This window comes from Lagopus muta, chromosome 6 (genome assembly GCF_023343835.1).
Source record: "Lagopus muta isolate bLagMut1 chromosome 6, bLagMut1 primary, whole genome shotgun sequence".
NCBI classification, from domain to species: Eukaryota; Metazoa; Chordata; class Aves; order Galliformes; family Phasianidae; genus Lagopus; species Lagopus muta.
In genome coordinates this window covers 15,629,177-15,857,571 of record NC_064438.1, presented here as the reverse complement: position 1 = coordinate 15,857,571, position 228,395 = coordinate 15,629,177, and the positions used below count along the sequence as shown (strand labels likewise).

Below are 228,395 nucleotides of genomic sequence, written 5' to 3'. Positions count from 1 at the left end.
GAAGGGACCTTACAGCCCATCCAGTTCCAACCCCTGCCACGGGTAGGGATGTTTCCACCGGCTGCTAGGCTGCCACACTGCTGTCTGTCACTGCTTCCAGGGATGTCACAGGGATGTCAGTCTGTCCAGTGTCCTCACCACAACTTTATACGTAGCACAGCTCTTACGCGTTGCTCGTAGCTGCTGTGCTTACTTGTATTTGAAGGCTTTGTAGAAATGTGCTGCTTTGCGCTTGGAACGTGTTCATCTCCATTGCCAGATGAAGAGGAGATGCTGTCTTTGGCTGCCAAGGAGGAAGAAGCCCAGGAGACATTTAGGGAAGAAAGTCTTACATATACATTTCATTTAAACACAGACTACAGGTCAGCCCTGGATAATTTCTAGGGTAGTTTCTTGGACAGGCACTGTGTTCAGAGCCCGAGTGTCTGGTCTCGGTGCTGTGCACAGTGCACCCATGGTAAGGCATGGATGCTTCTGGGGTGATGGCTTGAGTGCCTCATGCTTGGGTAGTGCCAGTATCTCTGCTGTGTAATGGGATTTCAGGTGGCTCACAGTGCAGCCTGGTCTGTTCCCTGGCAGTGACTGATGTTTGGTTAATGCAGGGAATAATCGTTCTTTTTCTGAGTTGTAAGTGGTACCCAGGCTGGGGACTTTGAGAGGATGATGCTGCCATGCACAAGTTGTCATATATGATTAATTGGAGACAAGATAAGAAGAGGCTGCTCAGCTGCTGTACAAGGCTGCAGAGGCTGTTGTCTGTAATTACTGAGCTGTCTGATGGCAAACGAGCTTGGCAGATGGAGGAAGCCATCAAGACAGCTCCACAGTGTCCTGGTGCCCCTCGGTGCCACGCACACTGCAGGTGCTCCTGGGAAGCTGAGCAATTTTTCCCCATCAGGGGGTTGGAACAGGTGATCTCCAGCCTCGTGTCATTTCCATATCTGTGCCATGATTCCAAGATTAGCCCACATGGCATGGAGACAGGAGCAGGGAATATGCCATCTTGTACATCTCCTTGCCAGCCTGGAAGAGAGTCTCCTTTTAGTGCTTGCTATTCCCAGCAGTATTTGGAGCACTGGGCATCCCTGGAGGGATGGCTGCTGCAATAGGAGGGCATTTTGGAAGGCTGGTGGCCTTCTGTGCCACCAGAGGCTTTGCACTCAGCTTTCCTCAGCAGGGCTGGAGGCCAGAAGAACTTCCTGGAGCTTAGGGTGTGGATATGGCACTTCTCTGTCCCAGAAGAGGGAGTTGCCAGTGGGACTGGCAACTAGTTGGGAAGTGACATCGTGGTGCCACCAAAAGGAAGATAACCTCGTGGTGACAGCCTCAGTCACACCCTAGAGGCAATAGGAACAGTTTTCTGCTCCACAGTGGTTTTCAATGGGGCCCTTGAACAAACTGTTTGGTCTGTCTGAGAAGTGGTATAGTTTGGTCTTCAGTTTCTGATGTTCATCTGTTTTCAATCTGTAAGGAAAAAAGTGGAGTGTCAGTTCTCCTGTCTGAGGAAAACTGTGGGTGCCCCTGTGCTGAGGCAACCCACAGCTTTTGCTGAATTTGGTGAGCAGGAGGAATGAATATCTCGAAATGGACACTAGAGGGAAGAAGAGAGTCTCACAAGTTAAGTTTTAAAAGTGAAATGACTGGGAAACCAAATGCAAGCAGGTTTGGATCACTTGGGAGGCATTCAGCAGACAGTGGGCTCAACCTGTCCTTCGCCACATCCTTTTGTGTCCCATGTGCTGGCTCATGCAGTGCCCCATCGTCTGTGCCTTCATGCACCACCTACCTTGATTTCTTTGGGGCTATTTTCATAGGAAACTTGTGCTGCACAAGACCCCATGGAGAACACCCCAAGCCTACCTCAGTGCTCGTGCTGTATGGCATCCAGCAGTGCTATGCACAACCCCAGCACATCCTGAAGAGATTGTTTTTGCTGTAGGTCACAGATGCAAGCTCTGCCAGATCTGCCATGGGCTCAGCACCAGGATGGTGAAGCCCTGGCACAGGTTGCCCAGAGACCGCCCTATCTCTTTCCTTGTATCTAGTGACAGCTTTGTGGTTTTGAAGAAAAAAAGAGAGCTGTTATTTTCCCCATTCGACTGCTGTTGCACAATACTGATTTTTTTGGATTATGCACGGTTCAGGGGGAGCTGGAATCCAAACACAGATCTTTGGATTAGATTAGTGGAATGGAAAAACAAAGGAGAGGCCATTGTTGCTATGGAAAAAGTGACAACTTTACCTTAAGATCAAGCAGACTTTGCAAAGAGTGGTTAGCTTGTCTTTTTTTTAGTTTGCAGTTTGAACAGAATAAACACACGGGTGGCGATAAGGGCTTTCCAGTGTGTCAGACCTGAGGGGAGAGGAGGTGAGCAGGGCAGATAGCTCTCGGACAAGGAGCTGCTGGCAGCCAAGACAACTGGTGTGATTTGCAGAGGAAGATAAGGAAACGAGGGAACATTCTGGGAGGTCTCAGCTATTTACATTTGGACAATACGTGTGCTGGACTATGGAAACCACCTCCGTTTGTGCTGATGGTGTTCAAAGGTCTCGCAACTCTTGGCTTCTTTTGCAACTTCAATGAGGTGGAATTAGAGCGAGTGGGGAAGTCAGGAACTGTGACAAAAGGCCTTATAGAATTAAGATTGGAAAGATAGCTAGTCCAGCCATCAACCTGTGGCTGTGACCACTCTAGACCGTGTCACCCACTGTCACATCTGTGCTGTTCTTGAACACCCCCAGGACGGTGACTTCCCCACCTCCCTGGGCAGCCTGTGCCAGTGCATCACCTTATAGTACCTCTTAAGAAAACACCATCCCATCAGTTAATACATTCTGTCACTTGCAATTATTACATTTTTGCAATGAGATAATTACAGGAGAATAGAACACTGTGAAGGCACCTGTCCTTTGGGATCAGCTACAGCTAATTCACACTGAATGCTACAACCACCTTTCCCAAAGGCACTGCAGTTCTCTCTTACACAGCTGGCTCTGCAGCCAGCCTGCCTCTCTCTTCTCTCACGTGTCAGTGGTTGATGCCCTGTTGAGGCAGCATTTGGCCAGCACTCTCAGAAACCTGGTTTGAATTTTGGGCGGTCCTATGTGGAGCCAGAAGTCGAACTCAGTGATCCTTGTGGAGTCCCTTCCTACTTGGGGATATTCTGCAATTCTGCAGAGCTGCTCCTTTGCTCTCTGAGCCCTGCGCATGTCTCGGCAGAGATCCCAGGATGCCGGTGGGATTTGCTTGGTTGCTTTTAATGGGCACTGGGGCTGTTCCCTGTCATATAGAATTTATTCATGTTCTGGTTCACAGAGCTTGAATGGTCTTTCGGATTTCCAGTGCCTCATTTGCAGGGTGATTCACAGGGTGAGGATCAGGTTGATTTGGAGTAAGAGACCCAGAATGTCCTGATCTAACTAGCATTAAAAGAAATCACAGGGCTGCCACTGTCATGATGGGCACAAGCAGCATTGGGTCCCGCTCCCATCACCCCGCATCCTGCTGCAAGCAGTACCTTGCTGCTGGCTGGGGCAGACTTCATGCTGCCTGCACTGCTGCTCTTAAGGACAGAAGCTGGGAAGGGAAACAGTCACTGGATGAGCAATTAGCACACTCAGATGGCTGAAGAAGGCTTACAGGAGCCTCGTGTTGACTGCCTGCTTTGAGCAGATTCTGCTTTGGGCAGGGAGAGCAGGAGCTGGCTCTGTGCTCGCTATGTTGGCTCCCTGCAGAGCAGACCCTAACAACAACCCTGTCACCCTAACCCTGCCATCGTAACCCCAACCCCTAGGCCTGTGTCATGTCCAGTTACAGCCATCAGCAGGTGCTCAGGAAACAGTGAGCCAGGATGAATAACGTCTCCTTATCTCGCTATCTCTGCTGATACGTACCTGTTGCGCAGGATAAGCAACCATCAAAACTTGCCCTAAATGTTCACCCAGCCTCCAGCAACTGGTACTTCATAGGCTTTAAATTTAACTTCTGAATTAAATATTTGAAATGAACACGATGTTCACCTGCACTGTGCCACCCCTCCCATCCCGGTTCCCGTTGGATCTGATGGAGGAAAGAGCCCCGTGACCCCAGCTCAGCCCTGCAGCATCCCGCCTTTTCCTTGTTTGTTTTTCTCCCCTTTGGAGCTATTCTTTACCTCCCATATGCCGTAATAATTACAAGCGATAACTCAACAGCTGCTCTGCTATTCCAGGCTCGGCAGAGCCACGCGCCTCCGCCTTCCCTCCCTCCCACGGAGCCAGGTCAGCATCTTGGCTCCGGCAATCAGGGATTCCTGCGATTTCTTTGACTCCAGAGAATCTGGGCCTGATTCCTCTCCATTGCCATCTGTCTCCCGCCCGCCCTGCCAGCGCCGAGGGGGCTGGGACTGCAGCATCCATCTGTTACCATGGAGAGGGACGGAGCAGGCAGGATGCGGCCCTGCAGTGCCTCTGGACGGGCATCTCGGAGTTAGAGCCCTGTGAGCTGCCCAGGGGACAAGGAGGTGTCCGGTGGTGGCACGACTCCTGAGCTGTCCAAACCTGAAGCAGCAGATGGGTGCCATGCATGGTACCCTCCAGCCCTTTTGCTGCCTCAGGCATGTGTGGCATATGTCACCGTCACAGCTGGGCTTTCCCCATCCCTCAGAGCTGACACTGAGGGTGAATCCATGCAGCAGCACCAGTGCTAAAGGGGTTGCACTGGAAAAGCTCCCTGGGTTCAGCTATTTTATAGCTGAGAAAAGCAGGGCTGGGAAGCTTGTGTGCTGCTACTTGGTGGTGAGCAACACAGCTGCAAACTGGGCTAGTGGTTGTGTCTTGTGCTAACCTGGGCTGAACCTGGGAGGCTTTGCAGTAGCAAGGTCAGGATCCAGAGGGCACCAGCCCCTCCCTGAAGCATCATAAAAGGCATAGTGGGGTTGGGAGTCCATTGCTGGTGCTTGGAGGGGAAGAAGGTGCAAGGTCTTATATTAGGCCATCTGTGGCACGTGAGGGTAGCCTGCACCTTCTGCATCCAAGTGCTCAGCCACAACCCTTCACCATACGGTGTGCTTCCTCACAGCTCTGCTCAGCTTCACAGGTCTCACACTTTGCTTTGACTCTCCATGAAGCTCTCCCAGCAGAGGTGTCACTGAGGCAGGGCAGCCAGAGCACTTGCTGCATTGCAAGCACATGGGTTGGCTCCTGGTCCCTTGCCGAGCTGAGCCCTGGGTAATGTGCAGCAAAATTGCAGTGCTTATCTGCAGCTGAGCTTTGCAGCAGGCTGACTGCAGTGAGCTGCTTATTGGTTTCCTAGTTTCAGTCTTTTTGATCGTGTGCCACAATTAATCTGATTCCCTCAGAGGCGGGATAAGTAGGAGTCAGAAATGAAATTGTAATCATCTACGCCTTTGGCGTGAAGGGAAGGAAGAATTTTGCAGTCTCATATCCAGTCTGGGAGCTCCAGGAAAAGCCTAATGCAGCCAACGACAGAAACAAGGCTAAGGGACGAAAGGAAGCAGTGGGACCGGGGCCACATCACGGTACCAGCAGCCAGCTCAGCTGCTTCCTCGCCCTGGTCAAGGAGGTGAAGTTTTATGGGTCAGTGGGAGGAGGTGAGCAAAGGGGATATGGAGAGGGGTCACCTCAGGGGTCACATCTGCAAGTAACTCTTTTGACTTGGTCCAATGTGATATGATTGACTCATATCACACACTGATCAAAAGCACCTTTTCTATAGGACTTCTTTGCTCAACAGCTGCTCATCATCCTCTATGCATTCAACCGGCTCTTCCAGCAAGAGCGTCACGCCTCACCTTCAGTTCTGCTCCATTCTGTTCTGGGTGGTTTGGCAAATTATTTCTCCGCTTTCTCGAGGCTGTTTTGAATGGTAGCTCTTTTTCAGGTTGGATATTATGAACATTTTTTTCTCCTCAAGAGTGGTGATGCACTGGCACAGGCTGCCCAGAGAGGTGATGGTGTCACTGCCTGGAGGTGTTCGAGAGCAGTGGAGATGTGTCACCAAGGGACGTGGGCAGTGCAGCTGTCAGATGTCTCTGCTCTGCTGCCATCACATCAAGTGCAATAAAAGCAGCCACGAGCTGCACTGATGTTCTCATTTGGAATACAATGCTCCCTTCCATTTAATTAAGGATTATTCTTTTTTATGAATTATGAATTAACTTGAATTAAAGGAGCATTTATTCCAAATGAGAGTATGTACAAGAAGATTTCATGTGGTTCCACTAATCTAATCTAAATTTTTCCTCTTAATTATTTTGGATTAATTTTTCAAGAGCGCACACAGCGCTTTCATTAGTGCAAACATCAGCCAGGCGTGTGACAGGTGCTTTGAAAGGGAAATACTTCTATTCTGCAGGCTGCGCTCTTGATACAAACACATCCTTTAGGCTCCCCATATGCATTATTCTCTTCCTCATGGAAGAATAAGCTATGCCAATGCAAAGGGCACTGCTTTCATTTTCCAGGGGTGTTTTTCCGTTTTAATTACTCTGACAGATTTAAATCAGTGCAATGCTGAGTGCTAACAAGGCTCGAGCTGAGGTGATGACCTTTCCTTTGCTGGAAGAGCCTGGATCTCAGCTGTGACATAGGGTGCATCTCAGCGAGGCTCCCAGAGCATCATGGCTGTGGGATGTCATGGCACCATCCAAGCTGGCTGTTAAACCACAGGCAGTTCCTGGGGAGAGGCTGTCCCAGCAGTGATGTCATGGGTTTATCCCACCTTCTGTGTGGGTTTGTGTGCTGAGGCTGTGCTCTCTAAAGTGATCGTCAGCTAGCCAGATGCAAGCCAGGGGTATTGGTGGTTTTTGGTTTTGAGAGCCTGAAAAGATCTCTCCATTAGGCTTGCTCTTGGCCAAGAGTACATGGTTCCCAACAGGCACAAAATGCAGACTACACATGGGTTTAACTGCTCTGTGGCTCTAAGCAGGTACCTGTACCTCTTGTTGGAGTCTGAGGTCCCAAAAGGCCTGAAAAGCCCACACCTGGCTTGCTATCCCTCCATTGAAATCACAGCATGATTTCTTTGATGTAGATGAGTGGTTGAGGATGCGTATTGCAGGGAGAAATCACTTGGTGTCAGGACAGATCCTGAGCGACCTAATGGGAATAGACTGGGATCTACATGGAGACCTAGCTGCGTACAGAGAAACTCCAGTACTGGGTTAGAGCATAGAATCAAAGAATTGCTCAGGTTGGAAAAGACCTTGAAGATCATCAAGTCCAACCCACAACCTAATCAAACTACCCTAACTAACAACCCTCTGCTAAATCATGTCCCTGAGCACCACATCCAAACGGTTTTTAAACACATCCAGGGATGGTGACTCAACCACCTCCCTGGGGAGCCTATTCCAGTGCTTCACAACCCTTTCTGTAAAGAAGTGTTTCCTGATATCCAACCTAAACTTACCCTGGGGCAACTTGAGGTCCTTTCATCCTGTCACCTGTCACCAGTGAGAAGAGACCGATCCTACTCTTGCTGTAAGAACCTTTCAGATATCAGAGGAGAACAATAAGGTCTCCCCTCAGCTTCCTTTTCCCCAGACTAAACAGCCCCAGTTCCTTCAGTTGCAGTTCCTGAAATCTCATAGGGCTGGCCAGCCAGTGTCCTGGAGAGCATTCAGAGAACAGCAGGTGCTTCCAAGGGCACGTTGCTTGGCAGCCATAATTTCCCACACATTTCTCATCCATGGACCTTGCCTCCTCCATACTTCTCATTTCTCATCTCTTCCAGGTTGAAGGTCCACCTGGGCAGAGTGTGCCCCAAGTGCTCCCCACCACTCCTCACTCATACAAGCCAAGAACACAGCCCCAAATTCTTCCTAAACCCAACGTGTCTCTATTAACTCTGATGACTATTGCCCCATGAGCTTTCCTCGAACCTCTCTAAATGTCTGCAAATAGCAGCATCCTTCAGCAAAGAGCAACCCAGGTCTGCTCTCTGTCCTCTTGAAGCTGACCTCACTTCTTGCACTGGAAAGAGAATCATAGAAGCAGGCCAATCCCCACCAGCCTTCTCTAGGCCATGCGTGACTTCACAGTCATAAGTCATGTCTTTTCCATACTGACATGCACAACCCACACTTGCAGGGAATCTGTTCCAGACCTTTGACAGCTCCTCGCTCCTTCTCTGTGTTGTTCTGTTACATTTGGCTTTGAGGCTGCAGAGAGGGGCCTTTAGGGTCATGGGATGCCTCAGAGCACATCTACACCACAACTCCTTTCCTTTGCTTTGGTCCTGGGCAAAATGCATTGGCAAGATAACACTTGCCAAAGTGCTCAAACTTCTTTGAGGACATTCAGCCTGCCATAATAGCAAGGATTGATGGCACAGTTTGAGTCCTTAGATGAACTTTGCTGCAGGTGAGGCTGTAATGTGACTCTGCTTTGACAAATAATTCTTAATTCAAAAACCAATCATTTTGCAACAACTTTCCCTTCCTCTTGGCCCTGCCACAAATCTGCTCTCCCCAGTCCATTCTCATCTTTCCTTTGGCAGCTAAACCCATTATCTTTATTGTTTCAGGGCTGGGCTTCTTCCTGTTAGATCTCCTAATTGGATTTTTGTCTTCCAATCCCTTTAGTCTCCTCTGTGCTTCTATAAAACCCTTTAACCCTTCAGCATCCCTCTGCCTTGCTAATCCATTGCACCCAAATGCTTCCGTTTCACTCCCTCTAGGCAGCATCTCGCATTCCCCACTGTAAATAACTGCGCTGGCATCTGGCAACCCTTCAGCAAGCCTAAAGCCAATTCTACTCCCCTCCAGGAGATGTAGGGCCACCTGATTTCCCTCTTCTTTCCTCCTTTAAACCTGACTAGATCTGGACCAACATTTCCAGCAGAATGTACTGACTTGAGGTGTCACAGCTGAAGGCATCCTAAAGCTGGAGGTTTTCTACCCAAATTCAAGCCTGGCGGTGGCATAGGCGGTGGAACATGATCTCTTCTCAGCAGGATGCTGAGGTGTGAGCACAAGAGGAGATCTGGTATCAAGGTCCTCACCACATGGCCTTTCAACCTAGGCCTGGGTGTCTGAGGAAGAAATATTATGGAAAAGAAAAGTATGTGGAAAAAGGGCAGAGACCTAGGGTGAGAGGTAATGGCCTTAAGTTGCACAAGGGGAGGTTCAGGTTGGATATTAGGAAAAATTTATTCTCTGAAGGAGTGGTGATGCATTGAAACAAACTGCTTGGGAAGGTGGTGGAGTCACCTCCCCTGGAGGTGTCCAAGAATAGGGTAGATGTGGCACTGAGGGATGTGATGGGTTGAGGAGTAGGCTTGCTGATCTTAGTGGTATTTTCCAACCTTAATGATTCTGTGATTCTGTTGGCCAGGAGTGGGTAATGTGGGGACAGGGATGGGCATGAGTTTGTTGGAGGCATTAAACACGATGCCAACAGTTTCTGCTCTCAGACTCATGGCACATCAGGCCAAGGTGATTTTATTGCTGTTCCTTAGAAGCTGACTCAGAATAATGGATCTTCTAAGAAGGATTGAACGAGTTCCTGCATTTTGTGGCTCATGTTACTACGTAAGTTTGAATGGATAAAGCAGCTCTGAATTGCTCCACATAAACATGCATTAAATGAGGAATTGAATCAATACGTGCTGGGCCTTTTTCCAGACCTAGAGGGAGACCAGGCCCTCTTGGAATGGCTATTTCTGACTCCCACCTCTGGTAATGGCTGGCTGGGGATTTGGGGCTGCTCCCAAAGAAGAAACCAAGAGAAATCAATCATCCAGACACAGCCTTATCAATGTGTGGGGTGTTGCATGGCTGAGGATGAGACATCAGCACTGACAAAAACTGGCAGAGTAGACCTGAAAAAGCAAGAAGGGATCAATGCTGGCTGCAAAGCTGCTTCCCCCCATGCTCCTGTGGGGCTGTGGCTCTGCCTCGTAACTGCCCCCAGCCCTGTAATTGGGATGATGCACCTTATGGAGGCCTGGATGTTTTCTTTCTGGAGACAGAAAACACCCCACAGCTTTCCATGAATATCATGTCCCTTCTTTCCCTCCATTCACTCAATGGAGAAATCTGTGTCCAAGATCACAGTCATGGTCCTACCAGCAGCATTGGGGCTCTTGTAAAAGCTGATGCCAACGGAGAGCAGAGGAGCATTGGAACATCTGAGCAACATCTCATTAATAGCTATGCTGGCACAGCTAATTAATGGAGTGAAATGAGTGCTTGGAGATGGTATAATGGAGGGGTGAGTCAGGCACTGCCCTACACATCGCTGATCCCATGGTTCCTCCCTCCACTGCACTCAGCCTATGCTTCAGCTCTTCTCCTGGGAGCTGGAAAACCTCCCCTGGCTTCTGCGGGGGAGGACACACGAGCAGCACCAAAGCTTGCAGCCATCGGACTGATGGCAAGAGCTCAGGGCAACTGCTCCATCTGAGGTCCATGCCTTGATCACAGTCTCATTTGAGTCAGAAGGGACGACTTAGACTTTAGAATCATCTAGTCCACATCCCCTGGAATGAGCAGGGACAACTACACTAGATCAGGTGCTCAGAGCCCCATCCAGCCTGACCTTGGGTGTCTCCAGGAACAGGACACCCACTGATTATTGTCACACCCTTGTGACAAGGATTTCTCATGCAGGGACCCCAAATCAATGTCACAAACATCAAGCAGCCTCATGATGGGAAACAAAGCCCTGGTTAGTACTGACCTGGGGCTGAAAAGGTGACCTGGAGGTGTAGGATTATCACAGCAGCCCTCTGACCTGGTGATCCTTCCATGGGCTGGAGGTTAGAGTGAGGGAAGGGTCATTCCTGTTACACTGATCGTTTTTCACTCTTTAAATGGGAATGTCTAGCACAGGTTGTCAGTTAAAAAAAAGAAACAAACACCAAAGTCGTGCATCGCGCAGTGTTGCTGAAGTTTACAATTCCATAGAGCACTCACAGCTTTTCAGGCTTTGCCTGCAAGACTCTGCTATAAGCAGGAATAAATGCAGCTCTCCACATCTCCCAGCAGTGCTAGTGAACCAGCAGATGGACTAAAAGTCTGCCCCAGCAAGACTTCACCTTTAAACAACTTGGCCTTCCTGGTGTCACATGGAATAAGCACTGCCTGCTGCTCACTAACAGCGTGAGATTTTATTTGACTGGGATCATGTTTTATAACAGCCCGGCTCAGTTTGCATGTTTGCAGCAAGTAATCACTCCAGGGCTAATAGCAAATTCACTCCCAGGTGCTTAATGATGGTATTCACTGGTGACTGCAGAAAGTAGCTGTTTTAGGTCTGTGGTGATGATGTGGTGATTAGGGTGAGTTAATTGGACACAGGACAACTGGGTAATTGCTAGCGATGAGGCAGTGAACTCCCAGGTAATTGCACCTTCCCCAGAGGTGTGCTGCCATTAGCAGCATTACAAAGGCAAGGCTGGGAGGTGATGACGGGGGAGTCATTGTCTCTACCTGGCGGTGCTGAATCAGGGCCAGGAAATTACCCCTTCTCCTTCCTAAGAAAAATAACACTTGATCTGTTTGTTTCCCTCTTGCTTTCTTAGAGGAGAGATGCACTTGTGGTAAGAGCTGTGCGTCTGTCAGCCTGTGCCTTCTCCTCATAGTCTTCTTTTCCTTCTTTTCAAACTCTTACAAAATGAAGAAGATATACTCAGCTCCAAGGCACCTACACGTGTACTGAGAAGAGTTCCTGAGGGGAGGAAGGGGAAGCAGAGGCTGACATTGTGCCCTCCAGACAGCACGACCCAAGCTCTGCTGGACACTAGTGGGGCCCAGGGGAGGTGTTCTGACAGAGCTCACCCACAGAAACACTCAGTAGAAGCTTCAACTTTCTTCATGGGCACCAGCAGCACCAGTCCTGCTTCCTACAAGAGCAGTCATCATTAACGAGATAATTAAAAGCAGGCATTCATTTTCTTTTAAATGAATGTGGGATCTGAGGGAGTTTGCGTGGTCACTTATTGGAGCCCTGGTGGCCCTTCAGGAAGATTTCCCAGGTGCCAGCCATCCCTACACGTGTTTGGGCTCTGCGGGACATTGCTCATTGAATGGACGTGGACTTGGGAGGCCTCACCCAGCCCTGGTCCTCCTTGCCGGGGCTGGGAATGCCTTGCTTAAGTGGCTCATTATCCATCTGCTAGGGCCTTTTCATTTGGTTTCATTATTAAGAGACAAAGACGTGCAGTGTGTCCTTCTCTCCTTTTTAATGAGCTCTCCTCTCCCTGTTTCATGAGAGGGAAAAACTGCAGCAAAAAATAGCACAGCAATCTTTAGTACGAGGTTGTCCTGGCAATGGGGAGAACTTGCGGCCCAGAAGCTGGGAGCGCCAACCAGAAAGTTATACGGATTTCATGCAACAGATGCTCCTGAGTTTAAATCAATACAAACAGAAGTGCTGGCACAGGTTCATGTGGCTCCATTGACACGTCCAGAGCTGCTCCACCACAATGGTTATAGATGGGATGAGCAGTTTAAGCTGTTCTCACCTATGCTGGCACAAGATGGCTCCCAGGTCATGGATGGACCCCTTCCTCTCTTCTATATGATGCTGTTAAGGTGAATGTGTGCTACTTTCTACATTAATGAAAAATAAAATGGTGTACGTATTTGCACACCAAATTTTTGGGCTGGTTAACTAGTGCCAAGCTGCAGCAAGGTCCTCGAAATGACAGGACAAAGCTCCTCAATGCTGTTTTCAAGACTTGGAAGCAGCAAGGTGCAGGTGAAGGCCTGAACATAGGACTGAAAGGCTGAGTGTCCAAAACTATTTAGCTTCTCTTCACCCTTTTTCCATTCTCTTTACAGTACAGGGATACGATACCTTTGTCACGTGAGGGCATGGGAGAAGCTTGCAAAACACCTGCTGAAGTGCTTTGAAGATGAAAAGCTGTACGTGCAAATGATAAGTTGTATGGGCAATCTAAACAGACTTGGCTATAAATCTTGTGTGCTAAATGGGGGACGAGGTGGTGGGTGGTACCCACCCCTAATTACAAGGCTCATCACCTGCTCCTGTCCCAGCATAGCATCCTCTTGGCTGGAGAATGGCTGACACCAACACCTGGGCAGAGGAAAAACCTGTTGTGCAAGTCAGCTGGAGAGTCAGGAAATATCCCTTGGGTGGAAGTGGGTGCCCACAGTGGGTCAGAGGTGCCACATGCTTTGTCCTCAGGCCTCGGTGATGCAGCACAAGGCTCAGGACATGGAAGAGATTTGCAAAGGGAGCCAGTAGGTAGCTCCTCTTTAGATGCACCTCCATTTTGACCCAGTTGTTCTTGACAATCACTGGCAGAGCTTTCTGTGCCTCCTATCCGCAAGCTCCCACTCCAGCTCTGAACCTGCCACATCTCCTCCTGATTCTTGTGCGGTGAGTTTCTCCAAGAGATATCTCCATGAGCTTGGGGGTCCTGTGCAACAGAATCATAGAATGCTTTAGGTTGGAAGGAACCTTACAGCCCACCCAGTTCCATGGGCAGAGCTCAGGCTGCCCAGGGCCCCATCCAGCCTGGCCTTGAGCACCTCCAGGAATGGGGCACCCACGGCTCTCTGGGCAGCTGTACCAGTGCCTCACCAATCTCTGAGCAAAGGATTTTCTCCTAACATCCAACCAAGTTGGGAGGAACTATTGATCAGCCTGAGGGTAGAAAGGCTCTACAGAGGGCAGGCTGCACTGATGCTCTCTGATACCTGATTCTGGGGGTAGAAGCTCTGGCATGTGCTGACCTGGTGGTCTCACACCCACCTGTCAGCCAGAATGGACCTCTAAAAGCCTTAACTGGAAGGAGAGAACCAACCATACCCTTCAAAAGAAGCACAGCCCCAAAGCGTAGTGCGAGATTTAAGAAGTAAATAGCAGGTGCTCTGCTTTTGCAGTGTTTCTGGGTCACACTTCTGATGCGCCTTCACAGCAGTGGGAGGTAAAACCTGGCGGTGCGCATACGTGCCAGGAGAAGCAAGATGCCCACAAAGCTGTGCCTGTGGGGCGATGGGGCTCTCCTGGGAGCAGCTCTGTCAGGTGCCTTCAGCCTTTTGCTCAGTCTCTGTGTTGCCTGCTGCTCCCTGTGTTTTGCATGCACTTGTGACCTTGTCCTAAAATAAGTTCTTGCATGCACAGCACACTCTGAAGAGCACCTGGAGTAGGTTTGCTTGGCCAGGCACCTGTTTTGGCACAGGCAAGATGGAAAATTTTATTTTTCCAACCAAGACTTGAAATACATTTCCAAGCACCCAATACTTTTTTTTTTCCCCCCCAAAAAAATCTTCATTTTCCTTTGCAGCCAGGACACAGCATCAGCCTCTTGAAAACCAGGCCTCTTCAAGTTGTCTGGGGCCGCTTTGAATCACTAATTGCTTCTGAATACATAGGCCAAGCATTTTATCACTTAAAACTCCTGTAGCAATTCAAATGTATACAACTGAGAAGCCTCTTTCCATGCATGGTGGGGATTGGTATAGATAAGGATTAAAATGGAAACAAATTCAGCCCTGGGGGTCCTCTTTGTTCCTCCCTGCTCTTGGTGGGGTTGCCAGGGCTACATTTGTTCCCTCATCTTTTTGGAGAGGCTCCAGAGCCCCTTGAATGCAAGGGAAAGACCCGGAATGGCTGCAGAGGGCTGGATTAGCCCTAGGTACAGGCATATTTCATCACCCGTGGAGCTGGCTGAGAGTCCCTCATTGAGGGCAGCACACTCCCAGCTTCATCCTGGCTGAAGTTTGGGTTATTTTCAGCTTTCTCTGAATGCCAGCCATATTTCCCAGGCGTCTGCCTGCCTGTGGGCTAAGGGGAGGTGAGCAGGAGCCATCAGGGAGCTGTTTGGAGGTGCCAATGTCAAGGGGAGATGCTGTCACAGCATGTCCTGTTCACATCCCTGAATGTGTTTTGGGGCTCGTGAGATTATGGACTCCTTGCAAAGCCCCGTCTGCACTTGCCACTTCTTTAGATAACCCTCATCCTAAAGGTGAATCAGGGTAGAAAACTGAGGTGAGCACGGGCAGCCGAAAGCCTCCTTTTCACTTAGGCTGCCTGTTGTTAGGTCTGCCTGCCTTACAGCCGTGTGCCGGGGGTGGCTGTGCTCAAACACTGCCAAGAGCTCGGTATTAGAGAAGTGAAAGCCAATTTATTCACTTTCCAATAGAGAGGAAGATACATGCTGAATGTGCATCTGTTGGATGGTATTTCTATTTCAGGAACGCTGGTAACATACAAAATGGAAAAGTGACTTTGTTTGCTTGATTTATGCAGTTCCTAGAAAACCTTGGGTTAAGGAGACAGGGATGCTCTGTAGGCATCAGGTACCATTTATTCTCAGCATTGTAGGTGATAAAATCTATTATATCCCTGGCTTTCCACGTGAATTCCTGTTGACTGAGACACATTACCTGACCTACTCGAGTACTGTGGACGTGGAGAGCCAATAAAGTATCCTGACAAGTATCTTCATGTAAAATCAATAGCAAATATGAAATCAGTCCTGTGAGGGTGATAGCCATTTATCTTTAAAATTAAAAGAAAAACCACAAATCTTTGTCAGTGAATGGGGAAAAAAATATCTCTGCTCCTTTCTAACTACTTATGTATTAGGATTTCCGTATTTTATTCCGCAATTGCACTGAGGCTCTTATAGGACTTAAAGTAGCTAAAGGTAGTTATTATCTTCATTGTACTTATACAAGAGACAGCCCTTCCAGTATAAACAAGCCACTGGCCAAAGGAGGTGAATGGAAACACTCTCCTTCTCACGTCACAGATGGGAGAGTTAAAAACTCACTGCCCAGGACTAAATTAGAAGATGGGTCCAAGCTCACCCGTGATTGTCCTGTTGAACTGAAGTCTGCATGCATGCTCCGGTTGCTTGCACCAGCACACCGTGGTGGTGATGGGTCAATGACTGGACTTGATGATCTTAGAGGTTTTTTCTAACCTTAATGATTCTGTGCTTCTACTTCCAGCATTGCAAGGATACGGGGGGCCCATAGATGTGGCTCTGGCTGTGGCTATTTACAGGGATTTATGTCAATGCACACTGACAGGTGGCCACCGAGGTGCAGCAAATGGGCTGGGAAAAAGCAGGAAAAGGTGGCCCAAAGGGTGGAAGTCGTGCTCCTCCCCAGCTGCTCCTGCAGGCTTGGGTGCCCTCTCTGCGCAAACAGAGGCAGGGAAGCCAGAACAGGAAAAACCTGCCGGTGCAAGGCCGGGTTCACATTACCCAAGCTGATCTAAATCAGGTCACATTTGCTTTGGTTTCAAAGCAGCTGGGCTGGGGAAGGCAGAGATGGCTAAACAACCTAAAGACTGCTTTCAGGCCAAGTCTGACCTGGGCAGAAAGCATGGGAAAGCAGGCATAGGTTCGAGTTCCTGCATGCCTCTAGCTGCCTCCCTGCACCTTAACCTATTTCCAGTGCAAGGTCTGGCCAGTGATTTCAGCCTTTCTGAGCAAACACTTTTTGTTTCATGTTTGCTAGGGGCGCAAACACAAGTATTTATCCCAGTGCAGTTGTGAGGTGAGACTCACAAAGGTCAGGATCACCTCTGTGCACTCACGCTTCTTTACCTGAAACAGGCATTCAAGCAGCTGGCTGAGCCAGTTTGCAGTGTGTTTGCTCTGGACAGGGGTCTGCTCCTGGAAATAGTTCAGTGCAAAGGAATGGCCTCTTGCCTGCCCTAGCTGCTGCAGAGGAAAGCTCTGGGCAGCCATGCAGGTTGGAGCTGCCCCTCTGCAGCAGCTGATGGCCGGTTGCAGCACGCTTCTCTTCCTCACCAGAAGCTGGGCCAGATGGCTCATCCTCATCTGATTTATTTATGGGGTTATTATAGCCCTTCTGAAGGCAGTGCTCAGCCTTCTGCTGATTGAGGTCCTGCATCACAGAGAGGCTGTGTGGTTGCTGCAGCAATGCTGTGCAGGCACTGCTCTTGGGAAGAAGGAGGAAAAAGAAGTTAACAGAGCTGGAGATCAGGTTGTCCAGGACTGATGGCTCTATCTGCTTATGATGCAGTAATAATAATAATTTACCTTTTAATCACAATAATTCATCACAGCTCCTTGCAGCTGCCTCATGATTCCTTGCTGCCTATCTCACCCTTCTCATTCAGAGATCTGAAAGCACTTCATAAACATTAATTAATAATTCCTCCACACCCCTGCAAGCAAAGTAAACATTACCCCCATTTTGCAGCTCGGGAAGCTGAGTTCACATAAGGAGATAATGACCGAGCAGGGGCACGGAGCACAGTGGGCCAGGCTCTCATCCTTGAACACGTTCAAACTGTGAGTGGTTTTCCAGCAGCAGGAAAGGAGCAGGGAGGGGGATGGCTCACCCTGTGCTGGAGCTGTCTGCACCACGGTGACCATAGTTATCTCTCAGCATCCATCACTGGGCAAGCACCTGCCTGTGTGAAGCACCTGTCACTGTTCATAGTGGGACTCTCCCTTTTTTAATGGCTAAATTAATGACCCTAATCTGCTAGTGTGGATGTGGTTAATCCCACAAACAGAAGAAGTTCACAGACTGTTCCTGTTCTGCCTCCTCATGTATCACTTTGCATCCTATCCTAACTTAACTGTCCCCTGCCCAGCACTGTGACCATCTGGCAGCAGGCTCCAGCCCTTTTGGCACAGCAATACCCAAGATAGGGCAGTAACAAGCCAGGCCAGAGCCCACCAGCCCTTGGGGACGTGACACAGGAGCTGCCATCCTGAAACAAGACACAATTGGGGTGAAACCTCTGCTGTGTGTGGGGGGCCCCACAGCAGCCTAGCGGGAGTTTTTTTCCAGGAGCAGACTGTTGACTTTTGGAAGCCAAAGGGATCCCAGCATCAGAGCAGGAGGAGGGTTGCGTTTCATAGACAAGTCACGGTGTATTAAATGTAAATGAATCTGCAGCTTGATGGACAAATCAGATCAGCGCTGGGAAACCCAGCTCACGGCAGGGGATGGATTTGTAATGGGTAATAGAGCACCGGTGCACCAATGAGAATGAATGGCCAGAGAGGGAAGCAGCCAGGGCTGTGCTGCCTGCAGCACTGCAAGAAAGAGACATCGCGGGCGCTGAGAAGGGAGGTCAGGCTGGATAAACAGTGGCCCTGTCCCCAGCAGAGAATCACTGAGGCATGAAGAAAAACTTTAACAGCTGCACTGCTGCTTTTGAACCTCCTAGTAAAAAGGGGGTCAGAAGGTCAAAACTTTCAATGCCTCTGGGAAGGAGGGAAGGTTTCCCGGCAAGGCTTTGAAAGCCCCTCACTAAATTAGCATGACCACACTGCTAAATGCTTGGGAAACCCGAACTGCTCGGGTCGCAGGCTCCCCTAGAAGCGGGGAGGCAAGGAGCTGCTGCATTCCCATGCTCAACGACATAATTAATGGGGCTATTTCCTACACGAAGGCAGATATTGAGAATCCTATCCAGCACCTGGACGGGAAATAGAAGCCCATTGGATGTGCTGTGTGCATCCTTTCTCCCCCAGCTTACCTCCTGACACCACTGCCCTTTCTCCTTTCTGTTTCTCCCTCTTGTTTTCTGTCTCTTCCTTTCTACTCACCGTTTTCTTGGCCTTCTCTTCTGCTGTTCCCAGTGTCATGCGGCTCAGCTCACTCATGCAGTGATACATGGGGACAGGGGTAAGAGATGCTGGCACTGCTCGCCCTCAGCTGTACACAGGGACCGTACCCCTCAGCTGGATGGGAAATCAGGAGCTGCAGCCTACCAGCCTCACTTCTTTCTACATTTACTGCTTCTTTTGTGAGAGCACCGATCCACATTCTGAGCTATTTGCCTCCACTTTGAATGCAAATTTTACTAGTAGATTTTCTAAGAGCTAGACAGCAGACAAAGCATGTTTCTACTGGATGGTGCTAGGAGGGACCCTGACATCTCTGGCTGTTATCCCACCGCCTGCTTTTTCCCAGCACTGCCTCTGCACTCAGCTCCCATTCACCTGTGCTGTGGGTTTCCTGGGCACTGCTTTTTGTGAGATCCTTTGCACATCATCCCCTTCACTGCCCCCACTGCTGTCGGTGTGGAAAGCAGATAGGCACACACAGACACAGCAGCTGCTGTTATTGCTTTTGGAAAAGTGCTGTATGTCTACAAGGTACAATCCAAATACGTCAGAAAACCAGTATAGCCCCACAGCCATAAGTGCTGCTGTCTGGAGTGCTGCAATCCTGCAGGCTGCTGTTGAGCATCTCCATCCCTATTACAGTTGCAGAAGACAAGAGCTCAGCAGATTTCCAGGATGGCTGCAAAAGCAGAATGAGTACTTCATGGAATGAAGCAGGCTGGGAGACGTATCACGTTGCAGGAGGCTTGTTCTTAAGGGAGAAAGGCCAGCCTTCTGGAGGGAGGCAGGTGCTGCCCTGGCAGTCCTGAGCCAAGCAAGCAGGGCTGAGGTGGGAAGAGTGGGATATGGTTCGTGGTGCACTGCAAAGCTCTGCAGCTCCAAACCCCATTTCAGCTCCACTGTGATGCTGTGGTATCTTTACTTTTCATTCCTCTTGTTGTCCTAGAAACAGAGCAAAAAAATTCTTCCAGGCAGGCCCTTTTGTTACACTCAAGGCAGCATCTTGTCTCTCAGCAAAAAAAAAAAAAAAGCACCATTACATAATAAAATCCTTGGGAGAAAAATAACAGCAGTTTCAAAGCCTTCTAAAGAAACCTGAAGAAACTTCACACACTCCAAACTTTCCTGAAGTCCATCCTATGAGTACTCTGTGTCTGAAAGGGCCAATGGGCAATTCACAGGGTGAGCAACATGAGGGAAAACGGGAAGTGGTTGAGGGGGGTTGTGTTCAGTCCCAGCCTTGTAAATCCTGCTATTCATTCACCCTTTACTCCCTAAAGCAGGAAGCAGAAAATGAATTGTCTTTCTTTTGCACTGAGACATCGCTGGGTTTTCAGACAGGTCTCGTGAGCTCAGAGCCTTCCAGGCTGGTAAGAATGCCACAGATATCTGCAAAGGTTTCCGTAGGAGGGCACAGCCTGGCCCAAAACACGAGCGACCCCAAAGCACAAAGTACCCAAGCTGTATTTCCCAGGCATGCCCTGCCTGCCTTTAGGATAGCCTGTCACACAATTATAGGCCATGGTTTATTTATGACCACATCCACGGTCACTGTCCTCCCTTCGGCTTTAAGTTACAGCTTTCAAGCTAAGGGGGCTCTGCTGAAAGAGCAAGTCAGTGTGCCATGTGGCACTGACACTCTGCAGGGAAAGCTGTTCCCTTGTAGGGCTCCCCTGGAACTGCTGGGATTTCAGGGGAGGTGTATTTACCTGAGAAGGAAGGCCTTTTGCTGGGGAAACGTGCCCTTCTGCAGGCTGGGCCAGATCCATTTGTATTTATGGGTTTGGTTTTGTGCAAACATATTCTGTTCTTTAGCAAGCCTTCGTACAAGGACACTTGTGGCTGCACTACTGAGCGTATCAGCCCAACAGCATCATTTTCTTTGGGGAAACTTGGGTAAAGTTACCACCTCTTCCACAACAGGAAAGCCGTCAGAGAAACCAAAGGACTGCTTGATTACAATTCAGCTGCTCAGGATGCTGAGATAGCTCTGCACTTCTGAAGGCAGCGTGGCTGTTCAGTGTACAATGAGTATGTAACTTTCCAAAACCCTAAGGTGCATTTTTTCTACATAACCTGCTGCGTGTCTCAGCAGCATTTTGCAAAGCAATAGCTTCTGGTTCCATAAAGACCCATGAGATTTTGGCTTCCAATGGGGCTAAGTAGCTCAGAGAAGCCATTTTCTCAGGTTTACAATGAAATCTCATTGCTGGTCTCTAATCATGTCTGCTCAGAAAGATTCCTCTCTTTTTTTTTTTTGTGAGGTTCCTACCTGAGAAGAAAACCCAGAGAAGAAGAGACGAGCATGAACCCAATATTGTTATTTCAGGGTCCATCTCTGCCTATGGCCCCGGCGCCACCAGCGTCTCAGCTTTAAGAATAGATCAGCATGGGGTTAATGTCAGGGGTTCCAGGGTTTCTCTGGTCCACAAGGAGCTGGAAGATCTGAGCACCTTTATCTGTGGCGGATTGCAGTGTCACTTCAACTTGGAAGTGCAGTATGAGATGTCTGTTTGTTTTTTCCAGCCATAGCTTTACCTTTCCAGAGATTTTCAATCTCTTTACAAGGTGGTGAAGGTAAAAAGATTTCAAACTGTGAATCTTTTTATTACAAGGCAGGGAAAGGCAACAGTCCTAACTCATGGCAAGGGAACCTTGTGTCTGATAAGGATCTGGGAAGAGTATCCAAGCTAATAAATAAGATATGTATCTCCCAAGAACAGCTTTTGCTGTTTTCCTATATGAATCCTTGTTCCTTCTGCACCATGAGCTCTCCAGGGCATGGCCCGTGTTACAAAGTGCCAGCTGCATTATCTGATTGTAGGAGATAATAATTATGAGGAATATGTCAGAACAACAGAAAACTCCATTTAAAAAAAAAAAAAAAGGAAAACAATTAAAGCTGCCGAGTGACAACCACATACTTATGTATTGCATCACATACCAGTCCCAGCAGCTTCAGTGCAGAGAGCTGAGCAGTTAAGGATGTCCTAAGCCTGGTGAGTCCCACACGAGGTGGGGATTATTCCAGCAAGTGTAGGGTAGCACTCATTGCATTACAGCAGCAGGATGGGAGGTAATGGCCTTAAGTTGCACCAGGGGAGGTTTGGGTTGGATATCTGGAAAAATTTCTTCTCTGAAATAGGGGGTGAGGAACTGGCACAGGCTGCTTGAGGAGGTGGTGGAGCCACCGTCCCTGGAGGTGTTGATAAGGCACTGAGGGACACAGCTCAATGGGCATGGTGTGGGTGGGCCAGCAGTCGGACTAGATGACCTTAGCGGTCTTTTCCAACCTTAACAGTCCTGTGATGCTACAAAGCAAATGCTTGCATGGCCCTGCAGGCCCTGTGAGGAGTGGGGGGCCACCCGAAGGTGTCCATCAGCATGCTGCAGGAGGCCATCTCCCCCTCTTCTCCCCCAGCCGCTCGCTGCTTTTGGTGAGGCGAGGAGCACGCAGGTGAGTGGCTGAGCGGGGCCCTGTGCTCTTCCAAAGCCTCCAGGGTGTCAGCAGGCACCTTTCTTTCTCCAAACCCGTCCAACCCGTCTCTCACCCGGCATGCTTCCTCCTTAGCGTGTGCTTAAAGCTCCCGAGCAGCCAAAACAGCGTCCTGCAGTGCTCTCACCCCAGCTGTTGCAGGCTCCCTCTTCAGGTCCCAGCAGCCGGTGGCAGCCCCGTGGCAGATCCCGATCCTCACAAGAGGGTTTCATTGCTTTGACGAAGCTTTCCATTTGGACATGAGGAATAGCTTCTTCGCTGTGAGGGTGGCTGTGAGAGCACTGGAACGGGCTGCCCTCAGAGGTTGTGGGGTGTCCTACTCTGGACATATTCAAGACCCGCTTGGATGCTTTCCTTTGCAGCTTGCTGTAGGGAAGCTGCTTTAGCAGGGCGCTGGACTGGGGATGCACAGGGGTCCCTTCCAGCCAGGAGCCTGACGCGATGTTATTGCGATTCAAAACACATAAACAAATAGATGGATGGACAGGGCCACAATCGGAGACCCGGAGGCAGAGGGTGCGCGGGGGGAGGGGCGGGGCTCACCTGGGCGAGGGGCGGGGCGGGGCCTCCCGAGAGGCGGGGCCGGGGCGCGGCGGGGCTGCGGGGCTGCGGCGGCTCTGCGCTGCGGAGCGGGGCCGCGGGAGGAGCAGCGGCGGCAGGTGAGTGCGCGTTGGGGTCGCTCCGTTCCGCTGCGGCCGGGGAGCTCACGGGGAGCCGCTGGCTGCCCCGCGGCACGGCCGGCGGCGCGGCCCGCGTCCGCAGCCGGCCGAGCCCAGGGAAGGGCGGCGGAGCCCTTCTGCTGCAGTTACAGCTACAGCTGCGCCGGGGCCGCCGGCAGCCCCGTGGGGTCTCCGATACTGGGGGGGTAGAGTGGGGAGCGGGGCCCTCCTGCCTCACCTCTTTTTCCACGTTGCCTCCCCGGCCCGCCGGTGCAGGTGGTGCTGGCCGCGGTCTGCCCCGAAATAAGTTGGGAGCAGTTTCCAGAGCAACTGCAGCTATTTTGGTTGATTTTTCAGCTTGAAGGGGCTGGCTCGGGAAGGCTCTAATCCCATTATTTTGGGGCTGTGGAGTGAAATAAGCGCTCGGCGAGGTCAGCCTCGCAGCTCAGAGAGGCGGGGAGGCCGCGATCTGCTGTTGGGGCCGTGGAAACCGGCATCTGGAAAGGAGCCGAGGACCTGTGCTCGTTGTGGCAGAGTGTGCTGAGCAGCTGGAGCTGGGGGACGGGAGCGTCGGGGTGTTTCTGCTGTCCCCAGCCCCTGTGCCACCAGCACAGCACGCTGAAAACCCGCTCCGAGGAGCGGCACTGCAGAGGAACAGCGTCGGGTAAAGCAGCTGCTGTGGCTTCGAGCTCTCAGCTGTGCACGTTTGGGGTGTCAGTGCGTGCACCAAGTGTGCAAGTCTCCACTCTCCTCTAAGGGAAAGAAAGGCAGAGATGGCTCCAGGTCCCCCAGGGCGTGGAGAGGGGTTGCATTCCTCAGGCGCAGGGCTAGATAAGCGCTGGGCTCCTTGCTGCATACTTCTGATGCCTTCTGTGAACTCCAGTGGCACTCAGCAGGTTGTTTTGTAACTTCACTTGAAGCACGCTGTGGGCAGGCAAACCAACTCTGCCCTGTCACCATGCTTTGCATTGAATGCTAAAAGCCCCAAAGGGAGCCTGGGGATGGCACTGCTGGAGCAGAACAGGTGCATCACAATGGCATCGTCTGTTGGGATTTCTCATGGATGGGACTTAGAAGGGGTGCAAAGAGGAGGGAGGGAGCTTTGGCTGCTGCTCGCTCTGAGCCAAGTCAGGCTCCAGGGGATGCTCTGAGAAGGCAGCTGGCCTGCAAATGCAGAGCAGTGGTGTTAAAGGTACCTTCCAGCTTTCCCTCTTTAAGTGTAGCCCTGCATGGTCATGCTCCTCGTGTGACAAAAAATGCAGCTTTCTCTTTTTTTTTTTTTTTAGCATGGGGAGAGGTTGTGTGCCTTTTATCAGGAGTTGCTGAGTGCAAAGCATCCCCAAGCATTCTCGCCCTGCTTATCTGGTGGTGCTGAGGAGAGGGCTGCCAGCTCCTTGCAGTGCAGGGAAGCTCATCCCACTGGTGCTGACTGGAATGCCAGGAATCCCCCCCACCTCCCTGGCACCGTTATCTTCTGGGAGAGCCCCAGCATCGTGCCTGACCCCTTTTGCTTTATCTCCCTGCTGCTACCCTGTGCCTCTGAAATAGGTAAAATGGTGAGAAGCTCCCACTAGCATAAATCTGCTTAAAGCCTTTTTGTAACTTTCTGATAAAAGCATCCTGGGGGATGCTCAGGGGTGAGTCAGAGGAGCACCTTCCCCACAAAGTGAGGATGAAGGGCTGGGGCGGAGCAGGCTGTGCTCTGAAACTCATGTCTCCTTGTCAGGGGGTTCAAATCCCATTTTCATTATTATTTCTTCTCTTTGAGAAGAGAAGCGAGTTACAGCTATGCTTTGGTTGCTTTGGATACCTGCAGGCCCAAGTGAACGTGCTGGGGAACTTGCCAGCCTTGCCCAAGCCTTTTGGCAGCAGGCTGGGGCTAGTGAAAGCGGCTGGAGTGAATCATCTGAGGGTGCTTCGTTTGCTGCTCTTTGAGAGGTAGCTTGACCAAAAGAAGTAGTGGTGTAATTACAGAAGATACCAGGGTTACTGCTTGCAGGAGCTTCTGTGCCAAAGTGTAGAACATCCAGGTAGAATGTGCCTTCTACCCATAAAGTGGGGATTAGTGTTGTGGTTGCCTTCACCCTTGTACTATGCGGCAGGGAAGTGCTGCCAGAACATCTGCCAGAGACCCCACTAGCTCACCTCTAGGTTTTAATACTGTCATCCTGTCCTTTTCCTCCTCTCTGATGTGGGAGGTGACCCAAGTATCCCGCTGTCCCTCTGCACGTAGGGGTAATGATGCTTTGGGATTGCATCCAGGTTTAGGTTGTATGCTTGGCACCACTCATCAGAGAGTCATAGAATCATGAAGGTTGGAAAAGACCTTCAAGATCACTGAGTCCAACCACTAGTCCATCCCCACCAACCATGTCCATCAGTGCCACGTCTGCATGCAAGGTAAGCTAGAAGGAATCCCTCCTGAGGATGGGTTGTTCTGCACCTAGGTTTAAAGGTGTTAGGGATGCCTTCAGTATTAGCTCTTTGCGTGTGTGGTTTTTTTTTAAGAGCATCTTTTTAAGGGATGTTCCTCTATCTGTTCTGACTTGTTTATGCCCTTGTAAACCTGTGCAGTCAAATTAAGTCATAAGTGTGTCTACATGCAAGGTTTTAAAGAAAACCCTATTATTGTAGATGACTGCTAACAATTTCATGTCCTTCCATTTTTCGGCTGCCAAGCTCATGAGCTTCTAAAAGCAGCTGATTATCTTGCTTGTTGTTGGTTGGAGTCAGCACTTTCTTGAGGGCTGGGGTGCTTCCAGCTGCCCCAGGCTAGTCATCTAGAATAACTTGTTGCTTCAAAAAAAAAAAAACCTCTTACCTGAAGACATGGGTGGGTCGGCCCTGAGCTGGAAATGCTGGAGCAGGCAAACGCTGTCTGAATTTGAGATGGTTTCCTCTGCTGCTTCTTAACCTGCACTGGAGCATAGAACCTGCCATTGCTCTTGATGTTAAGGGCCTCCTTTCCAAACCTCCCCGTGGCCCTAAGGTACCTTCTGTGCTTGAGAGGACTGAGGACAGGAAGGGCTCTGGAAACGGTTTGCAAGTTGGAGCAGGTCAGGTGTCTTTGGTGCCTTGGCACTCGTAACAGCACTTCAGGATCAGATTCCCCTATTGTGTAGCTACCTGGATGATAGGTGGAGGAAGGCCCTGGAAGAGCATTTATAGGGTTGTTGGTGGTTTAAAAGGTTCCTGCCAGGATTTGCTTCTTCAGCAGGTGAGAGCATGTGTTGGGGAGCTCATTGCTGCCTCTGGATGCTTGCCCAAGGCTTCTGGTGATGTGCAGGAGTTGGATGAACACCAGAGGTATTTCTAAATAGGAATAAAGACAAGGTGGTTTTGGAGGATTTGTGGTTGCTGTTTTCACTTGTTGATGTTTTTTTCCAGGTTCTGCCAATGTTTGGAGGTGGCAGCACTCTTTTCTGTGAAGAGCCCAATGTGTCTGTGGGGAGAAGGCTGGGGTGCACAAGGAGGTGACCTCGTAACTCTTGGTGCATTTCCCCACTAGGGAATGGCACGGAGCTGCATTGAGGGGGGTCAGGTCGAGTGTTAGGAAAAGGTTCTTCCCCAGAGGGTGGCAGGCATGGATCCAAGCTGACAGAATTCAGGGAGTGTTTGGACATGGCTCTCAGACATGGGATTGGGATTTTGAGTGGCCCTGTCTGGGGGTTGGACTCGATGATTCTTGTGGGTCCCTTCCAACTTAGGCTGTTCTGTGATTCTGAGACTGGGTTTAGTTAATTCCACCCAGCAGCAAAGTTTTCTCCTGGAACATGCAGTTCAGTCCTCGGTGTTTAGGTTTTGAATGAGCATACAGAAGTTAGGGTAAAATGTTCAAAAGGCTCAGCTTCCAGCAGCAACCTGAGTAGAGCCTGAACTGCGTGCAGCTTGAACATCCAAACGCTTCTGAAAACCCAAGATTTTGTTGCAGCTCGCTGTTCAGGACGTTAAAATAGGCCCGGCAAGCTTAATCCTCACTACTTCCATTTGACTTTACAGTGCTGTCTTGTTGAAAGAGACTGATTTGTACATCCTGATGGATGGCTCCCTGCTCCGTGCCCAGGCCCTTGCCAACATTTATTTTTGCAGAGGTGTTAACCAAAATGCAAATATAGTTTTGTGGATAGCCCTGTGTTTTTGTGCCAGATAAGGGATGGAGTTGCCTGTGAAGATGCACCTTTACTGTAGTGCTCTGAAGAGCTTGTTATCTCCAGGTGGGTCAGGTTGGGACTGATGGCACCTTTGTCTAATTAATCACATGTTGAGGTGATTAATCTGCTGTGAAAGCAGTCCTCTAAAATACACAAGTGTCTTATCAAAGGTTTCAACCTGGATTAATTCTGGGCCTTTTGTTTGTTTGACTCAGTGTCTGTGACGGAGAGAGAAAGAAAGGAGTAATTTCAGCTCTCTACAAATGGTCATTAAAGGCCTTTTTAATCCTACAAAGTTATAAATAAACATCCATGGCAGCGTGCACCTGCATATTCATTAGAGCATCCTCAGTGCTGCCTCCTGGGGCCCTGCAGTGCGTCCTTGGCGTGTGGCTGTGCTCCAAAGAGGGCAGGAAACTGTGAGTTACTCTGGAAATGGAAAATAATCTGGAAGGTTATCTATGGCTTTTCATTTGTTAGTTTAATTGCCTTTTCCCCTGTAAAGGGAGTTGGAGTGATGAAAGGATCACTGCTGGCAACTCTCCTTTTGGAGCCTGGAAAGCAGGCTGGGGAGGGAGAAGAGAAGAGAGCAATATTTCGGGGTCATCTGGCTGCTTTGTGTGCCTGTTGGGCTATGTGACCAGCCTGAACTTTCCTATAACTCCATGGAAATGAAATTCTCCATTTCTTTGAGGTGACACGCAGAGAGCCGCAGGGCAGTCTGTGAGTGCTGTCCTTGCAGCTGGTCGAGCTGCATCTCCTCCTCATCTCTGCGCAGGACCACAGCCACATTTTTAGAGAAAAAACAAAGCTGTAAATCCAGGAGTTTGGTGGATTTACACCAAAATCTCAGGTTTCTCTGACAAAACAGCGAGTGCTCTTGATGGATGTCTCTGCCATGGCTGCCTCTCCCTAATGCTGTCCAGACATGCTGTCAGTGTGCTCACTCAGTTATCTCCTTCCTCTCTTCACTTTGCACACACGGTCACTTCAAACAACATAGGACACCAGGTCACAGGATGGATGCACCACCCACACAGAGAAGTAATCCATTTTAGTGGAGTTATTAAGGCAAAATGTTTGGAGTAGACAGTAGAAGAAGTGGTCTATCACCCATCAGAGCTCTGCTGCCTAATAAGGCCTTTTAAATCATACAGCTATTTCCAGAAAGCAGCAGAAGTAATCTAAGGAGGAGCAGAAATAACATCCCCTTAAAAGTTTTTATAGGGACTGATTCCCACATTCCCCATGTCAGCCCATGGCAAGCAGATAGTTGAAGTATTTCTGAGTATTTCCAAGGCTGAAGCAGGTACCTGCATCTCCAGATTCGCAGCATTCCTCCTGCATCCCATGTCATGATAAACAGAAACTCTTTTCTATCTTGAAGAATGGTCTGCATGTAATAACAGGGCAATATTCATGAGTTACATCGTGCTCATCATCTCACCTGCTGTGGGAGATGGAGGTGCTGAAGTTCCTGGCAGGTGCATGCTGCAGTTGTGTTGTCTGATAGCCCTCAGGGCTGGCATGTACCAGCTGTGCTGAGTGCTCCCCAGAGTCCTGCTCCTAAGGAAGAAGGGAGGTTCAGGTTGGATATTAGAAAGAATTTCTTCTCAAAGTGGTGGGCACTGGGACAGGCTGCCCAGGAGTTGTGGAAACACCATCCCTGGAGGTATTTAAGAAAAGGTGATGCTTAGGGACATGGTTTAGTGGGCAGTATTGGTGGGAGGTGGACAGTTGGATGGGCAGCATCTGCAGCATGAGCTTTGCTCGTCACAGCTGGAAAGCAAGCACCAGATTTTTATGTTAAAAGTCAAAGCTTTGGGGGGAGTTCAGCCCGGAAAGGTGTTAAAGTCCAGTCATCCAGGCTGATCTGGGCCAGCCTGGATCCAAAAGTTGCCAGACCCATCCTGCACTGGGAGGTGGACATCTGAGTGCTTTCTCAGCCTCTCCTCTGAAGGGCTGAACATTTTGGCAGGCTCATCGCACAACTAAAGATGAGTGTGGAAGTACAAGATCTGACTTATGTGTAAGAGCCTTTCCTCTCTCCTCTAATCTAGATGCTGCTGCTAATTTTTCTTCACTCCCTTGGGAAAAACTGCCACGGATTCACTCTTGTCTGCTTTCATGTAGTTACTCTTCACTTGTGTGTCTGAGGTTGATCATAATGATTACAGCAATAGCAGGTGCTGCACGTGTTTCCCTCAGAAACCTTAATCTTTATGGCTGACTTTAATAGCTAGCCTTGTTCTCCTCCCCCCTGAATAGCTACCATTAGTGCTGCTTGGGAGAAATACGGTGCATTAAGGACAGTCCTTCTTCTAGGCTGTGTGCGTGCACACAGTCATCCATTGCACATCCATCTGGCCAGCTTTCATGGTTTGCAGCAATTGTGTTGTGTTTGTTTGTTTGTTTGTCTTTTTAGGTTTTAATTTATGACTTTTCAGTTGGTGCCCTGTGGTCTGTGCTTTGCTCATCAGTGGGGCTCTGGGGAGGTACGTGACATGCCTGCAGTCTTATCATTGCCCATGATTATTGACATTGCAACACTGCTCTGCTGGCATCAGGGCAGGATGTGGTTAGCCATTAATTCCTCTGCAGCTCTAGAATGGGACACTGGGGACCCAGCCCAGGTGCCCCTGTCACTTCCTGCCTTGGTCAACTCCATAAGAGGTGGCTGCTCGGATTCTGGTCTTGCTCTTAGATGCAGTTTGCAAAGCATTTGAGTGTGTTTCAAAGCTTGAAGGCCACAAAGGTGGAGCTGGGATGGAGTGAGGCTCCTACTGCAGTTTTGGGCACATCACCAGCCCGCCAGGGCTTGAGCCTCCCTCACTCGAATCACTACCCAAGTACGTGACCTTGAGAACATTTCCCCATCATGAGCAGCCCCTGGTATGCTGGTATGCCCCAGGTTTGCTGGCGTGGTCTTGCAGCTTCCTGTAATTTGCAGGGGGAAAGTGGAGCAGAGCATCCCAGAGCCTCTGTTTTGTTCCTAATGGAAGGTTGCTTGCATGGGGCAGGCAGGATGTTGCTTGTGGCTTTCCATAAGTGTGCCTTCTTTAAGAGCCTAGTGCTGGCACAGAACTGGTTTGGGGTTCCAGGGTACTTGTGAGGTGCTGAGTCGTGGCTTTGGTCTCAAGTGATGTTTTGCTTCTTGAATTCCAGAAGTGCCAAATGATTGAGTCTTCCTAGTTATGGCTTTTCAAGCTCCTTTGCATGCAAAAAGTTCTGGCAACGTGACTGTAACTTGTACAGAAGCTGAGTGCTGGTTCTGTTTTTCACACAGCAAAAGCTACCTGCTATGGGAGCATGACAGAGCTGGGCTGTGTCTGGGGTTTTTCCTGGAGCAGTGTGGGTCCTTTGTGTAATGCACTGCTTGCAGCTTTGGTACCCAGGGGACACTGCGGCTGCAGAATGACGAAGGAAGGACAGGATGGAAGCTGCCTTTGGGCTGCCATCGGCAGTGACACAGCCAATGCTCTGGTAGGACCTGTTTGTCCCTCCTTGAGCTCCTGTGACCTCTGCCAGCAGCTCATGGAGTCACAGAGCTAGGGCAGGGCTTTGCTTCATGCTCTGTGGCAGTGGGAGTGTTACCACAGTCTGTTGCAGTGCCTTTTCCTTCTATTTGTCCTTCTCCAGTGCTGCTCACTTCTATCTTTGTGCAGGTTGCCTTTGCTCAAAGAGCTGCCCTATTCCTCTGGTTGGCCCAGGCCAGACATCTTGTTCAGGGCCCTGGCTGATGTTGTCCCGCCTACATGGGACCTGCTGACTAGACAACTGCAGTTAGCACTGAACCGTGTCCACCACCGTGACTCTATCACCTGGCCTGTGATAGACGTGGCAAGGAAGGCCCAGAAAAGCTGCGCCATTCCTGCAACACTGTATGAAGAGTTGATGATGCTCCTCAAAAAGAAGGACCCAAAGCAGGAGAAAGCTGTCAGTGGCCTGAAGGGGAGCCCAGACCAAATCCTTCCCTGCCCTTTGGGGTTGGTCTGCAGGATGGACACCATCACAAGGCTTTGGTCCTCTGTAGACCTTCTCCTGCCACTGTGCTTTCCCTGGTGCTGGTCCTTTCTGCACCTTTGTAACAGGAGGCTTCAGTTCTTCAGGAGGTTTTAGCAAGTGGTGGCAGTGCTCAAGCAGGCATTTCTGTCCCAGCAGCTTGCAGCTGATTTGTACATGGGCAAGGACAATCTCCTCCCTTCAGTGTTCAGGAGCTGGGCTGGTACCTCTGGCAGGGAGGGACCTGGGAAGTGTTACATAGCTCCTGGATGTGTCACCGCAGCAGCTGATCACGGTTGGTGAGTCACTGCCAGCACTCAGACATGCAGGATGGCAGCACGTGGCTGCTCCTGTCGCCACTTGCTGTTTACTTGTGTGGTTGTTTTTTTTTCCTTCTTCTTCTCCTGCTGCTTGAATAGTTTCCCGTGGTGTGGGATCACACGTGTGGGTTGCTTCCTACGTGCCTGCCTTTCTCAGCACCGCACGTTTCCTTCCATCTCAGTCTCCTGGGGCTGGGCTTTGCCTCCAGCCATGGTCACCCCAGAACCACCTGATCCCAGCAGGGTGTACTGCCCCTGCACAGCACCTGGGTCTCTGAAACATCCTCGCTGAGCTTCCAGTCCCCTGGAATCTCCCAGCAGTGTTGCAGGATGGCAGCATTTCTGGCATTTCCTTGTTTTCTCCCTTTCTCCTGGCCAGTCCCAGTTCCCTGTTCACCCCAGGGTGCTGAGGATATCCCTGCCTGTCTGCAGACCCTTTCTGGGGGGTTGCTTTGAGGCACAGCCTCTCACCAGGATCATCGCACCATCCATGTATCCTGTGATGCTCAGCAGGTAAAACTACCAACCAGGCGAAACCCTGTCAGTCTTGTGGCAGGAGCTGGGCACGGGGCCGCTGTTGGGGTTAACAAGGAAAGAGAAGCCCAGGAGGATTTCATCTATGTTTATCAAGCACAGCAGCCCTAATTACAGGTTGAAAACTACTTGTGCATGTTTGAATTTGGATCCAGAGGCACTCCTGTGGTGCAAACACAGATTTCAAAGCCTGGCTGCACACTTGCCCTGGCACAACTTGCTAGCAGGGCTTCTCCTTACTGCTGGTGTTTCAGCTCTCCAGTCAGTAAAGCAAATAGAAAACCTGACCCCCAAACAGAAGTTCTGCTAGTAAACACACTTGCTGCTGCGTTTGAAGGTGATGTTTTCTGTGCTCTGTTTAGCACTGCCTATATGGGGTCCAGATCTTGATGGCACAAGATAGCGTGCCCTCAGATGCTCTGTGCTGGATCCTCTCCTGGCCCTTCCCTTCTCACCACTGTGAGGAGCTATGGCTGTCCCCAAGAACCTGGTAGAACAGGGGCAGTGCTTGTGAAATCTGCCCATTCCATCTGCTGCTTAGATGTGTTCAGCTCACATCACAAAATACCTTGATTAGCAGGAGGACCAATTGCTTTCTCTTTTAATTAAGGTAATCCAATTGGACAAGAGGGAATGGCCTTTAGTTGTGCCAGGGGAGGTTCAGCTTGGATATTAGAAAAAATATCCGAAAGAGAGATGGTGCAGTGGCACAGGCTGCCCAGGGAGGTAGCTGAGTCACCATCCCTGGAGGTGTTTGGGAGCTGTGGAGATGTGGCACTGAGGGATGTGGTCAGTGGTCATGGTGGGGGTGGGCTGGGTGTTGGACTTGGTGATCTTGGAGGTCTTTTCCAACCTTAATGATTCTCTGATAATCTGAAGTTGGCTTCAGTGCCCAAGCTTTAAAAGCACCTTCAATCCATGTGAGGGTGAAGCTTTGTTCAAATCTAGACTGAACATTTTCTGGGCTTGGTTTTTTCCAACTTAGACTGAGATGCAGCAAAAAATAAAGCTGTAAGATCTGGGAGTGTTAATTTTTTTTTTTTTTTTTTTTTTCATGTCAGCATTTGAAATTCCAACTCCCAGTTAGGAAATTTGTTGAAGAAATTGTATGAATCATCCATACCATCAATTTAGGACCAAGCACATGGGAAGGGAGCAGAAAATTAGTCACTTTGTTAATCTGCTTCCAATAAAAGTTATTTAGAAATCCATAGAGGGGGTGGGGGTAGAGATAAATAAAAATGAGAGCAGCTTTTGGGAGCGCTGTAATGCATCCCTGTGCTGGCACCACAGCCGCCCGCTCTCTTCTCCGCACTGTTTTGGGGCACTTCCCCACTCTTTGGTTTGTGGTCAAAGGGACTATCAGAAAAGCTGTTGCTAACCTTCAAATTTAGAGGGTGGGAAGCTGCTGGGCCGTGGTAGCTTTTATAGCAGCCAGAATAATGCTGCCATGGAAGAGCGGATAATGTCGGGTGAGTCCTACCTCTATGAAAACAAACCCTTCTGCCTCTGGGTTCTTTCCAAGTCTGGAGACAGCATTCAGGAGGGGCAGAGGTCGAGGGGCTGGTCCAGGCTGCAGGACGTTGGGAAGCTCATTAACAGGGCTTGGAGAAGCAGGGAAGGATGCAGAGCTAACAAAGGGTGAGTGTGGTCAAGGGAGAGCTGAGGAATTGCTGTCCTGGATCCAAGGACGAGCTTTGCATTCTTCCTAGCTATAACCTGCTCTCTGAATTATCACTGTGGGAAATCCAAAGGGTCGCTTTCCCACCACCTCGGTCAGGTTGAAGCCGAAACTCCTCCACAAGAGTCAGAAGGCCGCGTCACGCCGCTCCCTGCTTTTCGGTGCTGTGGGCCAAATGCTGGTAAATGATTGCTGGAGGCACTCGGCCGAGGCGGGGCCAGAGCTCGGTTTACACCCAAACAGGTGCCTCTACCCTCACAGCACCCCTGGGTGTCCCGCAACTGGACCCAGCACCGTTCATCACCCCTCGCCTCACCAACTGCTGGTATTTTGGGTGAGGAAAGGTGAGTCCGCTTCCTTTCACATGATACAATCCTCAGCTGGCTGGTTTCGCTTATTTATTTTCAAACTAGCCAGTCCTGGCCTGTGCTGGGGCTCTGCCGTGGGATGAACCTTGCTAGGGAATTTCCTGGCTCCATGAGCAGTTCAGCTCTTGTGGTTAGCACTTGGCTTTCCAGGACGTACCACCACCCCACACTGGTGTTGGTGTGCTGTTCCTCAGCACAGTGGTGACCTTGCGGTGGGTTTTAGGGTGGTGCCCAAGCTCAGCAGCGTGGCCGAACTTTGTTCCGTGGCGGGGGTGGGTGCTGGATTAGCTGGCTGCTCGCAGCCAGCCCGGAGCACACAGCAGGACAAAACCCTGCCTGAAACCAGGCTGGGCTCCACCTGGCAAACACGGTGCTCTGTAGATCCACTGTGTGCGGGACCCAAGGTCCTTTGTCACTGCCGGTTTCACCGTTGGCGCCGCCAAGTCAAACATAGGTGAGCTCAGCAGGGAGGTGTCCATGCCCAGGCGACTGCTCTGCTCCCATGGCCATTCTGTGGCTACTGGCAATGCAAACGGGGCCAGCTTGTTTTGCAGCAAGTCCCAGTACACCGTGAGTAAAATCTGAAAATTAGGGATTGATTACTCTGCCGTGGTTGGTGGAGAGGTTTGTGTTGGATCAGCTAAGTGCTCCCTGGGGCACGGATTTGGCTTTTGGGCTTGTTCTTCGATAAGTTGTTCTGTTCTGGCACCTTCAGATCCGTCATTGAGAACAGCATTGTGAAACCATCTTTCTCCAGGCTTCTCCTGGACTTGTTGTGTTACATCTACAATTTCTTGTTGCTGAAGGTGGGAGCCTTTCAGCTCTTGCTTAGATTTCTCCAGTATCCAAAACAAAAAAAACAAACCCCAAACCTGTTTTAACCCTGGGGATGGAAGGAGAGGGACTGATGAGCTGGGTTAGGTTTGGAAAGCAGCTTGGGACCTTTTGGACAGAGCACATGGAAATTACACGTACACCTTCCTCTGCCTGATGTCCTCAGGCTTGGTGCTTCAAGGATTTACAAAAAACACCATAGGGGGAAAAAGGTCATTTCAAGAGTGTTTAAAACGAGGGTAAACTTTGAGTTCTTTGAGTTTCTTTGTGTGGATTCTATTTAGTCATAGAATTGTTGAAGTTGGCAAAGACCTCTAAGGTCGTCTAGGCCACCCAGTAATCCATAACTACCACGTCCGACAAGTCATCCCTTAGGAGCTGCAGTTCTTCAGCTGCTGGAAAATGCAGGAGCTGCCTGTGCCCGTGATAACAGGTGTCAGCACCAGGTGGGTTCTGTGTCAAAAGAGGTGGCCAAGCTACCTCCCCATTTAGCAATGCTAAACGCAGTCTAGCTGCTCTTAGTTTGTGATCGTCAGTGTAATGACATCCTAATGGCATTACTGAAGGCTCATTTTCAGTAAAATAGCATTTCTCATGTGCTTCCTCATCCCAACCTGGCTCTGCAAAGAGTTTTGCATACCAGGAGGCATTTTTTTTCTCATTTCTTAATCCCCCTCAGATAACTGGAGATGGAGTTAGATAGATTACAATGCACTCTGTCTGCACCTTCTCTCAACTTCCCTTTGCGCCGCTGGAGAGCGTGGGTGGGAGGGCGGTGGGAGGTTGATCTGTCTTTTAGATATTGTTTGGAAACTCCCAAGTGCCACATTGCCAGATTGTTGGAGAAATGGCAGTGGGAGTCCAACAAACTCATTAGAAGGCTGTGCTAGGCACAGGGGCAAACCCCACTGTTTTTCACCCAGGGAAGACTCAATCCTACGGCCCAGACCTAAGCTGTGTGTGGGGATTTGGGTAAGGTAGGTTGGTGGGTTGTTTTGCTTTTGGCAGGTGAACATCGGTATTGTTAACAATAACAAAATCCCACGTGTACAGGAGCCTGAGCCCTTGTATCTTCTCTCCTGCAGGGACCCTGTCCTGCGATGCCCCAGGGTGCCTGAAGCCCGGCAGCCTTGGGGATGGAGCTGAAGGTCTGGGTAGATGGGATCCAGAGGGTCGTCTGCGGCGTCTCGGAGCAAACCACCTGCCAGGAGGTGGTCATCGCCCTGGCGCGGGCCATAGGTGAGCAGCAGGCTAATCCAGAGCCAGCTCAGCTTCCAGGATCACGTTAGACTCCTTGAGCTCTGTTTGTCACTGCCATGGATTTATGTCTCCCTCGGCCGCATCAGAGGCTTGCCAGGGAGATAGCCAAAATTAAATAGCTTTACTTTGGATAGATGCAGGCGGTGTGGCCAGGGTGTCTGGATGCTGGTGCTTGCCGCACTCTCACTGTGGTCAATCCTGCCTTCTAGTGGCTCAATTTCAAAGTGCTCCGATACTGTTAGCTTGCAGGCTTTGAGTGGAGATGCTCTCCTTCTGATTTAACCCTACAAATCAAAGCCCTTCCTCTTGGCCACCTTCATAAAAAAAAAAAAAAAACAGCATAGTGCTTTTTCTTCCACCTCCATTCTTGAGGGCATGTTTTCTTCCAGCAGCAACAAAGCAAGACTGGTTGATATCCTCAGCTGTTTCCTGTGCAGAAGTGCCACTGTGGAGGCTGAGCTTTGCAAACAGATGCGCATCCTCTGGAGGGGGGCAGTGCAGGGCTCCGCGTTACTGGAGGGATGTTGTGCTGTCCCCTCTGCCAAGAGCTGCTCTTGCTTTTGGATGTCACTGGGGGCATACGGTCCTCATCGTTCCATGTGGAAATACATTGAGATTGCAGGCAAGGTTTCTACCGACTTCCACCTCGTGCAGGATGCTCTCCTACCTGCAACTAGGAGGGCAGATGATCCTTGATGGGTAGACCAAACCTTTCAGTAAGGAACACTGACCCTTTTCAAGGTTTGGAAGGGGAAAGGGAGGAAAGTGAGAGTGTTTCAGGGTGCGCCTCACTTCCCTGACCCTGTAGAATCATAGAATAGCTTGGGTTGGAAGGGACCTCAAGGGTCATCAAGTTCCAAATCCCTCTGTAACAGGCAGGGCTGCCATTCATTAAAATTGGAATTATTAAGATTGGAAAAGACCATTAAGGTCTTCATGTAGTCCCTCTGCCCCCCAGTATTTTTCCTCAGTTTGGTGTCCAGCCTTTGCAAGTGGAGACATTTCTGTGTGCTTCCTGGGAAAAGAGGTTCCTGTTGACAGGGCCCAGCCCTGGGGCAATGGGGATGTCTCCCTGGGCTGTGGCTTTCCCCGAATGATGTGCTTGTGTTCCACCTGCAGGTCAGACAGGCCGCTATGTCTTGGTGCAGAAGCTCCGGGAAAAGGAGAGGCAGCTCCTCCCGCTCGAGTGCCCTTTGGAGTCTCTGGCCAAGTGTGGGCAGTATGCCAATGATGTGCAGTTCATCCTGAGGCGGACGGGCCCCAGCGTGGCCGAGAGGCCATCCTCAGAGGGTGCTCCCCAGGCTCCTGAGAGGACGTTCATCCGGGCCAGTCTGCCCATCAAACCCCGGGCCCTGAGCACGGATGTACCTCGGCCCCGGGAGCCGAGGAAATCAATGACCTTCAGCTTGGGCCCCATGGGCTCTGTTGACCCGTATGCAAAGAGCCGCTGGAGGCAGCATGCCTGGGAGGGGATGGACTTGAAGGACGGTGGGGCCAGCCAGCCCTCCAAGGAGGAGCTGTTTAAGACAGTGCTGCGTCAACAGGAGCAACTGCACTCCTTGGAGGCCCATGGGGATACACTGGAGACAGATCTGCGGCTCTGGGAGCATGGCCGGGCCTCCAGCCAGGAGGATGAGATCCTCTACTTAGAGCACCTGGTGCGGAGGAATGATACGGAGCTGGGCGAGGAGGAGTTTTGGCAGAGCGAGCTGCGGCTGGAGAAGGAGTGTGAGCGGGAGAGGCAGGAGCGGGTGAGGAGCCTGCGGGCCAGCCTGGAGGAGTACACGCAGAGGATCTACGAGCTGAGCGCCCGCACTGAGGCCTTGCAGAAAGAGATCCAGTGGGAGATGGCCGAGAGGGCCAAGAGGGGCAAGGACATCCCTGTGCCGAGCCCCACGGACTTGGAAGACATGGCTGCCAAAATGAAAAGGGATCTGGAGGCCAAGGTCAAGCAGGGCACACAGCTGGAGAGCAACCTGGCCAGCGTAGAGAAGGCCCTGGAAGAAGCTGAAAGGAGCCTGCAGGTAGGTACATTTGGAATATCCTGCTCTATGGGATGACGCACCTCCAGAGGGAGGTGGAGGGGGTGTATACCTAGGAGAAAACAGGCATGAGTCCGTCATCCAGCTCTGCATCCATCTTGGTACTTGCTTAATGGCATCAAGACTCAAAAGGGAACTGGCAGGAGAGCTGCATCCTGCCTGACCAGCATGGGGTTAGCTCTGCAGCAGTGACCAGTGTACCCTAGACTGCTCCCAAGGTGCTTGTACCCATCCGCTTACTGTGCAAGCTTTGGGTTGCTCTGTGGCTCCTGTTGTCTTGCAATAAGGAGCACAGTGCTGTGTTTGAGATAGGGCTAAGAGGAAGCAGTCCTCGAGCAGTAGTATGAGATTGGTGTGGTCAGGCAAACGGCAGAGGTTGGTGGTTGGTCTCCTCACCAGTGGTGGTGTCTCTATGTCTGTGCCTGGAAAAAAGGAGCAGGATGTTGAGGCATGAGGGTTTTGGTGATGCTCTGGGCTGAGCCCCCAGATTGGAGTGGCAGTGGCAGCAGTGTTGGGCTGAGATCTGTGTCTCACCCATCTTCAGCCCCACTGGGGTTCAGGTGCTTTCTTCCCATCCCTTTCAGCAGAGCTGAAAAAAAAAAAAAAAAAGCTTCTCCTGCAGTGTTTCCTCAGTGCCACGATGTTTCACACGACTCATTTTGGGATGGCTGGTGCCTGCCATCTCCTGCCACCACTATGTCACTGCTCACACCCTCTTGCAGAGATGTGGGCCTGTCTTCAAAATGCTTACCTTGTCCTTGTTGCCCAAGCATCCCCATGGAGGGTGCAGCCGAGGGGTGCATCCTCAATATGTAGAATGATAGAATCACAGAATCATTTGAGCTGGAGGGGAGATCATCTAGTGCAACTTGCCTGCAGTGAACAGGGACACCTACACTTGGCACAGATCAGGTGCTCAGAGCCCCATCCGGCCTGAACTTGAATATCTCCAGGGATGGAGTATGCACCACCTACATCTCTGTGCAGTCTGTGCTAGTGCATTAATGTAAAGAAATATTTCCTTATATCCAACCTAAATGTTTGTTCTGTTGCAAGAGATCCTGCTAAAGAGTCTATCTCATGCCATGGCAGGCTACAGAGTTTTCTGGGGGGGGGCTGTTTGCAGCAGGTTGTTCAGCAGTGTGTGGCTGTTGCTGGCCTGGCTGGCTAAAGTCCCCGTGGGCAGTAGCGTGGCCCCTGATGGCCTTATCCATATGGGGTTCCCCATGTCATTCTCAGAACTGGGGAGTGAGACTGAGGCCTCAGGAAGAGGAGCAGAGCAGCATGGGGAGAGCGTGGCTTACCCTGTCCCTGCTGTGTTTTGCAGGCCCAGAACCAAGAACTGGAGGAGTTAAATAAGGAGCTGAGGCAGTGTAATTTGCAGCAGTTTATTCAGCAGACGGGAGCCACGGTGGCCGTCGGGCAGGCCAGGTCTGAGGAAGATGCCCAGCCGGAGCTGAGCCCACGCGAGCTGCCAGCCTGCCGGCGAAATGGAGGTCAGCACGCTGCCTCAGCCGCGGCCTGCCCTGTGCCCCCAAACCACTCCTTGTTGGCCTGGCTCCTTCCTCCTCCCTGTCGGGGCCGCTTGCAGTGGGATTTGTGGCTGTGTGTGGCATAGGCCTTGGGACTTGGTGGCCCTTCCTCTGTAGGCCGGAACAGGAATGAGTGTGTAGGGATGGGGAAGAGACCTCTGTGTGTGAGCAGGAGAAAGGGGGATCCAGTCTCTTCTCCCAGGGAGGGTCTGCACCCAGAGAGGATGCAGTCCTGGGCACTCTGGCACGGCATCCTGCCTGAGCCGGGTGTTTTTTTCCTGTCCCCATAGGGTTTCCTCCCACCGGTGCCGATTCGCCACCCTGTGCCAGCACCAAGCAGCTCCTCGGCCATCCCCGGACTCTGCCAGAGCCCCTGGTGCCCAGCTTGAACCCGGAGGGTGCGTATGTCCCAGCAGGCCCTCATGCACCAGGGAGGCCCGTGGGGAAGGGGAGACGGTTTTGCTGCGTGAAACAGGGCTGTGGAGAGTGAGTGAGCGAGTGTGTGCTGGAAGTGGGAGGCCAGAGCTATTTATAGATGCCATTAGGAGAGCAGTGCTCATACCCTGCCATCCCCCGTGGCCTCCACTCTGCTGTGAGGGAGCGCTGGAGGGAGTGAGGCCATTGGTGTGGCATCCAAAGCAGTCTCCAGTGTTGTTTGGGGCCATCTGCAGCCCTCCGGCCTGTTTTCCTTTCAGCTGCTTTTAAGGCCACTCGCTGCCTCTGTCCGTCCCCGTCTACCGGATCCTGTGACCGTGATGTGTGTGTGTCTGTCTGCACCACCCGAGTGCAGGGCTGGGTTTCGTGCTGCAGATGCATGGTGCTTGCCTACGTCACATCTTCTGTGCTGTTTTTCTCTGTGAATGCTCAGCCGCTGCGTTGGGGTCACTTAGTTTATTTTTGTCTGTCTTGCAGTCATATCAACCAGGCAGAGCATCTGGAGGTAGAAAGGCCCAGCCAGTGGACGATTGGTTGCCTTGCAAGTGTAGCTGTATAAATAAAACTATGTTCCCTATATATATTACGTTTTTTACTGCTTTATATCACGAATGGACGTGGATGGCCAGACAGAGTATTTTTACAGACTGTGAGATAAAACAACGGCCGACCAAACAAAACGACCCAACTACTCCTATGTGGATGAAATGAACTCTTTCTATTTTTTTAAAGTGCTTTCTATATTTAACACAAAATGGCAGCACCCATGTGCCATGTGGACTTCTGAGAAGACCTGCTATGTGTTCCGAGAGGTCCTTGCTCCTTTGGATAGCAGAACAAAGCTGTGTTGGGATGGCTGGTGACATCTCCTACTTTGAGCTGCTCACAAGGCTCACTCAGGTGAAGCAGGCTTCACAGGAAAACAGCAGGTTTTACAGCACCATGCTGTGAAGAGGAGCTTGCGCTGGCAAGTGGGATGTGATGTCCTGTGCTAGCAGTGTGGGGAAGACTCGCTCATCTTGCTCACCCACATCTGATGCTCTCAAGCCACGCTGGCAGCCAGCAAGTGCACCCCTGAATGACTGAGTGCCAGTGACCGCCAGCACCCTGCCATCCTCTTGCACAAGTGCAGTGTGGATCTTCCAGTCGGCAGTCCTGCCCTCCTTGGGTTTGGCCCCGGCCAGCTGCTCCTGATGGACTCTCCCAAAACCCCGCAGCCCTGTGTCAAGGCAGCACAGGGATGCCCCAGGTACAGCTGTCTTGCCCATGTGTTCATCCTTGCCATACCTACAAGGGCAGTGTGCCTGCTCTGGAGTGGCTGTCTCAGGAGCATAGAGATGCACCAGGACTTTCAGATGAGTTGGTGGGTTTTAAAAACAGCCGTGAGGCACACAGGCAGCTTTTTAATGCAACTTTCTGGCCCCCTTTTTTATTGTAAGACCTGCAGTAGAAACCCTGTTCCCATGGTGCTGAGAGGGAGTGAGAAACAAGCAGTTGTTCCCTAGGTACCAACCTGGAAGGGACAACCAGACTTTGAGGAAGCACAGCTGGAGACTGTTTTTTCTGAAGCCCACTTGGTTTTTTAACTTGTTTTTAAATCAGCAACGTGCCAGCAGGATGAGCCCTTCCCTGAGTGCCTGTGGCTGGAGCATGCAGGGCAGAAACACTTTTGGTGACATTTCACTGAATGTTCTGTTTTATTTGTCTGTTCTTTGGGTTTTGGTTGTGTGTTTGTTGGTTTTTGTTTTTTTTTTTTTACTTGATGGCCAGTAGTTCCTCTGTTTCTGTTCATCTGTCTCCACAGGTCATGTTGTATTTTAATTGTGGCTGGGGAGGGGACAGTTTGTCCAGGAGGTCCCAGAGCCCTGGCCTCTATGTTTTCTACGTCTGCTCTGCTGTATGCAAAAAATGTGACTTGGATGCTGTGTTCTCTGTAAAACACACTTTCCATGTATGAATGTATCCTGCATACTACGGCATTGTCTGGTTTCAATTTTAAATAAATCTTTTGGAAAGGATTTGTGTGAAGTGAGCGTGTGCATGCTGCTGTCTCGGGGCTGTCCCTGCTCCAGGTATGTGCTGAGCTCCCTGGGCACGGCAAGTGCTTCGTGTGTCCTGTGAAGGCCTCTTTGCTTTGTGCAATGTCTCACAGGGATTTAAAGCTGTGTTTCATAACCAAATGCTTCTTATGCACATACTGCTCTTCTTTTTTTCTTTTTTTTTTTTTTCCTTTTCTTTCTCCCCCTTCTATTGCAAAGTGCTATACAAACAGTGGATGAAGCTCATCTCCACTGAGAAGGCAGCCGTCTCTGGGATGAAACATGGCAGCTTTTTAATAATGCACAGCAGCAGCACAGAGCATTTTAGGACAGGAAGAGAAGGAGATGGCACTTGGCTGCAGATATGAGCAGGTAAGGGGGAAACCTCTGGTTCATTTCTCAGCCTCCCCATCCGTTTCAGCATCATACCTGGCAGGGAATAAGCAGTAATGTCGGCTCTCTCCCCACCAGCATCTCCCTGAGGAAAGCCAGGAGCTGAGCAAAGACTGCTGCTCTCTGACCCTTTGGATGTGCTCGCTCACAGGCCATTTTGGAGGTGCACTGCCTGTTTTGGAGGTGTCCAGTATGTCCGTGCCACCACATTGGGTGTGAGATGGCAGTCGCTGGTGTCCTATGGGATTTTCCCCTTCCCATGGCGAGGGGCAATTGTGGGCAAATGAAATATTAACGTTGGAGAGAAAGCTGTCAAGGGCAATGCAGCAAGTGCCAGCTGCTGTCCAGCAGTTTGGTTGAGTGATATTTAAGGATTAGAGTTTGCTTCATTCGGAGACCGCTAGGAGCCAAGTGAGTCTCTGGTTACTACCGAAGGACAGCAGGGAGATGTGATTTTAGACTTGTCACTTTGGAACCACGATTTTCTTCTCTCTCTCTCTCTCTCTCTCTTTTTTTTTTTACCCATGAATCACTGGAGTTGGAAATGTGTGTTGGGGAAAAAATGTATTTAACAATACGTTTGCTTCGTGCAACTGCATGAAGAAGTTTGTTCCCTGTGGTGTGAGCACTGATTGCTTGCTTCTTGAACTTTTTGCTCTCGTTTTCTGGACTCTTGCTTTTAAAATGAGACTCCAAGAAGAGAATCAGGGTGTGTTGGAGGTTGTAAAGAACACTGCAGTACCACCTGGGGTAAAACTTGAAACCTTCGGTTCAGGAAAACTGCTTGCCTTTGGCATAGCCAAGGGGGATTGTTCTCCCCACTGGGCAGCCAATGCTTGGGTAGTTGGCCTCAAGTTCTCCCTGAAATATCCCCGAGATTTTGAGATATGAGCTGAAGCCCTCAATGTACCCTGAAACACTGATATCTGTAACTTTAACAAGTGGTGTCTTTCATTTTTGGGCCCCGTTTGTGGTTTGGCTTTGTGCAAAATAAAGAGAAAAGGTTCAGCGCTGAGGGCACTTCCCACAGCAAAGCGGGGGAAGAAAAAAAAGCCACAGAACAATAATTCAATGGCAGTGGAATCTCATTTTCATCCTGCGCTACCACTTAGCTGTGTTCGGGTTGGTGGTCTGTTACATTTCTAGAGATGACTTTTTTGTGGTTTTGGGTATCCCTGGGGAGGGCGCTGTGCCTGTGTGCTACCACCTGCGTGCAAAAAACCCGTGTGCTAACCCCTGTGTTTCAGCCACCACTGCACACACGTTTCTGCAGCCCTCAGCAATGTGCCGTGTTGCAGATTTCTTCCTGTTTTTCCCACAACCCATCAGCCAGCAGCTGCGGGGCAGCGGGGTTTCTCAAGGTAACAAATGACTGATGGATGAGTTCCGCCCTGGACCCCCCACCTCCTGTCCCTGCTGTTTGGCTCAGCAGCGTGACCCAAATTCATCCTGGCACGAGGGGCCTCACGCGGCAGGGATGTGGTGATGTGCTGTGGCACCTTCTTGGTCTCTGGTCTGGCTGTGGCTTGTCCCACCCCAATGCTACTGGCCTCCACTTAAGGCCGCACATGTTATTTAACCGATGCCCGCTGCAGCGCTCTGCCTCTCCGCTTTTATCTGCTCTAAAGGCTGTGTCAATAATACATTTCTGCCATTGAATATTTTATTGATGATTTGACTTTTCGCTGCTTGCAATTCCCATTTCAAGGCTGCATGATTGTTCCTAATTAAAATTTTATGCCCTGGGAGAAGCCTTCTTGCTACAGTGGAGATGATGCTGTCCTTTTCTAGGCCACTACAGAGCGGTAGGAAGGAATTACTCATTGTCATGAGATTAAAACAAAGCAAATAAATTATTTTTCCTTAAAAAAACAATCTGAAAGCCCAGTGTACAGCGCCTACTGGAGAGGGAAGATGTGGCCAGTGGGCAAGGCAGCGCTCCAGCACACAGCAGGGCTGGAGGATGCTGTGCTGGGGCCAGCGGGGAGCCATGTCCCCACAGCCCTGGGGCAATGCTCATGGCAGGATGGTGGGAAGGGCTCCTTCCTTCCCCAGGTGGGATGATGCCAACTCCTTGGCACCCAAAAATTGTGAGGCAGAGAGCATTTGTGTAGTGCGCAGTGCCAGCATCCTCTCTGTTGTGTTTGCTGAGAGCTGTGAGGTACCTGCAGGCTCTGTCAGTACAAGGCGCTGCGCAGGAGAGGAATTCAGCCATGGGCTGAATGCCAGTTGTGTCCTTGTGCTCCCTGCCTCTGCTGAAGCTGCTCAGCTGGAGTGCTGGGCGCCGTGTGTCTGGCAAACCCTGATTATTTTTTCTATTGCATGATGAAAGTCACTCCCATCCACCTCACAGTGTCTGCTCGCAACACCAGCCATCCTCCTCCTGGGCAGGGTTTGGGGTAGTAATGCTGCACCACAATGGGATGGTTTCTCAGGTACAGGGTTTGAATTCAAGGTGCCCAGGGGCATCCTTGAGGGTCCTCTCTGACTCAGGACACCTTGTGATTCTCAAGGGAATTGAACCACCCCTACTAGCAATTGGGTGTCTGTATGTGTGCCCCAGGGTTTGTTTTGCAATTCATCTAGAATACTAGAAGCGTTTGTGTTTCCTCCCAGCCCCTGGATTTGACAGGCAGCTTTCAAACGCATGCTTCGGCACCAGTTACGTAGGGAAAGGTGTGAATGACTGGAGGAGAAAACACAGGTTAGTTTTGCTCTGAGTGATGTACAGATGCTCTGTTTACTGCACCTGGGTGCAGAGCTCCTACAACATCAGTCTCCAGGAGCCAGAGAAGAATGCTTAGAGCTGGCACATGTGCGTGTCCCTGTGTCTGTGTACTGGGTGGTGTCTGCTCTCACTATTACAGTTCTCCTTTTTATGTCTCAAAGTGAAGACAGAGGACATTCTACCTTGTGCTGAAAAAAATAAAAAGCACTAGAGGAGGTCGGGAGATATTCTTGTTTATGGATGAGCTACTTTCTCTCCCAATGGAACCTCCTGCCAGCAGAAATTTTTTTTTTAAGATGTATTATATAAGTCCCTGCTTACATTTAAGTGACTGACTTCCTCTTACTCTTAAACAATTTATGCACTCCTTCTATTCCTGACAGGCCCACTTGCTCCTTGGTGAGGCTTGCTCGCAGCTTTAGGATTTGCCACTGGCACATTACTGACAGAACATGATATGCTCTTCCCAGCATGGTGCACGACAGGTTCCACCTGCTCCCTCTGCAAAGCGTTAAAATAGAAGAATAATATCTCTGAGGTGCACAGAGTCAAAACAGAGGCCCAACTTTCAGCATCTCCCCCATGTAAGGCACGCCTCTGCCTTTCCCCAGAATCTTACAGCATCCATTCTCAGTGAGACCGTTAAAGCTTTGAGCTCCTGGATGCTCTGGTTACCAGGCTAAGTATCACCTTACAAATCTGGTTATCAGCTACTGAAGAAAAGTGAATGCTTAAATGAAGGGGCAGTCTTAGACCTACCCTATTTTCTCATTGCTCAGGAGCGCTCATTGGAGCAGCCCCAGCTGCACAGGTTTTGTCTTTAGAAAGGGCTCCTGGACTAAGGCAGGCAGTAAAGGCACTGCTATGGGAGTGGTGGGGAAGTTGGGCTCGAGGGACAGCCAGGTCCTAATGACACCTCCCAGTCTCCTTTTCAAGTCCACCTTCTCTTGCTCGAGTGGCAAACTAAGACATGGGAGGCACTCAGCATGCAGCACACATCAGCCACGCCTGAGCAGGCACAGCGTCCTCTTACCAAAGGCCACCTTAAGGACCTGCTCCATAATCTGCCAAGCCCTGAGTTAGAGTAATGAGCATCCAGACACTGGTTTAGCACCATTTATTGAAGACTTCAGGTGACAGCACAGTAGGTTAGTTTTGAATCGTGCCAAAAGAATGTTAAAAACAGGAATTCAGTGATACGTTTCCCCCACTTACTGGAGGGAAGCACTGAAAAAAAAAGAAAAAAAAAAAAAAGGAAACACAAACAAACTTCATTCAATCCCTTGCCTTTTCTTGCTGGAGCTGAACAGGATGGTCTTGGAGGTAGAGGGAAGTCACAAGTTTTCATACCAAGTGCTATGTGATGGGAAGCAGGACCAAACTTGTCAGAGTGACCTACAGAGCCATTTCTGCCAGTGGGATCCCAGCAGCGAGGCACCAAACTACAGAACAAGTGCAAAAGCAGCTCTGGTAAATTCAGGCAGCTTTCTGGTGTGCAGGAGCAATCCTGACTCACTTGCTCTGCACGAGGCATGCAAAGCACTGATTTTCCTTCCTGATGAGCAGATAGCTCCTCTGGGACCTGGCAAGAGAAACGTCAAAGGAGTACAGGCAAGAGAGATGGGGACAGGCAGCACTTCTGTGTGGGAGACTTGGTCTGCAAGAAGGATGTTGTGCTGCTTTTCTGTACTGTTAAGTGCTTACTGACAGCATTGCTGCAACAGCCCAGGGTTACATGCAAGCAACACAGACAACAGAGACTACTCAGGCCCTTCTGGAAACCTCAGAGGGCACTGTCTGCTTGCAATTAGTTTAAGTATGAGATGAAGCCATGCCATAACCTAACAAGACACTTTCGAACCACCTGGCTTCTTTATGGCTTCAGAATCGAAAGGGAGAACTTTGCTCGTGCAGCAATTTGCTTCGTCACTTCCTCCACTCCCACCAACAGCTGTGCTGCCCGGTGAGCAGCCCCTGTATGTGTTCCTCAGCTGTGTGACACCACGGTGACAGAGGGACAGGCAGCCCCGTGGGTGGGAGCAGGAAAGTGCGATCAAAGGTGCGGGATGGGATGGGAAGCAAATAGCAAAGAAAGAAAGCGAAGCTCGTTGCTGCTTCTCATTTAACAGATTACAGTCTCTCTTTAAAGGTGACTCATCCAGGGCAATACCAGGCATGGTTTCTTCTATTAACACACCCTTGGCAATAGCAGCTCAGTTAGTCACTGACTGGGTATCAAGACGTCACCAGCTGGGATAAAGCATCCCTTAAACTTGGTACGGTGTCCGTAAGCATTTACCAACTCCGGAGACGAACTGGGACAGAAAGAGGAGATCCATCCCTCCTCGGCCCGCTGCTGCCCGCGCCATGCAGATCGGCCCTACCGGCATCCCACCTCTCTCACGGGGCGACGGCAAGCCAGCAGACGGATGGATGGCCGGGCAGACGGACGGGGCTAGGGTTCCTCAGCGTGTCGCTGCACCTCGTGTCCCGCTCGCGGGAGAGGCGTCATGCGGGCGAAGCGACGTGATGCGGCCGCACAGCGATGTCCGAGGAGCAGGTTAGCCGCTGTCACACGCACAGTGGAGTCGCCGAGAGCACAATGTGCGTTAGTCAGTGGCTCACCTGCTCCTGGAGGGTGACGGGGCGGCGGGGCCCACCTGCGGCACGGAGACATCGCTCAGCGCGGAGCGAGGGGCGAGACGCGACGCCGCCCGGGCTCGGCGGCGGGTCACCCCCCGGGGTCGGCCCGCTCTCGCGGGGGGCGGCTCTCCGCGCGTCCTCCCCACCGGCCCGGCCTCGTCCCGTTCCGTCCCGTTCCGTCGCTCACCTGCGCTCCGCGGCCGCGCAGCTCCGCGCTCCCCACGGCCGCCGTCGCCGCCGCCAACTTCTCCTTCTGCCCCGGCCCGGCCCACGCCGCGCGCCGCGGCCCCTCGCCCCGCCCCTCTCGACGCCCGCCAATCGCCGCTCCGCCCGCCCGCCCGCCGGCCACGCCCCCGCGCCGCGCCGCCCAATGGCGAGCCAGGCCCCGCCTCCCAGAGCCGTCCCCCCCACCGCCCCCCTCTCGGCGGTGACAGCGGCGGGCGCGGCGCGTTCGCTTCTGCACGTCCGTGCTGCGGGGAGGAACCATTTGTACCTGTTGAACCGCCCGCCCCGCTCACCCCGCCCCGCCGGGCCCCCGCTTCCCCTTTCTCTCACCGCCTCGCCTCACGCCGGCCCCGCGAGCAGCCCCTCCTCACCTCGCGGGGAGCCCCCTTCCCCCTCTCCCCGGATGACCCCCCCCACTTCCCTACCCCTCCGGCCCCCGCCCGGCCCCCGCCCGGCCCATGGTACGCTCCGCGGGGCCGGGCCATCAGGGCAGTGTCGGGGCGCACGTAGGCGGTGCGTGGGGGGTGGGGGGGAACCGTTGGCCACACGCTCTGCCCGCCTCCCCCCCTCCCCAAGGAGGGGCAGGTAAGGGCTCTCTGTGCCATCCTCCACCCAAGAATGTTTGAACCTACTCTGCATCCATCGCCAGCCCAGCATACCGGGCATGTTTCCCCAAACGTGTCCAGTGGGTTTCCAAAGAAGACCTCACACACAAGGGTTCCACCGTGTTCCTCCATATAGTAGCCTTCATTCTGAGAACTGACACCTCGATGAATTTGCTGAGCAGGAGAAGGTGCTTTATGGATGGGCATGCTGCTGTCCTCTTAAAGATGGGCTGTGAGCCTTCATCTGCCACGGCCAAAACCTTCTTTCAACGGCAGGAACTGGGGGGACGTGGGCATGTGAGAGCTCAGGAGGCTGGAAAGCATGCAGCTAGGGAGGTAGGGCTGAGGCACTGTGCCATGCTGTTCCCTGCCCTTGCAGCATGCCAGCTGTGTTGGTAAGCTTGTGGTCTGCCCATACTGCTGAGGTTGACATCCAACAGCAGCAGGACCACGTTAAACACGTGCACATGCTATCCAGCAAAGGGCACCAGCTCTACATCCCTTTCAGAAACTTCTTTGACAGCAGCTTCTGCAGGCTTAGGGGTGTTCTATTTCCCCAGCACCTCCCCAGGTCCCAGTGCAGTGCTTTGCACAGCATCCTTCCCACTGCACATCCCCACTCGAGGGTTAATCAGTCACTCGTGAGATGTAAAAGCAAAGCCTCACTCTCCAGTAGCTGCTGACAGGATCGCTGGCTGCAGTCCTATACCCAGCTTCCCTACATTTTTGCTGGTGTACCACAAGTCGCTCTGCCCTTCAGTACATTGCTGGTGGGGGAGGACAGGGGGACAGCCCCTTTCCTGCGTGACAGCCTGCAGAATAACAGCCTCTGTTGTGTTGTGTGTGCGTTATGTGGGGGTTTTGTTTCCACCCAGCAGCTGGAGGGAATAAGTCACGTACTCGATGTCTCTCCGGAACAGGGCTTGCAGCCGGGCACAAGCAGTGCTCCCCAGGAGTGTTTGCAGTGATGCTCACATAGCTGTCTGCAGTCAAGCCTTGTGTGCTGCTCAGACCTCCCAGTGCTGTGTCAAATCACCCCGCGTGGAGCAAGGCCTGGAGCTGTGCCAGCAGCTGCAGCCGGCTTCAGCATAGTCCTGTAGAAAGCAGGATGGGCGCTGACTGGAGTGCTGCCATGCTTTGTGTGTGTGTGACCCATGAGGCAGCCTGGACTCAGAGCATAGACTGCTGCTGACATTGCCCCTGCAAGCCACTAGGCCCCGGGGCTCTCCAGAATTGGTGGCAGTGATGTTTGCCCTGAGCCCCACTCCCCCCTCCAGCTTCAAACAACACCATTCAGCTGGCGGCTCAGCTCTTAATCTCCGGGATGAAATTTCCTGCTGACATCAATGGTGCTGCTGGAAGAGCCCCTGCTTATCCTGTCTGGGAAGCTCTTCCCTTTGTTTCCAGTCAGCTTCTAGCTCCAGCTGATGCACAGCGTCACCAAAAAGAGGATGCCAGCTGCATTGGGTTCTATGCCCTCTTATAATGGGGTCAGGTGTCTGTTTCTCCACCACTGAGGGTGCTCATGGGGCAGTGGAGAAAGCAAGCCCTGAGTAGGCAGCATTGGCACAGGTTTTGCGCTGGAAAACAAGGGAAAGAATGAAAAGGCCCTCGTTTTTAGCCCCAACACCCTGTCTGCTCTCTGACAATGCCCCAAGTGTTCTTGAAGGAGCACACACTGCCTGCAGACAGCTGAGACTGGAGCAGAGCACGGTGCCTGGTGGAACAGCGCTGCACGAGGGGAAGGCTGGGGAAAGCCGTCCTGTACGTGCGTACAATCACCCGGAGGAATGGGAACATTTGGGCTGGGATCAGCCAGTTAGAAGAAGGAAAAAAAAAAAAGCAGTCTTAAAGAGGTATTTAACGTGCCGTGTCCTCGCATGCCACGCAGGGCACGTGCCTGCCTTTGGGCTCGGCTCTGCCTCCAGCCCTCCGAGGCAGACACACCCGTGTGTCTCCGGGCTCGGCCACATCCATGGTCCCAGCGCTTCGGGCAGAAGGGACGCGGGAATGGGGACAGCCACCAGCCTGGGGAGCAGCGGGAGCTGCACCAAGGCCCTGGGGCACAAAGAAAGCAGGGATGGATGCTGCGAGCACCTCACCCCTCATCTTTCTTAACGAGCGCGTTGCCCAGCTCCCCCCGCTGCCCGTGCAGTCGCAGATCCCCCTGAGGGCGCTCCGCACCGCCCCCCGCAGTTCCGCAGCGGCACAGCCGCCGCCCCGCTTCTCGTGACGGTTCGTTCTGCCCCCGCGCGGCGCGTGGTTCGCCCCGCCGCCTCCCTCCCCCCTCCCCCGGCGCCCCGCAGTGGTTAAGTCCCACGGCCGGCCCCGCTGCCGGTGTGACCCGGAAGTGTTCCCGCAGCACTTCCGGCGCGCCGTCCGCTGCGCGGCCCGGCCTGGTGATGTGAGCGCGGCTCGGCGCCGGAGACTTCTCCTTGCGTGAGTGCTGGGACTGGGGCCTGTAGACGGCAGGCGGGTCGGGGGAATCACCCGCGGATCCAGAGCCGGCTGTGGGACGGGGGGCGGCCGCCGCGTTCTCCGGACGCTCGGAATCGACCCGAGCAGCCGCGGCCCGGCCCGGCCCGGCCCTCCTGCCTCAGCGGGCGTCGGAAACTCGGCCTGCGGCGGGTTCTTCCGCGCTCAGAGCCGTGAGACCGTTGCCCTGCGGTGGCCGCCCGTGCAGCGGGAGCCGGGAGTTCTCGCTGTGACCGTCTGCGGGTGGGTGTCCTCCTTGGAGGCCGGCGGCTCTTTGTTAGGGCTGCACAAAAAGCTCGTTGGTATGCATTTCTTTTCTTTTCCGTGCTCACGGACAGCGGGGAAAGCTGTCGTTACGCTTCCTAGAAACGATGTGAAAAACATTCCGAGGGAGGGCTTTCGTTGTGGTGGATGCGCGGTACCGCGCGATGTGTCTGCAAACAAGCCGGTGGGCTCTCTGCTGGGACAGGAATGGCACTGAGCGTGCTGCTCCCACGCTGAGCTCCTGCATGCTCGATGCCAGAAGTGTGTCTGCAAAGACTGTGTGTTGCTCTGTTTGTGTTACAGAGAGCCTCAGCAGTGAGCTGCACGGCTTTGACGGACAGTACTGGTGTGGGATTTGGGGTTCATCAGTTTGGAACAAAGCCAAAGGAGAGCTCCTCATTCCCCCACCTGTCTCAGGGTGGATTTTTTTCTGTGCCTCATCTGTGGTGCTTTTAGGGGTTTAAATGCTTCAAATCATTGCATAGGTGGTTTTGATAACGGTATTTATGAGTTAATCTTTATGGAACTTAAATGGGGGAATGTCCAGTCTAAATTTAGATGTAGAGAGCTTTTCGAAGGCTCTATGTGCACATTACATTGGCACTGTGCAGGAGGAGTCTCTTAATCTGAATTATTCCCCACATAGTTCCTCTGACTTCTACATTTAGAGTACCAGGTGTACCACAGACAGATTCTTTCCAACTTTGTACAAGAGTGATTTTTGCAGCTCTGTTTTTGTACACTTAATGTAACGTCCGAAACGGAAAGCCCTTGGCTTTAATTCCAAATATGTGATGGTCAGTTTGAGGAAGAAAAGGATGATTGCCATAGTGAGGCTCCTAGTGGCTGGGAAACTGCACTTATCACCTGGTTGGGTTAAAATCCCAATTTGTAGCCATGTGTAAGGATCTCAGTTCAGTAAACGTTTTGAAGTGCTTGTTTGGTAAACCTGTATTCATATCGATGTTTTAATGTTTTGTTAATGTACTGTGAGGCTCTGTTAAATGGGAATTTAAGAACAGGGAGTGCTGGGAGGGTGCACAGCATCTGCCTTTAGCAGCATCTTTTCCTGGTGTGCAACCTGCAGTTTAAGGGCCCCGTTTGCTGTTGTGCAGCCTGCAGATGTGTGCATGGTGTCTGTGGGACTGCAGTAGGCTTTACTGGAAGCAGTGATGCTGGGCCTTTGAGGGACTGAATCCCAGACATCCTGCCTCGCTCCTGTTTGCAAGGAGCTTTCAGAAGGAGTCGCAGGAGAGAGGATCTGTGGATGTGAGAGGCTCAGCTACCTTGGGCCTTTGGACAGAGTAAAGCATGCTGAGTGCTTTGCCAGTGGGGTGTTGAGGGCATCCCGTACTCCAAAACTGAAGGCAGCTGTTGCTGCTTCAGTCAGATGGTTTCAGGGAGAGCTGCTCTATTTGCTCTGTCTGTGTTACCCACTAGCATGGCATTTGGGAGGTTTGTTACATAATCAACTTTCAATTTGAATAATTCATATGCACACGTTGCTGAAACGTAAAAATTCCTGGTGGAGACTGGTGTTCTGTTGTTTTTTTGTGTGTTACATCATGGAGGGACTGGGTTTTGATGAATCTGCATGTTTTCAGCCAGTATAAATCAATGCTCATGTTAACAGCCTCAAATTTAGCTAGAAGTTCAGTCGTCTCTTTAGGCAAGAATCTCACATCAAGTTAGGATATGTCCTGACCAAGAACCTGGTTGAATTGAAGCTTGATTTTTTATTTTTTATTTATTTTTAGCTCCCTGAGCATTAAAGACTCAATTATAACTCAGTCTGGTTCAGTGAAAGCTGCATTCTGAAGGCTCTGAAAAGCAGTTGTGCTACGTGGCTGAAAAAGGGAGTGGATGAGTGAAGATCTGCATCAAGAGCACTTTAATAAAACATACTGTTTTGTTCCAAAAAAAGATTTCAATATGCAAGCTGTGTAATGCAGAGCAGAGAGTGGGAGAAGAACACTTGTTTGGATTCTTGTGCAAACGTAGCAAAGAAGTTTCAGCATCTTTTTCTTAGTAAGATATGACAGCTAGCTTTGTAAATGCCACTTGATTGCATTAATCCATGATTTGTTTATAGAGCAAGCGGTCTTTACAGTGATCCTTCTTTCTTAATGCTTTGTAGCACTGTATATTAAAAGCTGTGCTTTGATCATCATTATGAATTTGGATCATGAGGCGTCTCTCAGTACCTGTCATCTTTTCTGCTGGTCTCTCCTAGCGCACAGCAACTGATTTGATTGCATTAATATGCACCCAGTGAAGTCTGCTCCTTTCTGTAGTTGCGTTCTCTGAGACTTTCTTATTCCTTGACAGAGCTGTGAAAAGGTCCCTTTAGAGGAAGACCTAAAGTGCATCATCTCTGTTCTTGTTCTGTTTGAATGGAGCATTTTGGTTGGGAACATGTACGTGTCGTTGTGTTAGGCTTCGTTCAGAGGGTGAGTTAACCTCTGGTGTCTTTCAGTACTGCTCTTTACAAGTAGTACACAGGATGGTTTCAGTGTTTGCAGGCTTTCTTTTCCTCCTTCCATTGGGTTACGCTATTTTGATTCTGGTTATGCAGTTTTCAGTCATTCAGGAGTCCAAGCTCTAATCTTTCATCTGAACTGAGTTGTACAGGGAGCGGGCTTCAGCTAGCACTAAAACATCACTCAGAGATGAATGCTTACTGTAGGCACCTCTGATTTGAAACTGGCAACACTAATCAGTGACTTTCTTCCTCCTACTCTGGCTAAGGACTGCTGCAAGCAGTCTTTGCTGTAGCACCGTGTCCTTTTTACTGTTCACAGTTCTGCAAGCACATTTGCTGGCTGCTCTTTGCTGCACTGTTGCTTGCTGTGCACGTTCAGTGGTCATGGCCTCACTGACGTCTGCTTTCTTACAGGGAGTGGATCTCCAATGTCCTGCCATGGATGATGATAGCCAGGATGAACTGATAAACAAGAATGCCGCACTAGGCAAGGGCAGAAGGCAAAGTCTAGCATTCCTCAGTGAAACAGGTAAATGCAGCCTCTCTATGCATGCACATTTCTAGTTCTAGGGCTGAGAACCCCCTTTCTTAACCTTCAAAAAGAAGTGAAGGTATATTTGTGACCATTTGTTTCTTTTTTTCCAAGGAAGTTTTGTTTTACTTTCGAAATGCCCGTGTCTCAGACTGCTGTCTTATTTCTGTTAAGTTCCTCAGATCTCCTTACTTTGACACTGCTGAGAAGGTCACTGAGGAAATCTGGGCTTTCACTTTTTTATATAACATCCCAAGCAGGGATTCTGGTGTGTCCTTCACTGTTCTGCCCATCCACATGTCAAATAGACACTTGCCCTTTTTTTCTCCTTAAGAAAGCAATGGTGGAAACAGTTGTGAGTCAGAAGGTGATACTGGAAGTGAGGAGGAAGAAGATGACACTGAGGAAGAGGGAGGTGAGGAGGACAAGGAAGAAAGTGAAGATGAAGAATTAGAAGGTATGTGCGTAACAAATACATTTTTTTCAATAATTGGAAGAAGAGTGGGATGAAAGATTTTCTTCCAGACAGTAACTGTGACATGTAAATCTGCAGGTGTTGCTGTGTTAGGGTATTGGCCAGTGCCTCCAGTAATAAATAAATAAGTGATATTCCCCTGTATCTAGGTTTGTGAAGTGTTTATATGTTTGAGAACAACCCACTGGCCAAAATGATGTAATTGCAATCAGTAGGAGTGACTAACAGTTGAGGGGTTCCCAGGGTGAGTCGAAAAAGATTGGAGTTACAGCAGTGGCTCTTGTTTTTTCCACTTACAAAAAGTATGCTTGGTTCAGTTTGCTTTGGAGCTTTAAAATGAATATTGTGATAGGGAATTTTGGGAATAAATTATGATTCCTCTTAAGGCTTGGCAGGAGGGAGGAAGGTGACTTAATTTTTCTTAAGTAACATCCCCATTCACTTATTAAGCTTATTAATTTGACTGAAAACCTGGAGTGTGGATGCATATGCTTCTGAATCTGCTTCACTCAAATTATCATTTGGATAGATAGAAACTGTTTTTCATTATGTCTTGAAGCTAACTTGGGTACAGTTTTCCAAGTTACTAATTGAACAGTCTGGTTCTGGAAAGTTGATGCTAGGTTCCAGGAAGCTTTATTAGTTCATCTTTTAGAATAATCATGTTTTCAATCAGGAAAAATTCATAGAAAACACAAGGGCTGTACTTTTTGTTGTTGGTGGGTTTTTTTTAAGCTTTTTACATAACTTCTCATTCTTGAAAATGGCTACTTCCTAGGTTTTAGGGAAAGACACGTCTGTATTTTGTACTAAACATGAAAACACCTCTGTGATGTCTGAGTGTCTAAAATGAGTTTCATTCAAACTCAAATTTATTTAGGCAGTCTCCAGCTAGATATCCTAATTTCTTTGATTGCTATTTATTTGTGAAATCTTTACCTGTTCCACAGGTAAGTATAAATTGCTGCTGCTTGTTCTCTGGAGTGTCTGTTAACCAGAGGAAATGTTGGATGTGTGATAATTGTGCTTTTAACTTCCATGGTATCCTGAAGCATCCTCCTCTCTCGGTATTGTGTTCATCTCTTGTTTTTCTGTTGCCTGTCCTTCTAACATCTTGCAAGACTAGTTATGTTTCAAGGCTTTTTTTTTTTTTTTTTTCCTTCTAGAGTAATATATTCCTTTTTAGTGGTGGGATTTAGGGAGGAAAAAAAGAATAGAAAGCAGCAGAAACCATTACCTTGAGCTGGAAGGGCTGTACTTTGTCCTTGACTTACTTGGAATTCTCTAGAGTAATATTCCCCACCCTGCCCTAGCTGAAGCCCCACAGCATGTGAAAGCTGTTTTTTGTCTCTCACTTTTTAAGACTGTGAAGATGATGATGAAGAGGAAGAAGAGGAAGAAGCTGAGGCTGCTGTGGAGGGAATGGCCAGTCCTCTCAAATTAAATGCACACATGAATGGAGTGAACATCTCCTCTGATGAGGATGGTGAAAACTGCCCTATTTGCCTCAACGCGTTTAGGGATCAGGCTGTAGGGACTCCTGAGAACTGTTCCCATTACTTCTGCTTGGACTGCATAGTGGAGTGGTCAAAGGTGAGCTGTTTTGTACTTCATTTCCTGCATCTTTCTGATGTGTTCTGATCTCTGATTATATTTTCTGCTTCAGTGAGAACAGATCATGTAATGTTTATATTTGCTTTCTTGAGATTTTTCCACATAGGTTACTGCTTTACTTGTTAGGATTCAGAGTTGTGAAGCATGGATCTGTTTCTTGCACCCATCCTGATATGTTCTGTTCTCTGAAAGCTGCCATGCCATGAGCAAGTGCATTTCTAGACATCTAAAAGTCTTGGTTTTAAATCAAGACATCAGTAATATTGGTTTTCTGTGTTTATAGCTGTATATAGCTCATTAAATTCTGAGCTGTGAGGATCAGAGTTTGTTGCAACAGTGAACACTTATACAAAGGATAGATATAGAGGATGACTAAATGAGCAGTTTGCTATGAATTCAGTCTTTTTCAGTCAAGGTTACATGCCACCTGTTGTAGATTCAGTAATCAAAGTCCAATAATTTTGATAATTCAGACTTATTTAAATGGGCTTGCAAGTAATTTTGAGTAATTGCTCATTCTTCTGGAAAAAATAGTGTCCTAAAATGTGAACTGTGTTTCAAGGCCATGTTTGGAAGAACTGTGATGTTCCTTTAGCAATTGAATGCTGATTAAATGACTTCAATTCTATTAATAAAAGCTTTGCTGAAAGTTCATATTTTCTCTGTTACAACAGTGTGTTTGTAAACCAGATAAGTTAAATTTAAGTGCTTAAAATGCTTACTACATTCATTTAATGCTTATTATATGAATAATTGAAAACTTGCTTTCTAGAAATTGATTCAAGACTTCTTTATTAATTGCGTGGTGAAAATGGTTGGTTTTTTGTTGTTTTTTTTTTTTAATTATGTCTAGAATGCAAACTCTTGTCCAGTGGATCGAATCCTCTTTAAGCACATCAGCATTCGGGCACATTTTGGTGGTAAAGTCTTAAAAAAGGTAAGCTTTCTATTCTGGTAAACCAAAAAAAGGGGTATATTGCCACTAAACAGCTGTTCAAAGTCTTACCTTTTCAGCATGTCTGATACTTGGCAGCTGGATGAATTCTTTCCTATTTTGAGATTGCCTTTTAAGGAGCTGTTATAGGTTTGGGTTTTTTTCCTGTTTAATCACACTTCCTGCATTGTTATGTGTGGAAGCTTGGTGTTGGCTTTGAAGGGAAAAAGGATTGTTTGCATAACTGCATTTTTTGTATGATGGATGTTTGACTCTAAGGTGCTCTGCATCCATAAACCACTTTGCATAGGGAAGGTGCCCAGCACAGTGCAAGTACTGCTGTAATACAGATAAGATCAATGTAGGTTAATCGTGATTGATCTGTTCTTTATGGCTTCCTACCAGCTCTGTTGTGTAGCAGTTGGCTTTGTAAGGGGAGAGAGAAGCCTGCAGTCAAACTCTTACAGGCACAGGTTGAGTCTGGTGATGGTTACTCACCATGAGGAATACTGAGGATCTGTCATTGCCTTATTATTAATCAATATCTGAAACATATTGGTATTTAGAGGACATCCTTGCTCTCATTTGTTTTCTCTTTGGATTCTTTTTTTCTTTGTTTGAGTACTTTTGATCTTATTCAGGAGTTTTGACTTCTTAAAATAGTTTTCTGTGATTGTCAGTGTCTGACAATAGACAGTTCAATAGATCTCTACTAGTGTTTGCTGTGTTCAATGATCTTAATTGAAGGTTCAAGTGTGCAGCAGCCATTTTGCTGAATTCATTTGTAGATTTTGCTGGTGTTACTGCTGGTGTGACAGCAGATATTAGAAGTGGCATGTTCTGCATTTCATATGAATTTCTCTTTTATTTAGATTCCTGTTGAGAACACAAAAACTCAGGATAGTGAAGGAGAGGATGATCCAACCTTTTGTGAAGTATGTGGCAGAAGTGACCGAGAGGATCGCCTGCTGCTGTGCGATGGCTGTGATGCAGGGTAAGATGCACTGAAATGAATACAGCACCTGTGTGGCTGCAGAAAGTACTGCAGGGCTAGCCAGTGTTGGGTCAGCAGGCACCATCTGCTCGTTGGATTGCCCCTTGCTGCTCTCCTCAGCCTTGTCCTGTGGCCAGGCTTACATCTGTATATTTAGCACAGACATCCCCATGATGTGATGCATCCTTCCCTGGCTGTGTAGTTGTAGAGGGAGCAGGTTTCCTGCATGGATGATGTAGGTGTGTTCTCCTGTTTTGATGTCTGCAGTCAACTGGTTGAAGATACTTGTGTTCACCCATGCAGTGCATGGGTTCATGAGGGAATGAACATCTACATCATTTATGCCTCCTTAAGGGAGGACCTGACTTGTTCCTGTTCACTAGGCTTTAATGCTATGTGTAAGAACTCAAGATAGACAGTTTGCATTACGTTTTGATGTCCTTTCTTTGTAGCCACAGCTATTAAATTATTATGTTCTTCTTGCTGTGTCTACCTGACAGAGGTTTGAGTGTGATTTTGAATCTATGATCTTCTGCTAGAGTTTAAACTTAAACACTGTTTGAATCAGTCTTGCAGCATTGTCAGTTTGATGTCAGAAGTCAGTGATGGAATAAAATGAGATACTTGTTTGAATGAATAGGTAAAATAAGCTCTTAAAAATCTTTTTTGATGAGCTTACTAGAGAGCCTGTGGGAGGTAAATGAGCAGCTGTATTCTCTCTGTGGGCTTCTTTGTGTTGCTACAGGATATGATTAGAGCATCAGGTGAATGCTCCTTCCCTTTTCTTTGTCCTGTGGCAATTGCAGTGTGAGCAAGTGAGTTTTGGCATGGGAGGTGAAGCAGAGAACTTCACTCTTTATACTTTGAGATTTGGCATCGTGCTAGATCAGAAGTAATATGATGTTTTCCTGTTCTAGAAAAAATGCTTAGAAATGCTGCTAATTGAAGCTGAAGCTCTTACTTGAAGCCTATGTCTCGCAGTGTTCCTTGGCTAAGGATCTTGGTCTCAGCGCTTAGTTTTCATGGGAGGCATTTCATTTATTGGGAAGTCTTTTCAGCAGCGTAATTTGAACACGAGTTGCTTCAGATCTTTTGTGCTATTGATGTGTGTTGCTTTGTGTGTTTTTTACTGCCTGAAAACAGAATTGAACAAATTAAGCAATCAAAGTTGGGTAATGTTAAGAGGCTTTCCTGGACACCTTCCCTTTAAGTGGTTGACAAGGCTAGTTACTCAGCATGTTGTGTAGAGAACAATTCAAAATGCTTGAGGGAGCATCCCACTCTCTTATTTCCCTTTTGAGATTTGTTGAGGATGAGCACAGTCCTCTGTAAGACAGCATTTCAGAGTCCAGTGGTTAGCCTCCATTCTGCAAGTGGCAGTGTGGAGCCATGCAACTGAGCAGCTATTTCACGTGGTTATAGAGGAATTCTTATCACTAGTTGTTTTCTTAATCAGCCGAGATGTATGTAGAATTGAATGCATTTATTCAACCTAAGGCATTGCAGATGACCTGTGGCTAGTTATGCAAAGTAAAATGTTCAAGAAAATATCAGTGATAATACCACACTGGTTCTCAGGAAATTGATGCTGTTTCCAGATTGTCTTGTCACTGATTCAATGACTTCTTTCCTTTCTCTTCACTTTGTCCAGTTTGGGCTTTGATTGCACATTTGTTGCAGTCTGTGTTCAAATGGCAAGTAATATTCTGCATGGTGAGGGAAAGACTCTTTTCTGAATGTTTTTGAGCCTTAAGTGCTCAGAACGCAGTCTGGAATTAAAGACCATCATGCAACTAGCAGTAATGTTGTTTCTCTGGAGATTGATAGGAGCAGATATGTGGACCACAGTATCAAGTTTGGGAAATAGTTTCTGCACTTAGGATTATTGCCTTATGTGGGATGTGGATAGACATTAAAAAGCTCTTGTCCTTTGGTAAGGAGCACATTGTTTGATTTGGTTATTCATTTATTTTCTTTTTCAAGGTATCATATGGAATGCCTTAATCCACCTCTGAGTGAAGTCCCTGTAGATGAATGGTTCTGTCCAGCCTGTGTTCCCATGGGTGTCGATGCTTCTGCAGGTAAGGATTTTGGCATTGTTCATTAAAAGTAAGTGTTTTCCTCCTGATTTAAATGCTGTGAGGCATGTGGCCTTTTGAAGTCATGTTTAACTCCTGGGTTGATGCATTTGAAAATAATTGTTAGGCATTCTGTCCTTGAAACTCTTGACTGAATCATAGAATGGCCTGGGTTGAAAAGGACCACAATGATCATCTAGTCTCAACCCCCTGCTCTGTGCAGGGTCACCACCTGCCAGACCAGGCTGCCCAGAGCCACATCCAGCCTGGCTTTGAATGCCTCCAGGGATTGAGAAAGAGTTCTGGTAATAACTGTAGATCAAAATCTTAAGAAACTCTACATACTGTATATTATAAGCAGTCTTCAACTTTCCTGAGGCTAGCCCTGGGCTTTGGTATGGTTGTGTTGTATTACACTGAAAGTAATTTATTAACACTCTGACCCAAGATTGCTAAAGTAACAGTGCTTTCTGACACTTAGAAATTCTTGTTTCTCTATAACAACCTGCAGCAGTGTTGGTGTTGTCTGTGTTCATTTCTCTTTGAGAAGATCACATCCACGTTTGAAGGCAATTGATTTAGGAAAGGGAACGCAAACATTTTTTTTTTTTGTCCAAAGTTCTGGAAATGCTTTCACCTGTAGGAAGAAAAGTGACCTGGACATCTTTTCTTTCAAGATGCAGATCATGTGAGTGAAGAAGAGGTTGCTGCACTCATGGCTGATGTTACTCCTACCACCAGTAGGCTACGTCCTCATGTCCGAACCCGAGCTATAGCCAGGACTCGGCAGAGTGAGCGAGTTAGGGCAACAGTGAATAGAAACCGAATCACAACTGCACAGCAAATTCAGGTACTTACAAATATTTGCTCCTGAGCTTCTGGAAGGATTTTGTACAAGAGCTGACATAAGTCCCCACGTTAAGTAGCTGATCTGTCTGAGCGTTGACTGCAAAATAGTCAGGAGCTGTGGAGTGTTGGGAGGGGGTGGTTTTTATGTTTGTTTCAGATTTGTCATCAAAATCACTATAATAGGAGGAGAGAACTTTGGTAGCAAAACCCAAATTATCTGAATTGGAGCTCTAAACACAGTCTGAAGTAGGTGCCTTTGGTTTTTATCATATCCATGAAAGGAGAGGAGGGTTAGGGACATTCTAGGGATATGATTGGCATGAGTATGGCCAATGTAATGCAGCTATCCAGAAAAACCTCTTTCCAACCGAAGAACTGATGCTTCAGAATGCATACACTTCAGATGCATTTGAGTGTGTGTAGAGAAGAAGAGGAATTTGAAACTTTGAAGGAACAGCCCTTGCTTATCACAAGGAAGTGAACTCACACCTACCATTTCAGTGAGTTTTCTGAAGAGGGAAATTGAAATGCTGCTGCTAGTGGTACTGCCTCTGCCTCTGGGTACATTTACCCGAGTATTAAAGAAGGAGGATTTTAAGATGGGGAACACATACTGCTTTGACTTTCAGTATTTGCTCATCATGCTTTGTTTGATGAACCAAAGGTCTGTTCAGTGGACTTGGAAGTTCTTCTGTGCAGCTGTACACTCTTTGCAGAGTCACTGTTAGGATAGAAAAGACCTGTAGTGATGAAGGAGTTGGAAGGGCAAGGTCAGGTTCTCCTTCATGTAGTAATCAGTAGGTGAGAAAAGTGACATAAGTGCTTTACTGGCGTTTTAGTTTTTCATGTTTCTCATTTGAATCTCAAATTGCATTTGTAACCAACTTGCTGCTGATCTTAAGCTGCCTGTATCATGTATCTTCTAATCTTGCACGCAGCACGTGCCAAGGTACCTCATGTCCTCTCTGCTGGATGAAACAATTGAGGCAGTTGTAGCAGGCTTAAACACAGCCATCTACCAACGTCCTCTTACCCTGCAAGCTCCTGCTAGACAGAAGAGAAAAACAGGTAAGAGCATCAGGAGGCTTCTATGGCTTCCATCTGCAAGAATAAAATTTGAGAGGAAAGGAGCTCGAATCATACAAAATACTTTAGAGCAGCTGTATGCTATCACACCTGTGCACGTAAATACATGACTTTTTATTCAAAAGCATCATTTAAAATCTAATGATTTCACTTCTTCTGTTTTATGCAGTGTAGATCACTTTGAGCTGCTTTGTATACTACGAGAATATGAGAAGGAGAGTATAGGGAACAATGCAGCACCAGCACTTAGCCAGATAATTGATTGTCTTGTGTCCCATCAGGTAGGAGGAGGAAAGCAGCAGGCAAGAAAAGAACTCAGACAAAATCTTCTGCTGGGAAGAAAACGTCGGGGACACAGGTGAAGAGACGCAAGCGTTTGATGAAGAAGAGAAGAGGAAAAAAGATAAGAGTAAGATCACGTGTGAGTTTCTGCCAGTATCAGGATCCACTGACTTTCTGCCACTTAATTTATAAAAGCATTATTAGATGGTATTAAATGTAAAAATACCATCTTGTAGCGGTAGTGGGTAGATTTTTCTTTTTTTCTGATGGAAATATCTGTAGAATGTATACTTTAGAAAAGTGGTTTGACCTAGAAATGAATTGCAACTTCTAAGCAGGCCTGCTGGATTAGCTGACAAATCCTGGTACCTGAACTGTAGGGATCGTGCTGAAGGATGTCCCACAGGCTTTGTGTTGTGCTCTTGCCATAAAGCTCTGGAGTTTCATCAGTATTCATGCAAGCTCAGTAAAATTTTCACCACCCGTCCTTTTTAACAAGCTATGGATACTTGTGTCTATGTTGCTGCAAATCCAATTAATCAGATATAAGGGCTCTCTAAATCCCTTTCAGTTGCGGTTGGTGTCCTGATAGGAACTACGTTGGGTACTCTGACAACTCGACTGTTGTCCTCAGCCATCTTAGTGGGAATTTACATCCTATGTACAGAGCTGATTTTCAGTGACAGTCTTGTAGAAATTTAACCTGTCTGGTCACTGAAGTTAATACGTGAAGTGAAATCTAGGCCACGGTTAGATGTTCCACAAAGTTTTTGGAAGCAAATGGATGGATGTCGTTTCTATTGATGGTGGTAACCTGGTCACTGTGCTTTGGCTAAGTGAAGAATTTGTACCTGCCTTGAACATACAAATAACCTGTCTTTGCATCTGTGCAGGTAAAAAACGAGGTTACTGCTCGCTCCCGCATTGCAAGAACACTTGGTCTTAGTAAACCTGTGCGTGGGGCCTCACTTCCTTCCATGCATAAACCAACGGAGCCCTCACTTGGTCTGATGAGAGCAGATATTGGTGCAGCTTCTCTGTCTGTGTTTGGAGACCCGTATGAATTGGATCCTTATGAAGGGTAAGACGTCCTGAGTGTACTAGACTGTAATCCAAAGATAATGTTACAAGTCTTGAGTTGTTTGTACATATGCAGGGATGTATTTGTATCTTCATGAATGTTTGAAACCTGGGATATTTTGAGACTTTTAACAGTTCGAGTACTGGGTTATATTTTGGAGAAGAGCTTGTGACTTTGTGCAAAGAGTGTAAATGTCACATCTGAAAATAGCTTTGGATACACAGTTTACAATAATGTAATGCTGTACTTGTTCTTTCTTCCCTCCTTGGCCAAGTTGCTGAGCTCTTAAAGAATCAGCCTTCTTAAAACAGGTTTACTGAAATGGTAAGCCTCGTGAAAATCTTTCCTAAGATCTTCAGATTCCAGCCTTTGAGTAATATCACAGGAGTCAGGTGCTAATAATTCTTAGGTTATTCAAATATAACAGCATTTTTGTTATTCAGAGAACAGTAAATTCATGTAGAATTAGGTGGAGCTGTGAAATTTTTGATGCTGCTTCTTTCCTATTCCTTTCTCCAGGTGCTTTAAATTCTGGAGAAATCTTAGTATACCATAATTTGTATCAGTCTTAAGCTCTGGATTTTGGAAGTTACCAAATTTCCTACTGAGCAAACCTTTTTGTCAGTCCTTTGGAAAGAAACTACGCATCTAATACTTTAATTTTAAACACCTACGTTTGAATCTTTCTTTTGTTAGGCAGTTCTGCTTAGCAACGGAAAAGAGATAGATGGCACAGGTCTTTATGCATCATAATAAAACAGCTAATACTCTCTTGGCACATGTGTTGTAATGGTGTTATCCAGTTCATCCATTTGGCAGTAATTTGGAGGTTTGTATATGTTCAATCTACCCACAGTAATGAAGAGGTTCCAGCAAATCCAGATTCACCACTGAGTGCCAAGAGGAGAGTTCTCTCCCAGTCAGCATTGAGGTCTCACCGTCCTGTAGCTAGACCTGTTTCCGTGGGACTTCCCAGGTAAAATTCCATCAAGTGTTTCTTCTGTTTTGTTCTTTTTAGTTGTGCCATAAATCAACAAGTGATGATTCTGATCTAACATTTTTCTTACCATGTGTATTTTGAAAAATGCATAGACAATGCACATGGGTAAATAAATAACCACAGCATTTTACACAAAAATTACTCTTTATGTATCGAAGGCCCCACATGTATTTTTGTGTAATAGCACTTGCAGCTCTTAACTTTCCCACTGAAATTTCAAATTGATATTTTCACCCTGGTCTCTCTCTTACTTTGAAGTTTAGGTGTAAAACAATTGCTCCCTTATTTAAGAGGGCAGAGGAAATGAGTTGCACATCCAAAGGAGAGAATAGGAGAGAATGAGGGATGTACTTGCATCACCCATTTCCTATGCTGTTTGTGGGAACTCAGAAAACTGGAAGAACCTGTTTGAACCTGCAATTCAACAGGTTCTATTAAGTTGTTCTGCTCTGCTTTGCTGTCTGACTGGTGTTTTATTTCCTCTATGTGTGTACGTGCGTGTACACATGTGCATGAGTCTCCCACTACTAGCCCCAATGGGGTTTCGAGACTGGGGCAAGGAATGCAGTGCAGAAAGATAGGGCAAAAGGAGCAGGAGCATGACAGGAAGAAAAGGGTTGAGGAAAAGGGCTGGAAACATATCAGCTGAGTCACAGAAAACTGCAAATCTGGGGCAGTTGGAGACTGGGAGAAAAGGAAGCTCATCCTAAATGGTTAAATGTTATAAGAGGTTTACATGGCTGTCTTCTAATCCATCTGACTTAAAGCAAAGATTTGTTCCTTGAGATTAAGATTGTATATTTCTATGATAGCTTGAAGTACTTCTCTTTCCCATCTCTGTCCTGCAGAAAGCCTTCCAGGTAGCTTTGCATGTCCTCTGGGGTAGTTTAAGTAGCACATTGCTTAGAAGGTAAAAATGTTTAGCTGAAATCCAATTTTTCCAAAGGTTTGATTTGCCTAAACTACAGTGAGTTTCTTTTTTGTCTTTTTTCTTTTTTTTTTTTTTTAATCTTAAATAATAAACAAACAGCAAACCAAACATACCAGCAAACCACTGTAAGCACTCAAACCTTTTAAGTCCTTGAAGACAGGCTTAAATAAAATGAATCCAATAAAAATAGTAAAATCATGTTTCAAATCCAGAGGAGTTACAGTTAAAACTATATTCTTAAGATGGTGTATGCACAAAGAGTGGTGTTATCCCATGTGTGAGAGCAGTGCTGGCTTTCAGTGCAATTCTTTGCTATGCTCCTAGCTACCCTACCAGTAGGCATCTGTGTGTATTTTCCTAACTGATGGCAGACACCGATACAAGCTGCATAAAGTTTGTGGGTTTTTTTTACACAGTAGTGTAGGTTTGAGGAGTATGCTTCTGATCCTGTTTTGGTGGGAAGAGACAGCTGGGATGGAAGTATCTCTGTGAAGTGCTGAACAGTGGCTTGTGCTTCACAAATACATCTTGAATGCTCTAGAAGTTAAATCATGATGCGTAACATGTAAAAACCATCATCCTTAAATAAGATTAGAAGTATTTGCTTAACAGAGGTCTATGTTAGATTACATGCTTCCTATCTGGTGGTATTCCTCTGGGGATACTCCTTTTTGTCATAGAGATGGGAGCTGAATTACTCTAGTGAAGCCAAAGCTATAAGTGAACTTCTCTGGCTGACCTCTGTTTATGCCCTTGATTTTGGTTTCTTTTTAATGTAATGTGTGTGTATAGAACAAGTGCTGTAAGAGTAAAGGAAATGTAACCCCTCTGAAACATGCAGAAGCAGTGTACCTGCCTTGAGTCCTGATCAAGAAGCAGAAGCTGCTCCTGTGCCTGATCTGTTGGGTAGTATCCTGTCTGGACAGAGCATCCTCATGATGAGTAGTTCTGATGTGGTTATCAACAGAGATGGTTCTCTGACAGCAAAGAAAGCAGGTAAGAGTTTGGCACTTGATATTATAATTAGCCTGTTTGTTTTATCCCTGTCTGCCCTGATCTTATGCTGTTCTTTAGAAATACTATGCAAATTGAATCTGAGAGCATTATTCTTTAAAATTACTACTGATAATGTCCTCTGCTACAGTCATTTTTATCAATCAGCAATTGCAGGATGATTAACACAGATGTAGTTCCATCTGCAGAGCAGAATAATTTGTTTCCTGAATATTAGCTGTTACCTCAAGGATGCCATTGTCTGACATGAAACCTTTGTCATCTGATCTAATCAGACTGCCTTTTTCCTATGTGATATGTCTACAAGCTAAAGTGGGACTTAGAATAATTAGTTCCGTATTTATTTTTATGTCAGGGAAAAATTGTGAAATGTGCCCTGGAAAACTTAATTGTTTGCTTGTATGCCATAGCTCCACTTCACAGAAAATCAGTAAAAGACTCACGAGTGGATGACGGTTCAGGACATAACCCCCAGCTGAGTACAGTGCACTCAGGGACCATGACAGGCAGCTCCATTTCTGGACCTTCTGTTTCTTCGGGGCTGAATACTCACTCTAGACCCACCTCATCAAGCTTATTTTCATCACCTTCACCGAACAGGACTGAGCCTGCAGCAAACCCAGCACAGACTACATCAGAAAAAGCAACTGTAAAATCAGAGTATTCAGTGACACCCAAGGTTGTTCAGACTACTCACAGCTTAGCTAGCCTGAACAGGCATGGCTCCAAGCCAGATGAAATGCCCAGATTTAATGGAAACTCTAAAGACTTTTCACGTACCCATTCATCTTCAAAGCCCCTGTGCTGTAACTTGAATTCTGGTTCAAAAGCTGTAACTGTGAGGCAACCATTGAAGCCACCTCCCAGAAGAATTGACATATTTGAGCTTCCCAGGATACCAAAGATTAAAAAGGAAACCAGCAGCAAGCAGGTGGATTCAGAACCCACAGGAAGCCAAAGCTGTGACATTCCCAGCTCCTGTATAACCCAGCTGACTGGCAAAGAGAGCACTAATCAGCTGGGAAAGGGTAGCAGGATGGAAAGTCAGAAGTCAAATGCTAGGGAAACTCAGCAACAAACACGTACAAGCGGGGTATCTTTTTCTACCAACGCAGGCATGTATAGCAGCTCTTCACTACTGGGCACTTCAAGAAGCAAAGGCTCAAGTTCTTTTGAGAGTTTTAAAATTAATATTCCTGGGAACACAGGACATTCCAGCAGACTGTCTAACCCAGGATTCTGTAACACCTTCCGCCCTGTGGATGAAAAGGTGCAGCAGAAAGAGAGTCCTTCAGCTCTTTTCTCAGTTAAGAAGAAGCAAGTCAAAAGTGAGATATATGATCCCTTTGAGCCGACTGGGTCAGACTCAAGTTCAGCAAGCAGCAGTCCAGAAAGGCTTGGCTCAGGGATCCCGTTAACGAATATTACCAGGACGATTTCCATTGAAAATCCAAAAGTTCAAACATTTCAAACTGTTCGTCGTTTTACCCCTTACACAGTAGAAAATATCTTTGGATCTGGGGCTGAATCTGATGTACCATCTAGTAATACAGAATCTCATGATGATGTGCCAGTAGAAAGTAGAATTGTAGAACAGATTTCTGATGCAGAGGAACGAGACAATATGGATGAGGAAGACTTTCTGAGCAGTCCTTGCACTTCATCTGTTGTTAAGCAAGTTTCAAATGCAGAGCACTTAAAGGAGGAAGGTAGGGAGGGTCCCGATGTGTTCTTCAATGCTGAAGAATTAATTAGATCTAATATTAATGTGAAACTAGAACCAGATAGTTCATCAAAGAGTGATGGGCAGCAGAAGGTCCAGAAGGCGGAGCAAACAGAGCGGCGATCACGTTCCAGATCCTGTTCAAACTCCAGTTCCCGAAGCAGGAAGAAGGCTAAAAGGAAAAAGGCACTCGTCAAAGAGCGGAAGAGATCCCGATCAGGGTCTAGGGGCAGAGCACATTCAAGGGACCGAAGCTCCAGATCTACCTCTTGGTCAGGTGGAGAAGAGAGCAGTAAAATACACACGTTGAAATCCAAGAGCAGGAGGTCTTCTACTGACCGTTCCAGCAGTCACGAACGATCTAAAAAAAAGAAAATGAAGGATAAAACTAAGGATAAAAAGGCAAAATCTTCTTGGTCTAGGGAGAGAAAGAAATCTAGGTCGCGTTCAGGTAGTCCTGGAAGTAATTCTGAGTTTTATGAAAATAGGAAGAAGAAAAGACGGTCTCGGTCAAGGTCGAGACGGAGGGGTCGTTCCCGATCAAATAGTATTGAGAGGACAAAGAGGCGGAAACACAGGAGAGACAAAAGCTACGAGAGGTATGATAAAGACAGTAGCTTGAGGTCAAGAGACAGAAAGAGATCAAGATCCAGGTCTCGGGAGAAGAGAAAGTGGAGGTCTCGGTCTCGGTCTGCATCTCGATCGCAAGAGCACAAAAGCAGCAAATCGAAAGAAAAAAGGCCACGATCGAGATCGCGTTCTAAGGAAAGAAAACGTAAATCAAAGGAAACCTCGCTTCCTCCTCCACCAGAAAAAGAGCAAAGGCCTCCAGCTGAAAACGTACCCAGCTGTCCAGAGCAATCCCATTCCTTCAAACAAGAGCCGAAGGATGAGCTGGTCCTAGAACAGCTTTCTGTAACCATCCAACCAGATGTCAAACTTGAAGAAATGCAGACTGAGACCCCAGTTCAGCAGAGCGAGGCCCAAGAAACTGCAAAGGCAGAGGCCACCTGTGAGGTGGTGACGAGTGAAATTGCGTTCCCTGTGCCAGAGATCACAGACGTTTGTGTTCCTATTGGTAATGTGGATTCTTTTGCTGAAACAGAATTAATGAATACGAGTGATCCAGGACTGCTCGGTAGCTGTAGTAATACAAACCTTGAGATTACTGTTAAAATAGAAAATACTGCGTTATGTCCACCTCTGATGGAACCATCTCCAAAGAAGGAGGTTACAATGCATGCTCAGACCGAGGCTGTGCCAGTTCAAAGCTCCTCTCAAACAGCAGATTGTGTGAGAGAAGTTAAAGATGAGTGCCTTGTGTCCAATGAGAAGACCAGTAATTTCAGTCAGCCTGAACTGGAGGTGGTATCTCAGGGTCCTGTGTTGAAATCTAAAGCACCTGTCAAGAGAGTTACTTGGAATCTTCAAGAAGAAGAAAGTGGTGTGATGTCTGCTGGAAGAGCTCCAAGTAAGTCTCTTGAGAAAGCAAACAGCAGTTGAAGCAGGTAGTGTAAGGCTTAGGGTGGGGGTGCCTGTTGTCTGAACTGGGATGATCCTGTGGTTCTCAGTCCTGGAAGCCTTGTATTTTATGCTTGTTCAATAACAAAGTGAGTCATGCTAATGAATTGGAGAGGACATGCTGTCACTTCCAGAGCTCATCTAGCCGGTGGCAGCTAGGTTGGCTTTGAACCATATACTGCAACCTGATCTCTGAACTGACAGTCTATGCTTTTTATAGTTAACTGGAATGATTTTCCCTCAGAATTTAAGACTTTTCAAAACAGAGTAGTATTGCACGTCTCTAGCTCGCTCCTGTGAGCTGCAATAAGCCAAAGCTGCTAAGAACAGTCTGACTTGGCTGCCTGTGCTGAGTGTATTGACAAAGCTGTGTGGTTCTCGTGGAAACCCACTAAAAAGCAATTGCACAAGTGGATGATAAGTCCTCTATTATCAGAAGCTTTAAAATGTTAATGATTGCTAAACAAAGTCCTTTATAGACAGCCTTGTTGTCAGATCCTTCATTGGTTTTGGTGGCGTTCTGGGGTGTTTATTGTTTAATGTACAATTGCTTTGAATCTTTGACCCATGAAGTTTATTTTGTTCTCTCTTTATTTTTTGTTTTTTATTTTTCCCTTCTCTTGGGAACCCAGGGATGCCGTTTTACAAACTTCAGCGAGCAAAAGAAGGGGTCTGGAAAGCAGAGGACTTGAACCAAACATTAAATCAGGTGCAGTTAAATGAGCCTCCTCCAACCAATTATATGATTCCTGAGCCTATGTTTCCTGATCTAGATTCCTCTCAGGTTGGTTCCTATTCTGACAGCCAAGTGTCATGGAAGGCATCCCACCTCATCTGTGCCCTCGTTGTGCAACACCCTCCACTCATGGCAGAGTTGGCCTTCCTCTGTGCATAGTGCATTTCATAAAGCCCATACTCCTCAGCAATCCTCTAATCACTTTATCTTTTAGGTGGCTCTTACAATTGAAGAAGCAAGTTTTCCTTTCATTCTGCACTGTATGTGCAACTTGTGTTTTCAGCACTTGCTTCATCAATGGTTATCTTGTTTGAGAAGCTGTCAGCATCTTGCTGATCGTAATCAGGCTGTAGAATTGGCCTGTTGGCATTAGTCTGTGCCATCAGTCTCTACGCTCTCCATCAGTGACACAGATTGGGGCTCTTGCTAGTTCCTGGTGCACAGAGGGGAGGACTGTAGCTTTCCTGATTTAAACTAATATTTTCCTGCCTATTTCAGTGGATAAAAGGTACTCTGACAATCCTCATCTGATGCTCCCTCTTATGAATACATGCATTAATGAAATTGTATCTGGTTCACAGGTGTACTGTCAAAATATACCTTTGACACCACCTCTGCCCTCAAGCCTCCCCCCCTACGCACCTGTCAGCCAGCCCACAGTTCAGTTCATCATGCAGGGCAGCCTCCCTGCACTGGGCTGTGTGGCAGGCCAGAGCCTGACTCCAGAGCCAGGCAGCCTGGCTACTGCATCTGAACCAGGAATTCAAGCTGCTTCTGTTGGAAATGAAGAAGAAAAAATCAAAGCACCAAAACCTGAAGTGGATAAAACGAAGAATGAGGAAGTGAGTGAATGCTACCAAGTTGCAAATGCACTAGAATTGCACGTGCAACCTGCAGTCCTGTTAGTTGAAGCATTAGCCACTATTTAGAAATTAGAAGCAGTACACAAATGAGCTGTTTATTTGAATTTAGTTCATAACTCTTAGAAAACCTTGACTTCAAAACATCTCATACATTCTCACGGTGCTTGAATGCATGAATGTTTGGAAGTCACTCTCAGAAAACCAGAATGTCCAGGCTTCTCCAAACACCTGTTTATTTGGGTTTTTTTTCCTTCTCTCCCTCAGTTTTGAAGTAAACATCAATATGGAGAGGTAGGACTGTATCCTGCTGCTAATCAGCACTAAAAATGTAGAGATAGTAAAATACTCTGGAGATTTTGCAAGTGCTACTCCTTTGCTGCCAGGTTTTGGATTTGCTGTACAGATGATCTGCTCTAAGCTCTCAGTAGATGTTAGCATAAAAACAGTTACTTTGCCAGGTGTTTTATTTTCTACTATAACGTTAAACTGGTGAAATGATGTCCCCCACTGAACCTTCATTTCTGAGCAGCAGTTTTTAGGAATTGGATCTTACAGGGTAAGTTTTGATGCCGTCTCTTCTCCTTAATTTGTAAGCAACTTTGTAATTTTTAGAGCACTTGCAGAGATACCTGAGGCTTTCTCTGTGTGGCTGTGGCTTGCTGCTTTTAGATTCTGTCCCTATTTTGATGGACAGATGCTTACTTCAGAGCTTCCAGAAGGGAAGAAGTAGATAGAGATTAGTAAGCAGATGTTATGTTCACTTGTTAAAAGCACATTTTCTGGGACAGAATAGTGTTACACAAAGCAAGAATTCCTCATAGCATGAAGTTGTTTCAAGATTTTTAAAGCAGATCGTTTCAAACTGGTTTTTACATGGTTTTTTGAAAGGTGAGATGAGTATTTTCATTTATGCACTTCTGCATAAGAAAGTAGAGAAAAGTAGATTCAGAAAGTGCTTGCATGCTAACACATGGTAACAAACTTTTCTTTGTTGTGCAGTACATGAAGAAGCTTCACATGCAGGAAAGGGCTGTAGAAGAAGTGAAACTTGCTATCAAACCCTTTTACCAGAAGAGGGAGATTACAAAGGAGGAGTACAAGAACATTCTTCGAAAAGCCGTGCAGAAGGTAAGGTGGCAGCAAAGGGGAGGAGCTGAGCAGTTAATGAAACAGGTGGTGGCCTATCAATTGCACCTGCAAGCTTCAGTCATTGTGCTTAATTAATGTGTGTGATTAAAATAGCAGATCTTTGGACTCTGACATGGTCTCCGTGGTCTCGTGAAACACATTAGTTGCTTTAAGCAAGGCTGAGCAGTGCCATTGAGAGTTATCAGACTGTTGCTTTTATAAGTTGTTTTCAGAGGCGTGGATCAGGTGCCTTCAGCTGCCTCGGCTGAAATGTTACACAGCCCGTATTTTGAGTGGAAAAGGTTAAACCTCCTTCATTAAAAACTTCCTCCACATTTGTCAAGCTGCTTCTCCTAGGGTTAAGAAATAGTTTGTTGATCCCTTGGGCACCTGTGATGTCCCTGAACTTTAGAAGAGGGCTTAGCTGTTTGGCTGACGTTGACTTTTGCCTCAAAACTTAGTGCTGACTGGATTGTGGTTTGGAAAAAAAGTACCTTATCACTAGAAAAATGCATGTTGTCTTGTGAAAGCAATTAATGTTGAGGTCGTTAAATGATACCCTGCAGAACTGTTTTCTCTCTGCCCTGCCTTCCTGATATCACTGGAAAATTGTCATAAATCAAAATTCCTGAGATAATGACTGCAGTTCTGCATCTTCTCCTCCATGGCGTGTATGAAACACAGATCCAGCTTGCAGAAAAACTGAGCAAAACCAGTTGCTGATGAAGTCACTGAATGCTTGTCTGAACAATGGTTAAGTTTTGAGTTCTCTAGAAGAAAGGGAGCAGATGCTACATGCCTTAGAATGGGTCCTCAAAATTGGCACGTTCTTTGTCTGAGCATTCCTCCCTCTAAATTATGACACCCCCCCAAAAAAAAGGGGGAAATTAACACTGTGTATTGTGTGGAATTTGCTGGACTATGGCAGTGCAGTTTGGTATGTTAAATAGAAACCACAGGAAGACCCTGCAATAGAAATGACTAATTCCGCCTGTGGAGACACTTCTGCACTCAGTTAGTGCTCAGTAGATAAGTGCTGGGGCAATTTCTGCAGTGCTTAAAGTAAAACATTACCAGTGAGCGCTGCTCCACCTATTGCAGTGGCAGAGGTGTGAAAGCACAGCAGCGTCCAGCTCTTGGGGCTGCATATTACTTGTGTAGTAGAGGCAAGCTAGGGTTACAGGGCAGCTCTGATTTTGAGAACTTCTTACCTAGTCTTTGGCCGAGCATAACGACTGTGCTGGTGTTCTAATACACTTGTGGGTGCAGTCATACATGTTTCTGTGGAAGTCATTAGCTTGGGCTGTTGTGCCAGGCTGTTCTGACACTTGGATAAATCTGCTCAGTACGTTTCATTGTAACGGAGCAGAGGCTGAACTCTTTAAGACAGACCATGAATTGCAGCAGTTATCATGGATAGGAGTTTGATATGACGTGCTCGAGTGCATTTAGACCAAGATATGTTGTACATCTTACAAATAACTACAGAGGATAGACCTACCCTGATGCTGGCTGAGAACTTAATTATCCTTGTTGAGTTGTCTGCTTTGCATGCCCTGGTATGAGGCTCTAGGGCCTTTGCAGGAGTTGGTTCTTCTGGGAAGCTTAGGGTTTCTGATCACTTGTTGTCTTCCTGAGCTGTCGTGATACCTTTCACTGACTGAATGCCTTGTCTAATCCCTCGTAGATCTGTCACAGCAAAAGTGGAGAGATCAACCCTGTGAAGGTAGCTAACCTGGTGAAGGCATATGTGGAAAAATACAAACATATGAGGAAGCATAAGAAGGCTGATGTTGAAGATACTCGTGAAGTGGAAAACTGAGAGCAAGCTTGCAGCTGATGTGACTTGATTTGAACTTGTTTTGGCTGAGAACGTTGTTCCAGAAGGAAAAACAGATCTGCAGTAACATCTCATCAAAAACCGATTGCAGAGAAGCAAGTTTATGATAGGATTTATCTGCTGAACCTGCTTTTGAATTGTTTCCATATGGGAATGAGCTTGGAGTTTTTGTTTTGTTTTGTTTTTTTTATTACCTATAGATGTAGAACTCAATAACAATCAAATGCCTCAGACCAGCAGAGTAATTCCAGGAGAAACAAAGAAGAGATTTGTGTTTAGGACTCCCGGATTGCTACAGTTTTCAGGGTTACTTTGATCACATTTTTGGGGCTGTGCACCTGTCTTGCTAAAAGTTTGAAACTGGACACCACTTTTCATATACAGTATATTGAGAGTTATATACTGTTTCCCTTGTGTTTATTTATCGAAATATGGATTGTCTTTAGGAATTTCTGATTTAATACTTGAAATGTGGTATTTTTAGCCTGCTCGATGGTGAGCGAAGCTTTACTCGCTCTGTCGTCTGGGGATTGCAGAAATGAGCTAACCTTTATAAATTGACTTCAGAAACACTGCTCGAGGCGTGGTGTTGATTTTCACTCTGTTGGAAGTATCTCGTTAGTGAAAAGTTTAATTTTGGGGAGGGACATTATGTTGCACTTCTGTAAATAATGCACTGATGGCTGGTTTTATGTCTGCCTTTCAGGAAAAAAATGAAACAAAAAGCAAACGTTGTGAATTTTCAGTAACAAGCTTGAGGAACAAGAGTGAACTGATGTACAAAGCAGAAATGTGACAGAATTTATAAAGTTATTTTGAATGGTTTTAGTCCTATAGCAGGTGTCATTTGTTTGCCTCTTTCTCTGGCCATTCTGTATAAACATGCACACATTAGGAGTACTCTGTTTCTTGAGGATTGGAGTTGGATAAGTGGTTGTTCCTCCTAGGAAGGAGGAGGAGGACTGCTTTTCTTCCCAAGAAGCAGGAGATCTTGCATGTGTAATAACTTCATCTGGCTTTCTTTAAAAGCACCCCTTGTTCACGTGTACTGCAGAGCAACCAGTGTTTAAGTGATCCTTTGAAATACTTAGAAATACATTCAACACCTTTCTGCTTTTGCCTGTGTTAGGAAGAGGGAAAGCATTAAACAAGGAAGCTGAAGAGAAGAATTGCCTGTTTCTTTCCAAGGGAACTACATATGAATATAGCTGGTCTGTTGGAACACTTAGCAGCAGTTCTGAGTGCACATGGAAACTACCTTCTTTGGTCCTGCTGCTCATCTTACAGAGAAAACAGGCTCTCTGGGATGATTGTTTTATCAAGCACTTTTTCAACCTGTATTTCTCCTGATGAGCATGGGATTAACTCACAAAAAAATAGCAAGGCCCCTCATCTGTTGCTGACATGCCTGACTTTTCAGTGAGCTCTGATCTTCTGACCTCTATTGTGAGGTTTCTGAGAGGTTTCTATCTGCATAGTATAATTTTGACTGTGCTGGGGTTTGGCCTTTTTGTTTTTATCCCCAATCTGGCCTAGCAAAACGCCTCACTGCCACATTTCAGCATCCTAAGATGTGCTGTTGACAAGCCCAGAGCATTTTGGGGTAGTTTTTCCTGCTCTGTTCTTCGGATGAAAGTATAAATGGAATATGAACAAAGAATTAGTAAGTTCTGGGTTCCTTTGAAAATTTTGGAATGAATCCTGTTTTTTGGCATACTATTCTCCTTAGTACCTCAAGAGAATTTATCTGGTAGAGAAGTCTTAGTTTTAAAGCTAAACTTTTTCTCCAATCTATATCTAATGGGTAGGTATGGGATTGTAAATAGAAATGCTGCTTATAGAATTCTTGACAAAATAAAGTTCAGAAACCTTTGTGGCATTGTTGATACAAGAGGAGAGCGTGATCTACATTGTGAATATACCTAAATTGAAAATGAAATGCTTTTGGGTTGTCGTAGGAATGACTCTGGAGTAACCCACATACACAGAGAAGGGCAGCTAGTGTGAAAAATAAGGTTTAATTAAATACTGGAAGCAACTATGCTCTTGGTGAGAGAGACCATAACAAACACTCTGGTTTCTCCTCAGTCTGATTTTCTGCATTAAATGTTTGGTGGGTCGTAGCCTTGAATTAGCAGTTAAGATTGCACCCTGGCACAAAGATGTATCAGCAGTGTATATATTGTTAGCGATGTTATGTTTTAATGACATCTGCACCTCCATTGCCTAGGAGAGCACTGAAAAACCCATACTGCAAGTGCTTACCCTTAAGTTATGTGAGGAAGAATACTGAGTCTTTCATTCTATCTACTGTTGAAAATAAACTCATGAAATTGCCCCACTCAGGGGCTGGCTTATGCTGAGAAACACACCTAAAAATGCCTTTTCCAACACGTTACACCAATTATTTTTCTCGTATTCTGTTGGCATTCTTTTTGTTTTCTGCCTTCCTTGGATTGGGTGCTTCCACCTACTTAGTGGAAGAAGTTCTGTCTATTGAATGCATGCCACAGTTGGGTAGTAATGTAACCTGTTGCTGTCCTTCCCCTGCTTGTCAACACCACCAATGGAGGTTGACTTGAGACCTGCTCCCACGTGATCTTCATCACGTAGATGACTTCTAGAGTGACTTTGGGAGAGGAGATCTTTGTAAGAATAAGCTCTCTGAGTTTTTGTGCAGTACTATTGAAACAATTAAGTTGCTGTGCAGTTTTGCTGTTTTTTCTGTCTGAAAAGAGAATGCAAATAGTGGAGGGCCTGAGAAGGGATCGGCTCCCAAGTCCTCGAAATTCCAGGCACTTAGAAATAGGAGACTGGGATCCCTTCCTCTTGCTACTTGAGCATGGTGAATGAGGGCTTGGTTTCTGCCCAGAGGTGCTTGCATTATTAGGAGCTGCCCTGGGGATGGATGGAGAAAGAGAGGTTGTGTTGCCAGGCAGAGCACAGGGAGGAGGGGAGCCAGGCAAGAGGAGGAAACGAAAGGGAAAGGCTGAGCAAAGGGAGGATCCAGCCTGAGCAAAGGGAGGATCCAGCGGGTGCCTCGCTACAGAGCCATGGCCCAGCCCAGAGCCTGTGAGTAGCTGCCCAGAGCTTTGTGCTGCCCACAGGGCCTGCGTCAGGTGGTGGTGGGGATTCTAGGGCTTATCTTTCTAGAGGAAATGGAGGAGAGGTACTTGGAAGAGGGTCAGAGCTTGCTTTCCAGTTGGGCTGGGTGTTCACTCTAGGTTTAGCTGGTAGTGATGAAAGCTGGCGAGTCACTCCTGTGCAGGGCATCTTGCACAAGGGAGTTCTGTGTCAGCATTGTCTAGCAAGGAAGTGAAACAAGGGAGAGGAGAGCGAGTTCAATTGTGTTTTGTTCTGGTGTTTTGACATCCTCATCCCCTAGCCCTAACTCTCTTCCCACGTGCAACATCTTTTACTCTGATTATCCCCTTCTGGGGCTGCCTGTAGCCCATGTGCAGCTCCCTTCGCCTGTTCTCTGGAAAACCCTCACCGTCCCTGCATTATTCCCCAGCGTCAGGCTGGGCAGCAGCAGCAATGAGAGGAATTGCAGCACCCATCTGGAGGGTAAGGATGTGAGAGAGGAAGTGTGTTCACTATCCCTGGCCTCAGCACATCACCCAGCTGCAGGCTGGATCTGGGGCTGAGTGGCAGTGAGAGGGTGAGTTATTTGGAAAGCAGCTCCATCCTGCTGGCCCACAGCTGAGATTAGGACAGATGAACGCTGCTGATGTTCTCGTAGTGAGAGCAAAACTGTTACTGTGGCTCTTGGGTTTCTGGTCAAAGTCTGGTGGGCACCATTTCTTCTACCACTGTGTGTGCTTTCAGGCCCAGACAACATCCTCCTGCTGCGGTCATGCTGTGCAGATGGCTCTTGTGTTTTACTTCTGCTTTTCTGTCTCAAAGTTTTGCCAAGCTCAAGGTCTCAAGGGACCGGATGACCTGCAGCCATAGGAGTGAAAGTCTCTCTTCCAACCGGTCCTTACCTACCCTTTCTGTCCCACATGCCAGTTCAGGAGCAGGACTGTTTGCGGGAGGTGACGCTCTCTACCCAAAGGCTGCGGGTGCTGCCTCCAGCAGTCCTCAGTAACCCTGCTCTGGAAAGCCTTGACCTCGACAGGAACAAACTCAGGAGCATCACCGGCATTTCCAAACTTGGCAACCTGAAGAAGCTCATCGTATCCAAGAACGAGATTGTGGACTTTCCCAATGAAATCCAGAGCCTGATCTATTTAGAGAAGCTTGAACTGAATCAGAACCAGATCCGAGTCATCCCAGAGGGCATCTTCTGCCATCTCCCCAGGCTTAAACACTTGCGGCTCAACAACAACCGCCTTGGTGCTCTTCCCAGGGACCTGGCAGCTTGTCGAAACAGCCTCCAGTACCTCAACATCTCCAACAACCTGTTCCGAACCTTCCCCCAGCCTGTCCTGCAGCTGGCGAACCTACAGGAGCTCCATGTGCAGAACAATGCCCTTCGCCAGCTCCCCAGGGAGCTCTTCCAGGGACAATCCCTGAAAATGTTCAAGGCCAACGGGAACCCGCTCAGGGAGCCCCCCAGTGAGGTCTGTGCTGGTGGCATCCAGCAGATCCTGAATTATTTCAGCCAGCTTCAACACGGTTCAGGGCAGGAGGACAAGAGGATCAAGACCATGTTCCTGGGTGCCTCGCTGGCTGGGAAATCTACCATCTGCAGAAGCCTGAAGCAGAGGCAAGCCAAACTGGTGCCCAAGGAAGAGCGAACAGTTGGCATAGAAATCAGTGAGTTCCGGATTGAAGACTTCACCTTTCTCTTCTGGGACTTTGCTGGCCAGCTGGAGTATTACATGACGCACCACGTGTTCATCACACCACAGGCACTCGTCATCCTTGTTGTCAACCTCCACATGTAAGACCTGAATTCAGGGGAGAATGGGAGAAGGAAAATGTATCTGAATTGGGTAACCTTTCCCCTTCATTTTCCACTGCTGATGCCATATCCATTGCACCTAGATAAGTGCTCTTCTCTCAAAAGCTTTAACTAGCTCTCTGTCTCCTTCTTTTGGTAGACCACACATTTTATTAAGCCACCTTACAAAATTCCTCCCTTTTGAGTCACTAGATGTATCTTAATTTGCAACAAGTTAATTTATGCGGTTGTCATCTTTGCTTTCTACATTCTCAATGCCTCTACATGGCTTCTGCTGCTCCCTGAAAATGGAAAGAGGATCAGAATTGGGCTTTTTGGTACGGAGAAATCCTGCTCCCATGCACAACATGGGAGGAATCTGCTACAGCCCCCAGTTTAAGTGGCTTAGACTAAGGATGGGCAACTTAAGGATGGCCTTGGGTATGGTCCATGACAACTTAGGATATGTGAGTGCTTTTTCAGCTAGTCTCTGGGACAGCACAGGGTGCATGGGTTAAGCCTACATTTCAGGAAAAGCATTAGATGTGAACCTGGAATTTTCTTTCTCTTCCTCTCCAGGTACCAGACTAATGATGATGCTTTCAAGGACCTTGTTGGCTTCTGGATCAACAACCTGTTCATGCGAGTCCCAAACTCTGTGGTGCTTCCTGTGGGAACCCATGTGGACTGCTGTCAGAAGCAAGAGGTGGAGGAGAAGAAGTCCAACATCATGGCCAAGATTGCGGCCATGCTGGCGGAGAGGAAGAGCAACCTCACTCACTTCATCAACAATCTGGAGGACAGTGAGGAACCTGAGGTTTATGTGGACCAGTGGGAGAGGCTGAAGGAGATGGAGAGTTGCACGTTAACTGTAGGGTTGAGATTATTGTGGATTTACTGCAGCTGAAAGGGGAACTAGGCAAGCTTGCAGGATTTGGGCTTGCTCACATGAGCAGGTTTAGCAGGGTAATTGATGAAGAGGTGGCACTTCATGGTCTGCCTTTAGCTCACACAGTGTACTAGTGGGGATGGTTACCCTTTGCTGACAAATCAGGCACCTAGTTACTGCAGCAGCTCCATGGGGTTGGGATGGAGGTGGCAACACTGCATACTGCTGTAACTGCTGGTTGTGACCTGCTGGTTCCTTTCCGCTGCTCTCTGATGGATATCTCTGCTCATGGCTTGTAGGAAGGGCCTGGGGAGAAGTGAGGCAACTACATGTTGCATGAAGACATATCCACCTGATTTTTATCAGCCTACTTCATTACTCCTTCAGTAGGGGAGAAACAGGAGAAAGAAATTTACTTTTCAAACACCGTGGTGCGGGTGGATGGTTTTCTGGGACCACTGCAATACAGAGACAGAGCTATAATCATAGGATTACAGAATGGACTGGGTAGTAGAAGACCTTAAAAGTCCATTCAGGTCCAACCCCCTCCCATGGGCTGGGCTGCCACTCACCAGCTCAGGCTGCCCATGGCCCCATCCATCCTGGCCTTGAGCAGCTCCAGGGATGGGGCATCCACAGCTGCTCTGGGCAGCCTGCGCCGTGGCCTCACTGCCCTCATGGTAAAGGTGATGGAGGTGCCCTTTACATGGAAGGGATGCTGTGCCTGGCTATACAGACTGTCCTGTCCTTGTAGACTGACAAGGGAGGCTAGGTTGGAAGGGAATCGGGATGTGTCTGAAGCCTACTCTTACTGAAGCTAAGCCAGGTGATTGCTCAGCATGCTGTCTATATACTGTGGCAACTGTCCAAAGATACCCAGCCTCACTGGGCAAACAGATAACTGCTTGGCTTTCCTCAGCTGGGTATCCAGCATTTTGCTGAATGCCTACTGGCAAGCACCTTGCTCCACCTCCTTGGTGGCCTCTGAAGCATGAAATCCGCCTGTCACCTCACTAGCTACTACCACAGTGGTAGCTGCTGGCTTTGCTTTTGGCAGACGTGCTTTCTCTCTTTCAGATCTTAGATCTGGTTGCCGTCAACTGCACAGATCACCATGACATCAAAAAGCTTGAAGCCACAATTCTGGCTCATGTGAAGAATGAGGAGCTATTCCCTGAGGTTGTTCGTGTGCTGCCGCCCGTCTACCGGGAGGTAGAAGCTGCCATTGTGGACATCACCCAGAATGAGGAGATGGCAGACCATGGTGAGTGCTTCCTCATCCCTCACCTTGCTGCTTTTCTGACAGGGACAGGCCCTCTGAAGTCCTTCTGTGTGCAATGGTGGCATTGCTGCTGGAGATCTTGCAGAAGCAATCATTGTCATTGCCTGGCTTTGTCTGATGCAGGTTTGGGTTGGAAGGGACCTCAAAGAGCACATAGTTCCAACCCCCTACGATAGACAAAGACACTTTCAACAGGCCCGATCAACCTGGCTGTGAACACTTCCAAGGGATGGGACATCTGCAGCTTCTATGGTTAGCCTGTTCCAGTGCCCTGAATCCTCAAACAAGGAAGGAATTCCTATTATCTAATGTATTGCAAGCATCTGACTCCAAGGCCTAGGGAAAAGCAAGGAAAAAGGGCAAGTTCTTCTTCACACAAAGGCTCTGCCAGCATCTGTCAACCTGTGGATGGAGGAGCTTTCAGCTGGCAGTATAGTCTGTAATGTTGTTCTTTCTCCCCTTTGCCCTGTATAAACACTTTAAATTCATGGTATCTTGCAGGAAGGAGACGGACAGCTTTAATGTTTCTATTTGGCTTCCAAACCTATGTCTTGCAAATTCTATTTAATGCATATCTCTGATCTCAACTGCTACCTAGGGACAGTGTGACATTGGGCCCTGCTGATGCTTGTTGGCCCTGTACAGCAGCCTTTGACTGCTGGCTTGGCTGCTGCACTCCACGATGGGCATGCTGAGCACCTACATCTCCTTCTAGGCATGATGGACCTCCAGTACCTGCTCAGCGAACTCTCCCAGCGAGAGCACCTGGCCAACCTGGACAGAGAGCTCCTTCAGGATATCCTGCGCTACCTCCACCGCATTGGCCTTCTCGTGTGGTACGAAGAAATCAAGCACCTGGAAAGCACTGTCTTTCTGCAGCCCACCTTCCTAATAACTACGTTCAAGGTGAGCATGGAGAACAAGACCCTGCAAGGCCCAAGCTTTGCCATGCTCCTCTCATCACGCCTCTCATTTCTCTCTCTTCCTGCCCAGCTCCTTGTGAGGGACTGCCTGGTCCAGCAGCTGGAGAGCATCTCTGTGGAGGCGCTGATTGCGGAACATGCCACCATCAGGGACAGGTCCAACTGGGTGTGGGCCTTCAAGTCAAAGGCAATGCTGTGCCACCAGGCAGTGCGTGCTTTGGTGAAGTACCAGCTCTTTTCGGAAGGGATGCAGGACATCTTTGAGGAGATCATGGGGGACAGGACCCGCAGGGGGAAAGGGAAGCTCTTCAGCCTCCTGGAGCACTTCGAGCTCTGCCTGGAGGTGAGACAAGCCAAAGCACTCAATCCTCAGGCCAGTGAGTTTGTGCCCGGGAAGACATGGGAGACAACACGGGACCAAAGTGAGTCCTGGTACTTGTTCCCAACCTACCTAAACCAGACTGAAGAGGTTGCTGAGGTGTGGGGAGGAGATCACCATGAGGACCTCCACATCCGTACCTACTTCTCACCTGAGATACCTGAGGGCTTCTTCCACAGGTGCGCAGTGTTGTCCAGCCCCCTCATGAAGCCGTTGGCAGGCCACTTACTGGGGTTGGTTGGGTGCAGAGCAGGTATGATCATCAGCAAGCCCTCAGCTGTTGAGAACGTAACAGCCACAATGTGAAGCTAGGACTCAGGAGATCAGGGTACAGTCTTAGCCCTGTCCTGGACTTGTGGAGCCCTGCATGAATCACTGTGATGTCCCTTATCCAGATGCAAGCAAGGATAATGATCCTTCTGTTTCACCTGCCATCCGGGGTGGGTTTTTGCAGGCCGTAGAGCTAGTCTGTGCCAATCCAAGCATTATAGAATCACGGAATGGATTGGATAGGAGGAGACCTTAAAGCCCACCCAGTTCCAACTTCTTATCATGGGCAGTATTGCCACCCACTAGATCAGGTTGCCCAGGGTGCCATCCAATCTGGCCTTGAATGCCTCCAGGTCTCACAGTCCCACTAGAACAGAGTGTGGAGAAAGGCCTGCTTTCCTCTCGGGCTGGGCCACTTACCGCTGGGACTCTTCCAGTTTCTGGAAGACCTCCTGTCATTGTAGGGTTCTTGACTTGTATTTGGGGCTTTTTCAAACAACCAAACCTGGAAGCAGCTCTTGCCTTAACAGGCTGCTCCTGCTGCTTGAGCCATGGTCCTCATTCAGCTTCTAGCTCTATTTTGACTGAAACTGGTTTCATATTTTTCAGGTCATCCCATTGCCACATTTTCTCCCACTGTGGGATATAAATGGGGAGGAGGGTGGTTAAAGCCACAGGCAATCTCTTTGCAGGTTCCTTGTGAAAGCTTGCTCCTTCTACTCCACACATTGGGTGGCCAAGGCAACCTGCCTGCTCATATGCAATGGCAAACCTCTGCTGATTAAACAGAACAACCAGCGGGCATACAGCTACCTGGAGCTGAGATGCAGGAAGCCAGCAGGAGCAACAGGTGGGGAGCACCAAGGAATAGGCAAAAGGCCGTCTGAGGGAAGTAATTTTCTTGATGCCTCTTTAAGTTGACCTTGAAGGCTGCCATGGTTTGGTTAAGATGACAAACTGTGGTGGTACACCTGATCTGGTGGTTGGCCACAATAAGGCTGGAAGCAAGTTGTGTGGCTCCCAGGCCCCAGTATTGCTGCTGTGGGTAACCATGCCTCTCTCCTTTTGACTGGAAGCATTCCAGCTTGCTTGGGACTTCCTCATGGCGGGTGTGTTTATCATCCAGAAGCTCTCTGAAGAGTGGCCAGGGCTGCACGTATGTGTGAAGACCCCTTGTCGCACGGCCGGCTGTCCCGCAGAGCTTATCTGGCCAGATATGGATGGCAAAACCCCCGTGTATGTATGTGCTTGCTCAGCACAGAGGGCTGGAACCTGATGGGTGCTGTTGCAATGTCAACTGGGGCTTTTTCCTTCACAGGACAAAGGAAGATGTTAAAACCTGTGGAACATGTGGGCATCGGTTTGGTGTAGAGCTGCTCTTACCCAAAGGTGAGGCTGGTGGTGGTGGAGCAGAGCTCTAGCTGGAAGGAGTTGGGTGATGGTGGTGTCCTGTCTTGGGCTACATGGGAAGGCAGAGCCCCAGAGCAATCTGACCACTAGTGGGGAATTAAATGGGCTGCACAGAGATGAAAGGGCATATCTAGTGTCTCTAAGTGGTGAGGAGTTTGTGTCCAGTGGAAAATGCTGGCTCCCCTTCTGGAAACAGGTATGGCAAGCAGTTCCTCTCCATGGGCCAATATGGTTAACATTGGCTGTCCTGGCAGCAGCAGGGCTTCCTGCTTATTCTTAGGGGAATAACAGCTCAACTGCTGGGTATACTGGAGCTGAGTTGCTTAAAAGCTGACGGTCCCTTTCTTTGTCCACACAGTGCCTGGGCAGCCAGAAGCACCCCCAGCACAGCCCCCTGTCCACTACTATGTGACCAGCTACGGCACCACTACCTTTGGGCCCAGCAGCATCCACGTCACCCGGCAGGTAGGCTGTCCCCTGCCCTTGCTTCTGCCCTTCTGCCACACTCTTATGCCATCCTCCTCAGGCAGCCCCACACTGTAGATCATCACCTGGATGGCCTCTGTCGTACAAGCACTTTGTCTCTTTCAGAACATCACCAGTGAGTGACTGCAGGCCAGGGGGGAGGAAAGCTCGAATGGAAGACAAAAGAACTGTTTTTAAGCTGAAGTCAAGCTCTCCTCAGCACACTGAGCTTACAAGTGCTACTTACATCCTTACTGCAGGGCAATAAATGCATAAATGAATGTGCTGACTTGCGATGCATAAAGGATACATTTAAGATGCTATGCAACACCAGTGAGTGGGAAGCACCTTTATATAGACATACATTTAAACTTACAAAACTTCAGAAAAGTAAATCTGTAAAGAACCACAATCCCCAAAAACTCCAGATAGTTGCTGGAAAAAGCCACATGCCAGCTCAAGGTCCACAGGAACTGTCCTGGGGGCAAAGGAGGAAGGAAGGACCCCCACTGTACACCATGCTGGTGCCAGGGGGTTGAAGTGCTGTGCAGTCAGAGAAAAGGCTTTCCCAACCACCAAGCTTTTTGCAGAGCTTTTGGAGGAGTGGAGAGGTGCTGGGCTGGCTCTACTGCGGGCTGCTCCCGTAGTGTGTTGACCCTCAGTCAGCACTCATAGCCAGAGCAGGGTAGCAAGATGTGCCCGGGAGTGGATGCAAATGCTGCTCTTTTCTCCTCTGTAACGGTGAAACCAGCCCAATGCTGACCTTTGCAAGACAGCAGAGGCTGGGGGAGGAACACACGAAGGGAGCGTCAATCTGTCTGCATGTGGTATTGCTCGATAAGCTCGAAGAGGTTGAAGGAGTCAGAGAGCTGCAGGCTGACATTGCCACTGTTGAGGGAGGAGGCTCCTTCCCGCTGCACCTGCTCATACCAGTACTCGCAGAACTTGGGCACCAGCTGCAACAACAGATGGGCACAGCTGTGGATGGGGCTCGGGGCTGTTGCTTCTCCATGCAGCCCCATCCCTCCATGAGAAAAAGAAGGGGGTGCACAGGACAATCCATCTGCCCCGGTCCTGAGAGTCCCAGTCCACAGTACCCATCTCCCTCTGCCTCTGAGGCCACCTCAGGGCCACTCACCTTCACCAGGATGAGCTTGGATTCCTTGGGCTTCGTGCTGGAGAAGCACTGCCCAAAGCAGAGGAAGATGGTGAAGTCGGGGGAGCGCTCCCTGCGGCTGTCACGGAAGTCCCGGAGCTCTGCAAGGAGAGGCAGGGCTTGGGCTTAGAGCAGGCCCCATCGAAGGCAGTGGATACTCTGGTTGGGTGCTCCCCACCACCTCAACCCCAAACCGGGATGGGAAGGGGCCCTACTTACCTGTGCAAAACACACTGAAATCAAAGATGGTCGTCTCCTGGTCCCGGTGGAGCAGGTTGAGAGGGGGTTCCCCGCCCTCAAGCTGCTGCGACAAGGCCCAGAAGACCTTGCACTTCTTCAGACGAGTGGCCAGGAGCTGGCCGGCACGCTGCTCCAGCCGCAGCCCCGCCACCCCCAGCAAGTCCTCAGTGTAGTGCCGCTGCCTGGGGTCGGCCAGGCTCTTGGGGCTGGGGAACAGCACCAGCCGCTGCTCAGCCACTGCGGGGTCCAGGGGCTGGTAGGCCAGCACCCACCGGCTGTCGACCACCTGCTCCTGGTAGACCACCCTTCCTCGGTAGTAGATAGTGATGTCCAGGATGGGGGGCAGCTCTCCTGCACGAAGCAGCTGTCAGTGGTGGCAGCCCCAAAAATCCCTCGTCCCCACAGACGGACCCTTAGCTATGTCTCCATAGAGGAACCCTCACCTGTGTCACCTGCCAGTGGTGGAGGCGCAGGGTTGGCAGGTTGGAAGAGTAGCTGCTCACCTGCGGATGGTGCAGGGATGGCACATTCCTCACTCACAGAGAGGCCCCCGGCCCCATCCTGCCCACAGCCCCCATCAGGGAGGGGCTGGTCCGCCAGCAGCAGGGACTCTGGGGGGCTGCAGGTGCCCTGCTCCTCCAGGTGCCTCCAATCTTGGAACAGTGGCACAGGGAGGCAGCCACCTGGGCCAGAAAGCAGCACAGCATCCTCTGGCAAGGCATCCCCTACAGAGGCATTGTAGGTGGGTGGGGGTTTACCTCACTCTGCGCCCCCCCCCCCCCAAAACAAGTGGGCCTGGTCTCACCTGCGTTTGCCCAGAGGGCTGTCTGGGAGCCAAGGGCAGAGATGTTGCAGTGCTGCAGTATGGACTGCAGCATGTCCAAATCCTCCTGCATCAGGGCTGGTGCAGCAGCACCTTCAGCACTGTCTGTGGGGCACAGCAGGGGGGTCAGCAGCCATCAGCAACCCCAAACCCAACCCCCTGAGTGGCTTGGTCCTGGGACAAATCCACCACGATCCCACCACCAGGCTGAGCCCGAGGTGCCCCCACACACAAACAGGGGACTGGGACCTACCTGTGGGAGTGTTTTCCGAGGCCAAATCATGGTGGTTGAGCAACTGCTGCAGAGGAAAGCAAGACAGGCCTGAAGCACTGGTGCTGTGGGCCCAGGCCAAGGATGAGGGCTGCAATGCTCCAGCAGCAGCACCAGGCCCCCTCCCCTTCTGCTGTGCCCATCCCATTACCTGCGGCTGGGGCTGCTGCAGAGGAGCATCTGACACAGGGCCCCCAGAACCTCTGTCATTGGGGATGGCTGGAAGGAGAGCAGGGTGAGCGGGGTGCCCCAAGCTCAGCCCCCATTTCGTTGCTTCCTCCAAGCCTGGGCTCACCTGAGGCAACTGCATAGACCTTGTGCGGGTCATTGTTGCACTTGGAGCGGTCTTCCAGCAGTGTGAACATGTGGGTGCTCCTCAGGGCGCAGCGGAAGTTGGTCTTCCATTTGGCTGGATCCTCAGCATTCCCCTCGTACCTTCCACTGGCCTTTGCCCAGGCCTGGTGGGCATGGTGGGTGAGCACAAAGACCCCCGAAATGCGGGCCCTGATTATCCCATTTCATCAACACTGAAGGCCTTAAGGTCATTGCTGGTCATCCCTGGTCCCACCCCCTTGGAGACCCTGGGGTCACTGCTAGTCATCCTCCAATGGAGTTGCAGAGTGGCAGGATGGTCGAGGTGACAGGGCCCTCTGCATCCATCTGGCCCAGCCCTTGTACAAGCAGGAACATCCAGCATTGGGCACTGCCATTCTCACCTGCCTTGAAGACTACAGTCCTCCAGTCACACCTATCCTACTTCAAAGACCTTGCCACCACCACTGGTGACCACCTCATTCCCATACACCTTGAAGACCACAGGATTAGAACCATTAAGGTCAGAAAGGCCCACTAAGATCACCACACCTGCCCACCAACCCATCCTCACCATGCACACTGACCACATCCCTCACTGCCACATCCACACAGCTCTTAGTCACAGGGACAGTGACCTCACCACCACCCCAGGCAGCCTGTGCCAGTGCCTCATCCACCCATCTTTGTGCCACTTCAAAGACCTCGGAATCACCGCTGTTGCTCATCCCATTACCAACCAGCTTGCAGACCTGGGGTTGCTGCCGTTGACCCCCCCTAATCTCACCCACCCTTGGGTCACCCCAGAGACAGACCGCTGGGCTGCTGGAGGTGCCGAACTCAACACCCCCCCGTTACTGCTGGCGATACCCCAAGCACCCTGAGGTCGGCCCATCGCTCAGTCCCCCACCTTGAAGATCTCCACGTCGCTGCTGGTGACATCCTTCCTGGCGTTGTGCTTCCAGGGGATGCGGAAGACTTGGCGGGCCGGGTCGATCCAGCAGAGGCCGTGGTACAGCCCGCTGCTGACGGCGTTCAGCAGCCAGGGCCCGAAGCGCAGCTTCTGGGCGTCCCTGCGGGGCGGCACGGTCAGCTCCGGGGCCGCGCGGCCGGCCGGCGGGCACATAGCCGCGCCGCTTACCCCTCGCTGTCCAACGCTGCCATGGCTCCGCGACGTCCGGACGGGGCCACCGCGGGACCGGGCTTTTATAGCGCGACGGAGGCTTTCCTGGAAATCACGTGGGGAAACGAAACTGAAACCGTCGCCGGTGAGAGGGAGCGGCAGGGAGGCTGCGGGTCCGCAGCTGCGTGGTGCGGGGATCCCGCTTCAGCGCCGCGCCTCCAGGTCCGCCGCGGCCCTTGGGAGGCGATGGGGATATCCGCACTGCGCAGCGCGGGTCGAAGGGCGGCCCGAAACGCTGCCAGCGGGGCTTTCCGGCCCCGGCCCCATCGTGCAGCGTTGGGGCTGGAAAGTCCAGCGGGCTTTGAAATTCTTTTTAACTCTTCCGGGCCTGGGCGCACGCTAAGGGCTGGGCGAAGAACCAGACCCAGGGGGCAGCGCTGTTCCTGGGTTTCATGCACGAAAAGAAATCAAGCCCGGGGACTGCTGCCAGCCCTAGGGGTGAGCCTCCCCTTCCCTCACTCCCCCCCCAAAAATACTCTCTCCTTGCTAAGAAATCCCCCTATTGCATCATAGGAAATCCACGGGCTACCACCCAGGGACTCTTCCATTCTTTCCCAGGAAATTTCCCCACTGCTTTGTAGGAAATCCCTCCCTTGCTTCCTGGGGCATTTCCTTGGTGGTGTTCAGCAGTTCTTCACCTTTTGAGGAAGTTCCTCCATTGCTCGCCTGCAAATCCACCTGTTGTGCTCTAGGAAGTTTCCCCTCCGCTGCCAAGGAAGCATCACTGTTCCTTTCATGGAGATTTCTGCCTGCCAGGCATCTCTCCAATTTGCACTCCAGCAATCCCCCCACTGGTTTCAAGGATGTTTCATGGTTAGATCCTCCATTATTTTCCATGAACATCAACCACTGCTATTCACAAAGTTCCCCCACAGATTCCCAGGATATTTCAGGATATTTGCTCCTCTACTTTTGAGGAATTCCCCTTACTGCTCTCCAGAAAATTCCCACATTGCCTCACAGGAAATTTCCCCATCACCCTCCAGGACATTTGACTGTACCTTGTCAGGATTTCCCTATCACTTTCATGGCTTTTTCCACTTTTCTTTGTAGGAATTTCCCCATGATGCTTTAGGACACTTCCTTACCACTTCCTGGTACGCTTTTCTCTTTTCCTCCAAGGACAAAGATGGAAAACCATGGTTATGGAGGGGCACTAAGCACCTGGAGCCACCAGAGCCAAGGCCTGGGCAGGGACAAAGTGACACCATGCAGGACATAAGGGAGAAGAGCCCAGCAGAGGACCTAATGCACAAGTCATGGGGTAAGATGCACCAAGTGCCAGCTTCACGCTCCAGTCATCATCCCCATCCTGGGGACACATGGGACCTGCAGCAGGGAAGCAGACAGCTGGCCAGGGTGAGCAGAGGTGTGTCTGTTTGCCACTACTTCATAATATTGGAATTCACACTTGGAGGTTTCTGCTCACTGCTGGAATTCCCCCTAGTTGAAATTCGTCTTTGTTTTGATGCCAGCCTGCAGGGCTAGGTCATAGCCACCTCCTGACACCCTCCAACCTCAGGTCTAAGCAGCTAAACCCAGCCCCAGTAAGGTCACAGTATCCAGAAGCACCTGGGGATAAGGAAAAGTGGCCCCCCAAAGCCGACCCCCACTCCCACAGCCCCATGGGTGCCCCCAACCCCACCTTCTCTAAGATGCTGGGATGAGGAAAGCAGGGAGGGAGGCTGCTCCAAACTCACACAAACTTGCACCTGCATTTAGAAAACCACACATATTAGAATCCTCCCTGCAATTAAGATTCGGAGTGTTTTGTTGAACAAGAGCAGCTGAAGGTTTCGGGAGGAAGAGGGAGCACCTTAGAAAAACCACAAATCTTTCTCTTTTAATCCACCCAAGAGAAATCCAGAGCAAGAGCAGCATCACAGCACTACACACATCACAGACATCTACCGGACTCAGAGACCATCTTTGCACAGATTCCTTCCCAGATACAAGGAAAAAATCATTAAAAAAAAGGAAAGTGATTCACATAAGCAAAGTGACAAGGAACATATCAGCTACAGAACGGCTTCTTCTAAGAGAAAAAGGACGCATCGAGGAAATAAGCACTCAACATTTGGGTTTTGAGAAATACCCTAACCCAAGAATGCTGAAACAGAGGTGGTTTTTTTTTCAAACATTAAAAACATGGATTATTATTTTTTTTTTAAATTAACTTAAATACACAACTGAAACACAAACACCAAGCAAGCGCCTGGAGAAACAAACGAAAAGAAGGAATGGAAGGTGAATTTGACTCGTTTAATTTAAACATTGAGGTTGGGTGGATTGCACCACATGGAATAAATAATGGAGAAGATCACGGTGAGGTTGTTGATCTTGTACTTAACATAATTTACCAAGGATTAACAGCACAGCCCAAGAGAGTACTTAATGAGAAGCCCTCTGACAAGTGATTGCAGTTGGGCAGAATCCCTTTGGCAGAGTGGGTTGTGGAGCAGGGAAATGCCCCCACCACCCAACAACGAACACTTCCCCAAGGGCGAGAGGGATGATGAGTTTCTGGGATTGCAGCCCTGCAGTCCCACCTGCACAACAGCTCCTTGCTCAGGGCATGGAACCTCCTTGACAGCAGCTGGCTGCAGGCACACCCAGTCAAACAACAACACAAAACCAGACCTTGTGCTTTCACCTTGCGAGGTAAGAGCAAACACACAGGCTTCATAGCACAGCTGCTGTACCTTGGACCCTATGGAAACAGACCAGGCTCCTCCTTTCATGTCCTGGGGCCAAGCCAGGAAACACAGAACCAACTGTGTACACAGCTAACCGTACACCTGCTACAGGCATCACCTCGGGGCGGGCAGGCTGAAGGAATGTAAGTGGTTTCTTTTTGTTTGGTTCTTTTCCCTCCCCACAATCCCTGCATTAAAAAATAAAATAAAATAAAGTTGATCCCAAGTTTCTCTCCTTCCCCTGCCTGCAGCCAAGCAGGGAAGGACCTCTGACATTCACATGATCCCACAGACATGTTCCCTACAGAGCAGCCACCTTGCCTCTGCACCTCACCAAGAGGGAAATCCCTTTGCTTTAAAACAAAAATTACAAAAAAAAAAAAAAAAAAAAAAAAGTAATGATCCCCTTTCCCTTCATTTGATCTCTAAGAAATTCATCCTAGTCCAACTCATTTTTGAGCAAGGGAAAGAGGCAAAGGTTTCCAAGCCAAGGAACTTGCCAGACCCAGCGTCCCCTTTGCATCCCTTTGCAGGACATCTGCTCTCCTCCTGGGACCCAGCACCCGGAGAGTTGGCTGAGGGACACAGCTGCCCCTGCAGCCCCTCTGCAGGCAGCCAGGAGCCCTGGGAAGGGCGGAGGTGAATGAGGGCTCAGGTTATCTTTTTCCCCTTCCCTCTTCCTTCTAAATGCTGGGAAGAGAATTCTGGGTGTGCAGGCCCAGTCTGTGCTTACCAGTGTCCTTAAGAATTACGATTTAAAAAAGAAGAAAAAAAAGGGGGAAAAAAAAAAAAAAAAAAGAGATATGCATAATTGGGTATTGTCCGTGGAAGGAGGGGGAGGGAACAGGCTGCAGATCAAGATAGAAAAGAGACTCTCCCTCCCTATGTTTGCTCATCTGGAGACCATGTCCCCCATGTTCCCAAGCGAACCCTCTGTGCTGTTGCTCTCACACCACTCGACATGGACGACGAACACAGGGATGAATCCGGCGTGGCAGAGGACGGGCGGGCACAGGCAGGCGTGCCAGGGCTAGGCCCGGTGCTTGGGGAGTATGTCCAGGAGGAACTCGGCAATGCCAATGAAGTAGACGACTTGTGCGATGCCGAAGAGAGGAGCGATGACCAGGGCTCGGCAGTACGCCCCTTTCAGGAAGGCCATGGGTCCTTCCTTCTGCCAGATCTTCCTGGGAAAAGACGGCGCAGGTTGGTCAGTGTGCATCCCTTCCCATCCCTCCACTGTGCCAGGAGAACCTCTGGCCATGCCCTGGCTTTCTGCCTTCCCCTAGGACTAAACCCAGCAGTCTTACTTGGTGCAGTCCAGGATTCCTGAGTATGTGTCTTCGTTGACTCCTCTCTGCAAGGACTGCAGCCGTGTTTTGATCACTGGGGAGAAAGAGAGGCAGTGGTGAGTGGAGGGCTGGCCTTCCCCCACAGCCCCTGGCTTGCAGCAGGCAAGAGCCAAACCTGAGAGCACTCTGCGACAGCCAGGAGGAGCATAGACCATTTGCATATATGTGCCATTAAAACAGGAGAAAGCAAGCCCACTCCTTTACAAATGGACAAAAGAAACACACAACCACCCAAAAATTAACCAGCTCCCTCCACCCAATGTGACCAAGGCTTCCAAGGCTGACCTAGGTTTAAATACTTCCAAACTCAGTATCTTTCTATAAAATGGGATCTGATTTCCAAATACTCTATCTCCAAATGCTCAACTCCTTCTGGAAAGGCAGGTCAAAATACCTAAAATACGCAGCATTGCTCTTACATTTCTTCCCCTCTTGAAGTGTGTGCAATGTTGACAAGAAAGGAGTTACTTTCAGGTGAGATTTTAAGGTATTTGAGGCAGCTGCTGTGGAGCAGAAGAAAAGGCACCCACTTGTCTCTGCCCTTTGGCACATGTGTCACTGGTTGGGGGACAATACTCCAGATGGAAATGTGCCTTTACAGGGGCAAGTTCTGTAAAGAATGGCTGACATGAATTATATCTTCCTGACTTATCTAGTGAGTACTGCAAAGTTCTGTGAAAAAAACAGCCAAGGTTCCAGCTCAGCTGAAGGAAACACCTCCAGCTCCTGGAGGCAGCTACAACAGCAGAGCTCGCTTCCCATACTGCCCTCAGTGCTCATGCAGTGAAGAGGCAAGCATGGCCATCCTGCCCCTCATCCAGCCCACCCGATGGCCTCTGAGTGCTGTCACACAGCACCAGGCTGCCAGAACAAGCTGCTGGGGACTCACCATCACAAGGATTGACAGCCACTGCAGCTGTACTACCGGCCACGCATCCAGAGAGAAAGGACACATAGAATGGGGCCTTGACATTGGGGTCTTTCTGGCCCAGCTTGTTCAGGTTTGCAAACAGCGGGAAGTAAACGATGGAGAATGGGACATCCCTGTGGAGGGAAGGGAGGAAGAGGAAGAAAGAAAGAGGACAAGGATGAGAAAAGTCAGGGTGGGACACCAACAAACCGAGCATCAAACGAAGGGCTGCATGCATGGTGTGCTGGCAGTGCAGCCACAAGTGTAGTGCAGACATGATCCCAGCTCTGCGACTGCACAGGGACAAGAGCTGAAACGCCTGTGTCACTCTCTGGAGGCTCAGGCTGACAGTTCTGCTCCATGTCCTACCTTAGCAGTGTGGCCCCCAGGCCCTTGTAGAGTCCTGCGATGCCTTTGCTGCGCAGCAGCTCCCTGGTTATCTGCGTCGCTGTGGTGCGTGCTTCCACCACAGGCTCTGCTGCCCCGGCCGCAGAGGAAGAGGAGAGCTGGGCCTGTGCTGCCATCAGCTTCTTCTGTGCCGCTGCGGAGAAGCAGAGTGTGAGACTGTGAGATGCTCAACAGCAGCCTCTTGAAGGCTCATCCTCAGAAGGATTTCTCAGTAGAACAAACTGGAGGTACAGCAATCATTAACTCTGAGCAGATAGACCATTTTTACACAGGCAACATGGTTCCTTTCCAGGAGCCTTTTCAAACTCTGATGCATTTCTGTTCCTTGGCCAGAAGATGGGGAGCACACCAACCCACAGGCAACGCTGTGGCTGCCACCGGCGCACCACAGGTCCATGCTGCACAGAGAACGAGCTGTTTGCAGCAGCATGGACCTCTTGTGAACACTTTCAACTATGCTTTAAATCCTTCAAACACTTTAAAATACTACACAAAGAAGATAAGGTCTGCATTAAAAGCAGCAAACAGGTGAAAGCAAAGTAAATCCATGATTATTCAGGAATGCCACATCAAAGGAGAGATTAGAGGACAAATTGGCCCATTTTCCAGGCAGTTTCAGAAGGTACCTAGTGGGCATCACCAGACATTCTCAAGAACAGGGCCATATGCTGGGCTGACTTCTGAAAGAGGTTAATAGTGACAGCTCTTTCTCCAGATTCTCCAAGCCACTTCTGGTCTCAGTTCTGACCAGGGAAGGATGCCTGGAAGCTGTTAGGATAGTATTATCATGAGGAGTGGGGAAGACAGAAAGGACACCAGGAAAAAAGGAGACAGAGGAAGTACCACAGCAAAAGCACTGCAGGATGCTAACCCCTTCTTGACTGTAGAGAACTGGCAAGTCGCTCACAAGGTGCTCAACCCAGCCATCTCTCCTATCTGTCTCCATCCACCACCAGCATTTGCTGTTTCACCCACCAAGCTCTGAGCAAAAACACCTTTTCTAACCAAAAGGGCCTTTGCAAGGCCAGGTGCGCAAAGGCTGGGAGGAAACAAGTTGGGAAGAGGATAAATTTCTGCTACAAACTGAGGTACCTCTGACTTAAAGTGGGAGGAAGGAAAAGTGCTTTTATGGCTCATTCCCTCTCCCTGCCTGGTGCACAGGGAGATGCAGACGTACCAATCCGCCCTGCATCCTGCAGTTGGATTTTGAGCATCTCCATGGGAGTGGTGACGATCACCTGGCAGGTACCCGCACCGCAGCCTGCCAGCATCTCCCTCAGCAGCGTCAGCTTCTTCCTGCCCAAAGCAAGAGAGAGATGGTCAGAGGAGGTGGCCAACATTCAGAAGAAGCCATAAGCCCGCCCAGCACAGTCCCAGACCACTACACTGGAAGGCTGGCTGTTTGCTGTCATACCACGTGGTCCCCAAGGGTGATCCATGACACACCACCAGGTGTCCCAACAGACATGCTAACCTGGCTCTGTTTCAGAGGTGCCACATGCCTCAATTTAGCAGTGGGAAAGAGGGGAACATACAGCCCTTTGCATCCCTGGACCAAGAGCTGCAGCAGTTTCCCTCCTGCCAGCCTAGTCCTTTAGACACTGACAACATCCCCAGCAGAGGCCACCAAGGAGCAAGAGGAAACAGTTCTAGCTGCTGCTTTCAACTTCTCTGACAAAAGCAACAATATGTAAAAGGTGAATGTGAGAGTCGAGAAGCAGCTCCCTTATGATTATCAACTTCTTCAACTCATCAGCCTTTTCAACCCTACTTCCTGAAGGCAAAAAAAGCAGCTTTTACACCCAACTGGTGCTGCTGAGAAACGAAGGGCACAACAGAACCCCAGTACTGCAGCTCTGTGCATTTTCTGTGCCAGAGGGCTGGAGTCACTGGGGGCATGCTCCTGTCTTACAAAACACAGCTTCCTCCCTCCCAAAGCCACAAAACCATGCAGTTAGGGATGAAAAGAGGAACTTAGGATGCAGAAAGGCTCAATTTTCAGAAACTGGTGAGTTCTCGCCCTGTAAAAATCTCACACCACAGCGGCACCAGAAATCATTGGGGAAAAAAAAAAAGTGCTTTTGATCTGTTCCTTTTTTAAAAGGGGAAAAAAAAAAGCAGTGAGAGATCATACAGCCAAGGGGAAACAGCCTCTTTTTTTGTTGTTTTAAACACAATGAGTACTTTCACCTTCCCACAGCCCAGCTGCTGCAGCAATAGGCAATTGCAGGTCTGAGTGCAATGAACGGAGCATTAATTGCTGCTGGGCGCCATCGCAGCACGTGCTGAGCAGCAGGCAGTGCTGGGGATTTGCTCAGCTTCCCCCAGCTGGGCATCTCCCATCAGGGCACGTCATTCTGCCCACTCCCCACCTGCCCACATGCCGCAGGGCACCCCGGGTCACAGTGGGACTGCCCTAATCCTGCTTGCCTGCCACGTCAGTGCACCCGTTTCTCCGCCTCTCATCTTCTCCAGGCTGGGTATCAGAGCAGGCAGGGATTATGACAAACAGAGATTATGATGGCTAAATATAAAGCTCTCCACTGGGACTGAAGGAAGAAACACCACATAGTATTACCTTTGCAAATTCCCCTGTGGATGAAACGCGGGCAGAAGCATTGCTGCACAGCCCTTAGGCCAGCAGTGGGAGGACTCAGACACGCACAGAAGCCAGCTACTAGTCCCTCCACAACCTGGCAGAGCATCTCCTGCCTCAGCAAGAGCCCTGCAGCAACCCTGAAGCACACACCTGGCTTTCGCCCAGCAAGATTGCTTTGATGCTCTGTTCAAAAGCTCAGGGAGATGCCCTGTGTGTTCATCTGTGGGCCATTACCCCAGCACATACAGATCAGCCCGCCTTGATTGAGCCCCATGGAGCCCCAGCAGTGAGACTCAGTGAAGGTTTCTGTGTGTGGGTGTATTTTAGAGAGATGTTAAACAGGTACATCAAAAGCATGTAGAATGAGGGCTTTCGGTTTGCATCTCTTGGGAACCTGAGGGGAGTCCAGGAAATAAAAGCACACCAAGACAAGCAAATCTTTTGTCAGGAAGCTTAAAATTTACCATCCAAAGGTCAAACTTCCATCACAAAACTTTGCTAGTCTGCACATAAAATGAGTTGGAAAATGGATCACCTCTAGATGACAACAGAGGTTTCAACTTCAAGGCACCACAGGCTTTATCCTCAATGGTCTGAACACTGCAACATCCCAACTAACTTCAAAAGCCACAGTCTCTACAAGGACTTGGTCCAACAAGTGTCAGAACAATCTTTCATCACAGCAAGAGTGTGTTAAATAGAACAAATATCCCAAATTCTGCACCGATGGAAATTGGCATACTGATGTCAAGTGGATCTTTTTCAAAAGTTCCTGAAAAATCTTGGCTGTGTAGGAGATGCCAGTGCTGGGGGAAGGACCCCAAACATTCCACAATAGGTGTGACAAGATTCCTAAAGGAAGGAAAAGTCTGACCTAAGGAAACATCCGTAACAAAGCCATATTATAGGAGCCAAGATGTTCTTCCCAGCTTGGACATCACCTTCCTCACTCATAAAATAACCTCTGCCTTTGGTCTGTCCAAACAGGTTGCACAAAGCTCCTGAAGAGTTCAAATCAAAGACAGTCAGTTGGTTTTCTAACAATGTAAATAGCAGGAAGGGAAACAACAAGGGCCATGTTCCTTCCAGAGGCTCCTGCTGTGATTAAACAATCCACCTCCAGCTCCCTCTGGATTAACAGCTGAAAGTGACCTTACCTTCTGGCTGACCTTTGGAGGCTATGACTTCAATCCATAACTCTCCATGCTGCTGTATGCTAAATAAAAGGACCTCAAAGACAGTTATTCCTGAAGGGACACAGTGAGATTATGAACTCTGAACTTGCTCTTTCTCCCACCCATAAGTCTCAGAGGGTTGGATGAAGGTTATCTGCATTAAGGAAGTATCTGGGCGTCCAGCAGATAACAACAGGAGAGAACTGGCCCATTAAATTTCTTGTCACAAAGTGGTGATGCAGTGGCACAGGCTGCCCAGGGGGTGGTGGAGTCACCACCTCTGCAGGTGTTCAAAAACAGTGAAGATGTGGCACTGAGGGACGTGGTCAGTAGGCATGGTGGGGGTGGGTTGTGGTTAGACATGGAGGTTGTTTCCAACCTTAATAATTCTGTGTTTGTATGAGTGTGTGCAAGGTGACACAGAAGCTCAGCAGCACAAGTAATGGCAGCACCCCTCCTTCCTAAACCAAAAGCCTCTCTCCACAGTCTATGTGCACCTTGCAGCTTAAGGATCACCCAGGCCATACAATTGCTACTTATCCAGGTGCCACAAAAGAGATAGTCTGAGTATTTTAGGACAGCCTGAAAGAGGAGAGGATGGAGGAAAGAGCCCATCCAGCAAGGCAATGGAGAACAAGCTCCAGTCTCCACATCTACATGGAAGAGCAGGAAAAGTGCTATGTTTGCCTCTGGGATTACAGTCAGCTATTTCTCTTCTTCAACCAAAGCTGGACAAGAAGCGGGGCAGAAAGGAAGAAAATTTGCTGGCATCAGCAAAGGAACAATTAGTGCAACCACAGTGGTTTAAGTAGGAACCCGAGCTGCTCAGTCAGCACATCTCCAGCCTTTACTCCAGAACAGCAAATAAAATGCAGGTAAAGATGATGGGAGTGGTAAGAGAGTAACATAATGACAGGCTTTGAGGAGGAAGATGAACAGCAGGAAACTCATCCAGGGACACTGCAGAGCTTTTAAGATTAAGAAATGTCTTTTATAAGAAGACATGAGACACTTTTTACTGGAGCCAAGGCAGAGCACATAGCCAAGAACCAAACCTGGCAAGCACGTGGCAAACAGCAGCTATCTGGCATTAAATGCTCTGGAGATAAACATGAAGACACTTTACAGGGACCAGCTTTTAGGAAGCACTTATCACCCAAATTCAAAGAGGACAAAAAGCACTATAGGCAACACTTGCACCTATGAAAGTGTCCATACACACTGAGTATCTAAAAATCACTGTACTTTAAATGCATGCAGGTGTACTACCAATTTACATTGCTTTCTTAGCTTCATGCCTGTGTGCTTCATATCCAAGTGCTTCACTTAGCTCCAGTGATTCTTGCTCTCACATTCTCTGCTCCGGATGATAAAGCTGCTGCTGTTTTAACAGCAGCTCTGAGTTTATGGATTTCTTAATCCATCCAGCTTCAGAAATTCAGAGAAAAATCTCATCAGTTCTCTGTAGCCTAAAGCGAAGAAGCTTCCCCTCTCAGATCCTGCTTTCCCAGAAGCACAGTGAAGAAGACCTGCAAGAAGATGCTTCTGCAGATCCCCACTTCGGCTTGTTGGCCTGGAAACTGCAGGGACTCTAAAGGCAAAATAATCACAGGACAATGCCACGTTTTCTAGGGGGTTTCCAGTACTCACAGGCCTCCTTGTTTCTAAATGAGGTGGCATGTGAAGACCAGCACAGTAAGTTTTGTTTCTTCTGGAAACAAGAAGTGTTATCAGCAGGCTGCCACTGGTGTCAATTTGAAAATAGAAACAGGAAAAGAAGCAGAAATTAAGCCTCCTGTGAGCACATTTCTCTTGTAACAAAAGGGAGTGGGAAAGCACTGCAGGAGAGAGAGTGCCCATCTGAGTTGGCCCCAGGGTGGAGAGACCTGCAGGAGCAGAATTCTCCAGGCTCAGGGGAACAAGAGCACCAGTAAGGACATAAAGCCCCAATGTCAACTCCTGAAGCATCCATGAGAGCAGCCAGGAAGGGGAAAAAAAAAAAAAACAACCAAAAAAAAAGAGTCTAGCACAAACCTGCAGTGATGCAGTGATACAGCCCCAAAATAGTCTTCCAGCAATCTGCAGCCAGGAACTTCCTACATCATTTGTGTTGTTTTCCATCTGGCCTTTTGGAAACAGGCCTTATGCCACATTCTTCTTCCAGCAGTTTAAAAGCAGGTTCATTTCAACATCAAGTTTTTTCAAAGCAGGGAAAAAAAAAAAAAAAGCAGCTCACTGGAAGTTGCTGAGTATCTTGAAGCTATTTTGGGCCATTTGCCACATGTCCACATTTTGTGGACATCTCCCTGTCCACAGAATGCTTCTTCGAAGCTCAAGTGGAAGCCAGACTCAGCAATTTTGGTCAACAAATACTGATCAAATATGCACGTTTTGTAAAACAAGGAACTGATAAAATACACATTTCAAGCAAGGTAAGTGCCAGCAGCTTAGCAATGAAGGCATTCAATGTTAAATAGAAGACAACAAGTCTAGAAGATTCCTGCCCTGTCTTCTAACAAAATTAGCCAGGGAGAAGAGGACAGAAGCATCTCAAGGGAGAAGCCTGCAAACAGCTTGGAAAATGGGACCAAGAGCAAGGCAACCCCCTGGCAGACAACCAGCTCCATCACCCAGTGAAATAATTTTGTCACGTGAGCTGCACATGGGAAGAGATCCTGGGAACTGCCAGCAGGAAGGTGGCACACAGCCACCAGAGCATGGCTGGGCACAACCTCTCCAACAGGTTACTTTCACCATCCCCATGCCTGCAACTTCCTTGCACGCAGAAGAAGGATCCCAAAATAAGCAACTGTCCCACAGTTTCTAAGAGTCCTCGTGCTTCCTGGTAATCTTTGGCCTTTCAGCAACTCCCTGCTCCCCATGCCCTAAGCAAGATCACAGCATGTACAATACCTTCCAGTTAGATCCTAGTTTCAGGGCCTATACCAACCACAGCCAACCTGCAAGACACCTTCTTTTCTACTGCATCTTGGAATGACACCTCTAGTTAGAAATATCTTAAATTGTCTATAACCACAGTATCAAGGTTCTGTCCAACTCATTCAAGCTATCTCTACAAGCAGAGCTGACCAGACTTTGTTCATTCAAGTCCCCCACAGTAGTTGACTTCAACACCATGTGTGATGTCTAGTTCACTTGCCACCTAACCAAGGCCCAACCTTTCTTTTCCTCTAAGGGAGAAAAAAATGCTTCATAGTGAGACTCAACATATTAAGTCTTTACTTCAAAGATGGTAGCAAAGAGCTAGGCTACAGCAGTACATCAGGGCTTGCTGTGCTGTATGCTGCAGGGATGAGACCCACCACTTGGAAGAAGCAATGAGGACATCATCACCTCCCACCTTCTGTGCAGAGTACAGAGAGACACTATTTGAAGAGACAGATGATCACAAACAGCTGCGAGCCGATGAGTCACACAGACGTACATTAAGTGCTGCTTAAAAAGACTCCAGAACAAAAAAATAGGTGTAGGAAAGGCTCAGATCCACAACCTGTGCAAATCTGCAGACTCCACTGACGTTGCTGAGCCACTGCGTTCTGGCATGGCATGTTACAGGAAGCTGTTAAACCAAGTAATTCTGGCAGAACTTTGTGTTTACAGCAAGGTGAACTGCTGGGTTAAGAGTTAAGAACTGGGATTTTATTGTAGGCAGGTTGCTTTCTAACTACTGAAAACACTGCCCTTGCTAGAACCTTCACTGTCCGTCTCTGGAGAGATGTCTTGATCTTGAAGGGAGACATGAGTGTCACCTGAATTATAAAGGAAATATTCTGGTGAAAACAGCATTAAATATCCAAGGTCTGGCTCCATACAACTGCCATACTGGTGCTTTTTACTGGCATTGAGTTCATTAACCCAACCTGTCAAACTAAACAGATAATCTTCATTTGGCATTTACATTGCCAGTGCCCTTTGCCAAACTGAAGTTCATTCATCACCTCTTCTCAGCTCTCTGGAATTATTTTCAAGCTATGAAAGGACAAGAGGGTGCTAAAGTTTAGGTTCTACACAACTTGAGTCACAATGTGTTCAAGCTACAGTCACTGAAAAGCCAGAAAGAAGACAGCAGCATCCAATGGGATGCTGTGGACAAGGCTCCTCCCAGCAGCTGTCTGAGCAGCCATGAGTGCTGTTGGGTTCCTCTCAAATACGCTGCTTACAAAGTCTGGATCTGTTAACCTTGTCCAAAAGCTAGGACTATTTTTAGAAGCTTGGATAAAAACCAGTCATCTAGTGAAGAGCTTTTCACTTCCAGTTTTAGACGTTACTTCTTTAGCTCAAATGTAATCACTGGCTGAGCTGTTCAAGGTCAACTAATGTTTCAGTTACCATATCACCACATTATACCTTTACTCAGACACCCCAGCAGCCTCATCCCAAGAGCTACTGTCTTTTAAGTTAAATGCTTAAGGTCTGCATCCTTTACTCACCCATCTTTGGAGAGGTGATGCCGGAAGAAGTCATTGGCTGCCAGTTTGATAGCCTTTTCTGGTGTCACTAGAGTCAGGTTCACTGCAGCACCTAGAAAGGAAGAGAGGAAAAACCCACTGGAGAATGAGAATGAAAGAAGGAGCAGTTAACTGAATTATTTAGAAACGCACTGCAGCTCAAAATCGAGGACAGAAGAGCTGGAGGTTGGCTGATAGCAGCTGGTACCTCTGCAGGGACTTCAGCCAGTGTTGCACAAACTCCTGGGGTCAGATGGTTGCTCTTATGTATCACCACTGGGTGTCACCCTCTGAGCAGCTGCTCAGTAGGACAGTTGAGCTGGGTTTCTGTCCATTGCATGCAAGCCATGGCTAGGCTGGCCTGCTTACCATGGACCAGGGCTGTAAACAACCCTCACTCCCATTACCCACTGAACTTTCTTTTGTCAGAAGCAAAAAGCAGCAAATCCCTGCATTGAGCCTGCCACAATGAGCAGCCTGCAGAGCCTGGAGGGCCTTGGGACAAGCATTAGCACAACACAACAGCTGGCAGGCAGCTTTCAAGCCACCCAGGAGATAACAAGCTGAAGGGATGGCTGGTCCCATCTGAACACTTTGGGTTGGGCACCATTAGATCAGTGCTCCAGAATATTCTCTTCCCTTTGAACGTTACAGCTCAGAAAGTCCTCCAGTAGATAGCCATAAGATTTCCCAGCCTCTACATTGAGCTCCACACCTTTCAGGGGAGCTTGGTACTTGCAAACCATCAAAACATCTTTGCAAGACTAAATACAAACTTGCCTTTGCCAGGGTACACTTTTGCATTTAGGCCTGCTGTGGAGATCAAAACAACTAGTCCCAAAACTCAGGTTTCCAAAGACAAGCCCGCACTCACACTAACCTTTGAAGATCTGGGGGCCATGTTTTCAGGAGGGATGAGCTCAAATTAACAGGAAGTGTAAGGGCTCAACAGACCTACGGAAAGTCAACTCAACTCTATTCCTGAGGATGAGCTTCTGCCTCCCTCCTTCCAAACATGGTTACAGAACCCATAAATAAGACGTGGAAAAACACAGGGTTGGGGGACATTCTTCAGATAAGGAAGTGGAGTGGCATCACAGCTGGGACTGGGACACGGGAATCCTTGAATCTGCTTCCCCTGCTCAAGGACGCATCTCCATCATATGGGAAGTCCCCATCAGAAATAGCACTGACAGGACAGCCTGACACATTTTTCTCTCTCTGACAGCAACATTCAAGTTTTGTGAATCCACACAGCCTGATTTTCAAGTGAAGTGGCTACTTGCAGAACATTTCATCAAGTGCCAAGTGGAAGACAACCTCAGCATTGCTCCTAACAGTAAGGAAGTAATTGCCTGTAGAGTACTGAGACAGCATAAATCACCTTTTCCTTAGGGAAAAAAAAAAAAAAAAGAAGAATGTATTTGCTATTCTAACAGATGCACAAAGGGTTTCTCAAAAGAAAGAAATATAAACCCAAAACATCAAGGAAAAAATCTAAGTGTTGACATGTCCTGACATCCTCCAGGAACCATGGAGGCTTTCACATCAATTTCTCCCCCAACTGCAAATAAAATGGAGGGAAATAAAACATGTGAAAGATAGGGGAAAGTTAACCAGTCTGTTTTTTCCTACATCTTTGATATTTTCAGCAAAGCTGCTTACCAGAGAATGGATAATCCCTGTCCTCAATAATCCATAACAGCTTCAAATCACTGGAGGAGGAGAAATGAGATATTTCAGCTGCTGGCTGGATGCTTTCCATGGTGTTTTCTACCTGGTTACAAAAACCTTGCAGCTCTTCAATTCTAGCTATGCCAACGACTGTATTTCCCTAATTAAAGCTAATTGTGGCCTATAGGCAATGCTGCGTGTCTCTGAAGCAATGGCAGGCGACTAGAATGCAAAATAAATTGTAATCATTAAATTAAAAAAAATGTTTGGAAAGGTAGGAAAGAACCACAAAGATTGAAATCAAGTTGTTAGAGGCAGAAACAGTTGTTTGCCTGCTAAATTGTTAAGTGCCTTTTCTCACTGAGCCCTAGGTTTTGTTATTAAACACATTTTTCATAGAAGCTCTTATATACCAACAACAGGCTACATAACAGAGAACTGAATCACTCTACTTCTGACCCCAGTGCAGCATTAGCACTCTTGCTAATAAACCCTAAGCAACCAAGCTGACTTACAAAAAGGGAAGGAGGGCATATCCCACTTTGTTGGGTCATCTCACGGAAAAATAAGCCGGTGTTTTCTCATGCCAGAAAACAGAGGCAGCTCCTCACCAAAGACATCAGAAACAAACCAAAGTTGAGGAAGCTGGGCAGTGAATAGGTAGAACCAGGGCAAAATAAACCTAACTATCCCAAACATTAATAGGGTACACTGAAGTCCGGAAAACTTGGCATGGCCCCAGCAGTCTGGGGTAATTTTGGCAGGCAGTGTGTGAATGGGGGTGACGTGGGAGATATTATTAACAGAGGCAAGGGAAGGCTGACACACTACTGTAACACTGTGCTAAGAATATACATCAAACAAGGTGCAGCTAAACTCCAAACATCATCAACAGCAAAGGACATTTCTCCAGCCTCATCCAGGCCTGTGGCTGCTGCCAGCTAGGTTAAAAGTCCGCTCTACAAATAGCAGCGGGACTTTCCAGGACACGTGCTGGGATCTGTAGGTGACTTCTGGATGGTTTGTACCGGGGATTGGAAAGGGCTTCTGCCAGACTCTCCTTCCATTGGTGTCCAGAAAGTCCAGAAGCCCAGGGCACTATGAATTACGAATTCATTTGCTTGACATCACATCTGAAGGCAGCCCGCAGACATCCCTTAGCGCAGGCAGGGAGATACAACACCACCCAGCTTTGAGGCACTGCTGCTACCTAGATATGGAGAAAGAACTTGAGAAAATCCTCTTATTTCTCAGCCAAACAAGGCCAAGAACACCTGTAGTTTCAGAGAAGAATTTGAAAGAAACATTGAGATTGTCACATGCACCAGAATTTTCACTATGGGCTACCCATACGGAGCTGGGAGCGTGTCACGTGCTGCCCATAAGATCTAACAGGATGACTTGCAGAAAAGTAGCCTGCAGGCTCAAGCCTCTCTTCTGTCTGCACCAGCGAGCTTTGGTTCACACATGAAAAAGGCCTGAAGTCACAGAGTGGGGAAGGCTGGGCCCAAGCAGACCCTTTCCTGTCCTCTGACAGAGGACAAGTGTCCTGCAGGGATGATCAATGTGCTTGTGACCACCATGGGACACAGCAGCTGCCGCTCTAGCCTCTTAACAAACAATCCTCCTAATTTCAGCTTAACATCTGAAAATAAGCGCTTGTGAGTCATAGCACAACCTCTGCTGTGGAGCTGGGACAGCCAGAAGGGGCAAGAATCCACCCTACCGTCTGATATCCATCTCCCACCAGCTGCAACTCTGAGCCGTATTTTTATCTTCTTCCCAGAAAATATGCTTTCTACAAGTCTTGGATGTATTTTACTGTCTCATCTCTCACTGAGAAGGAGGAAAGGGCTTCTAATATCAGCTCCCACAACTGAGGTACAGAGAAAAGGACCGCTGTACTTGGAAGACTCATTTTAGCATCCTGGCCATACTGACACATCTGTGAGTTTCAGGCTGCAGCTGTTCACACAACCTTTATCCAAACCCAGCTCCTCGTTCAGTAATTGGAGGGGACAAGTTCAAGCCATTATCAGCTCTCAAATGGAGGAAATGAGGTTAGTGGGAAACAGACCAAGTCATCTGGACTCATCACTGCTCCTACACAACAGGTGGGAAAAGAAAGAACTATCTAAAACCCTCTGTCTTCTTCGAGATTTCTGCTTGGAAATGAAATGTGGCCTGGAGGTGCATATCCTTGTCCTTTCCAGGATTGCAGAGTCTCTCTCAAGGGCCCTGACAGCCCTACAATCTCCTGTGTGAGTTCCCAGGAACAACTTCTTCCCTCTGCTCCCCAGGAAGCTGTCTGCCAATGGGTATTTATGGCCAAAGTTAAGGCATGCATCATTCCTGGCTAGGAATACAGGAGCATCTTGTGGAAAAAGGCAAGGGCAACACATTGCTGCTAGCACTGAGCATGGAGCTTGCCAGGATTCCTCAGGGTTATTTGCCCTGTTGCCTGCTCCCAGAAGAGCTGAAATAAAGCAGCCAATCCATCCCCAGCATCCACCTCACTCCCCCAAAACGCCCACCAGCAAGTTTGGCAAGAGACACCGCCTTGGCAGCCAGCTGTTGTTCCAACAATGGATGGCCACAGAGACTGTGCTTCCTTAGGAACTATGGAGGGATTGGCAGGAGCTGCTGCCTCTGCCAACAGCAAGGAGCCAGCATCTCCAGACTCTTGCTTGAGAAAGAAGCAAGGACTCATTTAAACAATGCTGTCCTTTAATGAGGCTTTATCAATGAATGAGCGTCACAAAGAACGCTATCTGAACACACTATTTATCTCAGAGATAAAAACTGCACATTCAGGCAATTGATTACCAGTATGTAACGTGAACTAGAGTTCAGCATCAACTATGCCAGCTGGACTGTGTTGACAGCCAAGGCTATAATTCCATGTTTTCCTTTACTATGATTGAAATCAGAATTCGGCCTGCAATTCTCTCCAAAATATTTAAAAACTTTCAAGAATTCTGCATTAAAACTAGAAAAAATATCAACAGAAGAACTCACTGCTACAATGGACAGCCTAAACCACAGAGCCAGGAGATTTCTAGCAGGCCAGCACATAGTGTCAGAACAGCTGGAGTTCCGTCATGAACCATCCTTTTTTTTTTTTACAGCTCCAAACAGGCCTGAACCCATTGGCACAGGCTCTGACATAAATTCAATTAGCAACAACAAAGTAAGACACTTTGAGACCTTTGCAACTACCGCTCTGATGAAAGCTATGGTGCCCAAGGTTGGGAAGTGCACACCTGCAGTCCTGGGACAGTGGCTCCATGTAAACTGCAAGTAAAGATGACCTTTGGTGAATGATTTAACACCAGAATAGGCGTGGGAGGACTCCAGTCCCAGATGGTGGATTGCTGAGCAGACATCTGGCATGGAGCAGTCTACTTTCACACACAGCTGCAGGTGTCAACATCTGTGGGTATTGCTAAGGTATTGCACTACAAGCCAGAGAATACAGGCTTCTCCTCCCACACATACACACCAGTGCTTGCAGAGCAAAACCATACAGAGCTAGAGGAGCCTGCCTCAGCCCTTCTTACCTCTGTACATGCCAAAGTAGCCTTCCGAACGAATAGTTTTAATGAGGCAGTCAGACCTGCGAACAAAACAGAGAGAGATAAACCACAGCAGCTCAAAGGTGGGTGGGAGCAGAGCAAACAAAACTAATCTCCTGGAGTGGTTTTCATTTACAATGTCAGCAAAACCCCGAGCCAGGAGGGGAACAACGTCAGCCGCTAAATGCGCCATTGTTCCGGCTGAGTCCAACTTCAGCCCCTAATTCACAGGGGCTTTGAAACCCCCAGCTTGCCCCACGCATGCTGTCTGCTTTCTAGAAACACAAAAGGCAAAAATGTCACTGCGAGGGCTGTTTATCCAGGGTCCCCAGTGGAGAATGCGCGTGCGATGCTCCAACAATCAGCTCCTCGTGCACATACTTTTAAATCCAGCTCTGGAAAGGGAGCAAGGAGGGGGGTCTAACCCGCCCAACGCTCAACTTACTCCATGAAATTTGACACAAGGCACACAAACACGAGGTGACCTGAGCGCTCAGTCATCTGTGGCCTCCCACTCGGCTCCCAGCGCTGACTTTTAACACACTGCCTCCCCCAGCAGCAGCAGCAGCAGCAGCGCTAGAGCTCAAGCCTGAGGAGGCAGCATCGAGTGCCACTGAGGTCAGCTCCTGACAGAAAGCTGTCACTTCCTTTGTTTTCGCTGCATTTCCTTCAGATCTAAAAGCTTTGTACACACACGCACAGTCCAGGAAACACAAACTCAGCTGCTGGCTGAAGGTTGCTCTGAAGTCTCTAGGAAGGGGCAGGTGCTCGCTGTGGCTGTGCTGGAAGGGAGAAGTGTGCATGCAAGGAGGAAAAGGCTCTTTAAAGCAGTGATAAGGGAAATGAAGTTGAAAACCGGAATATGTTTCTGAGAGACTGGGCAACATAAAGAAGAAGCTTCACATCTGCTCTGCAGTAGTGCTGAGATGGGAGAGAAGGAAATGCAGGCTTCTCTTGAGGTCTTTTTGCCTTCTGTGGTCAAGATGGTTTTTAGGGTAATACATTTGCAAACAGCCCACCTGCAGCGCAGCCAAGCCAAGGCAGTGAGCCTCTCTGCTTTACTATGCCCCTGTGTCATGACTCCTCCACCCCTTTGGACACTGTTCTTCCATATCCTCATCAAGCTCTTCCAGTGTGATGCTGGAGACAAGGCATCTTCCCCAAGTCATCAGCGCTGCTTTGAACAAGCCAGAGCAGAGGGGAGTGGGAAGAGCTGCCTCCACACCAAGCTCATACAGCCCTGCTGCATCACTGTGAGCCCTGCACCTCGCTCCTCACCCCTCGTGCTGCTGCAAAAGGCAGTGAAGCCAAGGCCATGCCTGCCTTACTTCCTCTGCTCTGAAGAAGGGTGCCAGGAGCCACAGCTAAAATTATGCAGAACAGTGCATGGGGCACACAGTCAAAATCTCAGTTCTTTCCATACTCCAGGCCTGCTCCAAAGCATCTTTGGCTCTCTCCAGGCAAGATTTATATAATTTTTCCAATCAAACCATCCTACACTCCCCTGATGCTAAAGGTTTCTTGAGCAGAGCAGAAGCAACACACGCTATCTTAAAATAAAAAAGCTGAAGTTTTAAATGAATTCTTTGGCTTCCTGGGGGCTCAGCAGACACCTCTGAGATCTGGTATCAAAGGGCATGCAGTATTTCCTGAAAAACAAGCCCCTACAGCTGGGGAGCATAGATAAGCCCTCCCAGTATGCACCTATCTTAAGGGTATTGCTGAGGACACATTACACGCTTGGAACAGCATCCTCTCAGTTCCATTCCCTTGCTTGTCAAGGCAGTACACTGGACAGCCTGATGTTATCTGGATGCGTTATCCCTGTTAGTTCCTTGTTCTTGCTGGCCTCTGGGCCCCCAAAAGACTCTTATTCCCACTGGTTCAAGCTCACTTTTCACATGTCAGAGCAATGTCTTCCACGTTACTCATTCACATTCAGGCTTTGTCTTGAAAGGAGTCAGCTCAGATACACGAGGTAAATCCATTGATTCCTTAACAGTGTTTCATCTCCCAGTCGACCATGGTTACAGAGCAGATCTGCATTTGGCTGCTGGGGATTAAAAGTTTCTCTCCTCCTGAGCCCCTCCAGAGCTATGGCATGCTGCCATTTGCTCCCAGGTTGGTGCCTACAAATCCTCCATCCTGCTCTCCCTCTCCCTTGCCGTGGTCAAACCAAGAGAGCCAACTTGAAAAGAGAGGAGGAATGGCAGCAGGTCCCACCTCAGCAACGCAGGCAGCACACATCCCTACCTACCTCGGTTCCTCAGGTGCCTCTATGTAATAGGTTTGAAGCCCTGAAACTGGACGGTAAGGTGGCTGAGAATGAGGTGGAGGGACAACCTCCAAGCTTTTCTAAGGGAGGCGGTCGCTCCATGCTTGAAGACTGCCTTACCCGATGGGATGCTGAGGGAGCTGGCAGAGGTGATTGCTGAACCACTCTCTGCCATCTTTGAGAAGTCTTGGAGAATGGGGGAGGTGCCTGAAGATTGGAGGATAGCCAGTGTCACTCCGGTCTTCAAAAAGGACAGGAAGGAAGATCCAGGTAATTACAGGCTAGTCAGCCTCACCTCTGTCCCTGGAAAGGTGATGGAACAGCTTGTACTGGATGTCATCTCCAGACAACTGGAAGAAAAGGAGGTTATCAGGAGTAGTCAGCACGGGTTCACCATGGGGAGTTTGTGCTCGACCAACCTGATAGCCTTCTACGATGTTGTCACTGGCTGGGTGGATGGGGGGAGAGCAGTGGATGTAGTCTACCTTGATTTCAGCAAGGCATTTGATACTGTCCCCCACGACATCCTTATAACAAAGCTGAGGAAGTGTGGGATAGATGAGTGGACAGTGAGGTGGGTTGAAAACTGGCTGACTGGCAGAGCACAGAGGGTCGTCGTTGGTGGTGCAGAGTCCAGATGGAGACCTTAACTGGCGGTGTTCCTCAGGGGTCTGTGCTGGGTCCGGTCTTGTTCAACATCTTCATCAATGACTTTGATGAGGGGATAGTGGCCACCCTCAGCAAGTTTGCTGATGGTATGAAGTTGGAAGGATTGGCTGACACGCCTGAAGGCTGTGTTGCCGTTCAGCAAGACCTGGACAGGCTGGAGAGCTGGGCAGTAAGAAAGCAGATGAGGTTTAACAAAAGCAAGTGTAGAGTCTTGCATCTAGGGAGGAATAATTGCAGGCTTTGGTACAGGTTGGGTGAGCTCTGTGGAGAGGGACCTGGGTGTCCTGGTGGACAACAGGTTGGCCATGAGCCAGCAGTGTGCCCTTGTGGCCAAAAAAAGGCCAATGGCATTCTGGGGTGCATTAAAAAGAGCGTGGCCAACAGGTCGAGGGAGGTGATCCTCCCCCTCTACTCTGCCCTGGTAAGACCTCATCTGGAGTACTGCGTCCAGTTCTGGGCTCCCCAGTACAAAAAAGACAGGGATCTCTTGGAAAGTGTCCAGTGGAGGACCACAAAGATGGTGAAGGGCCTGGAGCATCTCTCTTATGAAGAAAGGCTGAGTGAACTGGGTCTGTTCAGCCTTGAGAAAAGAAGACAGAAGGAGCCTGATCCAGGTCTATAAATATCTAAGGTGTGGGGGCAGAGTGGCGAGGCCAGACTCTTTTCTGCAGTGTGTGGAGACAGGACAAGGGGAAACAGACAGAAACTGCAGCATAGGAAGTTCCACACAAATGTGTGCAAGAACTTCTTTACGGTGAGGGTGACGGAGCACTGGAACAGGCTGCCCAGGGAGGTGGTGGAGTCTCCTTCTCTGGAGATGTTCAAGACCCACCTGGACACCTACTTGTGCGACCTGGTGTAGGGAACCTGCTTTGGCAGGGGGGTTGGACTCAATGACCTCTGGAAGTCTCTTCCAACCCCTATGATTCTGCAATTCTGTGATTCTGATTCTGCTCAATGCCGTGGGCTTGAGGCTCTTCAGTTGCTGCTGCCTGCCACCAGCCAGCAACTCAGGGTGCCGGACACAGAAGGAACGAGAGGCAAGGCGAGACATGAGGCTGCATCCTGACAGCACAGGGAGCAGAGAGCGCTGTAACTGTCAAGGGGAGCACCAGTCTGGTGCTTGTTGCCTACAACCAAGTTCACACATAATTACACATCAGCAGCTAGAGCAAGGAGGGCCAGAGACTGAAACACTCAACACAGCGCTTCCTTCCTATTCCCCCTGTGCTCCAAATTCACCTGGGCAGGGATGTGGAGTATAACCAGTGTGGAAGAGCAGGAAGCAGGCAGCACAGCTTCTGAACAAAGAAGCAGGAGGACAGGACACACACACTGCCTTCAGTCCCAGCCCTCTTTTGCCCCTCAACAATACAGAATTTTTTTAAAAAACTAAGGCTGTACTGTAAGAGAAAGCATCGCATGCTAAGTACAGCTCATGTTCCCACAGCAGACACGCAAAGCACAGGTGGGCTGGATACACTTGTGCCTTCCTTTCCTAATGCTCACAGCACAATTTCTTGGACAAAGGACTGATGGGAAACTACAGTGTGTGTCAACCTGTGATGTTTCAGGACTGCACTGCAGTGCTCAAGAGCAGGAATAGGTGATTTTAAAGCACGCAGCAAAGGAAGAGGTTGTTACCTCCAGTATGACAGTGAGGGAAATGAAAGAGCCAGAGATTTTCTCAAGCGCTTGGTTGTGGCTTAGAAGAGAAACAAACCAGGCTTTCTCTGCTGAGCCCTCCCTGCCCTTTTGACCGGTGCTGATGAGCAGAGAACACACTGCTCCCAAGAAAGGGACACAAACAGATGCACCCTCAGCAGATCTCACCTGCTGGGCTCAACAGCCAGAACAGACACTCTGCTTGTTTTAGCACAGCATGCTTTGAGATTGTCCCCTGGCTTTCTTGGGGACAATCAGTTCCTGGAAATGCTGAGCTCACCTGAAAGAAGTAACAACGTAGAAGGATGCCCTGCTGAAAGCCCAGTGGCAAGCTGCCCGTGCACAGTGTACTCACATGCTGGTGTACATCCGCTGGCCATTCTGCTGGTTCTGCAGGCGAGTTTTTGCCAAGTCAATGGGAAATACACAGGTGACCCCAATCAGCCCAGCTATCCCTCCATTGATCAGCTTGGCAGGTAAACTGTAAGGAGACAAGAAGCAGATGTCTTAGTCCTGGGATAACTCCAGGGGAGGGAAAGAAGAACGAATGTGCATCAGTGCAACCAGGCAATTAGCATGTCACTGTGTGATAAGGCTGTCCACCCCAAGCATGCAGAGAGCTCTGCCGCAAGGCAAAGCTCAGCCCTTGTTGTACATATGGGGTAGGAGGGAAAGGCAGCACACAGCACCAGGACAAACCACTGCTGACAAGGACCTGCTTTGCATCGAGTGCTCTGTGCAGACAGACTATGGTCAGGGCCGGCTGGCATTCAAGGCAGCAGGTTTGCTGGCAAGTGGTTCCCAGTGCTGTAATCAGATACACACCTAATGAGAGGTTCGTGGCATGTCACCTGCTCCTGTTACGTGGGACAGAGCATGGCAGAAGCGCAGCCAGCTACAGATCCACAAAGCCATTTCCGGACCCACTGCTGGGGGAAAAGACACGTGAGCCCAGCAGAACACTGGCAGCCACGTGGCTCAGTGGGCTGGCAGAGCAACACGTGGCACAGAGACATGAGCTCGTACTTCTCAGTGACACCAAAACCTGTTGGCTGAGCGTGCTTCAAAACTGTGGGGCTTTTTCCACTCATCCTTCTGTTCCCAGAGGGAATTCCTGGAATCTAGAAGCAGCACTGATTGAACACCAGAGCAGCTAAACACGAGTTCCCAGCAAATTCAATTACTCAAAATGCCCAGTACTTACATGCTCAATAAACCACTACACACTGAGACAAAGGAAGCCTGTTGGAGTCAGCTCTCTCCAATAAAGCAGGGGACATGGTTCCCTGAACACAGGATGTGTTAGATATTAAAGTGATGGCAGACAGCAGCCAAGCATGAGCATACAGCTGGGCCAGACTGCAAGACCTCGAGACTCTGCTGCCTCAGGGATCCTAGCATCACAGTCAGAGAGGGAATAGCAGTGCCTGCAAACTCATGCCTCAGGACACAGGGAAATTTCAGACAGTAAATACGCCTCATGGTGTACTCCTCACCTAACCCACTGTTACACTGAATGCTGAGGGTAGAGCAATTCATGTGTGTCAAGATGGAGGTTCCACTGTATTATAAGACTGGACCACATCAGCCTCCCCACGTTCAGCTCTGAAGTCACTGCTGGCAGGCTGCAAATGCCAGCCATGCGTTGTGCAGCTTCAGCTCTGTCACCACTTCTTTAAGTGTCTCTGAGACACCCAGGGCAGGCAGACACTTGCCTCTCACAAGCTGTTCCAACCGTGAAATCACCTCAGGGTTTACATCAGGTGGGAGTGAGGCACAGGCACGTGGCAAGCATCTTGCCCATGAATCACTGATTTCAGCATAGACCCCAGGGAACAGCCTGATGAGTCCAGGCAAGCCAAAAACTTGGAGCAGTGTGGGCTGCAGAAGACGTCTTGCCTTATTTGCAGGTGGGAAATCCTTGCTGAACACTCCCACTGCATCTGAACCCAGGTATTCAGGGACCCCTGAGCACTGCAGAAGGAAACTAGTACAGACAGTGCAATGGTATCTGGTGAAACATTTAGATAAAGTTACACGTGTACAATTTCAGAAATGCAATGCCCTTGATCTCACCTTGCAGCAGACTGCTGCTGTGGATTTTAGCTATCAGTCTCATTTTGCTAAGGGTTGACAGACCTGTGTCGCAAGGGAAGAAGTGTACAGTGTATCCTTCAAGCTTCAACAGATCTCCTTGCTTGGCTAGTGACCACTGCATTGTCATGGTTCCAGAGATGGGAAGAATGACCTAAGTGGGATATGGTGAATGAATCGGGGCACAGGGAGGAACCTGAAACCAAGGAACAGATGGAACTGGGCACTGCACCTGAAACAAAAACTTTTCCTTCATGACTAAGCCACCCCATGTCTTAGCTTGGTACTTTCTGTTCTCACAGGATGAGAACACACAGTGCTTTCTCCCCTGTTCTGCACAGCACCTGCCTCTCACAGCCCACAGTACAGTGCTTAGTGAAATGGGGCCAATACAGGCTAGCATACAAATAAAGCCACTTGCTAGGTTTTACACTAAAATGGGTAGAAAGACATTCCAGTTTTACTAATGCTCTTCCCCAGTCCTTCTAGCAGCTCCTGTTCACACTGCCAAGAGGGCTTAGAAAGGGCTGGAGGAGGTCTCTAGGAGACATCTTCCCTTCCTTGAATGCCAGGTTTCAAGGGGCCACAGACATCTGTTCCCTAAGCTCTGCTAAGGCTATCAGGGACACGCACCCGCCAGGCTTCACAAAGGTGAATCTCAGCATGCCTTTCATTAATGTGAGAGAAGAATGCCAAGTGCTTTCCAAATTGGATAACTGATGACAGGCCAATCTGGGCATATAGACACTCTGCAATGCTGTCTTGTTATCAGTGCAGCTCAGAACTCTCTCACTTGCAGAAGGAAGGAGGGCAGGAAGATATTGTGATCATGGCAAACACTAAGAAGAGGAAGCATTCAGACATTGCCAAATTCTGGTCCATGTTTCATTCACCCAGTGATCCAGGCTAATTGCTTACCTCCTGTCTTGAGCTGGCAATCTGGAAAGGCAGGTGTCAGAGAAGGGCCACACAAATAAATGGCACATAGGAGTCATTCATCTCAAGCAACATTACAAACAGCAAAAAGTTAAATGTAAATGTAGTACTGGACAGATCCATTTGGCATAGATCTTAGGAAGCTAAGAGGACAGTGGTGCCTTCTGAGAAAACACATCCCAAGTCATTTCCAGAGAGGACTCGAATTAGCCTCTGCATATGCCAGGGCCAATGCTCTTCAGCTCCCACTGTGCACTTAAGAGTTACCAATTATTGTTGGCACTCCGTGTTCCTGAAATCACTCAAGCATTCAAGAGCTAAAGAAGAAGTGCATAAGTCTGCATCTACATGGACTTTGTAATTACAAGCAATAGACTCCTGGTTGGCCAAGGAGCCAGCTTTGTTCCCTTGAAGCTATCAAACAGCAGGTCAAGGTGACCTTTAAAAGAGGAAGCAAAAAGCAATGGACTCATGTAGGGTCAAAAGCAGAGGGCAGATAGAAGTGAGAAAAAAGAACAAAGCAGAGACTGCAACAACATGACAAAGACACAAAATAAGAAAAGACCATATAAAATAGGTAAGAAAGGAGCAGCAAAAGAATCAAAGCTCTTTATGGCCAGAAGAGAAGCTCAGGTGATTGTCTCCAACCTGCCGTATCACAGAAGGGATTGAGTTGGAAAGACTTACAGAGAAAAATTTAAAGCACAACTAATTTTTTTTTTTTAAAGTTACCTGATCTGTTTATCAGCCATTTAATTCCAACTTGATCTTGTTAAGAAATGGATTTGTTCCTTCAGACAGTTCCTCAACTACTTCTTCAGTCACTCCTTTTCCAGTTTAGCTTCTTCCTGAGAAAGGAGAGAGACACCAAGGAGATAAAGTTGATAACTGGGCACTTACACTCTTGCTGGGTAGGCTGCAGGGTGAGACAGGCAGAGGAAGAAATGACTTAAGAGAGCACCCGGTCTCCTCTGATAGAGGAGTCTGAGCTGCTGACTGAGCTCCCGAGGGAGCCTTATAAATATGTGTCTGTGTATATACAAATATAGATGCACAAATGGAAGGAAGAGCTGCCAGAGCTGTCATGCTCCAGGAGCACGTGAGCAACCTTGGGTACCGCTGTTCTGGATGCCAATGCACAAGCTCTGCCAGGCACCCAGGACAGCGGTACCCAACACTGCCCTTCCAAACCATCAGCATCTCCAGACCCAGCCCCCTGCAGGTCTGCACTCCAAGACAAACGTCACTGCAAGATGCCATGCTTGTCGTGAGGCATCTCAGCATCACTCAGCCACTCTTCTCCCTCTCCCCTTCTAGTTGCTGCCTGGGTGGTGAGACCAAAGCAGAGGAAATTTCCTTTTCCTTTCCATCAGGAATGGAAATTTGCCCCTTGATTGCAAATATGATCTCTAAGCTTCATAGAATTTCAACACAGCTCACATCCAAAAGAGTAGTTTGTCTTGGCTTAGTTTAATCTATTTCCCTATCAATTTATCCAGAACAAGACCAAAATACAAAAACAAAGCAGAGAGGCCAGCTACTGCTGACAGCCTGTTATCCCAGCATGGACAAGCCCTGTACCAGGAAAGCTCTCATGATAACATCTACAGCCTCAACAGGATGTTTGTGTTCCTTGAAGCAGCAGCTCTGACAAAACACACACACTGCATGCTCCTGACACCTTATTTCAAGCTCAGGCACACTTCCTGTGTGCTGCCCTGCTCCCCAGGAGTCCGTGTTGTAAAGGGCACCCCAAGAGCAGACAGCAAGGCTGATAATGAGCTTCTTACTTGCTGTCTAATCCCTTCCTTCTGTGCAACCTCTTGGTGTCAGCCCCCTGTCTGCACAGAGACTGCAAAGCCTTCACTGTCCATCCATCCCACCAGCAGTGTTCCTGCTGGGTTAAAAGCAACTCTCCTGGTTTCAGAACAGGGCAGAGGTACCACAATCCCTGGTGAACCGAGACCCACACAGGCTGTATAGCCACAAGCCTCTACTGCATCCTCTGCCCTAACAAAAGCTACTCAACCAGCAGATGTGATCATTTAGCATTTGATAACTGTTTGTACAGCACCTGGCACAGCAGAGGCCCCAGTGCTCACAGCCAGGGGATTTTAATGCATTACGGGATTTTAATGCACTGAGGTGGAAAGCTTGTTTGAGCTCTGTTTGCTTAAACAGAGCTCCAGCAAATGACCATTTGCAAAACAAACTCAACTGCAAAATCTACCTGAGCACTCCAGAATTCCATGAGGCTTTTAAAAGGGGGTATGGGATGAAGCCCACGGTGCCCCATTGAAGACTGCAGGGAGAAGCAGAGTCCAGTTCCTCCCACAGCAGAAAAACAACTGCTGCAGTTAGAAACTGGAAAGAGAATGCTCAAAATCTTCTATTTTTAAAAGAAATCCAAAACAACATTATACTTGTATACATTAGTAGTGGAGGTCTAAGCTTTATCACTTCAGGAGCACAATGTTCTTTGGAGCCAAATAACACAAACCATAGCAGTTTTGCTATGTTTTGTGTACTTGCGTACAAGCAAGTGCATGGCTCCAAGGTCAGAGAAAAAGGGCTTGTACCCACCACTGCCCTTACAGCATAGCAGGGGAAGCCAGCAGTACCCCAGGCTTGCTCTCATCCTGGAAGATCTCAGCTGAGCTCAATGGCTGTGAGGACAATAGCACCTCCAGGACTGGGAACCCCCAAAGCACAAGTTAACAGGGGAAACTGGTGGCAGCAGGGACAGAGCCATGAGAGAGAGCCTTCAAGTGGAAGGGGGTTCCTAAATTGCACATGCCATAATTAAGAGAGTGAGAGCTGCACAGGCGATGAATTATGTGGCGTTAATTTCTTCCTAGAATGCTGTTAACGCAGCTAGGCATGGATTAATGCCCCATTACTCGCACACCAGGACATCCCTTCTGCATTTATTAAAATGATCGAGCAAATTAGTTTTAGAGTGACATGCACACTGCAGCACAAGGAAGCACCTCTGTGCTCGGCAGAGAAGCACCACAGCCCACACTGCCTCATGTAGGCAGCCCAGGAACCTCCCTCCATTCAGCTCCTCTCCTCACCCAGCTTCCAAAAACCAGCTCCAGAGAGTGATGGAGCAGCCAAGTTAGGGGTAGTTCTCCACAAACCTAGCTTGGGATACATCTGATCCTCACAGCTTCTGGCCCTGGAAAAATGATATCATTCTCCTCTCTTTCCTTGCTACGTACCCCACACTCACCTGTGAGCTTTCCTATAAGGTTTCCTCCAGGCTGGCCAACTCTGAACGCCTCAGACCTGCTGCACAGGGCTGGACTTCAAACCTTCGCTTCTCCTCACCTTATCGCCCAAGGGAAAAGTGCTTACTCTGGAGAACACCACATAATTATATAGTAATTATAGGAATCCCAGGGCAACCTCAGGCAAGGAGGGATGCCTGCAGCCTCACAGTGTGTGCTATGTGCTACAGCAAAGTGAGGAAGTGGGGCAGCGTGTTAGGCTCTCTGTTTTATCCCAAACCTGTGATGTGTGACCCAAGGGATCCTACCACTCTACACTCTGTCCTGTCCTGCTCTCCCTCTGCCAGACTGAAAAGTGCTGATTTATGTGAGTACATACAGCCGCTGCCTTGACAGAAGACCTTTAGCCAACGTTGCTGGCACTGTTGCCATAGGAAGAAACCCTGTCCTCTCCCCATGACACACGTGTTCCCATCCCCACTTTCGTGCCAGCACTAACATTTGTGCAGGATGGTCAGGCAGCGATGACAGAACTCAAGGCCAGCACATGCTGAAGCTGTCACTGAAAGCAAACATTCAAACTGCAACCTTGACTTGAAAACAAACAGCAGAAGGGGAAAACAGGACTCCCTTCCACATATTTCCATTTGTCTTGAGAGCAGACAAACTCAGTGCTCCAGCCAGAAACCAAGGAACAGGCTCAGAGGGTAAGAGAAAGGAGCAAAGTCGTGCCAGCACCCACTTTGTAGAGGAGACAGCAATGCTACTGATCACCATCAAGGATCAGGAAGTATCCCCACTGTGAGGCATCCACACTCCTCTGGCAGCACAGAGGAGCAGAGCATCCCCTTAGTCTCACAGTGCCCACAGGCAAGCAGAAGCCCCAGCACTGCAGCTGCACACTGAAACACCCACCTCGCAGCCAGGAGGGAGCCCACAACCAGCCTTGTGCACCCACGCTGAGCCTTGGAAGCAGCCTGGAGCAGGACCCTGCAGCTCAGGTGAAATCAGGCCAAAGTCCCTGTGGGGAGGTGCCAGGCTGCCTGCCCGCCTCATTGGCCCCAGCACTCCACTGAGGACAGGCCTGGTGGCATGGTGCCTGATGCATTGCAAGGTGGTAGGGAGAATCACTCCTCTACCATGGCACAAAGCTCCACCACCCATCAGAGCACACCCTACCAGGCAGAAGGAACTGAAGAGAGCAGCCAGGCAATCACACAGTGCCAGGACATCTGCATTCAAGTCAGACAAACCTGAGGAGCAGGCCTGAGCCAACCTGGAACAAAAGCTAGATACACCCTTCAAGCTTTGCATGTCTTGGGAAACCACCCCAGATCCAGAGACTGAAAGCTGACACTCAGCTTAGAGCAGGGCTTACTGCGACGCAGTGCTGAGCTGCAGTACTGCAGCACACCAAGAGGTCCTAGCACTGAGCTGGGACTCAGTATTGTAGAAGCTGTGCAAACCTTTAGTCAAGGACAATCCCTGTCCTGGAGGCTTTGCAGCTGAACTGTATGATGGGATGAACAAGGACAGCATGACCAGCAGTGACTCAGACAGTGCTCACACAGCAAGTCCTGCTGTCCAAGGGATTGGGGCTGCCACGCTGATGGAATGGCAGGGCAGGCTTCAGCAGGGCAAATGAGCTGGCAGCCATCTCTCTGAGAGCAGCAGAAGGCAAGACATTAAAACGTGCTTATAAGGAAGTAACTAAGTCAAACTTGGTGCTACCTCTCCATGTCTTCTATAGAAACATGGACAAAGCAGTACAGGAACCAGAGGGCCAAAACTCCTTTCCATGCATCTCTTACTGTAACATCTTCAGTGCCGTGGTGATACAAGGCCATAGCACTGCAGCAGCAATCCAGGCTTGAGATATTGCTCTAAAGCAGTGGTAGGCTCCAGGGTGTGCTCTGCATAGACCTGCATATCCATGCACAGATTCACAGGGATCTGTAAGAAATAGCTAGAGAACAACTGACTCATATGCAAACACAATGAACAATCTGTGTGCAAGCTTCTAGAGAGAATGATTGTTGAAATGAAGTTTACAGTGGCCTACGTTACTTTGCAGCTGGAAGCATAAGGTAACTGACAGACACGAAGGCAGTCCAGACATGACCGTGCTGGTATTCAAGTAAGTTCACAGCTTGGACATTGTGGATGACACAAGTGTCTGCTTATTGCCAGCAATCCTCCTTCCAAACGCTGCTGAGAAATCATGTAGTCACACACTGAAATGGTGTGACTCAAAATGATTTTAAACCCATCCTTACTCTGGATCGGCTCTCCAGGCTCACTTTTATGGAATTGCAGCTTCAGAGAGATGAAGCATTAGCTGGAGAAAGAGGACAAATTAACTGAAAAACTGGAGTGTGGAAGACCGGAGACACAGATGGGAAAACAAGCAAGAATTTGTATAAAATGTGTCCTTTTCTCTACTCTGTGGTGGCCTTGTCCTAAAAAAAAAGGCAGAACAAAAGTGTGATGGTGACAGACAGACCAACCCTTTGATCTGGAAGGACTCATTGCTAGCTGGGAAATGAAATGTCGTGAAGCCCTCACTCGGGTGCTCTGCCAAAGGATTGAAAAAGTAGAAAAAAAGGCTCACCCCACCTAAATTTAAAATAATCACCATGTGCAAAGCAGTAGCTAAAAGCTACCAAGGAGCCCTGGGGAAAATGAGGATTGGATCCAAGCTTGTTCGATAGGAACAAGGCACACAGGGCTGAACTGAGGTCCTTGAGTGTGAAAGAGCTCATTCATTCTCCATCAGCAACAAAACCAGGATCTTGGCTCGCAGCATATTGCTCTCCACTGAAGAAACAGGGCTTCAGCAGCCCTGCTGGGAAGAACAAGCATCATTTCCAGCCAAATCATGGCACCTAAACACCCACAGAGCTGTTCCTGTCTGATGCCTTGAAGTAAGTTCTCTTGGGATGGCGCCAGCTCACCCACGCTGGCAGACCTGGCCATGGTGGCCAGACCCAAGGTTTTTCCTTTACACGGGAGAAAACAGACGAATTCTTTTTCTTTTGACAAAGAAAAAGAAAACCAAAACACAAATCCAAGTTTAAGTTTCCCCTACGCCACGTAGGTGTTGAACAGAGTGTGTGCTGGAAGCAGAGAGCATTACTGCAAGCACACACTCACACCTCTGCTCATTTTCATGGGGTCTCCTTACCCATCTTGCTGTAACAGCCTGATTACCTCAGTGATGCTCCTGCACAAGCCCATGGTGACAGTGAACAGTTCAGGCCTTGATAGCCCAAGGTTACTGACCCGTGGCAAGGTGGAGAAGCTCCAAATGAGCTAAATAACAAGGGGGAGAGAGAGTAGGCAGGATACCCACACTTCTGCTCTGAGTGCTGTTGTCACATCATGCTGATTCATTCTATTGGTGCTTCCTGACACACAGCACAGGAAACAGCGCTGGCTGTTTAGCAAACCTGCACCAAAAGCTTCCCTCCAACTACCGCGCCTGCTGTTAATTCCCTTCACAGCTCTGCTCATTAATAAAAATACAATTCAATAAAAGAGAACCGCACGTACCAACACCTTGCCCAGATTCCCTCAATGCTGCCTGATCCTGAGTCACCGCCAACGATTAACTGTTGCCATTCAGTGAGGAGGACACGGTTATTAAATTAATAGGGGGTGCTTAACCTGGCTACAAATATACATGAGTTCTTTGTGCCTTAGTGAGCTAATAAGGCATGTGCTAATTACATTAATTCAAACAAGCCCAGTGTGCCCTGAGGGCAAAGGGAGAGAAGGGCGCAGCAAACGGAGGCTCTTTCATAATAGCTGCACAAGAGGGGAAGGTACTTGCCTTGACAAGGCTTTGGGAGGAGCAGCATCCAAGCACTGCAGCTCGTACCCTACGTGGCTAACATGCAAAAAGCCCTGGCTGCAAAGACAGAAACAGGATCCTCTCTCAAAAGGGCCACCTGGCTTGGCCTTCTCTGCCTCCCTCATTGCAGTGCTGGGCACACCGTGAGCTGCAGGCTGACACTCACTGCTCTGGGGCAGCCAGCTGTGGCAGGAAGGCCATAATCCCAGAGAAGTTGGGTTAGCCTCAGAAAGGCTCCTGCCCCCCAGTCCAGAGGAACCAGACCCTCACCTCTGCCATCACCAGAGAGGAGCCTTCCTCGGAGCTCAGTGTTTGCTTGCCGGCATGCCAAGCTGGGAGAGGAAGAGGAAGGGCAGAGGAAGTAGGTTGCATTTCTTTGCATCTCTAAGGACACGTGCTCATAGAGTCCTTTGCAACGTGTGCGTGTGCTCCTGCGGACACTAGGAGACTCTCATAGTGCAAAGCAAGAGGTTTTCCCCTCTGTTCTCACTTCCCCCCATACCACGTGCACCAGGCAGCACAAAGCACTGGCCCAGGAGGGCATGTGAAACCCAGTGTTTTACAGACATGATGCTTGCTGCTCGCCCCAAAACCAACATCCCCCAGAAGGCACGAGGAGAGATGTGGGGCTACAGAAGTACAGCATGGTGCGGTTCATTCTGTAGAAAGAGGCACTAGTTCAGGCTCTATGCAGCCCTGACTCTGGGCTGGCAGAGAAGACACAAATATTTCCACAAAGGAAACCATAATGAGGATTTTTATCCCATGGAAAGTGCATCACTCTTAAGCCACGTCATTCCCAGCAGAGGCTGTGGTTACTCAGTGACTAGCTCTGCATAAACGCAGGCCACTGCCAACAAGGCAGCTCCTCCTTCCCCAGCAGAGATTGGCATACAGGCTTCAAGCTGAGCCAAGCCTATTCAAGGTGCCTTTTGTACAAAAGATCAGGTATGGAGAGTAAACAGAATATCCTTCCAGCATCCCAAATGGTTTGCTACAGCAGGGAGAGACTTTTCTGAGGAAGGTAACTTTTATCATCACCTCCCACTGCTGAAGCCAGAATGTGACTAATACTCCCAGTGCACTAGAAGTGCCAGCTAAATGTCACACTAAGCAACACTCCTTGCCTCCCAGCCACAGGAACGGCACTACAGGATAGCTCTCAGCAGACACTGCCGCTGCCATCCCTTTGCTGTACCGGTCATGAACATACCTGCTTTGCTCCTGCATCACAAAGCTCATTTTTCTCCTCCCATCTCATCTGCTTGCTTACGCCAAAGCTCCTCAGAACGTGGCAAAATGGTTCCTTACTAACCACACGTCTTCAGCCCCACATGGGTCACGTTGCTCCTTAAAGAGGTTAGCAGCTCTACAGGGGAAACTGAGACGTGCTCTGTGACAAGAAGGGAATTGCCAAGGGGACTGCGACTGCTGCCTGGCAGCTCTGGAGGCTGCAGCGTGATCCATCCGTCAGCTCCCTCCTCACCCGGAGAGCTGTGAATCAGCAGAGCCTTCAGCAGGCTGCACGCAGGCAGGAGCTCCCAGCAGGAGGAGAATACATTTAGGAGGCTACAGGCAAAGAAGAACACACGCAGTCCTGCTCATCAGTATGGAACAGAAGGAGATGGGTAACACGAGAAAGGAAAACAAGGGAGAGGAAGAAAAAGAGAAATGAGATTAAACTTGGGAAGTCATTCTCTAGATACGAAACTCCTTACCTGGATGCTCCATGTGCACAGTGCAGTGCTGCCCGATGTATACTCACATATAACAGGCACACCCGGCATCCTCAGTGAAAGGATTCGTCTTGCATTGTTTAGGAATAAGACCTGTTTTCAGAAAGTGTCCAAAAAACCCACCCCAAGGTGCCTGACACACACGGCACTGCCCTGCTCCAACCACCATCCAACACTACTTCACTGAAGAGCACATGGCAGGAGCTGGCAATAATGTCAGACATTCCAAACTGCTCTGCCAAAGAGCTGAGCAATGGGCATGCTTCTCTGGAAGACTACTGGTGGTTTTGCAATGCATGAAGCAGATACAATGCTCCATTCCAGTCCTAGGACAGGGGCTTCTTGACTGGGCTTCAATTCACAACCCCGAGTGGAGCCAGCTGGGGCTGCCACCATGGGAAACTGCCCATCTCCTGCATCCCACACTCACCAGGCACGCAGCACACACCACCAGCACTGAGCCTACCCCAGCAGCACACAGGTGCCCTCCCCAGCACGGAGGGGCTGCAGATGGGGCTGGCATGCAGCATGACACCCAGCACACTTGGGCACGTGCCCACACAACGCTCAGCAGCGGCCTGGCATCTCTTCCCACCCCTTCCTAAGCCAAACCCAGACCATCTGTTAAAGTATTTCTGCAGATCGTTCCTCTCTTGGGAAGGGCCGGGGGCCGACTTTAGTTATTTATATAGCGTCTGGCATTTCTGCAGCACTCCTCACTTCTGTGTCCAAGCAATCTCCTCTGGCAGTTTTGGAGAATCAGAGCGGGGTACCACTGAATCTTCATTTTAAGATTTCTGAAAAAAAACTGTTATCAAAACGACAACAGCTGCCCACGCCGTGCACACATTTAGCTGCTAAGAAAGCAAGTGGGACATAGGTCAGGGAAAGAGGGTCAGGCCAACACAGTGTGTTTTACGTCCTTTAGAAAAATTACCACCCTTGCAAGATAGCCTTCATAAACAACAGCTGTTCCCCAGGGATGAGATGAACCAACAAGTGTTCCTGTTGCCTCACAGCAGAGAAGAGCTTACCCAGAATGTGGACAAGGAAGCTGTCCCTGTTCTTAGGAAGAATGGCAACAAACACAACAGGAAAACAAAGCACCCAGAAGGGACCATTTATTATGTCACACTGTACCTTCTGCAACAGCTACTACTGCAAAAGTACATGAATGGCAGGATTGTGGAAGTGCTGCTTCCTGGTAGATTGCAGGGTACAGGGTCAGAGATTAACATTGTTCTACTTATCCATGGTCATGCTCTACGCCTGAATCCGTGGCAAAGGAGAAAACAGAACCCAAATTCACAGTTAGCGCTGAAATATCTCAAAACACACTTCCCTCTTTTTTCTGCATAAATCCCTAGCTGCCATAATTCAAAGAGATCACTGAACGTGGCACCAAACCAATTCCCAGTTTTCACATGGCCTAGGACAAGTTGTTTCCACTCCATCGTACCTGCCATACAGCAGGGAGCTGCCCCATCTCCTCTGCCACAGTGTGCAAGCAGCACATCCACTGGTATGAGAAAGGAGCCAGGCAACGCAGCGACAAGGATCTATATTCTTCTCCTCCTGTCCCTTCTTACATGATTCCTCCAAGACAGAGCAGGAAACAAGGCAAAGCTATGCATTCACCCTACCTTGGGTGCTACAAATAAGCCTACCTGGCAAAAGAAGGAAAACAAAGACAGCAGCGCAATGGCTTCACAAAACGGCCTTGCCAAGGGGGCCATGGCCAAGAGCATGGGCTGCAGACTGCTCTCATGTGTGGAATAAGAGCAGGAGGGCTATGCAACCCAGTGATGAAATAAAGAGCACCCAGAAATTGTAGCCCTGTGTAAACGATATGCATGTGGGAGATCTGCCCGTACTACCTGCAGCACTCAGAACCCAGCCCTGAAGAAGCTGAGCACTTAATTTGAAGATGGCCATCAATCATACGCCTGCTTCCAGGGCTGAGCAGCTGCAGCACAGCCAAGAGATGGGCTGCTGGTGACCTGGGCGTGCTGCCTCACTTCAGCACAGGCTTCTCAGAGCCCTCTGTGTCAGGATGGCTCTCCCAACACACCATGCACAGCATCAGCGAAAGGAGGGAGCACAGCGCAGGGAAGCTGACAAGGCACAGCCACCCACCTACAATAGCACTACTGAAATGAGAACAGGAACTGATTGTGAAAGGTTTAACAAAATAAACATAAAATTGCATGCCTGCGAGTGGCTCACCACGGGCTGCATTAAATCAAGGTCAACAAAGAGCTCACAAATTAAATAAACAGCATCCCATCACATTTCCTCTGACACCAAGAACAAGCATTCCTGCCCGGGTACCTTTCCCTTTTCCAAGCAAATAATCTCTGTGTGGGCAACAAATACGCCAAGCTTTTCTATTTGCAGATGTGTAAGAGGAAACTGCTAGACAGAAATCCAAACCACACAGAGCGGCAGGGTTTTTTCAGGGGGCTTATTTGGGTGTTTGCACCCCATCATTTTACATTAACAACCACAGGAATCACCCTGCGATCAGTGCCTGCAGAGCAAGGGACAGAAGGAAGGGCTGTGCTGGAGGCACACACACAGGCACCTCTGCAGCAACATTCAATGCTGCTGCACCCCTCACTGCACAACCAGCCCTCCTTTGCCCCTCAGTCCAAATATTTCCCAAGGACACCCCACCTTTCAGCAATTACAGCGTATTCAGCAACTGCCCTCCAAGAGCATTACATTTCCAAGAGACATACAGTGGGGTGAAGGACTTTAAGATTTGCCAAACCAGCATCCCCCAGCCCTGGCCCAGCAGCAAAGTCACCTCCTGCCAGGGAAGACCCAGAGAGAAAGCTGCACTCCACCATCCCTTGACACTTCTTACTGAGATGCAGGAGCAGATAATCAGTCACTCCAGTGCATCAAGGGATAACAATCTGTTTTCCCAGCACTACGCAGTCATTGTGCAGCCTGATCAGACTTTATCCCTCATGGAAAAGCTTTTCTTAAGGGATCTGTAAAATTAGTCCTCTAACCAATGATGCCAGGTCAGGTAGGTAGTTCCCCCATCTCATCTACTAACCTAAGCGTGGCTGGAAAAGGACAGCAAATGACCCTAGCAAGCTCCTGTGACTCCTATCTCCATGTACTCCATGTAACTCAATACTGCACACTATCCCTTCTTAAAATGGCAGTGGGACAATCTTCTAGGGCCCTGGCATCTTACTAAGACACTAACAAGATTGCCAAGTGCCAAACGAGGCCGTGAACGTTCCCTCACAGCAGGGCCGTGCTCCAAGTTATGATCCAGGCATGCTCAGTGTCCCAGCACAGCCATCCACCCCTACCCTGAGCGCTGACCTCAGAACACAGCATGACTACCTGTGACCAACGTGCTGTAAACAAACAAGCCCAGGGGCTCAGCACCAAAGAATCACAGAGTCATTAAGGTTGGAAAAGACTGCTAAGATCATCTAGTCCAACAACCAGACCATCATTACCATGTCCACTGAGCTATGTCCCAACAGTCTCCACGTTTTCTGAACACCTCCAGGGACTTCACCACCTCCTTGGGCAGCCTGTGCCAGTGCATCACTGCTCTTTCAGAGATGTTTCCTAATAGCCAATCTGAACCTCACCTGGTGCAACTTGGGGCCATTCCCTCTCATCCCATCGCTGTTACCTGAGAGAACAGGCTGACCCCCACCTCACTACAACCTCCTTTCAGGTCACAGTAGAGATGGAATGCTGCACCTGCATGAATGACGAGATGCAGTACTGCACAATTCAAAATCCTGCAAGGAAGAAATTCAAAAGGGGCAAGCATCCTTAAATTATGTCATTTGTTTTCTGGTGAAGGGCTAAGAATAACTCTCTTTGGGCCTCCTCTGTACTTTTGCTGACAGCAGCCTGGAAAGCAAAACACAGCCTGCAACTGAGAGCACAACCGCCAGCCAACCCCACACGATGCGCTGCTATCAGCCCAGCGCCACTCTGGTTTGATTGCCTTTTGCTTCCCACTGCCAAGAAGCACGTTTAGGAGCGAGCCTCAACAGCATGCAGCGGATCAGAATCACTGCAGCTTCCAACCCAGCAGCCAGTGTGACAGGTCGAGTCTTCACGGCAGAGCCCGCCTAGAGGTGTCGGCAAGCAGCTCAGCCTGTGCCAGAGTGCCGAGATTTTTGAGGAGTTCAAAGAGACGGAGGTGTCCTGCTCTGATGTCTCTGGACTGACAGCGTGGCAGGGCGCAGGAACTGCACACCGAGCTCCCTGCAGCACAGAGGCCTGGGGCACTGGAAAATCCAATTCCCACGAGCCCAGCATCCCTGCAGCGCGCAGAGGATGGGAGGATGCTCGGGGTCTTCCCTTCCCGGGGTGACCTTGAGGAAACCCCTGAAGCTACCCACATTTCCACGCTCCCATCCGCGATAATAACCTTGACCTACCTCCGAGAGCCGGCTTAGGAAAGAGCCCAGCGCTGCGCGGAGGCCGACCCGCCCGTCCCAGCCCGGCGACGGGACGCTACGGCGCAGCGAAGGGCAGGGAGCAGCCCGGGAACAGCTCCTACGGCACAGCGGCCGCCCCGCCGCGCTCCGGGCGCCGCACACGTGTCCCCGCGATGGGGAGGCGCGGGCGGGAAGAGCGCGGGGCGGATCGCCGCCGCCCCCGGCGCCGCGGGGAGGCCGAGGCGGCCGGGGGGACCCGAGGCGATGCCTGCAGAGTCGGGTCTCGCCCCACACGCGCTTCCGGCCCACCTCCGGGCAGGGGTAGCGGGCTGGGGCAGCGCGGGAGGCGAGCCGCGGCCCCGGGGCCGCCGTAGGAGAGCGGCGGGCGCCGTGCGGAGAGAGCGGCGGCGGGGCTCGTCGGAGGAGGGCTCGCACTTACCGGGCTGGCAGCGGCGGGCTCCCCCCGGGCCCGAAGCCGGTGCGGAGCGGGGTGCGGAGCTCCTCTCCCGGCGGCGCGGCTCGGAGCGGCTCAGCTCTGCCCTCTGTGGCCGCGCTCAGCGCAGGAAGAGCGGCTCTGCCTCCCCGCCCGCCGCCGCTGGGCTCTCCCCGCCCGCCGCCGCCGCGTCGCCATGACAACGTGGAGCGGGGCCTGCGCTGCGCTGCGCTGCACGGCTCTGGACACGGCAGTGCCCATAGGCTGAACCCACGCTCTGCAATACGAGCGGGATGTGCAAAGCCTCCTGCCGCGCCTTCCCCTGATAAGGGGCAGCGGCGCCTCCACCGACCCAACCCTCCCATCAGGCAGCTCCCTGCTGAGCTCCCTTACGGCAGGGGTAAAATTACAGAACAAACAAAGGTGGTCAACAAAACTGCTGTTACCCTCAAAATAAAGACGAAGCTGGTTGTTGTGAGGTGAGCCCTGACCGCAGCTGCCCGGCTTTACCACCTCCAGGCCACAGCAGCAGCTCCCCAAGCGCCAGCTCTGACAGAACGACACCACTTTCTGTTGTTTTTGCCCAATTTTGTACTGGAACAGATGGATTCTGTTTTTCTCACGTCTGCTGCAGATTGAGAACAACACCTCTGATGAGTACGGAGGAGGCGGAAAGGGCTGCAGCACCAACACACAGGCACACACATGCAATGGGGTGGGGAGCCCATACCTTGATCAGACCTCCTGGTGTGGGTCTGCAGCTGGCCAGCTGAAAACGGAGTCTGAGAAGGACAGGCAAAGGGAACTGCTTTTTAAAACACTTTAAAGGGTAGCAAAACGGAGGAAGGACACAGTGGGCTTTTAGTGTGGTGTCTGATAGCAGTATCTCTGTGCTAGACTGTTCTGTGCTATTCCAAGGATTTCAGATTTATATCAAGGACTCAGAAGCGAGAATCAGGCTCTGGATTCCTTCAGAACCAATTCCAGCCTCACACACACGCAGCCAGGGTTGCAGATCAGCCGGTATGCAAAGAGCAAGGGGACTTGCGTACTTCAGGGTCAGTCTGGGTGCAATAGCAGTGGGTCCATGGTCTTCAGGGGATAGATAAATACTCTGTGGGGCCCACAGACCTGACTCCTTTTACCGAAAAGATCCACTGAGACCATTTCAGCAAGCTTTGGAAAATAACAGATGTGAGGAGGAGAGCAGCAGCCAGCCAGACCTGTAAGGCTCTTGATAATGGTCATTGACATCACATTGCTGAGGAAAGGATAGTAGAGCACAAGGCTAACGAGCAAAGGCTAACAAGCACACTGTGTATACAGAAATGACAATGAAATGGAGTTGTGATAAAATGCCCAGACATGTCTGAGATGCGCATGTGTCTGAAAATGAGAGGAGCTTGTTATCACTTTGTTAACCAGAGTAAGAAGATGCCAACCAGAGGTCAGTAAAATATCAGATGCTATGATAATGAGATGGATGAAGATGAAAAGGGGAGAAGCTTGCACTCTTTTCAGCCTGGAAATTCAGCAAAATACATGGAGGTGAAGATCCGCACAGAAAGCTGGTTCCTGATCATTCAGCAGCTATCTGGAAGGAGACTCTGCACTCTGTGGGGTTCTTTTGGCTGAGCATCATGCCAAGACCAACTTCCCCATGTGCAGACATGCTGGCACAAGTGGACACAGCCACTCACTCACTCACCCACAATGAGACTAGGGGGATCCCATCACCTGATGAAGGGATGTGGACTGTTCCCTTCTGGAAGCAAGGCAGCCACTACAGATGAAGATTTTCTGTCTTCCTGGAAAAGCCAGGCACAACCCTCCTTGTTCTTCTCTCCTTTGCCATCTTGCCTCTCACCAGGTCTCCAAGCTTTCAGTTTCAGGAAGCACAGGTCCTACCAGTGTTCCCCATAAGGGGCTGCAGAGCTGGGCAGAGAAGATCCAAACATCTGATGCTGTAGGACCTTCTTTGGGTCCCCACTCCACCAGATTTGCAAAGGCATCAGTGGGTTTCACTTGGCTGTACGCAATGAGACAAAAGCTGAGCTGAGCTCCTTGTGGATAGAAGGGAACGGTTATGCTTTTTATCACACCTTGCCATTCCCTAAATGGGCTGGTTGGACAGTGTTGTCCCCTGGCAAGGAAGAGGTTAACGCTGCCCTGCTTTAATCTGAGTTTCAATAGGACTGCAGAATCACCCGCTTTTATTTTTGGTTCTGCTGCATAACAACTGCCCTTTGTAACCTGCACAGAGCAAAAGACCCGTTTCCTCTGGCAGCCTTTAAGAGAGGGATTAAAAAAAAAGCAGAGGAACAGAATTCGCATTCAGCAAGTGCCAGGTTGTCAAGGTTTCCTCTGCTCTCAGATATAATTCTTTTCTCCTGACAAAATAAATTTAATACTGTCGTGTCAAAAGAGGAGCTTCAAAAGCAGCAACAACCTGTGAGGTTTGATCTGAGGGTGTTTCCAGGCAGGACCCCAGTCATGGCTCACACCTCAACCCTTCTGTGCATGGCAGGGAGTAGAGCTCAGACCCTCCTCTACAGAGATACTGCTGCACAGTGTGATTCCAACTCCCGGAGAAGGTCAGCGAGAGTTCTGTGTTTCTCTGCTCCATCTCTTTCCCCATGCAGAACTGAAATCTCAAAATCCCACATCTCTTGCCAGAGGAAGAAGTGGGGAAAACATCAGCCTGGCTGACAAAGAGAATATGAACTGTTTTTACACTGCCAAGGAAGCACATCGAATTCAGTAGGCTGACAGGAAGAAGCTTTCCACAGGTTTCATTTTTCAGTTTCCTTCCCCATTTGCATTGCTTTCTATTTCAGTAAGATATGGAGTGCTGGTAAATTTCCAGTGCATGGAAAGTGTGGGTATGAAACCAAGGCTTAAAAAAGACAAAGCTGATCAGCTCGGTCACTGATGCCTTCACCCGGTGGCCAAACTGGACAAGAGAATGGTTCTGGTAAACAATTTAACTGACAATGATTGAAGAGGAATTAATATACTATTAACAAAAGTCAACATAATTTCAAAGAAAAAATCTGTCTCAAATAAGCCCAATCTTCGTTGAGACTACAGGACTGATAGTCAAAAGCAAGGGCACAGAGGGGATACGGGAGGCACCCAGCATCCAACCACTAAAAGTACAGCAGAAGAGTTTTAACTGATTCAAAGACTCATTAATTGAGTCACAGATTCAAACCCATCCAAGACCACAGAACCATGCAGGTATGCCAACATAGATGGTCTGTCTGCTCCCTCTGGCCATCAGTCCAGAGGGAGCTGTATTTTTAGCAGCTATTTGATTCAAATTCCTAATAAACAACAGGAGGAAAGCCCTTGATGCTTGAGTCACACTCAGTGCTTGAAAGCCCTTGATGCTTAAGCAAACCCTCCTGCCACTTTTTTTTTTTTTTTCAGTGAAAACAGGAAAATCTGCTCAGCATCGTTAGTGTCTGAGTAAATAAATAAATGCACGTTTCCATCACTGCTCACCAAAAAGGGGTACAAATGGAATATTCTCCCCTTTATTAAGTGACCTTCAGAGCCGGTAATGTCTTGCAACCTGGCTGTGCAATGGCCCAGGAAGAGCTACCCCAGACAAGCGCAGTACCTCTCTGTGCCTGGCAGCTTGCCTGACACTGCAGACCCCGCTCCCACACTTTTCTCCATCGGGTTTCCTGCAGCAGTGGTGTCTCAACAACGCTGGCCCTGCTCAGCAGCCAGCTCTGACTCCTACACTCAGCACTGAGAGCACAAAGGAAAGCAGCGTTCTGCACTGCGTGCTTATCTCCCTCATAAAGAAGCAGGGCACTTTTGTTTATTGAGTGCCAATGAATGGCACAGTCTTGGCTGCGAGATCAGCCTCCAGGTCCTGCTCTGGGCACGGCTGCTGGCAGGGAGCTGGAGGCTGCATCCATTTATTGGCACGAGCTGATAAGATATTGGAACTGTCTTCAGCATTTTCAGGGCAGTATTATTGAGGAACCCTGAGCTCCTACCTGCAAAAGCTGATGGTTCAACCTCTGCCTTCCAGCCATCATCCTTGCACAGCAGTTTTCACAAAATATCTTCTATAAACAGCAACATCTTATTTTTTTCTGCCTGGGCTGTGACAAAACCATCCGTTGTAAGGGATTTTTTGGGGTGTTTTCTTGCTGCTCAGCTCAGCAGGATCTTCTTCAGCCCAACAGTAGTCATACTGAAACACACAAAGGACATACTGGGCCCCAGAAGACAGCTGCCTGTGTGGGAAGTGGTGTTGGAAGGGAGCAGCTCCAACCAGCAGCACAGCATCTGATCAACCTCAGCTCTGTCCTCAGGGGAAGTCAGAAAGCACAAAGTTTTCTTTTTTCTCCATCTTAGAGGGAAGAAAACTCAAAACATTTGTTCTCCTGGAAAGACATTGCTGTTTCCAGAGGAAATGTGAGTCTGCAGAGTCTGTGCTGAAAAAAAAAGCAAGAGGAAGATTCATACCTAAGCTCACGTTCGCCTCCAGCTATTTTGTTACCCAGTCCTTTGGTCAACTCTCCTGTCCTACTTCTCACTGTGTTCTAAAGCTCCTCTTTATCAGCACAATAAGGCATAATTAGAGTCTGGGGCTACCAAGAGCACTTGTATCCTCATTCTATGCTCATGCCCCAGTCTTGAAGTACTGCTTTGGAGCTGAGTCTGTCCTGTGTATGGACCTGTAGCATCCTGGTACCTTTTTCTAACATCTGCTTTGTGGGTTATGAAGTAACAGAACTCAACAATTTCTCAAGCTTTTAATTGGAAATAGCTAAAAATACCAATGCTATTTCTGACCAGTGCATGCACAGTCTCCCCACGTCCACAGGGCAGCAGGAGAGGGACTTGCAACAACACCTTGGCTTTCTAGAGGAAGCAAATAGAGATGCCTTATCTGCTTCCTCTGCCTGCTTCAATTTTTCCACCTACTCTATTGTTGCCGTCTTACTCATCTCCTGCCTGAGAAGGCAGCCCCAGCCTTTCAGTCCCTCCACATGGGAATGCATTCAGCTCTGTGTATTCATTTGGCTTTTAACAGATCATTTTCCCACCAATTTATCCAATTACTTTCTGAACACAACATTTATATTTTGGCCTCAAACATTTCACAGCAATGAGTCAGCGTTAGAACTACGCACAGTGGGGAAAACGTACCTTTTTTGCTTTCTGCAGGTGCTGTGGGATGATTTCATTTGGTGCCACCTAGTTGAGAAACAGCAGATAGCAACCACCTACGCAACCTTCATTCCTTCCCAGGAGATGTAATACTGCTGTGAATAGAACAAAAATTGCTCTGTATACTCTTTTCTGAGCATCCTTCCTGTGCCTTGTACGCTTTACAGTTCTGCTGTCTCCCTGCTGGAAAAGGCAATAGCCTTAGGCTCTGGTGTTCAGTGAACAAACTGTGCAGAAGGATCCCAGTCTCACTCATCCAAAGCAACCTTCAGCATGGGTTAAATCTTCAAACCTAGGCAAGGAAGGAAGACAGAGGCAGTATTCTCCATCTTCATGACACCTACTGACTTCTTCATTTCCAGAGCTGCTTCGAGGAAGATGAGAACTGGAACAACTATCAATCAGAAAGGAAACCAGATTCCTTTCCCTTTTAAAAGAAAAAAGCAGAATAACAGTGTTTAGCATGGACACAAATTAAAATTGCAGGGTACCAATCAGCAGGAAATTTTGTCAAATGGTGGGATATCATCTGTGCTCCTGTCAGCTTCTAACAAGCTCTGCAGGGTCATGGCTGAGCCACCCACACAGTCCTGAAAACCCTGCAGGTATCACCTATCCCTAAACCAAGCAATGCAAAGGTTGCACTGATTTTTGTAGCACTGTTGTCTGGCCTCAGCTGATCAGTTGAATGCAGTCCTCTGGGGTTCACTGCCTGCATGTTACCTTCTGGTCTTTTACTGGGAATTGTACACCACCTCACTGCTGAGAGCAGCCAGGTTTTGATGGTATTGTTGTGTAATTAATCATCTGATTCGAGTTCTACTTAGGCTTTCATTTCTAAGCTGTTCTGTTCATTAATGTTTAAACTGTGAACATGCTGGAGACATTTTATCTGAGGACTGTGCTGGTTAGCAGGAGCTGGAAATGGAGTGAGAAACATCCTGCTCACCTCCCAGGAGGAACACTTGATCATTCTGTTGGAGATGTGTAAGTTATTATGAAGTGGAAGGGGCTCTAATGATGAGAGTTAAAAAGGTGTAGACATTATAGTCAATAAGGAGGAGAAAAAGATATATGTATATATATGTAGCCTTTATTTTATATACATGTTTGCTTCTTTGTTTTACAAGAAGGTTCATGCACAGTAAAATCTGAATCATCAGGAGGATAGTGTGAGGTGCCTGAAAGGCATCAGAAAAAGGTAAATAGTAGCTAGGAAGTAAAAGGAAATACTCCTGTTTGTAATGAATTAGTGTCTTTATTTAGAAATAAATAAGAAAATAAGAAAATAAGCAAATTGGAAACAGAAGACAAACACTACTTCATTTTTTTGCTCCTTCAACCGTGTACTGCAACTGCAACCAGCATTTTACATCCTTAGCAACTACAGGCTTAAGATGGAGTTACCTGTCTCCAAGAGATTAAGGATAAAGATAACATACCTGGAAAGAACAAGTTTCTTGTTGACTTTCATCCAGTGCAAATATTTGATGCCAAGTCAGCTGAAGAAAAGAGCAGCTGGGGGGTTGCTCTGATTTCCCAGCACCTCCATATTGTCAGCTGAGTGCTTCTCTTAGTGTCACAGAATCACAGAAACACCAAGGTTGGGAAAGACCTTCAAGATCATCCAGTCCAACCTGTCACCAATAGTTCTCACTAAACCATGTCCCTCAACACAAAATCCAACCGTTCCTTGAACACCTCCAGGGTTGGTGACTGCAGCACCTCCCTGGGCCGCCCATTCCATGCCTGACCACTCTTTCAGACAAGTAGTATTTCCTAATGTCCAGCCTAATTCTCCCCTGTCGCTGCAAGAAGAAAACCTACTACCACCAAGGCCACCCAGCCCAGCAGCTGCTATGCAGCAGCAGACTGGAGATAATGATACATCTCTGAGGTAGTTACTTAACATCCCTCTCATGCTATCTGCACAAGTTCTGATGACACCGCCTAGGCTTTGGCATGTCTATCTTTTGTGCTATCTCCTACATCAGCCCCTCCAGCAGCTGGTGCTGCCCAGTTCTGCTCCCGATGAGCCCCAGTCATACTTTCAGTCCTTCAAGCTTACATCCTGAACGTGTTTCCTGGATAGCTCCTCTTTAGCACAACAAAGCTGACATATGATGACACCATTAAGTCAGCTCCAGTCCCTCCTGCAGCCAGGGGTACTCAAACAAGAGCTCTCCTCCTCATTTCCATGCAGCACCACCCAGCTCACCAGTGTATTTCTGACAGCAAGCATAAAGGGACCCAGCTCTGTCTGACATACCTCAAATGGAATAGCAGACCGTGTATAGACATGAAATAATTAAGTGCTTATTTTATTTCCAGTGAGAGCAATATGCCCGAATGCATCTCTCCAGAACTGGAGTTAAAAACAAATACCTTGTTGGTATACATCAAAATTCCAGGCAAGAACTTATGACACACTACCAGAGATTACACACACTCAAAAGACAACTGCTGACATAAACTCAGCACAAAACCTGAGGGGTAGCATGGCCTAAGAGATCAGCTCTGAGTAAGTCCCTAGGCCTAAGGCTACAGCTCAAGTCTAAAAGTCCTTGTCCAGTGCTGTAGCATTCATTCCATGCACTCCATGGCCTGAGATGATAGAATGCCTTAAGAAAAAAGAATCATTTTATTGCCCCTCTTTCAGTAGCATTGTTTGCATGTCTGAAATACAGCATCTGGTCACTGATGATTATTCACTGGGGAAAAAGGGGAAGAAAGCACCAGACCTGAAGCTGTGGGTTGATTTTGGATGTTACAAGCTGACATTTTTATACAAGCTTTCAGACTGAGAATATCCCTTTAAATATTGCTTAGAGGATGGGATATGCTGAATCCAAACCTATTCTGAATGAGCTGAACATACCTAGATTACAGTAGACATCCAAACAGCTTGTGTGCAACTTCCCACTGCCATTAGTGGGCCATTAGTTGAGGCACATTATGAGATGTGTAACAGGAAGAGAAGAGCACATCAGTAGTCAGTCACTGCACAGTTAAAAAGCAATAAATGCTTAATGCCATTTACAAGGTATTCAGATCACAAAACTGGGAAGTTTGCTCAGCACAGTTGATGCTAATTCCACAACAGTGCTAATGTTACAGCTGGCCAGACCAGTTTCTAAAATGCAAACTTACATTATGCTTTTCACAAAGCTCTGCAAACTTTTTTACAAGTACACAGGCACATCTCACAAAGAGGATGTGAGGAACCTCTCTTGGAAAGTGCAAGGGAAAATTTACTTTCAGGCAAGCTAAGGCCTCTTCAGGATTATGGAGTTGCACGTATTTGTAAAATAAAACTGGAAGTCTGTCAAAGACACAGCTTACAAGTCTCATCTAACAAGCCTGGCAGGAGTTGGAGCAAAACTCCTTAGGTTTTGTTTTGAACTTGAGATTCCCCTCTGATAAAGCCCATTCCCTTCTGTTGGGAGCTATGTCATGGCTATCGCAGAGTCTTCAGTGCTGCTCTCCTGCTCCAAGCCCACGCGGCGGATGGACTCCCTGTATTTCTGCCGTCCCAGCTCAATGATGGTTTCGACCTCATCAGCGATGTCCTGGCGGCCACTCTCTTTCATGGCTGTGATCAGCTTGCTCACACAGTTGGGATCCTCTGAGTTTTGCTGGGCCCATGAGAAAAGCATGTCCAGGATTTGCTTATCAAGGTCCTCTCTGAAGAAAAGGAAAAGCAGGGAAGTAACCAAGACATTCTCTCCTGATTGGCAATCCAAGGAGGCTTTACCTTAGTCCAAGCCAAGAGCTGAAGCTCCCAATAAAGTAATCCAGACACAGAGCTCTCAGTGGACTGTCTTTTCCCCAGCCATCACACAGGAGTTGCAGCTCCTGCACTAAAATCCCTCCGGAATCTTTCTCTAACAGAAATTTCAAATTAAAGCATTCTGATTTCGAATGTAATTCCCCCATAGGAACAGTAGGTCAGTCATAAAGAGCCACACTCCTACTTTCTTGACTTTTTGGTCAGGATCTTTTGAATATAGATATTTACAACTAATGCCATGGTTTATGGCTTACTGTCAAAGATGGAGTCCAGCCAGGAAGCCAGATGAGAGAATGAAGCAGGAATGTGATGCATCTGAACTACAAAGCTCATCAGGCTGGTTATTTCTAAATACTGTTTTAAAACATCAAGATTTTTTTCATAACAACAAGATAAAATAATCAGTTTTCCATGAAAAATGTAGTGCTTTGAGAAGAACTGTTGGCTAACCCATCTTTCATCCAGTGAAACAACACCAGTGAAAAACTTTCCATTAATCAAGCAGTAATTTATCCTACTGTACTGCAGCTACATGTGCTGTTGATTCTTGTGTCCCATCTTACCTGTTATTGTATCCTATGCGCTCAATCTGTTGATAGGTCAAGCCCAGGTTCAGGCCAATGGTCTGCCAGTCAGCTCCCACACGCCTGGCGATGCTCAGCAGGTTTGCCTGTGTCAGGTAGCCAGTCTCAGCATTGCCCAGGTTCAAGGGAGGGAAGGAGAAGCCATTCAATGAACTGGAGGTCTCACCCCAACGGGGTTTCAATCTCTGTGTCATAAGAGAAGCGAGAAAGAGAACTTGATGAGAAAATTCTTCTCATATAGGACAGCGGTCATTCAGCCTCCATACTGAAATGTTCTGTCTTGTATTGAGAGGATGGAAGATTTTAACTTGAGACTGAAGGGACAGCTGTAAGAAGCAATGAGCACTCAGACTGGCAGTGATCGGCAGTCCTCAGTGCCATGGAAAAATATAAAATCACAGTGCTCATAGTCAGAGCTCATACTGGAAACTTTCCTTCTTGCTTTAGAGAGCATTTTTTAAAGAATCATCTATGTTCTCTGACTAGACTCCCCCAGTTGACATTGCATTTGTCAGAACTGGATCATGCACACAATCTGAAGTGAAGCATTCAGACTACGCACATATTTATTGCTTTAAGCTTCTTGGAAAATGGTCAAGTTTTATAAAATAAAGTGCCTTTCCTACTGTAAAACACAGCTTGCCCTTTAAAAGCCAGTTGGTCACACCAGAACACTTAGGACCAGTCTCTGTAACTACCTCATCCTAGGCCATTCTCATCCTTGCCAGCATAAGCTGAATGACTAAGAACTGTATAAACAAAACAGACACTTCCTCCTCCTCCACATTCTTCATACATTCAAAGGATCCACCCTCCCTGATCATGCATCCTTCCAATGCCCTGACTGGCGAGATGAGCACAAGTTGAAGACTGCTCCCAGTTATTCATACTTCTCCTTTGAGGAGTTGTCATGGAGGGTGGGATATCTCCACCATGACAAAGAAAAAGCATGTGGGAGATTCCTGTGCACATCTGATAGAACTCTGACATAAGAAGATTCAGGGAACTGTGTCTGGCTGTGTTTCAGTGATCTATCACCACAACTCCACCCTTCATTTCATTTACAGAAAACTTCCTTTGCACGCAGAAATATCTGAAAAAGAAGAGAAGACACTTTCCTTCATTTAGATGGGCAATGATTTATTGCAATGGATGCAATCCTTGCATCTATTGTCATAGTGGAAGACAACATTGGCTGAGCAGGAAGGCCCTGCTCTTTCCCCATATACATTAGGAGACAAAGTAACTCACAGGCAGTTTGATTGGTAAAGTAGCGAGCCAGAGGGAGTCTGGTCCTCTCCTCCTCCTGCTGGCATCTTCAGGAATGCTCTCAGGAATTGCCCCTCGGTAGAAAGAGACCTTTGCAAACAGAAAGCATGCAGTGAGACTCAGATTCAAGCGCAGCAGGCAGATCTGTTTGCACCATAATGTTTCTGCCTGAGAAAGAATGAATTCATAGGCGAGAAATTCATCTATCTTCAGTCCATAAACAAGGCATCCCAATTAAGTGTGACTGGGAGCGGCACTGAAGTTTCTGCTGTAAAGGTTGGACTCTGCCAACACCCCATTAGTTAAAGGCAGGAATGTAAAGTCAGTGAGCTATCCTGATGAGTGATCCTTCCAGGTATAGTCAATGAGGTGCAGAGCACAATAAAAGTGATGATGATGATGATGATGAAGGAAACAAAATGTCAGTGTCAATTGTTGCTCACCTGGCCTTTTACAGCTTGGCCTTTCCTGTCTACGGGGGAAGTCACGTAGATTTCCTTCATGTTCTTCAAGTGGGAGTAAAAAATAAATGAGAGACGTCCATCCACACAGTCAGGGCGATCTGTAAGGGAGAAGCAGGCAACACTGAATTCGTGCTGAAAATTGTGCGTATTTTCAAGCCTAGCCAACAGCCCATCATCCACAGCAGCTCTTCTGCTACCATCCACTCCTACTGAGATCTGAAAGAGTGCTAATCTCCATATCATTTTTGGGTACAAACAGAAAATTGGCTGTGCAGAAGGCAAGTCTCGTGGGTGAAAAAGGAGAATGGCCACAAGGTGGAGACCAAGTTCAAGAATGAAAGGCAAGGCTAGGCAAGGCATGCAGATGGGGTCAAGTCCCTCCTCCAAAATGTCTCAGCTTGCAGCTGTAAGACATCTAGTCTCAGTGGGTGTAAAAAAAGTCATTGTGAGTTTTGGCCTTGCTCCTTCTTTTCCTTCTCTCCTAATGGAAATGTAGAGGAAGCAAGAGACAGATACACATTACATTTCGTAAGAGGAATTCTCTGCCCTGGATCATTTCAGAAATACCTTCTCAGAGTTAAAAGAAAAAGAAAAAGAAAAAGAAAAGAAAAAGGAAGACTTCTTTCTGTATGTTCACATAGAAACAAACAATATGAGTTAGATCACCATAGGCATCCCAACACACTGTCTGAGATGCCAGGAAAAGGGCATTACTAGCTGCAGAAAACAGATCAGTCATAAAATCAAAGGGATATTGCCCTTTGAAGGCTACAGCAGTGTGACAGGAAACATAAGCCTGTAAAAAGTGTTTTTATAGGGAAAAGTAGACACAAAAGTTGATGGACCAGAAAATGTGATGGACTAAGCGTCCAGGGGCTGTGGGTGAGCAAGTACACCAAGCACAGAGCTCCCAGAAGAAACAGGCCTGGAGCTAGGAATATCAGAGAGGCAGGAGCAGAAAGCACTACCATACCCATATCGATGCTGATGCCTCTCTCAAAAGCTGCAAAGAACTGCTCTCCTTCAAACATTTCCACCATGTCAGATGGCTCAGGTCCTCGGTAGCGGTCCTGCAGCTTCTTCAGCACTGGGTCAACCTGGCAAAGATGACAAAACAGGATCCCACCTTTGGTCTGAAGCAAATATCTGTTCCCATACATCCCTATGCCTATAATGTTCCCTTTGCTCACCTTCAATTTAGAAAAATAATTTTCCACAGAAAGGATGTAAATGAATAAATGAACAAAGCCCCAAATCCTATATATCAGACACATTTACTACAGAAAAAAAAAAGAAATTATCAGCAACACCCCTGTCTTTTTTAACAGGTCATTAGCCTTCAAAGACCGGGATTTACTTGCTACCTCTCATAGTATGTCACCAAAAACATTTTCTCTGCAGAAAGCTACATGCTAAAAGAGCACACAGCTGAGGACACCAGATAACTCATTTAGGTAATGCAGCCTGGGATAACACTGCAAGACCTGGGGTCTCAGGGCAGTGCAAGTGTGTCTATTTTTCTTTCTATCTGTATCAGTAAACCTTCTCTTTTACCCCATGACCATCCCTGGCAAGAAAGCAGACCCCCAGCATCCTGATCTCACTGAGAGTGCCATTGCTGCCTTCTCTGTGAAGCAGAATTCTAGCCCAATATCCAAGATATCAGGAACCCTTACAGTTGTTTATGCCCTTACAGTTATGTTTCTCAATACAGGAACAGTTGCTTACAGTTGTTTATGCCCACAGGTCTTCTCAATACAGGGGAATAAATAAATTAAAAGGAAGCAACCAAATCAGAGTATTATACAGAGGCTTGGAATATGCAGGCCAGGCCAGAGCTAGTAATCTGATTAAATAACCCTTGCCTCACTGACCTGCACTGTCTGTCAAGGTATAAGTTCTCCAAACACAGATATACATTTCCTTTGCTAATATCTGAAGCAATCCTGCTGAGGGATGATAACCTTAAGACAGAGGCAGCAGAAAAGTAAGCGTTGCCCTCTTCTTCAGTACAAAACCAGACAGATCAGCTCAAACAGCCCTCCTGCACAGCATGAACTAATCAGATATTGCACAGAAGCATATTAAGGAGGTTCCACTGCTTGAGTTGTAAACAGCAAGGAACGCTGGGAAAAACTTTCTAAGCAGTTCTGTAGAAATGAAAGCAGTGCTTCTGCTGCCCATGCTACTCACCTGTGTCAGACAAGTAACGTGTCAACTTTAATATTGTAAGTGAAGCTTATGCCAACACACTTTGCCGCATGTTTTCTGATGGCTAACACCATTCACAAGGCCAGTTACTGTGGCTCAGCTGAGTTTAGCAGTCCAGTTTTCAAGCTTTGCAGAGGAGGAAATCACTGCATGGCATCCACCAGTGCATAGAATGAGTCTTTTTTCTCCTGATTCCCAGTGAACTAGTATCACACTACTAACACAGAGTGGTAACAGCACACCTCAGCCATGACCTTGGGGCAGTGACCAGGACCATTTGGCACATTACTGCCCTGGCATCCTGCAAAAGGAGGCCCAGGGAGCTGAGGAGAAATGCAACCCATACCAGACCTTGTGCTTGGGGAGACACTGTAGCAGGACTTGCTCGGGATCCTTCCTCCTCTGCAGAGCAATGAAGTTCACCTGGTACATACGTAATCGCTCATAAACTTTCTTGGCAATGCCTCCAATGTAGGTCTTGGTGGTGTACCACAGCCAGTACCTGTCAGATAAAGAATTGAGAAAAAGGATGGATCCTGCCTAGGAAGAGAAGTTGGCGTCATATTCATGAGACTGCCAACAGTTTGGGTCTTCAGTGATCATTTCTTCACAGGAGAAGCATGCTTCAGCAGTTTTCTTATCCTCTGATTCTGGCTCATAGCATATAAGTACTCAGACTGAGGGTGAAGGATAAAGTGAAGTTTGAAGTGAAGAAAGATTTAAAGACAAGAAGGTTGACGGTGGTGAGAAAGAAATGGAGAACTTGGGAGCTGAGAGGAGTGTGGTCTGAAAACCTGCAGCTGAAGGACTGTAAATTCAGAGTGGGAACCACTACATTGAGTGCATTTGCTCTAAAGACACTATGCTTGCAAATCTGGACTTCTCTGCATTGCCAGAAAAAAAGGATTGAGAGCATTCCAAGGAGCAATAGCTTTTCTCCAGTGAAAATACACAACAGGCAAAGAGATCGGGGTTATGGTCAGCAGGTAAAAAACGGTGGATAGAGACAAAGTGCTGAGCTGGATCTGACTTGCAAAGGGAAAGAGAAATAGGTAGAACTAATGGCATAACTCTTGGTTAGGGTTTGGGAAAAGCAAGACAGAGAAACATCCCATAATTTCCTCAGGATTAAACCTGCACTTACCAGGAGAAGTGGGTGACTTCAAATACTGCACAGAGATGAGTGAGTTCCAGCATCACTTCATTGGTGATGTCATCCCAAGTTTGGCCCTCCACATCCCCACAAAGAAGATGCAGCCTTGACCAATCCAAGTTTAACCCTAAAGACAACAATGATCAAGAGATGTTGCATACAGCAGAGTTCTTTAACATGAGGTGAATATATGTATATGTATATGTATATATGTATATGTATATGCCTTGCTACCTTTACTCAGAGCTTTTCAAACCCAGCCACAGTTTTGGATGATTTACTTTTTAAAAGTGTCCAGTTAAGTCTTAAACTAAAACTTAAACTAAAGAAGAGCAGAATAAAAGAAAAGGCAATCTGAATGCTAGAATATTCTCCAGCAATATAGACTCACTAGACAATTCTCACCATCAATACTTAGGGCTATTAAGATTTTATCTCTTTCTAAGCTTGTGGACTGGAGGTTTTTCAATCCCGATGCACTTCTGACACATAAATACCAGGTGGTCTTACAACAAAGGCCAAGCCAACACCTAAAAATCTTTTATTTCCTCACGAGAAAGCCAAGACATGCCAGGGAAAACTGGAATTAGAAGATGCAGAGTATTCAGCACATCACCAGAGGAATCCCTGGTAAATCTACTGTTGATTTGAGGCTCTTCATAGTAGTACTCAGAGTGGCTCTACATATAACTGTATAATAACTGAAAGATTGCAGTAGCTCAGAACCTGATCCATCAGCAGGAAGTTGAATAGAAAGTAGATCCCTGGAGGCAGCATCTTCATTATCAACTTCAAGCTATTCCCAGTCAGGAATCAAAGCTCTTTTACAATGCATTTCCCTGTTTTGTAGAAATGTCTCTCCAAACCATCATACCAAACCCAGCAGTCCAAACATACATGTGGCTCAGCAGGGAAATCTATTTGCCACAGCAGTTCTCCTAGCTTGCCTTGCTGGTCCTGTGAAGCCCAGCGCTGGCCTGCTGGGCTTCAGCTGCCTTCAGCTCTCAGCACTGCACCAGCACCAAGCACACAAATGTACCTTGCTGCTTCTGCAGACAAAGCTAATTGGTTATTAACATTGAGTCAAACAAAATGCCCAGCTTGCTGCTTGCTGTTTTCCACACAGTGTTCCTGTTCTCCAATTTTGAGAATAAACTGACCTGTAACCCCAAGTGGGAGCGGGAGCTGAATTCTCACAGGTCTGAGGAAATCTACCAGGGAATCCTGGGAGAGGCAGAGCAGAGGACTGGCTTTGCATCCTGCATCAGCTGTGAGTTCCGCTATCTCTTCTGCAGAGACTGGCAGAACCTGTGCATAGGATGCAACACAGAGAGAGGAGCAATCAGACACCCAAATTCCCTCATTTCCCACACAGTTCTCCCAAACACTCAGCAAGCAAATACAGCTCTTGGCTCAGGACACAGTGGGAAATGGAAGCATAGTGAACTTCATCTGAATTTCGCTTTAACATTGGTGTCACCTGGGCAAGTTGGGACAGGGCAATGTATTACAATAGCATTTAGCAGCATCCACCAACTTTACAGAACAACCACCAATTTTAGTGGGTTTGCTCTAGAGTTAGATCTGCATAAATAATCTCTGCAAATCTCTCTTGCTGAGCTGTTCTGCCAGGCTCAGTGTATTCTGTAATGGAACAAGAAGCAAATGATACTTCTCTTCATGATGTCTTCGTGCTGATCTGCAGGGAGGAGCACCACAAGGAAACCCACTTTCCAACAGGGGGCAGCTTGAAGAACAGCCCATTTTGCAGGCAGGAAAACTAAGGCAGAAAGTGCTAGGAGATGGGTCAGCCCATGAGGCATCCATGTCAAGACACTACTTACTCTAGAACAGACATTTCACCTTGTGTTTTGCTGCTTGACATAGGTTAGCAGCTGCACCAAGGGCTGACCAGGGCTCCCTTTTTTAGGCATGCATACCTGCAGTTTGACACTGCGTGTCTCTTCAGTGACTCCAGGAGGGAAGGTCACTTTGATGTTTGGATCCACACTGGAAAAGAGCAATGTCCCCTCTGTTGACACTTTGCATTCATTTTGCACAAGTCGAGACACAACAAGGAACCAGGAGAAGTGAAGAACACTACAACGAGCCACGTCCTTCTGTAACAGAGGACAGGGAAGAAGAGAAAACATATGGGCATTCCACACAACACTCTAATGGCAGGAAAAATAGAGGCAGTAACACCAAAACAGATAAGAGCATCAGGATGGAAAGAGCAGCAAGTCATCACCTCCAGCAGACACACCTCCACGAGAAAGGAATCCTACAGCTGAAATCCACTCTATTTCATAGCAGCCAGTCAAAACACAGCTCATGAAATATTTCAAGCAGACTCCCCCATGGCTGAGCAAAAACAGAGTGACAGGAAAGATGTGTGTCACCAGTCACTCCAGCCTGCTTACCTTACTATTGTCCACTTGTGTTCTCAGGTCACTCCAGCTCTGCCCACTGAAGGTCCGAACAACCACCTCACGCTCGTGAAGAGTTTCTGGAGAGGCATATGGCATCCAGATCTCTACCTCCTGGCACAAAAGCAGTCCCGTAAGACACCAACATAAAGCCTCAAATCAAGCCTAGCTCTGCTCAGTGGCATCTTGGGCAAACAAAGGGAGGAAAAGCATGGCCCATAGGAAGGGAGTAGGGCAGGAGATGGGAATCTGCTCTGTCTTGCAGCCTTGGGAGAGGTGACAAGACATCTGATGTGCTGTGTATTGTGACTGCAGGAAAAGCAGCCTGTGGGCAGAAATGGCAAAGTAGCCTTTCCAGTGAGTTGTTGTCAACCACGACAGAGCTGGTGATGTGAGTATTCACCAGCAAGAATGAAAATGACACTATCAGACTTCTGGGGAACAACATGAACCATTTTCCTTGCAGATTAAGGGCAAATGCTAAAAATCATGGAGAAGGAGGGTTGTGAGCAAGGAAGGTTACAGCTCAGCTCAAGTAGAAGTACTTGGGAAGGAAAAGGAGCCAGAACAGCACAGTACCAAGGAAGTTGGTTGCGTTCTTTGAATCTTTGCAGTGCAGCTTCTTTGACAGCTACTTACAAATAGCAGTGAGGGGGATAGCTGGCTTTAAAGTCCCAAAAGACTCTCCCAAAAGACTCTGCTGAGCTACTGCATAGGCAGATTATTCAGCAGCAGCCTGTGTCTGCCCTCACCTGCTGGAATTTGACCCCATGAGGCTGCAACTCCAGGACTTTGCTCAGCAGGACATCATGGTGTCTCAGCTTCACCCACTGAGGGTCTGGTGCCAAGGTTCGGAAGTAGATCCGCAGAGGGTCAGAGGCAGCCTCTGGTGGAAAGTAGAAACGGATGCCACAGGCCAGGAACACTTCGCAACCTTCAGAGGTCACTGTGAAACTTCCAGAAGAAATACATGAATGTGTGACACTGCAATGACTCCAACCCTTCAAAAAGTCAGCAGAGAAACCTCCCACCTTGCATATGACTGGCCTAGTGAGGCAGTAAGCTGCCTGTGCACATACAGAATGTCTACCATGTATAATCTTGTCTGGGGCCATGTTACACTACTGTAATGTAAGTTCTTAGTAAAGAAGCATACCTATCCTCTTCCGATGCAAGGAACAGTCTTGGTAGCTCTGTGGCACTGGATTCATCTGCAGCAACCAGGTTTCAGTAAGAAGAGGAGGCAGAGGTTATTTAGATGAAGTTAGACAAGAAAGATTGAATTAACCTTCCAGTTTTGACTTAATCCTAATCTGACAGAAGTTGCTAAAGGAACCCTGCCCGCACAGTAGTGGGCTTCAGATCAAGCAGAAGCAGCAGGAAGATATGAAGAAGTCAAGGGGTCCCAGGGCACACTGGAAATGCTGATTCTGTGCCCCAGTAAAACTTAGGAGTTAGAAAATCTACCAGACCCGCAACTCTCAGGACCATGACTGATCACCTATGGCCATTTGTTGTGAATGTAAGCACTACTGTGAAACTCTGCTCAGATTTCTGCTCATTCATCATTGTATGGGAACTGCTGAGTCACAGCCTGAACCTCTGATTGATCACCTGAGACGATCCATGAGTCAGCCAGAGGAGCACAGGTGAAGGCAATTCACTCTGTGCTGCTCCTAGACCTATTTAAGAGCTGGCTACCAGTAGGAAAGGATCTTGTCTGGAGGCTGCCTCTGCTGGTGTTTTTTTGTAGGTGAGCCTAGCATACAGGTAAGCCTTCCATTTATTCTCTCTTATTATCTTAGTCTACTTTGCCTAACTCTCTCTTGTTCTTTTTGTGATTATAACATCTTAGTATCCGTCGATTATACATCTCAATATCCACTGGTTATACAATCATCTTTGTCTCAGAGAAAGGGCTGCTGCCCTGCAGCCCAGGAAGAAGGGCAAAGCAGGAGATAACTGCACAGTTGAATCATCTCTAATTTCTCCTGTGCTTCTAGCGTGAGCCACCATGGCCTGAAGGTCATGCACCAAGTCCAAGAACCAGTATTCTCCCTTAATGTACCCTTCTGATCTGTTTCATGTGAATCCAATTTTCACTTTCACTGAAAAATCTTTCCAAAGAGCAGGACTAGCAAGCCAGTTTCTGGGACATCTGAGACCTTCAGAACAGGCTCAGGCTCATAAAAATAAATTGCCTGAATCACTACAACTTAATAATAACGCCACACAAATAAACACTAATCTGATTGCCCCCTGCTTCTCTTCTTTAATTCAAACCCATTCATGCCATGCTGGGCTGAGCAAGAGAACAGCTGGGCAAAACCCACATAAGCAGAAGCCTTGCAATTACCAGCCTGCAGGGACTGCTCAGTTTCTCCTAGGGGGTTGCCTCGGAGGTGCACAAATGGCGCAGCCTGTATCTCAGGGGGGACAGCACGGAGGAAGTTGTTCTGCAGATCAAGCCTGGACAAATTGGGCAGGCTGGCGAGCGATGCAGGGACTGTCACCAGAAGATTGCTGTGAAGATGCAGCCGCCGCAGAGACTTCAAATTGGCTGCAGGTTAGAACAGGCAATGACTCCCCATCCATGCTGTTAATTGCATTGCATATCAGCTCTCTCCACACACTCACACACTCCTGCCTTTCGGCACTGGATATCCATTCCTCTCACACACATGCAATAAGGGAAAGGCACAATAGCTCTATGTTTCTTTAGTTCCCAAAACAAACGAGGCTGCTGAACTAGCAGAGAGGCAATGCAGCCACCTCTGTTCTGTGCTTTACAGCATCAGTGGCACCTCCTGAGCAAAAAGAGAGGAGTCGAGAGCCAGTAAAGCTAGGGAAAGCTGGGCACTGGAAATCAGAGCCTGGCTCAGTGGATTGCTCCATAACACAGAGCCTGATTTCAAGCTGTTTTGCTTCCTCTTAAGCCCCAGCTCTTCTGTTTCCAGTGCTGGATGCTCCCAAAAAACAGTCAGGCAAGACTCAACTACTTTAGGTTGCATGAAAATCCTAGGAACCTTTCTGATTCACAGAAACAGAAAGCATGGACCATAGATGCCCTGTTAATGCCCACAGGGACTGACTTAACCAAGCATGTTTTTCTGGATATCCCTCCCATTTTGGCTCTAGTGTAGCAGACACTTTGTCCTAGCAATTCTGGGAACAGAGGCAAAGGGCTCAGGGATCCTACCCTGTATCAAAAACTCAGCAGACTCTCTTTCTTATCACCTAAGAAAACAGGTACCTAAACAATCTGGGATGCTTGACAGCCGATTCCCAGAGAGATCCAGTTCTGTGCAGCTGTGCAGATTTCCAACCTCTTCAGGGAGATGTTCCAACACATTTTCTGAGAGATCCAGTTCCTCCAGTGCTGCCAGCTCCCCAATGCTCTGAGGTAAGTGCTTCAGCTGATTTTTCATAGCAGAGAAGAAAGTCAGCTTGCTCAGTGAGCCGAAGTTCTCAGGAAGAGCCACCAAGTTGTTGTGGCTCACCAAGAGCATGCGGAGGCTGGTGAGGTAAAGGATGCAGCTGGGCAAGGTAGAGAGACTATTGAAGCTGAGATCCAAGTGAGTGAGACATCTCAGGGTCCCAATACCTGGTGGCAAGCTTGTCAGGGAGCCGTGCTGACATGAACCAAATTCATCTCTGACATGGCCACCTAGGTGCAAAGGGGAGTGGGGGGAGAAGTCAATATAGTACAAGGATACCTCATCAGCCTCATGTAACACTCCTTTCTGAAGCTATAACATGGAGACTCAGACGATGGTGAGTTTCTGATCACAATGTACAGCACTAATTACAAAGTTTTGTAGGTTTTCTGCACCTTGCCTCCATTTCCTGATCTGTGAAGATCTGCTGGGAGACCAACAGATGTTACAAAGAACCCATAGAACCCTGCTTAACACATGTGGGGCAAAGTTCAGAAAGACCCAGGCCACTCCATACACATACCATCACTCAGTGTAGTGGCACACACTCTTGCAAGCCTCCTGAACGTTCTAACCCTGGTGCCAACACCAGTGGGCAACAAACAACACTTTATGAACGAGACCTTCCTCACACACCTTCCAGACTCTGCCCACATTGCTGGGGAATGAACAGCCCCAAAGAACAAGACCTGCCCTTATAAGACAGATGAGAAAAGCAGTGAAAATGTGGCAAAAAAACCAAACCAAAACAAAAAAAAAACACACAACAACTCATTCAGTATTGTGTAGGCCAGATGAAAGCACAAAGAGAGAAGGGCACAGGTCCTGCCCCGGTTTGGACACTCCAGGCGGTTGCACCTTGGAAAAAGAAGTCAAGTACACAAAAGCAAGCTTCCAGCTCTTCGTTATTTTCCCTCCACTGCTTTACTTGTGATGGCATATAGGGGTGGGTAATTTTGTTATGCTACATAATGGCAAAGAATGTAAATAATCTAAGAGAAACATTGTATGAGGGACCTAACAAAACCCAGTCCAACTATTTTATTGCACTTCAGGATGTTTAGAGTATGTGTACAAAATAAGTATTATAAAAGGCATTGCCATTAACCTCACCTTACTGCAGGAGAAAAGACAGATGAAATGATCTGTATGAGATTTTATAAGCAATCTGTGGTAGGTGTAGAAATGAAGCTCAGTTGTGAGAGCTTTCAGCTGGAACCCTGAATTCTTTTCTCTCTCATGATTTTAAAATTTCACCTCCCAAAGATCAAATGACTCAATCTAATACTAAAATTATGTTGTTCATATTGAGACCCTCCTACAATTAAGAGATAAGGCAATCAAGAAATGTTATAATTCAGACATGTGTCATTACAGAATGTCAAATGACACACACTCTGAGGCATCCTTTTATAAAATATTGAACAGCCTCCTCTGGTGTGTGCTAAACCTATGCTCACTGACACAATGCAAGGATTATGTTAGGGCTGATTCAGAACAAACCCCAGCAAGGGCAGCTCATTATACTAACAAAAATGAAAAAGGAGCCGAACAGTTAAAAGCATTTTTCGATTTCCCTCTTTTTACACAGCTGTGCAAAAATTGCTCTTCTTCTAGAGGATGGATAAAGAAAGTGTTGCAGCATCAACCTAACCAGGCTCCAAAAACCGGTCCTGACGCAGCTGTAGAGGCAAAGGAAGAATATAAGTATCTAGAAGCTGATTCTTGTTGAAATCTGCGTGCAGCTCTGAGCAAGACTAAGAGCTGATGCCCTGGCTTGGGGCACTGGAGCAAAAAAGCTCTAAGGCAGCTTGCTCTGCAGATATGGAAAGATGGAAAAACACAAACATGAAGCTAGGCGATGGGTCCAGGAACTCACCTTTGAGCACCAGGGACTTCAGGCGCTTCAGATACGGAAGGATGATCAGCGCAGCATCAAGCAAGTGATCGTTACTGCTGAGCCGGAGGAGCTCCACCTGCACCACTTCTGCCAGTTGCCTCTCAAACAGCTGGAGCAGCCGACAGCAGCCATCCGGATAAACATCCAGAGTGAGCCGGTTGTCTGCCAAGCAGGAGTCAGTGAGCAAAGGAGCCCCCGGAGCCCCCTCTTCATGCTCTTCCACGAGCTTCAGCAGCTCTGCCATCTTCTGCATCTTGTACAGGGGGGCCAGACATGCTCTGACTTGCCAGGTGGGCAGGCAATGGCAGGCTGTGGGGATGGGGAAGAGGAGAAAGGATGGCTCTGAAAAAGAGCAGATATGCACGCTGAAGGCCTCCTGCCCCAGCCTGAGGTGGCTGGAAACTGTTAAGAGCCACAACAAGAAGGCAGGAGGTGTACTGACAAAAATCTCTGTGGGCAGAAGGGACAGAAATGCAGAGCTCTGTAGAATCACAGAATGGCCAGGATTGGAAGAGACTTCAAGGATCACGAATCTCCAACCCCCCTGCTGCAGGCAGGGGCACCAACCTCCCCATTTCATACTAGACCAGGCTGCCCAGGGCCCCATCCAATCTGGCCTTGAACACCTCCAGGGACAGGGTATCCACAGCCTCTCTGGGCAGCCTGTTCCAGCACCTCACCACTCATAGTAAAGAAGCTTCTTGTTCCTAGAGAGAGCATCTAAGTTCTCCCAGCTGATATCAGGCAATCAGGCAAAATGAATGCAAATTCAGGGAACAGAGTAAATGTCTGTTATTCCAATTATCCATCATAATAAATATTGATAGGAACTTTAAAAGGTATAAATGTAAGTGCCTGTGCTTTGTGCAGAACACAAAGTGCCTCAGTGAGAAGGTTTATGCAAGCAGAGAAAGCGGGGCAGGGAATGCAGAGACAGGAGCAGCAGCGCTCCCAGGCCAGCATGCTGCCACCAACCCTCATCCAACCCAGTTGTGAAATCGGGTAACAGTGGCAGGAACACGGAGATGGAAACAGGCAAAGGGCAGTGGAGCAAATGTAGCGTGGCTGGGGAGAGGATATATAAGTCAAGGCTACTGCATAGGGCTGCCACTCTCACCAGCAAACAGGGCAATGAGCCACGGCAGCTAGCACCCCCAAAAAGAGCCATCGCATGCAGCTCCCGGAAGTTGCAGAAACTCTCCGAGACACACGTGGCAGACACTTTGTGAAGCTGTGGAAAGCTCCGAGCAGCCCCCGAGGCCCCGCTCCCGTCCGCACCGCCCCGCGCCCCGCTGAGCACGCCCGCCTGGCCCCGCACACACACCCTGCGTCCCCGCGCCCGGCCGCTGCGGCTCGGCCCCACCGCTTCCTGTCAAGTCGGTCCCGGGGCGGGCCGAGGGGGGGGAAGTGCCGCGGCGGCGGATGCGGGGAAGCGAGGTGTGCTGCCCTGCGCAGCGGGACCGGGCCCGCGGGGACCGGGGCAGCGGACCCTGCGGTGTTTGTTGCGCTCCCCGTGTTGCTGGCGGAGCGGTGCTCCGAGGCGCTTCCCCAGGTGCAAAGCCTGGCGGTGCTCTACCAGCGGGGGGAAACCGCCGTGCCCTTGAGGAGAGGCTGTTTCCTCAGAGCAAGTCTCGCTCGGGGAGACAATCAGCGCGTTCTAGGATACAACCCTTCGGGAGCAACTTTTTTTTACACAATTTACACAAACGGGAAACGACCACTGCCATCTCGGCACCCCGATCGCGCATGCGTGGCCCTTAGCTGTACAGAGCGGCGGTAGCGAGCATCCCGAAGCTCCCCATTGGTTGGCCCTTTCGCCTGGCCCGGTGCAATGGCAGCGCGCGTTGTTAAGAGGTGACGGGAAGAAGGCGTTGCCGAAGCCCCGCCCTTTCCTTTTCGCCGCCGGGCTGCCGCAGCGACCGCACGTTCCGGGCCTGTCTCACGCCGCCGCCGCCTCGCCAAGTGAGCGCGGGGCGGCTCCGTGCCCCGTACCGCCGCCCCTTCCGCGGGAATGAGCGCTCCCCGCCCGCCCGCGGCCCTCAGCGGGGCTTGGGTGGGACCGCTCAGGACAGGGAGGGGGGTAATGGCGGCCATGTGCTCCGCCGGCCTGGGAGGAGAGGGACGGGACGGGACGGGACGGGACGGGACGACAGCGCCGAGGCGGAGCGATTTTCCCATCGGGAGACGTCGGGCCGCGCTGAGTGCGGGCTATCGGGATAGCGAGCCCTGCTGGGCACGGCGGGGTTCGTGGCCTCCGTGCTGGGCCTGCAATGGCGGGAGGCGGGAATGCGGCCTCTCCCGCCGCAGGTTTTATTTAATGAGTAGAGCAAAGGGGAAAGAAGATACTGGTTATCAAGCTAGATCTGTGGCGTTAAAGATTTTGGTTTTGTTTTCCAGGATGCGTTACGTTGCAGCATACCTTCTCGCAGTCCTTGGTGGCAATGAATCCCCCACGTCAAAGGACTTGAAAAAGATCCTCGACAGCGTTGGCATTGAGACGGACGATGAACGCCTCAACAAGGTGGTGCTGCACTCTGCTTCCAGGGCTTACATCCCTGTTGGTGTTGAACGTTGGAGCTGTTCTCTTGTCTTCAGTGTTTCTTTATTTCCCTTTCTGTTGGTGTGGTATTACTTCTCACTGATAACATGATTTCATTACATTACATGATTTGCATGTGTGTTATACATGATTGCATACATATATGTAATCATGACCACGTAATTCCATACACAATTTCCAAAATGCTACTGAGCCCATCAGAACTATTTTGTACAGGCATCTTTGTAGAAGTCTGGCTTTACCAGTTGCTGCCTTCTGACTTAAATCCAAAGAATTTGAAATATAACAGAATGATAGCTACAGATAATATTTACAGAAAGTGAATTCTGTTCAAATGTAATGTGAGGTTTGCACTTGAATGCTTAACTTTGGCTTTTGGTCAGCTTTAGTTAGCAACAAACATTTCTGAAGATCTGATATTCAGCATTATGTTATCTTAGTGTACTGTAAAGAAGTGTTTGTACCACCTGTGATTCAGGAAGAAACATAGGTAAATTATAGTGTGGACAGTTAAGGTATTCAGTAATAGGATGTAGGACAATTTTAGAAATAATTGCTGAAATGGTTGTATTGAGAAACAGGCTTTTAAAGAGAGAGTATCCTAATTGAGTGTTTCTTGTGAGGCAGCTGTCCTTTCTTTTGGGCTGGAGGATAAATGGCCATGGGATGAGAGGGGAAATCTTGTCATCTGCCCATACACGTATGCGGAGTGCTTCTGGAGAGGAGAAAGCTGTAGAATGTTTTGCCATCAGCCCAATCCAATAATGTATGGACCCAGCTGAGAGCATCCTTATATGGTTTGGGATCTTGACTTGAACTGATGGTGCTCTTGTTTAAACACAAGATCCTTCTGCCTTGGCTCGTTTACATTTCTTTAATACCTTCATACTTGTTTTCTGTGATCCTCCAATATCTCCATTATCAGAGAAGGCATCTCTGGAATTGGTGCTACTCAAGATCATTTCATTCATTTCTATCTGCACTGGCTGCATCTTTTGCCAGTATAAATGTAGTGGGCTCCCAAAAGCATCTTCTAGTTTTAGCAGGCACACAAGAATGTAATTTCACAGCACACAGCAGGAGGTGCATGCTGGAAATATACCAAAAGTTCTTTGGTGACTGCAGTGTTCGCCCTCTTAGCAGGAGTTCACCAGTAAGATCTGTGAGGTACTTTATTGTTTTTATAAAATGTTAGATCATTTTTTGTTTCTGTGTGTTGCTTTCCTCACCCCTGATATAACAATGGTAGTAAACCTGAAGTTAGGACTCTCTGTGCCAGTGCAGGGGTGTAACCAGCTTGGCTGTAACATCTGGTAATGTTAGGAACAGGGCCCTGTTTGGTCTGATGCCCAGTACTTCAGAGCCTCCCAGTGGATATTGAGCAACACATGCAAACAGTCCCACAGCAACTAACAGACCATTAGTGGGGTTTCCCAGTTGGCTTAGGGACATCTGTGTATCTTGCCTTTGGTAAAGTTCATGGGTTCATTATGAATTTATTGTAATAGATTTCACAAAGAAGTTTTTGCAGAGAGGAAAAAAAATGTAGATGCAGTTCTTACTGCAGTGTCTTGTTCCTTCCACTGAGAAATAAGGAATGCTGGAGCTGTGCAAGCAGCAGGATGGAGCCATTGCACATAGTAATCAGTACTTGTTTAAATGTAGCTTATACTCATGTTGTTTTGAAGCTATTAACGTTGTAAATGTCATTTACACAGGTTATTAGTGAGCTGAATGGAAAAAACATTGAGGACGTCATTGCTCAGGGTAAGTACAGTCTTGAGTATCACAGATAATTGCCTCTGCTATTTGGGTAACTTAGACTTGAGAGTGCAGAATTGCTGCCAACTTCCTGATTATTCACCATTTTCCTCTTGCAGTGGAGAACTTTCATGCTATGTTTCTGCTGAAATGCTTGAAATTCAGCAGGTCCATTCTAATACCTAGCAGGTTGGTGCCAGTACCTGTGGGGTTTCGCTTGTGGACCACATTATACTGGAAGACTTCAATGTGTATGAGCTTACTGGTAGTTTGCTCATGACATAGTTTTCTGGACATATTGAATGAAAAAAGAATTAACTGTTCTTTCTTTTATTTTTTCGTTTACTCATTTGTATACACCTCTTATTTAAGATATTTAAGTGTAATTAAGTGTCAATCCACTTAAAGGCACAGTTACACCCCCAGTGATAAATACAAGCCTCTCCAGCACACATCTCTTCTGGGGCTTCCCACATCTGGTAACTCTGTCAAGGACAGAATTCTTAAGTGCTGAAGGATGTTTGAAAGCTTGTGCTCTTACCTGCTGGCTCGTATTGAATCTGGGACTTATAACATTACTTGACTGGGTCATAGGGCTGAAACAGCGCAGAGTTGAGGTAGTGCAAAGATCTAGACATAATTATTTTCTGTTTTTGAAAGTACTAAGGCAAAAGGGAAGTTTTAAGAATATGTTTGCTTAAATATTGCCAGGACTCTGCCTGGTATTGATGTTCTGAGTGGTAACTGGGTGTCCTCTTGGTGTGGTCTGAAGGCCTAAGAGAGCCATTATGTGTGTGCTTACAACACATTGTTTCTTTATGTAATAGTTTTTCTTAAAACAAATTGTTTCTTAGAACATACTGACATGCATATGGAACATGTTTGTTTACTTGGCTGGTTCATTAGAGCTTGAAGTAACAAGGAATTATTTGGAAACAGATTCCCAGAAACTGGCATATAAGCAAGCATGCAGTGTACATGACCTCTGGATGCCAAGGGAGCCTTGGTATGTGAAAGGTAGCTGCCAGAGAGCTAACTTTTCCAAAGACAAGCATAAATCAGGAATGAGTTTGCTAATCTCCAAGGAGATGCAATAGGTTTCATAGGGTGTTGGAAAATTTGGTTAAGATACTGTACTCTTTGCCATAAATATCTTTTTTCTTTTCCTCCCCCACAGCCCCAGTCATCCACTCACAGTTTTCCTATGTTATATAACAAACAGATGCCCCAAATAAACTTCTTTATTACTGAACTGGACTCTTTCCTACCCTTAAAAAAAAAAAAAAGCAAAGCAACCCATATTTTTTGGAGGTATCTTGAGATTATCTATTTCTGGGCTATTCTGCTTTGTTCAGAAAACATAACATGTCTGTACATGTCAAATTAGATGTGTTTGCCACTGTTCTTATGATAGTTTTTGAAAAAAAAGGGAGGTTTTGTATGCAGAAGAAAGTGTATTAGTATGCATCAGTGTTCTCAGGATAAGGTTTCAACGTGAGGTTTAAGGTTCTTTCTGTTGGGTGGGTTTTTCTGGAGGTTTCATACTTTCAGGTGCAGTTTTTTGTTCCTTGCAGTGATAGTGACGGAGTGACAGTTCAGTTCATGTGACGTGGAGTCTGGTTTTTCTTCATCTCTGTTCTTGCTTGACTGTGCTCACCACGAGCAGTTCAATAGGTTTTTTTTCTCTCCCGTTCAGGTAATGGAAAGCTTGCCAGCATGCCGGCTGGGGGAGCTGTGGCAGTCTCTGCTGGAGCGGTCTCTGCTGCTCCTGCTGCAGGTGCTGCCCCTGCTGCTGGTGAGTATGACTGGAGAGGCGTTGTTACAGGGCAGTTCCATTTTCTCTGTTCCAATCTTAATGCTCATGTCCCAGTTTCAACATCTTCCCGCTTTAACAGATCACTACGTGGTTGAAAAATGAACTGTTACTTTCGCTATGGGCAGTGAGAAACGTTTGCTCTTTTTTGTCCACTTTGAAGTTTGTTTTGGCTAATAACTGAAAATCAGGTTTCACTGCTTAAAGGACGTCCCTTCTGTAGTAGTGTCCGTGTCCCATCAGTGTTTATATTTGACTACTGAAAGGGAACAAAAGGTCCTATTGAAGATCAACCATGGAGGTCAAAATGTGGAAGCTGAGAACACTAAAATATGTTTCTTGAAAACCTGTGTGCAAAAAGATAAATACTAACCATTGGCTTGCCTGTTTTCTTCAGCTGAGGAGAAGAAAGAAGAGAAGAAGGAAGAATCTGAAGAATCTGATGATGACATGGGATTTGGCCTATTCGATTAATTATTTGTTATACAGAAATTATTAAAATTGTTTGTTTAAAATTTTTTTTTGAGTTTGTTATTGTAGCGACAATGCTGTTGAAAAATGCCGAGCTCTTCAGATGGCTCTGACGAAGCTTTAATTCAATGCTGTGTGAAATAGACAGGTGCCAATAGAGAGGAGCCATAGGACTTTACTTTTGAACTTGTCAGGAAATGGCTAAGCGTTTATAAAGCTGGATGCTTATTTTTGAGACTCCTATTTATTAAATACTGTGTGTAAATATCTTACTTGATATTAACTTATTATTTTCCTATCTCAATTACTCTGGAAGGAGTCCAGTAATAAAGAAGTTGATTTGGGGCATCTGTTTGTTATATAACATAGGAAACCATTTGAATTGAGAGGAGTCTGAATTAGTCTAGAAGCTTTATCAATTTAGTGCTAGTTATAATAATTAGTTTTCTGTAAACATCTACAATCAGTGGTTTCATGACTGCTTCACACTTCTAGGATCTAGGGGACAGCACCAATTAAATGCTTGACTATACTTGGATTTCATGTAGCATCCATAGGATTAACAGAACCTTTAACAACAACAAAAAAAGCATTTTTCCTGTTCTTAGTGGAACCCTGAGATCAATGTGAAGATGTTCTTTTTGTGCTCTTAATCTGTCCTAGCAGTAGCCAAAATGCTAGGATTTTAGTCTTGATTAGAACAACAACAAAAAGCTTTCTGAAGAAAATAATACTTTTGGAAAACTGAATGTAATCTCTGGTGTGCCTGAAGAATGCATCAACTTGGAAGGAAAGCAAGTGTTGCTTTTATAAAGTTGCTGTTAGGAACTATGGTATGTTAGGAAGCAGTTCCAGCGGATGATCTCAGATGACTTTACAGAGGTCTTTGGCTGTCACAAGTAGTGTGCGGGCAGCACATGTGATGTGCCAAGTCTCCACAGGTAGTTAGTTTCAAGAGAGAGGCGTCATGGAGCACTGTGCACTGTAATTCTTTGTCAATGTAAGTTGTAGGGGAAAAAAAAAAGGCACAAGCTGATAATGTTGGCCATGAGTCACTGGATAAAGCATGGCAAGTACTTCTGAGAGGACAGATGGGTGAAATCCAAGTAGGAAAAATGATTTTATCTTGTACTGAGAGGAAAAACGCCCTTCCCAGAAGCCAGGGCAGAGGGCAGCTGGAACTTTGATCCTCCGATCACAGGTTGGCCATTATTTTAGCAGTTAACCCTTGGTGCCCTCCTGTGAAATCAAAGGAGGCAGTGCCAATGCCTTGCAACTCCTTAATCTCAAATCCTAGCACAGCAGTAGTAGTGAAAGTTGTTCGTGTTCTTGTTCTCTGTCAGAATTGTAATGGCTGTGGCTGGATACTGGAAGGAGTGCAGATATAACTGTTTCTTTCCTCCCTGATTTCTCCACTTCAGATCACTCCAGAAAGTAGTGGTTCTTGGATGTGGTTTTGCTTTTCGCCTTTGCAAAGGTACTGAGGGGAAAGGACATGATTGTGATTACACTGCTAACCGATGATTACTAGATTGATAGGAGAGAGTGATTTAGTCACAGGCTTGACATTGGCACACGCGAGCTTTGTCACCGATAGATAAACGCTCCATCTCTACTCAGATCTGGCTGAAAACTATTCCTTATGAACACCACTCGTGCCATTTTCACTACTCGGGAACGAGCTTCTCCGGAGGGAGGCCTGTGCCTACGAAGTAGAGCAGAGGGGCGGCGGTATCACCGCCCCTCAGCTCTGCCCCTCCACAGTCTGGAGGCGGGGCGCCGTGCCGGACCGCCCCATATAAGCGCGGCAGCGGAGTGGCTGCCGGCAGCTCCGTCCGTTTAGCTGCTCGCGGTTCCTGTTGTCCTCCGGCCCGCCCGCTGACGGGCGGTGGGATGTGAGCGGTGCCCTTCGGCTTCCCCCGCCTTTGCGTAGGCCATGTTCCCTTTGGACTCGGCTTGGAACATCTCTTTCGCCGGCTGCGGCTTCCTGGGGGTCTACCACATCGGCGTGGCCAGCTGCCTCCAGGAGCATGCCCCTTTCCTCGTCGCCAACGCCCGGAAGGTGTACGGGGCTTCGGCCGGCGCGCTCACCGCCACCGCCCTCGTCACCGGCGCCTGCCTCGGTAAGCGCTCGTTGAACCGGGGGGGGGGCGGGTGGTGTCAAGGCGCAATAGGGTTTGCTGCGCTTGGAGCTTTTCCTGTTTATTGTGAGAACAGGAATTGCAGAAAAGCGTCTTGAATCTGTTTACTCTTGCGCTTAGTAGAGAAACAACTGAAACAAGTGTGAGCTGAGTGAAACCAGAGCTGTTGGTTGCTTGAACTCATCTGTGATCTGTCCAGGGCACTCCTTGTTCCTCGGGGACAGGTTCTAAAACATCACCTTCGTGCAGCTCAAAGTTACCTGCTTCTGTGTGGTGAGGCTTGAACTTTTTCCTCCTTAACGTTATGTTTACAGCAGCGACCAATGGAGTGTGGCTGTTGCTCCTGGAGCATACTGGGAGGAAGCTCTCAGCTCAGAGTTCAGCCTGGCGTTTTTAAGGCTGTTGCGCTCCGATGTCAGGGTTTCCCAGGGGTGAGGAGATGGGCATCCTCTAACCCCTTCTGTTGGGGTCCTTTTGATGCTAGCTGCTGGCATTTGGTTACTCTGCTAGCTGCTGCTTGTAGCGGTGAGCTGACTGCACAGCCTGCTGCTGAGCTGGGAGGGCCTGGTGTTGTACTGGCAGAGGTGTGGCACCAACATGAGACAGGCTGAAGGCATTGCCCGAACCCTTTGGCTCAGACACCATTACAGGGCTGAGCAAGTCTCTTATCTTGTCTACCTTGTTTTTGCTATTTATATATCTAGAGCATCCACAACTTCACAGAGGGCAACACCCAGTTACCTGTCTTGTTCCCTTTGAGGTGTAAGGAGAGGCACGAAAAAGGGGATTGAATAAGGGGCCATTTTTAGGTAACGTTTACTGCTCCCCTCACTGCAAAAATGTTGTTTAAAGCCAGTGAAGGCATGGATTTTGGCTACTCAAATTATGTTTCAAGTTTGAATGCTCTTGGGCATTTTATTTCTATTTTTTTTTTTAGCTCGGCCTGTGGCTGGCATGTGTCTTACATAAAGAACAGGTGACTTCTGAAAGTAAAAGCAGATGATGGGTGCCCAATTGGGGTCTGGTGTTGCTGCACTTTGTTTCTTTTATAAGCCATTCTGACAGTACAGATTACAGGCTAAGGTCCAGAGGTTGGGGTGAGCTCATAGGGAAGAAGAGGTCAGAGGGAGAAAAGGAGGTACAGCTGCAAACCTTTCTAGGAGAGCAGTTCTTCCTCTGTTGGAGGGTTCTGAGTGGACCTGTGGGCTTTTTAAAAAGCCTGTGGGCTTTTTAAAGCTCGTGGTAAATCCTGCTTTGCTCTGCCTAATGTGCTGTCTATTGAATTGGAGCACTAAATATTATCTCTGAATGGATGGCAAGCAGCAGTCTTGCTTATTTGGCTGTGTGTACGTAAAGGTTGGTGCTTTTCTCTATCTGTACTTGGTTGTGATCTTAATGCAAAGAAATACTTTCAGAGGAGGAGTGGAAAAAGTTCTTCCTTTAGCATTTTTTCTAGTTTCCATCATTTGAGACCCTAGCCAGAGAAAACAGAAACTGCCCTGGACTTCAGGGTCTATTCATAGACTATGATCCCATTTTGTTTCTTATCCAGTCTTTCTTTTCTGGTCTCTGTGCCAGTCCAGCTTGCCTCTGAGCTGATTCTGATTTCACCCTGAACTGGGAGCACTCTGCTGTTGTTTGCATGTGGCAGTAAGGCTCTGCTGTGGACAAACACTGAAGTGAATGCCCTTGCCAAATATTCTGCAGCCTTGATTGCTCAGCGTAGACTTTGAAGGCACATTTGAGTACAGCAAGTCAGGAAATATTGGACATGAATATTAGCTAGGCAGAGGACCTTATTTTGAAATAAGAGACTAGGAGATACTAATAGTCTGTTATGACCTCACCTTGCTCATGTTGAGTACTTTACTATTAATTGTGGGGGACTTGTATTAATTCTTCAGGGCTATGACAATGGTGCTGACCTGTGTTTGAAGTGTTCTCTTCACCTTTGCTATTATTGTTTTCAGTGGCAGGAAAATGCATTGTTTTCTCCACTAGAATAATCTGTGTGGATGCTGGAGTTCATTCGGCAGTCTCCCATGTATAAACATGTTGGTTTTTTAGCCCAGGGGCTTATCTGGGCTTCTGTCAAGCCTGCTTCCTCTGGGCTTGTTGGAACCCAGCGCACTAAGAAGTGAGCCTCTGTGTGCCAAGCAAGTGAGAATTCCTTTCCTGTTGGCTTTATGGTCTCCTCCTTATGCCTACCTCATATCCTGTAGCTTTTCACAAACTTTTTGCCTGGGGCTTACCCTCAAGACTAAATTCTGAAGTTGGGGGGCCTGGGTGAGTAGAGCTGTCTCATGTGATGTGACAAGACTGTCCTTTTCCAGTCACTAGTAATGCTAAAATACACTTAATGTTGGGTTCCAAAATCTTTCATATGAGAGTAGGGAGGTATATTTTTGTTAAGGGCCTGGAATGATCTCATTTCATTGAGCTGCATGGGATTTGGTGTGCTTGCTTTGGAGGCATAATGCCCGGTATGAATTATGGGATGCAAACCTGTAATCACTGAAAAGCTGTTTTTGAGCTGATGCTTGGGCCCTGGACTGTGCTTGTGATGCTTGTGACTCATAGTTAACCAACAGCATCTCTGCTGTCTGTGCAGCACGTGAGTATTGTCCTGTACTGCTCTCTTCTGAGAGTGGGGGGGACTGCTGAATTATGCCTCTACTGTGGGAGGAGAGGTGGATTCTGCTGTCAGAGGCAAAGCTGCCTGTCAAGCCCCCATCTGTGGGAGTTAGTCCTGAAGTGTGAATCAGCCATCAGTGTCAGCAAAAATAGTAAAGCAAGCCGAGGAGATGCTTCTGGTACAGAAAGGAGCATACATCTGCTAGGTAGAGAAGCATTGTTTGAAATACTCTTGAAAAGCTTTCCATAAGTTGTTTACAAACTCCTGTTTTTGTTTGTTTTCTTAGTATCTCAGTCAGGACCAACCTTGTCCCCTGGTAAAGTAACAGTTATTTGATAGTCAGGCTTGCTTGTCACCTGTCATCATATGACCACCAGGAAACTATACTGCTGAACTGTAGGAACTCTTTCTATTGAGTAATGGAGGAAGGATGAGGACAGTAACCCTTTCAGTTACCTTTCAAAATTGAATTGTGCTGCTATCAATGAACAGTAACAACATCTTTCATTCTGAAATTATTTCTTGTGCACGCAAAGCCTTAAAAGCTGATCACAGAGGTTATTTTCTGTGTGTGGAGTCTAACATCAAATCCCAGATTGAAGGGAATAAATCAGCTTAGTTTCTAATGAGTCCTCAGAGTAATGCCAGTGTATGCTGGCTAGAGCATGAATCGTGAAGTCTATTTTGGGGGAAGCATGTTTGATGCTGCTTAGTGTGACTGTGGGGAGGGATCTGTAGATCTTCCTAGGTGTGTGAGGGAGACCTCCATAGTGTGTGGGAGTCAAAACACAAGTCCCTTCCTGTATCTCCTGCAATGGCCTTAGCTGGGAAGAAAGTTCTACTGAGCTCAGCAGCCCCAGCGCAGTCAGTTGAAGAAGAGATGCATGCACGGAGATACAGAGCTAATTCTCCACAGCTGGACCCTCCATGAAGTGGGGGTGAAGTATTCACCAGCATGGCTGGGGATAATTTTTTTTTTCTTAATTTGGCTGCACTTGCTTTGTTCAGTACTTGAGAATGACAACGCAAGGGCTGGGGAAATGGTAATTTCATTCAGCCAAGCTCTGCTGGCTGGGTTGTTAACTGGCCAGTACTTTCCAAGTGAATCCTCTGTGCTTCTGCACATGCTTCTGTTGCCCAATTCTAATGATCTGTCTCTTTCTTTCTGCTGTGTGTTCCTGTAATAATCCTCTTCCTCTTGATACGCTGCAGGTTCTTTGAGTGGACCGATAGGTTTTGGAAGCCTTAGCATTTAAAGGATTTAGTACCACTTTCACACTGGAGGCTCTGGCAATGTCTGTGTACTTCTACTCCTGGGGATTATCTAGTTTACAATCCTGAGACAGAGGTGGCAGCTGGTGATCAAGGATCCCATAGCATATGTTAATTATAAGACTTGCTCTTGATGGCTTATTTGAATGCTGCTGATTCAGGGCTGGGCCTGGTGAGAAAGTTATTTTGGTGTATAATTCGGCAGGGTGTGTGTGGATTCGTCCTGTCCAAGTTATGTCATGCATGGTGAAAGTTAGAGCCCTGTTGCAGAGCACGGGGGAGCTGTATCTTAACTAGCCTAGTGGTGTTATATAGTGGGATTGGTTAAAAACTTATCGATGGAAGCAAACTGGCTTCTGCACATAGAGATGTTTGGTGTATGTGAGCTTCTGGTGGATGTTGCTACATCTGTCTTGCTGCCTTCCTTGCTTCCGTACTCTCAGCCTTGCAGGAAGATTTGTGCAGGGTCCCATCTCTTAGAAGGGTCTGTGCAACCTTCTGTAGTTGATTCCTGTCCTGCTCACAACCTGAGTCATCTTGATGTTGCTGGGGGTACTGCTGCTGACATCTGTGGATGAAAGGTATGTAAATCCCCAGACATTCTTGTCATGGAATGCAGCCTGCCTTGTGGTCTGCCTGTCATTGCTTCCTCAGTAACCTTCATAAGAACAAGATCCCTTCTTGAAGACTGCTTTGGAGCAAGGTTTTTTGTTCTCTTGCTTGTAACCTGCTCCACTCATTGTTACTACGGGGAAAAATTCAGGGCTGTAAAGTGACACCAAACAGGTCTGTGTGAGATGGAAGGGCAAAGCGGGCACAGTGAGCAGCCTGCATGGAGGTGCGTGGGGAGGTACTTGGCGTGAGGTGGAGCAGCAGGCTCAGAGCCAGGAGTGGACTTCAGAGCCATTTCTCATTTTCTGCCAGGGCTTGACAGTGCTTTAGCAGCCACACAAGCGCACAGTGAGAAAAGATAGGGAGAAGGGAGTAAGGCTGCCCTTGATCCTGCGTGCAGGAGTGCATTCAGTTGGGGTTAGACTGAAAACCTCCAAAAGCTGTATATAGACCTAGGTGGTGATGTGCAGTGCTTTGGTGTTGGTGAGCCAGCTGAGGGTAGTTGTTAGTGCATGGTAAAGTCAAGCAAAGCTAGAGTGAAAGCTAATTCTTCAGGCTCTGAAAATAGAAATGAAGACTCTTCCCTCTGCTTTTGGTCTTAATGGATCTGTGGTGCGGGTATTTGGCAAGGCAAGCTAGCTGAACCTTGCTGGCATTTGTCAGCAGGAAAAGCCAAGAGGCTTCTCTACTGTCATGTAGCAGTGCTCTCTTCCCTTCCAAAGCATCTTACTTCCAGTGGTACTTCCACTGTCAAGTGGAAATGGTGCACTATATCCTGAGGTCTGTGTTGCTGATCTGCCATCAGACCCTGGAAAGTGAGCATAGTGTATAAAGTTGTGCTTGTAAGTGATAGTTGCTCCTTCTGCACCAATTCCTGTTCAGAGTAACAACCGCTGGAGGCTTTGTGGTAGTAGTTTTCACGAGGATAAATAAAGCAAGATGTTCCACTTTTGCCTCTGTATAGGGCAGAGGGCGAGTGCTGTGTGAGTGTGAAATGGCCTGAGTTTGGGTCCGGTTTTCCCCCCCTCCCTTCATGTGATCTCCTTCACTAGCTTTTTCTTGTTGAGTACTTTTCAAAAGCAAGTAACCCAAAGCCCAGCGTTGCTCTGGCTCATAGCAAATAGTGGGAATCTCCTGTCACTACGTGCAGATTAAGTTGTACTCAAACACTGGCAAGGACTGAAGGATGGAGAAGTATAGGACTTTGAGTTCAGCTTGCCTATGGTCCCGAGCAACTTTTCCCTTTCATGTGCTATTATACCATTTATTTTCTCCCTAAAGCACTGAGCAGAAATGCAATGTTAATCCTTGTATTAGAGAATTACAGTGGAATAAATTAGGCTAGTGGTGATTTCTGTTGTGATTGTGCCAGTCAAAAATCCTGGCTGTCTGCCTGGCCTGAGCTGCCTCTGGGCTTTTCTATTGATTGTTTCCCATAGAAGCTGCAGTGTTTTCTGCTTTTCATTGCCAAGGCAAATGCTCCAGTCCTGTGCCTGCAGAAACAACATGGGCTTTGGTTTGCAGGGTGTCTGCTAGTTGGTTAGACTTTGCTGTGTCAACATTAGTGCCAGTGCAGCAGGACTGTGTACATGAAAATCTGCACCCCATATCCAGGGTGTGGCAGTAGTGTTGGTTTATCTATCAGCTGGTGCACAAAAAATAACTATTCCTCTTACAGGGAAAAAATGGACTCGTTCAGGGCTTATTTTGATAAATGCAGACTAGCCCTCTGCTTTTTTTCCCCCAAGTTTTACTTGAAGTGAACAAATATGTTAATGAGAGGCTTGTGCATCTGAGGCAGTTGCAGTTGACCTGGATTTACTTAACCCTTCTGCTGCAGGCTGCACCTTGGTGCTGCTTGTAGGTTTAGCAATGCTGTGCTCTGAATATCTGGGCCAGAAATTGTGGGATGAGCCCTTCCTTCAGCATCTGCCTCTGGCTGCAGGAGCTGGCTCTACTTGAAAAGCTGTCTGTGTGTTTCCACTTGCCCTACTCGTAAGGTGAGAATGCTCCTTCCACAGTCTGAGAGGGATCCCTGGGAGTTACTCCAGTATGGGCATGAATTGGTGCCTCTTACTCTTGAACAAAGAGAGAGAGCATTATTTGTGGCCAGGTTATTTTAGGAATCTCACTTGCAAAAGAGTTCACTTGTTTAGTTCTGTAGTAAAGCCCCAGTAGGAAGGGTAACCTGCCAGTGGGAACAGCCAGTTGTATGAGAGGGTTGCTCTCAGACTAAGGATGTGTTGTGGGCACAGCTGTGTCTACTGCCTCTGCCTTGTCAAAAACAAAATCTCCTTCTTGTATCTCTTACCTGGATCTAACTCATCAGAGCTGCTGCTTATCTGATGGCAAAATAGTAGAACAGAAGGAATGAGTGAGAACCTTAAATGTAAGTAACATAAATATAACTCGGATCAACACAAATTAGGGAAGTCCCAGAAGAACAGCTTGTTCTGGTACGTGATGTTTCTCAATATTATTATCAGCTTGTAGGAGGACGTGCACAGATGTGACAAGAACTGCTGCCTGTAAAGGTTACAGTGCTAGCTGCCTTCTCCCAACCTTAAGTTTGTAATAAAGGACAGTTTTACTTTGTGTTAATTAGTGGGATAGATGCAACTTCTGGCAAGTAAGGAATAGTTCCCACTGCCACCAATGCTTTTCTAGGATTTCAGCCTGAAATTGAGAATCTGTCTCCAGCTGTAGGATGCACATCACCCGAAAATGTCTCACAGGGGCAGATCCTAAGGTGTTGTTCTTATTTTCTGTTGGCATTAATTTATCTTTTTCATCCCCTCCTTTCTCCTACCCCCTCTGACATCTTCCAAGTACTACTGATGTGTTGAATGAGAACCTGACTAGCCAAGTTGGCTTTCTTTCAGCCCGTGTGAAGGTCTGTCTGGTTCTTGTTCTCTTGGAGCAATGGGTGGAAACCATTTTGCTTCAGCACAAGCATGAAGCTCAGCCGGAGTTGTCCTTAGATCACCACTGTGTTGCTATCTGCTCTTCCTTCTGCTGAGCAAATGGGCATTCAGAGGAAATATCTGATAAAATTGTCTCAGTTAATTATTTCCTAGTGGTCAACTTGCAGAATTCTGGTTCAATGTCTCTTGCTTACAGCTTAATGTTTTTAGGCTGGTGATAGGATTGTGTTTTAATTGGGACTGTATCATCTCCTGGGAGAGGCTGGGCAGGAAAAGTATCTGTTGCTCACTCAGTATTCAGCAAAGAGGCAGAAGCTGCACAGATTGAGCTGGAGCAGCTTGGGGATTGGTACTCAGGATGAACGTAGGACAGTTCTGAATTCTGTGCTCATGGCTACAGGCTGGCTGTTAGCTGTTCCAAGGATGAGTTGCTGGGACAGCTGAAGTAGCAGCAATGAACACGCAACCAAACTAAATTAGCCTTGTGGGCAGTCATGCTGGTAAATTCCTTCTGACTCTTAATCCTAAATTCGGGACCAAGCAGGGGTCTATCAGTGTGAAACTCAAGAGTTCCAGTCATGTGAAGTTGCCACCCAAGTTGAGAACAAAATTCCTTGGAATTTTTGGGGCTTTCCTACAGAACATGTGGGCCAAGCACCACACAAACCTCACTCTAGACAGATAGCTGAACATGGGCTCTGTGCAACACCACCCTGCAGGCAGCTCCAAAGTGAGGTCCCTTGTTATGGTACAAAGCAGCTGGCTCCTGTCCTGGAAATCTTGTGGCCAAAATACCTTGGTCAGGCCATTGAGCTCTCCAGGAGTGCCATTAGCACCTGCACTTTCTGCTAGTTCCTTTCAGAGCTTTAAGTGTCTGTCCAGTCTGGAGGCTGGGAAACAGGACAGAGGAGAGAGGAGTGGTGCTTTGCTGTTGTGTAGAAAGATTTCTGAGTTCTCGTTGGCTCTGGATACAACACAGGTTTAGCAAGAATCTTTTGGTGCTGCACACCATGGCCGTGACTTCCCTGTGTGTACCACCTAGCAACAGGGATGAGGATGCATTCCCTGTATCCACCCTGCACCTGGCCGTGCTGTTCTCTGTTCTCCATCCCTGTTTGAAAGACTTTCAGCTTGCATCCTGTTTACCACCGCTTTAGCTGGGGAGCAGGAATGTCCCTGGCACAGGGGATGAACTTTGTACTGATGTGGAGCCCTTCCAGAGGGAACTGCTTGTCGGAATGACCAGAATGCCCCTCTGCCTCTTCAGCCTGTTCTGCTCCTATTTTTGTTTCTTTCTTAAGCTCTTTTTTTCCACGTGAAATACTTCATGGGTCATCTGTCCTTTTGGTGACTGGAAAATGGATATCAGCGTGACCTCATGTCAGCAGGCAAGCGTCACTGTGCCCTTGGTGCTAAAGCTCTGCTGCTGGAGAGGTCAGAAGAGGCTCTTCTCTGCTCACCTTCTCCCATAGCAACTGACACCCCACACTGCATCCCACGGGAGGTTCCATGGGATGTTTAACTCTTGCAATAGCCTTCATCTACATGTGCCACACAGAGCTGAAGAAGACTTTGCCTCAGATCTCATAGTTCCAATTAATGGTGTTTCCTGCAGCATCACATCCATTTAGTGATTGCTCTTCAGCTCTTCTCTCCCTGCAGGGCAAAGGAGTAGCAGACTCTCCTTTGGCTGATGGGTTTGTGTATACAGTGATAAATGGTACATTCTGCTGAATGCTTCTGAGGTTAGAGAAGGGTAATTTAACCTCTCTGGGTGGAAGGTGAGCAGGCATACCTAAGAATGCAAGGCAGTGGAGGCTTTGAACCTGGTTCATTTTAGAGTTGAGTGTGTCTGGGAGTGAGAGCCAGTTCTTTAAGGGAACTCATCTTGCCAGGTCAACAAGCTGGAGTGAAACTCTTGACATAGCTTAAAAATAAAATGTGAACCAGCAACTGCCTGCAAGTCTTTTTGCTTGAGTAGCTGTATCTTGCTCTTTCTAGTTACTGCAGGAGGGTCACAGGCTGAACTTGCAGATGCTCTGGCCTTCCTTCCCCAGCAGGTGGTTCAGAACTGAGCTGTCTGATGCTTCCATGCATTGTCACAACCAGGAGGATGGCCCTGCTGTATTCAGGCTTGTGGTTAGCAGTGTGTGCTGGGATGGCAGTGCAGGAAGGGAGGAGTGTGAAGGGATGTGTCTTTTCTGCTGAAAAGATTCCTTCTATAGATTTCTTTAAAGAGGAATAATGGTTACTAAATCTGTGTGAGGATAAATGTTGGATAAATTGTTGAATGGGAGAAGGATGTTTTCCTTGCAATCAATACGAACTCTTAGAGATTGTCGGTGTTCCTTACAATGTACCCCAAAAGGGAAAAGAAATTTCGTGGAGGTTTTCCACATGTCTCTATATCCTGAATCACTTGATCCTTCAAAAACTGTGAGAGACTTTTTCTGTGAACTGGAATCAGCACTGGGCTAATCCTGGTAAGAGCAGACAGTTTGTGGCTGACCCCTGCAGGATTTCTTTCTCTGCTACTTCTCATTCAGCTGCTTCTCCCTCTGCAGGTTATTTTAATCCCATCCCTACCACAAAAGTTGTTCCAGGAAAACCAGCTCGAATTCTGCTCACGCTCTCACCTCCTCTTTCTTCTCCCATACTAGTTTCCAAGAGGGCTTCTCATCTGTCATAGATTTAGCTATATAAACTCGACTCCTTGGCTGAACCCTCAGCTGACCTCATTTCCAGGAAAACTGGTGGTGCTGCGGATCACCCTGTACCTCTCTCAGCCTTCTGTGCTATTCTGTATTCAGTCATTCAGTTTTGGTGTTAGTGAGCTAACAAGTCCAACGGGATCACAGCTGCCCTTAAGCTGAAATACCTGAGGAGCTGCTTCTTACAATCTGTTTATATGTACACATAAAAAACACCCATCAATACCCAAGATATTAAACAAGTGAAACTGCTGACTAGCAGTAATTCTTATTCTGTCCTGTTTTCCCATGTCCCTCCCACACCACTTGGCTGTGTGATGATGGTTGAGCAGATAGCTGCAACTGAAGTTCTTCCTCAGATGTTGAGACAGGCTGTTTCCTGGTGCATTTAGGTCTTCACAGTTTTCTTCAGCAACTTCCAGCTCAGGCTTTTGCTCAGATATTAGTCATAAGCTCCATTTTATTGGGGTTGTTTTCAGTACCACTGTCAAATCTTTCTGCAGGCAGGTTCTAAGTCTGAAGGCATGTTTCTTTAAGGACCAGCTCCTCGGTCACCCTCCCAGTGCAGCTGAGTTTCCTAGGATCATGTGGCCAAGGTGCCAAACTGGTGTTCTTTCATTCTTTCTGGTTTTGTTGCATGTTATTTGTTCCCCTGGTAAGATGCATAAGTATTGTAGGGATGTAGTGCTAATGTCACAGTGCTTGTAAGCCAGCCCCACAGAAATGAGTTTACTTAGTGTTGGGAAGAAACTTGAACCATGCAGCTACTATCTGGAACAGGCTGGGCTCAGTGGCTTACTGCTAATTGAGTAAGTAAGATCAGAATTAGGCTGCTAAACGTTACTTTAGGAAAGAGCAGAAGACTGGGATTATAGTGCTAAAAATTGCTTCAAAGAAGGGAACTTGGATTTTCTGCTAAGTTGCTACCTCACATTACCTAAATCCTGACCCCAGAGTTTCTGGTCATGGCCAAGGGTCTCATTCTGAACTTGCTTGAGCTACTGGTGTTGCTGGCTTTCCTACGCACAAAATCACGTTCCCGGGCTGCATTAAGGGAGAACATGTTGCTGGCACACGTGTATTGCAAAAGAATGAGATGTGTCAATACAGAGTTGAGGGTGTTGTTTCCCTTATCTCTATTAACCTGGGTCTAACTTGGCTGTGGTTGCAGGACTGGGGAGGGAAGACAGAAAAACAGAGAAGTCTCTAGTCAATAAAGTTGGCTTGAACTGATAGCAACTTTCATCTTTGTCCAAAAACCAGATCTCAGTTCGATTGCAGGGAAGATTTGTGAAAACATGGCTGTTTTCCTTCTGTTTCTGTGATTCTTCCCTCGATAATTTTCTCAAATATATAATAACTATGTCTCTGAGAGTGCAGTGATTGCCTTGTACTCAGAGGAATGCTTTGTACCCCATTGTGACTAGGAGATACATGGGGAGGCATCTGACTGTGAGTGCAAAGGGCAGTGTGCAGGGTGTGGAGGGTTTGGCTTGGGTTGGTGGTTTTGTTTTGTCCTTTGCCTTCTTTCCTACTGCAGAGCTGTGGTCCTCTTGGCAGACTGGACTCCCAGTGACTGTGAGATAATGGGTTTAGCAGCTGCCTTTGCTGCTGTGCAGATGAGCTGCTTTCTCTTCTGTAAACCCAGCTCGGTCACTGAGGGAAAGTGTAAAGCAGGCATGCCTTTGTGAATCCTGCTTCCCCACAGGGCCTGTTTCTAGTGCTGTGAAATAGGGCACAGAAGAGACAGGGCACCAAATCCTCTCTAAATCACTGATTGCCTAAAGGAGCATAGCGTCCATTTTGCTCACCTGAGATGTGATTGACATTGTCAGCAGAGCTGCGATGATGGATCACTTGGTAAGAAGTGATATTCCAGTCTGCCTATAAGCAAAAGTGCCAGCAGATGGTGTTTCTCATGGAGAAAAAAAAGCGGATGTTTTGGAGTGCATTTAGCCATGAGCTCAATTGCAACAAAGCACCAAAGTAACCTCGTTTTCTGTTTTAATCTTTTCACCAGCCCTCTGTTGTTCATTTAAACAGGACCTCCTAGGAAAGCACGAGGCCTTATCCAGATGCATGTCATCCTTGGCTTGACAGAGCATATGTGAGAGGAGGGTAGCTGTTTGCAGTGCAAGTTTGTGAGTGCCAACACAGCTAGTTTCTGAGACTCAGTAACTGTGCCTGTAGTAGCCACTTATCTTGAGTTATATCAGCAAGTAGGGAGAAACTTCATAGCAAAGCTGTGTACAAAATTTTTCTATATCTAATTTTGTGAAAATGGCTGATTTTTTTTACTACCATTTCATAGTGCAATTTTTCTCATTACAGGTGAGGCTGGTGCCAGCATTATTCGAGTGTCTAAAGAAGCACGAAAGAGGTTCCTGGGTCCACTTCACCCCTCTTTCAACTTGGTGAAGATCATTCGGCTCTGCCTGTCCAAGACTGTGCCAGAGAATGGGCATGAGGTGGCAGCAGGACGTCTGGGTATTTCCCTCACACGAGTGTCTGATGGAGAAAATGTCATACTGTCAGACTTCCATTCCAAGGAGGAACTGATTCAGGTGACTTGAAGCTTATTGCTGGGCAAGAACTGCAGACTGTTTTGTTTTGCGTTTGTCTCCAAATGTCTTTCATAATGTGGTATAATTCTCAGCGTGTGTCCATATGGAGCTCTGATTAACTCAGTAGGCTTTGATGTCATTCTTATGTGGATCTCTTTCTTCTTCAGGCCTGTGTCTGCAGCACCTTTATCCCTGTCTACTGTGGGCTGATACCTCCAACGTTGCGTGGAGTGGTAAGACTCTTAAAATATTTCTTCATTAAATTACGTGCTAATAAATAAGACAACAAATACTCTGGGCAATTCAACTGCCTGTTACATAGCAGCAATTATCCTGAAGAAGCATGAGAAATTCCCAAATGAACAATATTAGCGAAAGATATGCCTTGTTTTCAGGTCCTGCAGGTGGCTAAAATGTCCTGAAGTCTGGTTGATGTAACTGAAGTGCTGGCTGATTTAGTAGGTTTAGTGGACAGTTACCCTGGCTTCTTGGTGAAACCCTCCAGCACTGAGGCTCTGACCCATTGTTCATGTGGAAAGAACTTGTTTCCATGGTAGAAGCTATGTGTTCCTTTCCTACAAGCCTGGTGTCCTTTGAAGATTTTTCACTAGTGCTGTTAGCTGGCCTCTTTTCCGTGGCGCTCCTCACGTCCTTCCTCTGAGAATGTTTTATCTGCATGTGCTCTTTTTATTTTCCTGTTCAAGCAAGCATCCAGAGCAGTTTCTCCCTTTTGTGTGTTCATGTTAGAAATGAAAATGCTCAAAAGCTGCACGGGGCTGGAGAATCTTTGTATATAGCAGTAATGCCTAAGGGCCTTAGCTGAGCTTGGACTGCCAATGTGGTGTGTGAGGTAATGCACTGTAAAAGACAGCTTATTTGCAATCTAACCAGTTGAAAGCTTAGAAAAAGCTGCTGTTCACATCTGTGTGTCTTCCCACAAAATGAGCTGATCAAGATGCCTCAGTCTGACAAGGTATCAAATCTGTTAGGTGTCCTACAAGTGAGGTCGGTTTTGCTCCTGCATAATATGCAACTAGACTGTTTTTGTATTGTGCAAGCATGTTGAGCAGAGAAATGATCTAGAATAAATGATCAGTGTCTAGCCCTTCAAAGAAATGACAGGATCATGCTGGTTTGGCATTTGCTCAACAGCTACAGTCTGGATTTTTGTCCTACAGCTGGTGGGAATGTAGCAGTGGCTCTTGCATAAGACCTCTTTGGTGTTAACTGAGGTGAGCCTGGCTCAGGAAAAAATCACAAAATTCCAAAACAGTGTACAGCAATCGGGTTATGAAATTAGCAGCTGCTCTGGTGTACCAGGCAGTGAATTCTCATGAATTTTCCACTTGAGGAAAGCCAGGGGCTGGGAAGGGTGGGCATGGGTGTGGGATGAGAGGAGGAAACTAATTTTTACCTCTTCCCCAGAAAATAATGACTCTTTCTATTTTTGAAAGTCAGTATGGTGAGGTGAAAGGCTAAATTAAATAGGGTATGAACTTGGGAAAAGGCTTTGAAATCAGACTGCATGGTTCCTAGCACAACCAATGACTCTGTTTACCACAAAACAGAATGGCAGGCCAACTCAACTCACAGGTATCTGTTTTCAAGGCAGTATGTCTGTGAAAGTTACAGTGTCCTTATCAAATTTGTTCTTTTCCCTCCTGTTTTTCCAGTATTTGCTTTTTGTAATTCTAGCCTCCTTATGGAGGGGATGGTGAAGGTGGGTGGGAGGGAAGGAGAAATGAGTTCTTAAGTACTGAGGAACTAAAGTGTCAGTTACTGACCTGAAAACATGCTCTCTAGCCATGACCTTTCTGTGGCATGTGGGTGAGATGAACCCTTAAAAAGGGTAGAAGAGAGCTAGCTGTTGTTCTTGTTGAGTGCAGGTCCCAGGGATGGGGAGGACTCAGTAAGAGAGTGGAGCTGGGGACCTCAGGAATAATCTCAGACTGTGGGCTGTCCCCAGGAGTTGCTGCTTACACCTGCAAGTAGGTTGAGGCTGCAGCCAGTGGCGCTGATGCTGCTCGTGGCATTGCAAGAGACTGTGGAGTGGTCAGCCTTGGATTGGTGGGAGGTTCAGGTAAATCCAAAGAAGTACTGGCTGACCTTGAGTAAGAAGCATAAACAGTGCTGCTTGCAGAATGGGCCAGAAGGCAGGGTCTGAATGTGTGTTCCTTGATCTCAATGCAGGGTTTGGCTGCTAGCTTTATTGTAGGCGTCTTTCAAATGACATCTGTTAGCTTCTGCTGCCACCCTCTGGAAAACTTATGTTTCTGCATCCTTAGCACAGGCTAGCTTTGTCTCAGCTCATTGGCCAAAACATTCGTCTCTGCCTTCTTTAGGCAGAGTGAAAGTTGCTGTTTCCAGCAGGGTGTGTGTGTCCTTGAGTTCTATCTCGTCCTTCTACCTTCTTCACTCTCCAAACCCAGGTAACGCAGGAGCCACTACCCATGTCTGTCTTGATACCGTGTTTGGTAACAAGGCCTGACATGGATGAAATGCTCCATGCTATGAGTTAACTGTGGTCTGTAGCCTACAACTGGAATTACAAGCCACTTCTCTTGAACTTGTACACAGAGGTAGCCCCACAGTTTAGTTTGCCCTCTTTAAGCCCTTTGTGTAGTCCACTCTGATCCTGTTGCTTGGATGGGAGCTGCATTTGCACGCTTGAAGTCCAGGAGCCTATGAACTGTTCATCAGGCTCTTACAGCTTACCTGGAGAGGTCAGCATGTGTGCCTTCCAGAGAAAGTGGCAGGCACTCTCTAGGCAAAGCAGACAGTGTTTTCCTAAGTTTTTCCAAACTGTTCCATGATTCTGTGGCTGTGCAGTGAGAGACTAGTATCAGTGGTCAGGCTGCCTGATAGGTGAGGCAAAGCAGGGTGTAGAATTAAAGCACATCCTTTTCTGGTCAGCATTTCCCTAATTTGCTGGGAATCAGCATCTGTCAGCTTTGCCTTTTGCCTGTTCAGCTGCCCAACCAGTGGAGAGCTAGGTGTTACAGCTGCTGCTTCAGGGGCTTCGTAGCTAATGCACACTGATTTACTTCTGAACCCACCCAAAGGAAAGAATTTTTAGGCAGCAAACAGATCAACTCTTCTATAAAACTAATCATTCTCATTTTTGTCAGAGGTACACAAGAGCTCAAGTCTTGTTTCTGCAAGGATCTCAAGCTTGCTGCTCTCTCAACTTGACCAGTGTCTCCTTCTTCTGCATATTGCTTGCTCTGCCAGAGCCCTCTGATAGGGATTCTCTTGCTCAGCTCCTTGTGCAATTATGGTACATTAAAGAATACTTGGAGTACATACTGCTGGGTTTGTCCTTCCAACAGGGGGAATGGAACTGTTTATAGTACGTATGTACAGAACGTTCTCTGATAAGAACTCCTGTTAGGAGCAAAACCTGAGTCCCTTGTACTCTGTTATCACACCAAAGCTAGCGGACCATAAACGTGTACCCATGTGTTGGAATTCTGCTTGATTAGCCTCCTAGCAACAAATAAAGTGTTTTCCTTCTTAGTTAACAAACTGTGACAGTGGGGACCTGTATTTGAGCCATTCGTTTTGAACGCAAGTAAAAATGTCTCGCTGTCTCAGTGTGACAGCTGAGATCAGTTTGCATTGCAGGTGGTTGTTGGTGTGTCATACTGTTGGAATGAATGTGACTCAAACCCTGTGGCAAATATAAGTCAGCAGTCACACAAGTGAATTGTGCTTTTGTCATTGAATGCTTGTGGTCAAAACACTCTTTCCTAGGAGGAAAGTCACATAGCTAAAGGAGATGATACTCAACACAGGTGTGCTGTCGCTACTTCCAACTCTCCCAGTTTTTGTGGATGCTATTCATTCTTTCCCAAAGTTTTTGGCACAGATGTGAATGGGGACACAGAGCAGAAAAGCTTGATCCATTACAAGAATAAAGAGTGCTTAATTTCTCTTTATTTCAGAGATATGTTGATGGAGGAATTTCTGACAACTTGCCACGATACGAGCTGAAGAACACAATCACAGTGTCTCCTTTCTCAGGAGAGAGTGATATCTGCCCACGAGACAGTTCCACAAACATGCATGAGCTGAGAGTCACCAATACAAGCATCCAGTTCAACCTTCGCAACCTCTACCGCCTCTCAAAGGCCCTCTTTCCTCCAGAGCCACAGGTGAGGTTCTTGGCAGTATCAGAACTTGGGGGAAAATGGTTAGACAATAACTGTCATGTGTGCTTCAGCAGAAGAAGATCACAGGCACTTTTCTTTTTTTCTTTTCCATCTATTTCTTTGCCTTGACATTTAGTAATCCAGTGACTTGGCAAACCTTGAATATCTGCACAAAATTGTATCAGTGGCTTGCTTTAATTTTGCTACTTTAAGATCTGTAATCTGTTCAAGAAGATCCCCATGTGACTCTTCGAAGTGGCATTTGCCAGGAAGCCAGGCTCACTTCTAAATAAGGATCTATCAGCTCTCAGAACTAACGTGCTCATGAGGGTTTTTTTAAGAGGTCATGCTACAGGTACCAGCTCAAAGCCAGAAAATGTCTCTCCTAAAAAGAGCCAGAAAAGCAGGTGGCACTGTTAACAGTTTTGTGTGCTTCTGCTTCTGAGCAAATGCAACGTTAGACCTGGCATTTGGGCGCAGTAAGCAGGCACCCACATCCTGAATCACTTGCCCAAGTTTTATTTGCTCCTTCTTCACTAGTCTTAGCTGGCTTTGTGTGTGAGCACAGCAACACTTCCTGGTGTCTGCAGGGAAGTATTCTGGGCTACTTGTTGGACTGAATTCCAGGCAGCTGCTTATAGCAGTGTCAGCTCTAGATGGGGAAATGAAGTGGCCGCAACTCCAAGGTTGTATTTGGTAGTATTCCAACTTGAATTATCAAGTGATGCTCATATCCAAAGCCTTCATGTTACAACTCTTATTCATGCTCAAAGCAGGACAATTTCTCTCAAGTCAGCATTGAGCTGAGTGCTTTCTCTGCCCAGCTTGAACAGCCTCCAAATGAATTGCTTTTGCTTACCTCTGCCACAGGTGCTGCGGGATATGTGCAAGCAGGGCTATCGGGATGCACTGCACTTCCTGAAGAAGAATGGTAAGGCACCGAGTGTTTGTGGGGTGTGCTGAATTGTCTCTTGGGTGCCAGGCTTTGTGACCTGGCCCTGAGGTTAGTTAGTGGTGGGTTTCAAAGGTGGAAGGACAAAACTGATCAAGGAGCATGATTCAGATATCTGAATGTGGAATTTCCACTTGTAAGGATATTTTAGCTCTTTAGGACACACAGATGGACTAGATACCTCTTCATTGCAATACAGAAGGACTCTGACTACGTTGAGGAAAGAGCAGTGGCTTGGGCACGACTGAGTGTTGAAGTTATGTAGTGTGTTCCTAGTGTTATGCCAGCAGAGTGTATTGCCATTTGGAGTGTCAGCCGATAAGCCAATGCCCTTCTGTGTGCAGCTAGGGTAAGCCTAAGGAGGCAGAGCAGTGCAGAGTGCTGCCATGCCCTCAGCAGCCCCCAGGGCATGGCAGTTTGACGCTTTTGCAAATCTGACGTTCCACCCCTGGGCTTACCTGCCTACCTTGAATTGCTGTTGCAGGCTGAGGGTGTTTGATGCCACCTAGTGTCGATTTAGCAGACCAAGCGCATTTGTTTGCTTTGTGGTGTGTACTTGACTAGGGTAAGAGCAGTCATGCAGCTCTGTGGATTAAGCGGTGGAAGGGGAATGTGAATTGATTGCTGATGAAGTATGTAGCAACAAAACCCTATGAAACGGCCCTCTGCAGTGCGTGGAGGGGAAATCTAAGAATTTCTGGGAGGGAGGAAAAAGGATGATGATGTTAAAGCAGTCGGATTTCTTACACGCTGTGGTAAGCATTGAAACAAATGAGAGACAGGGTGTTATGTCCATCTGTTTGGGAGGTGGGTGAAGTGAAGAGTGATATTTTAAGTGCCAGGCAAGAAAGAGTAGCTAACTTGTATAATCTTTATTGCTTCTCAGGTCTCCTTCACCTTAATCGTCCAAGTCCTGCTGGTCCTCTCCTTGCAATAGAAGCCCCTCCAGGAGAGAAGAAAGAGGAAGAAGAAGAAGCTGAGGACCAGATGGAAAACAACACCGCCCTTGCTGTCGTTGAAGACCACATCTTTGAACACTTGCCTCCCAAACTGAACCAAGGTATGGTCCAAAGGAAAAGAACCTTTGCTGTTTTCGTGTGCTGCGTGGTCTGTATCAAAGGACTGCTGGGATGTGGGTCTTGATTGTTAGTATCTGGGGATTGAACACCTGCTGGTGCTTAGATAAAGTAAGAGCTTGGATACGAAGGTGTGGAGGCTGAACTGGGAGAGGGTGCCTCATTTGACACTTCTACACTATAAGGCAAGGATAGGATCTTGATGCTTGTATCATTCAGGAGCTCAATAAAACGACAAGTTGTTGTTCCTCAGCTGTGCTCAGAATTGCTATCCTAAGCTAGACTTCATTTAAAAAGTAGAAGGTGAGAAGGGGCGACTACCAGGCTGGGTAACTTAAGAGGTACTGCAGGAAAGGGGTAGTCCCTGTCAAGAGAGATTCAGCCATGTTCTTTTCTGTCTTCAGCTCTTTTGGAGGCTTGTGCTGAAAGAAGAGGTTTCTTGACTGGTATTAGCAACACGCTGCCTGTACGTGTGGCCACTGCCATGATGGTCCCCTACCTGCTGCCTCTGGAGTCTGCTGTTTCCTTCACTGTCAGGTGTGCCTTCAGCTGTTTCCTCTGGTTGTTTTCTATCTAGTGCAGCTGAATATTTAATGTAGCTGGTGGAAGCAGGATCCTTTGTAATGACTGGAGTGCCAGAGTTCCTGGGGAAGGAGTTCATGCTACTTAACAACCATATGCAAAAATATCCCTGCCTTCATGTGTAATTTAGCTGCAGCCAGTACTGCCAGCTTGAAGTAAGATTGCTGCATGCTGGAACTTGCCTTAGAAAATGATATATTTCAGAATCTGGAGAAAAGCTTCTTAACTAGAGGAGCAGAGATGAAAATGAGAATCTCATGAGATGTGACACTTCTGAAGTGAGGGGGGAGTAGTCCTGTTGCTTCCAACTCTACACTTATGCAGCTGGGAAGGCAGGTCTGTCAGATGTGTTCTTAGTACAAAGTATCCTGTGGAAGGCTTCTGAAAGGAGATGGTTTTTGATGTACTTAGGTTGGGAAGATACTCTGTTGCTGAAAGCAAATGAAAAATAGGGAAGGCACAGATGTAAAGATTAAGTCCTGCACTATTCTCATCTTTCATAGCTTCTCCCATTTACTTTTAAGGGTGGTAGTGTAAATGACCTGTACAGTAACCGCCACTGAAATACTGTGTTTCCTCCTATCCTTTGTATGGTTCAACTTGTCTCCTGTCTCTTTCCAGGTTGCTGGAATGGCTTCCGGATATCCCTGAGGATATTAGATGGATGAGGGAGCAGATAACTGAAATCTGCAACTATCTTGTGAAGAAAGCCAAGAAGAAACTGGGCAGCCATCTTTCAGCCAGGTATGGCTGTTTTCCTCCACAGCTCTGTCCTGTAGGGGAACACCCAATTTCCCTTTCTACCTCTGACTTCTATAGAGTCCACTCCTTAACTGTTTGGTAGACTCAGAACATGGTCTACTTCTCTCTTCCCATTACAGGACCTTCATAATGAAGCTGTTAGTAGAACAATAGAACAATAGAAGATGTATATCTAATTGTAATATCCTAGCTTATTCTACTTTCCTTTTGTGGAAGACAGTTGTGATGTTTGTCAGTCCAGGGTCCCCAAAACATCCCTTCTAAGGGTTAACTGAGCTCAAATGACTTTTTCTGTCTCGGGATTTAAGCTTGGTTTGGAGTGGGGATGCACTGGAGTGGCCAAGAAATATCAGAGAATTTCCCAAATGTGGCAGAGTGCTTTGGATCTGTGTGTGGGTGTGTGCCTTGGCACCAGCTTTTCTGAGCTGAATTCCCTACTGTAAGGCTGAGGCAAGACTTGGGTGAGAATAGGAAAATATTACAGTAGTAGGCAGAGGGTCCTAGCTATGATTCAGATACTAGCACAAGAGACTGATTCTTCCTGCAAGAGCTCATGATCTGAATAATTTGGAGATGTGAAGGACTATGGCCATGCAGCCAGTTAGTGGTGAAATGGAAACGTCTCTACAGTTCTGGAGCTCTGGTCTGGTGACCTGCTCAAGCTGTCCCACATACTAATTCTTTGCATGTCTGTCTTTCAGGCTTTACTATCATCTTGAGCTTGGTGGGCCCCAGAGCCTGCCAATTTCTCCAGGATCTCCTTGTGGTGAAGCAGTGCCTATATGGATGAGAAGCAACCGTTCCCTGTCTGATGTCATGCTGAAGTGGGAGGAGTACCAGCGTCAGCTTGTGATGGGCTTACTCTGCATCAATGTGGACATGCAGGCATCCCTCTTCCCTTGGGAAGGATTTCAGAAGAAACTTCCACATTTGGACTGTGCAAAAGAGTGCCTGCCACTCTTCTGAGCCTGCTGTGCGGAGGGGGTGGGGATGGGTGGGAAGGGAAACAGATAAAGAGTGAGACCAGTCTTATCCCTTGGCAGCAGGCTGCCCTGTGCTCGTGAATATGCTGCAAAGGGGACTTCCCAGGATGGAGACTGGTGGAATTGTCTGTAGCCATTTATTGCCTGCTGGGTTGTGGATGAGTAATCTGTGTCAGAGGCACAGAGGCTGATCCCTTGCTCAAGACTTGTGTTGAGGCTTGGCCAAGGCCCATAGCCATGCTGATGTTGATAACCCAGCTGGGCTATCCCAAATAATGCACTTTGAATTGCCGTTGGCTTTTCACCGCCAAATAATCGGGATGTAGCTGATGCTCTCAAGTTCTCGTAGCTTTTAGCTTCCTTTGGCTCTTAGAGCACATTAATCTGTTTTTTCTCAAGTCATCTGACATCCCTTAGGTCTTTGTGCTGCTGAAAGATAAGTAGTCTCTTGCCAAACCAATGTTCCAAATCTCCTTTTGACTTTATTCTTTGACACCGGCTCATTGTCTTTGTCCCTTAACTGCATCCCCACTGGAAGCCAGAGCTGGCCCTACTGCAGACTGCACTGGGGCCACAGAAATGTAGAAGAGTAGTGTGTTTATCCTAGTTTATATTGTTGTGGACTCTCTCTGTGTAATTTCCATTTTGATAGAACTTTGGCAGCTTGAACTTAGAGTGTTAAATGTCACTGAGCTTATTTTAAAGCAGTAACTTAGGCTGAGTTTTTTTCTTTGAGGAGTTTGAAGCCTCATTCTTGTCACTGCTAATGGAATTAGTGTGGGGTCAGACTGGAAAAGCTCAGCCCTACTACGTCAGGATCAGTTCATCAGTTGACAGTGGGGAAGGAATGCGAAATGCTTATAGGAATGTGAGATTGTATGGGTCATGTTATCTTTGAGAGATTGGTGGTAGAGTGTCACAGCACGTTCTGGGAAGGTGGCTGCCTTTGGCAGGGGTTGGGCTTCACTCATTAAGGGACCATGCAATGGAAGGAAATTCCGAGTGGGTGCCACGTAAGACACCTCCTGTCAAGCAGGGACTTAACTCTTTTATTTGAGGATTTGGGATGAGAAAGATTCAGGTTTGCAGTTATATCAGCCTCACGGTTTGCCTCTTGTGTTGTGGCTCACTGGTACAGCTATGCAGCTGTCTATAGCAGGAGCACGAGAAGAGGAAGTGAAATCAGCAGTGCTGGTGCATGTGCCAGTCTTCTTGGAACTGACCGTGCTTGTCTTGTCCCTTAAAAAGCTGGAGCAGGTCTGGGTTCTGCCTTATCAGTAGCAGTCTACTTGTGATTTGCTGTGCAGAGACATAAGCTCTCTGTTCTTCCCAGGATGAGATGTGGCTTCCTGTGGGGTTTGCGTGTACTTCAGTCTTTGCACTGTGACACAAAGCCAGCTCCTGGTATCTCTTTCTGCAGCACATCTTGCTGTGTGAGGCATCTTCTACCTCTCCTAGCGCAAACAGTATGCAACTAGCCAAAGCAAACTTATGCCCTCTCTTTTGGGGAGCTTCAGCACAGGCTGTCTAAAGCTGGTACATAGTCTGTATGTGGAACAGTAATTTATAATGCTCTGTTTTCTCCCTTTGGTTTAAAAAGTGAAAATATCCTCAGAAACTTTAATAGGTGGAGAAGGTAGTGACTCTACTTAGTTACATCTCCACAGGCAGTGTGGGTGAGGTGGTGGGTGCTGTCTCCCACCAGCATAACTGTGCCCTGAAGAGGTTTGAGTACTTGTAGCAGAGACTGATTAGCACCAGAGCATTTCTTCACCAGTGGCTGTTGCAGTCTGGGAGGCAAGACGGTGGGCAGCTGTGATGCTGATGCTGTCTGAGAGACACCAGAACAAATACTAACTTGTGGCTGAAAATATCAGCCCACAGTCCTTCCTGAGTGTAGCTTATCTTGTGTAAAACAAGGGCCTGCATAGTTTATGAAGTAGGCCTGCACTTACAGTCAGATTTATTCTTAAGCTTCACATAGTTAAGGCAACTAGGGTGTAGAGGAATCACTGTGGGGAGGAAGAGAAAAAGAATATAGAGGATTCTGAAACCAGATTGGGAATATAAGATTATAAAGCATATTGTATTTTTATTTTTTCTAAAGCCTGTGGGACAAGCTGAATGCCATAAATGTAGTGAAGGTGAACCAGCAGCCAACTATTGTCAGTTTGTGACAGCAGGATATGTTTGAGATAAGGTGTTTGTGATATGGTGTGAGTGCTTATTGTTTTCCACTGCTCTGGGCTACCTTCCTTGTTTGCTGAATGTGCATCTCCTGTCCCTAGTGTACATGGAGCAATTGGTGAGAATGTGTAGCTGTTTAGTGGCATGAAATTAAAGCATTGCATCCAAAAGTAAAGCCAGAAGGGTAAAGCCAGATGAGGAAACCTCGTGCTTAGAGGCTGCTGCCCTCTTGGCTTTGCCTATTTGTGTTAACATAAGGGTGGAGAAAAATGATTGCAACTATTTTTATTTTTTCCTTCTTCCTGGACTGGTAAAACCACTGACTGATTTATGTAAACCACTAAACTGAACCAAATTCTTTGGGCAATAGTACATGCTAAGAAATTGCAGCTTGGCATCCTCAGCCCCTGCTTTCCTCTTGTGTATCACACCCAGCTGGGCTGGTGCCACTGTCTTCAAGTGCTCTGATCCAGAAGGTTTGCTGATTCTGGTCCACACATTTCAACAGAGTAACTGCTATGGTAAAAGGCCTGAATTTCATTCTCTTGCACCCCATCTGCTGTTAGCTCCTTTTTGAGATGTTAATATAATAAACTTTTATGCACTGCTGACTTTAACCACAAATCAAAGCCTGGGTTTAAATGTAAAGGCCTGTCTCTTCCGGGAGGAAACTCCTGTTTTCCCTACGTTAATTTGCAGGGTGTGGAAGGATACTTGGGAAAGTACCACTCTCTTAACCCTCTTTTTGCTTGTATTCCCAAGTGGCTGTTGTGTGACAGCTTGTTGGTTTTGTAGATTCAAGCTCAGGTAAAGAAAGTGGTCTGTCAAAAATAAATACCGCACACTGCCCTCTGCTTCCTTAGGAAGAGTTTCATGATTTCCTTGAAGTTCATCACAGACTGCAAAGGATCAAAAAAGATAAGGAAGATCTTTTTGCACATCAGCAAGCTGGAAGGAGAGAATGTGTGGTTGGGAAGCCTGCTGGTAGTGGCCAGGGCCTGTGCTCTCTTGTATGTGGTATTTGAGAAGTCAGGATCCTGGACCAAAAGTTCATCTTGCAGCCCACATCTGAAATCCTTATAATATTCACTTGAATTTTGCAAGAGTTTCAACCCTTGCAGTTTCTATTGTTTCACTTAAAAGATCTGTGCATTCAGGAATCCATTTTCTTTTTCTTCTTCCTATGATACGGATACTACTTGCTGCTTTTAACACAGCTAACGATCAACTTCTCGTGCATTTAACAGGTCCCTAACCTGTACAACACGTGGTTCAATGCTGTGCACAACAGTGTGTATCAATGGCATGCTCTGTAAACCCCCACGCATGTGTGGTGTTTTGGATTCGGTTTGCTGCCTGACCTACTGTTAATAGTTCCACAGGTTGGTTTTTCAAGGGGTAGGAGGAAATTCTTCTGCAGACTGTCAGTAGGACTTAGGAAATGCTTTCTCGTGACTTCCTGGGGGAAGCCGTGTACATGCAGCACTCAGACTAGAGAATAAGAGGGTGTTGCCATCTGCCAGCTCTGGGGTTCCCCCAGGTTCTTAGATGCTTACCACTGTTTTTGTCCATTTTAAGAATCTAATCTAATAATCCAGTTTCCAAGCTTTCACTCCTTCTCTTGACATAAGAGCTGTCACTTCCAAAGGAATTACGGAAGAAACCCTGAAGCTCTCTGCATGCATTTGTGTCTGTTTTCCTTATGGGTCCATTTCTACAAAGAGTAGGCGTGGGTGGCAGTGCTGCATGTTGCCGAAGTTTGAGGGCCTTGTCAACAGTTCTTTCCAGCAGTTTTCTCGTCTTCCCTTTAAAATGATGAGAGAATGGACCACCTTGGTTGATCGCCACACCAGCCAGTTAGTTTGTGCCAAACTCACCCTGTGCCTTCACAGTGGGTTCTGTTTGCCCTACGTCCCTGATGTGTCTGCCTTTCTGAATGCACCAGGACTTGTTCCTTCTCTTCCTCCTTTCCCCTTGCCCACCTGTGGGACACTTCTCTGCGCCCAATCTGCAGGACGGTCTCTAACTGCATCCATCCTGCTGTGTGGCTGAGATAGAAACTCAGCCAGGACTCTGCTGTTGTCACTGAATTTAAGAAGCCCCTGAGGCACACCAATGCGTGTGGAAATCCTGTGGTAATCACTGATGTCAGAGCAGCAACTTGACCAGCAATAGCATATGCAAGTGATGTTATTTACATAGCAAAGTATTCAAGTAGCGTTCTCGGTAATTTTGAAATTACAGTATTAAACCAATGCTTTTTTTCCTCCCGTTTCCTTTTTCTAATGTTTTCTGGAGAAAAAAAGTATTTATTTTGGCAAAAATATATCTTCTAATAAAAACTTTCTCAATGTACTCACCTGGCTGTGGCAGATTGTCTGTTTTGTCCTGTAAAGGTAAATATAAGTCCTGTAAATATTTCTGACTGTGCTGTATGCCATGGGTTTGTTTGCTGGGCTCTATTCTGCTCATCTCATTTGAACTGTTCTCAGGGTAAATACGTGTCAGCATTGGTAAATGCTTGGTGGGGAAGGGTTGGACTAAGATGATCTTAGAGGTCTTTTATAACCTTATTGGTTTCATGACCGATCTTAGATGTGAAAGATAAGAACCCGTCTATTTCTGCAGAGGTTTCTGAGAGGAGCTTAGCAGCGGGCTGGGTGAGGACAGGTGCGTGGAGCTGTGCAAGGATGCCATGCACATGCTCAAAAGGGAAAGTTTTCCTCCAACCCGCGGCGGTCGCTTGAGGAACTGAACCGGGCCTGCCGCCTATTTCCTCATTCAGGAAACAGATCATACTCAGCTGCTACGAATAGCGGCCGTTGCGCTGCAAGTTTTTATCTCCGCCACGAATCAGCCCGGCTGTGCCGGCGTCGCCTTTAACTCCGTTCGGGGCCTGGCGGCGGCGGGCAGCACAGCCCCCAGCCCCACCTGTCGCCACCGGGCCGGGGCGCAGCTCCCTCCGTCCGGCGGGACGAGTGTTTCCTGCGTTCCCGCGGCTCCGCTGTCGCCCTGTGGAGCGGCAGCAGGTGCCCGCTCTGCTCCTCCTCGGCCGGGACGGGTAAGCGGGGCTGTGCGGGGCGGTGCGGGGCGGGGGCTTCGCGGTGCGGACGGAGCCGACGCCTGCCCTGTAGCCTGCCCGGTGTCGGGGGGTGTGTGGTACTGGGACGACGTGTGGTGCCGGGGCGGCCGCCCCCCGCCCGCCATTTTGTGAGGCCGGGGTGCGGAGCCCCTCAGCTGTGAGCTGTCCGTCTGAGCGCGCTCGTTCCTTCAGAGCGTCCCCCTTCTCTAGCTGCCGCCAGCTGAAAGACGGCTATGGGCGCGCGTTCCCTCCGAGCAGCTCTGCTGGGTGAGCTGCGGCTCCGGCAGTGTGTGGGGAGCGCTCCCAGGTGGCCTCAGGTGCCTCTCTCAGACAGGGGCACGCAGCGCTGGACTCCGCGCATCCTCTGCTCAGGGAACTCTCTGCATCCTCTGCGCCTTCTGGCCCAGATCCGGTGCGTGGTGGCGCCGAGGGCCTCCGTGCCGCCTCTCCTCTTTGGGAGAGACGCCGAAGCTCCTCTAGCCGTTTTCTTTAATGTCCCTTGAGAGTGGGATGCCCTTCGGTGAACTCGTGCGGAACCTCAGATCCTTCCTGTAGCGCTTCCTGCCGGGCAGTTGCCCCCCTCAGCCGGAGACGTGGCTGTGTCGGGAGCAGCCTAAGGAGCCGGGTAAACAAAGTGCAGTTTCCCAGTTGAAAACTGACCCACTGAATCCTTGGTTGTTCCGATGGAGCTGGTGGATGTTGTGCGTAACAGGAGCTGCTGGCTTTTAGCCTTGTTCTGAGCAGCTTCAGGAGCAATTCCTATCTTACTTTTCATCTTCTAGAGCTGCCTGTTTCTGTGTATCACATAAAGTTGTATACGTATGAGCGTATCTGTCTGCTGAGAGCTATGGAAACCCTCTGTTCTAGGTCTGATAGGGAATCAGCCTGGCTGTCCTTTCTCCAGGCAGTTTGATCTGGCAAATGAAAAGATTTTTTCCTCCCAAACCTAATTTGATATGTGTTGTGAATTGAGGCTGTATCATGCCTTGATCTGGTGATGTTATTGCAGGTGAGGAGTCCACATGCAGTTGTCTTCAGCAGCATGCAGGCAGTGCTGTAATCCTGGCTGCCTCAGGAGTGACCCGATGGGATGAGGTTCAGTAGACAAGTAACATAAATCAAATGGACACAGCTCCCAGCACAGCGTTCTTCATGGTCAGAGAGCTTTGCAGATATTGATCCCCATGTGCAGTAAACCAGGATGGGTTTCCATAATGCAGCTCACGTATTATTCCCTGCCTAAATATTTTTGACTCGATGTGGCTGTGCTGGAGTGGAATCCTCCCACCTCTTTGCCTGCTCCCACGAGCTCAGCTTGACATTAGAGGCAGTGATAAGAGGTTTCAGCTGTAGTACTTCTGTTTTCTTCACGGAGCTGTGCATTGTCTTTCCTGCTCTTGCCAGTGCCTTTGCTTGCTGTCTGCATAAGGACTAAAGTTTTAAAACACTTGTTTTGCTTCAGACATCGGAATCCAGAATGACCCATTTTGAAGCATCCAAGGAGCAGTACTGAAGCAATCAGTGAGGCTTTGTCCTCTGTCACTGTGCTCCCTCTAAGGTAGTGCATGGCCCAGCAGCTCCGAGGGGAGATGCACAGTGTTGCTGTCATTGCTTTTCTCAATATTTTTTCCAGCACTTTCTCTTTTCCCCTTTCTGCATCCTAAAGCTTTAATTTTCTTGCTGACTTTTGATGGATTTCCCTATGTGTGGCTCTAATTATAGTTTTGCCAAGCAAACCTGACCTCTGCAGCTGCATGGGGAGTGCTGAGGTTGGGTCACTAAATGTTCTGCTGCAAGATGAAGCACACTGTGCTCTGCTCATCCCATGTGCTCATGTCTGTCAGCCTTACATGTTTACATATCATCAGACAGACATTTAAGGGAAAGAACCAACAATGGTAGCATCAGATGACTGGTATCTCTGTGGCATAAGAAAAAAAAATGCCAGCTGCCCACATATGTCACACAGACTATGCAGTGTCAGTGACCCATGCTTAGGATGTAGTAAAGCAGTTAAGAGAAGTGTGTGAGGCTGAGTGAAAGGATGTACAGGGAGCTTCCAGAAGTCTGTGCTAGCTGATTGCAACTGCATGGCGCTGCCTTTGCTATCTACTGTGCTTCCCTGAAAGCAGGGAAACAAAGCTGGCGGAAATCCTGTTATAGCTGCACACTGTCCAGCCCCTGGGAAGGGAGAATTGGGACAGCCTGTCTAGGCAGGTGGTAGAGTCACTGTCCTGTAGGTGTTCAGAACCTGTGGAGATGTGGCACTGAGGAACATGGCCAGCATGATGGGGCTGGGCTGGAGGTTGGACTGGATGATCTTAGAGGTCTTTTCCAATCTAATGATTCTGTAGCCTTCAGCAGACCACCTTCAAGTCAAAGCAGTTCTTTCAGCTACCCAACTGTTCCCACATGAAGAAAACAATTTCCTTTGCTGAGGATTGGAATTGAAGGTGACTGTACTGTCAGAATGGCATCAGTAGATCTTTCTCTATGGTCTGACTCTCAGCTGACTTGAGCTGGGCTGAGCCTTACCTGCTACAAGGGCTGTGTTCAGAGAAAGTGAGTAGTGTGCTGTGCTGGGAGGAGCTGAGGTGAGGGAATGGGATGTGTAAATATTGCTCAGAGTGACTTGCACTTAACCCAGGCATATGGACTAAATGCAAATACCCATGCCGTTTTTCAGGTGGGACGGGTTGGCCAGCAGAGCTGTCCATCCCTCTCCACTGTGAATCACCTGAGGCTGAGACCTGGTAGCAGGCATTGGGCCAGCTGCTCTCCTGGGCAGCTGCTGAGCTTTGCCCAAGGAGGAAGGTAGGCGTCATCACTGAGATAAGACACAGCGTGACCGAGTCCTTGTTCCCCTTGGCAGGCACAGCTGAGTTTGCAGCCTGGAGGAGCAACCAGACCTCACCTCTCCTCTCCAAGACATGAAGCCCTGACACTGGAGCCTCAGAGGGAAGGTACATGTGTTTGTGCCCAAGGGGATGGTGAGTGTGGAGGAGTGGCCATCTGGTTGCTCTACAAGCAGAAGGCATGGAGTTGGGAGCTCCCATGTCTGTCTGCTGGGGTTGGAGGTGCTGCAGCTCCATGGGTCTGCAGAGCTTGGTGTCCTCTGAGCTGCCATGAAGGTCTGGCAGGGCTAAGGGCTTGTTCTTCTCTTCAGTTCCCCAATTCTTGGAGGTCAAAGGGTCTGTTGTCCTGAGCTGTGCCCTTCTGCCTGATATCATGGGAGCTTGGAAAGGAATTCAAATTTATTGGAGGGATAAAGAATGCAGATGTCCCTGCAGATGCATGTTTCTTCCATTTCACACTTTGCTTCTGTGCTTGAGAGCTCCCTTCATTCCTCCTTACCCTTTTTACCTCTTACAAGAGCTGGCAATGTTTCTGCCAGCCTGAAACCTGAGGAGTAATCCTCTGCTCCAGTACAGATGCACAAAACCCTTTGGTTTAATGCCTTAACTACGGCACAAAATATCTTCTGCTTCCTATGCAAATCTGGCTGCTTGTTCTAAGCTGCTGCATGCAAAAGCACCACTTGTAGTTACTCATGCTGGGCAGAGTGGTGCAGGTTTTATGTAAAGTATAAAGATAAGATTTCAGAGGTTCGTCAGAGCGCACAGCAATACACAGATTTATGCTGGAGAGAGGTTAACGAGGCAGTGCATCGTTCATGGTGATCCTATAAAGAGTTCTCACCAGCTTGAGGTTGGGTATTGCTTTCCCCTTATGATGTATGGCAATCGTTATGGGTCTGACTCTTCTCGATGGGTCCTTGGTATTGAAGAATAGACCCCCAGGTAAGGAAGTAAGCAACCCTGTCTTTCTGTACTTGCACAGTCTTACTCTCAGCAGTTTCCTGCACTTCAGGCACAGTTTTGAATGCATACCACTAATCCAGTTGAGTTGTACGTACTGTTCTCTTCCCATGTCATCTGCACACAGGAAGAGAAACTGCATTCAGCAAACTCTGCTTCTGCAGCAGGGAGAGAACTGCTCTAACAGAATACAGCGGAATACAGCACTGGCTCAAAAGATTCACTGAGTGATATTAGTATGGAAAAAAGTGTGCAGTGCATATATTCAAATGAAAAAAAATCTATATGTGCACATGTCACATTTCTCTTCATTTTGTTTTTCCTTTTCCTCCACCTTCCTGTGGTGAAGTTGCTCCTCTCCTGTTTGCAAACTTGTCAGCTGGGATCCTAGGCAGGAGGTATTTAAATTGATATCCTTCAAAGGGATATCAAAGAAGCAGGTAGCAGTGGACTGATTATCCCCTTTTTATGGACTTGATTTTGACAGTGCATGATCTCTTGGCACTTTCCAGGCATCTAGAAAATGTTAAAAAGATAAACCACTCTGGTACATTAATTATTCAAAAAAGATACATTTATAATGAAATAGCTCTGTACATGTAACTATTTTCAAAGTTCAAAGTCCATAAAAAGCATTATTTTTGGATGTGTAGGGATTTGTTGGTTGTCCTCTCTCCTTGCCATATCTCTGCTGCACCCAAGCACAGGATCAGGGCAGACTGTGGTTTGGTGACTCACCCCATTCTGACGCCTGGGTCCCTCTCCTCTGTTCAGGTTGGGCACACGGCATTCAGTCTGTAATCATGCTTGAGAGCCCTCACTGCTTCCTGAAGTATTAGGGAGGCTGTAATGATGCTAAGATTGTTCTAATCCAATTTGATCTGTAAATCCACTTCTCTGAAAAATAAAGGAGTGGGGGGGTGGTAGTGGAGTGTCTTTGCTAAATCAAAACCTTCCTGGCATCAGAGGATGAAGGCTTTTTCTTTTCAGCTGTGTACCGTTAAATACAAAGGATACACAGTATGGTTGGATTAGCATTTCTATGGGAACCATAAGTTTTTGCTTTCCTTGACCTTTACCTGCATAGTGCTAAAGATTCATTGAAGTGGCTCCAAAACACCTTATTTGTTTGTTCAATGAGCTCGTTGCTGCGGTCAGTACTTGGAGAAGCTTTATAAGGGCCTGCAGGAGGAGATGAGAGGCAGGGCAGGCTGTGAGGCACAGAAGGGCAGCTCTTTTCCTTCTCTGTGCTGCTTAGCAGCATCCCAGCTGATACGAGGTGTGCAGGCTGAGACCACAGGTCAGTGTTAAGCATCTCTGCAGCAAACAGATAAACAGAATGGTGAGTACATTCCCCTGCTCAGAGGCAGGTAACGCACTTGGTCTGATTTTTATTTGCTTTGACTACGCAGCCAGAGCCTGCCCGGAAGAGTGCGTGGTCATTCTTGCTGCCCTTCTCTAGTGGAAGAAGACTGTGAGGAATGTCCCATCTTAACCTTTGCCTCTTGCAGATCTTTCATATCTTGCTCCTGGGAGCTGCTCTCTTTGCTGTTTGCAGCCTGATGAAGTCTCTGCTTCCCAGATGCCAGCTGGAGGATCCTGGTTTACCTCTCCTTTTCCCTGTGCTTTCTTGCTTCTCTCTGTGAGACAAGCAGTGCAGTAATAAGTCCGTGGCATCAGGTTTGAGGTAGGACTCACAGGGACAGTTTCCAGCCCTGCTCTTGTTGAAGTGGGGTGGACAGCAAGCTGCATGCCTGCCTCGCGGAGCTCCAGCTGTGCTGATGTGACCTTACAGCACAGATGAGAGATTGTTGCTTCCTTCCCATTTCTTCCCCTCTTGCCTAAGGCAACTTAGGAACAAGCCCTTCCCCTTCACAGCTGTGCATGAGGCAGGATTATGAGGAATTTACCCTGGGGATGTAATGGCAGCATTCCTTGTGCCTTTTCTGCACTGACTGCTGCTAGCCAGCCTGCATTGGAAAGGGGACGGGATGCAGTGGGAGCTCTGCAAACCACACCTCCTGCCAGGACCTGCTCAGATACTCTGTGTACAGTGGCAGTGTTATTTCTTCCTTTGCTTTTTGGTGTGGACTACTGCTGGCTTCAGGGAAAGGAAGCAAAACCATCCTGCTCCTGGAGGTACTTGGGGACAGCCACAGAGAAAACATGGGGTTATGGAACTTGGTAGGGAATGGAAAGTCACTCTTGGAGGAGGAATTGAGGGAAGGAAGGCTGGAGGAGGTCACAGCTGCTGAGTCTCAGCAGAGTTTCTGCCTAAGAACTTTTTGTTCTGGTTTCCTGCCTTCCTGTGGCAGAGGGAGAATGCAGGGATCGGCTTTGAGGAGTTGGAGATGCTTGATTAACAGGTGGTGAATTTTTCAGGTTGGGTTACCCAGTGTCTTTGCAAGTGTTGAACTGAAGGTATGTGCTCTCATTTTGATGTAGTTCTGCAGGTTGTTTAACCTATGCTGGTGACCAGTTGGTTTTGGAGCTGTGGGTTTAGAATACCACTGCTATGGCTGCATTGCATTGTCAGGAGTAAGGAGAGAAAAAGTACTTCTTAGAGTATGTGTGATCGTGGTGTTTTCTGAGTACAGCTGTACTCATCTGGTTGGATTGAATACTAAGGACTTTTTTCCTAAATACTTTGTGAAAACAGAATTTGTCTCTAAAAACATTTGTTAGGAAGTTTTCTACCACCTCACCTACGCTCTCCTCTTACCCCCTATTTTCTGCAGCCCGTGTCAGTGCTGCTGCTGTGGGCTTTTTTCCCAAGCAGACAGAGCACCTAAACAAAGAGAGCTGAGCATAAGCACCTCTCAGACAGCATCAGCTTCTGAGTTTGCTTCAAGTGCTGCTGCCTGCTGCTGTTAAGCTGGGAGGATCCCCACTGACAGGTAACCGAGTGCTGTACAGCGGTACTGCAGCCATTTCAGTGAGGCAGAGATCGGGTTAATTGTCTTCTCATGATTGGCTTCACCCAGCTGCCTCAGCTGTGTTTGTTTGAATACATTTGCAGAAAGGTCAGACTGTCCGTGGCTCCCATACGTTGCTCGTGGGTGAAACCGATGGAGCAGCAGCTGCAGAGAGGCTTCTCTGGGGAATTGCTGTCTAGAAACCTTCTCCCTGCTCATTCCTGCTGAGTAATCTTGCTTTTTATATATTTTTTTTAATCCCTTACGGCATCTTGAAGATTCACTGTAGTGAGGTGAAACTTCTCTCACTGTCCTGTTGCCAGCTTGCAAGCCAGAAGCAATCACAGTGGTGAGATCATTCTTGTCCAGTTCTCAAGAGACGCTGGAGATGAGGAAAAAAGGCTTAACTTCATGCATACCCCTGCAGCTGTAGCTCTAAATAAGTGCTGTTCAGGTGCTCCAGAGATCTTGCTGGCTCAGGTGGAGGAGAAATTGCTCTCAAAATTCCTCAGTACACAGTGTGAGAGGGTGCTCTATCCAGCAGTAGAATTCCTATTTCAAAAGTGGGCTGGGTGGTCTGGTGTTTCATCCATGTGTGATTTGGGAGCTCTGGACTGCACGAGGCTGTCAGTTGTTCTTTGTGCACCATTAATTTCTGGATCAGGGATCTTGATCAATGAAGATGTAGCTCTTTCCTCACTTCTGTTCTTTGCACCTGGCATGGCCAGGTGGCATGAATCTGGTGGGACCGCTCTGGCTTCTGGTTGCTATTGCAGGTACAACCTGCTCTGCACACGCTTTGCTTTGCTCAAGGGGCAGGTGAGGCAGCTCTGAGGCAGTCACTGGTGATGTTCAGTTCAACAAGCTGAGGAGCTGCTCTGGAATTGTGTCATTTCCTGAAAAGATTATTTGCAGAGCTTTGAATGCCACCTTAGGCCTGAAGCTTCTTTTCTGTGGGGCCTTGCTGGCTGCCAAGCAGCCGTGGGAGTAGAGGAGGAGTCAGGGGATCTGCTTTGATGGGGCTCTCCTTGCTTGGTTTTCAGCTCAAATCGGAAGCAATCCAACATGTCTGATGTTGAGTGCCAAGTCCTCTGTCTTCTTACCTATTTTTCCTATATCTTCTCTTCCTGTATCCTGTATCTGTAGGTATCACCAATAGGGCAGAGCACATGTGGAGAGCATACTTGATGTAAACACATGGAACCTCTCTACTAATTGCTGTACTCAGAGCAGTGTGTGCCTTCAGTTTCGCAATACTGTTACGAGGACTCAGCTGGTGAATAAAGGCTATATTATCTCTCTGCAATTAAAAAATCCCATCTTTCTCAACTACAGTTCTTGAGTGGATTGCTCCTGTCCTCCAGCAACCACATACTTGTGGTAGAACATTAACAGCAGTGGCATCAGCAGGAAATCTGATACTGCTCAGGGCCTTTTCTACTTGACTAAGTGAATGATATTTACTTTCTCCTAGCTAATTGTGTCCTTTGTGGATGTGCAGAATGATCTCCAGTCTTTGGAAATACAATGAGTTCTTCTCGATGCCAAAGGGCATAATACTGTGGGGTTTTTCCATTCCTCTGCCTTTGTGGTATATGAGATAAATCCTGGTGTTGCACTGCTTGAGATGTTGCCCTGTTCTGTTTTGTTTCATTAAAAAAAAAAGATTAAAAAAAAAAAAAAGGAAACTTGTTAGACTTTTCAAATGAAGGAATTTGTAAAAATAAGTTGTTTCTAAACTAGCTGTTGCTATTTGTCATATCTTACTGCAGGCTTTACTTTATTTTGTGGAAAATCTGCTGCGTGCTAGCTACATTGACACATCCTAGACCATTAGATGTTTATGGAAAAAATGTGGTTCGGATTTTGGTTTTAATTGCTGGGAATTAACTCAGGGCCCAAATATTGTTAGAGGAAAAACTGATGCTTTCTCTCCCGCTCCCCAAGACAAACAAGCCAACAAAGCCAAAACCCCAATTAACAGGAGCAGTTCCAGAGCAAACACACACCCTCCGTGTTTGCAGTGCCAGCACTGTGACGCTGCCAGTGGGACAGCTGTGAAGTGTCCTTGGTTTGTGCTAGCTGAGGAATGGTGTGTGGGTGCTACAGAGACACAGCCTTTGTGGCACTTTCTGGGGGAGATGATCTTGTCTGGGGATGGTGAGGATACCTGTCTATTGCAGAGGGGTTGATCTGATAGTTTTTGGTGTGTGTCGCTGCTTTCCGTTGTGCTGTTGAATTGTGAAGCTCAGAAAGCAGTGGTGAGTGCAGCTTTGAGAAGTTCATGGCACTCACGGCTGGAAATAGAGAACTGGTGCCAGCTTCTCTGTGCAGATAGGGGCGTAGGGTCTTCGTGCAGTGCGTTTCTTTGTGGCATGATTTTTTTGACAAAGTTCAGCAAGTTGGTATGGTAAGTCATAAAGAAGAATTTCTCTCTGCTCTTTGAGGGAAATGGTGCAAAGCAGCAGAATATGTCCTTGAACACGCTGCTCAGCATGACAGAGCCCATTCCAGTAGTCCATGGTTCTGGGATATACCTCTTTATCTTGGTGGCATGTCCCATAATGAAGTCATCTGTCGATAGTGCAGTGTGGGTTAGCTCTAAGCTATCAAACTGGGCTAATCTCCCACTGAATAAACAACACAAAGGTTCCTGGATTCGTTCCTATTTCCTTAAAGGCGTACAATCAAGTGGAGGCAATTAAAAGAGAGAGAGAGTGTGTACCAGATATTACACCTGATTGCAGGCTCACAGCCCAGGGTGTGTATGGGTTCTCTTAACTTTTAAAGAAAAAAAAAAACCTTATAAAACAATTGATGTTTTTCTAATTTTTCAATGTATTTCTTTTCCTGCCATTCCTTTTGGGAAGGGAGAACCCAACAACCACCCAAACAGATCCCAAACAATGGAAGCGAATTTCCTACAAGAAGGGAAAGATTAAAATTAATTTTATACAAAGTATGCTGAGAGGGAACTTTTCTTCCTGCTTTCTCCCAGCCTTCTCAGGGAAAGCCGTGGCAGAGCTTTTTACAACAATTTCCAGCAAATGAATGTGCAGTGTCTTGGAGCAACTCTTGGAAATTTAGCCTGCATGGAAGCATGTTTGACATGGAGATCAGTGTTCTCTGGCAAGGCTCGTTTCTCCTTTACATTCACGTAATCAGAGAGGCTTGTCTGGCTGTAATGCAGTCCAAATACGTGCTTTTTGCGTGTAATGAGGGTATGTGTTATAAGTATATGTAAGTAATGATGGTCATAGTCAATATGTGAGATCACTGAATCTCACAGTGCTATAAAATCCGAGAGCCCACTCATCTATAGAAGTGTCTGTCCTACAAGAAGCACTGTTTTTACAGTGCTTTTTTTCTTTTCTTTTTTTTCTTTTTTACTGTTTTTGAAAGCCTTACTGGCTTTCAAAAGAGCAGGAGAGAAGGGAAGATAGAGTAAACAGCAACTGGCAGATGTTTGATTCAGAGAGATATAAGAGCCCATAAGCTTTTGCTGCCCTTTTCTTTTAAATCCTCCTTGTTACGCAGCTGCTCCTGACTAATGCTTCCAGTCCATGAGCGAGCAAACACTTTGTGCTTCGGTATCTTTAGGACAAGAGGTAATGGCTCTAAGTTGCACCAGGGGAGGTTCAGGTTGGATATTATCTCTTCTCCAAAAGAGCAGTGATGCGGTGGTGCTGGCTGCCCAGGGGCTGGTGGAGTCGCTGTCCCTGGAGATGAGCAGGAACCGTGTGGATGTGGCACTGAGGGACGTCATCAGTGGGCATAGTGGGGGTGGGTCGATGGTTGGACTTGGTGATCTTAGAGGTCTTTTCAGCCTTGGTGACTATGATTTTGTGATCTGGGTGTGCTCCTGCTCTGTATCTGCTGTGGGCTGGAGCAGCAGGCTTCTGCTGCCTCACCATGGCCCTTCTTCTCCTCTCTTTGTGTAACATCCTCTGGGATGTGGGAGCAAGTCTGCCTCATCTGGTGTATGCATCAAAAGTGCAATCAGCTGAAGGACACCTCTGAATTCCTTAAGTGCTTTTGTATCAGCCTGTATTTGCTGCTGCATGGTCTCCTTGGCTGGGACTGATCCTGCAAAGCAGCTTGGAGAGCATGTGGCCAAGCCTGTGGCACCTCACTGCCCCCTAAAAACATTTTTCTGTCATTTCTGTGGCTCCCTTCAGTGCTATGTAACTCTTTCTCATGGGTGTGTGTCCTTCCGATCTGTTTCAGCAACCAGCTTATGTGTTCAGCTTTTGTACCAGGGTGGGGTTTTTATGTTTCTAATAATGTTGCCTTAGGCAGAGATGTGCAGGATCTCCTCTGGGAAATTTCCAGTGATGATCTGACCGCTTTGTTTTCTGTTTGGTGGTGCCCCTTGGACACCTACTATATGCCCAGAAGGAATCTTCTTCACGAATCCCTACTACCACAGCGTCACCAAGTATGCAGCAGCACAGGAACACAAAAACCTGCTTTCCTTTATAGCTCTACAGACCCCAAGCATTGGCCTTGCACCAGAATCCTGGTAAGCCACTTAGCCAGTCGTCCTTAGTTTTTCCTTTGTTCACTGTAGGTTCATTGTGCTGCAGTCTGGCAGGACTGCTAGGAATGCTGTGTGTTCAGTGTCTGTACAGTGCCCTGCCTGTGACTGAGGTCACCTGAGGACCAGCTGTGCAGAGTTTGGCCGTGCTTCCCACTTTCCTTTCCTCATCAAGTTGAGAAAAACCCCAAAGTTGTCATGTGCACACGGTGCTCGCGGTCACAGATAAGGGCTTGGTTGTTGGTGGTGTTTGAGTCATGACTTTTCTTTACCTTTTTAGCTCTGCTGCTACACTAATAAGAATTCAGAGAGAATAAATTGGAAACCATGACCTTGTAACACTATCTTGAAAACAGTATTTCCACTTTCCAGGAATTGCACCTTGTGTTCATTCTTCTGTTTGCTGAAACTTGCACACCCTTCAAGTTCTGTGTTCAGGTGTTTCTTTTTTTATGCTACGAGGCTTTGAAACTGTTCTGACATTTGAGTTTCACAAGTAATTATCAGTCTCCAGGAATAGAATTTTAAAATAAAGAGCCAGCTGTTACAAGAATTGGATTCAAATTGGAGGGTTGACAGTGCCAGCATGGGCAGGTGACATGCCTTGCCCAGGGCTGTATAGCACATTGAGTCAGGATTAAGATTCATCTTGCAATTTCCCAGCTGAAGGTCTTGCCTGGCAGATCCAGCTGATTTTCTGGCCCCACTTTGCACAAGACAAACTACAGTTTATGCCTAGAGAGGTTAAAATATGCACATAAAACTGGTCTGAGTTACCTCTGTGTAGAAAGCACCTGGTGTTTCTTATCCTTACTGGCATTCAAGTTCCTCCTGTGCTTTGTCCAAGATGATCTGTTTGCTTTGCAGGCTCTGCACACCAGGAAGGTTGTCTTCTAGGTGCAAATGAATTTCTGCATGCTGGGCCCCAGCACACACCGTGACGGGTGGTAGCTGTTGTAATCCACAGATCCTAAGGACTGTCTTTTCTCTCTTGAGCTCTATATCAGGTTTTTTGCACACTTGATATCTGCTCAGATCTGGACTGTGCAGTACCAGAGCTGACTGTGATGGAAGAGTGGGCTGTAGAATGTGATGTGCGGAGGTGGTTCCCTGCAATTGGAGCTCGTTGGTGCTTTTGGGTCTCAAACACTTCCATCTTTTAGTAGATCTCCCAGACCCTGGAAAAGAGTTGTTAGTCTGGGCTGGATGGGCTTTCTTGTGACCCAATGCAGATGTTGTGGTGATGGGGATTAATAGCCTAAAAGATAGACACTACCCTGATCCTAAGGTGTGTGGAAATGCCTAACTGGTATTGTCTCATTGGCTGTCTTGCCTGCCAGATGGGACCTGGAGAAATGAGTTCTGACAGGTCTTTGCCACTGGGAGGTGACTTGATTACTTCTTTCTGTGGAACATGGCAGGTTTGGCTGACCAAAAGCATTAGGTGCCTGTACCTATCTGTCTCTTCTGTCTCCTTCAGTTTTATCCTTCAGTGATACTCTGCATCTTGCTGATAGAGCTGCTTCCCAGCAGTTTGCAGCAACTGTAACTGGGGCAGGTCAGATGAGATCTGCTTCACACCTCTCATCGGCATTTCTACTGTGCAATGCCCTATCCATGGGGATGGAGATGAACAGCTGGAGACCCTGGGGGAGGAGCCCATCAGAGAGCTGCCATGTGTTTTGCTTGCTGAGGCTGTCTCATGTTTGCAACTTTGTTCTTCTACGAGTGCCATCTCGCCACTGAGAGCCACATCTGGTTTCCGGCCTCTCCAAGCAGCTTGAACAGGAGACTCTGTGCTCTGAATGTTGAATTAATGGGGTTGGTCTCTTACAAGAGTGAGTCAAATCCTTTCAGACTCTTGTCCATGTCAGGCTCCCAGCTCTTCTAATGAAGAGGATTTTACCATTGCTAATGCTCGGGAGCTACAATTCGGTTGGGCTTTTGATAAAGTGGGGAGGTGCTAGAAGTAGGGATATCATGTTTCCAATTTCAGCTTGCAGATGATTCTGAGGAGGACAGAACATCCTCCTTGTACAACCTGTTGTTTGCTGCAGCAGAGATGAGAGTCATCATCTGTGTGGGTTGCTCTGGCCTTTGAATTACAAGTTGATGAAGCTCGTAGCAAAGAAGTAAGATCTTTACTTCTGAGACACATCAGCCCCTCTTACATATCTAGAGGGAAGTTTTAGAAAATGTATCTCTTTTTTGTGCTTTTTCACTTTCTGTTCCTTTTTTTTCTTTTTGTCCTCATTCTTATCACAGCTCTTGCTTTGAGTGCACTTGTGGAAGAAATGGGTCTGTCAGAAGGGTTCAGCAAGGCGACGTGTGACAGCCAATAAATACAGTTCACTGGTGGGGCTGTCTGACTCACCATCATCACCTGTAATAAAAGATAAAGATATTTGGAGCTCTTTTTTTATTTTCTTTCAGGTCTAACTTTACAACTTTGGTTGGACTAGATGATCTTGCAGGTCGTTTCCAACCTTGTGATTCTGTAACTTTTACTTGAGTATGAGGAGGAAGCTGAGGTTCTTTCTGTTTCTTTCTGACTTCTAACATGTACAGATTTGCCATTGGCAGCAATATGGCTGCCCACTAAGTGAGTAGAATCAGGCTTTAGCCTCCACCTTTTGTTCTGTTGGCCCAGTAATACAAGGAAGCTTAAACAGAAGGGTTTATTTGAAGAAAGAGTGAAAGACCTCTATCCACCACCACCTCACCACCTCTTTCTTCCCTCTTTCCCTTACAGTATTCCCCAAAGCATGGGCCCAACTCTGTGTCTGTTGCTTTCTAGGGGTGACTGCTTGACTAGAAACATATAATAGCACCAACTTACAGGAAATCTGCAGAGTTTCAAACAAATATGTTTTCAAGTGACACTAAACGGATGCCGTGCAGAATTACCCATTTGAAAGGGGGAGTGAAGCATTCTGCTCGTTCTTTGAAGCAGAACAACCCTCTGGCTCACGGACCAGCAGTAATGAATGGAGTCACATAGCACGGCACATAATCACCTTCTCCTTTTGTATTAGTTTCATGCAGGTCTTGCATGTGACATTCTTCCAGGCCGTCGTGTTCTTTATCATCCCAGCGTATTAAGAGTACAAACAGAATTAAGTTGCTTGTTATCATGGCATCTGCACATGGCTTTTAATTTCTTGGTGATTTCAAAAACAAAAGGAGCCAAGCTCTCTTGGCTAGTGCTGTGTTTAAATCTGCTCGCAGCCTGCTTGCACAGCTCACTTCTGCCCTGCAATGCAGAGCAGGGATCTGCAAGAGGAGAAGCTCAAAGCAGCGCAGCAAGGCTTAGAAATGTGGCGCTGGTGCTGAAGAAAAGCTGTCTGGAGCGCGTTAAGTGGGAGCAGTAAGTCGGAAGGTGGGTTGGCGTGGGGATGTGCTGTGTGCATCTTTACAGCCCCAGGACTGTGCTTATTAGAGGGGTGCTTAGCCCTTTTGTGTTGGGTACTTGTAAATAATGGGAATTATTTTCTTTGGCATCTGAAATGTCTCTGTAATTGTGTGGTTTCCTTCCTACAAATGTGAACGTTTCAGATTAAAATTCTGCTTGGCAGCTTTTGAACTCTCAAAGCAGAGGCAAAAGGGGCAGGAGTGCCCAGCTTATTAGTTTTTTTTCCCATCTTATATCCCAGTGTAGGAATGTTCTGACCTTTTTTGTGCATGTGCTGTAATAACATGAAATAGGATGGAATTAGTATTTGGGAAGTGTTCGCGGGAAAACATCAGAAGTGGATGGTCAGCTGTAGGTCTGGGCAGGAGAGGGCTGAGAGAGGCATTCCTGTTCCTCTTTCCTCCATCTCAGGCACAGATCCTCCTCGCTGCTCATTACTGCCTCTGTCCTGGCCTGCAATTGTGGTACACGTCTGGGTCTTTCAGACCAGCATGGTGTGTAACCAGATGGTGCGTGGGTCAGAAGCAGAGGGTCGTGTTTGACTGTGGTTTCTCTCTTTCCTGCCCCACAGCTCTTCCATTTTCCCCTGCCCTGGGGCGAAGGACATTGAAAAGATGGAGAACCAGAGGAGATCTCTCCTGGGATGCGTCCACTGGGAAGCAGAAGAGGAGGGGGACGAGGAAGATGAAGTGGCTTCTGGTGCTTCTCCTTCCAGCCAAATGAGCGAACTGGAGGACGTGCAGGTGGAGATGCTTGAAAAGGCGAGGGAACTCTTCCAGCTCTGTGACAAGGATGAGAAGGGCTTTATCACCAAGTTGGACATGCAGGTGAGAGAGGAGCTGTGAATTCACGAGTGGCAGGAAAGAGGAGAATGTGGCACGTCTTACCTTTGGCAAGGTGGATGCACACACACCTGTCTCGTTCAGATTTCAGGGAGCTGGGCTCTGCTCAACCAGCTGATCCAGGAAGGGCCTTGGGCCTCTTGGGAGTCCCTGGGACAAGTGGGACTGCAAATCCAAATTTTTAAGGAAAATAATAATAAATAAATAAATAGATAAAAAGCAACAGTTTGTACAAACGTTAAGCATGCAATGGATGGGAAATCTGGGGGAGCAAAATCTTTTGTTTATTTTAAAAACAAAATAACACAACTATAAACAGGAACAAGAAGTCTCAGTCTTCACAAAAAGGCTGCGTAACTTTGTTTTGTCTCGGTCATAGCTGAGGTCTTGTCTCAAAAAAAGTATGTTAGACCTGAACTATGACTTTGCATTGGCACAATGTGTGTTTTTTTTTTTTTTTTAATTTTTGTTTGTTAACAGAATCTCTTTCACTGTTCTTTTTGCTTTAGTGGTTTATCAGGAAGATTACATGTGCAGTGTTTTCCTCCTTTCCCATCTCTTTCTCCATCTGTAGTTAATATTTGGCAGGTCTTGCTGAGTAAACAAGTGCTGGCTTAGTTGCTGACTCACTTTGTTTTGTGATGCCTAAGTTTGTATACCTATGTTAATAAATATTTATTAAGCTTTATCTAAATCTATGTTTTTAATGGACAGTGATGGGTTTTTTTCCTGTACTTAGAGTTATTTGGAAATTTCTTTGGGAAAACTTTTACACCAGGTGCTCCACACACGTAATCCAAAGGCAAATCTCTGTTCCTTAACTGTAGTGGAATAACAATGCAGTCCTAGCAGACAGACAGAAGTTCTCTCTCTGCATTCCTGGTTGAATCATTTGTTAACTGAAAACCTTATCAGTGTGCTCAAACAGAGTGTACTGTCATACTGTCTCATCCTAACCAAGAGGCAGTGCTGAAAGGGCACAGCACGACAGGCCAAGGCTGGAAACAGCCGAGGCAGCAGTCACAGGAAAGGCTTTGAGTCATGCTTTCATCATGTTCATTCTTTTTTGTCTGCAGAGGCTTCAGAGTGAGCTCCCCCTAACCCTTGAGCAGCTGGAGACTGTTTTTGACAGCTTGGAACAGAATAATAATGGTTACCTGACACCTGTGGAGTTCAGCATGGGACTAGGTAAGGACTGTACAGAGGTAGAGGAAGGACAAACTCTTTTATTGGAGATTGCACATACTACGTCGTCTTGTCAGAGTGCACAGGGGGGAGATGAAGAGAAGGAGCTCAAGCTGGGAACTGTGCTGCTGTCAGCTCTGCTGCTTGAGAGGGCTCGTTGCATGGCCCCTGACAGGTTACAGGAGGCTTCTCCACAGCTGACAAAAAGAGCAGCAATTTTAAATGTTCAATTTAAAGCAATCTAACATCCTTCCAGAGTGTCAAAACAATCTTAGCATCATTCTCTACCCCAATTTTCCGAGCTGCAGGAGGCAGATTATAAGAGATAATGACTCTTTATTTAAAGTAGACATCCCAAGTGCCCCATCTAAGCCCATTTCCTTAATTAACTGCTCAAGGTTTTAAGCTGGAGTTAGTCCTGCCTGACCACACTGAAGGTTTTTTATAGCACACATTTTAAGAGCTGAAATGAAGCTGTTCTGCATCCATCCATATTACTTCCAGTATGGAGAGAAATCTCATGTTTTATGCTGAATTGGAGTGGGCAGGTTTCTAGCAGATGCCAAGGATGCAGGGGGATTGTAATCACCTGGGAGGAAGAGGAGCAGTGAGGTAAACTGCCTTGTGTTGGACACTGTCTGAGCGTGAAAGGATGACAGGAAGAAAAAAGAAGCTTGCATTAAAACCTTAGCATTTTTTACAGTCTTGCATGTAGTTAATGGAAAGGAAGACATTTAGAGGCAAGAAACAGTAGAATTGAGTGACGTGAGGTACACAGATTTTGAATATTTTCCTCTTAGAGCAGCTCTGAATATTTCTGGTTGCTGGCCCTGTGGCTGGGATGTCACTTCTGCTTGGTTCCAGAGGTATGCACGAATGGGAAGGTGGCTGCTGGTGAAGGTCTGACCTCAGTGTACAGGATGGGGCCTGAGCTTTGGGCAGAATTCCTTGATTTGTTTCTTTTAAGAATTTGTTCCTAACAACAGTATCCGTCACATGCCTTGCATAGCAGGAATTCTCATGGCGTTACTGTTGTGGCATGAAACAGAATTTGGGAAGCTGGAACTGGTACGTCTGTGGGATGGGGCTGGAGGGCTGTTCAGAGGATAAGTTTGTTTTGTTCAGATGCCCCACAGTCCCAGCAAGAGGCAGTCTGTCCTGTAGCATGTAAATCAGAGCGGATGTAGCATCCTGGAAGGGAAGAGAAGGGTAATGATCTCCCTGATACTTTTTTGTGAACTGAGAAACTGAGGCGTGAAGCTGTTCAGTGCCTGGCTTGCAATCTTAGAGGGGGTTTGTGGCATCGTTGGCAACTGAATCCTCATAGCATGGCTCCACAGGAGCGGAATGACCAAACGCCACGTTTCACATGCAGAGGATCCAAGGCTGGGAGTGGTATGTCATTTTAGCACAGATGTGAGCAGAGCCATTACAGCTTGTTGTCAGGCTGGAAGCCAATTTCAGTCCCAGCATTGCAGACTGGACGCTGACATCACTCAGCACGTCAGAACTGAGGCTCTTTACTGACTAGGAGCTGTATTGTACAACAGTAGAGTGCAGGCAGCTTCTCACAGAGCAGTGACATCCAGTTTGACTTTTTTCTCCTTCTTCCCTTCCTCAGGAAAGTTAATAGGAATCGACTTGTGTCAAGAGGCTGGAAGGACAGATCACTCCAGTCACGAGGAGACCTTTGAGTCAGGTTGGTCAGATGACATGGACCCAGCAGACGATGAAGAGAAACGATTCTGCTCCATGATGGAGCAGCTTGGAGCAGCCCAGGTGTTTGAAGAGTAAGTAGGGGTGTCTTGTGGCCTTACCTCTACCTTGTTTTGATCTTGCAGTACCAAAACTTGAAAGTACCAGCAAACATCCAGGAGGTGAACTGAGCTGCTTGCTCCTGAAGTACTGCTTAGTTCTTCCTTGGTTTGTTGTTTTTTTCTTTGTTGCTGGTGTTTTTTTGCTTTTTGGTTTTTTTTTTTTTGTATGCTTGTTGTTAACAAATGTAATGAAGTCTGGGTTGTCTCATCAGTTATAAGTTACCTTCAGTGCAATGCTTTTCACAAATTGTTTCCCAAACTTTAAGTTCATACCACAGCTGTAAGATGTAGCAATTGATGTGGAAACTCATCTGCATGTGACAGATGAAAAGAAGCATGTGAGGGTTAGACAAGGTAAGGAGGATGTGTGTTCTGTCTGTTCCAAGAGGGCCTGTGAGCGTTCACATATGTTTGGAAAATCTTAACTCTAAGATTCTGCCTGAAAGATGTGTGCTCAAGGGATTACGGGGGACTGAGCTGATCTTGAAAGCAGTAAGAAGCTGAAATGAGCAGATGCTCACCAGAGCTTTGGAATTTGGTATCAATACCCTCACTTGTGGCCTCAGTAGAACTTACAGACTCACTGTCATCCAGCTGGTAGCCTGTAGATTTTTTTTAGGGCCTTACCAAGTGAAGCATTTTCTGTGGTTGCTTCTTACTGATGCAAATGTGTTGGAGCTGGGGTGGTCCAACAGTCTGTGTGGCAATGGGGTTTTGGTGGTGGTGGTATTTTCTTTTTTTTCTTTTCTCCAGGCTTCATAGTACAGCAGTTGGCACCAGTTTGCTGGGAGCAGCTCTGCTCCAAGCAGGGGTTGGAAACAGTCAGGATTGGAGACAGAAGCTGAGGGCCAAGGACTTTGCTGTTTGCAGAGCTGCATCTGTCATGAAACAGATTGTGCTGTCTCACATGCACTGTGATGCAAAGCACCTGCTAATGCTGAACAACTTTGGAAGAAAAACTGAATGCTGCAAATGAAGGAGTGACACTGTGAAAGCCATATGATTGTTTTGGCTAAGTAGCCTGTGCTGTTTACAACAATTTGTGAAGCATCCGGTCTTCAAGTTTGTTAAGTCTTATCCTCATTTTGACAGTTCTATACTACAATGAGTTCAGAGGTTGCTGTCATGCCTTTGTGCTGAGGCAGCTGTTATAAAGAATTAACAGGAAACAGAAGCTAATGAGAGGGGGAGAAGGAATCTGATCTTCACTGTTTTGCAACTGAATCTGATCTTGACTGTTACATTATCCATAATGTAACACCATGAAAATTTGCTCCTTTAGTTTGTGATTTAGTTTCCAACCTTGCTAGATGAACAGACAGAGAATGGCAGTAGCATCCACTTGTACTGCCATGGTGTGAGAGTGACACCTGTGTGATGTGTGCCAAAATCCCTGGGCTGTGGGAGTTTCCTGAATGTTCATCTCTTCCAATCTTGGTTTAGACACCAAATGTATTATTACGGAATACTTGGAAAATAATTGTTCCAGATTTTCTTCCTAGGTGACTTTTTGTCTTTCAGATGACCTCCTCCATTTTAACCTCACACTTTATTTTAACCTCTTTGCTGTATGGTGTACAGGAGGAGGTGACAGGACAAGGGCAGTCTGCCCTCCCCTGAATGCATGCTGGAATTAGAGTAACAATCCAGTAGATGACACAAATTCATTTGCTTTCTTTCTCTCCTGTATGCTTGCTCCAGTCCTAGCGAGGTTCGAGATCTTTGGGCCCGGCTACGAAAGGAGCGGCCGGAGCTCTTGGCCAATTTTGAGGAGTTTCTGCTGCGTGTTTCCTCATACATCAGGGAGGTGAATCATGAAAAGGAGTCTATGGAGCGGGCATTGAAGCGGTAAGGAGAACATTGTTGCTACTTACTGTCTGGAAATGGCTGATATTTGGATGAAATTACAAGTGTTATATTCTGCCTCAGTATATATGCTTTATATTCTGCCTTAAGTGTCAGGAGAGGCTGGGTTACAGGACATTGAGATTTTTCTTGCTGTAATGAAATGACTGTTTATCTTGACCTGATTGCCAGAGGTTTGTTTTGTAGCAGTACACACCCATAACATTTGATCTGGTGAAAAACCAACGGAAGTAACCTTCTGGCAATGCCACGCAGCTCTTAGTAGGACTCTCTTTGCACTCTTCTCTCCTGTTTTCTGCATTCTCTTTCTCTCTTGTGATATGTGTGCACCTTTTCTTTCGTAGAAAGGAGACGGACCATGACCGGGAAGTCAGATGCCTTTATGAAGAAATGGAGCAACAGATCAAAGCAGAAAGGGAGAGGCTAATCTGCCAGGTACCTCATCTCTTTTGGCCGAAGTCAAACTTTCTGTGGTCTGAGCCAGGGAGGGTGGCTCATCCGGTTAAGGAGCAGCTCTTAATTGTGCTGGGTGTGCATAGCTGTGTGTCTCCATCTTTGCAGGAAGCACTGAAACACAACAGGAGTAACCTGCTCCAAAAGGAACTGCACAGCAAAGAGCAAGAGCTGGAGAAAATCCTCTATCGACAAAAGAAGGTAACAGAGCCCAAAGCCTTTCTAAAGTGCGCCGCCTTCTACCGTATTTCTATAAAGACCTTTTCTGGATGGGGGTGGCTTTCGTCTGCTGACAGTATGAGCCAGCCTAATTTTGCCCATCTCTGAAGGTGTTGAAGTGGGTTAGTTTGGCTGCAACAGCAATGTCTCCCTGTGAACATCTTGGCCCTCGTTTTCTCATCTGCTTTGGTTTCTCTTGTATAATACCTTAATTTGGCAAGGAAAATGAGGTAAAGATTTGGAAGTTGTGAATTTGGCGCCTTTTGTGGTGTGTAGGAAAGCTGTGTATAGACATGCAAGAGCCAAATAGTTTTTTTTCTGGCTGCTCCAAAATAACCCAGAGGGAACAGTTCCCTGAAGCTTTGAGCTGCATGTACTGCATGCTTGCATTTCAGTACCTAATGACATATTGATTAATCAATCAGTAAAAAGATCAAAGCAGAAATTTTCCATTGGCTTGTCAGTCCCAGGCATGGGCATTTGTACATGGTAGTCCAGTTTGGATGTCTTTCCCTTCTTCTCTGGAAAACTGGAATGTGTCTGCTGCAGAAAGAAGTCATGGGAGTTACGTGGAAGGTTCTGGTGACTGGAGATATCCAAGTTGGATAGCTAGCTGTGATGAGGATGAAACAGAAGTTCTCTGAACTCAACAGCTCGTTGTACAGCAGCTGGAAAAGCTGATAAAACTTCAGATACCATGAGGAATGGTAATGAGAATAAGATAGAGGGTGTCATTTTCTTAATTGGTTTGTAGTTATGGTCTCCTCTAAGTCCAGTGTGAGAAATAAAGGTTCAGGTTGCTGATATAATAAAGGGAATAGTGTATTTGCTTTAGGAAGAGAAACTAGGAAAGCCTAACCCTAATTTTGGAATGGAGGAGACTGAGGGAAGTTATACCAGAGCTTTACAGATTGAGGATGGTTGTGGATAAGGTCCCCATGCAATTGTTATTCCTCAAATCCTGCAACAGCACAGACGAAGGACACTCAACAAGACAAGTAGGAGGCTGATCTCAAAGATTGTACTTCTGTGGATTAATAAATAGAAATAATAGAAATTTTGCCACAGAAGGTTGTGAATTAGCACTTCAAAAACAGATTGGACAAACTGATGGACAGCAGGCTCATAAACATACTGAAAGGGAGAGAAGTCAGGGATACAGATTCCATCATCTTTAGTCTAAGAACTATCGATGCTGGGGGTGTAGAGCATAGTGGCTATCTATGCATACTCTTCCTAATTAGCATCTCTTCTTGCTGTGGGTCGGGGCAGTGTGTGGACACTCTTACTCAGCTGAGCTTTTCTGATGTCTTTATCTTGGAGGCTTGTACCAAGTTACACGGGCAGCTTGGTCCCTCTTGTGGTGGAACTCCAATATTGTGATTGTGCTACTCTGCAGAATCAGTGTACAGACAGCATAAAACCAGAATTCTTTGTGATTTTGAGAATTCTCAGAGAGGGGCACATGCTTTATTTAAATCCCATCCCCTGGCTTATTGAAAGATCCAGAGGCTGTGGGCTGGTGTTACTGTTTCTTACTCTGAACTTGTCTGCTCAACATATGCGGTTGTGCTAAGATTTTCCATGATGTCCAAAGGACTGGAACTCTTGAGTCAAAGCTGAGCATGACGTGTACTTGTAGTTGCAGTGGGAAGAAATGTAGGGCTTTGATGTTTCAAGGAACCTGAGAAAGGTGAGCTCTATTCATGACTTGTACACGTGTTTTTGCAGAGAGCAGGGCAGGAAAGAGAAAAGCACTTCACCTTGTGTCACAGCGTGTTTCTTTCACTTTCCCTTTGAGAGTCTACTTGAAGGAGCAGAAAAGGTGTGCTTAAAGCATGCTTGGCTTACACAGGGGTACCTGTCCCTTGGTGAGATCTCTTCTCCCTGTGCCCTTACCTAACATTCCCTCTGTGCACTCAAGAAGTTGTCACACAGGGTATTTGAAGAGCTAAACACGCTTGTATATGCAGAACTTCTGGGAACAAACAATACATTCAGCTCAAGTGACTGTGACTGTGGAAAGTGAGTTCGGATTGTGTGTACTCCCATTTCTTTGTAGCACCAAATTCAGCAGAGGGCCTTGGTTAGCAAATGTGGTTGACTGGATACTGAAATATCAGTGTGATCCTTCCAGTGATGCCCTACTTGACTGAGACAAGTGAATTTGACTGATGCGTCTGTCTTTGTCTCTTTCCCAGCCTATGCCAGGCATTTGCAAATGATCACGTTGCTAGCTGAGTACAGGGAGCAGACTTCAAACTTTTGAAGTTAGGCCTGTTATTCGTGCTGGTGTCTTGTGGGAAGCTGTGCCCCAGCAGCATTTAAACAACCCCTCTAGCCCGAATCTCTATCTTCAACATGAGTGAAGATCACCAGGTCACTTAATTCTCTGTGTATGAGTAGTGTGACATACCCCAACGCCTTGATGCATCCCTTTTTCAGCTGCCATGGGCTCAGGAAGTCCCTAAACCCAAGGATGCATTTTAACATCTGTGCTTAATAACTCCCAACAGACATAACCCTGCTTCCACCCAAGTTTTTCCCGTCGTCCTATGACCTTCGTTTGCACTCAGATTTCTACTCTGCCTGAAGCACTTCCTCAGCCTAACAGCATTGCTTGTTCCTTGGTGTTAGCGCTGATGAGAAATAATTGCTTCCAGTTCACCTTCTTGATACCTTTGGTGGTCTTGTGGACCTAAGCTGTGTTTTCCTCCCTTCTTTCAGCCTGTTTTTATACATGATTGTAGCTCAGAACCCTTTCTATTTAACTCCTCCTCTCCCTTTGCAGCTGGAACATCAGCTGCAGTCTCTGAACTCAGAGCAGCTGGAGACCCGTGTGCAGAATGAAAAGCTCCGGCACCTGAATGAAAACCTACTGGAGGAGCTGGAGAAAAGCAAATGGGAGCTAGAGGCTGTCAAGGGACAACTGCAGAAGCTGCAGAAAGAGGCCCAGAATGAGCAAGAGCAGAAGGACAGGTGGGAATGGAAAGGGAAGCAGCTGTGTGGGCTGTCAGAGCAGGGACCCAGGCAGAGAAGGACAGGTGTGCAAGTAGTTAAAGAATAAGATTCTTTAATTAGAAGCTGTGGTCTTATCAGACAACTGCCCGTCTCCTCTTGAGGAAGAGAAGTAACACTGCAGTGGTGGTGTTGGTATGAACAGGCGGTGTTACTGCTACCTCTCACCTGCCAGTAGTGAGAAATGAGTATGTTCATTGACAGTTGGCTTTAAAATTACTGTAAAAATTACAGACATTCCTCAGCTGAGAGTTGTCCTCCTTCTAATTTCCAGTTCATCATTGCCTCTGTAAAGTCCCTACAAATTCTATGCTAATCACATGTGTTCCTGTTTATGAGCTTAATCTAGTAATACATTGCTGCAATGAGGGGATGTTTCAGTTCCAGATGACAGAGAGCATCCTTCCCATCTCTAGCAGTTGAGGAAACATACATGTGAAAGTGGAAAGCGGATTGTCTGCCCTCATGCCAGAGGAGAGCTGGAGAGCTGGGGTAAAACTCAGGCATCCCAGCTCCCATGGCAATGCTCCTTCCTCTGAGTCCTCCTGGAAGACCTTCAGCTTTGTGAATATTGCGGGTGTTCCTGAGAAAGGGATCTTTGCATTTTGTCTCCCATTGATTTATTCCCTCTTCACCTAGGGATGTGTTCAGAGTCTCCAAAAACATGCAGAAAGAGAAACAAAGCCTCCTTCGGCAGCTGGAGCTCCTCAGGTAGGAACAGGCCTGGGGCTGATGTCAAACCCTTGGGCACAGAAGGGACAGACTTGGAGCAGATCCTGCTTCTTGCTGGAAGCCATCTGAATGGCCAACATGGTCAATGGTCAGTTTGGGGGTAGAAGTGGAGAGTTGGCCTTTCTAGTGAAGCTCGTTCCCTGCTTCATTGGCAGTGCTGTGGTGTCAGTGCTGTGGGAGTGCATTCAAGCAGCACTCACACACTGCTTATTTTTCTAGGCCCGGATAGACTTGTGCAATTTGGTCAGCTCCAGCAGGGTACAGGCTGTACTGTGTTACTGAATAATTCCTCCAGGGGAGGAATTTAGTCTTCCCTGCTGCCTGTTAACTGAACTGGGATGCATGGAAATCTCAACATAACCAACATTACCGAGTATCTTCATTTGTGCCCCTAGCTGCCTTTCCATCTAGCTTTCAAATGTTGGTCTTTTAATCCCATTTTCAATGAGGGCTTTGTTTTTTCTTTCCTCTTTTTTTTTTTTTTTTTTGGAGCAGAGAGATGAACAAGAAGCTTCGAGATGAGCGTGACACTTTTGAAGCCAAGAAGCCGGTTAGTCTAAGAAAGAAAATCCTAATTCCCAACCACCCTCCTTTCATCTGCTGCTGTTGCTGTCACCACTTGGGGGCATCTCACATCCACGGGGGACAATGACCTGACCTCACAAGGCCTGGTGTGGTGCTTAAAACAGACTTTGTGGCACTGCTCTGCCCGTGCCAGAGACGAGCTCTGCTGGTTGTTCTTGCCAGCTGCCTGGCTGTAACCCAAGGCATGTTAGTTTGGGACTGCAATGCAGCTGTGTGCAGGGCTGCAGTGGGTGCTGCCTGCTGCACGTGCTGGGCTTGTGCTCTTTAGCTAATACTGGGCACCTGCAAGGCAGGAAGCAAAGCGGCACAAGTCCTGACAGCTGGCTGGTGAGGAAGATGAATTCCCAGATGTGCTGTCAGCTGAGTTGGGGTGGTGGGACATAGGAGAGTTTGAGAGTTTCTCTGACCCCTTGAGCTTGTAGAAGATGTTTTCAGGTATTCCTTGGGGGCAGCTCCTCATTCCTGCAGGGAGGGTGCAGCAGTGAGGCATCGTTCAGAAGGCTAGGGGAAAGCAGTGGGCCCCTGTGCAATAAGAGCCCTTGGGGAGCATCCAGGACAGTCAGTACCATTTTTGGCCTTTCCTAGCTTCCAAGGCAAGTACAGATATGTGATCTTTTTTTTCAGTTCTTCTTATTTTTTCATGAAAAAGTCTTTTTGTTCACAAAAATCACTGTTAAAGCTGCTCTGTACCTGTCTTGGACTCATCCCTGCTACCACGTGCCTTTACTGGCTCTGCCACCATGCTCTCCTTGCAGATCTGGAATTAGCTGTCCTGCAGTGATGACAGGCAGCAGTAGGCTGGGACAGACCTTCTATAGCTGGTTTGTAAGGGAACACAAAAGGAAGTGCAGGGAAGGTGCCCAAAAAGGAGACAAAGTACCCTACAACAGAGGAGAAGCTACTGGAGAGAGGCTGGAATTCATCTTCAAGCAGAGAAGTGGCTGTAGGAAATAGCTTCCATAAGTGTTATGGATAAAGATGAGGTATGTGTGCATGCACTTGGCTGTGTTTCTGAAAACAGAAAGATGATTTTTTTCTTTTTTGAAGCTGCTGTATGTGTGTGTTTGTGCATGCACATGTGCTGGAGCTCCCTCTTGGAAAAGTATAAACACAGTCACTCTCTAACAGAGCCCAGTGGAAGCAGGCAAAGAAAACAGTGCATTTCCATGTGCATCATTCAGCATTTGGGTTCCTTTTGGGTGGGTGGGTGTCCCGTGGAGACCACGTTCCAGGTATGTGCCTCTGTGTGCAAATTTAGTCTGCTTCTCCTCTCTTCTCCTTTTCCCCACTAGAACCCACTCATGGCTGCTCTGAAACGTCTGCTGCAGGTGGACCTACGAGAGGGCCTTGCAGAGAGCCGTAGTATAGAGGAGCCACTTTCTCCTTTCTCTTTCCTGTGCTGGCACTAGGGATCAAGCAGCAGGTTGAGCTCCTGCTACCACCTTGCTGATCTGACAGCATAATGTTGGGCAGACGAGGCCTGCACTGGAATAAGATTTTTTTCTTTTGTCAGCTAGGGCATCTCGCTGGCTGTTCTTATTTCAGTCTTTAGGAAAGCTACGTACCTGCAGAAGATCTGCTGTTCATACTGTCCTGCTGTTAGAGGGAGAGGAAATAGCAATCCTTCCTACAGCAGAAAAGAGGAGAGTCCAGCCTTCTGCTCTGTATCCCTAATGGGTAACGTGATGTCTGGCAGACAGTATCAGTGCTTTCACAAGCTAAAAGGAAACCTAAGGCCTTAATATTCTCCATTCATGTTGGGAAGGGTTGTGTTATTTCTGTGAAATGAAGTTGTGACAAACAGTGGTTCTTTCATAGCAAAGACTGAAATGGTTGGAAGGACGAGTTGGGTTGCATGTGGCTGACAGCAAGCCAGCTGCTGCTCCTTTGCACTTCTCAGTGCACAGCTATTGAGCCTTGCTCTTCGTAAGAGCTTCTGGCCTTGCCTAGGTGGGCAGACCTGGCCTCGTGCCATGGGGCACACCTTTGCCCTGGTGGCTCAGTCACACATAGCAACATGTGGCTATTCCTGCTTGCGTGCAAACTGCTTTGGGGTGTTCCATTTTGCACCCATCTGGCTATGGAGTTATCCTCGTGTGCTGCAATTTGATAGAGGTCTTGCCCTCGATGAGCAAATTTCGTGTCTGCTCATTGTGAAGAGTGTTTGGGAACTTTGATTACGCTGAACATGTATTTGTATTTCACCGATAAACCAGAAGATGCTTGTATTTTCTGTCCCATCCAAAATGCTTGCATACATGCTGTTCTTGCTGTGGAATCCTTGTCATTATGTGTTGTACAGCTGCAACGTTATGTCTGTCCCTATACCATCGCTATGAAAAGTCAAACGTTCCATAAACCTGGCAGGCCAATAAAGCGTGGCAGAACCAATGGCAAAATGCACCCCGTTGTTTCTCCTTTATTCCCAGGTATGTACCCTGCAGGCTGCTTCCTCTCTCAGTAGGTGGCGCAGTAGCAGATTGCCTGGGAGTCCCTTTGCTCCATAGGTGGCCTGAGGGTTGCGACTCTGCTGAATATCCAGTGGGCTGTAACATGTTTCCTTGTTTCTGTGGGTCTAGAGTAGGCACTTTTGAGGGAACCTGCTGGTCTAAGCACAAACCCTGAAAGCTTCTTCTCCCATCTCTGCTAGAGAACCATTGGTTGGCTGGTCCATACGTAGTCCTGATACTGATGTTGACCAAAGGTCACTATGGAGTTGGGGTTCTTTTGTTTTGGAAGATTTGTGGTCTGCAGTTGTGAGCCTCCTACAACATCTCAGCCCTGGGCAGCACCGTGTACATCCAGCAAGGTCACTTGCTTGTTGTCTGTATGATGCTTGAGGTGTGTGGCTTTTCCAGCTGGTTTTAAATTGATTCCTTTTCCCATATTCTAGAAATGAAATTGATGGACAGGGGCTCTGTGAGCTAGATTACTTCTGTGGCTGAAGCTTTACCAGCTTAATATATAACATTTTTTTTTCCTTTAAGCTCCCACTCCCAGTTGATCGAGGCCTACTGTGGAATCCAGAGTATCTCTTCTTGGTGGATTGCATTGTGTAAAGCTGTTGTGGGGGTTCTGACCCACAGAGCATCTTCTTAATTTTCTGTCTTTTGAAGGGAAACTGAGGTTATTTAAGAAATAATCTTCATAGTCCTCCCCTGGGCTGTGGGCAGCATGAAGGCAGACCTGTCAGGAGCTGCCTGAAGCTGTTTGGTAGGTTCAGAACTGCTGTTGGAGGCAGGCCTAGAAGGCTGGACTCCTCATTTTTCCCCACCTTTACTCCTAGAAATAACTTGTGTGGACATGTCAGAAATGTTTGGACTCCCAGAGTGAGTACATCTCCCTTCTCCCAGTGCTGGATAGTGGGCACCTTGCCACACTGTCTCTTACTTTGTGTTTTTTGGAGGGCAGGAGCAGTTAACCAGCTTGTATGTGAGAGAGGGGACTAGGCTTTGGCATGGATTTAGGAGAGCTAGTGGGTCAGCTGCCACTCTGCCACAGGCTTTTCTGTATGGTCTCAGAAAACTTGTTGTCTTTGAGACAAAGCTGCTGTATCTAGAGGAGCAGTGTTGTGAGGGAGTTGTTGCTCCTTATGCTTCTTTGGGAAGCTGGTAAGCGCCGGCTGGAAGAAGTGTGGGGAGGTAAGTAGGAGGAAGGCATGGGGAGGATGTACGTGTAAAGCAGAGCCTGTACATTGCCTGTTGCAGAACAGTCTCCTTTCTTCCCTTTGGTGTATGTGCAGCTATGGGTGAGTACCAGAAGAGGAGAGATTCACTCTGTCTCACATAACATCATCATAATAAAAAACGGTGGGGAAAGAGTATCAGCTGTGAATCTCAGTAGCAAACAAGCTATAGAAATAAAAGCTGTGGCTGACAGAGGAGGGCTACAGTTTGGGTCACCAGCATTATTAAAGGGCTTTGTTGCAAAGGGGAAAGGAGTGTCAGTGGTGCTTTCTTCCATCAGCTAAATGAGCTGAACTGAGAAGAGCAAATCCTGTGCTTGCCTCTGAGCCTTACTTGTGTGGCTCCAGCCCTGCGCTCTCAATGCACGTTGAACTGGGGCTGGCCAGATTCCTGGGCCATATTGACATTCTTCAACCCTTCTCTTTTCAACTTCCAGGCACCTCAGAGCAAAAAGCCCCTCTTGAAGAAAGGGTCAGTGCTAGGCAGTTACCTGCTGGACGACAAGCCGTTCAAACGGTCAGATGGGCATCTGTGTTGTGTCCGTGGTGTCATTCTGTGCCCGCTGGAAAACTGTCAGTCAAACTGTGTCCCTTGTCTGGTTCCACGCCTCAGTGCTATCTGTCTGTCTGTGGGAACATGGGGGAGATAAAGCTCAACTTGGCACGAGGTGGTGTGGGCTCAGCATGAAACTAAGGATACTGCTTTTGGTGAGCTTTCCTGTGGTGCTGGCCCTCATCTAGAAATGTCTGTGGGAAAGGAGGCAAGCAGGCTGCCTCTGAGCCAGGCAGTTCTGTTAAAATGCCTGGATCATCTCCTGAACGTGCTGTTCCTCCTCAGGCAGAAACCCTGTCTGTTGGTGCCTCATGCCAGACCTTGTGTCCCTGGGGCATGGGAGAGGGCAGGACTTGCACAAGGCTGGTGTTCTCTCCAGCAGCTGAAAGCCCTGAGGAGAAAGCCCAGCTCCAGGTGGCTCTGTCCTGCCCATCTGCCTCCATACCTCTGCAAATGCTCACCTGACACACCAGGCCTTCTGGCCAGCTGGGACAGACAGCCTTGTCTGTGTGGTCTATGCCTTTTTTTTTGCCAGTCTATGTGCAGACAGTGTGGTGTTTTCAGCAGCCACCTATGCGTGCTTGCCTCAGCTGTGCTGGCATTAAGCGTTGGCCCTTGTGAACTATGTGCCATGCATGCCTGTATTGGCCAAAAGCCTGTTCCTCAGAGAGGCCAGCTACTGACCAAGCTATCTGTTGCAAAGATGCTGTTAGTGGCTGTTGGCACAAACCAAATAGAATGGCTTAGTAATAAGAGAAGTCTGGCAGGAGAGTATTTGTTGATTCTCTCTCTGTCTCAGTGCTGTCATACCACGTAGCTTGAGTCACATGAATAAGTTGCATTACAGCTGGGATCACTTCAGAAAGTCTTGTATTTGTATCCCCCTTTTTTTTGTTCTCTTCCCTAAAGAGGCTTTTGAGCTTCAGCCCCTTGTTGCAGCTAATTCTGCTGGCCCTGGGAGATGGGGACTGATCCCCAGAGCCTGAGCCCAGGAGGATGTGTCTGTCTGTGCTACACAGGGAGAGGTCCCAGCTGGCCAGCTCTGGCCTGGCATGTGGGGCAGGGGCAGGGAGGATGGCCAGGGATGTGAGCGCCGTCTAACAGAAAAAAGTGCAGACTCGGCAGCAGGTGAATCTTGCAGCCTTGGTGCGAGAGTTGTTGCCTTGATTCCTGCTCTGTAGCAAGGGGAGAAATTTGCATAGAGAGGTGGGATGTGCTGCCTCTGTGCAGATGAACTGCAGTAAGCCTTTGCTCTCTCCTTCCAAATGGAATCTGGTGACCAGCAAAAGCGTTGGAGGTCTCTGATGGATAAAACCTTTGAGTTGTGAGTCTTCTCACTCTCTTCTTTAACCACAGAAAGCCAAGGCAGAGCAAAGACAATTCCTTGCTCCTTAGTAATGATCGCAGTTGAATTTGCTATTCTAGCTGTCTTTTGAAGTCCGTTCCTCCACTTACCGTGTACGGCAGCCTTGTTCGTGTGGTCTGCTCGAGCGCCCCGAGCTCGCTGCAGTTTGTACACCTGTGGCAGCCAAGACCGTCAGCAGAGGGCAGTAACATGCATGCTTGCTGCATGCGGCGTCCTAAGGGTAATCAGACAGCCCTCACTCTCCTTCCTGCAGCAAAAACCTTTTTCACTAACCTGCAAACTTTTGTTATTTATTTTAGTATTGTATTTTTAAATCTTTTTTTTTTTTTTCTTCTGTTGCCACCTTTGTATACTTTGCCTCATTTTTCAGTACTGGCAAAGTGGGTTGAAAAGAATCCTTGAAAAATCTAGAAGGTGGGAAATTTCTGTTAAAATGAATGAAATACATGTCAGCACATGAGCACAGCATAGCTCCAGGGAGCTTTTTTCTCCCAGAGGTGTTGTTGATACCTTAGTCACAGGGAGCAAGTGCATGAGGTAACGTTCCTGCAAGTGTTGCGTATGCACTAACTGAATCATGCTGGGTGTTCTGGGAATTTGCAACCCCCTCCTCCTTCTCCCCTGCTTCCAAATCCCACTGTGGTGCCTGTGGGCTTCAATACAGACAATTGGCCTCTGCGGACCTTCCTGTCACCTTCCCTATGGATATGGCAGTGGAAGAACCCAACAGGAAGAACTGCAGATACTTCTCAGGCAACGGGATGTGGCTGAAGACAGGCGAAAGAGGCAGCACGGACTTTGGAGAGAAGAACAGAGACCAAGAGAAGTGGTCAGTGGGAGCAGATGCTGAGAAGCTGAAGATGGCTTTGAAGAGTGATGCTGACTGTAGAAGAAATGCAGATGGGTTGGATGATGCTCCACTATCTCCTAGAGGACAGCCAGTTGGTACTGAAAGCAGGGTGAGTCTGAGTACCTAGTGTACAGCCTCAAACACCTGCTAGTGGGGGCTTTTCCCATGTAACTGCAGCTCCATAGATTTGTAGTATATTTCATGGTTGTTTTTTTTTGTGTGTGTGTGTGATTTAATACCTAAATCAAACCACAGTCTGTGCCTGGGCTTTTATAAACTGCATCTCTCTCTTCCATTGTAGCTCCAGGTGCTGGAACCTGCCAGTTGTTCCCCCGATCGTATCTTCAAAGTTGTGTTTGTGGGGAACTCTGGTGTTGGTAAGAGTTCCTTCATCCATCGCTTCTGCTATGACAGGTTCTTGGCTGATCTCAATGCAACTATCGGTAAGAAATAGGGTTCTAAACTAATCTGACTGAGAAGGATGAGGAATTTGGTCTGGAAGGGGTTGTTTCTGTTTTCTTTCCTGTCACGTTAGCCCAGACATCTTCTAGCTCTTAACAACCTGAGTGAAGGTTGAGGAGGTGATCCTCCCCTTCTACTTGACCCTGGTGAGGCCACATTTGGAGCACTGTGTCCAGTTCTGGACTCCCCCGTTCAAAAAAGACAAGCATTTCCTAGAAGGAGTCCAGTGGAGGATCACAAAGGTGATAAAGGGCCTGGAGCCCTTTATCCTTCCCTTACAAAGGAAGGCTGAGTAACCTGGGTCTGTTCAGCCTGGAGAAAAGAAGACTGATGGGGGATCTGATAAATGTCTATAAATATCAGATGGGAGACAAACGGATGAGTCCAGGCTCCTCTCAGTGGTGCATAGCAATAGGATAAGGAGTAATGGCCTAAAACTTGAACATAGGGTTTCATGCAAACACACAGAAGAACTTCTTCACAGTAAGGGTGACAGAGCACTGGAACAGGTTGCCCAGAGAAGTTGTGGAGTTTCCTTCTATGGAAATATTCAAGACCTGTCTGGATGCCTACCTGTGTGATCTGTTGTAGGGTACCTACTTTAGCAGAAGGTTGGTCTTGATGATCTCTTGAGGTCCCTTCCAACTCCTGCAGTTCTGTTAAGGTGGTGCCTCTTTCAGCTTTGAGTCAATCTGGCAGTTTCCCTGCAATAGTGTTGATCTTGTTCTTGTTACCTCCCTGACAGGTATTGATTACCAGGTGAAGAGTCTGATGGTGGACAACATTCAAGTTGCATTACAGCTGTGGGATACAGCTGGACAAGAAAGGTAAACAATTATGTGAGGATTTCCTGCTGCTAGGCTCAGTGTAAGAAAGAGAAGGACGGAGCAAGGAGTGCATGCGCTTGGATATATTTCTGCTGATAGACTCGTGGAAGTGATAATTCTTGGCAAAGGGGCAATGTAATTTTTGGTGGTGGCTCCTCATTTGAAATTCTCCAGTTTCAAAAACATGGGCCATCGCAAGATATTGTCGTCAGTACTGTTGGAGAAGTTCAGAGTAGCAGAGGACACATTTAATATTCATCTACAGCACTACTAGAAATGAAATGCCCACGCACAACCTCATGTAATTTATACTTCATTTATAATGTACTTTAAGCTTAGGTTCAGAGGCATTTTCTAGGAGGTTGTTAACCACAGAGCCTGGCAAAAATAAGTATAAGGTATTTAATGCTAAATATGGTATGGGACCAAGCCTTGAGGAGGCAGCTGAAGTCATGGGAATATTAAAATCCTGCACTGTGCCAAGAAAGTAGGGATGCTGCCGCAGTCAGCTAGATCATACAGACTTTTGGGAAATGCACAAAGTAGCATTGCAAGGCAAACTCTTCCAAATTCCAAGTTCATACTGGAGAAATCATGATTTCTGTTTCAAAAGACTATTCTGTTGTGTTTTTAGTGCTGTAGCCAATCAGGAAGTTTTCATGACATTAAATGAGACACTTCTTTGACACTAGGCTGCATTAGAGGCCAAACTCACTATATTTATCTCTGCAGAAGGACAGTATGCCTCTGAAATAGTAGCAGGTCTTAGATGTGTACTTGGAAGAAAGAACTTGGCTCAGTGCTGATGCTGAGTAGGAAGAAACCGAAACTTTTCTTACTTCTAGAGAGATTTGAATTACTTCTAACTGGATGTGTACAACTGAATATCCTATATCAGATAGAGGATCTTCTTGTGCAGGGGAGAACTCCTTAGTGATTCCCCTGAGTCCGGCTCATGCTATATTTGACATTCTTTTCTGGAGCATGTGGCATGTCCTGTATTTCCAGAGGTGTATCCTGACTGCCAAGGATACAGTCTGTGCTTTGTCAGTTGGAGTAGCTGCCAGAATGGCACGCTCTGTGTGTAGTGAGACAGCACAGGCTTCAGGCAATCAGCTGAAGAGTTCAGGAGGGTCACTACTAGCTGCAGGTTCTCTTGGCTCTTAATAGGAGAGCTTGTTAGCCTATGCAGGGTGGAAATTCACAGCTGTCTAGTGAGATCTTGGTACTGATGCTGTATTTATTTCCATCAGTTTGCAGGCAATATGACGACATGGCCTTACGACAAACTGCTTAGTGGTTTTAAGCATTTTTTTGTTTGTTTTAAATTGGAATTTATTCCCAAAATACAAGTCTGTAGTTCCAGCAGGAACCCACAGGACAGTGTAGATGTCTGGTGGGAGTTTCACCTGGAAATTGTTTCTAGCATCTGAATTTATGTATGACAGAATTGCTTTATAGATTTAAAATTGGGAGTGGACTGTATTGATGCTGAGATCTTAATTGCAGTTTTAGCAGCATTGAGGCAGACATTACGCACCTAGTTTATTCTATGCTACTGCTTAATTTGTAGATTCTTCCATACTGTAGAAGAAAGCTCATGTTTTTTTCCATCCATTTCCTTTTTTACAGACGTTACCTTTTTCTACTTCACCTAAGCAGGCTATTCAGTGCTTCTTTCCTCCTGACTTAGAAAGGTCCTGCTTTCTCAGCACCATGTGTTTGGAAACGCTCCTTACTCATGGCTGCCTGGCCTGCTGCACAGATGGACTCTGAAAAGCTCAGGGTTTTAACTGAATTGTCATCAGTCTGTACGCCAGCTCCAAGGGATGCATCTCACGCACAGGGGCTGCCAGGCCTTGCAGGGAGCACTAGCAGCCAGATGATCATGTTCTGCTTCATGTCATTACACCATCGTGGTTCTGAGAGTGCCTTTGGTTTTGTTGGGGCTCAGGTTCCGGAGTATCACCAAGCAGTATTTCCGGAAGGCAGATGGGATTCTGGTGATGTACGACATTACGGCCGAGTGCTCCTTCATGGCAGTGCGCAACTGGATGAGCAGCGTCCAGGTGAGAGTGGGCCTTCGGCTTTCTATTGCTGGCAGAGCTGCCTGTGCCTTGCTCTGGTCTCGCTGCAACAGTCTGTCTGGGAGCAATGTTCCTGGAGGCCTCAGGAGGTCCTTGTGAAGATGGATGCACAAAGCAGATGTTATAGTACTGCCTGTGGTAGTGTGTATGGAACAGGGGTTTGTTGAGGGTATGATGGCAGCCCATTAAATGAGGAGGGATGTTTTATAGCAGAAAGTAGTGGAACAAGACAAAACAGGGTATGTGGAAGTAGCTGGTTGTGTTGGCAGCATCTCCAAACAGCAGCCGTTGCACCTATGCTCAGGTGAGGAAATGTCCTGATCTATTTAGTCTGTTTGCAGGGAAGATATTCGGCCCTGGTGCATCTCAGCTCAGTTCTGCAGAATGTACAGCACTTCACACAATCGCATCCTGACTCCTTTTGAATATTCTAGATGACACTCTAGAAACAGCTTAAACTGGAGATAGCTGATACTAGAAATAGCTTGCTTTTTTTTTTTGTTGTAACTTCAACAGTTGATGTTTGTTTGTTCATTTTCCTTTGTTGACTGTCTATCAATATTACAGTAATTTCCCCTGCTTTTTTTATTTCCAAATTCTAAACAAAAACCATTTTTCTGTGGCTTGTGTCTGAGACTAAAATACCTCCATATCATTTAAATATGCCGTGTACAGGTGGTTCAGAGTTGTAGGGAAAGTGTCAAGAATGGCTTTGCTTTGAGATCGTGTTGAGTGTCAAAAAGCACATCCTAAATTGAAATAATAAGCACCTATAATAATAGGTTAGAGGTTTCTAGTGCTGTAAATTTCACAGACCTGCTGGGCAAGGAAAAAAAGCTTGTCTGTTTCTCTAGACTTTAAAAGATTGAAGGTTAAGATTTTTCAAAACTAGCCTCTGGAAATCAGGCTCCTTTCAGGAGGGTTAAACTGAGCATACACACAAAAAACAAAGCACCCCCAAATCTATAACTTTAATAATCTTTCATCTTTCATTTCTCTCATCTTAGAATTTTTCTTTCTTTGAAACCTCAGCTGTTCTGGCACTGTAATTCCTCCAGAACAGTCAAATTTGGAACCTTATTCTGCAGTCTTACTGTGATGATGCTCTAGTGGAACAGAGGGGAAGTTTCAGCTAAGATAATGGGCTCCAGGAGTTGCCTAGGGATGACAGTACAGAGACCCTATGTCAGCATTGAAAGCTGCTTAGCCACTTACAGCGCTTTTCAGAAAGCGATGGTTGAGTTTAGGATAGCACATCAGGTGAACAGTATCACATACACACCAAAAAAGTTTTAACTGAAGAAGTCCTGTCTAGTCTTCAATGTAGTTTGTCCCATTAAACTGTTGGACTTTTCTTTTGTCTTCTTATTTCCCAGAGAAGAACTTCTTCCCGGCCTTTCCTCTCTCAGCATCCCAGCTGTACACACCAACCACTTGAAATATATCCCCATGGTTTAAGTTTCCTTCCACAAATCCCTGGGGCTGCTTGAGGAATGGCCCTTTAGTGAGCTTAAAAGGCATTCTTTGGCAGATCCTTCAGGAGCCCTAATTCTGCTGCCACTGAAGTCAGTGGTAGTGCTCTTTTTTTGTGTGATCTGTAGCAGGACCTGCTCCAAGATATTTCTATCCCTCAGCTGAGTCTCTAGGGTGTTTTGCTCTGTTTCTTTTGCAGGAGGGCATTGAGGATGGAGCTGTGGTTTTTCTGCTTGGAAATAAAATGGATACCACAGGGAGAGAGACTCGGAGTGTACCCAAGGTGGAGGGAGAAAGGCTGGCGAAGGTGTGCCACTGTGCTCTCCTGCTCCATTTGCTCTACAGCTCCTCCCTCCAGCTGTGAGCTGGACTGGTGGAGAGCACTTCTTGAAGCCATGTCCCAGTATGGTACCTTCCCTCACTCTGATACAAACACGTACCAATGTTCCTCTGGTACCTGCTCTGCCTTCTCCCTTGCCGCCTCTATTTGTGTGCCTGCTGCTACCTTTATCCTCTCATCCCCGGGGGCCCTGTGTGGAAGGGGACAAACAGGGTTTCAGAGCTTTTCCCCATCTTTTGGACTTTGCACTACAAAGGTAAGGCAGTCCACTTATCCCAAAGGGATGGTGTTTCTTCCTAAACACCTCCCACTTGTTACCTTCCGGACACTCTGTCTGGGCCTTCAGTAGCTGAAAATGTGTCTCATGTTCTGGCAAGGTGGGTACAGCAGTAGCAGCTACATTGCTGGCCCCATGTGCTGCCAGCAGAGTTTCTGGTGGCAAGGTGGGTCAGTGCCCAGAGGTGTGGATGAATGCTGGGGGAGAGTTGGCAGCTGACATTGGTGCTTGCTGTGTTCTTCGGCAGGAATACAAGGCTGTCTTCTATGAGTGCAGCGCTATGACTGGCTACAACATCATGGAGCCCATGCTGCACATGGCCAGGTTAGTGATGGGAACAGTCATTCTGGGGTATTTCCCCAGCTGTAGATCGCTGGTGGGCACTTCTAGGGAATGGGCAAGAAGAAGTGCTGTCAGAGGCTGACTTTCTGGTGTGTCAGTAAAAAGACATGGAGCAATAGCTTCTTCCCCACTGACTCCAGGGGCCTTCTGTCTTCTGTGGCTAGAGTACCAAGCATAGACTGGATGTCACAACACGCAGATCTTCCTCTGGCAGAGCTGGCTGCTGAAAGATCAAGAGTTTAAATTGAATATTTCATCACAAAACTTTGTGTGATATCCCAAATTTAACTTGGTGTGCTATCCCAAATTCTAAGTTGGCATTTTCAGTATGAAATCTACATGCATCTCTAGGGAGTGGTTCATCCATACAGAATGTGATGTTTTGGAAGTAGTGTTTTTATTACTAAGGACAAGGAAGGAGAAAGCACATTATAAAGCTGAAGGAAGTTTGCATTGCGATCTTTAGTTTTTTCAAAAGAACTTGCATATTTATTTTTTTTTAAAGTCTTTGAAGTCCTGTAAGAAAAATACCCTTTTGTTTTCCTTTATCCCTTCCCCTCCTGCTGTATCACCTCTGTTAAGCTCACAGCAGGACTTAAATGTTTATTAACTGTGATGATTTAAGTAGATAAATCTTGCCTCCCATAGCACATGCTTTCAGCATATTTTATTACTATGCTGCTGCCAGGTGCTGCCCAGAGAAGTGAAGTGAGCAGCCTGAGATTCTACCATCAGTGCAGGAGCTTGGAAACAAGTTACATGCCACTTGTTCAATCCGGTGTTCTGACTACACCATGCTGCCCCCTCTTGTCCATGTTCAGTTCCTTTCTGTTTCCTTGGAAATTCATGCTCGTTTTCTGTGTGGTTTACCTTGTCCAGCTCCCAGACACAGCCCAGTCGCTTTTTACAATCCTAAACAGCCCTTGCTGATGGGAGAGCAAAGGGCACAGTCAGATGCCACTGCAGGAAGAGTTGAGTAGTTCACTTTTGTTCTTGATCTGTGCTGCTTGTTCCAGGTTGCTGACAGCACAAGAAGACAGGCAGAGGGAGAATGCCCTGCAGCTGGAAGATGTCAGGAGGAAAGGGTGCTGCACATAAGGAACATCAGTGTGTCAGCAAGAGCCAAGGGTCAGCACCGTTGGAATTCCTTCTCAGCAAGTTGAATCTGATGGTATCATGTCTGCAGAGATTTAGGGAATCTGCAACTTTTTCCCATCTGGGAATTTCAATGCACTCAATCAGGGCAGAATGTGCATATGGTCTGTACTGTTCCCTTTCCCACCTGCATGTCCAGCCCTGATTATAGGAGGCCTCTGATCTCTTGGGGGAATTTGGCAGGCCTTAGCAAATGGCACAGACTTGGTCCTCTGTCCAGAGGCATCATTTCCATGTAAAATGATGAAGTCTTGCTCCTTTAGTTTCTGGCAAAAATGTTGTCTTGCAGCAGAGGGGAGGACACAGAGGGTGTTAATTCGATTATTTTAGTATAAGAAATAAAGAGATGATTTTAAATTTCGGCGAACTCTAGGTAGTGAATCTTTCTCTCACTAAGAGCAGAATTTTCTTGGCTTTATAACAGCAAAGCCCAGCTGACAGCTTGCTGTGGTAGACAGGGAAGCCTTTGCCTGTTCTTCTAAGATCTGAATCAGGCTCTGCACTTGGTTGGAAATCTGGTTTGACTGGCCAACACTGTAGATAACTGCTTCCATATGTGGATATAGCATGAACTGCTAAAACCGTTCATCCTACTGGCTTTCTTCACTGTGCTACCCTAACGAACTTCACTACTCTCCTTCTTGTACTGTTCACAGAACACAGAGCAGTTGCCCTGGGACTCACAGGCGACTGCTGCGCTGGTACGTGCTGCTGTTCCATAACCTGTTGTGGGAGCTGTGCTGTATCTACTGGGAGCCATGTATAGCCTGCTTTAAGGCTGAATGCTGCCTGCTTCCTCCCATTCTTTTATTCTTTCCTGAAAGGTCTTCAGCAGTTAGGAGTGCACATATCCGCAGTACTGAAATGTGCCCAGATTCCACCCCGCTGGCCTGACAGCAGTGCTTTGAAATGTACTTGGGCTGGAAGCACGAGGCAGCTGCCTCAGCTGCAACGGGTACATAGTGAAATTTTTGCTTTCACAGTGACCTTGTGCATTAACCTCAATTTCCTTATGAAGGGCCTCAGCAAGACAAGGGCTGCACCTATTCCTGTTAAGAAGGAGCTTGTTTTCCACCATGGAGTGGTGCAAAGCAGAATGAGAAGACATGATGGCTGAGGTAGGAACTGGCCCCACAAGCATCTCTCTCAGCTGCCTTGGCTCTGAGTAGCTGCTACTGTGCCTGGGTGTGAAGAGCCTTTCTTCCTCTGTTTTGTAGCTCAGTTGTTTTTAAAGCTTTGTGGCTTTCTCCTTGAGCCCATTTCTTTATGTGTCTTTGAAATCTTGGGCACAATATGTGATACCGCAGCTAGGAAACAGTTCTCCAACCCTCAGCATAGGCAAGGCCTGTATTTATCACCTCCTTCCTCTCATGGGATAGGGCAATTACTCTGGCTCCAAATATCTGTTTGCTGCACAAATTTCTCTGGGAATATTCCATGCAGGAAAAGTGATCTGAGTCACCTACTGCATTACACAGTCTTTCCATGGTTCCTCCCAGTGCCATTTACTTCTAGTGAGAAAGAGGAAGATTCTCTCCGGAAGAGCCAGGTTCCTGACTTAAAGAAATAGCCCAAAGTACTACATGTCTGCTCAGTCCTTACTGCTGACTGTGGTTCTTGCTATTGTACAGCTGGTGAATTTAACTGCACAAACTGACCAGGAAGCCGTACATTAGAAGAGGTCCTGAAGAAACTAGGGCTTCTGGTTTTGAGCTTAGGTAACACCAGCAGCGCTTCCAGTGGAACTGCTAATGTTTGCAAGAAAGGATGTTTGTGAAGTGAAATCTCTGTTCTTGGAAAACACAAAACTTTAGACTGCCTTGTACCAGATGACTGTCCAAATGCAGATGTGGATTTTGTGCATTCTAACCAATGTGGCCATGGAGGAGTACAGACACTGTCACCTGCTAAGTCACTAAAATTCACTAGCTGAGTTGGAGGAGCTGCTGTCAACAATTCATTTGCGTCGTGCTCCAGTTGTAGGTTAATAAGAACAGGCAATAAGAATTGACATCTTCAGTGGGCACATCAATAACACCAAAATTTACTTACCTGCAACAGCGTGCTGGGCAGGATTTTGGAAGCTGCAGCAGAAGAAAAGTATGGTATCTAATCTGCTAATATGGTTTGAATGTGCAGCTCCCACACTGTGTAAAAAGCACATGAAAGATAAAGGAGTAAAGTATACCTGGCACACACGTACCATGCAGCATGTGGTAATTACCTTCCTCAGCACTGTCATACTGCAACAGGAAGAACTACCACGTGTTTGTTTTTTGTTTGTTTTTGGTTGGTTGGTTGTTCTTAATGTACAGTCTTAAGGATGTTTTCTTAGCGGGCAAGCAGGGTGCAGGCAATAAAGAAATACTGTCTTGCAAATGTTTGTGTTGAGTTTTTTTTCAGGAGTTGCAAGAGATTCAGTCTCACTTGATTTAGTTGCCTGCTGCAGCATGTAGTGCTCAGGAAGGGTTTAGAAGTGTGTTCCTGGTGGTGATATGTATAGGAGACTTGTAAGTAATAAGCAAGGAGTGAGTGGATGAGAAACCCTTGTTTCCAGATAAGCACAGGAGCAATTCATCTTCTGTCTTGTTTTTTTCTCTTTAAAACAGCCAGAGTCTGAGTCTGGATGATCAGGGAAGGCAGAGCAGGGGGAATTAAGGAGATGCTTCCCCAGAGTCTGGGGCCAGCGTAGAGCTTTCAAACATGGCACATTGTTTCCTTGTATTTATGCTTGTAGAACCAGACATATTTAATAACGCTCATGCATCCTGTTCACCAGAGTTAGGAATTTCATAGCTCTTAGACCTTGTACCCTATATTTATTTCAACATGTCAGTGTCTTACAGA

General features: G+C 47.7%; 9 protein-coding genes, 2 long non-coding RNA genes and 1 other non-coding gene across 33 annotated transcripts; 9 read left to right on the top strand and 3 right to left on the bottom strand.

The window, feature by feature from the left end:
* The first annotated feature begins 22,618 nt into the window (after window positions 1-22,618).
* On the top strand, window positions 22,619-44,151 carry LOC125695198 (ras association domain-containing protein 8-like). Of its 3 annotated transcripts, none has more exons than XM_048949356.1 (7): window positions 22,619-22,696; window positions 35,672-35,825; window positions 36,966-37,870; window positions 39,216-39,384; window positions 39,711-39,818; window positions 42,114-42,266; window positions 42,366-44,151. In XM_048949356.1, exons 2-6 carry the CDS (start codon window positions 35,723-35,725, stop codon window positions 42,260-42,262), a joined length of 1,434 nt encoding a protein of 477 aa, XP_048805313.1. In that variant the 5' UTR covers window positions 22,619-22,696; window positions 35,672-35,722; the 3' UTR covers window positions 42,263-42,266; window positions 42,366-44,151. The 3 variants fall into 3 exon arrangements, with proteins under 3 accessions (XP_048805313.1, XP_048805312.1, XP_048805314.1); XM_048949355.1 differs by lacking the exon at window positions 22,619-22,696 and adding an exon at window positions 33,598-33,728; XM_048949357.1 differs by lacking the exons at window positions 22,619-22,696; window positions 42,114-42,266; window positions 42,366-44,151 and adding exons at window positions 33,598-33,728; window positions 40,333-42,079.
* Window positions 44,152-50,797: 6,646 nt separating this feature from the next.
* Window positions 50,798-75,218, top strand: PHRF1 (PHD and ring finger domains 1). 2 transcript variants are annotated; one of them, XM_048947482.1, is made up of 18 exons: window positions 50,798-50,927; window positions 54,124-54,238; window positions 54,576-54,698; window positions 56,080-56,309; window positions 57,184-57,267; window positions 58,137-58,258; window positions 60,242-60,339; window positions 61,014-61,186; window positions 62,124-62,253; window positions 62,553-62,680; window positions 63,447-63,634; window positions 64,491-64,610; window positions 66,407-66,561; window positions 66,990-69,773; window positions 70,456-70,532; window positions 71,141-71,401; window positions 72,422-72,550; window positions 74,238-75,218. In XM_048947482.1, the coding sequence occupies exons 2-18, from the start codon at window positions 54,148-54,150 to the stop codon at window positions 74,370-74,372; spliced, it is 5,028 nt and encodes a 1,675-aa protein (XP_048803439.1). In that variant the 5' UTR covers window positions 50,798-50,927; window positions 54,124-54,147; the 3' UTR covers window positions 74,373-75,218. The 2 variants fall into 2 exon arrangements, with proteins under 2 accessions (XP_048803439.1, XP_048803438.1); XM_048947481.1 differs by having other exon boundaries at window positions 62,553-62,692.
* Window positions 75,219-75,331: 113 nt separating this feature from the next.
* LOC125694396 (malignant fibrous histiocytoma-amplified sequence 1 homolog) lies at window positions 75,332-85,177 on the top strand. 2 transcript variants are annotated; one of them, XM_048947483.1, is made up of 11 exons: window positions 75,332-77,462; window positions 78,402-79,278; window positions 79,858-80,149; window positions 81,245-81,431; window positions 82,165-82,355; window positions 82,443-82,930; window positions 83,714-83,871; window positions 84,098-84,257; window positions 84,340-84,410; window positions 84,790-84,896; window positions 85,023-85,177. In XM_048947483.1, exons 1-11 carry the CDS (start codon window positions 77,444-77,446, stop codon window positions 85,038-85,040), a joined length of 2,568 nt encoding a protein of 855 aa, XP_048803440.1. In that variant the 5' UTR covers window positions 75,332-77,443; the 3' UTR covers window positions 85,041-85,177. The 2 variants fall into 2 exon arrangements, 1 of the variants encoding a protein (XP_048803440.1); XR_007377539.1 differs by lacking the exons at window positions 84,790-84,896; window positions 85,023-85,177 and having other exon boundaries at window positions 84,148-84,257; window positions 84,340-84,350.
* Window positions 85,178-85,230: 53 nt separating this feature from the next.
* On the bottom strand, window positions 85,231-88,951 carry IRF7 (interferon regulatory factor 7). 4 transcript variants are annotated; one of them, XM_048947487.1, is made up of 10 exons: window positions 88,840-88,951; window positions 88,609-88,771; window positions 87,682-87,844; window positions 87,538-87,605; window positions 87,369-87,414; window positions 87,098-87,220; window positions 86,736-87,017; window positions 86,272-86,643; window positions 86,035-86,153; window positions 85,231-85,852 (listed from the first exon to the last, which is right to left on the bottom strand). In XM_048947487.1, the coding sequence occupies exons 1-10, from the start codon at window positions 88,860-88,862 to the stop codon at window positions 85,706-85,708; spliced, it is 1,506 nt and encodes a 501-aa protein (XP_048803444.1). In that variant the 5' UTR covers window positions 88,863-88,951; the 3' UTR covers window positions 85,231-85,705. The 4 variants fall into 4 exon arrangements, with proteins under 4 accessions (XP_048803444.1, XP_048803442.1, XP_048803445.1 ...); XM_048947485.1 differs by lacking the exon at window positions 88,840-88,951 and having other exon boundaries at window positions 88,609-88,834; XM_048947488.1 differs by lacking the exon at window positions 88,840-88,951 and having other exon boundaries at window positions 86,736-86,975; window positions 88,609-88,834.
* Window positions 88,952-89,213: 262 nt separating this feature from the next.
* LOC125694400 (uncharacterized) lies at window positions 89,214-90,845 on the top strand. The gene is made up of 3 exons (XR_007377540.1): window positions 89,214-89,319; window positions 90,004-90,145; window positions 90,739-90,845. It is a non-coding gene; the product is annotated as an uncharacterized LOC125694400 (long non-coding RNA).
* Window positions 90,706-129,221, bottom strand: SLC25A22 (solute carrier family 25 member 22). 6 transcript variants are annotated; one of them, XM_048947489.1, is made up of 10 exons: window positions 129,067-129,221; window positions 116,108-116,223; window positions 112,701-112,826; window positions 107,722-107,777; window positions 102,470-102,560; window positions 95,422-95,540; window positions 94,206-94,377; window positions 93,816-93,970; window positions 92,885-92,960; window positions 90,706-92,761 (listed from the first exon to the last, which is right to left on the bottom strand). In XM_048947489.1, exons 2-10 carry the CDS (start codon window positions 116,125-116,127, stop codon window positions 92,608-92,610), a joined length of 969 nt encoding a protein of 322 aa, XP_048803446.1. In that variant the 5' UTR covers window positions 116,128-116,223; window positions 129,067-129,221; the 3' UTR covers window positions 90,706-92,607. The 6 variants fall into 6 exon arrangements, with proteins under 6 accessions (XP_048803446.1, XP_048803448.1, XP_048803449.1 ...); XM_048947491.1 differs by lacking the exon at window positions 129,067-129,221 and adding an exon at window positions 128,628-128,773; XM_048947492.1 differs by lacking the exon at window positions 129,067-129,221 and adding an exon at window positions 122,732-124,776.
* Window positions 129,222-135,353: 6,132 nt separating this feature from the next.
* On the bottom strand, window positions 135,354-153,222 carry PIDD1 (p53-induced death domain protein 1). 3 transcript variants are annotated; one of them, XM_048948834.1, is made up of 16 exons: window positions 152,818-153,222; window positions 151,473-151,835; window positions 149,410-149,823; window positions 148,513-148,716; window positions 147,313-147,367; window positions 146,909-147,110; window positions 146,151-146,270; window positions 145,668-145,847; window positions 144,888-145,035; window positions 143,719-143,854; window positions 142,926-143,076; window positions 141,337-141,460; window positions 140,343-140,461; window positions 139,882-139,989; window positions 138,610-138,815; window positions 135,354-137,940 (listed from the first exon to the last, which is right to left on the bottom strand). In XM_048948834.1, exons 2-16 carry the CDS (start codon window positions 151,744-151,746, stop codon window positions 137,703-137,705), a joined length of 2,679 nt encoding a protein of 892 aa, XP_048804791.1. In that variant the 5' UTR covers window positions 151,747-151,835; window positions 152,818-153,222; the 3' UTR covers window positions 135,354-137,702. The 3 variants fall into 3 exon arrangements, with proteins under 3 accessions (XP_048804791.1, XP_048804790.1, XP_048804789.1); XM_048948833.1 differs by having other exon boundaries at window positions 151,473-151,802; XM_048948832.1 differs by lacking the exon at window positions 152,818-153,222 and having other exon boundaries at window positions 151,473-152,775.
* Window positions 148,621-151,459, top strand: LOC125694937 (uncharacterized). Its single transcript, XR_007377763.1, has 3 exons — window positions 148,621-148,722; window positions 149,399-149,559; window positions 151,185-151,459. It is a non-coding gene; the product is annotated as an uncharacterized LOC125694937 (long non-coding RNA).
* Window positions 153,223-153,333: 111 nt separating the features above from the next.
* RPLP2 (ribosomal protein lateral stalk subunit P2) lies at window positions 153,334-158,146 on the top strand. Its single transcript, XM_048948835.1, has 5 exons — window positions 153,334-153,455; window positions 153,891-154,014; window positions 155,772-155,820; window positions 157,511-157,609; window positions 158,025-158,146. The coding sequence occupies exons 2-5, from the start codon at window positions 153,892-153,894 to the stop codon at window positions 158,099-158,101; spliced, it is 348 nt and encodes a 115-aa protein (XP_048804792.1). The 5' UTR covers window positions 153,334-153,455; window position 153,891; the 3' UTR covers window positions 158,102-158,146.
* Window positions 155,981-156,113, top strand: LOC125695609 (small nucleolar RNA SNORA52). Its single transcript, XR_007378020.1, has one exon. It is a non-coding gene; the product is annotated as a small nucleolar RNA SNORA52 (small nucleolar RNA).
* Window positions 158,147-159,886: 1,740 nt separating the features above from the next.
* Window positions 159,887-186,032, top strand: PNPLA2 (patatin like phospholipase domain containing 2). The gene is made up of 9 exons (XM_048948560.1): window positions 159,887-160,221; window positions 172,725-172,957; window positions 173,125-173,190; window positions 176,902-177,111; window positions 177,979-178,039; window positions 178,947-179,120; window positions 179,541-179,673; window positions 180,340-180,462; window positions 181,182-186,032. Exons 1-9 carry the CDS (start codon window positions 160,035-160,037, stop codon window positions 181,444-181,446), a joined length of 1,452 nt encoding a protein of 483 aa, XP_048804517.1. The 5' UTR covers window positions 159,887-160,034; the 3' UTR covers window positions 181,447-186,032.
* A 332-nt stretch (window positions 186,033-186,364) lies between these two features.
* CRACR2B (calcium release activated channel regulator 2B) lies at window positions 186,365-227,908 on the top strand. Of its 8 annotated transcripts, none has more exons than XM_048948738.1 (19): window positions 186,365-186,711; window positions 189,605-189,695; window positions 201,986-202,241; window positions 203,333-203,444; window positions 205,063-205,231; window positions 206,960-207,106; window positions 207,469-207,559; window positions 207,686-207,778; window positions 210,588-210,775; window positions 211,454-211,525; window positions 212,042-212,096; window positions 216,254-216,333; window positions 218,400-218,694; window positions 218,887-219,028; window positions 219,793-219,874; window positions 221,829-221,943; window positions 223,634-223,741; window positions 224,299-224,375; window positions 225,410-227,908. In XM_048948738.1, exons 3-19 carry the CDS (start codon window positions 202,029-202,031, stop codon window positions 225,489-225,491), a joined length of 2,121 nt encoding a protein of 706 aa, XP_048804695.1. In that variant the 5' UTR covers window positions 186,365-186,711; window positions 189,605-189,695; window positions 201,986-202,028; the 3' UTR covers window positions 225,492-227,908. The 8 variants fall into 8 exon arrangements, with proteins under 8 accessions (XP_048804695.1, XP_048804694.1, XP_048804698.1 ...); XM_048948737.1 differs by having other exon boundaries at window positions 189,605-189,722; XM_048948736.1 differs by lacking the exons at window positions 186,365-186,711; window positions 189,605-189,695 and adding an exon at window positions 191,891-192,689 and having other exon boundaries at window positions 225,410-225,521; window positions 226,205-227,908.
* The last annotated feature ends 487 nt before the right edge of the window (window positions 227,909-228,395 follow it).

Bases quoted from the DNA above. Each gene is read 5' to 3' on its own strand.
- RPLP2 (XM_048948835.1), top strand. From the start codon at position 153,892: ATGCGTTACGTTGCAGCATACCTTCTCGCAGTCCTTGGTGGCAATGAA. The intron at 154,015-155,771 runs GTGGTGCTGCAC...TCATTTACACAG, and splicing joins ACGATGAACGCCTCAACAAG to GTTATTAGTGAGCTGAATGG. The intron at 157,610-158,024 runs GTGAGTATGACT...TGTTTTCTTCAG, and splicing joins AGGTGCTGCCCCTGCTGCTG to CTGAGGAGAAGAAAGAAGAG.
- LOC125695198 (XM_048949356.1), top strand. From the start codon at position 35,723: ATGGAGCTGAAGGTCTGGGTAGATGGGATCCAGAGGGTCGTCTGCGGC. The intron at 39,385-39,710 runs GTCAGCACGCTG...CTGTCCCCATAG, and splicing joins AGCCTGCCGGCGAAATGGAG to GGTTTCCTCCCACCGGTGCC. The intron at 39,819-42,113 runs GTGCGTATGTCC...TCTATTGCAAAG, and splicing joins GCCCAGCTTGAACCCGGAGG to TGCTATACAAACAGTGGATG.
- IRF7 (XM_048947485.1), bottom strand. From the start codon at position 88,824: ATGTGCCCGCCGGCCGGCCGCGCGGCCCCGGAGCTGACCGTGCCGCCC. The intron at 87,018-87,097 runs GTGAGACCAGGC...ATGCCTCTGTAG, and splicing joins AGCCCTCTGGGCAAACGCAG to GGGATGCCTTGCCAGAGGAT. The intron at 86,154-86,271 runs GTAAGTAGGGCC...CTCTCCTTGCAG, and splicing joins TTTCAGTGTGTTTTGCACAG to AGCTCCGGGACTTCCGTGAC.
- CRACR2B (XM_048948736.1), top strand. From the start codon at position 192,448: ATGAGGAATTTACCCTGGGGATGTAATGGCAGCATTCCTTGTGCCTTT. The intron at 202,242-203,332 runs GTGAGAGAGGAG...TTTTGTCTGCAG, and splicing joins TCACCAAGTTGGACATGCAG to AGGCTTCAGAGTGAGCTCCC. The intron at 207,560-207,685 runs GTACCTCATCTC...CCATCTTTGCAG, and splicing joins GGGAGAGGCTAATCTGCCAG to GAAGCACTGAAACACAACAG.
- PIDD1 (XM_048948832.1), bottom strand. From the start codon at position 152,100: ATGGGGCCCTGGGCAGCCTGGTCTAGTATGAAATGGGGAGGTTGGTGC. The intron at 143,077-143,718 runs GTAAGTGCAGGT...TTTATCTGACAG, and splicing joins GAAGTCACCCACTTCTCCTG to GTACTGGCTGTGGTACACCA. The intron at 137,941-138,609 runs GTAAGATGGGAC...CCTTTTCTTCAG, and splicing joins CGCATAGGATACAATAACAG to AGAGGACCTTGATAAGCAAA.
- SLC25A22 (XM_048947489.1), bottom strand. From the start codon at position 116,127: ATGGCTGATAAACAGATCAG. The intron at 107,778-112,700 runs GTGAGTACACTG...TTTTGTTCGCAG, and splicing joins CAGCGGATGTACACCAGCAT to GTCTGACTGCCTCATTAAAA. The intron at 95,541-102,469 runs GTGAGTAAAGGA...TGCTTTGGGCAG, and splicing joins CATCACCTCTCCAAAGATGG to GAAGAAGCTGACGCTGCTGA.
- LOC125694396 (XM_048947483.1), top strand. The intron at 79,279-79,857 runs GTAAGACCTGAA...CTTCCTCTCCAG, and splicing joins CTTGTTGTCAACCTCCACAT to GTACCAGACTAATGATGATG. The intron at 83,872-84,097 runs GTGGGGAGCACC...TTTGACTGGAAG, and splicing joins GAAGCCAGCAGGAGCAACAG to CATTCCAGCTTGCTTGGGAC.
- PNPLA2 (XM_048948560.1), top strand. From the start codon at position 160,035: ATGTTCCCTTTGGACTCGGCTTGGAACATCTCTTTCGCCGGCTGCGGC. The intron at 179,674-180,339 runs GTGTGCCTTCAG...GTCTCTTTCCAG, and splicing joins GCTGTTTCCTTCACTGTCAG to GTTGCTGGAATGGCTTCCGG. The intron at 180,463-181,181 runs GTATGGCTGTTT...TCTGTCTTTCAG, and splicing joins GGCAGCCATCTTTCAGCCAG to GCTTTACTATCATCTTGAGC.
- PHRF1 (XM_048947481.1), top strand. From the start codon at position 54,148: ATGGATGATGATAGCCAGGATGAACTGATAAACAAGAATGCCGCACTA. The intron at 62,693-63,446 runs GTGAGTTTCTGC...GCATCTGTGCAG, and splicing joins AGATAAGAGTAAGATCACGT to GTAAAAAACGAGGTTACTGC. The intron at 66,562-66,989 runs GTAAGAGTTTGG...TGTATGCCATAG, and splicing joins TCTGACAGCAAAGAAAGCAG to CTCCACTTCACAGAAAATCA.